Below are 239635 nucleotides of genomic sequence, written 5' to 3'. Positions count from 1 at the left end.
AGCTGTGTTCCACAGCAGCACACCTGCATAAAGTGATCCCTTCTTCTTTGCAAACAGCCAAGTACTCAGCTTTTCTGGACTTGGGTCATTCAAATCAATTTGTCTTGATAGAAGTGACATCTTTTAAGAGGAAAAGCACTTAACCTCAATCAGAGTGAGACTCCACCACACTCAGATTTGGAAACATTTTGATCACACCCACAGCAGACTGTACTCACAGTGACATTTTATAGAAATGCTTTCAAATGCTGATCTCAACTTTTTTCCAAATCACTCCATGTATTCATGGGGAAGACTACTTTTAGTGCATTGTTTGCATAAAAGGAAAAAATAGCAAAAGTCACATAAATTTCTGCATATATATACCCTTGCATGGTAGCACAGCAAATACATTGAGGCAATTTTGTCCTGAAAATTTTTAAAGCATATTTTGAGTAGGTGAGAAGGAGATAGTCAAAGTACATACCATTCAACAAATATGAGCAGCCTGTTTTTACAAAGGTGTGAGAGCTGCTTGGTTTTATTCAGCTATATTAAAAGATGGGAAAATCAGGACATTTGTGGACTCCTCAATTTTAAATACCATAAATGAAGTAGAACTGCCCTGCACTCCATCCAGAATGTGCTGGCTGACTTCTTCCAGAAGAAGAGAGAATTAGGCCTTCAAGAGGAATTCCAGAGAATGATTGTAAGTTTAGGGCTGAGAAATAAACTGTAAATAGGATCATGGGACATACAAACAAATACAGGATAAAAGCTGGCTTTATCATAAGAAACCTGAAGAGAGACTGGAGCTGGCAAGTCAGAGCAGAGCTATGAGGGTCTTGAGGACACATAGCTGGAGCTTGATGCAAAGAGAAGCCTGAGATGCAGAGATGTCAGCCTCATTCCCTCTCCTGTGGACTCTTGCTCCCATCAGTCTGACAAGGAAGAGTGGACCCAGCACTGGCTATCTGGGCTGGCAATCCCTCTGCCATTAAAACTGGAGGCAGCATAGCTGAATGAGAAAAGCCAGTCCTGCAGAAAGAGATGCCTGCAGAGCCCTCTGTTCTGCCTTTGCAGAGGGCCTGGCTGCCCCAGAGCCTGGCCCTGTCTGGAGAGGGCTGGTGTGCTGATAATGTGCCATTTCTGCACCAAAGGAGAGGGCTGGTGTGCAAGGCAGCCCAGATGGACACCATCTACCACGGTGCGCTTGCATTCACTTGCATTTTGCCATTTCTGCACTGGAGAGGGCTGATGTGCTATTAATGTGTCATTTCTGCACTAAAGGAGAGGGCTGATGTGCTGATAATGTGTCATTTCTGCACTGGAGAAGGCTGATGTGCTATTAATGTGTCATTTCTGCACTGAAGGAGAGGGCTGGTGTGCAAGGCAGCCTAGATGGACACCATCTACCACAGTGCACTTGCATTCCCTCTTCCAGAGGCGCTGCCATGCGTTTGTCGCTACGGTCGCTGAGATGCAGAAGCAAACAGATGAATTAGGTGAAAGATTAGCTGATATTGGGAGCAGCTGAGCATGGTACAACAGGAGGCAAAGCCCTCTTGGTGGCACTCACAGATGCCTCCCACTCTTGGGTTACCGCCCGGGGTCCTTGGCAGCGCTTCACGTTTTGCACCGACCTTGTTTTCCTGACACTTGAATGCGAGGGCTGATCTCAGAGTTTGTGCTGCTGCTTGTTTGTGTTGAGGAGCAAGAAGCAGCCCCTTTCTTCCTTATTCTGAGGCACTGGGCTCCCATTTAATGAGTGCTCGTACAGCAGAGCTTACAGCCCATGTACAAGGCCGGACAAAAGGGCAAGGAAAAAACAAAACACTTGAAAAGGACAAAGAAACGGTGAAATTAACATACATTTACCTAGTTAGAAACATGCCAATTGTAGCAAAACCCAAGGCTGGCATTCTCACAGCCTGGCTTTGCTGGGGAGTGTTTTGTCTGGCATCATAACAGGGGTGAACCTCTAATTAGTATGATCTTAAAATCAGTGGGATATGGGCACAGTAGGAGTAGTGGCTGCACTTCCATACCTCCCATTTAAAGTAGCCTGAGGCCTGAAGAAAGAAGTCTTAGCAGAGAAACACCAATAAACCCCACAGCATATTTCAGACTTAAAAAAATTTTAATCATAATCACTATTCTACTCACAAGAAAGAGTGAAAAAATCTGGCCCCTATTAAAAAAAAAAGTTTTGGATTAAAATGCTGATTTTAATGCAGATTTCAAAGGAGAATCCTATTTAAAGCTCCTGTTTCCTCATTTTGGTAGATTCCCCATGGAAATGTACATAAAGATACCTCCTATAGAAAGCACAGTGTGCTGTCTTCTGAATTTACATGAAATTCCATATGGAAAATATAACAGCTTCATATTCTTTTTGCTAATAGAGTCAACAGAGAGATATAGGTATGCAGATTGCAATATATATATTTATATAGATATATATGTAAATAATCCTCTGCTCCAAAGGAAAGGAAACAAGCTCCAGGCTAAAAACAAACAGGAAAAATGCAGTGTGTATCTTGTTTCTGCTCTTACTTTGAGAGTAGGATTCTGCAGTCAGGTCTGGCATAATCATCCCACCTCTGCTGAGAGAGTGTGTATGGCTTCCTGTGCAAAAATCAGACATTTCACTGCTTAGGCACAGGGGCAAACATTCTGCATCAAGCATGGGCTTTCTTTGTGACAGTGATCAGATAATTTAAAAAATTCATGCCAGTGTGAGATTTGTCTGTAAAGTAGGGGTGAATTACACAGAAACGTCAATAAACTAGGGCTTGGGAAAGTAAACAGAATGTAGGCTCAGACAAAGACTTTAAAGCAATCTGGTCATATTATTAACCAAGCCCAGGATTTCAGGGAGAGCACATATGTGCTTAACATGCTCAGCACACTCCTGACTGGGGCCCACAGTGGGGGACAGTACCAGAGAGCTCTGAAACATGAGGTACTTGGCATTGGTTTGGATAAGAGTGGAAAAGAGTGACATGGTTGGTGCTGCCAGACATGTGAGCTGACTTTGAGCAGTATTCTCAGAAAAAAACCCCACTTGTGAATTGATCATGGACAAAAATCCAGTTAAATAATATCGCTTGTCTGGAGTGGATTTCCAAGTGACACATCTTGGGTGTCCAGAGGTCTAGAGAATTTGGTATGCATACAGCAAGTATCTAACCCCAGGGTAAGGGTCATTTTCACTGTCATGGGCAGCCCCAATTAACTGATTAAGATAAATTGAGGCCAAAGTGTGTCAAACTTTTCTCAGGAAGAGGACTTCACCAAAACTATTTTTAAGGCCTCACAATTAAGTATTATAGCTGCCTATCCTTATATTCTGAATTATATAAGGAAATAATTTTTAATTTTTTTTCTTTCTTGCACCATCCATAAGACTATTTCCACAGAATCAGATTCAATAGCTGGTTTATGTTTTCTTTTCCCAAGAATGAAAGACATCAGGCGTGAGCATCATTTGACTAAATGCAACCATCTATTTTCAATCTAGTCACCCCCTAACTTCCTTTCAACTGTCTGCAGAGACACTTTATCTTATGTTAAATATTAACAAATGTTAATAGGGCAAATTAATTGTGCCCTCAAAAAGTATATTGCTTGCTTTTCCTTGCTTTCAAGTTGAGAGATACTAGCTCAGGTGTTTCCACATGCACTGAAAATGTCTAAAGTTAACTGAGATAAATGCTAGTGTGTCCTACTTTGTTCTTTTTTTTCAAGTACCAGCAATGTTTTGGGCTTTGTTCAATTCCTGACACAATTTCTGATTTGTGTCTGCTCTGTCATCACCAGGTGAGAACACAGTGTTGCCTCCCTTCCCTATTTTGGAATCTATGGTGTCACCAGCTCTCAGTGCTACAGTGGTTATCATTGTCACCATTCTCGTATCGGTGAGCACTTGTGCTTCCTGAGGTACATCTGCTCTGGATGCTGCCAAGCCGCCCAAGTAGGACCAGACAGAAGACTTGATCCCAGCAGGTTTGAAGAACAAGGCTAATCTCACCTCATCAGAGGATCTGCTGAGCTGTGACAAGAAGAATCTGCAAGAAGAAGCCCCAGAATGTAGAGGAGACACGCTATTCAGAGATTAATATCAAGAAGCAAACCCTCACCCATCATCGGTGTTTTTTCACACTGCACTGTCTGTATCTTAAATTGATTTTTCCAGGTATACTGAACCTTCTTCTGAAGTTTTCTGATGAAATGTTTCTATAGACAACACTTTCAGTAGCACTTGGCATTCCTTGGCATTTTCTCTGTTATTACCTGGTTTACTGCATTTTTGTTGACACTTCTCTGCTTTCACAGTTGAAAATGGATTTGGGGTTCCAGAGTTCTGCCACTGCTACCATCTTTCTTGCCTGGTGAGAGAGGGAAAGAGCCAAGGACCTTGAGAATTGTCTGAATTTATTATCTTTTGAAATTGCAACGACCAACTGGACACACTTTTGGCACTCTAAAGGCAAGTCTTTGCTCTCCATACACAGAAATCCATACACTTCATACACTACAACTTGTATTGTATCAGAGGTCAAAACAAGCAATCTAGAGATCTTCTCACCTTCTAATCCTAAATTGATCTTCTGATCTTAAACTCAGTGCCAACTAGTGCTCACATTTCTGTTACTAACAGAGCTTTCAAATCCATGTGTTGCTTTTTCTTTGCCATTGAACCATTTCATTTTTGCCATGTAACCAAGATGCTACTGGGCACCTCTCAGAGCCACAACTGTATTGGCTGTTTAAAAAAACCCTCTCAGATGTTATAATTCTGGCCATGCAAGTGATATTATCGCACTCTTGTCCTAATGAGTGAGTGTACCATGTTTGAACCATGCTAACGGTGGGGGGAAAATCCCACATCTGAATAAAATAGAGAAAATTAATCTGAAGCTTTCTGACAGCAGATATCTTTGTCGTTCCCAGGACCAGATAAGAAAATGAAGTTCAGAAGAAAATGCCAGTGGAATGTCTCTTTTTGGGTCATCTTGGTTTAAGATGGACAGGGAAGAGCTGAAAAGCTTTTTTTTTGGAACAGCTGATTGTGGGTTGTTCCTGCAGCTCGCAAAGCAAAAGAAGTATGGATAAATAAACACAAACATCCCAGTGGTGGCCTGTTTGAGACCTGCCTGCACCAAGTCTTTGAGAGCTGTGTTGTTTACCACTGGCACATTCACTGAGGCAAACTACAGCTGTATTTTCCCTTTTACAAATTTACCCCTCCAGCAGACATTTCTTTTATGTCTTCTCTCATCTTTCTCTCATCTTTAAAACAAACCCCAAACCATTCTGATCTTTGTTTATACAGGAAGAAAAAAAGAAAAAAAAAAAAAGAAAAAAGCTTGAAGATGGAATATTTGAAATGCCCATGAGGAAAATTTGAAAGAGAAACTCTTATTTTTGCAAATCTGCCTGTGAGCCAATTCACATTTTTTGGTGAGTGGAGTTGCCAGCAATGCATGCCAGGCAGGTTTTGGATCTGATCTGCGTCCCTTGGGCATCTAGTGCTCCTAATCCAACAGCAAGGAAGAAAAGAGCCAGGACCACTTTTATTCTGGAAAAGGGCCAACAGAAAGCAGTGCAGCTCTGCACACAGACCTGGATATCATTGTGGAAATTAAATCCATTATTCATACCCAAATTTCACCTGCAATGGATCAGTACAATTTGTGATTAAAGCTGATATGTTTGTTTTTCCAAGTCCAAGCTGTATATTGTTCTTTGCCTCTTAAGTATGCATTTCAGTATTTTTGGGTATCTGTGTTACAAGATAACTGAAGAGACAATTTCCATCAGATGAAAGACTGTCATTGGCAAATCTACCGTGTTACAAAATACATAAAATAGTGATGTAGTCAATAGCAAGTTAGGCCTTTTCTTTGTTTCAAAATTCAGCTACCTAGAAAATCTTCAAATCTAAATCAGGAGAGAAATGATCACTTGCATTCATGTGTGCCAACATTTCTTTTAATGTATTACTTTCCTCTGAATTGTAGTTCCTAGTATTTCACTGAGCAGGTTTACTATGTTCCAGTCCAGTGGTTCATATGCTAGCTCTGACAGAGCTCTGCATCTCAACTGTTTTTCTTGGATATATTTTCTTTGCAGTAATAAGGTGATTTTTGGCTCTTAAACCAATGAAAGCTGCAGAGTGAGATAATAATGTTATAAACTGAACCCATATTAATGATAGCAAAAGGGACAAGGGGGAAAAGAATGGGAAGTAATGAAAATACCTAGGGGATCAGAAATCCTGGTCATGGTGTATTATTGTTCACTCCAAGGCCATGCAGAGGTAACCCCCGCTGTTCCATACCCAGTGTTCCCATTTCCTCATCTCTCTTCCACAGAGCTTGACTCCTCCAGCCATTGCCAAAGATACTCTTAATCTCTTCTATGGTCCTAAGTCCCAATCATGGCCAAGACTAAGAATGTAGACCATTCATTCTCATTACTCACCTGCCTTAATTTTGTGTTTAATCTCCTCCCATCTACTCAATATTTTCCATGACATTCCCATTACTCATGACCCAGTGCATAACTCTTTTTGCTGTTGCCCCTTCTGGGTAACTTCAATTCTGTCTGACAGAAAAGATTGTTCCCTAAATGTTGTAGAGAACATTATAGAATTGGAATACGAACTATATAACCATATAAAAAAACTTCAAATGGAATTTATACAATGTTCTCCATATTTTCTTGTTAAATATAAGGCAATTTTTCATGCATTAAAGAAGAATTCTCAGTTAAATGTATCTGATGTAGGTCCTCAGAACTCTGCTACTTGAAATTACAGATCTCCAAGTTCACCCAGTCATCTTGTAATAAAGAAGCCAAAAGAAAGATTTTGAAGTTACTGAAATACAGAATAACCCACCTCTTAAATCAATATGGATTAATTTTCAGGTCAGATATCTAAATAGTAAGTTTTCAAGTTAGACCACTGATCAATGCAATGCGCTACTGTAGCAGTGAAAAGAACAGTAAACTTTTGAAGAGATATATAGACAATATTCTATGGTTTGTGGTTTGTATTTTGTTTTCATTTAACCCTTGTCTCCCACCGTAACTGTTTGTGACTAAATAAAGACAGCAAATGCATAACTCTGATTCTTCTTATCGACCTGTTTGGGTTGGTTGCTTCCATTTTAGACACCTGTGGTATCCTGGTTTTACAGAAAAGGAAGGGTTTGTTTTGACACATAGTTAGCCTGCATTTTTTTCCACTGGCAAAGATCTATAGGAGCACCTCAGAGCAGCTCTAACACCTTCAAGGGCCTCTGCATATCTGCCCAGCATCAGCATCAGCATCAGCACAGCTTGAGGGAAGCCACACCAGCAAATCCCACCAAGTTCACCACTGCCAGCCTGCAGCTCTGGCTGCAGTTTCCACTCTTTCCTCCCCTGGGCAAGTAATTTAACATGAGTCAACCAGAGGAGGAACAGAAACAACTTAGTGATTAGGGTACTACCCTGGGCATCAGGAGTCATGGGCACTGCTCCCTTTCCCTGGGATTTATTTCTGTATTTGCCAGTAACCTTCAGAAAAGAAGCAGAGGCTGGGAGCAGACCAGGACCCATACCTGCTCAGCCAGAAAAATATGGGCCTGATTAATGGTTAGTATTTTTGTACCAATGTGACAGTAGTGTGGATCATCACCAAGGGCGGAGGAAAACTGAGGGGAAGTTAACAAAAAAACTTGGAGTTCAGAGCTGAATAGCCTCAGTGGTTTACAGGGAAATCTAACCCCTTAATCCTAGTTTGTAAAACAAAAAATGTAGCACTTCCTTTCCCGCTAACAATCTGTACTTAGGAAAAAGGCCTCAGCAAAGGAGCTCCATCGACAAAATGTCCCAGGAAGGCATCCACCAGAGGGAGTTCCATGAATGCATCAAGCCCAGCCTGAGCTATAAATGGTTACACAGCAGCTGAGAAGAGCCGCCTGTGCCCTCCCGGGACAGACAAGCTGCTCCCCGCAGCTGCTGGTCAGGGGCCTGGGCTGAATTCAGCAAAGTACTGACCCAAATCTGCATAATCTTAAGTGAATACTCAGTGAACTCTAAGGAATTGCTCTGTGCATGGCATTAAGGGAGTGTTTTATTAGAGTGGGGTCAAAATACTCAGTGCTTTGCAGGATCATATGAGGAAAAGAAAAGACTCTGTTTACACCTCGGCTTTTATTTTTCCCTCACTGGTTCACTTGTTAGAAAGAAAGCTAAGCTAGGGCCAGCCTGGTTTCTGGGAGGCCCAGGGAGGAAGCCTTGGAAGCAAACCCAACTGCTTCCACTCAGGAAGAGTTTTTGATGAGGCTGCCTCTGACAAGCAGCAACAGCAGCTGCTCTGGATGGATCCTGGCCCCTCTGCCAAAGAGAAAAACAACAACATGGTGACACCTCTCTATCTGGAATACAGGATAAATCTCTGGTTCAACATGAAATCTGCTTCTGAGGTCATTCTGTCTAATTCATGTAAAAACTATTTTCAGCAGAGGGAAACAGTGTGTACTATTCCATTACCAAAAAAAAAAGACATCAAATTCTTGCCTCCCTCTGCCCCAGAAAGCAGGCAAAGGATCACAGTGCTAACAGGCCGTTGTGAAAATATCCTGGATTAAAAATACCATTTTAGACCTTTTGATTTTTTTCTTTTAATTGCTTCTCCTCGGTGTTCTAGAGCCTTGAACAGTTCCTAAAAGAAATTTAAGAAAAAGCACTCCACCCTGCTGGAGTTCTCAATCCAAATTCTGCTTTATATTAGGATAAAGGAGCCCAAGGAGTTAATCCCAGCTATGTGCTTTGACACAATTCCTGACTAAAGCTTCACAGAAGCTGTGAGAAGACATTAAATGAAAGTGATTCCTGCCTTGATGAGATTATTTTCCAATAAGAGGGGGGGAAAAGGGCATTGCAATATTAGAAAAGGACGAGGCTGTCATTTCTGTGACCACAAGACGGAGATGCAGGGACGGTTTCATTTTAGGACATTCCTGAGCTGGAATTCCAGCCCCAAAAGCAGGCGGCCCCCAGCCCAGGGCACAGTCCTTTGTCACCTCTACCCTCTCTGTAAACCAGGCATCTTAATACCCCCACTTTTCACAGGAATGCAAAATAAAATGCCTTGAAGATGAAGTGCCTGTCTTGCTGTCACGCTGCCAATTCTCCTGCACTGTGCGGATTCATATGGTAACAGGAGCCAAGGTCAGGGAAGCATTAGTCAGTCTGAATTTGGCAAACAGGGGTGTCAGTGTCTGATAGCCCTCGCTCACAGATTAGATTAGCATGAAATGCCTGCCTAGGTTATCCTTGAAAATAACTTCAGCTACTGCAGGAAATGGCTGCTCTGTTCATTAGCAGGGGTGAAAGCAGGACAGTTACTTTCAACATACATTTGCTTTGCAAGTTTTGGCTTTCTGTGCTGTTAGTGCTGGTTTAAGCCTATCTGAGAAAGTTTTTTTCATGGGGTACTTCTGATCTGTTCATATCCCAGGAGGTGTTCAAAGCCAGGCTAGATGGGGCCCTGAGCAACCTGGTCTAGTGGAAGGCGATGCTGGCTACAGCCAGTGGTTGGAACAAGGTGATCTCCAAGGTATCCTTCCAACCCAAGCTGTTCTGTGATTCTATGATATCTAAGGTATTGCTCTTTCATCCTATTCCTCTTTTCATTTCTTCCAAGCATTTCCCAGGAGTGTCCACTGTCAGGCCATTCCCAGTGGTGGTTCCCTCACTGTGGAGGTCCTGTTTGTCCTGCCTGAGGGTGCAGATTTTGGTGCAATGCATTACTGCAGGGAGAATGTGATTTAGCACTCACTGAGCCTGTACATCCATGGGGTGCAGAGCAGTGCAGACATGACCTTGGCATCAGTGCAATTGCTTCACTGAGAAACTCTGCTATGAACAAGGCCGATGAGCTTCTGTGCAATGTCCTCTGCCCAGCACACTCCCAGTTTTGGAGGCAGCTACCTGGGCCCCAGCTGTCAGGCACCCTGCTCCACTGATCTGTGCAACAAGAGGCTGCTGACAAGTTCATCCTGCACTGCTGGCTTGGAGAAAACATCTGGGCTGACAGCAGGTAGCCTCAGTCCTGTGACAGGAAACGAGCACGTCAGGTCTACGAGGCTTGTTTTAATCATATCAAAAGGGGTCTCTTTCAAATCTAAAGTATTTATTTTAAAAATATTTTCTTAATAGAAAGACAAACACTAAGAATTAAAATGTCAAGTGGTTCTCTATGCTGTCTGCCAGTCACCTTTAGTCTGCTGTCACTTGTAGTCTAGGTGAAAGGTGAGTCTTTTGAAGCACTACTACTGTTAGTAGAAATCTAAATATTAGCCCTTCCTCTCCATGTCTCCATCAGATAAGACACCAGGTTTTCTGTTAGCAGCCTTGAAGGTCACAGTTCTTGATGCCAGCCATGCTGCATTCAGCAGGAGTCTGGGACACAAAGAGGTGGGGAGAGAATATGGATCCAAGCCACTTTTCTTCTTTCCTGCCCTCTTGCATAAAGAATTGCAATTAATTGGATACTCAAATTGGAGTGAAGGCAGGGACCACTCTTTATTGGAGAGACAGTGTGCTTCATCCCTGCTGCCTTCATAGCCTTTACCTCCTCCTCCCAGTGCATGCACTCACTCTCAGGGCAAGAGTGTTCACCCCTTCTGCAAGAGTGGAAAAGAACAAAGCAAAATACCAAGATTGGACCAGTGTCAGCATTAACAGTACTGGGAAATAATGCCATTAAATGCAGTCTAGACCATCTTTCATTTAATTCTGTGGGGCTCTGACAATAACTGTATGTTTTATAGCAATTCCTTTTGCTCTACACAGCCTAACCTTCACTTAGTAAATTGCATATGGTACAAGAGTGTGAAACAATCATCCCAAAAAGAGATGTCTTTCAGCTCCACAGTCATTCTGACAGAGATCTGTGTTGCTCTATACAGGCAAATCAGCTTCCAAGAAGCAACATGTGTCTAGAAGAACAACGTTAGCAAAATCAAAGTGTGTGCGAGGGAAAGCCAAGACAAGGCTGGGAAGGCATTCAGCTGCCAGTAAACACTCCCTCCCCTTTATCCCCCACCATTCCCTTGTCCCCTTTATCACTGGAAAACAAAAATCCTGATGAAGCCACAAACAACATAAGGAATATTTAATATTGAGCAGTGAAACCAGTGTGGGATAGCACTGGGCTGAATTAAAGCCATGCAAACTGGGGCCAAGTCATAGCAGCTTGTGTGGAAGCCAGGACAGCCACAACACTGCTGAAGGCTGCCATGGAAGCAGGAGTCACATGGAGATGAGTCTTTGAAAAGAATCATTTCTAATATAATCAAAGTCAAAATACAGTCCAAGATGAGATTCTTGTAAATAAAAGGAAATTTATTAGTTCCACATGGCATCACAACACAAAGTTTTTAAAAACCTTGGAGCCAGGATGCTGAAGAATATAACCAACCCTTTGGGCCTTTCTTATGGAATGATGTACAGACAGCCTTGCTGGATGTGGTTATTCCCATGTGTGATCCCTATGAGAAAAGGGGAAGGGGAAGGGGAAGGGGAAGGGGAAGGGGAAGGGGAAGGGGAAGGGGAAGGGAATACCTAGAGAAGGGTTTCCAGCCTGCTTTCTCCATATATCTGATATATTCTGGTCTCTACACATTTCAACATCACAGACCAGGAGAATTTTTTTTTCTGCCCAATGAATTCTGATTGTTTTAAACCTAAATAAGTCACAAATTTCCATCTGAAAAGTCAGCTGTCCTTTGCACAGCTACTGGCAGGAATAAGTCAGGGTTATCTATGTCTTGGTTGTCTTTGAAGCACAAGAACCACTTTCACAAAAAGTCAAGGATGGTTTCACTGAACCCAGTAGCATGACTTAGTGGGTTCAGGATTTCAAACATTCCTCCTGCAGTCTACAAACTGAACATGAATTTGAAAATTGTGTTTAAGTTTCTCTCACTTTTCCACCACCAATAATATTTGTACTCACAAAAAAAAAAAAAAAAGTGTTTCTAATGCATAAACCAGAAGCCCACTTCTGCCCATGTTGTCCCTGCAGTGCTCTCAAGGAGAAGAAGCAGGGCAAGTCTATTTTAGTCAGCCAAGTCAGTTGGTGAGGTCCTGTGCACTCACAGGAATTCAATCTGTTGTATAAGCAAGGGCCAGACACGTTTACATGTTTCCAAAGTCACTTAATAGCCACCATATGCAAAATCCCCAAGCTTTGCATGCTTTCAGTTGAACAAAACTCCACCTCAATCCTAATCCTCATCCTGCTTTCATTTGGACTCCCTAGCTTAAACTGACATCTTGGGCTCAAAAGAATAGCAGCCACACACCATTGCCCAGATATGAAACAATAAATGTTTGCTCAGTCCTGGCTGTGTGTTCAGCTGGCTCAGCATCTCTAATTCTCCCAAATATTGTGAGAATTTTCCATTTTCCTCTCCATTTCCATTTTTCCGCATTTTTCTTCCTTTCCCATTTTCAAAGTCATGGTTTCTTCTTTGCCTTGCTTTGGTCTGATAAATTCATTTATGAACCATTTTTTGCTAATGCTTCTTTTCTTTCCACGGCTGGGACTGCAGTGCCTCTCCCAGCACCAGCAAATAACCTATTCAAACATCTTCAGAAACTTTTCAGGCTATAGTTTTTAGCTTTCTTGCTTCTTTTGCTGTGTGTGGAAGTTGACTTCTCAGAAAGTAAGCATAGCAAAACTAACTGGAAAGATTTAATACTTCATCAGGAACATAAGGACTTCTCTATTGGCATAAAAAAAAAATCTTTGTTGGCTGTAGCCTCTTCTAAGACTAATATGTCATTTCTGAGAGGCTTCCTCAGCCTTCTGGAGTGCCTCAGGGCACCATGAGGGAGCAGTGCTGCAGCAGGGCCCCAGCACTGCGGTGTTCCAATTGTTTTACTTCAGCAGTGAGGGGACAGCTGAAACCATGGCTTCTGCCTGGAGCCTGTCTGGGAAATATTCCTGGTTGCACCTCACCTTCATATCAGTGTGAGAGTGTTTGAGACAGCAAGTCGAGGGTCAATGAGCATAAACATGCTTTAACAAGCACCCTGAGCATGACTGCAAATCACTTTGCAGGCAGCAATGGCTTGGATGATTTCAAGCAAAAAGGTGAAAAGTTGTAGAGTGCTCACTTGGACACTGACCTGGCATCAATCCTGCTATTCCTGTCCTGAAAAGCTTGGAGTCCTCAGAACTCGCAGGACAACGGTGTCTAAAAGGATCTTATTTCATCTTTAAATTAGATATTAGTCAGAAATGCCTTACTCAGAGGGTGGTGAGGCACTGGAATGTGTAGCCCAGAGAAGTAGTGGATGTCCCAGTCCTGGCAGTGCTCAAGGCCAGGCTGGATGGGGATTGGAGCAACCTGGTCTAGCAGAAGGTGTCCCTGCCCATGGCAGAGGTTGATACTAGATGATCTTTCTATGGTTCTGTGGTTATATATTCTCTGGCAAGCGAAGAAATTCCCTGGTTTCCCTGTGGATGGGGTCTCAGTGTTCCATACCTCCCACTGACTTGCTGTGATTCAGTGTTTGAACCGGAATGTAAAGACAATACAAGTCCAACTCAACTTGCTTTCTCCAGACTTCAAGTCTCCGTGAGCACAGAGGCTCCCAGGGAGCTCCTGGTAGCAGTGGTGAAGCCCATTTTTGTTTCCCGAGATATTGGTGCTACTTTGGGGGATAACAAAAAGCTAGGATAAAGCTCAAGACAAAAAATGAAGCTTTTGTTTTTCTCTTGATTGGAGCCTGGTTATTAGAGGCTTTTGGACTAATTGACTCCCTGAGCACCTTTAGGAAATTAGGCAAACCCTTCCTGTCCAGATCAGTCCTCTCAAAAGGTGACTCAGCCCCTGTCACTGCAAACAATTGGTTTTTTTGTCTCAGCTGCAAGGTCATGTCTGGATTAAAATATTTTCAGTTTACTTTTGATGAATATTCCCCATCTGGAGGCAAATGAGAAAGGCGTTTTATTTCCCTTCAGAGCAGTCACCGTTTGCACTGATTTAAAGAGCCCTTCCTCTGGGAAAATGTCACATACTGAACATCCTAGTAAAGATAAAACCAGCCACTAGAAAAAAACTGAACTTCCCTAAACACTAGGGAATGAAAAATGACATTTAATGTGGAAAGCAAGGGCTTTTAAGTTACTGTTCTTTGCAAAACTTTGTATTATAATTGTCACTCTTAGAGTAACACCTACACAGAGTAATTCAGATTAGCATTCCCCTGAGATAAGCACTATTCAAAGTCCTTATAATAGGAGGCAATCCCCATAATAGCAAGGAGATTAATGTTGAAGAGAGTGAAGTATTTCATAGGTGAACATCCTGCTCAGTAAAGCTGGACAAAAAGCCTTCTTTTCACACTCCATTTTCCTCCAGCAAAAAAGGACAAATTAGCCTGCACAGTGTGATAGACTAATGACTTCTAGTCTTCAGGCCAGGTCACTGCGGAAAATCTGCCTGGGAGAGCTCAGGCAGACATGAACTCCCTTGCCAGGGCTCAGGGCAGGTGAGATGGAAGCCAGCTTTGAGCCAAAAGCTGTGTGACCAGGTTATCATAGTGCTGAGGTGGTGCCCCTCTGCCTGGCTGGTGTAACCTAGAGGGAAAAGCAAGGAGCAGAAGGAAGGATAATTCTGTAGTTTGGAAGAATTGAGAGAATATTTAAGTGACATCTCTAAGGTCACTTGCAGGCCCTGACTTGGAAGGCAATGGCACAGGAGTGAAAAGCAACAATCACATCCCATTTTCTGGAGTATGAGCCACACAACATTGTCTGACATGGGTTTAGAAAACATTTTGTATAGATGAAACATTAATCTCCTTTTCTTTATGACTCTGCCGGCTCCAGCTTTACCAAGCTGCATTTTTCTTCATGAATTTCTTTCAGATTTTCCTTATTCCACCCTGGAGCCCTGGGTGAAGTGCTGTACATCAGCAGGGAAGGTGAGTGCACACAGAAGGAATGTGAGTGCTGGAGGAAGCCGGGCTGCCAAACAGCATCTGCGTCTGCTGCTGCGGGCGTCGCTGACACACCGGGTTATTTCTGCTCTGATATTACCCCAGTGTCTAATTAAAGACAAGGTTAAAAACACAGCCTGAGATTTAAAGTTGTCAATATTTACAAGCAGAGATTTCAGATTTTGCTTTGGTGTTTAAAAGGTCAGAAGCTTTATGGCTCCTGCCAGTCGCTAGTGCTGGTGAGATGCATCCCAAATGCCCTCTCAGGTAGCACGAGCCTGGTTTTAGGACACCAGGACAGCAGAGAGATGTTCTTCTGCCAGGGCTAATCAGAAAAGGTTGCTGTAACAAGAAACCTAGGCAGATTTTTCAGACTCAAAAATGCTTGGTAAAAATATTGAGGGTTTTTTTGGATATAGCAAATGAAAGTTTTTTACTGCAACCAAGTCACTGTATCAGTTAACACATAAAGTGCAGGGATAAATACTATTTTTCCATCAGGTTTTATTTGGAAATCAAAAGTACAAAACCGTATTTTAAATCCAGCTTCTTATCCTTGCCAAAGAGCATGAGTCACACATTACAGTATTCACAGAGAAGCCAGCAAAGCTTGGAGAAATATTTTGGTATTAGGTTTCTATTCCATATCCAGAACCAGACAAACCTAACTGAGGGTGAAATCTGAGAATAAAAACAGTGGTCAAGAATAATAACACCTCTTGAACTCAGGTGCCTAGAAGATAATTTTATTCTTGGGGGATTTGGTAAAAAATAATCTCAATAATAAATTTTGACATCTCCAAAATTTCCTAAAATTTAACTGGCAGTGGAAGTGTGCACCACAAAAGAAACTGGAGTGGGGTTCAAACACCATTTGTAGGTGTCTGTATGTGAACTAGGGACTATGCTCCCATTACAGTAAATATGGATGGTGTGTCCAATAAAGTTATAGTGAATAGAGTCTGGAAATTACTCAGCTGACTAACTACCAGGTGACTCAGGGTACACCAAGTTATACAGAAGGCTCCACAGTGTGCATTACCCAGATTTCTATTGAGTGTAAAAGGAGTATGGACACTTAGGCCTCACACACTCACTGGCACTCATGTGTTTTAGCATGCAACTGAATCCCACACCAGATGTTAAAATATGGGCCATCTGTGTAACTGCACTCAAGATGTCTCGAGCCATGCCTAAACCAGCTGTGGCTCAGCAGCCACAACTCCAAACAGAGGTTGCTCCTCAATGCACACCACACTCCTGCCCTTGCACAGCTGTTTCTTCACCACAAGGAAGCTGAGGTTCTCAAAGTACCCCTGAACCAAACCCAAGATGAGCACCCTGGCCCAAAGCAAAATGACAGAAGTTTCTGCCCACATGGACAACACGCAATACATCCTCAAGCTGCAAGATTTACCTTACCGTGCCTTGTATCTGCAAGTAACAAGCTTGAAACCCAAGTGAGAACTTCAGCCAGGGCAATATGGAGTCAGGACTAACACTGACAGCCTGGACTATCTACCTTGCACTGAGCTGGTGGGATAGGTGTTGAGATTCCTGACCAAAAATATTTTGTATCCTGCTGTTTCCATGAAAGCCAATCTCGGAAACCAAACATAAAAAACTTGAGTCCTACCTTCATTGTAGACTCCCCTGGCCCATCTTAGAACTGACCTGAGCTTCCAAATGTCTTTAAAATTCTTCAGGTTTTGTTTCTTTTTCCTTTCTTTCTCCTTGATTTTTATTTCTAAATTTTCACAATCTATTTTCCAGAGAAAATTCTACCATAAGTCTGGCCACATGCTCTTGTTATGTGGTGCTTTAAATCTCTGCAGGGTGACACTGGAAATCAAGTGCTTATGTTGACAAAGCTCCCTGCCATATCTAATCTCTATAACAAAGCACAGGAAGAGAAGGAAAATAAGGCCCAAAGTTCTCAGCGTTAAACATCTGAAAGGGTGAGGAATGCTGACAGAGGGTGAGGCTCCTGCTGCAGCCCAGCAAGAGCCTGCAGTGATGTTGCAAGTGTGACACTTAAGCAAGGCTGTCCCAGTAATTGAAAACAGCCGGAGCACTCGGTGTCACCATCACTGCAAAGGACACCAAACACTGTGACAAGGGTGTTCAACAGAGCACAACCAGGCGAAGTCCTGAAAAATGGAAGAAGATTACAGTATTGGGGGGAGCAACTGGTGGTCAGGTCTCCTCAGCTGTGCTTTTTGCATCGCCATTCCTGGGGTCCAGCTTCCTAAGGGGCCGGGGCTGGAGTGCAGAGCTCTAGGCATTGCTTTCCCCTCAGGCAGCCCAGCCTCCCCGACCTCATGTGATCCCACAGGGATGATCTGCTGAGGCACAGGCTGAAGCCTGGAGATGTTTCCTGGGAAGGGATGGGCCTCACCATATGTACAGGGCACTTTTATAACCCTGCCCCCCAGCCTGAGCCTGAGAAAGCAACAACCAAGCCAATGACAAAGGGTTGCATTGCCATGTAAGGCAGTTGGAACTGGTGATATAAATACACTTTGAATGAGACATCTTTATCAAGAGAGGAAGTATTAAGAACTACATTGACCAGGCAACTCAGGAGAAAGGAGGATAAAGAGGGACTGAGATAAGGTTAATGAAGAATGACAAATAGAGCCAAGTGGCTTTTTCCTGTTAAAGAAAACCCGTCCCTTTCACTTATTGAGCTCAAGGATAGAGAGGGGACTTTCCTGAGCCAAGGACCCCAGCAGAAAAGGGAACTGGTGCTCCAGAAACCCAAACCCTCGCCTTTATGAACATGGGGTGTAGCTCCAGTCCAGCCACAGGTCAGCCTGTTCCTCATGGGAAGCCCAAAGCATGTGGATCATTCCCATAAAGCAGAGCATTTCCCTTGGGGCACGGCCAGCCCAGGGCAGTCCCTGGCATGCAGGCAGTACTTTGATGACTTGAGGCACAGCTTTTACTGCTCTCCCTGCAGCCAGGGAAAGCCAAATGCAAACATATGCAGGTTGAGCAAGACAAAAACATACTTGATTGCCTAGAGTTGTCATTTTTTTATTCCAGAAAAGGAATATCCTTCCAAGAAGGATAACAAACCAAAAGGATTAATTAAAGAACAAGAATTAATCAAAAGCAGAGCAGTACTTTCTGGCTAACAGACCCTATTGCACTTGCAGATAGAATTGTTTCCATCCCTCCATGGTGAGGTTTTAATTTCTAATAATTCAAGTCCCTCCAGCCATTTGCAAGCAAACTTTCCTGGCTGCCACCTGACCTGAATCTCTCCACTGATTTGTGGCCTTTCTTGTGGGTGAAAAAAGCAGCACGCTCATGAGCAGTGCTGGGAGACCAGGAAAAGCCCTCCCAGAAACTGGCTGGCTCCAACAAAACTGAAGCCAATGGAAAGAATCCAAATGACTTTCGAGGACGCTGGCTCAGGGCTTTTGAGATTTCAGGCGAAGATGACAGGGCTAGAAGTCACAGGAGTAGAGCAGGTGTGAAGGTCACAGGGGGATTTATACCACAGCACCCAGTGCAGAGCCCTCCTGCAGAGCAGGGTCAGCCCCTCTGGATAATGGGTGAGCTGGTACAGAGCAGGGCCAGGGCTCTGAGACCAGCCACAGCCCTGAGCTGATTGACCTGACCAGCCTTGCTGTAAGCAGCCTTGTCTCCAGTCCTGTCTCTGGCTCCATGTCCTGCTGCTCCTGAGCAGGCTGCCCAGACAGGACCTGGATCTTGCCTTGTCCAATAGCCACTTGGTGGCCAACGGGAGTGGTCACTGCTCCTGGCCCACTGGTGACTGCATCTGGTCAGGGATGGCTCCTCCTGTGCTGGGATCACCCTCCACTCCCAGCTTTTCCTCCCTTGTGGAGCAGCCCCACTCCTACTGCTCCTGAGCAACCACTTCAGTATCATTCATGGCCCACACATGAGGATCCCATGAGTAGCTAATGATGGCTCCTGCAGTCACCCCAAAGTGCTTTCCACACTCTGCTTCACTGGTCTTCCAAGCCTTGGCAAGTGGGCAATTTTCCTGTGAGCAAGGCAGCAGGCACAGGCCTCCTCCCTGCAAGTCAGATCAAGACAGGAGACCCTCAAGCACACCTCAAAGGCACCTGGTGCTCTCTGGACAAAGAGGGATTCAGTGCCCAGGCCAACCAACTCAATACTCCATCCAGTTTTAAGTTCTGAAGAAAGCAGTTAAGTGAACACATAGATATAATTAGGCTAAAAGCAGTGTTATGTCATGGTAAATTGTATGGTATAGGCAAATTTAAAAAAATAAAATAAAATTTTTAAAAAACCTAAAACCGGCTTCATATACACACATCCATACACTTCCATGGTTTCTTTTAGCTCATCTTAGACAAAAGGATGTAGACATTCTTTTCAATCTCATGTTCAGATTTGGAAATCTGGATATATCACTTAAGGTCTAAGGTACCCAGCAAGTAGGTATGATTGTAACAGCCCATTTCTCAGGCATGCTGTCAGTCTCAGCATGCTATTGTCTACAAAATATATGTGTAGCTCAAATTGATACTCTTAGTGTGATGTGCAGGTAGATCATCACCTAAAAGTGTATCTAAATAGCAAAGCATTATTAAAGATTACTTATGTTTTGATAAGGCGTAAAATTTTTGAGAAAGGGCTAGTGGCAATCAAAAGATGGATGGGAAACTCTTAGTAGTTGTTCTTCCCATCAGGAAGATTTATGACCTCTCAAAAGAGCTGCAGAACTTCCCAGCTCTTACCTCCAGGCAACAAAACACGTGGTGCTGAAAACTGGTAGTTGCTAAGAATATCTCTAATGAAACATTTCACATGGCATCCCTTGTGTTTCCACATGGAGCCTTTTTGACCTCTAAAAGCTGGTCCTTCTCATCACTTTATCCCACACAGATATAAACGTTCATTGCTGCTTCACTTCATGAGCTGATAGTCTGAGATGCAGCTTCAAAGGAGCCTGTTCCCCCAGAGCTGAGATGTACAGCAAGGCAGGCCTGTGCCTCACTGCACAGCCACCACATCACTTGTGACAGCTCGTGATATTTGTTCCAATAACATTTCCAGCGCTCCTTTTAACAATAATTTAACTCTGTGTTTTAATAAAAAAGGCAGATTTAGGCTGCAACAGAACAATTCCCTTCATGAAATAACTTTGAACTCCAGACAAACACGCTTTAATAGACTTCCCTCACATATCATTTAACAAGTTTTCAAATGTACAGATGCTATCCAGTTACTATCACTTTGCTGGCAGCTGCTTCACAGACCTTTTCTACAGTAAAAACAAACCATCAAAAAATGACAGCACGAGAAAAATATGGCCAAAGTGATAGCATTTGGTAAAAGTACCATCTGCTTATTTAAAAGCAACAAGCATTTAATATCCTGCAGTCACTCTTGTTTTTCAAGCTTTTTATGGTTCTGAAATATTTGCAGGACAAAGGTCCCAGAAGTCCCCAGGCGAGGGGAGAGATCCACTGCTGCAAAAACAAACCCAGAATGAAACAGCTCGTCAAGGAGATCAGAAAAGAAATGTCACTCACTCCACTGTTGTCACTGCAGTCAGTGTATAGAGCTGCCTCTTTGCCCACCCAAACCCCCCTCCTTTGGATGCATCCCTCCTTAGACAGAAGAAGGGGAGCTAGCTTAAAATCCATGCAAAAAGTTTGAAAAATAGTGACTTGTCTCACTTCACGCTTGTGCAAAGATTTCACCGTAAAGTGAGCAGAGGGACCCAATAGACCTGAACATGTGGAAGTGCTTCTTTGTTGACCCAAAGGTTTTAGGGAAGCTAAACCAGGCTTATTATGGAATTTCTTTTTGTATGCTGTAAATTACTGAAGAGAGGTCCCAGACTTCAAAATCTGGCCTGGATTTCAACCTCCCAAAGAGCTGAGCTGATTGATTCTGTGGTTATAGCTCAAGTGCTGTCACAGAGCCAGTTGCAAAACTGGCATGTGGTTCCAGCCTCAGATTTTGATTATTTTTGGACCACGAGCCGCATGCGTCTGGAGCTGGGATTTCATATTATGGCTCTATTAAGTAACATTTTGCAAATGCTCAGCCCAGAAGGAGGGAGTACATTCCAAGGGGCACAGACTCTTTTAAAACAAAATTGTTTTTCAGTGTTCTGGTGCATGACCAGGACCTGAGCAGCACTGAGTGCTGCTCACAGGTGGGCAGGAGCTGCCTGCAGCCCACAGCCTGAGCACCACCCTTGAGAGAGCAGTCCCACACCTCATCCGGGTCCTCCTCTCCCTCTGCCACTCTGCAAAGCCTGAGCCATCAACACCAAATTCTACATAGGTATCCCGAGGATCCAGACTGCCTGCATCATGTGCCTGACAGCAAACATGCCCATGGGATTGTGAACCTCCCTGTGCAATCCCACCACAGAGGCTAATGCTTCCAGCCTTGGTACAAATGCTCAGTCCTGCCATTCTTCATCATGCCAACCATGCTCCAGAAGCTGAGCCTTTACATGGGACTTTCCCACCTAAAAACCCTCTGAGCAAAGCCAAGCCCATGGCAGCAAGCTCTGGGTGCAAGTGATCGATAAAGGGAAAGGAGGAAATCTGGCCTTACAAGCTCAGTGCCTTTTCAGCTGAACTGTGTGTGATGATGGGTGGATGAGGGGAATAAGAGACCTGTGGGTTTTAATTAGGCAATAAAAACCCCTGTTCTTTGATCAAAGCAATGGGAAAGCCTCCACATGGCATTTATTTATCTCTGGGTTAATCTGTCTTAAGGGTCTGAGAAACACATTGCATCTGCAGTAGTTTTGACTATTTCTGGCCATTTGAGCTTTGTCACGGCACATCTGAAGCTCTTGAAAATACATTCAAGAAGCATGAACTAATCTTCATGCTAGCCCAGTGACTGAGTGTGAGTGACTATCCCATAGAATGTCTTATACTCCAAGGATAGGGTGGGACTCTGCATTATGCATTTTCTCTGTATCCAACAAAATGAGGATTTGGGGTCTGCCTATGCCCCAAAGGTGCCTCATACCACCTGCATCATTTACAAGGCAAAACCCAGAAACCAGTAAATGGCATTTCCTCAGAGAAGTGTCACAGAGGCACAGACTAGAAAAACTTGTTTCTTACCCCAGGGTAGCTCAAGAGAAGAAATCTGTCTGCTGCATTACTGACTCAGGCTAATCACCTGTCCCTGCTCTCTCTTACCACTAATGAAGTCAGTACATATAATCAAACTAGATCTGAATTTACTATGATTCATATCTTACCTAAAGGGACTGTTGGAGTCAAGCAGCCTTTTAAAAATTGAGTTCCTTGAAATATTGATACATACAAACATTACTCAATAAAGATCACTCTTCTAAAATTATTACCCATGTTAATTACAATATATTTTCCCTTCCCCTCTTGCCTGCTATAGAGTACTAACAGAGCTATGAGAAAGTAAAGTGATTTTTAATTCTGGATTGCAAACCATCAACACAGCTGCAGATTCATTTCCAGTTGCAGATGCTTTCTGGCTAATGAAGTTAGAGCCAGAAGAAATGCAGTTTGGCTTTGATGTTTCAAACGGTTTATGGGTCTGACTGCCTGGAAGGGGAAATAAAATAACCTTTTATTTGTACTTTTGGCAAATTAATTTTTGAAATGGCTGAAAGGCTGACAATGAGCCTTGCACTATCATGCTCACAGAGCTGCTTATGAGATTGAAGCTAAACATAAAAACTTCTTGGATGAGAGCCTGAAGTGCTCCCCAGGGAATAATTGTGCAATAGCAGAGGGATGAACAAGATGGTGAAATAAATCTTTTCTGCCATTACTGTCTCCAATGGTAGAGTGCTGCTAAGGACATGATAGCAGGAGAGACTTATAATACTCTTGTAAGACTTGTGTTGAAAAAAACCCACCACCATAAAAATCCACCAACAGTGTGTGTCAAAGACACTGTCAGGCCTGCTGGCACATTGTGCAGTTTACCCAACATAGAAATTCTACAACTTTTAGAATTCCCCAAACCACTGGAGAAAGGACAGCACAAAAAAGTCAGTGTCTTCAAAGAGGGAAAAGGCTTGGGAGCTGCCATCAGAGCACATGTTGAGGAAGGAACCAGGATCAACAAAGGCAGTGGAAAAAGAAATCTCCTGCTTAGAGGATAAAATCATTGAATGTACTTGTGAAGACAGCTCTGGTCTGCTTGCTCCAGTTCACATCATATTTTCAGTGACCAGAGCAGGTGTGTGGAAAATTATTCATTGCCTGAAGGGAAGTGAGTGTCTCCAGATGGTAAGGAGAGTAGACAAGGGGCAAGGACAGTGTCCCAGCCCAGAGAGGAGGCTCCAGAGAAACTGTGAGGGAGGTGAGAGGGGCAGGAGCAGGAAGGAATAGAAATTCATAACCAAGGACTCTGTGTAGTTTGTTGCAGCTCAGAGAGTCCCTGAGTGAGCCAGCACCTTTCTTCCAGATATGCCACGAGGGCCAGCAGAGATGCAGGATCCTTTTTTCATTCACATTCAGCTAGAGTTTTTAAAATGTGTTTGGCCTGTGGCACAGTAAATCAAGTGGCAAAAGAAAAGGAGTGACTGAGCAGGGGCCCATCACAGGTCTGCTTGGCGACTAGGGCTTGCACTTTCCTTTGAGGACTTCCCAATCCTCCCTCACATCAATGGCTTCCATTGGATCCCAGAAAATCAAAACAATTCTCAGAAATGGGAAGTCCTAACAATGTGCTGTGGAAATCACATCTGAGTGGAATCCCTTTGAATTTTTAGAGGAAACAGAGTGTGTTCCAGGCTGACATTTCAAATCTATCTATAGTACTTTGACATTCCTAGACCAGTGTCTAAGCACCTTCCAAATTTAACAGTTTTAGCTGTCAGCTACCTTTCCAAAACAGGAAGGGTCCGTGCTCCTGTAGCTGAGCTAAGAGCCCTCAGCTCCTTTTAGAGACAAAAGACAGAAACAACATTATTCAGTGATTCATCTGACCTATTTTAAACATGAACTTTACGGAAACAAATCATGACCTACAAAATTACTTCTCCTCTCTATTGACTGTGAAGAAGTGTTTATCACATCATAGACATCTGCATTTACTCAGCCCAAATTGCATCCAGAGAAATGAAAGCCCAGGCTAATTCTCTTTATTTCATTGGAGTTTGATGTTGAAATGTCTTCTAAATCTGTTCATGGTTACACAGACAGGGGAAGTAAATCTAGGTTTGAATTCCAAGCATTACCTTCCTTCTGGGTCCAGTATAAAAGGAGAAATGCTTTGGTTTTAGCTGCTATTTCAGTTACAACTAAATTTTCCAAATAGGCCAATATGGTTTGAGTTCTTCTCTTCAACAGAACATAAATCTCCCCCAAAGACTGCATCTCAGTGTTTCCTCTATGTTAGAATTCTTGCTGAGACCCAAATTGTCTATCATTTAAAACTTAACCCTAATTCTGTCTCAAATTTGCAACATACCAAATCCTCCAAAATCACATCTGTCCTGATTATTTTGCTTCAGATATTTACATTTGAATCTCGTCAGAAAGCTTTACAGCTGTTTGAGTTGTCATCATTTACTGTAAGTTAGATGAAGTTGTATAATGGGGTGAAAATGGCCTATAGGATTTATTTGTAGTGATATTATTCATTTAATAATTTTGTTCAGTAAATTTCTCTTTAAAATAAACTAAAACTTCCTACTTCCCGGTGGGGGGGGGGGGGGACCAAAAAACAAACAACATTTTGCCTTTCTCTTTTTTTCATGTATGTCTCTTTTCCTCCATGCCAATTTTTTGTCCTCTTGTAGAGGAGAAATTTGTCTTCACTAGGGAAGTAGAAGAGGGTTTTCCATCCATACTTTCTTTTGGAAGATCCTGTTAAAGGTCCTAAAATATTGGCAAACTCAAGCTCTAAGATGGTGATGTTCCTGATGTTCAGCCTCCTGCTGACATATTCTTGGAAAATAAACTCATTCCTGTAGTGAAATGAGGAGATGAAAGAGACTGTTGTACAGGTTAAAAAGAAAAGGCAACATTTGGGGTATTGAAATGTGTTTGTAGCACTTATATCTCTCTTAACAGTTTTCTAAAAGTTGGCCCCAATCTGAGCAACCTCTACGTGTTCAGGAAAAACCCAACCCTATGTTTGCTCTACAGAGGTTTCTCCTGTGCAAATAAGTGCCACCTCTGAAGAGATGAAGAAATTATTATGAAGAGATTACTGCACTTGCTCAAACATTTCATTTTCATCCTGTGTGCTCACACCATTTACACCCACAAGAGAGAGATGCTAACCAGGGCCTGTTGTTAACCTGGCTGCAAAGGCTTCCAATCCACCACACCTCTACTGCTGACTGCTTCAGCTGAGGACACCAGGGATAAACATTGACTTTCCCAATGATGAAGAGCAGTGGCTGGTGCTAGAACCAAGGGCTGGGATCTGCACCGCTCTGGGTGGCCCAGGCTCCCAGGAGCACTGAGAAAGAAGCATTTTAATTCAGCATGGAAGTGTTTAAGATAGGAGTAGGAGAAGGGATGTGATTACAGAGCAGCTGGAAATTTTTGATTAGGAACTGACAGGGAAATTGAGAAGGATCTAAATTTCCATATGAGTCTGTGACTTGGGGGATCTGGTTTGGAATGGACACTGAAGGATGCAGATTTTTAATCAATACAGAGGGGTGACACAGAGACTGAAGAAGGGAATGTGTGGCCAGGATATCCTCCTCTTCTATCTTTGTGGGGTAATGAGGAGCCAGTTCAGATCACTGATGATAAGAACCAGCCCAGGTGAAGGGATGAGCTTAGAAAGGGGAGAAAAAGCCAGTATACAGGTAACTGGCTGTGGTGGAGATGGGGCCCGGACTGAGAAGCCCAGTGAGTGAGCCTAAGACAAAGGCCTTGCATTCACTCTCTTTTCCAAGGAGGTCCCAGCAGTAAATTTGGTTAGTGTTTCACATGGGAAGGGGAGGAATATTTCCCACTGAAATAGTTCTGGGGTGGAGAAGAGTTCTGGTGTGGCACATTCACAGCAAACCTGTGAACCATGACCTCACAATTTTAATCTCTAATGCTTTATTTTTTTCTGTCTGGATGGACTTTTACTGATTTATAGAAGAGCTCCTCCCCATGGTAGACAGGCTGTCTCCAGGCAGAGGCCAGCTCTTACCTGCCTCATGGTCTAGCACTTTCATAGATACCTCTTGATTTTAACCTCACTGTGAAAAGCTCTAGATGCTCAGACAGCCACCAGTGAAGAAAAAGGGTTGAATCTCACCTATCATCTTGTGGATAGACATGCTTCAGAAGTTGGATCCCATAAAACATAAATCCCATGCAGTTTAAGAGATCAGGGTCATTTTCAACTTGCTGGTGCTCAGACCACACAGCAGCTGGTAGATAATTCCATTTTTGATATACAGTCAGTCCTGGCCTTGACCCTGTGTTTTGACACAAAACTATGATTTTGTTTGTGAGAATGTTCCTCTCATCTTGAGAATGGATGGCATCCAAACATGTTCTTATCTTCCTTCCTAGGCTGGGCTTGCTCATGCCCATTGGTATTTGAAGAGTTGTTCAACACTCCAGAGGAAACAGAGCCACCTTTGTTTCCAAGCTCCTATTACTCACCTTCTTTATCTTTTAGCTAAAAGCTTTAATGGATCTGTTTTGCTGAAGCATTTGAGCTTGGAGGCTATGAAGAACTTCAAAGGTATTTAATAGCAGCTTTGTCAATGATTTTGTAAAAAGACCACATAGCTTGATTAAAAGCAAACCCTGCTCACAATACTGCATGGAACTCTGCTGATCTATTTTTACTGCATCACAAATAAAGCCAAGGAGAGGGGGAAATCCCACTGAGTAACAGGATGTGCAGGAAGGACAGAGCATGTCTCCCTTCTGTATTATCCAGGTACTCATTAACTCTCTGATAACCAGTTTAGACAACACAAAGTGGAATGTCTCCAGCACCAGATGGTAGTGATGAGGAAGAGTGGGGAGTGCAGCAGACAAGATAAAACTTGGCAGAAAATATGCAGAGGAATTTCTGTTCATTAGGGCAGAGATTGGAATCTCAGAGTCCTAAGTTTTACCATTCCTTTGTTGTCAGGAAGTGTCTGAGAAATATAAGGACAAAGATAACTCCTGTCCCTGGTCACAGAGCTGGCCCCTCCTCAAAACACCCAACCATCCAGTGATGCAGTTTCTGCTCAAGTGATGGAGTGTCTGTGTATGTATAAAACAATGCTCCATGTGTGCTGCTGACAGTGTGGGTACCAGATAGATCCCTGTAGAACAGTCCAAGTTTGCAATCTCTGGACTCTTACAAAGTTCAGAAATGTGAGCGTTCTCTTGGCCCATGCAGCTTTAGGTCAAGGTTCACATACATTGATAAATCTTCTTAATTAAACACTGCCATGTGTTTTCTCCGGTGTGTCCCAGAACATTATAACATAGCTTCATCCCTTGTCACAAAGAATATTTTTAAAATATTTTTTTAAGAAACAAAAGACAAGCTTAGGATGTAGTAGTTTGAAAGGGTTATTTTTCAGGAATTATCAATATTACCTTCAATATCCTTCTGGATTCATAAAAGTAAGGCTTTGTAATGAGGAAAGCATTTTCCCAGAGTAATGAAAAGTTCCTCTTTGAGTGAAGCAGAAGAATTTTATTGACAAGGATCCCATGTAGGCTTTCAAACACTCATTGTGTAGATAGAAATTTTTGGAATGCATCTCCCGATGAGATATTAGACCTGTTATTAATTCTGCCTGTCATTTTTACTGAGAGCCAAACAAACTGCATATAGGATATGAAGAGCAAATGTAAACCTTCAGGGGCAAGTCATGCAAGAGCCCCCAAGATCAAAGCAAGCCATGCTTTCTCTTCAACATGCCTTGTAACATACCATGTCCTGCCTTGGTAAGAATATTTAGCAGGCACATATCATGCACTAAGCAGCAAAAATATGTGCAGAACTCAGAATCTGCAGACTTTGAATTCCATATTTATTAAAAACTATAGTAATACTTGGTCTCCTGTGAAAAGTTGTGAGAGCTGAAGCCACCATATATATTAATTCAGAGTGTTTGCGTGAAATGGTTCATTAAATCCTGCAGCCTGCTCCCATTTCACCTTCAAATTACAGGTCTTTCACAGAAGCAAGTGTGTGTTGCTGGGCATATGGTTTCCTGTGGCTTATCCCTCAGCAGCAGATTCCTGGAAAAAATAATGCACTTGAATGCAAGTGACTAAGGGAAGGTGCCAGTGCTCGGTATCACTGTAACAAGAAGTCTCCCTGCACATAGGTCCTAAGCTACAATTCTTATTGTATCTCAAGAAAAAGCATTATTATGGGAATGTGGGAGCAGCTGGAAACAGACATGAACAAAACAAATCCCAAACCAAATACTGGCCATGGAAGTACCTTAGGCAAACCTAAGAGTGATCAAACAGGATTTTTACATATGACTCTGGCTGTTGCATTTATGATGGTGTGGAAAACACAAATCCCAGTGCCAAGAAGCCAGAACTGCCCGTGGCCCTGTTGTGGGGTAAACAGGGATCCTGGCAGCCTCTGGCTCACTCTGGGTCACCCCTGTGTGCTGGAGAACCCTCAGAGGCTGTGGCAGAGGCAAGGTGGTGATGCAGGGAACTGTGACCCTCTCATCAGCAGCAGCTCTGAAACAGTAAGGGATTGTGTAACACAGGGCCTAACATAATCCTAACTTTGATTCCTGATTCCGCTCTTCCACTCAAATAAACAAAACATTTCATACCCCAAACTGAGGATTTCTACTAAAGCCTTCCATAAACTGACTTTACAGGCTGCTTTTGTAATCTTTCCAGATTGCAAGAATCAAAACTGAGAGGAAAAAGAGGGCAACACTGTTTTTTATGGAAGCAAAGGAAAAGATTCTTCCATTTCCAGATGTCTCACAGCCCTTTCAACTGTAGGGGAAGATATCATGACAACAGATTTTATGATTCTTGGCTTCATAATCACATGAAAATTGTATTTTATCTGACATCAAAAGAATGAGATGTTTTATCATCATGGTGATGCTAAAGATCTTGCATCTGCTCAGATTAGTAGCAATGCAAATAAGGCATCAATGGAAGAAAAAAATCCCTCTTTTGTCCTTAGGCTGTATGTGTGGTTTTTTAAACAATCAGCTCTATGAAGAAAGAGAACCAATACAGTGTTCATGTTCTGGATTAGAGTTCAAGAGAAATGAATGTGTACAACTTTTTCATGGTCTTGAAACCTAGATAATTTTGAAATTTTGTCCCATATGACCTCCAGTAATTTTGATAGCATTACACTAAATCTATGCCCCAAAACTGTAATCTTAGTTCATGTGAGTTCTTTCTCGTGAAAATTAAAGTGGGGATGATGAAACAGGCCATCTATATTGCACATTATTCATTGCAGATTCTTAGCATTGTTCAAGCAATAATTTAATTTATAATAATTGGTTTTGGTGGACCTTATCTAACTAGATTTCAGCAAAGCAATTAAAATGGTGCCATATAGGGAATTATCAACAAAAAATTCTGGCTGAAGCAGAGACAAAAGGTGCTGAAAGGGGAAGTGTCAGGGTAGAAAGAGGTTACAAGCACAGCTTCTCAAACATCACTCTTAGGCAGTCTGAACTAAATATATTCACCAGCAACACTTTCCTGAGAAGGAGGATCACATTAATGAAATTTGCTGATGACACAAAGCTGGGAAGAGCAGCAGAATGTCTCACAGGAGGAACTCAGGGAGCCGATTACTGAGAAATACCCTAAAGACATTTCATTAGACAAAGCTTAAGATCATGTACTTAAAAGGGGACTGTGTTTCCTGAGCGAGGTCTGGTGGAAACAAGGAGACAGCAAGTCTGTTTTTATGGTGAAGCCTGGGAAATGGAAATTTCTAAAGCGGATGTCTCCACAGTAGCCACAAGCTTCAGTCCAGCCCATGCAGTTCAGGTTTTTAGTGATGGCAACAACAGCAGTGGCCACAGTTACTTAGAAAAAACAAGAGCATTTCTGGGTACCTGTTTGTACACAGTTATTTAATTGGTACAGTGTACCTAAGACAGCTTCTGTCAGGTTATTCTCTCAATTTTTATTGTTCTTCCTGTTAAATAACTACTTCCCACTGGAGGCAGATGGCAGGTACTGAGTAGCTCATCCACAAAGGTGAGAGTGTGGCAATCCCTCTCCTGCTCAGCTGTTGCCAGGGACACCTCTGGGCACGGGGAGGGTTCCTGCTGAGCAAAGCTGCCCTCCTTCCTCCTGCAGGGATCACTCAGCCTAGCTCTTTACTTCAGGGAAAAGACATTTCAGAGTTTTTTCACACATCTGATGTGTTCCCAGCATGAAGGGTTGCTTTTCTGCCACCCACACTTTCTGCAGAAGTCTTTCCTGCCCTTTCATTGCCCACAATGATCCCTCAGAAGGGCTGGCTGGAGAGAAGTGCTCCCACACGCCTGGTGACATTTAAGCCCTATGGGAGATCCCTCTGTGCACGACTCTGCTCCCAGCCAGCACAATAGCTGACTTGGTGGGTGCAGGACGAAGCCCAGGGTGACATTTTCTTCCACCCCACGCTTCTTTGCTGAGTGCAGCTTTTGTGAGATGGCAGAGGCCAGAAAACACCTGTTTGTGTGGGCTCCAGTCCCATGGCCAGCTGACCCTGGTTCAGTGGTGGTCTTCTCATGTCCTCCTTGCCCCACCAACAATGAAACCAGCCCCTGTATGCTCCAGTCAGGGAGACAAAAACCCTGCAACTGATTCAGGAAAAACATGGCTTTTGGACTGGACAATTTTGTTGAATGCTGTGGATAAGACATAATATCATCTTCCATGCAGGGGTGTCATCCTCATTCCCATGGGGACCAAAACACAGCAGGAAAAATTACCTGTAGCAGAGTATGATTGGAAATTCATTAGGAAAATATGTTTGGTTTCTATGAATTCCTACTAATAGAGAATACTTTCTTGAAACATCCTGATTTCAAAAGAGTTTTTATTAGAAAGGACTCTTTGACCCAGGTGCAAATTTTTGGCCAAGACCAAAGCAAGTGTGACCTGCCTGTCCCAGAAAAGCCAGAACAGCCAAGCTGTTAGGTAGCTCCCTCTTTGCAGCAGGAAAGCACAAACACACCAGTTGAATAGGCTCTCTTAAGTGCACCTGATCCCCTCACTTCTAAGGATGTCCATTCTTTTCCATCACAGGAAATTTATTTTTCAAGGATAGGCAGGAACAGAAAAATGATAGAAAATCTGGGAAAACAGATAAAAGAAACCATTTTCCTGCTAGCTCAGATTTAAACTCATTGAAACTACCCCATTTAAACCTACTCCTTTCTGGATGATGACAAATACAGAATTATAGAATGGCTCAGCCTATGCCCATTTAGTTAAAAATCAATCCACACCCAAAGCATCACTGATAATTTTATCCTGGGAATAATCAGTGTTGATAATAGTGTCTGGAGCATGTTGAGGTACTTCTCTTCCCTTGTACAACCATTCACCTATAAAAGCCCACACTACCTTTGCCAGCAGGCACAAAGCACGTGCAACCTAATAGTCATCATCTAAGACAGGAAAAAACATCTCCTGGGAGGAGGAGATCAGGTTCCTAATGCTTATATCACTGTCACTCTTCTCTTATCTATCTATTAGACAAGTTACAGCCTAAACTTCTCATCTGTGCTGCACACTGGCTTCAGAGCTGGCATTAAGGTGCTCCTTTGAAGAGACCTAATTTGCTTCAGATCCTAAGGTTTTCTTCTCCACCTGGGAGAACTAGGAATGGAAAGTAACAATATTATTTATAAAAACCCTACACACATGCACATGCACCAAACTGATCCTCTAGGAATCCTCCCCCTGTGATACAAATTATACTGCCCTTTCACTCTCTGCTGCTCTTCTCCGTCCATGCCTCCTTTTTCTTCCAGAAAAGCAAAGTTTTTACCCACCCAACGTACTTTATGCACTCACTGAAAGCTTCTCTTCCCAAGGCCTGTGCATATTGAGTTGGCACGCTACCAAAACCTGCTAACAAATGGCAGATTAAGTGGAAACACGGAAAAGAATTTCAAGCATGTATTATACTAGCTTGGGGTTCAGCCTGCAACTTTAAGACGAGGGCTGCCCTCTAACCAGGCAGGCCTGGGAATTCAGTTGCAAAACAATTACAGATGCAAGGAAAATACTTTTTCTCAGAAAAGGAAACTTGATGATATTCTGCAGTCTTTGGTAGGCTAAGTTCACTGTGTGCTGGGGAAGAGCTCAGCAGGATCTGTGTTTTCTCGAGACCTCACTTTCCATCTCCAGCACTGTTCTCCAAGGGATTTATAGAAAATTAAGTAAAATTTTTCATATGTCAGCCTCTTACAGATTCAGGAGCAGACTTTAATCCTTTTCAATCACAGTCAAAACAGTGCCTCTATACCCATCTACTGTCTTGCCTTCATATACAAGAATAATGAGGCACTTCATTCAGTCCTGCAGGTCACAGGCAGTCATTGGCTGGACAATGAAATTTCAAGTGCCATGCCTGTATATAAATTAGTTACTTGTGTTTTCTTGATGAGGCTTATTTTGGCTGCATGGCTATCTTTCTCATAATTTTAAAGTTCTGGTTTTAAAAGAGTCTACTTTGCAGCATCAAAGCAAATATCCTCAGGATGTAATTTTCAAACCTGTCTAGCATGCCCAGCCTTGCCGCACATGATTACACTGGCAAAATTACCACCAACTCTGGTGGGCACAGTGCTGAAGTTCAGCACCACAACTCTGCCTGTGTTATCTGAGATTTCCTTTTCTTTCTAAAACTGGAATGTTTTGCACAGGGTGTGCAGTGGGAAGAGACTCTCCCACTCCTGATTACACTGAACTTGCTGCATACATTCCTAGAAAAAAACAACAAAAAACCACCTTGCTCACATCACCCTAGAGGAAATGGCCTCAAGTTGTGCCAGCAGAGGTTCAGACTGAATATTAGGAAAACTTTCTCCACCATAAGGGTTGTCAAGCATCGGAACAGGCTGCCCAGGGAAGTGGTGGAGTCACCACCCCTTGAGGTTTTTAAAAGACATAAATGTGGCACTTCAGGACGTGGCTTAGTGGTGGACCTGGTAATGTTAGGTTTACAGTTGGCCTTGAAGATCTTAAAGATCTTTTCCAGCCTAAATGGCTTTGTGATTCTGTGAAAAGTTCTTAGCCTACAATCTGAGAAAGCAGTTGAGAACACAGGATCAGTGGATGGGAAATACATCCAATAAATCAGGACTGATGTTCTCAAGCCCACATGACGTAGCATGCATTGTTAAAGGTCAGGAAACTTGTACGAACAGCAATTTTGAAAAGAAAAACTTTCTGCATCCAGTGTTTCTCTAAAAACTCTGAGTCTCACTGTTGGCCTCAAAGGAACTATTTTTTTATACTGCATCAACTAAAAGAAAAAGAAGATGGACTGACCTCAATTTTGACCTTACACTGACTGGTTCACATTCCTCCATAGTTTATTTACCCTGAAGTTCATAAAAACAATGTGGCTTTTCAGTCTAATAGGTTATTTTCAGCTCTAACTAATCAGAGCTCATGACTGGCTTTGGAACTGTAAGAGTCATATAAAAGCTAAGATTGATTATTAGCATCCAAATATGTTAAAGTATAAAGTAATTAAAACTACCAAAAACCCCAAAAACAATACACCAAAACAAAAACTTCCAACAGGTAAGAGCAGAAGAAAATTGAAGGAAAATAAACAGCACTGAGGATTTTAATAAATCTGTATCTGAATGTCTTTACAAATAAGTAGCTGAAATGAGATTGAAAGTACAACCCAATACAGCACAAATACAAGAATGTCTGCATTGAAATTCCATAACTTTTCTTTATTCACTGTGATACATTCAAACAAAAGTGCTCCAGGTAACATCCATAGAGTAAAGGAAATTAAAACAAAAAGTCAGAAAAAGACCATCAGATACATATGGTGATTATTCATATTTCAAAGCATTAGTAACTGCTTGTATCTGAGTGCACCAAAAACCCACATGAGAGTCCACATTTTTGTACACTGCTTCTATAAAAATAATAATCATAGGCAGCTCCAGCAAAAATGTTTGTCAGAACTAGAGCCAAAGCCACCACAAAGATAAAGCACCATCAGGCAAATGTTTACAAATGCCGTAGTAATTAGTAGAGTGTAAAAAAAGGCTTAGCTCAATTAACATTTTCCTTGTATTGGTATAGCACAGGGAAGCTCTGCTTGGATTCACTCCTTCCCAGCTTTGATATTTCTCACCAGGGACATGCATTTGCCCCACAACACCAAGCACCATGGGCACCTTGGGAAGCTTCAGGAGTCAGTGAGTGATGGATGGAAGAGGAACCGGAGCCAGTGTCTATCCTCCTACTTTAAAAAATCATCCTGGCATGGCAGCATGTCCTCAACCATGTCACTGAAACACAGTGGCACAATCCACCTAAGAAAGGGTAGTTGTCCAGACCATGTTGATTTCCAAATGCTGTTTGCTGAGCTACAGTATTTGGCAGCACTGGTTTTACCCCCAAAAGACAGTTCTTGTTTTCAACTCTAATTCTTCTACAGTAAAAAAATCACTTATCTGTAAGAGACAGCAGAGGATCACTTCACAGCAAACCCAGGCTGCATCCTATAAAGTGGTTCTATTCCAGCTGCAGAAATCCTGAACTGTGCATTTGCTGAGAATTATTTCTAACTCAACTGCTAGGTGGGGAGGAATATTCCTATTCCAAAAAGACAGGAAACATTACTCAAGATACCCAAATTACACTGTCAATGGGATATGACTGAGAGACACTTGTAAGTCTAGGGTCCTTCTATGTGGTGTATTATTAGGTAGAACAGCAAGGATCTTCAACAAACAGGGAAAACTCAGTAGAACCCTTGTCCTGCTCCCTCCTTTACCTGCTCTGCAGGCCACAATTCAGATAGACAGCAAGACTGAAGACAGGCTTCCCCTCTGAAAATATGAGTTGCTGACATGAGATTTTCCTTAAAAGGCTTAAGTAGGTCATAAACAGAAAAGGCCCTTTCCCCACATGATTTCTAGTATATTCATAGGGATCCTGCTCCTTCATAGGTCCCAGCTCCTATATAGATTTAATCCCACGTGCAATTAGTGTTTCTCAAAGCAGGATGTAACGGCACTGATCATACGACCAACATCATCTTCACAGTCAAATCCTTACAACATCAAGGTCTGTCTGCTCAAAAAGCATTTTTCTTAACTATGTTACTAATAAAGTCTCAAATCACTCAGACAGAAAGGAAGTTAGAAGTGTTATGTGGTTATTTACCCTTCACGCTATTTGTGTGGCATTTATCTCCCACGGCGCATGCCTTGCCCTTTTCACACTCCCTTTTCTCATGCAGGAACACAAAGCTGTAATGTTTGGGTTGCAAACACCATTAAATGCCCCTCTTCAGCCCCCAACAGCATAGAAATATTTTCTTTTAAAAGTTCAGATCAAAGCATTTCTACTAATCCTAGGATTTATTAAAACAAACATTGTAGGCATGAGATAGTCAACAGCGTCCCTTTTACAAGATTCTTTGGAGACGGTTCTGTTTTCATACTGTTTACTGATCCGCCCCTAATTAATCTTCAGTTGCTCAGCTGCAAATTCAGCAAGTCCACCTGCTCCTTCCCCACCCAGCAGATGTTCCTTTCTCCCCAGTTTCAGTCTGTAATGATAGCACCACCCAGTCCCTGTCCTAAGAACAAGGTGGCTCGCTTGAAAAGCTACATATCACCTCTTGATGTTACATGATCACATGCATTTGCAGCACAAAGTCTAGCCTTTCCTCAGATGAGTAACTAAAACCAGTCATTAAGTGCTTTCATGGAGTTTCATTGTCTTTATCCTTCCCTGCAGTCAAGGTAGTTGCCTTTGATCCAGTAACAGATCTGTGCATATTTGAGCGGTGTAATGCGAACAGCTACATTGAAATCCTGCGGGGTGCCATTCATGTCCACCCACTGATGGCCTGAAAATATACCAATAATTTTACGCTCCCATTTGTGATTCTGCCTCTTCCACATCCTCACATATACTCCAGATCCACTGGCACCTGGCTGGGCATCGCACTGCTGGTACAGCAGGTCGTATGTTTCGTCTTTGACATCACAGAAACGGTAAACCAGGTTTCCTGGACGGTCATTGTCGTAGCCAGAGAAGTGAATCCTCCCTCCAGGTAAGTGTCTTGCTGGTGGGCTTACACCTATCTTCATAAACTTTCTCTTATGTGGCTTCTTCAGCTCCAGGAGGGCATAGTCATAATCCATGCCGATGTCATTGGCATTGCCTTTGATCCATCCTTTGGGGACATGTGTCCGTTTCACTCGGATCCACTGGAATTTCATTTTCTCAGGCATTGCCGAGTTGGTGATATTGGACCCCTTGCCGCCATCTTTCTGTTTGGGCTTTAGGAACCCCACCCGCAGTTTCTGAGCTCCCTTGACGTAACTCTTTCCATCATGGATACAATGAGCGGCAGTAAGAACGTGCTTTTCGGCCACCAGCGTCCCTGTGCAACCCGTGGAGAGCTTCACCGACGTGGAGAATGGGTAATTCAACAAGAAGTCTTTCCCAAAAATGCTAAACCTGCTGTCATAACCATAGATCTGCCTCTTAGTTCGAGATCTGCCTCGGGAGCCGTCGCCGCCGTTGCTCAGGATGTATATGCCCACCTCAGTTTCGGTGAGGCTGCCGTTAGCGTACAAGGTTTCGTAGGACAGGTAGTTCTTCACCTCTTCGTAAGTCGGCAGCGGAGAGCTTTTGTGGCATGCTGGGCCACACGGAGATACCACTTCCAGTCTGGCTTCAGCATCAAACTGAGGCTTGTCCAAGTTCAGGGTAGACTGCGGCAGGATAACGGGAACTCTGTAAGATGGCCAAGTTGGCTTCCAGTGAGGACTGGAAGGCATCACATCTTTAGCAGCACACAAAAGGAGGATTAAAGTGGACAAGGCTGCCATTCTGAATGTCGGTCTGTGGAAGACAAAAGCAAATACAGTTATTCACCCAAACCCGTTGCAAGATTATCCTACCTTGCTAAGTAGTGGCTTGCTAACCCAGTATAGATGTAATAAGGGTCAAGCAATTTGAATGGAGTTAACTTACATCAAGTAGCTCAGACTTCTCAGTGTCAAACTAATGCCTTAGCCTGAGTCTCAAAACAAGTGTCCCAGGTTAACACTGAAATACAGGACATTTAACCCTCAGGTGTGCTGAGCCACCAACTCCCAGCTGACATCAGTGGGAAGTTATAGTACTTGTCTTCACACAGTTTAAAGAAAATTCAGATTCTGTTTAAATCCATTCATCCAGTAAACAGAGCTCCTGCAAAGAGTAAATGTGTCTGTCTTAAGCTAGATTAGAACACTCTGAAAGCTTTCCCCTACTCTCTGACTTTGCTGAAAGATGTCCTTTAAATCTCTTGACACCATTTGCTATCTCAGCCAGAGACACCAGGCTGATGGTAGGGACAGGTGGGGAGGGACAAAGAAGGTGACCTGACAGGGGCTGGGCTGCAGAACGCGACCACAGAGGAGACTCACTTCCCCTTGCAGCTCACAGCAGACAAAGGCTCTGCACCAAGTGGCACTGGCTCTCCCCAAGGCTTACATGAGAAAGGGTGATATGATTACACAAAGGCAGCTAATGAAGGAAGATTACAATTCTTGAGGGAATTTTCAGTTAACACACTGGCTTATTGCTTTATAAACTCAATTAATTAGAAATGCAAACCAACCCCCTCTGAGCACAGGGAGGCAAATGTGGCTGTAAATGTGTTTATGAACCGCAGGCAGAGTGCCTGAGACTGCAGAGAACAGCGTGCACCAGTACTGTGTCAAAAAAATGCCTAACTTCAGTTTATTTGAAAATTAGCCATACAGCTGAATCGCTGCAGGAGGCACTGTGCCCTGGGCAAGAAGGCAGGCAGGATCTCCCTCACACAAAGATTATTCAAAGGAAAGTTCACAATTATGTTGAGCTTACACATATTTAAAACCCTGCTGAGGTTACACTGATCACAACTGCAGGATCATTCCTGAAATGCCTCAAACGAGTAAATCAAAGCAAATCACACAGGAAATGACCACAGCTATCTAAGAATAAAAAAAAAAATCCTTCTCTCCAGTGCTTTGTGTAGGAATACTCATCCCTAAATTGCATCAAACAAGACTTTGAAAGCTACAGGCAGCTGTTGTCCAGTGGTGCTCAACTCAAATATTGGGCCCAGATTCTTAGAATTTTGGTACCATCCTCTTAGGGAACAGAGGCTATCATTAAAGCACACAATGTTTAAAATATCAATTGACTCATGCAAGATATCAAAAGACTTAAAGTCCAAAAAACAGATGCAGATGAAGAGAACTGATGCTACAGAAACCCACAGAGGCAGGTGGACTCTTTCAGGACTCTTTCAGAAGTGACCACACATTCTGTTGGCAAATTTTTCATTAACAAACAGAACATCTTTAAAGGAACATACTTTTTTCCTAGTCTCCACCAAATATGATGCATTATACCTAACTGATGACTCATGCTGGAAAATAAAAGCCATTATAAACATTAATCAGAATTGCATCATGTTGTATGTCTCAAAATCAGAAAATACTTGGTATTCAAGGAAAACCAACCACTCCTCTGACTCCTTCCACAGCAAATTTTAGTATTGGATGTGGCTGCATTTTGCAACCTATGAAATGAAAGACTTCCAAATGCTGTAAGGATGGCACAGGGAACACCTGCTGTATTATCACATCTATTGTTGTAGGACAGTGATTAGGAAGACAGAAAAAAAAAAAAAAAGAAGGTAACAGGGACAAATGACACTGCTCCATCCCCACAAAGACAATATACACTGGTATGAGTCAACTGCTAGCTGTCCTGCTTGTGTCAGTGAGGGCTGCATGCAGCAGTGCTCACTGGTTTCGCGGTCAGAAGCTGATAGCAGACTAAACCACAGTTAAGCTGTGCATCAGGTAAGATCCCATCATTAAGAGCACGTATTTCTAGGCAGTTTGCCCACGCTGCCCTCAGATTTCTTGACGGATTGCATCTCTCTAAATTGTACCACTCATGGCACTTCTTGGAGCTAAAACAAATCCATGCTAACTGAGCCTCTGCTGGCCTTTGGCTGGTTTATTTAGCTGGCAGGGGAAAAACAGAAGCATCCTGTCAGTTGTTATTTGCACAAGCAGCCAGATTCCCTCATGCCTGTCAGCACGGCGACCCAATGAAGGGATCGTGTGCCAAACAGCTCCTCTGCTTCCTCCGAGATTATCATCTGGGTTGAGGAGATTACCTCGCCCTGCAACCTGCTCTCCCTTATCTCCCCACCATCACCAGCACAGCACCGCCAGCACTTGGAAGGACAGCTTCAGACAGCAGAGGGCAGCCGCCCTATGAAGAGACCAAGACAGGAGATGGGACTCGAGCTGGTCCCAGAAAAAGGCTTCAGAAGATGGTATTTGTGTCTGTGCTGCACTCTGTAAAGTGGTACTTACTCCACTTTACATCTCTGAGCAAGCCTCCCACCACTCGCCACTGCTGCTTCTGTGCTGTGATCACATTGCAGCTCTAGGGGATAAAAAAGCCTTTTCATCAGTTACAGAACTCTTCTATTATTTAAAATGTTATTTAAACCTGACAATAAAATACAGTTGTGAGTTTATGCCTGTAGAAGCTAAACAGTGCTCATTTACTGAAGTCGTCATAGTTATACTCCATCTGGAGACATAACTGGTACTAAATCAGATCTGGGCAGCAATAAATAGAACAAATATGTCTTACTTATAACAGGATGCAAATTAGTCCACAGTACCTCTTTCTGTGTAAATCCTTCCTCTTAAAAAATGAAGGAATTGAAAAAGCAGTCTACATTTACACAGAGTCTTTCCAGTAAGGCTCTTCTTTCCTTTTACTTTCTCTTCTCATTTAAAACACAATCAAACGGCTGCAAAAAAACCCCAGGGTTAAAACTCTCTGTCCTCAGGTACTTACTCATGGGTGACGCTGAGAGATGCTCTCAGACTGAGCAGACTGGTAAGGAGTGAGCACTTCCCTGCACGGCTATCACAGAGCAGTGCTGAATGAATTACGATGTGCTGCTCTACTGTAGCTCTGCTCTTCTGTTTCTATTTAAACTGTGTCATAAACTCAATCCACCCTTTGACTCAGCACAAAGCCCTGCTCTGACATCCAGTCTAGGAACCCCCTAGAAGCGGTTTGTACATAATCACACTCGCTAATGGCATTAAAATTGTTTAGAGAATGGAAACAGTGACAGCTACCCCGGGGCTCTCCGTGCTGCTGAAACACTTTACAGACACATTTTCCTGCTTGCTGTGGGCATTCATGCCCCAAGATAGATGCTGCTGAAAGAAAACTGCCTTGTTCAGGATGGACATGAATAATTTTCTAATAAGCAATTAATTTTTCTGCAAGAGTTCACTACTTCAGGGGTGGTTCTTGTAGTAGATGGTTAAATAACAATAAATCATGGATCATCTAGTATGAAAGACCATGAACCAGTCTCCATTACATTTTGAAATGAAGAAAGTTTTTCCACAGTGCTGGAAGCCAGAAAGATTAACATACCAAAAAAAAAAATCAAGACAGAGAAAACCAAGACAGTGAGAGAGAAAAATCTGCCTCAAACCAAATCATAAAGGAGAACTAAATCACTGTTAGTGCCGTGCCAAAATACCTCTGCTGCTTTTCCTGGTCACAGAACTTGTTAAAACACAGCAAAAATAATGGAGTTGCACTTTAATAACTACAGAAGCCTTCCTGCCATTAAAATCTAACAACTTTATTAGCCTGCCTGAGATGCTGAGGGTGGTGCGAGGGTTACACTGCCTAACCTGCTAGACTGAGGGCTATAGAAAGAGATGCCTTGGAAAGCCTGAAACTAACTTTGATACTGTCAGGCCACGGGTGTGTCCATTAGCATACACACCGGGCACAGCGGCTCTTTTGGCACGTGTACCGGTGACATGCACACACCGAGAAAAGGGAGCATAGTACGTGTTTCCCTGTAGTCCGACTCCTAGAACTGCCTCCTTTCACCCTCATTTTCTTTTTTCTCTTTCCCTGCACGTCAAGCAGCTTCGGTATCACGGCACAAGAGCAATCTGCATTACGAGCAGACGGTGACGGCCAGTCTGAATAACGGGGTGAAGCTGTAGGAAGGACCTGCATCCCCAGGGCTCCCAAACCACCTGAGTTACGGGGCAGCTGCACAAACTGGGTCCCGGTGGGACCGCACCAACCCCTCGGACCTTGCTCGGGGCAGGAGGCAGGCTCCAGCAGCCGCTTCACTTAACAGCTCGTGTCACGTACGTCTTAAAAGGCCACCCGAAAAATACTAATGTACTCAAACACAGCGACGAACCCAAGTACAGCACCGCAGCGGAGCGCTACCTTCAGACGCCTCCAAAGCACGAAAAAGCAGCAAAGGCGACTTTTATCCCAGCTGATCCCTTACCCGCCGTGCTTTCAGAGTTGGTCCCCGGCAGCGGCGGCGGACCCGCAGCGGGGACCGGCGGGCAGCAGCCGCGCTCGGCTTTTGTCGCCGGCGCCGCCGGGGAGGCGGTGCCCGGTGCGCTCCGGTGGATGCGAGCGGGGTTAAACATTAAGCCCTGCGCGGAGGGAGCGCTCGCCGCGGGCCGGGACAGCCGCTCCCCGCGCCCGGAGTCCCGCCCGGCCGGGCAGGTGAGGCAGTGCCCGGGGCAGCGCAGGGCGAGCCCGGCGCTCGCCATCCTCCCTTTGTCCCCCGGGGCGACCCGCACCCCGCGGCGCCCTCCCCGCCGCCGGGGCCCGCTACCTACCGGCTCCCCGCCGCGGCGGCGGCGGCGGCGGCTCCGGGAGCGGCTCAGGCAGGTGGCGGGGCCGGTGCCGGTCCCATCTCTCCCGCCGCCTCCGCGGGGCTCGGGAGCGCCTCCCTTCCCTCCCTCCCGCCGGGCGCCGGCCCTCGGCGGCGCGCTCGGAGCGGGGCGGGGCGGGGCGGGGCGGGGCGGGGCGGAGCGGCGCCTCCCGCAGGTGGATCCCGCCGCTGGATCCCGCCGCTGGATCCCGCCCCGCCCCGCCGCGCTCCCACCCCGCAGCGCTCCCGCCGGCACCGCCGTCCCTGCCCTGTGCCCGGCCCCTACCCAGGCCGGGCCGTCCCTCCGCGCAGGCTGCCCCTCGGGCCGCCGCCCCAGTGCGGCGTCACCCCCCTTTTAATCCTTTACTGCTATTTCCATTTACTTACCGAGGAAAAACATAGGGGGCTTTTCCCCGACCTTGTTCTGGCAGTACGGGCGTCTCAGTGCGAGATTTTGGGGCAGCCCGTGGCACCTCTGCAGCCCCGAGGGCAAGAGGTTCTTTGTCCCCAGTGTCTGGATCCACAGATCCCTTTTCAGGGAGCTCTTGAGCCCCCTCGGAACTTCCTGCCTCCGCAGGGCATCAGCTCCAGGAGCTCTGCGGTCACTCACCCGTGTTGCCTCATCAAGCGGACATTTAAATTTAATTGTCCGACACATTGTTTGCATGGGTTTTAATTACTCATCCTTCTTGAAGCCTTATAATGATATCTGGCAAGAAAAGAGGAAATCGGAGCCAAGAAGGCAAAAATCCTGTCATGTTTTAACTCCACAAGAAAAAGTCATCCACAAAAAGTTTTTTCAAAATTCCCAGCTGATCACCATTATTCTATAAAGGAAATAGAAATTTCATAGGAGTCAATTTATTTACAATCTTCTACTGACCTTTTCAAGCCACTGCTGCCCTTACAAAGGATACGAAGAGCCTGAAGCAAAGCAAAACCTATGCTTCACCCATGGCCAATCTGTGAAGAGCCAAAATATGACAGGATTTTACATTCTCAGACATGATTTCTCTATTTTGCATTTGCTTGACCCTAGCACCATCCCCATCTGGGTCTACAGAAAGATTTTACGAAATGAATGAAAAAAGCACGTACTAAATTAAAATTTAAAAAAAAAAAAAAGTAGCTACTCAGACAGCTAGAGAATACAACTGGTGTTGGAGACGGGCTGGTGACACCAGTGCAGCTGCTCTTGGGCCATGAGGGAATGACCATGCAACAGTGAGGCAGATCCCTGAGTACCAGCAGACAAGGCAGCAGACAAGCTAGGCTCTGTCTGCAGTGCCATACTGACCATAGATCCCTTCCTGATGTGGCTCTGTCTATCACATCCCAACAAGATGTGCAGGCTCAGAAGCTTTGCCCTGTACACACACATCTGCTGATTTGCATGATGGAAGGGCTGGCCCATGCCTTGTAGGGGTGAAAATGTTGTGAGGTTTGGTTAGAGTGGGTCTCAGGGCTGCAGCAGGGGTCCAGGTGAGTTCTTGCTTCCCATGGACATGCAGTCTCTTGTGTCACAGCTGCCATACGTGCTCCAGGGCCTTCCAGACAAAATTCAAATAGACACTATCCTAGAGGTTATGATTCTGATAGAAGTTCTTACAGCAGACAGGGGGACAGAGATACAGAGATGCTAAGATGTGGGACTCACCTCACTTAGTTGTAGGGCTTTGGGATGCCCTGGGCTATCCATGATACAATACTGGACTGCAAACCTTCTATGCCTGAAGCAGCAGCTTCAGTGGACATTGTCCTTGCCTGTGGCAGGGTGTTTGTAACTAGAAGATCTCTGAGATCACTTCCAACCCAAACCATCCTATTATGATGTGATTCCATGGAGTGTGTCTCTATGGACAACACAGGTGGATGCATAAGAACCACAAGGCTTGGTGTCTACAGGCCCCCTCCTGAGAATGAAACCTTAAAGAAAGTGTTGGGTGAAACTGTCATGACAAAAGGAGTGGAGAAGAATGTTTAGTTTGAAATTTAGTTAGGAGACATTTTGTTGTTATAAAAACCTCTGATTTCTATTAGTTTTAGTGTATACATTAAACCATAAGCTCAGAAAAGACAGTTTGTCTGGCCTGTCTTTAGAAATAATGAACTACTGTCCTGTTCTATTGAGCATCTATAGACAAAATTTTCTGGTTTAACTTTCTAATTCAAAAGAGGAAAAAAATACCAAATATAGATTTTTTTTTCCCTATGTGTATAACTCTTAAGAAACAAGAGCTTTGGTGAAATTGGGCTGCACAAGTTTTTTTTTTAAAAGAGAGTGAAGTCCAAGATCTGAATTTTTCTGTGAGCCATTGTTGAGGCAAAGAGCAGTAAGTGACAACATACGTAAGGGTGAAGAGGTATTAGCTGTACTATATTGTCAAGTGATAACACACACACTGACTTTTCAGCACCCTGTGAGTAAGCTGAAAATGAAACAGTCTACAGGTGGGAGCCCTAATGAATGGCACTGTCAGGAGATAATTTCTCATGGTTGAAGAAATCTTTTATTCTGCAGGGAAGTGAAGTAACCTGGCATTACGGTCCTGTGCCAGATTCCGCTGCAGACAATGAAGTGATTTCAGAGGCCACTGGGTCTGGAAGGAAGAATGACAACCCACAGTTGGCTCAAATCAGTTTCCCCATTGCTCACTGCTGATGCAATGCAGAAGAAAAGCCCTTGGAGTTCCCCACTGCAATGGCAGCTCTCCAGCCAGCTCCCTCTACTTTTCCTGAGACACAGATCCGTCCTCACTGATGCCCTGATTCCTGAAATGCTTTTTAACTGTCAGAGAAAGTTAAAGGTGAAGACACTCTCTATCCCTTTAAAAACAGTCTATTTTGAAGGCAGGAATGATGCAGACTTGGACTCAGGAGAAGGAAGCACTTCTCTCATCCCCACCCCTACTTCAGTTCAGTATTTCAGGAAGGCTATGGTGCTACTGTATTCCTAGTTCCCAGAAGCTAAATGCTTTTACTGTCAGCTCTGAAAGGAAGCATGTCAGGACTGGGAATCTGAGTTGCTTAGTTTATGGAAAAGATTGCCAAGTGGGAAAACTGACAGCTGAATGTATACAATATCCTTCCTGTGCTGGCAAAAATCTTGTCATCAGCTAGTGACACTGTGGAGCAGCATGGAGGAGGGCCCCAGCCTTGCAGGGGACTCCACTGATGAATAAAGACAACTAAAAGCTAGTCATGACCACTCTAGGTTCCTTTTGCAGATCTTAAGGGGCTACCTCAGAGTGCAAACAATCACATGCTAAAATAGGATGTAAGTTAGGCCAGACAATCCTTCCTTAAAAGCACTCATTTTATTCTGCTGTCTAGCATGAGCAGTTAAATCTATCTTTTTGGTCCCTACAGTTACATGAAGTGAAGCCCACTCAGTGTGTCCATCTTCTTCCTGATTGGATAGGGATATTTGAGCATCTAGTTGCAATTCACTCAGACAGGGGAAGGTTTCTACTGCACCTGCAGATACAACTGCAAATAAAAGGCTTTGCCTGAGAAAACTCAACCTTTACAGAAAGTTTCTTAATCTATTGGAAAACTAATCTACTACTGTATGGAAACACAAGAGGTAACGTTGACTTAAAATACAGTATGTGTAAGAATGATTTTGTAGCTGTTTTCCTCCCCACAAGAATTTTCAACTTAAAGGCTTAATGGGATTATCCATATCTGTCAGACATGACATGGGACTCTCTAAGTAGAGTATATTATGTAGATAGTTTTGATCAAACTATGAGGTGCATAGAAAGAAGAAAAAGAGAATTAATATTTTGAATTCAGCTTGATTCAAAATTCACAGCTATATGTATAATATACACTCTTAACTATTGAGAATTCCTACTATTCATGTTATTGAAAACATTTCTGATGAGTGATATTTAAACTAACAGTACCTCTTTAATTTCATGATAGTGAAAACTTGTTGATACAAAACAGGCATCTGGATTTGCTCCAGCAAGACTGAGATTCTTTTAAGACGCTGCATCTTCACTATTTGAATAAAAAACATATCACTACAGTGAAGTAATTCCAAAATGACACCTTAAAAATAAAACATCCACTGCAACTGCTCTCTCTGAGAACTTCAGGAATTTCCTGAAAAATGGGATCTTCAGTGTTATGCAAAATTGGATTGAATTCATTACTACTGTTTTTGTTTCCATGCCAGCCTGTGTCTGTCTGCTGGGTTCAGATTCTGATGGTGGTGTCACTGCTGTCTGGTGGCTTTGAATCCACGAAGTGCTCATTTAAAAACAGTGAGCTGCAACATTTTCTAAGTGCTGTATGTGACCATGAAGCTACTGTATAATCACAAGGTCGTTGAGGATATTAGTAGACAATTTTTTCAGCTCCTGTTGGAGATAATACCTCATGCCCAGCTTGTTCTAAGAGAATCCCATATTCAATATACATGGCAAAACAGTGAGTGAGAGCCCAACCTTCAGAGCTGGGAAGAGTCTTTCCTATCCCATTGTACAGCCAGATTTGATGGCATTTCCAGTGAGATGCTTGAGCTCATACTAATTTTGGTGCCTGGCCATCTTGCAGCACCATGAAGGCACCTTGAAGTTAGCAGTGTGACTCTGAAGGACCTCATCATATTTCAGACCATGTTTTAGCTATGGTCTAAACAAGGTGGTGTTCTTGTGACGATCATCCTGCAATGGATGTAGGCCCTGTGGGGACAACAAAATCCAGTCTATCTCCCCACTTTAGGGAGGCAAAGAAAAAGGAGAACTAACCAGGGACTGGGACTATTTTTTTGAGGGGTTCTGTCTCAATTTCTTGGTCAAATAAGCTTTTGCTGGTAGAATTTCTGTGAGTCAGCATAATGTCCCATGGATCAGTGCTTTTCAGGGAAATGAACATGAAGGCCCAAGGCACACAGCAGGGCTGTTTAGCCATCAAAGCCAGCACATGGGGCCATCTGTGAGGGGCTTCTGTTCTGAAACATGAAGAGGAATCATAGTAATTTGCTTGGGAACAAGTAAACAAGATAAGCCTTGGCTAGTTTTAGCCATCTAAAAATTACGTCAATAGCCTAGGGAAGGCTGTCTTTAAGCAGAGAGAATGCAATCCAGCCCACCCATGTTAGATGCTGATGTTATTATGGAATTACAGTCTGGAATTATTTTCTCCTGGGCATCAACAGAGGCAGCCTAGACAGCTTGTGTGGAGTGGACATGCTCCTCACCAGAGAATTGCTCTTGGGTGGCTCTTGTTCACATCTTGTCAAGATGAACTTGGGCTGTTTTCCAAATGTTTTGTATCCAGCTACAAAGAGAACGATGATTTTTCTCCCAAAGAGGTAACCTGTTTCACTAACCTGTCATCCTTCTCTTTCCTGTGGGACAGATGACATCTTTCATTTGCAAGGTAGTAACTGCAATTTTATCCTTCTCAGCTGTGACTGCAGGTGCAGGACTGTATTTAGGTCAGGCTTCCAAGCCCCACATGAGACATAAACAGATTGGAGGTAAATAAGAAAGAAAAAAGTACATTAAAGGTGAATAAAGAAAACTTGCACAGTTTATGATAGGATGAATCTAACAGTCTGCACTTGGAGTCCAGGGTATATAGGACCCTAAGGAGGAATTATTTCACATGACACTAAGGAGTATAATGACAAGAGTTTAATGCAATGAGATTAGAAAAGATGTATTTGGGCTAAACCTCACCAGAAAAATTGCTGACTGTGCAAATTGGTTGTGAAATAGTATCCCAGGGGATTTCTGCCCCCTGCCCCCTGGATATATAAACTGTGTGAGGCAAAACATCAGGAAGGGGAAACTATGCTGGATATCATGTAGCAGTTTAAGCAATCCAACAGATCTTTCCCAGCACTAATTACTACAATCTACAGATCAAAGCCTGGAAGATAGGCAAACCATTTGATGATATGTCTTGCAGAGACATATCCCATGGGAAAATTTATAGCAAGTCTTATAACTTATTTGTGACACAGTTTACCTTTGAGCGCATTTCAAAGCTCAAAGATGAATACATAAAAAGAACCCTGTGCTGCTCCATACAATGAACCAGGTACTTACTGGTGGTCCATTAATATTTCCTCTCTGTCTCCAAAATGTCAAATATACGCACCCAGCCTATGATCTTTCATTTAACCTGGGTTCCCTTTGCAACCAAGGAGAGAGATTTAGGTGGAAATATTTAGTTTTTAATTACATGTATACAGCCTCACACAAGACAAATCAGATAAAGATACAGATAGTACGAACCCAAGACTGGGACCAGGTTTGCACCAGGAGCTGAGTCATGCATCAAACGTAAATATCATTTAGAATTTCATATTGCTTTCTAATTCTCATTGAAAATACAAACTAAGACAAGCAGAGTAGAGGTATCTACCTGAATTTATCAATAGTCTAAGGCAGTAAGTCTGAGAGGCATTCTGAAGAACTCCATAGCAATATTGCATGGTCACTTTGGCAGGAGACTTGCTGGGACAGAAAAGGAGTGAGCAGCACACCCAACAAAGACATCCACACAGATACACCTGGAATGGCAGTTTAGCTGCTCTCAGGAGAAATAAAGGCCCCTAAACTGCCCTCACCCTAGTCTATTAGTAGGAAGATCCCATATAACTACTGATTGGAGTAGTAGAACCTGGGCAATGAGGAAAGACCCTGTCCAGCAGTACCTTAGGTGATGAAAAACACTTTGGTGTTTCACTTAATAGTCAAGTTACCCACACAAATAGGGTTTTATAGCTGGGATGAAGCACTCAGATCCAGCCTGACTTCCTCCATTACCCATGGAGTTCTCTGCCCCTGGCTGCTAATCTTGTCTGAGCTAGAAAGATATTTTGCAGAACAGTCAGTCTTGAGCTAAAAATTACCACAGTGTAGGTGTACATTACAGCCTTTAGTTCATCATTGTCTACTTATTTCTATTTATATTTCGGCTGTTTAGTAAGATATGTTAAGGTCAAGGGCCCTAAAAGTCCTAGCGTACTATAGCGTCCTATATATATACTGTATATATCAATATATATATACACACACACTGTTATTCTAAAACCTGCACTTACATCAAAAGCTGAGTTATACTCTGACAAAATCTGTTTCCATAAATCTTAATTATATTATTTGATCATTTGTGAAATGTATTGTCAATCTAATTATGTGATCTGAGATGGTAATCAAGTAAAAAAAGCCCACAGTTATCTGGGTCATTCCATATATTTTATGCAAATACTCATATCACCCTCACTTTCTGCCAAACTTCTACAGTTTTTCTTCTGTTTTAGGACTAATTGAAAATTGACAGTAATGGTCAAGAGATCTTGAAAGGTTTCTGGGAACTCCTGATTTTAACATTTCTAATTTTAGAAATGGCTGTGAACAGCAATATTTAATTCTTGGAACTATGCCTTTGTTACCTGGCAAGGCTAACATATATTTTCTGTGCTGATTTTCAATCTAGGTAGCTGCTGTAGGTAATTTGAGATAGTCCCACTGTTAATGTGGGAAATCCAGAATAGATGAATCAACCTAAGTCACTTTCTCTATACAGTGCAGAGGGATGTTTTAAGTAGGTGCTTATCCTGTGGTTCAAAAACATTTGAGATCAATGGTTTCCCTTACCAGTGACAGCAAGAGCTGATGCCCTTTATTGACGTACAATTTCTGCTATTTTGAGTCACTTCTTGCTGTTTGAGTTATAGCGAGTGTTTTAAACTGTCTAGTCACAGAAATCCTGCCACTAAATTTGGTAATATCTGTTGGGTCAAATTGATGTTTATTAGTGGCCAGGCAAATTCTTTTTGCCTATTTTCCAGACTGAGTATTAGCTTAAGTAAGTTAGATATTTTCTTCTGTGCAATTCTCTTGGTTGCTTTGCTGATTCCTTTAATGGTGTTTTAAATTTGTGCTAATGAGTGCTGTTTTAAATTTGTGCTAATGAGTGCTTTTGCTCTACTTTCTCTCTGCTCTTTTTCTACCAGCTTAATGCCTCAGCCTGATCCCAGAGAAGTCTATATGCCTCTCTCTTGATTTGGAGCCCATATAATGAAGCTGAGCCTTAGATTTCCCTTTAAGTCCAATTCCCACCTCTCTTGCAGAATATTCAGCAAGGACCATCCTCTGCCTTTGAAAAGGTTGTGACTTCTTGTACAGAACATGTACAGCCTCACATGTTAAGACTTCTATAGTGATCTTTCCTATATATGCTCTGAGTTTTTTCTAAGCATTTTGTGTGTAGGTGGCTGAAGAAAACAATTAATACCAATTTCAGTGATTATGTGCAAGAGTGGCTTGATTCTGCTCTCAAAGACAAGTGAAAAGCAATAATAGAATCACAAAATGGTTTGAGCTGGAAGTGATCTTTAAAATCATCTAGTTCCAATCCCTCTACCGTGAGCAGGGACACCTTCCACTAGACTAGGTTGCTACATCCAACCTGGCCTTGAACATTTCCAGGGATGGAGCGTCCACAGTTTCTCTGGGCAAGCTGTGCCAGTGACTTGCGCCCTCACAGTAAAGAATCTCTTCCTTCTATCTAATCTAAACCTTCTTTATTCCATTTTAAAGCCATTGTCCCTTGTCCTGTCACTACATGCCCTTGTAAAAAGTCCCTCCTCAGCTTTCTTGCAGGCCCCTTTCAGGCACTGGAAGGTCACAGTAAGGTCACCCCAGAGCCTTCTCTTCTCTAGGCTAAACAACTCCATCTCTCTCAGCCTTTACTCATAGGAGAGGCGTTCCTTCCCCCTAGTAATTTCTGTGTCTCTCTAACAGGTCCATGTCTTTCTTGTGCTGAGGAGCCCAGAGCTGGATGCAGCACTGCAGGTGGAGTCCCATGGGGGCAAAGCAGAGGGGTGGGATCACCTACCTTGACCTGCTGGCCACACTGCTTCTGATGCAGCCCAGGGTACATTTGGCTTTCCAGGCAGCAAGCATACATTGTCAGCTCACGTACAGCCTGCCAGGAAAACAAGCAACCTTTGTTTCTCACTTTCTTCCAACATCTAATCAAAAATATTTTCCTGCAAATTTTTGTGTGTTACTTACCATATTTTATTTATTTATATACCACGTCAAAGATGGCTTGACAGATCTCTGGCATTCAGAATGTTAATTTCCTTGAGAATTTACTCAAATTCCTTACTCGCATTGAAGAGATGCGATAAAAATTAGTTGGATAAAATTAATTAGGGTAAAATATAAGTTTGTGATGTGCAGGAGATTGACTTAGATAATAGTGTGAATCTTTTACTCTATCAATCTGAAACTAGAAAAGGCATGGATTATAATAAGCATAAAGTCCTGATACAAAAGGTAAAACCTGCATGCATAACTCAGGGTACACTAACTTTACTGACTGTAAAGTTAGTTAGTTACTGACATTACTGATGTGGAGACACATCATTAATGTATTTGAAAATAAATACTTCACAAGCACTTGTTTAAATATTTCCTGCATTGCCAGCATGAAGGAATAAGGATACAATTCTCCATTGTACTGCAACAGGCATGATTATAAATGGAAAGGCAGTTTTAAAATAACAAATTCTCTATTATGTTTCATTAAAAGCCAGCTGTTTGCTACCAGCAATGAACACAGAAGGGTCTGTGACAGCAACACTCCAAGTTATACTTTGTCTGAGTGTACACTGCTTATAGTGTTGGTAGTATATGCCGGTAGTGCTGACCTGTTCCTTTATATGACTTTCAAACAAACTCCCTTTTACCCTTCCTGTAAAGCCAAGTACTTTTTTTTTTCAAAGTTCCCAGTAAATAATCACCAAATCTCCATTTACAAAATTAGAATGGAGCAGAAATTCCTAACTGAGGCTTGGGTCCAGACAAATGGTTGTGAATGTTTAAATATTTGATTGGAGAAAAGCCAAATTTTGAATGTCATGGAGAGCGGCCAGTGCCAAGCATCCAATTCTTCTGCAGGACCTGAATGTTGGAGCTGGAGCTAATTGTTTACCCAGCCTGTCTGCCCAGGCAAACAAGCTCCTGGAGGCTGATTGCTGCGAGCCTGCTCACAGGATCGCCATTCCTCAGCCTTTATGGACTTATTAGGCTGACAATAAAGGACGGCACCGAGGCAGAGCAGGCGCTGACAAAGATGGGACATGCCAGGCCTGGCCAGAATGAAACCAGTGTGCTGTTCTGAATGTGAATATGGAGCTTCTGTTGTGAGGGCAGAGGAGAGGCAGAAGGAGTCACAGAATGCCCTGTTCTCCACTCGCTGGGGAAAGCTGACAGCTGACAGCCCTGGTTAGGACCTGTCAACCTGATCCTGCAGGCAATGTTCTCACTGAAATAATCGGGAGCTCTGTCTGATTAGGAACAATATTGCATTATTTTGGTTCATATATTATTTGTATTTCTCTAGAATCCACAAGTCTTAACTCTGTTTGGAACTCCACTGTGCTATAGATTATAAAACTTAAAGAAAAAAGATGCTTCCTAACCCTATTTGCAATCATGATAGGAAAAAATATATAGTCCAGATAGTGTAGATATTCTAATTAGTCTATCTGTATAATTTTGCATACTCTGTAACTGGCACAACCTAGAGTGAGTCAGCATCCCAGAACTTCCTTTCAGTAGGTAATATTACTCTAATTTAATTGGGCTTCTCAGCTACATTCCTAAAATTAGGACTTAACTTGCTTTTGAATTTCATATTCTTCCACTTTCAATATTCCATATAGTAGTTGTCAGATTCAGACTGTCAGATTCTATAGTGCAACCCCCTGTGTAATTCAGTGAAGGAAAGAACTTTTAATTTGTCTCTACTGTGCTTGAGGAGATAACAATAAATCTTTGGAACTGATTTTCTTATTTCTTGGAAGTGTTTGATGAACAGAAAGCAAAAGAAGTGTGGAGCTGGAAAACAGCAGCTTTTGAAATTAATTAAATTTCTCTCTTGGAAATTTATCTGAGGAGCTGTTAGTTTCCTCATGGTGGTTAATTAATGTCATAGTTTGACAGAGATCATGAAGTGTGGGAATTGAAGAGAGACTCTCAGTTTAGGAAGAAAGCTCTGTGATTTCCCTGGAGATCAGTGGTGTACCTCTAGTGCACCAGCATCTGCTCCTTTAGTGTGCAGTGGTGCCTGTGCTGCGGCAAGGGGACACCCAGGCCTCCCTCACTCACTCAGTTTCTGGCCTTTCTGCTGAGATGATTGATAAATATGCTTGAAAGTGGTGCTGTTGGAAGATTAATTTATATTACAAGCCTGTGTCTCCAAATTGCCAGCTGGCAGTAACTCTGGCTGCTTCTGCCTTGGACCTCATTTGAATGCCTGACAAAAGGGGAAAGCTGCATGTGCCATCATCTGGCTCTATGAAAAAGCTCCTCTGGCTCTTTTCTAACCCACTGAGGAAGACTTTAAAGTGGGTTCATCTGTGGATGGAGATGAAATCACAGATGAAGCAGGGCATTGGGGAGGCCCTTATGTTACCCAGAAGCAGAGGACATCCTGGGGAGTTCCTGAACACTAATACACCACCTGGGAAACAAACAGGAGGAACTGGAGGACTGTGCCTGTGGAACTATGCCATCACTGCAGTTACAGAGGTGTGGTGGGATGTTTGCAGGGCTAGAGTGCAGAGATGTACCCAGGTGGAGCTATAACATGCATCTCACTCTTCAGGAAGTACAAAGAAGATGGGAAGAAGGCTGTGCTCATTGTCAAGGAGAGCTCTAATGTGAGGGATGACTAGGTATCTCCAGAGGTCCTTTACAAAGTAAATTTCTCTACAATTCCCCATGTTGCATTTTCCTTGGAGGATTATTCCTTAGCATCACAGATCCCTCATCAGCAGCCCAGCCTACATTGCCCATTTTCTCTTGTCACACTTTATCCCCACTGCATTCTGCTAGGAAACATCTTTCCCTCTTGGTCTCTTGTCAGAATTAATGATAAAACTGGAATTATGAAGACACTGCCAAGAAGACAAGTTTCTGACATCCTCTGTTGAAAAATCACTTGTGTCTGGGAATATTGATCAGGATTTAGTTCTCATTTTGTAATCTCACATTCAGTTGTTCCTTGCAAGCATTGGGTTTCTAGAGGAAAACAGGGCAACCTAAGAAACAGCAAAAAATGCTAAGAGCAGAGGTAGGACAGGTTTTCTGATCTAGAAGTAGACATTTTAGTACTTCAAAATATTAGAAGCCCAAAAGTCTGTTAGGGTGCAGTCACAACAAGAATTTAAAGCTGTGGATCTCATGAAGGGATGGACTGGGATAGAAGGTACTGAGAGAGAGCAGTGGGATAAACAGCTGAAGTTTATCTGTACTGACATCTCCAAGTTGCTTTACCCTTAACTTGGCTTTCCTTGAAATGCCCACTGGCATTTTTTCTCCCCCAGTCCTCCCTTCATGTCTCCTCTGGCCTTCTGGCTCAGCTTTGGTGCCATCAGAAGAGGGAGCTTTTGCCCCTGCTGCCCAGAATCCTGCAATCATTCCCATGCCCAGCTGCAGGCAGTAGCATTTTCTGTTGTTACAGCAAATAGTAACCTGGAATAATAATTCATGTTGAAAGCAGCTTCGCAAACCATTATTTGAAGGAACACTACAATCAGAGCCATAGCACAAAGACATGCCTTGTGAAATTTTGAAAGATCGTATTCAACCATTTTCTTAAAGCATTTCAGAAACTACTCTAACCAGTCACTTTGCCTATTCAATTATATTAATTTACAGCAGATGAAAACTTACATTCAAGGATAAAAGCAGTTAATTGTTTTATTAGAATGCAGTGGATAGGAGGTACATAGTTTCACGCTTAACTGCTCTGGATAGCTCCTACAGCCTCCTCATGATTTGGATGCCAAGCCTGCTAGACCCTGTCACAAACAGCCTTCTGGAAGCTAGGAGACTGGAATGGAAGATAGGTGCCACCTTGATTCTGCATTTATGTTTTCCAGTGATTTCCAAGGAAGAGCTCCTTTGGTGCTGAACTGGGAATGACTGCACATTGGGAGAGCATTTTTCACTTAGTGATTACTCTGTGGTCAGAAGACAATTTTTACATAAGAGATTTTTCTGAGAATCTGAACACAGGCAAGTTCAAATACTCTGTGGAGCTGTGGAACTGGACACTGCTCCTGTCAGCCAGCAGAAGAAAGGCAATGGCAATAAGAAAATTATAGAGCAAGCTATGTATGGGTAACTGTGCTGATACTTTATTTTTTCCATCTCCATTGCTGTAGGATCCAGATCTTTGGAGAAAAGAGGCTGTACAAAATAGAAAGGATGCACAACAGTGCCCTAAGGAAGTTTGGACCAAGTTACCTGCAGCTGAGAGGTGCAATTTGACAGAGTCTGTAGGGGTCCAGTGTGGTGCAGTGAGCAGCTGGAACCTTGGGAGGCAAAGAAGAGTTACTGGGATACAGGAATCAAATCAAAATCTCATGTGAACTTGAATGTCTCAAGGACAAGAAGCCAGTGGCCAAGGCAGGGGTTTGTGCCAACCATTCTAAAATGTCAGCATTGCTCGTGCCCCATAGCTCAGGGACACATTATATTTTCTGGGTCAGGCAGCCTGAAAATATCCCTCTGGTGCAAACAGGTGATCCAAAACCTGGCAACTCAGCTAGTCCCATGCCCTATGTGTATGTCTCTGTGGACGTGCTGCAACATAGGGCTGGACCTACCTACTTGGCAAAAGGAGACACAGATACACAGCTTGTGTCATCCAGAGCTGCGGAGAGCTGTGAGCAGTGCTAATGAGGAGAGCAGCTGCCTCCACAGCACCCCCCAGGTAAATAAATCCTCACTGCAAAAGGACAGCTTATTCCTCTGTCACAGATATCAGATATCCTCAGATATCATCAGATATCCTCAAAGCAGAAGACTTTCTTATTGAAAGTCATTTTGCACTGTCCCTGGAAACATGTCACTGTGGAAAGTTCCTATCCACCTATCTGCTGGATTGTACCAAGTATATATATGTGTATATATATATATATATTTATATTTATCTATGTATATGTGTCTGTGTGTCTATATATATATATATATATATATATATATATATATATATATATATATAAGCTGTGTCTCTCACTAGACTGCTGACACTGCATAGGAGCAAGTGAAAGGACATTTTGCCTGGATTTCTCCAGGAGAAGAGCTGTAGATTTACCTACTGATCATGCAGCTATAATTAAAGCATCAATGACTGTCTGAAAATATTTGGACATGATTTTTTCCTGTTTCATCTACATTCAGAACTTCCTCTGTAACAGTACTGGCTTTGATGGTATTTTGGATTGACTTCTTTGACTGATTTTTTTTATCTCACAACAACTTGTTGTCTCCAAACATATTTTGTTCTATATTACATTATATTAATACTCCCCAAAGCTAAAGTCATAATAGTATTCTTTGTTCTCACCATAATAGAACTGACCTTAAAATGTTGGCACTTCATGTAGAATGGAAAGTTGAGGTTTCAGATAGATCTAATCACTTTTAATTAATCCCTTCTTTTAATATAGACTAAAACATTAGGGACAGGGGCTCACACCTGTTCTGCAGAATCCAGCTGTATTCTCATAAAAGCAGGAAGACATGGTTGTTTCATAAAATAATCTGAACCACCATGAAAAATTTGGTTGGAAATCAGAAAATGTACTTCCAGCCAAAATCAGTCAATAGAGATCCTGTCTCTGCTTGCTGCTCGGATAAATTTGAACTTCACATGTCATGGAGAGGAAAATGGAATACATTAACATTGATGAGAGAGGTTGGCAAGCTGTCTCAATGAGCTGTTTGGAGTGAGGAACAATGTACACAGCTACACTTACCACCCCTTTCACTTCACTGAGTGAACTTCCTACTCATTTTCTGGGTGACCCTGTTGGACGAATGATTCTGACCACCTTTTTTATTTATAGCCACAACAAAGCCAAAGTTTTTGAGTTTTTGCATCTAAAAAAATGCAAAACACAGTGAGAAACTCAGAACTACAACACCTTCTAGTAGTTACTTTTTGCACTGTCTTTGGTAGTTGAGAGTTAGAAAGAAAAATTTTCCCATGCCAAGGAAAGGTGAGAGGGGCCAGTAGTTTAGCTTGCATCACATATCTTTTCCAGAGTCACAAGCCAAACCACTGCTATAGATTTCCCCCCTCCCACTCACTGGGCTTTCTAATGTGAGAAATATCTTCCCATGGAAAGCAGTGGTTACACAGTCACATGGGATCCTGCCTTACTCATACTGTTGGTATCTGTTTTATGAAATAGGGCAGAGATGCCAGAGTTACCCTTTGGCTGGAATCTCTCTGGTGAGCAGCAGCAGGAGAAGTCAGGAAGGAGCAGACAGGCTCCAAAAGATCCTCCCAGCCATCACAGGGAGTGACTTTTATTGGACTAAGCAGCAGGCAAACATCCTGCTGTGTATGATGGTCCACATACTGCCAGGAGAACAGGGGACATAAATCTGGACGCCAAACCACCCATGCTCCCTGAAGACCCTGAAATCTTTTTGTAAGACAAAGCTGTTCAGTTCTGAGCCTTAGACAAATTCCAGTCTAAGTACAATGTGCTTATCCACAATGCTTTGCCAGCAGCAGTAGGACACTTATCCATCACTCTCTGACCTTAGCAGCAACACCAGCACTGTTTGAGCATCTGCTCTGCCCAGCACCAACCTAGCCGAGAGTATTCCAGGGCTAAGCAGAGCATGCTCTCAGTATTAGACTTATGAAATGCTTCGAGAACGTCAAACAATAAATTGCAAGCTTTTTGAAAACCCCAAGCATATCCACCCAGAACCTGAAACACAAGGAAGGGGACTTGGTGAAACCAGAACTCCAGCACCATCAGGCCATGAGCAGCTTGCTCACTGCTCTGGAGAATGCCAAGAGGGGAACCACAGCTCTGGGCCCTTGGGTTGTCCCCCAGCTCACCTGAACAAGGCAGGCATTAGGCACTTGCACTGTGTTTGTGCCTCAGGAGGTGGTCAGCAGCCTGAGTTATCTGGCTTGATGTGCTTTATGTACACATTAGACTGCTGTGGATGTGAATGGGCAGGTGGGATGTGCTGTACAGAGAGAGTAGAAGGGTCTGTAGAGCTCACTCCCATGCTAGGGAGGATGGCTTTCTACAAAGGCAGAGCTGTCTGCTGGGCCTTTAGAAGGAGATAGAAAAGCGAGATGGTAACCTGAGATTAATGTGTGGAGCTCCTCTTTTCACTCCTAGGCTGCTTTGCCTTTCTGTCACTGAGCCCAACAGCATTTCCCTCAAAATGTGTCCTAGTGGAGATATTTCGAGACAGCTGGAGAGGGAGTTGAAGCAATGTGAGTTGATGACACCCTCACTTGCAGGAGCAAAGGCAGTTGTTGGTTTATGAGTGTGCTGGACATAGGGATGAAATGAGTCAATCTTTTTCTAAAAATCTTTCCCACAAAAAACTCCCAACCAACCAACCAACCAACCAACCAACCAACCAACCAACCAGACAACCAAACATAGATGAAATGAGAACTGAGGCTATTTGGAGAGGTCTTAGCTCTTATTTTCACTGTTCTGCCATGACTCTCAAACATTGACAAGATGTTTTTTGACTCTGCTATATATTAATCTTCTACAAAGGCTGGTACTGACAGAAACAGGAATGAAATAACATCCCAAAAGGAAAGCTGTAGGCCTATGCTTTTCAGGATATTAAGCCTTTGGAAGCTTTTCTTTGAGATTGAGGGAGGTGATTGTCCCACTCTGCTCTGCACTGGTGTCGCCTCACTTCAAGTCCTCTGCACAGTTTAGGGCAGCACAGTATGAGAAAGACATTAAGCCACTAGAGAGTGTCCAAAGGAGGACTACAAGGATGGTGAAGGGCCTTGAGGAGAAGCCACATGAGAAGCAGCTGAGGACACTTGGTCTATTCAGCCTGGAGAAAAAGAGACTAGGGAGACCACATTTCAGTCTGCAACTTCCTCATGAGGGGAAGAGGAGGAGCAGGCACTGATCTCTTCTCTCTGGTGACCGGTGACAGGACCTGAGGGATTGTCCTGAAGCTGTGTCAGGGCAGGTTTAGGTTGGATATCAGGAAAAGGTTCTTCACCCAGAGGGTGGTTGGGCACTGGAACAGGCTCCCCAGGGAAGGACTCACTGCACCAAGCCTGACAGAGTTCAAGAAGTGTTTGGACAATGCTCTCAGGCACATGGTGTGACTCTTGGGGATCTCCTGTGCAGGGTTAAGAGTTGGACTCGATGGTCCTAATGGTTCCCATCTAATTCAGCATATTCTGTGATTCTGTGAGGTCTTGCAGGCAACTCAGGGCAGTGGGAGCCACAACAATTCTTGTCACAGTGTTCCCTGGAACGTCTGCCCAAAATAGTGTCAACATGGAATGTTAAGATAGTCTTTATGAGGATAGCTGTCCTGACGCATCTCCTATCTCTTTTTCTCTCCTGTTTCTATTGTTAGTTGTATCTAGTAATCAAACCATGACTGCCATGATGAGCTGTAATGGTATATGACAACAGTAAGAGACATTTTTCTTCCTCATACAGCCTCTAGATTTACCACCAAGTTCCCAGCCCTAACTTTGGACACTCATGGATATAATGTGAAATAAATTAGTTTCAGGCTTTGCCCAAGGCCCCTACTTTGGGCCACTCTGACTCACAGGAACCCACAGTAATGCCTACAACACCATAGTGAGTTGTTTTTTTTTTTATTGTTTTCCTCTAAATTAAGGCCATAGTAATAACAGTGTCATGAGACCAGCACCAAACAGAAGAAATCTTGCCAAGTGAAGCTGTACTTATGTACAGTGTGAAATCAGCAAGGAAAGGAACTGCCCAGAGACTAAAACATTTCCATGTTAAACTTATGATTTAATACTTGTGTAAGTTAAACATTAATATGGGTAAAGCAATCTTCAAAACAGAGCCAGTGCAGAGTTGATCCAAAAGTCAACAGGACAAAAGAATCTAGAGCAAAAATCTGAGCCAAACCACTGAAGCTGATAATGTCTGGCAAGAAAATTCACCTCAGAGAAGAGCTTGAGGACAAAACTCCATTAAAAAACACAAATCAGACCTTGGCCTTTTCTTACTATCTCTCTGCTTTTATTCTGACCAGATGTAAAAGACTCATGATCTTGGAGGCCTGGGATATAGTTTCTAAGAGGGCTCTCCAGGATCAGGATTGCTTCTGCACTTGGGGATTCAGATTCCAGCCTGAGCTGCAGCTGACCTTGTCAACTTGGAGGCACAAGGACAGAAATCTCTAAGTGACTCTGGCCCAAATGGTATTTACTGACAGAGAGCTGGTCTTGAGCTTGCCAGATATTAATTGTAGTTTGACAAATTACAAAGGCTTCCTGTCGTCCATCAGGGTATCCACTTCCCATTCTTCTGGGCTAACAGTCTGTAAAATGAAAGGCAAACAGAGCTTCATTAAAACAAAGCAAGACACTTCCTTGGCTGGCAGGTTTGGAAGAGTAGGAACCAAGTCCCAGGGGCTGCACTTCCAGCTTCATCTATGAATAGATGTATGGGGGAAAGAAAGGACAAACCATGCTTTCACCTCTCTGTACCTCAGTCTGCACATTCATGGAGCAGGGACACACCTGCTACTCAGAGTCATCTTAGAATGTTGTGGAAATTAATTACAATTTATAAAGCAGTTTGTGATGCTGGGTGGATGCAGATACCAAATTCTGGTATGTCAAAACCATCCAGATTAGCTTTCAAAGCTCTAAATGTTTTAATTATGGCCATTATTTATTAGTGGTACCAGGATGTGGGTAATAAAACCAAATCAATCAGTTAATTAATTTATCATCTGGCAGAGTACAAGGGAAAATACAGTTCTCAGGTCTAAGCCAACACATCTTGGCTTGCCCACATTCCTCTGCCCTGGCTGTACACCTACAGCTGAGGCAGCTACTGAAGAAGATAACACCCAAGTCTTCCACTGCAGAGAGACAGACAGACACACACTTTCAGGAGTCAGCCCATTCAGATCCTGGCTGGGCTGACTCAGACTCTGGAAGTGTCTGTATCCTTCCAGGTCCTAGACTTGGTCTGTATTAGGGAGTTAAAAGTGTCCAAGCTCTAGGTCTGAGCCCAAACTGCCCAATACAACTGCAGGAAGTAAATCTTCCTGCCCTCCTCACCAAGGTGTCTATGCTGGGTCATGGCAGGTTCCCAGGTGGTGACAGGGCACTGTTTGAACATGGCCAGTGCCCTCCACTATACCAGTGTCAAGGGCCCTCCTGACAGTACAGCAGCACTTCAAATCCTGCGCCCTGCAGCATTCCCTGGCTTCTTTCATTTCTTAGTGGAGCTGCACCCTTAGATGTAGGAGATAAGTTTCTGGAGTTAGCTGAGATGTGCCAGGACAACACTGCTATGTGAGGGATGGGCTAACTCTTTTCATCCTGTAGCCATGTGACAATCCTACTTGTGAGGAGATAGGGACAGACCAACATCTGAGTTGTCAAGGTAAGTCTATATAAGCTAAATAGTTCAGAGGAACTCAAGAGAAGCTCATTCATCTCCCAGGCTCTGCACACAGCTGGAGTGTGCTGTGTGTACCTGATAGACAGGTTCAAAGGACTCTGGGTACCTGGGACTTGTCCATAGCCTGACTGTGAGTCAAACCCAGGAATGCAAGTCAGGATGTCTGAGCCACAGCCCCCTGCCTGAACCAGGAGACTGCAGTGCCTCACAACTATAGTCTAGCTTGTTTGATCCCACTGCTATAACCACCCCCTAATGAGGACCAGATACATCAGCCTCCACAAGGAGACAAGGAAAAGGAGGGAGGATTTCCTCCCTAATACCACAGAAAGAATAGTTCCTGGAATATTTACCAAGCCACTGAACCAAAACTTTGTTTTTATATTTTGTTTTTTCAGAGCTTTTCAGCTCCTCTTTTTACTTGATAGCTATTTCATAGCCAAAATCCTTGAGTTGTTCACTAGAAACCTGTGATGCAAAGGAAACATGGCCATATCTGATTTCCCAGCATCCAAAAAGCAGCTGCTAGTGGAAAATCATATGAAGTAAGAAGTGTGGGAGTACTTGCATGTATGAGGCTAGTGTCCTTGATGCTCAGCATTTAGAATACTGCCTCTAATTTGTCTTAAAATATTAAAAAAATAACTAAAACTTTGCATCCAAGTAAGAAAAACTGCGCTACATTTGGCCCTTGAAGTGCTTTGATTTGATTTAATGTAACTGTTTGGATCACATGGCCAGCCAAAGGCACATGCCTCAGAGTGGCAGCTTTTATTCTTTTGGGGCAATCAGCATCCCCTCTATGCAAAGGATTAGAACAAAACTAAATTAAATGGCATACTACAGAGAAGGCTGGCTGTGTACTCTTCAGTATGGACAAAGCAACCCTTCTCCTCACTGGTACAAAATCATGCTAGTGCAGAGACCCAGCACAAAGCCTAGACACCACTTAACATCCTGCTGAGGGTTTAAGTGTTGGCTACGCTTTGTGCTAAGCCTCAGTAATGGATGGAATATCACCCACGAGAAAGAGCAGGGACAAACTGCTTTTAGATTTTGCCTAGGTCTGATTCTGTATTTCCAAACCCTTTTTAGGTGGGAATTTGTAGTAAAGATGAGATATAGGATGTGGCTTTACATTTCACCTCATACCTGAAACCTGCCTTTGCAATGAAAGGGGCATACAGACATATTATCCAGGATAATATTTCTTCAATGTAAATGGAACCTGTGGTAACCACATATCCTCTGAACCACAATCCTTCCCAGGATTTTCCTGGGAAGCTGTGAGAAAGTTCAGAGAAAGAATTAAAACAATTATTATCTCAATCTCTGCACCTGGCAAGCAATCTGTTTGTCAACGTTTACAAGAAGGAGTTGTCCCTTCTTGACCAATAGGTGAGAGAAGATTCTAAAGGTCAATCAGGTCTTAGATCCACCATTGTTTCTATAAGAACTGTAGATTTCTATTAATAAGGTGCCTTTTCATGCCTCCTGATGATGGAGTCTCTGTATCACCTTTGTCTGTCCCCTTTGGTGAGAGGACACTGCACGTAAAATATCTGCAGACCAACAATCACCCATCAGAGACAGTGCCATTCACCTGGAGGAAATGGTGTGACATGAGTCATTTTGGCTCAGGGTGTCTCATGGGGACTACACAATCCATGTCTTCATTCCCACACTAAGAAGCATTGTGCCTGTACATGGCCATGCAAACTGATCTGTGCATGCAATTCCCTTGGGATCTTGCTACAGACCCTACTGGGACTACCAGCTCATTTGCCAACACTGGTTCTTCACTCAGGTATCACTTTATTTTTTCCTATAATGGCTATGTATGTGTCCCAGATTCTGCCCTCAGGAAAGAGGGTGCAGGTATGTCTGTGGCTATTCTGAACTCCCCAGAATCTACTGGTATTTCCAGCCAGGGCAATCATCTGGGCTGGCTGCTGTAAGAACAAGTGACTGGGTTTGCCCATGGTGTCATTTCTACACAGCTGCTTCAGCTCCCTCTTCTACAGTTGCTGCTTCTCATGGACCTTCACAAAAGGTGGTCATAGTGCCCTTGGCTGCCTTGCAGGTCAGACCTCTGTTGGGCGGAAAGAAAATTCTGTAGATAAGAAATAATAAACAATCTGAAGACCAAGAAACTGAAGAATCCAGACTTGTCCTTTGAAACGCGTGCCACCCAAGAACCACACTACCCGTGTCGGGGCAGAGACAGACAGCCGAACCCGACAGAAGCTCAGCTGGAAGCTAAAACTCCTCAACTCATCACACTACAGGCATGTTTGGAAGAAGTTGAAACCTGGAGGTAAGAGAAAGGATACAGGAGGCAAGCTATGGTATGTGTGCATGGGGGAGATTAAACATTGTTCAGATAGGTTTAAATAAGAAAGCAAGAGAAAAAGCTTAAGTGAGGGATCAGTTGCAGAACTGACTGCAAAAATCGTGACAGACACAGCTAAGATGTACTTATGTACATTATGTACTTCCCACAAGCATAAAGATATTAGGCAGCAAAACTGCCTTAGAAACTAAATGCACGTTTTTTTCAATGTACCATCCCAGGTGTGGGGCAGAATAGCTTCACTCAGCAGGGCCAGTGCACTCAGGGCCCCTAATCCCAATGGAGCCCTGGGCAGAAGCCAGCTGTCAGCTTCCAGCTCCAGGCTTTTCCCTGTTCATATCAGAGAGTGAGCCAAGGAAATCAGAGGGCATGAAAGGTATTTTCACATTTTCCCCATAGATTTTACCACAAATGTAACAGTGTGTGGCAATTAGCACTAGGATGGACACAGCAGAGTGGACAGAGGGCTGCTGTCCCTCTTCCCAAAAACCTGCAGCAGCAGATGCTGCTAGGGAGGATACCAGAAACTCTGTGTAATCTGATCTCAGAAGAACTTAATACTTTTTCAGTTCCAAAATCTGATTTTTGTTGGGGTTTTTTTTTGGCTTTTGAAATATTTTTCCCATTCCTTTGGATATTCTCACTGGCCATATAAATGCATTGGCCCTTCCAAGAATCCTGCTAAACTCTTGGTATTAATGGCTGTGTCTAGACCTCTAAATTAAACAGGGCCACGACACCACTTCTGACACTGCTCCATGCTTGTCTATGTTGTTTCATGGCCCCTTGACAGGGACTAGCATCAGCCAGCAGAAAATCCATACCTGTTAGCACAGTGTGGAGAACAGCACATTCTTGGGACCATTCCCAAAAGGTAGGCTGGGTGTGGCCACCCTGTTTTTAGGGGTAAAAGAGTTCAGCCAGTTGGGTATGAATCATAACATGCCTCTGGCTTCATGCCAGGCAGCAGTCACTAGACTGCTGCATTTAGTTAGTAGTACAGCTGCAGCCAGTGGGACCTCTAAATAGCAAGCTCCATGGACCAGTTAGGCACACTGGGCAAAGCATCACTGGGCAGCTTTTGAAGAAATCTCATGATTCGTACATAGGAGCCCGATCACCTTTAGGGGAAGAAACACTTCCACCAAGGACTTGGTGCTGTATCAAAGTACATGCTGTGCAATGAGGGTTTTGCCACAATTTCAAATGTTATCAGCAACCTAAACATGTACCAAGAAGGCTTAGTATGTCCCTCCCAAATACCTCCCATCCCTGTGGGCATGTTCAAGGCTTGTTCAAAACAGCTTGGCTTAAATCTGATCAGTCATCTCCAAGACAAACACAAAAACCTTCTAACCTGAGGTGCTTTTACACAAGTTTCCAAATGGGAGGGTTAGGATTGCCTCAGCCAGTTGCCACCCTGAACAGCACTCTTCAAATTGGCAGCACACAGGAATTTTCACAGAGGCAGGGAACACCTTGGAGTGCCACAAGGCTCCTCAGCCTGCTCCTGCAGTCCACTCTGAACCCAGTTTGAAATGTCTGCATCCTAACCACACTTGCACATACTTTTCTAAGAACAGAAGGAAATTGTCCACAAGGTCTCTGTTGACCTTAGTAACACAAATACAAAAATATTTGCAGTCAAGTTAAGTAGCAGAAAATGTGTCCAAAACAGTATTGAGTAACCCTCCTTGAGGAGGGGAGTGTCTGCAGAGTCACTGGGAATTGAAACTGATGTCTCAGAGGACTTGGGAGTACCAAGGATGAGGCACACCAAAAAAGGCATAAGTAAATATTTAACTGAAGACTGCAGGAACTTTCCCTTTTAGGTAAATCACTCTCCATATCTGAGTCCATCCCAAGGTGAAAAGGGCAGAGGGCAATTGAGTGGGCATCACCCAAGTAATTCCAGAAACAAAGAGTATTGCTTATGGGAAAATCATTAACCCAGAGGGAAAAATAAACAGTTTGAAAAAGAATTGGGAAATGGATGACACTGTCTTATATAGAGATGAGAAGTGGATGTTCCATTAACCACATCTGACTTGAAGCAGTCTGCTCCCTCTGGCATGTGGCTCTGCAAGCACTTTTCACCAAGAGATAGGTATGTTTGGAAGAAAAGGTCCTAAGACATACATCCAAATCCTGTTCCTCAGGAGATGACAGTGAATTTTGCCTGCTGAAATCAGTGCAAATCCAGTTTGCACTGAAACATGCATCCATTTCCATCCATCCATGGAATTCTGTTGTGTTTCTCTTTGGGTTGCATGTAAATCCAGGCCCCAACAAAATGGATGGATGCACCCAGTAGAAGAAATAGGAAGCCAGACAGGTAGATCCATGCCTTGTCTTGATACAGCAGCAGTTCCAGGCAGGTGAGCAGTGAGTTGTGTGGCTCTCTGGAAAATCAGTGCTTTGTTTCACTTATCTATAAGGATGGCTTAGGAAAAACATCTGTGACTTTTCACCCTTGCAGGAGAGTGTGGTTAATATGGTAGGTAGATAGTTCTTCCCAAAAGAGTAGAATGGTGATAATTCAAGACTCCAAAAAGCTAAAAGATGTATCTCTGTCTAAAATTTAAGCACCACTGAAATCAATTGGAAGGTTATTGCTGCCTTTGATAGCAACAAGAGTTAACCTTCTAGAGACATATTTCCTTTTAAAGAATTTCATATGGCAAAAAAAAAAAAATCTTATTTTTCCACTGCTGGCTTTAAAGTTTCACAAATGACACTTTTACTAGAACTTATTTCATTACAGTGAAAAACTCTTCTACTTCACTTTAAACATTGTGCAAACTCATTCTGGCTAAAAGGGTGGTCATTTTTTATCTTGGATAGTTCTTATGACAAACAACTAAAATATGCATCTGGAGCTCTTGGGCTTGTGGGACTTAAATCATTAAAATATTTTTATGGGGAAAAAATTATGAGTACAAGATGGAAAACTACACTTTTGCTCTGAGGGAAAGTTCATTCAAGTGTACAGTATTCAGGGCACACAGAGCCACTACTTAAGCATACATATGCCTCAGATACACTACTTAAATGTACATGTCCCACATATCTGTGAGTGTACTCGTGTGTGCAATGTTTACGTAGCCTCTATTGCATTTGGCCACATTTACTTTTTCATCAGCAGCCCAGTTTGAACTGGAACCCACTGCTTTTTGCATATGTAAGGATCAAACTCCTTAGATAGATAGAAGAAATATAGAGCCTTTCTCACACCAGAAAGTGCCATGTAAACACAAAGTTTTATTTAGCCATGAGAAAGATTACTATTGAGCATCCCGCAGCTTTGGTGCTTCCCTAAACTGAGGAACAATGCAATGATGATCTTTAAAACTACCTCTGCATAATAAACTGAATGAACATGTTTAAAAAGGGCCTAGTGACACTTAGCTGCTTTCTTGGCTTTGTCCCCTACACTTTTGCTAGTTCCTTGCTAACAGAGTGGGTGAGTGATCTCACCATACACCTGCAATGCCAATGGCTGCTTGCTTGGGATGGAGGGTATCCATAAGGCTCATGAATGTTGGGAAATATCTGCTGGAATGGCTTAGCTGAACTCAAACATCTGCCTGCAGCACAGAAAAAAAGGGAGGTTCCTAACTACTCAGTGCACAGACCCTAAAGGGAAAAGTTAGCGGTCCCTAACTCCTCCTCCACCTAAGAGGCTTATGATTTATTTACATGGAGTGTTTTATAGTACATGAAGGGTGCCTTGTCATCTGGCCTTGGATTAAAAAAAAAACCCTGTAGCTATTGGTATGAAACTCAGCCCTCTCTCTTTTCCCAGGGCAGTTTAATAATATTCTTACTTGTTTTTAATACAGGGTCCAAGAAAGGAAATAACAGTTTTTCAGTGTGTCTTATAAGGAAAGTCCATGAACTATATGGGGAAACCACTGACTGCAGACTATCAATGCCAAAACCATGGTAATTTATATGGCTATCTGAATAAAAGCAATATGAATACTGTGACTTTGCCATCTGTCCCATAACATGCACCCTCAGGTTTGTTTTAATCCTGTCTGGGTAACAATCAACATGCATTTGCTGAAACTCCTGTCACAGTGCCTTGGAAGGGATCCACCTTCATCTTACGGTTGGTTCACACATTTTGGCTGGCAGATATGAAAGGTGAAGTTGTTTTATGTTGGTGTGTACAGCTGGTGGGCAGTGATTCATCAAGCTGTAGTAACACAGCCCTCTTGTTGCATTCCTGCACTCTGGTTTGGATGCCTTTTTCCCTCCCAAAGTTCGATGCCTCTGTGCAAGGATGCCCAGATGATAAAGCCCTTAGTAGTACTAAGTCTACCATTATCTAAGTCTGTCCTTCCCTTTTCCTTCTCTTTGCCTGGCTAGATCTATCTCAATTGACTAGTCTTTGTCCACTTGCTTGCACAGGCTCTCTGTATCAGCACTTCCAATGCCTTACTCCTTTTTAAGGTGTTTCTACTGCATTCATCAGGACAATATGTAGAAACTTACTTTCTGTACCTTTACCTGTCTTTTTTTTTCCCCTCTCCATGCCTTCCTCCAGGCATGTGTCACCATCCTGTTGTTGCCATACCCTTTCTCAATAGGTATCACAATCATTTCTCTAAAAATAGTCTCAGGTTCAGTGTGTGGTTTCATGATGTATTCAAATAGTGATGTTGGAGTCAGGAAACAGTAAGAAGGAGCAAGGCATGGAGAAAAGTAGAAGTGAGGAAAATAACCAATGACTTTCAGCAGTTATGAAAAAAGGTAGCCTATGGTGCTACCAAGCTGTTTGCCACTGTGTAAATCATATCTTAGGGTTTTAAAGTGTGCCATGGACCTTGCTCTTTAGAAGTAGGTACCATAGGAACCCAGGAAAGTATCTATTAAAATGCAATCTCAGACCTGCTGGTCCCTTTACCCTGGAGTCTCTTAGAACAGATGTTGCCTTCAAGCTGTAGTTACTTAAAATCTCACCACATGAATGAACATGTGGCTCAGAGAAAGCAACCACTGAAACACAGGAGAGTCCCTATTAGCTGTTGGTTTCATGGAACTCTGCGACTCAGAGTTCAGGTTCCATCTGGTAGGAGTTGATGGCCTGGGCAAATGTTGGGGGTAGATTTACACCAAGAGATTAATCATAGGCCTGTTTTACAATGACTTCTGGTCTTTGGAAGACCAGCAGTCACTATTAAAGTAATTTTTTTTTCTTCAATGAGCTAAAAAAGATATTTTCTTAATTCTTATCTAACACAGGAAAATCTTTACATGAATAAATAAAGCAGTCGGCTTCTGCCAAGTTAATCTTACCAAGTACAAAGCCAGCCCATTTGTGAATTGAATATATTAAACAAGAATTTTCTGTAGTGTGATTTTTTTTAGAGATGGTAAACTGATCCAGATAATGTGATTTATCATTTTCCCATGCATATTCCTGATAGGTGTACTCTGTCAAGTCTAGCTGAAACTCTGACAAGGGACGGTGCTTCCTCTGGTTCCTATGGATAATTATTGTGCTTCTTGCATGTGAGTGAATTTTGTTATTACTTATTTTGTATTATTCACCACTGATCTATACATTAATCCTTATTCCATTTTCCAGTAACACATTATGCAATAAAACATCTGGCATTTGGAATTTGTTCTCCCATCCCTTCCCTGCGGGTAAAGGTGAACACACTGCAGCACGTTCCAGTGGGAGCTGGGACTAAGTATGTTCAGGTTTTTGGGTTTTTTTAAATTTTCTTATAGATGTTAATAATCCCATGGATTTACATGATTCTATGTTTGTGCTTCTTTTTGTTTCACTCTGTGAGATAATACCAGTTTAATGCTTCTGCCTTTTGGACATTTGTGACGTTCAGGCCTTGTTCAGTCAATGGGAGAAGTGCAGCATCGGCAGCCAGCAAACAGGGGTGGCTGTGGCTGCTGAGGCTCCTCAGACCATGTCCAAGGTCCAGCTCTGCCACAGCTTCCTACAAGGCCATGAAAAGCCACTGTGTAATGGGAAGGGACAGCATCCTTCTCCCACATGCTGCTTTATACCCCGTAAGTTTCAGAGGACCACACTACACTTAATTGCCAGTCTTATCTCAGGCATTTGAGTTATCCTCAGAGCAGGACAGCAGCAACGTGTTTTGATACATGAGGTGCACTCTTTTAAGCTTCTTGGGACTTTCTTCTCTTCTCTTGTCATCAGCTGCATCTTCCAGTTACCACTGCAGTTTCCAATGCAGTCACCATTCCTGATCCCAGCATTTCTTCCCAGCACTCTTCCCCTCTTCATGCAGAGATCCATTATGAGGTTGTGGCTCAGCTTTAGGAAATTATTCCCATGTGAGTTTTGTGTCAGAGTGTCAGAGAAATCCTCTGGCTTTCCCAGATGACAGACACGTAGCTGACACACTCAAGAGCCAAGCAAGCTCAGTGCAAGCAGAACTCACAGATGCAAGACCAGGTTACTTACACTGCCCCCGTGTTTTTCTCTTCATGTTGGGGGGATTAGAGCCTGTCCCAGTGACAAAGTAATCCAGGAAAAAAGGTGGAAAGGGCAGAATAGCATGTGCCCACTCTCAAACAGTTTTGCTGAGTTAACAAAAAGGCCTTCTTCTATCTTGATTGTTTCTTGATGTTGGCCTTTTTGCACCCATAAAAACAGGTATGATCTCTCTTGCTGTCTCTCTGCCAGGATTGCAGGCAGCCCCAGCCATCATTGAGTTGTTTTTCTGGATATAGCCTGTCAAAATGGAAGGAATGAGTCAGTGTCTTGCAGAGCAAGAACAACAAAATTAACACCTATTTCATGTGTGTTCCTGCCTCTTTTTTGTTGCAGGTGAGGGTCTTGAATTGTTGGGGTTTTCAGCCCTACAGTTTCTGGGTGTCCCAGCTGTGCAGTCATACTGATGGGATCCATACACACACATCCTGAGGTGCAGACTCTCCCTGTAGGATAGCTAGGAAAATTCTCCTTGTTGGCACCTCTTCAAAGGTGCCAACTGACGCACCAACTTCCCAGCCCCAGCTTTGGAAGACGACTAAAACTGGCTGTGGGACCGAGCCTATGACAGCCTCCTGCTGCTGCCACAGGTTTGTTTTTAGAAGCTGAATGTTGGTGTCCTGCCAAGCTGGATACCTGGCAGTGGGAACGCAGATGTGATCCTGCCCTGGGCGATGTTTATGCACTACAGGCTGTTTCCTATATGTGGAGTGAGCTGTTTAATGCTCTGTGGTGGTTCTTCACGTTTTCAGGGTTATTTGGAAGGTGCAGCATCACTCAGGGCAGTCTGACAGATTCATTTCAAAACAATTTTTTGATATATAATAATAAGTAAAAAATGGTCTCCAGCCTTCAGAGAATGGAAGGAAAATTTCCTGTTGAAGGAAGTTCTGAAGACAGTGGGATTGCTACAGGATTAATTAATAGATGTTTAAAACAGTATTTCAGCTGTTTCTAATCACTCATCATCTCCCTCCAGTATCCCAGGGACTCAGGATGGGCAGACTGTGGTCTCAGCTTTATTTTTTATTTGGAGGGGGAAAAAATCCTTGCTTTTCAGGCTTTCAGCACTCTAAGCATCTTCACTGTCTTTAAAGCTTGTCTGAAAACACACTCACTGGCAAAGCCATTGCTCCCACCCTCTGTTAACATCCAAAATCCCTCACATGACAAGAACACTCTCTACCTGATGCTGAAGAGTCCCTGTTACTGTATGTTGCAGATGAAATGTCTTGTGTTTAGGCCTGTGAACATGTTCTTGAGGGGTTAATTGGGATGTGGGTTCACAGAGCATCTGGTAACTGCCGGAGCATCCCGGTAGCCGCTGGAGCATACTCCATGGTCAATGTGCTCTGATCCAGGGAGCTTGTTCCCTGGCGCCGGGGGATCAGGCATGCAGAGGGCTGTTTCCACTAAACAGCTGAGGTTTTGTAAGTTCACAGCTAGTGAACCTTCCCATCAGATGTTGATGAGACCGTATCCTGTTAGTGTGCTCACCAGGATAAGTCTCAAATATTCAAGTAGGACTCTTATCAGACAATAAAATAATAGTTATAACTACTCAGAGACATCTAATGTTCTGGAACTAGCTTTTAAAAAGGAATAGTTTATAAACAAGGCTGTGTTTTGAAACTAGCTTTTGACACAGTGACTCCGATGTAGTTCTTCTGCGTGTGGATATAAAATACCAGATCTGACTTGGTTCTTACAGACCACTGAGTGTCTACACAAACATCCTTCCCATATAGAATCATACAATGGTTTTGGATTGGGCTGTTAAAGATCACCTAGATTCAAACTCCCTACCATGGAATTAAGATCCAACTACTGAGAGGCGCCTCTGCCTAAATTAAGGTGCAAACAAGACCATATGTGGAAGTCAATAATACAATTTTATTTAACAATAAATATGAGGTAGAGAGAAAGAAATAGAAGAGAAAGAAAAAAAGAGAGAGAGAGGGATCAAGCAGCAGATAGTCTCAACCCATGGATCCAGCAGCATCCTGTCCTGTTCATCCTTCTTCACCCTGAATTTCTTGGTGGTGGAGGTCCCAAGGTCATTCAAAACTTTTCACTCTTTATACACCGTAGCAAACAAAGGAATTAATGCTCATTGGCTACACAGTTCTCTTATTCTATTGGTTAAATTATTCCCTCACTTCTAATGCTAATTAGTCCACATGCTCTGTCTTTCTTTTTTCAGTTCAGTCGGTTTCTTGGGTTGCTGGTTTGTGAGTTGGGGGTCACGATCTCCCCCTGCCAGACCTACCTTTTACCCCATCTGAGCTGATTTCAGCTGAGTTGGTTTTCCAAGTGGGCCATAAATTCTGCATTTTTTGTGTCCATTATCAGTAATACATTCTTCTCCCCCAGCTTTGTTTACCTTCTCCTAGGTCTGAGATAACACTTAAGACAATAGTACCACCTCTAGCTTATCCTTAAGGAACACAAGTTCCTTCTGTGGCAGCTTAATTTACAGTCCAGGTTCCAGGTATATTCAGGGGGCTTTGGTGGTCATTGGTAGTCAGATGCCAACTGTCCTGTAACTTGGAGTGATCTTTGTCTGACCAGTGATATCCCTACAAGCAGTTACTTCTTTATAAAGTTTACCACAGTGTAAATTTTAGTCTGGATGCATTACCTGGGATGTGCTAACCAGATCTCAACTCCACCACGTAGTGCCACCCTGTTGCTCCCTTCTGTACCTATCTCATTGCAAAGTCCTTCTGTGGCCTTCACAGTGTTTGAGACAGGCAACTCTGGTCTGTAAGTCTTTACACATAGGCTGGGACCCTTTCACTTCACCAGGTTGTTCAAAATCCCATCTAGCCTGGCCTTGAACACTTCCAGGGTAGGACATCCACAATTTTCAGGGCTACCTGTGCCAGTGCCTTACTACCCTCACAGTAAAGAATTTCCTCCCAATATCTAATCTAAACCTGCCCTCACTCAGCTTAAAACCATTCCCCCTTGTCCTATCACTACGTGCCCTTGTAGAAAGTTTCTCTACAGCTTTCTTGTAGTGTCTTTTCTGAGGTGTGGTTCATGGCTAGCTAAACAAAGGCACATGGGCAATGTTTATTGGCATGAGAAAAGAGCAGCTGAAAGGGCTCTTAAACCAAATCATAACAAACTGTTAGATTTTTTATTAATCTTGCCTGCTGTTTTCTGTATGCAGGTTTTGCTGATGATTCTCAAGCTGAGCCAAAATATGTATCATGAATTATTCAAACCTTGCTCAGAACAGTTTTATATGTTTGCATTTGTACCTGTAAAAAAAGCTCCCTCATAACCCACATCTGAACATTGCCATATGTATTTGCCACATCACAAAAGTATGTAACATCACTCACCTCTGGGGATTAAAGGCAGCACTGTTTAATGACAGGGACTGAATGTGCTGTCCTTGATCACAGTGGGCCGTGCCCTAAGCAATCTGTTAAAAGGATTTCATACCACCAACAATGGCCTTAGATTAATCAAAAAAGAAAAAAGAAGAGAAGCTGCAACATAACAAGCTTCCACACAAAACAAAAGTCAAAGCCCTGTCTGCAGCAGGGATGCACCTCCTCTTTACAATCCCTACATCCCTTTGCTGCCACCATGCTCGGTGCAATACACCAGTTTAGAGTCACCTCTTGTTACTCCATGCAGCTTCTCCAGTTCCTTGTTTAGTGCCACAAGAATTATTTCTATTTGCATTTACTGCACTTGCAATCAGAAGGCACTATGGCACTCAGCATTGTAACAGTTTGGCAGAAAAAAGGATTATAGCTGAGAACCTACTGAAAGATGACTTTGCTCTTAGGCCACTATGATGGACAGGTGAGACTCCCCTGTTTTGACACACACTTCCCATGTGATCCTAAAAAAGATCCTGTTCAGTTATTGTGCAGGTTTTCTTCTGACAAATGGGAATCACAGGAGACTGGAGCAAGAACTACGTGTCAGAAGAGGGGAAGCATTTTGACACCCTAGTTACAGAGAGCTCCCCAGAAGGAACACACATTTAATGCAACAGGACCATTTTGTGCCTCAAGTTGTTCAGTTACAAACCCTGGAACAAGGCACTCTGAGAAATAGAGCCAAGTTCAATGTATATTTGATGTGTCACTGCTGTTTTGTTTGGCAGCTGCTCTGGTGATCAATACACTGTGGAGCAGAACTGTCACTCCCTCTTAAGAGTCATTAGGGTAATGCCTGACTCTGCAATCCTCCCAGAACCTCGTGTGCTGCATAGCTTATTAGCAGTCACACAAGTTTCTTAGTCTTGCCTCTCCAGAGTTAAAGCTGAAATACATTTTCTCCTGGTAAAGGTCAAGGAGCCAGTTTATATGCAGACTTTGGTATTACAGTCTTCAGGGGATTTGAACAGGTTGGACCAGCTGATCCTTGAGGTCCCTGCCAACCTCATATTTCATGGTTAAAACAAAGGTTAAATTTATTTGTTTGGATGAAAACTTACTGATATACTGATAGGTTTTGTTCTTAGTTATGCAATTAAGTGTAAAACATGGGTAATTAATCTCTGCATTGCAGATTGGACCATGAAAGGAGCAGATACAGTGGTCCTTGAGTACTGAAATTTGATCAATTGTTGTAATTGGTGAGAAAACCGTGTTCAGAAAGAGAAATAGAGTTAACAGGACTAATGAGGACTTACCTTCTCCCTCAGCTCACTACAGTTTTCTTTACAGGGGTCTTGCTTCTCAGCTAAGGTAATGGCATTGTCTTGTTCCAAAATAGGATACTAAGATCAAACTCAATGTCACAAACCGAGTAGCATATCAGAGTGCCACTGTCCACATTAATTTTGTGAAATCTGTGACTCAGGGGATTACTAGGTATTAAATAGGCCAGCTCCAGCTCCAGTTCCTCCAGTTTGTCTGCCAGCTTTTCCTACACGTGCCACTATGTTTTGTGCCAAGCTGTTCCAGCTTGCAGGTGGGCAGGTGGTCAGGAGAGGCATCTCATCTCCCTTTCATCAATTTTATCCCTCCTTCATATACTTCACTCTTTTGTAACTACATTACTTGAAACTACTTGTCTTGGCATTCAATAGAGCTATGTAATCCTGTGGGATCCTATAAAATTTCTTTTCTTTCCTCCGTTCCTCCTGATTGCATGATACAACCACTTTCTGCAATCTCCCATAAGTCAGGGAGCAAGGTTGTAAAGGACAAGGGTAATTTCTGACTTATTTGTTTATAGATCATTCCCATAGTACACAGAGCACCCACAGGCTTAGGCTGGGTGTCACATCATGCAGGGTATGGTTGGCTAATCTTGTCTGCCACAGTGCAGAACATCTTAGCAGCTGTTCTGCCTAAGCAAGAAAATGAGCAAGAAAATAATTATACTTTTAGAGTTGCTTCTTGTGCTGAAAAAATAAGATTTTCACATGTAGTTTGGCTGTCTTATGTTGTGAACTTACATATTACATATGTAATAATATATGTATAATATATGTATATTACATATTCTCACAGAGAAGACCAGCTCCAAAAACTGGGCTGAGAGATCCTTAAGCAAGTCCTAAATGCTGCAACGAGTGCTGAAATCAGTAGGAGAGACTTAGGCATTGTAGGTCCCACTGCAATTTTTGCAGAACATCATAAGGAGATGTGCATCCAGTCTGCCTAATGGAAGCAACCAAGTGGTACCCTGAATTGTGTCCAGCTAAGAAGTAATATTTTAAAAGTCAGAACCTCAGAATCAATATGGTGTGTATGGTCAATGAAAAGAGGGAAGTGTCTTTGGAAGCTTACAGTTCCTTTGGAAATGGACACCCAGCCTGTAATGGACAAGAACTGTTATACTCAGTTTGGGAAATTTAGAGTGTAAATTTGTTGCCTGAATTACCTAGACTTAACCCCATCCAGTCTCTCAATGATCATGAGACCAAGGGCAAATTCTGCTCCAGGAAAGTATAATTTACAGTTCTTCTTCCCATCTGCATTATCAGTTGCAGGCTCTGCTGCAGTGCAGATGTAGTGTTCTGTTAATATTTGATGCTCAACACCCATAAGGTTACTGCAGATCAACAGCAGGTGTGAGAACTTCCTCTGTTTCATCAATGAAGTCTTACAATTATTCATGAGGACTATACATACAATATATTTTCTACAATCTATTATTTATTATTACCTCATATCCTAAACCTACATCTAGCCATGTTCTATTATTTATTATTATCTCATATCCTAAACCTACATCTAGCCACGTAGAAGAAATTTAGTGAAGTAACTGTTTAAAATTTCTTCTCAGCATGAAAGTGAAAAAGATTGTTTTTAAGTAGAACATCAAAAGTGTGATGGGTTCAAATGATTATCAGAATTAATGAACAGAAATCTGAGTTTTTTATACTCTGTCATATCACCGTATAAAACATCATCAGGTTGTCTCACCTCAAATGCCTCAGTTTCTCTTGGTGAAAAAAGCCCTTATTTCTCATGCTAGTGTGAATACTAATTGACTAACATTTTCAAAGCATTTTGTGCAGTTCAGATGAAAGACTTTTCTAAATGCAAGTATTATTACATGGTAAGTTCATGACTGGAGCAAATTTTTAAAACAAACCATATGAAAAGCAGAATTAAGAGTGGACATGCTGATCCAGCCATTAATTGCTTCACATCAGAGTGGGCAAAGGGTCTCCTTTTATGTTGTTTATTTCAAACAAACAACTCTGGGAATCTCCTGTGGAAATGAAATGCAAAAACCAAAGCTGTGTCATGGGTATTTTTGGTTTATCTCCACATGAGTCTTAGATTCATCATGTGGAGAGAATGTGGAACACATTTTTTTCCCCCGTATACACTGACTTTCCCACAATGAATAAAATCCATTTTCTTGCACAGTTTGTCTTCTTGCTCACCCTTGGGTAACAAAACAACCCAGAAAGAGGAACACCCTGTCCCTGAACCCTGTTGAAAACTAAATAAATAAATAAATAAATAAAAGGAAAAGAGGGATGACTTGGAGGGTTCCCGGGGATGACTTGGAGGGTTCCCAGGCAAACCTGCCCCATTTAACATCACATCCACAGTGACTACCGACACATGAACCCCGGAGCTCCTAATTCCTGAGCTATTGCTCAGCGATGAGTAATAACCCTTGCTCAGTGACTCACACAGGCTCTGAAATACAGCCAAGTGTCAATGAGCATCCAGGTTTTAGGGAATGTGAGTGGGAAGGGGAAGGTCTCTTGTATCTGCCTGTACTGGTATGGGGGAAAAGCCTGGCAGGCTGCAAGGATATGTCTGCACTTTAGTTATGGCTGTTGGTACACAGACTGTCATACCAGAGCTCCAGCACATTTAGTACTCCAAAGCAATTTTGCTTCTGTTTTTCATCTTCTCTTCCTCCCTCCTTCCAACACACATATAGACCTACTTTTTCAGATTTAATCCTTCAATTATCAAGATGTCACTGCTACAGACCTAACTGCACCTAACAGCACCTAACTGGGAGTTAGCTGTCAGTAGAGACCCTTTGCTCACTGCAGGAAAATAGCTTTTGTCAGGGAATACTGATGTTAATATACAGTAACAGAGGCAGCCAGCTTCAGTGAGAGAAAAAGAATTGTTTATAAACTTTTTTTTAACAGTTTATAAACTGTGCTGAACAAGGCATACAAGCTGGACTCATTAGAGGTGTATTCTAAGGGTTAATCCTAGGTTTTTTTGCATGTTTAAATATTAGACAGCAGCTTGAAGATACATCTCCATTCTTTAGGATGAGAGGAGTTGGGAACTTCCCAGCTGGTGATTCACAGCCCCTTAGGTGCTGATCTTAGGATGGGAGAAAGTGGCCTCTGGTGACATCTTTCTCTGTTTGCTCAAGATTAGACTCTGCTCACCTATCTTAGACTATCCCTCCTGTTTTCAGCAGTTAAGCAACATCGAATGTTTTTGGAGAATTTTTGTATAATTTTGGGCTTCAAAAGTTCTTCATTCTTTTTGTCGCATTATACAATTTTTTACTACACTGCATTGGCAATTTGACACTTGTGCAATTGATAGTTTGTCTTGTGATAAAAAGATGGTATCTGTTTCCTCTTCATTACTCTGGTGGTTCAGTTTTGAGAATCTGTCCCACTAACCCTCAGCTGCTCCCTGCACTGAACTCTTACATACTCTGCTGTAGTGGAAAAAGAGAGGGTCCTTAGGAGTTGTCCATGTTGAAATTCACAGCTCCATTTCAGTGAAATATGCACTGCTGCATAGCCTGTCCACCCACACACTGCTGCTAGGTGCATGTGGAAATGTTTGGGTTTTAGCAGCTCTTCAGATTTTAGAGATTATCTATAATTTGTGTGTGCACTTTGAACTTGGAATGTCTCTACCTTTCTCCCCTGAGATTCTTTCCATTGCTGTCTGTAGCGTTGTTGGGAAAAAGAGTTTTATGTTGATTGTGATACGAGTTTTGGACAGGAAGTTATTTTGTTATCAAATTGCCTTTTGTGGTTCCTGGGAAGTGTCTCCTCACTAATAAATGGCTTGCTTAATCTTTGCTGCTTGCAGATTTCTCTGTATCAGTGATGGATTGTCTCCACTCAGCTCTAGAGAATGAGCTTATTCATCAGCATTGCACATGCCAATAGGTGTTAGTAGAGTTAGTCTGAGCTCCCTAGGGATGGGCCTGTGGCTTGCTATATCCTTCCCTCTTAATTTAGAAGCAACAGAAATTAGTTCACCATTAAATATTCATTACAACATAAATGATGTTCACCATTACAATGATCTATGTTTTCCCCTTGTATTAAATGGCAATTCAGAAAGCATTAACTTTCACATGTAGCATTTTCCATGGGTTAAAAAGCTTTTGGAAGCCTCCTAGACTTCTGCATGGATCCAATAGCCTGTATGGATGCGCTGACAGCATTTGCATATTACAGCTACAAGTAGAGAGACTTCTTACTTTGCCTACAAATTCATTCATCCCCTTTGCACTGTCACAATTCCCCACTGTGACCCAAAGAATGTCTTTTCGCAAAAAAAAACCCACCCCAAACTCATTGCTGCCTGGTTCAATGTTATAATTGCTGTCTTCTCCCTCCTCTTAAAAAAAAAAAGGCAAAAAACCCAACAAAACCAAAAGCAACAACACCTCTCTCTGACACGCAGAGCCGGTAACTTGTGCTGCAGAAGTTGCAACATCAGCACAGCCAGCTGCTGTCCACCTCCTTTGCCAGAAGCTGATTTCTCAGAGCAGAGTCAGCAGAAGCATGTCTGCCCAGCTCCCAGCAGCCTCAGTGCAAAGCTGGGCTGCAGCTGGAGCTTGGCAGGCCACTATTTTTAATGATGGGCAGCAGCTTTGATTAAAAAATGAGCACACTGATTAAAATTCCTTTCTACAGCTGTCTCATGCATGCAGATTCCATGAAATAAAGTGTATTACCCGAACTGTCAAATCTTCTCAGCAGAGTATCTGAGAGATTTTTCTCAGTGAACCATCTAATATAATTTACTTTTAGCAGTGCAAGTTTTCCTATACTTTTATTAAAGTGTTCATTTCCTACTTTCTGGTTTTCCTGTCTCTGCAATAAATAGGTACTTCTGATTACAAGCACTCAGGAGAAATGTTGTTTGTTTGGAATGAAGATATAAGGTCAGTGATACAAGGCCACTATCTGCTAGTGTGCAAATAAGAGAAATCTCAAAAAAAGCTATGCTGATTTATATCAGTCAAAAATATGGGCCCATTGACTCCAAAAATGTTAGCCCTTGTTTATTTTAAAATGCATAAGAGACTCAGAGTCTCCAAAAATCAGACCCAAAGGTTTTTTGGAAGATTATTTTGGAGGTTTGAGAATTAACTGAAGGCTTGATGAACAGGTAGAATTTTTGAAAACCTTCATATTGCCAAGGAAGAGCACTTAATTGAGAGAACCAGCAAACATTTCTGCTTTACTTATGTAATAACATGTTTTTATGCCACATGATTTGAAGCCTGTCACTTCTTTAAAAAGATTATTTTATGATTGCATAGGACTCTGCAAAACTAACCTTACATATATTTTTTTTTAATGGCAGCAAGACTGAGAGCTCTGGTCCAGGTAGGAGAGTGTGCTGGCAGCTGAGTACATCTGTACCTGTTCTGTAACTGACCTTTCAAGCCACTTCTCACTTTCAGCTGTTTACTTTGCTTATCAGCCCTGTATTTCATCCATAGAGCTCTGAAGGGCTCTGTCATGCATAACTGGATGCACAGCAAGGTCAGTGAGAGGCTGCTGCCCTCTGTGAACTGGTTATCACTTGGAAATTTTGTGCCAGTGTTCTCCCTCTCCCAAAGAGTTTAAAGGAGGCACGCTTTTGGATACAGCATTAATGAGATGATTTCACCAGGAGGCCATGGTTGCAGTTTCACTTGATGGCTCCTGATTGTTAATGGCAGGGCTAATACAATTATACTGAGGCCAGTCAAGTTAAAGCAGATTTCTAAGGGGGTCTTGTACCACACCAGCACCAGTTTCTCTAAGAGCCTGAGAAATCTTCAACAGATTAATTCTTCCAGTCCTTACTCTTACTACAGTTCTTACTGGAGACTTGCCTGCTAAGGAAGACACCTTTTGGGATAGGGATGAGTATAAAGAGCATTATATAAATATAGCACTTGGAGAGTGCTCCACCTAACATTGGTAAGCCTTGTCTTCTAGGAAAGATATTGAAAAAATGAAGGTTGTAGAAGATGAGTGAAGAAATGCTTTGCATGTAAGCACAGAGGTTTCTTATCAACATTTTTTTAATGATATCCAAGTTTAAAGGCTCTGAAGCCATTTTCAGAATGTTCACTTAAGCACAAACCAGTATTATTTTCTCATTTTGCAATGTTCAAAAATAGCTATTTTTAAACCTTGCCTTTTCACACATACAATTAAAACATTTAAAATCCCATTGAGAAAGATGCCAATGAATACACTTATGAAGTAAAACTATCCTCTCTGATTAAAAGCTTCTCACACAGCTTTGTCCTTTCATCATATAGACTCATACTGCCCTAGAACATTTATGAATGTTAGAACATAACCTGAAATAAATAGAATTATAAAATGATAGAACAGTTTAAAAGCCATCTAGTAGCAACAGCCCTGCAGTGACCAGGGACATCTTCAACTAGGTCAGGCTGCTTGGAGCCACGTCCAAACAGACCTTGAATGTTTACAGATGGGGCATCCACAACCTTTCTCAGCAATCTGTTCATGTGCTTCACCACCCTCATCATAAAAAGTATTTCCTTTATATTAGTCTGAAACTAATAAAAAAGTTTAAAAAGTTAAAGCTCCTCTGACACAACTGTGGTATGAAGATAAATATTTTGTTGCTTTACAGCCAGAGAGGGCTGTTAAAATATTAGTGGCCATGAACTATTAAACATGTTGCATATCAGCTGTACATGTGCATGCTTCCATACCATGGCAAATGTGAGCTATTCAGAAACACCTTAACTGTCCGTGTGTTTGCCTCAGTCAGGCTGAAGGGAACACAGATCACTGTAGTGCACTTTCAGTTATAGTTAACCCACCCTGAACTGCCTTCACAGCAGCAGTAAGTAGGGATGTGCATGGGTGAACCAGCTGACACAGTAATTTTATCCCTCAGTAACTTGTATAATGGCTCCTGTTAATGTGTCTGAATCTTTGATCACCCTCTTGACTCCTTTTATATCACAAGAGATTATTGGGACACCTTTTTTTTTTCTTTTTTTTTTTCTTTTTTTTTTTTTTATAAGCTGCAAAGCCTCACTCGGCATCATTTTAGTGAATCCATATTGTCAATTTAATCTCTCAACTGCTCAAAGTTTTCTAGCAAAAGAAATGGTCCAGGTCAGACTTGTGCCACATTACCAGCTGGATGTCAGTCCAATATGCTCCTCCAAATAACAAGCAGACTTAAAAAAAAAAATTCACCTCTTTTTTTGACTTCAGAATCTTCTGTTTAGATATGTACGATGTTACTCAAAACTAGTGTTATCATGCTAGATGAAAAAATGGACTCTTGCACTGTATATGGAACCATTTTAAATTTAAAATATGGCTAAAATTTATAGCTGGACTATAGCACTATTACAAAGTCCTATTGAAGACAATAGGTAGTCCTATTGAAGACAACTGTAAAATCTATGCCACCTTCTATGGCGGGAAGCTTGAAGCCTATGCATATTAAAAAATTATTTTAAAAATAAATCAACATTGAATGCTTATATATCACTGTAAATTGATTGAGACATTTAACAGTGCATTGTCTTTGCTGTTCTGTCCTCTTAAAAACTTTGGGCACTGAGGATCATGCATGTGCTCTATAGGGTTACTGCATTGCTTAGGATGTAAGTAGTGAGATGGGAGGAAAACAACATAAAAACCAAAAGACAGCATTTGTATTGGAGAGGAAGGGAGAATTTATTGACTGAAGTATGTTTATTTCCATCCTCATTATTCATTTGAAGAGGTGTAAATCTAAACCATCATCATTATCACTTAAAATTAGCCAAAGCCAAGAAAGAGGCCCAGGAGTCTGATTAAGGCATCACTGCAGAGTTTTTTTTGTCTGGACAGTGAAGTCTCTCACTGCTGAAGAATAACACCATGAGAGCAAGGAAGTAAACTGTGACAAAGGCAGCCTAGTGATAGAAGACAGAGTAAGCAAGGGACTGACAGCCAGGATGTATGGATCCTGTTCCCAGCTCCATCACTGTCTGACTATGTGACCATGAACAAGTATCCTCTGCATGTCCCTCCATCTGTAATGTGTATGAGAAAACATGTGTATGAGTTAGCACAGTGGCATTAATCCTACCTATATGTTAAAAAAACTTTGAACTTCACTGCATGGGACAGGCTGCAGTAATAAGGATTTTTAAGACCAGAGAGGCTTGTTCTCCCGTTTCAGGGGTCTGCTGTTTTATGGCAGCATCTGTGGCATTCTATCTGTAACACTGGGTCTTGTGTTCACTAGAGGTGAACAGAAGGGTTCTGTGGCTGCCGCATCCAAAACAGATATTTTTGAATCCTTGTGGACTGAACACCAAGTAGATAATTTCTTGCACATGGGGAAGGTTGGCACAATGATCCCTGTGGTGTCTCCAAATCCCAGCAGGACCAGGGCAGAGATTGTTCCCCTGTACTCGGCACTGGTGAGGCTGCACCTCAAATCCTGTGTTCAGTTTTGGGCCCCTCACTACCAAAAAGACATTGAGGGGCTGAGGCATGGCTGGAGAAGGGCAACTGAGCTGGGGAAGGGTCTGGAGCACAAGTCTGATGGGGAGTGACTGAGGGAGCTGGGGGTGTTTAGCCTGGAGAAAAGGAGGCTCAGAGGAGACCTCATTGCTCTCCACAACTGCCTGTAAGGAGGCTGCAGTGAGGTGGACTCAGTCTCATCTACCAAGCAACAAGAGACAAGACCAGAGGAAATGGCCTCAAGTTGCACCAGGGGAGGTTCAGATTAGAAACTAGGAAAATTTCTCCACTGAAAGGTGATCAAGCACTGGAATAGGCTGCCAGGGAAGTGGTTCACTCACCATCCCTGAAGGTATTTGAAGTCATATGGATGTAGTGTGTAGGGACATGGTTCAGTGGTGGACTCGGCAGCGTTAGGTTAAAGTTGGAACCTGATGACTTTAGGTCTTTTCAAATCTACATGACTCTGTGATTCTATCTGTGAATCAGTTGGCTCCAGATGCTTCTACAGCACTTAGAGTTTTTCTAGCCACTATTTGTTGTACAGAGGGGTCCCAACCCAAACTCATTACTCCAGTTGTGTTAGGCTTCTCATGTCACAATGAATTTCAATTAACAGTCTGAATAGTATATAATCTGTGCAAAATCTAATAAACCAGGGGACACAGGGCTGCACAATACCAGGAATTCTCAAGGTATCTGATTTGAAAATCACTACAATGAAAGTTTATAACCACAGCTCAATTCATTTCGTGAGAGGAAAGATAAGGCCATAGAAGAATAGACATTATACAATTCTGCTTTCTATGTCAGAGATTCATTCTCTGGTAAGCTTTAAGAGTATTTCATTGGCATTCTCTTAGATGCCAAACTATTAAATGCAAGGCCACAGCACAAAGAGGTTTCTTAAATTACTAGAGAAATAAATTGGGTCTTGTAACATGCTTTGTAGTTTCAATTGCATTCTGCAGCAACTCTCAAATCCCCAAGTATATATGGAATCCCACTCCACAAACCATTGTTTCCTTCGTGCTGCTGAAAAATAGCTTAAAAAAATCCTAAGACCTCAATGACTAATATAAGTGTGCATTTCATTGCTTTTATAGCTTTTTTTGTAATATTCTTTCTAGTTTTTTAATCAAGAATGTGACCATCTCTTTTATTCAATTTGCATTCAAGAGACGTTTGCACATTAGATGAAGTACATTCATGTGCATCTGACAGCAAGCACTCTGCAGCTTGGAGATAATGAATCTAAATCAGATTCAGGCTTTATTTTGCAGTGCCAGGTAAATTTCAGAGGCCCAGCATTTGTAATTTATTTCTCACTAAGACGAAAAAGTCAGTTTGATGGCTACTGTCAGCCAATAGGAGATAAAAGATGAGATGGCCCCTGAAAGGGACTGTTCAGTGGCTGCACAAAAGTAAGGAGACAATTTGTGGCTGCAGAGAAAAAATTAATTTCACACCTATAAATTTATAATACATTCCTGCTCTGAAGAGCACATAAGCTAGAATTTTAGAATTTTAGAATTAAAGTATGTGAAAGAGTCCACACAGTAACAATAAAGTCAAAAGCATACATATGTGTATATATCTTCTTGTGGCAGTGTGTGCATGACCCAAAAATGCTTATAATCCTGTGCACCTGTTAAAAATAGCCCTGTCCAATAACCTCAGCAGTCATATGCAACCATTTCTGCAGCCCATTTAGAAATGAGACACTACAGATACAGCACTTCTCTTACTCCCCAGTTCTCACTTTTTGCCTATCCATTGTAGAAGGGCTGTGTAGGAGTTCCCACCTTTGCCATTTGACCTGTTGTGTAGCCCAAGGCAAATGATTTCTCCCCTGCCTACATTCCCAGGCTGCATCAGAAGCAGTGTGCCCAGGAGGTCAGGGAAGGGATTCTCCCCCTTTATTTCACTCTCATGAGACCCCACCCAGAGTGCTGCATCCAGTTCTGCACCCCCAGAAGGGGGGATGAGGGATAAGAGGCATAAGAAGGATGTGGACCTGTTGGTCCAGAGGAGTCCATGAAGATCTCAGAGGTCTGACATGGGGGCTGGTGTACCAGCTGGCTGGTGGAAGGAAAAAAGCTTTGGCAATTTGGCATGATATTGACTTGGCTTTTTTGCAAATTGTTCCTGAGGAGGTCAAAATCTCTGGATTTTTCCAGAGCTACACAAAGTAAGAATAGTGGTATATTTCTTCTTGTGTGTCTTCTATGCACTAACAAACTCCCTGATTATATTCTGGCCTCAGTGATGCACATACTCCTTTTCTCACTGCCTGGGTCTCCCCAGGAGTGTGTCTCCATTTATGACCAATTTTTTAGGGAAAAACCCAAAGACCAGACAGACAACCCTACTTCCAGGAGTCTTTTTCCCCCAACAGTAGTTAAGAAGTTGCCACAGTCCTCAAGTATGAGGTTTGAATATAATCATTGCCTACAGCAAGGGTGTAAATATCCTGAACACATCTAGAACAATGCATGAAGCCATGTGCTCTCTAGGGAGAAATCATAAGGTTGTGGAATCAAATTGCAACAGTCTATTCTATTGAGTGCCTAGAGGCAAGGCAAGGAAAAGCAACCATATCCATCTAGTCGTCTTCTGGTCTGCATGGACTGTATCATTTATCCACTAATATATTAAAGCATATTAAAAAATACACATGCAGACAGCAATACTAATGGAAGGATAAGAGTGTCCCTCTAGCAAAGCAGATGTGAACTTCATGAGAGGGATGCAGGTGCTGAAGCAGTGTTGATCTTAAGATGAAATTGAACATGAAACTTCCACTGTTTTGAGGGGTAATCAGAGCACTGGTTTTTCCACAGAAGTGGTGTGGTACCAGATGGTAGTGGTGATGGTGATGATGTTTTCACCATTTTCAAGTATAAAAGAGTTCATTTATTTAAAAAAAAAAACAAAAAAAACCCAAAAAAAACCAACAAACCAAAAAAACCCAAGAGGTGCAGGGACCTGTCTTCTTCAGCAAATATATAATTACAACATGAAGAAATACAGGTTATATACATTATATAACTGGATCCATAGTAAATACATTATACGTACAATATACGGTGTATATAAATTACACAGAGGGAATTTAGGGACTATATGCGGCTTGAAATGCCTAACCAACCACGGCTGTTCACACTCCTGGACTGAAAAGTTCTTTGAAGATGCTCCTTCAGCACTAACAGCTCCTTCGAGCGGCTTTGCTCCGCTGCCCTGCTCCATGTCCCGCCAAGGTCCCGTGTCCTTGTCCAGGGTCCCCAGGCTCTGCAGCCCCCACCGAACCCCTTTATGGCGGCGGTCGGGGGCAGTGCGGGCACAGAGGGGCGAGCACCGCAACGCCGCGGCCGGGCAGCCCCGCTCCCACCGCCGCCTCCCGGGCCGAGCGTGCCGCTGTCCCCGGCGGGGGCGGGCCCGGCCCGGCTCCCCCTCCCCGCCGCCGCTGGCTGAGCCTTAACAGGTAACGGAGGAGGGGCGGCCGCCGCGGGGTTGCGGCGGGATCTCCTTCCCGGGTTTCCTTTCGCTTCGGCGGGTGCGCCGCGCCGGGCTCACCTGGGCAGGGCACGCCTGGGCCGGGCCGGGCCGCGCCCGCCCAGCCCCGCTGGGCTCCCCGCGGCAGGAGCGGCGGCGATGGTGCCGGTGTGCGGCGGGGTCTGCGCCCGCCGCCTGCTGCCGATGGTGGGGGCCGGCCGGGCGCCGCTGCTACTCGCCCTCAGCCGGGCCCGCAGCAGCCAGGCAGGGTGCACCGGCCCGGCCGGCCCCGGCCGCGCCCCGGCCATCAAGAAGCGAGGCTACGACATCACCAGGAACCCTCACCTCAACAAGGTGCGTGCCTGGGCGGGGGTGATGCAGGGGCGGGCGCGGCCGGGCCGCGGGGAGGGCGGCGGACGTGGGGAAGGCCCGGAGCGCAGGTGTCCCGGCTGCTGGGGCTGCCAGCGTCACCCGTGACCGTCCCCAGGGAGCGGGGACTGTCCCAAAGGGTGAAATGCTGCGGAGGGGGAGCGGCCGCGGGTTGTCCTGAACGGAGCACGGGATGTGTGATGGGTGCCGGGCTGCTGGCTCGGTACTGCGGCCTCCTGGGGAGTCGGGCACCTGCCTCCCCTCTGACCGCTGTCCTGCTGCCGCAGCGGCACCCACAGAGCCTGGGTAGGGCAGAAGTGCCCTTGCCTGGGAACTGAAGCTGTTTGCCTGAAAGCACAAAAAATTGGGATGGAGAAAATACAAATACAACTTCTCTTTGAAGTCCAATACCAAAATCTGGGTTATTTATATATATATATTGTTTTACACATGTAGCTGTGAAACAGGTCATTTACACCTTCATGATGAAACAAGCATGTGTGGCTGTTCTTGTTTTCACTCTTCCTTTCATAGCGTATCCGTAGCTGTGTGTGCTCCACTACCAAAGCAACATCTCGCCAGGCTGAAGATGTGTTTATCCTCAAAACTGTGGAAACATTAACAATACAGTTATAATAAGAAGAATTTTTTAAAAAAATGCTTTTGGAGAAAGTTTTTAGCAAAGTCTACAAAGCATGTGAAGTGAGACCCAATAACTTAACTTTACATAATTTGAAGGGAAAAAATAATCTGGGTGCCAATATTGGGATCAAATATGTCAGACTCAACTATGCTGTTCTACTTTCTTGTGTAATATTACTAGAAATAACTACAAGTGTGTTATTTACCTAAAATGAGCAGGTATTAAACATGGTATTGAAATTGATTGATTGTTTGATTGATTGGGCTGTGACTATTTGTCATACGTACACAGTTATCCAGTCCATGAGCTTCCTATGTTGTCTTCCAGACTGGAGATCCTTTGGATGACCACTTTTTGTGTAGGATGCTGTGCATTGAGCTGCATCTTCTGCTACCATTTCAGCATCCACAGAGATGAATCCCAAAGGACCGAGGCATGTGATGACACTGGATATTACTCAATATGCAACAACTTCATAGGCAGTCTAGTTTGAATCATTATATAGTGCATGTGTTAGGCTGAAGAGAAAGGGACTGCCAACTAGGTCATAAATAACAATAATTTGTCGGCATTAAGAGGTTTTGATGGGTGCTTCATGGTAGTTACAAAGAGTGACATAGCTAATGTTTCTTGTTTTCTTGCATATATGGATTTGAACTGAAAATACTTTGACCTTTCGTCTATGTAATGCAATAATAACACACAGTTGAATCTGGCTGATGCAAGAGTAGATTTTTAATGTCCTGTTTTATAATTTTCAGAACTGAGGCTTTTCTTGAGTGTTTTCCCTCCTCCCAGTGAAATAAAGTATTTTTCTTGACATTTAAATGGAATTTTTGGCCATGTGAAGAGAAGGGTAGACAACTGTTCCTGTTAGAGGAAAAATGTACTGTGGTGTGCAGTGTTTAATTGGCCATGAGAAGTCTCCCAGCTGGTCTCCAGCCTCTGTGTTTGCTGTTTGTTACATTTCTCAGTCACTGAGATAAATCATCTGCAGAACATCCAAGTCAGAGATGGCTTACATCTGTGGTAAGAGATAAGGACTGCCTGTGTATGCACCTAGGTAACCCATCATTACTAAACACTCAAGACCTCTTTCCAGGCTTTTCTAAACAGGCTTCCATTTCTTTGTGGCTCTTAGCAGTTTGTTGTAGCCTCTGCAGAGTTACCTGTGTTCAGCTGAAATGGTGTTTTTCAGGCAGTTCGTGTCTTGTCAGAGTGGTGACCCTTTGGTCTGCTGCGCTGCAGCAGTGTAAATCAAAATTAGGGATCCCTAATTTAGGTAGGTTTTCAGCTGTTGTACTCTCCTCACATTGCAATTGCTCTTTACCCCTTTGGTAACTAAATGTAGGCATGGGGTTATTGCTTTTTTTCTGCACTGGATCTCACTTTAATCTAAGTTTTCAACTGATTGCAAGCAGCTCTGCACGGAATAGTCCTTACATCTCTCCAAGAACCTCTGAAAAAAATATTGAGAAGTGAGACTTAATGCAGCAAGTGTTTCCCTGCTTTATTCAATACCATGGGTGTTTTATAGCTTTTGGATGAAGTTTAAGCTGTCAGTCTGAAGCTGTCAAGTGTGTGGTATTTATTCAATGAAGAACACTGTCCCTTCAGCAGAACTGCAGACAGATTTACAGTCTGAGGTTATTGATCCAAGTCTTAGCTTGCTTACTGGGTTGAAGGTGCTTTGAAGAAGAAGCAGACTCAAAATCTGCTGCTGGCAGGTCCTCTGCAATATCCTAAATATTAGTAAAAGTGTTAGCAGGCTGTCCTCTGAGAAGTTTCCCTGGTTTCCAAAGCTGCCTGAGAAGAAGAAAAATAAATCCGAAAACTAGTTATGAATCTAATAAATTTGCAGTTGTTTCTTCCCTTTGGTCTTTGTTTACCATGTACTACATTTTTTAGTACTGTGGTATTCAAATACTGTTCTTCCTTGTGTTGTGAAGTGTGACAGTCCCATGTTTAATCCAAGGACAGGACTTGGGAAACATCAGCATTCTTGTGAGAGGTACTTGCAGCTTTAAAAGGCAATAGCAGTTGCTATTATTTGTCTGAGGAGTCTCAGAAATAACAAAAGGATGAAGAAGAACTTGTCACATGTTTTTATGAAGTGCCTCATGAAGAATTTGTTTTCCAGACCTGGAATGCCGTAAAATTGGAAAACCTAGAAATGTTAACAATGTCAGATAACCACAGAGCACTGGTAAGGGTGTTCTGTGGTGATCCAATGAAAACTGCAGTTGCTGAGAAATAAGTCTCTTTTACTGTGAGACCTCAGCCTTGTGAAAAGCTGATTCAGTGCTCAGACCCTGGGAGGAAAGATGGGGCTTCCTTTATTCACTGCCTTGTATATCAAAGCTGCCCTGTGTTTGGTGTGGTCAAGTCCATGTCGTGTTCTCTCTGACACTGCTGTCAATTCTTGAGATTTGTGCAGTTCTATTCATCTCACATGTGCCTTTTATGATTTCCAGTTTGTCCAGGGACTCTGTCAAATTCATATGCCTTTTTTGTATTTGAACAAACAAAGGCTGAGCTGGACAATTCCCAGTTTGACCACATACCTGCAGGGACTCAAAAATCTTGTTGTGTCCAAAATTGATTGTAACTTTGTTCATGACATTTGACTGGAAGGTTGATGACACTTCTAGCATTTTTCTGGAAGTTCTAATTTCGAGATAAATCATGAATGCTTGGAGATCTGCCATCACAAACAGATGCAGCACTGGAGGTCACAGTTTGTTTTCAGAGTGGCAGGATATTGCCCCACTTGAAGGGTTAAGATAATCCATTAAACTTTCCTGCAAGTGCAATGCAGGGATCTGACTTTGTGGTCTCTGAGTACATCTGGATTATACTCTCCTCTGATGTGCATGCATGGTCTCCATTTTTTTTCATGGAATGTCATGATGAATTACAAAAAAAAACAAAAAAACAAAAAAAAAAAAAAAAACCAAAAACAAACAAAAAACCCAACAAAACCTAACAAAACAAAATTACTAGTCTGGATATGTAAGAATCAAACCTTAAAGAACTGCTGTAGGCTTCTGCAGCATTTTTGAATGTACTGCTGTATATACATGATTAAAATTCAGAAAGGTTGTTTGTCCTTCAGCTTTGCAGGGATTGAAATTGAGCTAACTGAGGGTTCTTTGAATAGTGTCAGTAATTTGCCACTGCAGCTGAGAAACAAATCGTGTGATCTTGCACACGGCTGCACTTGGCAGCTGTGGTGAAACAGAGCTAAAATTAGGTGGATTTATAAAATGATTTGGTTTTTAAAAAAATAGTACTGGGCACAAGAGCAGTGTGTCTGAAATTAGTTGGCAAGATCAGACCAAGGCAGAATTCTGTTTTGAAAGTAGCGAATCTCTCTAAATCCACAGGATTGAGTTCTTACAACTGGAGTTTCTCTTGCAGCTGGAGTTTTCAGTTGGCTAGCTTTAGGTCTGATAGATACATAACAACTGAGTGATGCATGGGGCTTTAAGTGTATGCATTCCAGTGTTTGTTGACTTGCCATCTGTTCGTGTTTTGCAAAGGAAGAGTATGAGGTGGGCAGAGTTTAGAGGTTCCCCTCATATTTTTTCAAGAGCCCAAAACTATTTGAGCAAGGTTTGGGGGGAAAATTTTAGACTGGACAAGTTAATTTAGGGGGAAAAAATCCACTGGGGGTTACTAAATACTTTAATAAAACACCTGGCTTAGAAAGTCCCCAAACTGAAAATGATGAAAAGATGGGAGAGTGCAGTGGAAGAGTATCCTATTAACCTGTGTTATTTACTCTTCTTAAGGTTTGTGATTGCTGCAGGAGACAGGATGTTCATGAACTGACCTGATGGTGCTCTTGAGTTTCTAGGGATAACAAACAAGACGCTTGCATAGCCAAACCCTGCAACTTTAGACCCAAGTAAAACTCTAGCTGAGAGACAAGTTTTGTCAAATCAGGTTCTAAATACTCTAGAGTAGAAATGTGAGTGAGCTGGAGCACTGTGCATTGTGATGAGCCTTCGATGGTGCCTGGAGCAGAGAGGCTCTTTACGTGTTTGTGCTTCATTAGTCAAGCCAAGGTGCCTGTATCCTCGTGACTTCAGTGGGAAACAAACTCCACAGAGGTGAGCTTTGGCCAAATATTTTGGCAAATGTGGTGTGTTTTGGAAATATGATTGCTCAGTTAGATTTGTTTTTGCCATCATTCTGGCATGTGAACTTTCATTTTTATTTGTTTGGTGTTAGTGTCAATCATATTTTTCTGAGGCCAGACTGTCTTTTGGCAAGGACATTTCCCAATGTTTTGATGCCAAAGAACTTGTTGTTATGGTGTGGTCAGCAGACTGAGCCCAAACTAAATCTGTTGGTGCTTCTGGTATTAGAATCAGCCTGCAAAAGTCCCTTTACTCCCGCAGCTTGGATTCCAGTTTGTCTCCCTTATCATAGCCAAACCAAGGAGCCATCTGCCTCCCTGTCTGCCTGCATAACCTCTTGCCAACACTGTCACTCTCCCCTTTGTGATGCTGCTAGTGCTTTGGGAGTGGCATTCCCATAGAAAAGCTTGGAAGTGCATAGGATATCTGTTGCTGTGAGGGTGAGAAGGGTGCTGATGCAGACCCTGCCTCTATGCTGTACTAATCCTTACATGTTTAACATCCATAATATGTTAGTCCTTGTTTTCCCTTCAGCCCTTATAAATGAGATTGAGAGGTCTTGGAAGCATTGGTTGGGCAGCTTTTATAAGTGCTGAGTTTATGCTTGCACTCAGTATAAGATTTTAATAAAAATAAATTGGTTTTGGAACAAAACGCTTCTTTCTGTTTTCTGAAAATATTGTAAAAATACCTTTAAAACTGCCTTTAAGTTGAGGAAATTCATCAGTTTGGCAGATGCTTATATTGCTTTCTTTTTATCATGCCCTTTCTTTTGGAGAAGCCTTAATCTTTACATCAGGCATGTTTTGGTAAGGCAGAGCCAAGAATGAATGTAGCTCTGGTTTCATAGGATGGACTAGGCTTTTCTGGCACTTGAATAAAATTTGTACTTAAGTAACACAAACTCTTTGGTGAAGAATATGAAAATTGATATTGTTGCAGTTAGAATGGATTTAGTGCTGAATATTGCAGCTTGTTCACATTCCTATTCCTTACATTTAGTGAAATACAGGGTAAGCTACTAGTTGATTACTTTGGAAACATTGTAGATGTTGTCAGGAGAACTGAGCATATTATGTGTGGGGTGAACAGTGTGTGCTCCACTGACCTCAGCATGCTCCAAGCCTTGCCCCTCATAAGTAGCACGACATATGATGTCACTGATGTTAGAGACTGTGCTGCTCACTCTTTCCGTGAAAAACTTTTTCCTAATATCCAACCTCTATTTCCCTTGACACAGTTTGAGGCTGTGTCCTCTCATTCTGTAAGTTGCTGCCTGGAGAAAGAGACCAACCCCACCTGGCTACAGCCACCTTTCAGGCAGTTGTAGAGAGTGATAAGGTCACCCCTGAGCCTCCTTTTCTCCCGGCTAAGCACCCCCAGCTCCCTCAATCATTCCTCACAGGGTTTGTGTTCCCAGCCCCTCCCCAGCCTCGTTGCCTCCTCTGGATGTGCTCGAGTGTCTCAAGGTCCTTCCCAAACTGAGGGGCCAGAACTGGACACAGCACTGAAGGTGCTGGGTACAGGGGAAGGGTGACCTCCCTGCTCCTGCTGGCCACACTGTTCCTGAGACAGGCCAGGATGCCCTTGGCCTTCTTGGCCACCAGGGCACTCTGCTGGCTCATGTTCAGCCGGCTGTCACCAGTGCCCCCAGGTCCCTTTCTGCCTGGGCACTGTCCAGCCACACTGTCCCCAGCCTGTAATGCTGGAGGGGGTTATTGTGGCCAAAATGCAGGACTCAGCACTTGGATTTATTAAACTTCATTTTGTTGGGCTCTGCCCATCCATCCAACCATTCCAGGTCTGTCTGCAGAGCCCTCCTACCTTCCCACAGATTGACACACGCTCCCAGCTTAGTGTTGTCTGCAAATATACTAGTGAAAGACTCAATCTCCTCATCCATGTCATCAGTAAAAATATTGAACAGAACTGGCCCCAGCACAGACCCCTGAGGGACACCACTGGTGACTGGCCCCAGCTGGATGCAGCACTGTTCACCACCACTCTCTGGGCCCGGTCATCCAGCCAGTTCCTAACCCAGCACAGAGTGCTCCTGTCCAAGCCATGGGCTGCCAGCTTTTCCAGGAGTGTGCAGTGAGAGACAGTGTCAAAGGCCTTGGTGAAATTCAAATAGACAACATCCACAGCCTTTCCTGCATCCACCAGCCAGGTCACCTGATCATAAAAGGAGACCAGGCTGGTCAAACATGACCTACCCTTCCTAAATCCACGCTGGCTGGGTCTGATACCCTGGCCACCCTGTAAGTTCTGTGTGAGGACACTCAATATAAAATGCTTCATCACCTTACTGGGTACTGAGGTCAGGCTAACTGGCCTATAGTTACCAGTATCCTCCTTCCCACCCTTTTTGTGGATGGGGGTCACACTGGCCAGCTTCCAGTTATCTGGAACCTCACCAGTGAGCCAAGACTGTTGGTAAATGATGGAGAGTGGCTTTACAAGCTCATCTGCCAGCTCTCTCATCTCCCTGGGATGGATCCCATCTGGACCCATAGATTTATGAACATCCAAGCAGCTCAGCAGTTCTCTGATTGCCTCCTCCTGGTTAACAGGGGGACCATCCATGCTCCCTGACACCATCTACCAGCCCAGGAAGACGGCTGTCCTGAGGACAAGCCATCTTCCCACTAAAGACTGAGGCAAAGAAGGCATTAAGCACTTCTGCCTTCTCCTCATCTGCAGTTGCTAAGTTCCCTCCTTCATCCAATAGAGAACAAAGGTTGGTCTTACCCTTCCTTTTGCCATTAATGTATTTATAAAAACATTTTTTATTCTCCTTTACAAAAGTTGCCAAATTAAGTTTGAACTGAACTTTGGCCTCCCTAATTTTCTTCCTACATGCCCTAGCAACCCCCTTAAATACTTCCTGAGAGACCTGACCCTCCTTCCAAAGATGATACATCATCTTTTTATTCCTAAGTTCTTTCAAAACCTCCTTGCCCATCTAGGCTGGACACTTGCCTCATCAACTCATCTTTCAGCACACAGGGACAGTCTGTTCCTGTGCCCTCAAGATCTCTGTTTTGATGCACACCCACCTTTCCTGAACTCCTTTGTTTTTAAGGGCTGCTTCTCAAGGAACTCTCTGAATAAGTCTCCTAAATAGGCCAAAGTCTGCCCTCTGGAAGTTCAGTGTAAAAGTCTCATTGATGTTCCTCCTGCTATCACCAAATATAGAGAACTCTATAATTTCATGATCACTGTGCCCCAAGTAGCCTCCAAGCACCACATCTCCCACCAGCCCATCTCTTCTGCAAACAGCAGGTGTAATGTAGTCCCCTCCCCTGGTGGGCTCACTCACCAGCTGCAACAAAAAGTTGTCCTCCACACACTCTAAAAACTTCCTAGACTGCCTCTTTTTTTTTACTGTATTAAGTTCTGCTGATTAAGAGAATGTAAATTGAATTCCTCTTTGCTTCTGCACAAGCCACCTCCAGAAGAACACTTGGTGCTGTTACTGACCTTCATTCAGAGATGAGAAAGGAAAGTTTGTTCTTTAATGAATAACTGTGCTCTCTTGTTACCCCTTGCTGAAGGTGGGACAGTTACAATTTTTTATAGTATTTATGCACCTCCAGGGTTTTGGGATAGTTTTCTTTTCTGGCTTACTGTAAGTGATGCTGACCTACCTACCTGCCCTGCCTCAGCTGCCTGGCTGATGGGACATGCTGTTCAAACATACCTTTTGGCAGCTCTCCTGTACTTTAGGTGTTTTACTCATTCTTCACTTCAAAGAAAGCCTCTGCCACCACGTACCCCCATGCAGGCAGGACTCTGGCATTTCTGGCACTGAGCCCTGGCAGAGTTTGGGCCTCGAGTTTGACAGGAAAGCTGCCAATGCACATGGCTGCTGTAGCTGAACGTTGGATGCTGCCCTGCACAGGAGGAGCCTTGCCTCTACCTCTCTCTTAATTAAATGACATACAGTTCTGTAGATAATCTTATTTTGCTGGGGGTTTTTTAGATTTTTTTGTTGGTTTGCGTTTTGCTTTGTCTCTTTCTTTTCCTCTGTTACTTTTTTTTTTTTATCTTTTTCTCACTGAAATACACACCTGCTACCAAACCTTGAGCCTATTGTAGCACTCACCCAAATAAATTCTTTTGGGACAGACTTAGCTTTAGAGCTGTTGTAAGCAGGTCAGGCAGGCCTTGGTGCCTGGGGGAGAATAAACACTGCTGAAATTCCCTCTCTTTGAATAGAAGGCTTAGCACAACGGCAAACTTGACTACTTTCAGTTTAGAATGTGCTCTAGTGGAGATGATGAGCATGTCTTTAATTTTTTAACCTCCTCTTTGAGGCCCAGGGGTGACACTATCTGTCTCTGCAGACAATGTGACATTTTGATAAATGACTTCTGTATTGTCAGCCTAATACAATATCATTCTTCTAAAAATGTTTTAAATGGCAAAGCTTTTTATAGTTCTGCAGCTGCCAAACACAAAACTAAGACAGGGTAACTGAGCAGACTATGGTTCGGACAAAGAAAATAATGCCAATGCAAAAGTTTTCTGCCTATCAACCTTTTCTGCTTTGGAGCTCTGTGCAGGTTGCACATGTAACCTTTTTCAACATGTGGATCCATAGAACAGAAACAGATTTTCAGTACCTTTCTCTGTTTATATATAAAAAAATATTATCTCCACACCTTAGAGAATTCTATTCTGTATGTTTAGCTTAAAAAAATGGTAAGTCTATTTTATAGTAAGTCTATATGGATTAGCTGTGTTCATCCTTGTAAAACATGTAGTTAAGACTTCACTGTGTTTCTAAATATTAGAAAAAATAGGTTATTTCAAAAACTACAGTGCTATGTTCTCTGGGAAAAAATGCCTTGAATGTTTTCTCTTTGGCTGGGCCAATGGATTTGTCACTTTGCCTAGTGGTTAAATTCATTATGGAAACTATTAAATTCTGTTTAATCGTCATTTGAATGATTTGATGTAAAAAAAATCACCTGCAGGTGATTTCAGCTATGATTATTTGCATTATTTGTGATCATTATAAATGAGAGAATGGATTAAACTGCCAAATTCTGCTATTTTTTGAAGTGTCCAGATTATTAAGTGTTTCTGTTGTCAAGATGGTCTAAGCAGGTAAGCAGGGCAGAGGCTGGAACAAGAGATAATCTGTTTTATTGTGCCTAATGATTTAGAGGTGCGGGGAAAGGGGAGAAGTAAGTCCAGGGATTTTCGTATTCGTAGCCCTTCTTCTAGCAACTCTAGTTTTTCGTACCCCCAGCTAGATTACTTGGTCCAATAAACAGAGAAAGAAAAATCCAACAAAAAAACACCAAACAGCCCTACCACCACCCAAGCCAAAAAACTTCTCCCTTGTAGCCATTTCTTACCTCACAGGGAATTTGATGTCTTCATGTTGTCACTTGTGTCTGTAGCTAATTTCTGTGATAAAACAACTGCCTCTGTATATCGGGTTCCTTGATCACAATTATTGGAGGGTCAAGTCCCTTCTTTCCCCCAATACAGTATGAAGGCTTCTAGATCTAGCCATCAAATGAGAAAAGTAACAAAAATTGTTTGCTGAAGTGCTAAATCTGACTACTGGGGAAGAAAAAAAGTCTAAAAATTCTATCTCCCATTGTTTTGGAATTTATTTTTCTATGACAAAACCTCTTTAAAATCTAGCAAAAAAAAAAAAAAACAACAAAAACCAACCTGCTGCAAGAGAAAGTAATTTGCAGTAGTGGAGCGTGCATAAAGTCTGAATTCCAGCAGAATTCAGACTCTTTTAGGGAAAAGTGTTGTACAATGGTTGCAAAAGTGTGAAAGGCACTTGTACTAGAACAACTTAGCAGTTCAGGTGTTTTCTGGGCAAGAGACAGTTTGTGGGAGAGGATCCCAAAATACTTGAAGTGATGAGGATATTGGAAAGAAGAATTGAAAACTTCTCTTTTCCCCTGATGCCTGGCAGATACAGTGGCTTGATGTATGAAAGCCATGAAAAGCAATGATAGAGGTGACCATGTGCTCCAGGTAGGCAGCTTTACAGAAAACTTTCCAAGTGGAATTCACTGCTGGTCTTGATGCAGAGGCTCATTCTGCAGTTTCTGCTGCTTTGTACTCACTAGTGAATTGGCCTGCCATTGGCGGCTCACAAGTTTGTAAATTATATTCAAATACAGAAATAGATGTTCAAAGGTAACAGTAAAATAAATGAATTTTTTTTTGTCTCAAGTTGTAAGAATTTTCAGTGCACATACCGCTGTGCCTTGTTGCTCATTGCACACATGCAGCAGATTCCTCTTAGGTTTGGTAACTTGCCCAGGTTGTGATGTGCAGCAGTATTTATTCGAAGGAGATGTGGAACGTGCCTTTCACTCCATGTGCTGATGCCAGCAGCTTTTCCTGGCTTTTGTCTAGGAAGGAAAAATGCTTGCAACAGCAGAGCCCTGCCTGAGCATTGCTCTTTGGTTTCTAAGGGGCAGCGTAGGCTTAAGTTATTGGAAGGGTTTCTGTTGACTTCAGTCAACTTTACATTGAGCCTTTTTTGAGTTTAGGAATTCAAGCAGCTGTACCATTCAAGATACAAGGTCATTTTCATTACAAACTATGAAGGTTAAAGGTAGTAGATTGTTAAATTTCATCATCTTGCTCTGTTAATAAATGGCACTTAAAATGAAAGTATGTGTAAAAAATTGTGCTTACTGATTGTTTAAGCCAAAGTCTCAAAGCAAAAATGGAATTTATTAATAATACCAGTTTCTACTGATAGATAATCCCATGAAGGCTCCAGCTACTCCCATGGTTGCATGTCCTAAAAATCAAAAGTGCATGTTAGTGTTCTTTATTTTAGTGTGGTCTGCCTAAACTCATTCATCTTCCATAAGAGCTTTGGAGTGACCCACTCAGGGATGCCTTTCCAATGCCAGAAGCTGTCCTCTGGCATGCCAGCAAGAAGAGCTGGACTTCTTCACAAGACCTGCTGGAGGAAAAACGAGGGCACTAAGTGAGATGCCTTGGAGAGCTTGAAGCTGTCCTGGAGAGTTCTTGTAGCTTAATAAAATTTGCAAAAGTGCCTTTGAACTGTGACCTTCCAAATGCCCACTGGTCAATGGTAATGGGGTGGGTTATGAAAGCAGAAGGAGTGCATGACTCATGCTTGCTGAAACTGGGCCACTCTTCCTAGAGGCAAGTAATTGTTTTGTATTTAGCATGTTAACTGTATTTGAAGTTATAAGATAACAAAGTAATTTCTCATATAAATAGAAAGGAAGTGATGGGAAGGTGCTGGAAAGCAGCAGCGAGACTCTGGATTCTGCTGTGAAATGGGTTTAGTGTTGGCCACTTTTAAAAAGCTTATTACATTTTAAAGATAAGCTTTAATGGAATTGGCAGTGACAGTGAAACTGTAACCAGATCTTGTTGTTTTGTACAAGTGACTTTCAGGTTTCTCTGCAAGGTCGAATGTCCTATTGACTGGCAGCTGGACTGTTTTCCTTGTAGGAATGTAACTGGTATTTGATGGAGTTGCAAAATGAGTTTCCCACTGTAGCCAAATATAAAAGAGTATGAGAGTCCAGCAGTTTCACTTCCTGCAAAGCTGGAAACCCCTGTAGCATTTATTAGGATTTCCTGCAGGGAAAGAGGGATATTAATCTTGTTTGACTTACAGAATCATAATATTTGTGCTGCAATTTGTAACACAGAGCAAGAAGTTTTCAATTAGTATTTCCTGAGAAATAGCAAATTCAGTAAAGTAGATGCTTTTAACTTTTTGGGTTTTGTTGTTTTTTCTTTTATTGTCAGAGAATGACTATAACATCTTACAGGAGCTTAAATGTGGCACTGTGTTGGAGCAGGGAAGAGCAGATGGCTACAGATCTGCTAGGACACAGTGAGCAGCTGGAACCATTCTCAGGTCTTTCTCGATGTCTGATTGGCACCACCATAATGTACTCTCTGAACTGCAGCACTGTATCAAGTGTGCTTGTAGGAGGCAGAAACTTGTTGATAAAAGAGTCACCTGGTCAGTTCATCACTGGTGTTAATTTTCCTAGTGTTGGAAAATTTTTTCTCAAAATGTGAGCTGATTGCAATGAACCCTGATTTAGGGCCCAAACCAAATTGGGTTGAAGTACTGTGAGACTCTTTCCTTTCAGATTTGTAGTAATTTTATACTATGGTAAGTGCTTTATGTCTCTTGAAAAGAGGCTTCAGCCTTTACTCTGGGGAAGCACTGCATTTTCCTATCCAGGCAGAAGAATGCTGCTAAGAGAGGTGAGGCTAAGGCTTGGGCTGAGGAGCTGCAAGTGTGTGAGAGTTTCCAGATCTGTGGTAGGCATGGTTACTAGACCATCTGGACAAACTTTGTGCATTGTAGATATCTCCATTCTAGATGAGATGGGCCAGGTATCTGGGGCTTCTTGGCATGCAGCATCTCCTTTGCATATAGTCTGTGCATATGCAGAGGCTGGTCATATTTGGGATGCATTGGATTTACTGTCCACTTGCAGACTAATTCATCATGTGAGACTGAAGCTCTGAGCCAACTCCCGTGTCGCAGACATCTTTTCACTAAAAATCCTTTTCTTTAGGATTTTTCCTTCTGAGGAGCTAAGAGGCCTCAGAGACAGAATGTAAACAATGGTTATCTGCTGCTGTGGAATGCAGCAGGTCCACCTGTGATTGGCCTATCTTGGATGTGTATAATTAATGGCCAATCAAGGACCAAGCCATCTCAGACAGAGTCCGAGAGAGCTGCTTTTGTTATCACTCTTTGCTTTTCTATTCTTAGCTTAGCCTTCTGAGGAACCTTTTCTTTCTTTTCTTTTTAGTATAGTGATAATGTAATATATATATATAATAAAATAATAAATCAAGCCTTCTGATCATGGTGGTCAACATTCTCATCTCTTCCCTCATCCAAGAACCCCTGTGAACACTGTCACACTCCCGGGTACTCCCGGACTTCCAGAAATCACAGGGCAACAGCCAAAATCCTTATATCTTTCCCCAACAGGAAATCTAGGTAGAAGCAGAGGGAATGCCTAATACAGATACCTGTACAGGAGAGAATAGATCTCAGAGCTCATTCTTTAGGAAGAGCATCTCTATTCATGTTTGTTAATTAACCTGACAAATGAGAGGTGAAAAGAAGGTATACTGGAAGTTGTAAAGGTATTTGCTTATTGCTCTAAAAATTAAGAAACGTCTTAATTAGCTAGAATGCATAATTTATGTAGAATTTTCTCTAACTTGAGCGTAAAATGGAGTTACAGATTACTTTTTCAGTCCAGTGAGACTGTGGTTAGACACATAATCCCCAGCTGTGGCTTCCAGATTTTAGCAAAATAAAGAAACTATTGAAGTTGAACATCAGGATTTGAAAAAAGAAAAATAAAAACAGAAAAGGAAAAAATGTGACTGAGAGAAATATTTGTGGCTTATTCCTTATTCCTAATTCTTGGGACTTTCAAGGCATGTATCATTCACTTTCTACTTCTCACTAATGAGAGTTATTCAGACTACTAGAGCCCTAACACACTGCTGCATTACATCAAGCACTTTTGAACTCTGTCCCATTTCTTATCAGTTATGGAGGACAGTTTCTGAATCACTGATAAGCATTCCAGAAAGGATCATGCAGTCATGGGCATCATGTTGTCATAATTTACATTTGGTTTTGGACTACTTCAGTGGGGAGCTGCATTTAGCTTGCCCAAGGTAATATGGGACATCTGTAGGTAAACAGAGTCCCTCAGAATAAATTTGCTCACCATTCAGCCAGCAAACCTGTTTGCTCAGTTGTCTTATTGTAGCATCTATTATCTGTACCAAAAATGATCTCCAGCACAGCCTGGTAGAAACACACGTGATGGATCAACTGCTTTATCCCATACATGCCATCAAATATGCATTGTTGTATAAAATGAAAAACACTTTGTGAAATATTTCCCAAAAGCTGTGCACAAAGGAAGTGAGTGCTAATACATAGCTGTTATAGGAGGTTATTTTAATTCTGTTTACCAGAGCTCACTTCTTCTTTTTATTTAGTCACTTAAAATTTCTGGCTTTATTTCATAACAGTTCAAAACTTCAAGTCACAGTGTGTATAAGTTACAGATACCAATACCTGTAAACTTGAGGTTATTACCTTGTCTGCATAATTAAAGTAGTAATTCAAGGAGAGAACCAAAATAGACTAAATAATTACACTTTAAAGCTAGTGGGTCAGAAAGTGGGTTAGTGGGTGTGCTGTGTGGTCCCCCTGTGACTGCTGCTCAAGTATCTGATGAGACACATGTAACAACCAGTGATTTCTTAGAAATCAAAATATTATTGGCCTGCCTTTCCTCTCATTTTATTTAATAACACCTTCCAGCAAATGTCTAGGACTAGATCCAAAGCAGATTGAATTTTATGGGAAGCAAATGAGTATTTGCAGCCCTTTGCAGTGAAGTTATAATCTTACTGGCTTGGTATTGTTTAAGGAAGTGCTTTGCTGAACTAGGGCATAGGTTTTTGATTTAGTATCCCACTGCTGTAAGACTCCGGGTGTCTTCTGGCTAACGCCTATCTGAGCAGTGGATTTATAGGAGCACAGCTGGGTTGTAAACAAATGGTGATGCACTTTGCTCTGCATTCAGAGGGAGGAGAAGCAAAACTACAAGACAATAATCTGTATTTCTGAGTACCAGGCAGTAGAAAACCAACTGCAAAACTGAAATGAACTTGCAGGATGAGCTTCAGACAGTTTATGATGTCTCCAGTTGGCATTTGCTGTATTAAATAAATGAGAAGTAAAACACAGTCACTTTCAATGTATACATTTGCCTTCAGCTGAGGTTACATGGCATTTTTTCACTGAATCACTTTCTTTAATTGGAAAAAGGAAGAGCAGAAGTGTAGTGGATGCATGGAAGAAGAAATCCTGAAGTGGTATGACAGACCTTATATTGTAGTGGGTTTAGATCCTGGGTTCTCTAATGCTAGTGTAGGAGTTTGACCTATTTTCCCCTTGTGCTATGCAGTAACTCAGCAGTAAGATTAAACTATGATTGGTAAAATAGACACATTAAGGGTGTTTGGAGCCAGGATCTGCCTGCAAGCCATGGAGAGCAAACCTCTCTAAGCCATTTTCTCCAAATAGTCAGACATTAAATTCTGGTTCACTTTGTCTTGGTGTGAAAGAACATACTCTGAGACGTTTGCTATTCTGGTTCAGAAATCCCATGTCCCAGCTCTCTTGTTCCTGCGTATGGAAAACTAGGGAAGGGAAAGCAAAGCAAAGTGTAGCAGTAACAAAGATCATAGTGATAAAAATATCATATGATAAATATATGATAAAAGGAATAAAACCCATAGTCATGGCAAACTTGGGCCCTCTTCTATATACCAGGCATTTTGCAAGCCAAAAGTCAATATATTTCTTGGAAAGAAATCAGATCAACAACTTTGTGTACATGTCTGGGGGTTGATCCTACAGATCCTTAGGTACAGTTGGTTACAATCAGGAAGTGGAATCTTGTCTCCTTGATCCACATGGAAAGACTTATACCAGGTAGTAGGTTCAGGATTATGCACAGATTCTGAGATTTGATGAGAAAATTCAGTGGTAGAAAGATTGGTGAATAATATGAATGTGGATGTCTAGGTCTGTGCAAACAATACTCCAAGGCATAGATTTTCAGTAAGGACAAAAATAAACCCAGAATGTTTGCCTCTTGCTGAGTCTTAGCAATGTTGTTCCAACATAAACATAGCTTAGAAGTTGTTGGCTTTTAGGAAAAACAATTTTTTTTTAATGTCTCTGAGTTATTCAGGTAACCTCAGGCTTTGCAGAACCTCTTTATATTGTCTGGAGAGAAAAAGGCTTGTAGAAGCATCAGGTTAGCTTTTATGCAGAGAGTTTGACTGAGGCCAGCATAATGTAATATAGATTCTGTATATTTGCATGTTATAGGAAGTGACTTTAAAATGTGCAACTGCAGGGGAATCTCTTTGCGTTTAACATAACTTCTAGTCAGCAGTAAGATTGTCATAGATTCAAAATACTCCTAACAGTATAAGATTTGAACAACTTAATATATTGTGAATGCTTATCAAAGTAGAATTTTACATTAAATTTGTCTGAAACTGCCCTTTTTCCCCCCATTAACAATCACATGCATGTACCTAGACCATGGTTTTTGGCAGAATCTGGCCTTTTTATTCTAAGTTCTGATTCACTCCTGCTGTTGTCTGAAATTCTCTTCTGATTATCATACAGGGAGAGGCATTGCTGCTGCCATCTGCAGTGCATCAGCATCTACATCATGCTAAAACCACACTGACCTCTCAGCATATGGTGACTTTTTAAGAATGTTCAAAGGCATATCCTTATGTCAAACATGGAAATTGAGAGACTGAATGTGTTTTGTCATGTAACCAATTTGTTACGTGAACATCAGCTTCAGTTTGTGTGTTCTGTGGTCTACAACTGATGTGTTTATCTACTTTGTGTTAATCCATATTTTGTATTTTACAACTAAAAACATTTTTCTGAAGCAGTAACAGCCTTGAATAATACCTTCTACACGTATTTGCAAAAGCTGTCTCTTTTAGAGCTCTTCTTTTATTAATATTGTGTGTAGATCCTGAATAGAAATGCTTTGGAAATGCAGGCATAACTTCAAATCTGAAGCTGCATTCTGTGGAGAATCTGTAACACTTTTGAGAAAAGTGTGAAATGTTTCATGCTATTAATACAACCTTATTTTGAATATGACATGTCAGAAAACAATTTTAACATAACTAAAGGGATTTTATCATCAGGAATACAAGATAAGGAGATGAGAAACAAAATCTCTGCCTTATAATAAAAGCAAGACCAATAACAAAAGTGATTCGATGTTTTGCCTGTGTCTATACTGTATTTGGGCTAGTTTGGAGGAGCCCAGATCCTGGTTCTGTCTGTCCATTTGTCTTGGTAAGCAGCTTGGCTTCATCTTGTTCATGAAATGGAAACTCTTGTGAAAACCTCTTCAGGAAAAAGTATATGTGGTCCTGTCTATTAGCATCAGGTCGCTGAAAAATGGATGAGAGAGGGCATATCTGAGCCTCCCTGTGATCTGCTGCCCCACAGGAGATGTGCTTGAGTGTACTGTAAGGCACAGACTGCACTTGAGATCTTTTCTTAGGTGTAGCAGCCTGATTGTCCTGGTAGTGTCCCGTGATGAGTTTTTGAGGGTGAACAGGATGGGCAAGCAGTAAAACAGGCCTTGAGCCTGGCATTTTGAAAGATACAGTAGAAGTAGGTGGTGCTCCTGTTTCTGAAATCTTGTATAACATATATTTGTTTCCAGTTAGTTTACTTTTCTGTATCTTTAAGCAAAAATAATCCTCTCAAAATGACTAAAACAAAATTCTGCTCCTGTACAGTGGGGAGGGAAGGGAGTGAAGTCTGCATAATGCAGTTTATAGGTATAAAGTACCATATAGCTGCAGCACAGTGCACTTTGCCTCCTCATTCTGTGTCAGTAGCTCTCTGAGTTTGCAGCACATCTGCACAGAGATAGGTATCTGGTGCCACCCTGAAGTCAAGGAGATGATAATTTTTTTAACTTTATCAGTATGTCTCAGGAAAGCAAATGTAAAATGGATACACATGCCTCTCTCTTGCCTTTGAGGACTTAAACATGTGGTGAGAATTTGCAGTCAAGTTTAAGGTTTGCAAGATTTTATCTTCTTCTGGAAACATGATCAGCTACCAAGGAAAGAATAGAGAAACCATTTTTTCAATCCAAATGCTTTTTGCTACAAACAAATTCATTTACTGGATGTAAGCATAATTGTCCACAGTTTATGTGAGCATAGTTGCCCACAGTTTACTTAGCCATCTGATACATCTAGAAAGACTTCAGGAAAACATTTGATTTAAAATTAAAATTAAGATTTCCCTTAGAAATACCTCTTTGTCTTCACTGTGCTTCAACAGACATCAAGTTTTGGTGATATCATGGTGTTGAAAGAGGTGTACTATTTTAAAGGGCAGGTATTGCAGATAAGCTCCTGGGGAAATGGTGTCATAAGCTTTTTGAAAGTGATTGGAGGTTTTTGTGTGGGTGATGTCCAGAAAGGTTGTAGCTTCACCTCTGCAATCAAAATCAAATGTGATGTGTTATCCTTCTCAACCTCCAGAAGTCTACCAGCTCTCAACAGTCTGATGATCACTACCAGACTTCTTTGGACTACTAATTGATCAGGACATCCTGATGCTCATTTAAAACCACTTTGGGCTACTTTGGCATCTGAACTAGTTTCAGTTACATAATTAAATGTTCACATTCATAATCTGATTACAGTTTCTTAATGCAGGCTTTATAGCTCAAGTTCATCCCTGTCTCAGGGGAACATGTCGGTTAACACTTTCTGTGAATTGGTCTGCTTTCAGTTTTGTGTTGTATTGGATTCCTGCTGATGTGAAAACTCTAGAAACCCCAAATGACATACATCAGATGTAGGCAGTCTCTGTACTAACAAATTCAGTATATACAGCATAAGCAACCAAAGCCAACTGCAGGGTCTGCATACACACTACTAACGCCTTAATCTTTGTAACAGTGACTCTTTAGAACTGGGTCTGCTCTGTGACCCATGGTAACTCCCAAACTGCCAGTCTAGGAATTGCTGGTCCTATAAGTAAGACTGACTGCTACAGAGGTTTTGCATCTACTGTTACTGGAGAACATCATGGGTTCGTAGGTAAAATGCAGTATTGGTAGTGGCAGTTTTCTATAGCCATGTATTTAATTATTCTCCTACACTTGTGTTCAAGTGCAATTCTACTTTTGATATAGTAACAACAGTACAATTTAGTTTTTATTACCAGTTTTCTTTAAATCTCAAAATACAAACTAGGGCTTACAGTCTTTCCTTTTTTTAGGCAGGGAGACTTTTAATTGATGATGTTGTTTTAATTTGAGGGGTAGGTGTTGTGTTTATTTGGTTCGGTTTGTTGGGTTTCTTTTTCTTTCCACATCAGTGATGACCCCAGATTTTAATTTCTTTTGTTCCAATCTTTCTACTTGGAGACATGAGTCGCCATGTGAAGAACTTCTGGACAGAAGTAGCACGTCTTTTTGAAGCGGAATCTAATTCTAATTTTAGTCTTAAAATACAAAATATGCAAAACACTTCACATTGCCTTACTATTCTTGATGAGGTAACTCAGTTGTGATGTTGTTTCTGTTTATTTGCTTTGGAATAAGGTATGAAAATTATGAAGTGTGTGTGTGTGTGCGTGTGTGTGGTGTCATCTTGCTTTAATGGGACTTACAAAGTTGTGGCTAAAAGCTTAGACAATGGGAAAGGGCACTGACACCTTAGAGTGTCAGTGCAGCTCTGCTTGCCCAGACCTCTCTGCCTGCACCTTTTCAGTGTGAATCCATTATGGTGTGTATGACAGCTGCTTGTGGATTTTTATGCTTGTCCACAGCAGAGTCAAAGACCTCTTGTGCAGCAAACAGAGATTTTTCCACTCACATTTTTAAGAAATTCTTTGAAAATTATATTTCTTGTGGGCTTCCTTGGTGTTGGTGAATCATGAGGCATTAAACCCACAAATTATAGCTTGGTTAAATGGTCTAGAGTAAACAAAAATTTCCAGTATTTGAAGAAGAATTTGTGACCCTGAAAGCTTATCCATTACTTTTTAATCCACAACTGTATTGCATTGCCAACCTAAATGGCAATGATGGACATATTCCAGGGGCTCATAATTCTCAGACTGAGAACGGCAGTGCTTATGGTTAGTGCAGAATGGTTAATGCATTTGCCTGGCATTTCTAATTGGAAAGCTTTTCATTCCCCCAGGATGGTACTTTTCTCTTGAACTAATTTTTCATTATGATAATTAATATGAAAGTAGAGAAAGCAATTACAGATAATTTTACATAGGAGAATTGATCTTTTTAGTTTTCAAACTATTATTTAAAATATTTCATTTACTAATAATGTCTTTTAAACCTTGGGTTCTTAACTGATTTGCATTAAGAGTTTATGGTATTTTACTTGTTGCTTCTCACCTAAATTGGGTAGCTGTTTTAGAGAGGAATGAAGAACTAGAGCCCATTTAGAAGGTCTGTTTTCTGGAACAGGGTTGCTTAAAGCCTCACAACTTCTGGTGATTGCCAGTACTCTTGGGGTTTTTTGGCCATTGAAGGAAATGCTCTCCTACCTGCAACACCTGTAAGGTTGGAGGGATTGGAATGTATGTTTTAAAGGCTTCTCCCAGAGATACCTGTGTGGGAAAGGTTCTAAATACAAGGCAAGTAGTCTGATGGACCTCTGAAAGTACTACTTTGAGGTTGATGAAGTAGAACTTCATCAACCCCAGAGTAAGTGGTGACTTGTGTTTCAAATACTAGTTCATCATCCTTCCAAAAACAATGCCTGTCAAGGGATGAATGGTGTTCAGTAATTAGGTAATGGGTGTTCTGGACTTAAAGGGCCAAGGTCAAAGGGAGCTTCAAAATTCATTTATTTCTATTGTGCTCCACAGTTAACCTTCCATCAGTGGTTTAGACTTGTTGCTTCATGCTTTATGTGGACAGTCTTGCTCACCTTACTACAGCAGGAGTCAACTTAAGCAAGGCTAAACAGTCAAATTGGACCATCAGAGACTAAAATACCTTAAATGCCGCAGCAATTATCTTCAGGGCCTTGTGATACACATTCTACCCAAAAGCCAGTGTTCATGCCTTAAACAAAAAGCTTCACCCCCATAGCAGTTCACAGACCCTCAGAGGACCCTCATCACTGTTGTGGTACAAACCCTTCTATGTGGGTGTTTGGCTTTTGAAAGGATCTGCTGCATCTGTGAGCCCTGAAGGGGTTCTGCTTATTTGTAGGGTGTTGTCAGGTCTCCTTTCTACAAATAAAGGTCATGTTTCTGTATAAAAGGGCAAAAAAATTTGGGGCTGTTTTTTTGCAGGCAGGTCTTGTTTTCATTAAATATGAAGAAAAGCCTACTGTTGTTATGCTGAGCCAGACTCAGTCCTGAAGTACTGTCAGGTGTCAGTGTGATATTTCAGACAGATCTGGCACAGGAATGGGATCTAGTTGAATGGCACACGCTTTCTCTGTGCCATGCTTCAGCGCTTCAGAAAAGCATTCAGATTTTAAGTGTATTTAATGTTTTTTGAGAACATTACATCTTTGAGAACATACATCTTAGTTTCTGACTTCACAACCTTGTGAGACATGAATTTTGTACTGACTGCTTATCTGTGGGATAAATCCTCAAAGTACTGCCAGCTGGGTACATGTGAACATGTTAGCAGAAGAGAGCATGTGGTGGGGTTTATGCTGTTATTCCAAAGGATGTTTGTGCCTTGCTAATCTTTCCAGTGACAGATCATAGGCAGCTTCTTTTCTGTGAAGGCCTTTAACAGCCAGAGAGCTGCCCCACAAGCAGAAGTTTGAGAATCACTTTGTTACATTTAGGTGTGTACATACAGGGAAAAAAAAAAAAAAAACAAGTATGGATGATATAGCTTCTTAATCTTCCTCTTGATAATAGCTTCTTTAATCTTGCTCTTTATAGAGTAAAATTTCCTTCTCAATATGCTTGCATTAACAGCAGTGTTACATCCAGAGAGTTTCAAATTGCAAAACACTCTGGCATTTTTTTTCTTTACAGCCTATTCATCTAAAGCCATTCATGTCTGTTTCACTCTGTCAGGGTTGCTATTTCTGTGGCACTACCTATACCTTGTTTGTGTTTATTTCAGCATTTATGCCTGGCTGTTGGGGCTGTAGCTACATGTACCTCAGTTGCAGAAGCTGTACAGTCAGTGTTTGGCAGTGTAAGGCTTTTTGGCCAATTACATGCTGGATGATACTTGGCTCTGTCAGCAGAGTTTGGCTGGTCAAGCTGACTCTATTCTGCTCTCCCTCCACCCACCCTCTGATTCGTTTTCCCCTGTTCCACAGTTCGGAAAGGAAAAATATAAAAGTGAAGAAATCTCAGAGGTTCCCCTGCTTCATTCCCAGTTCTCTGTTGTTAGGAAATCCTGTTCAGCCATGAATCATAACCACCCCAGTGTGAAGTTTACTGTTCAGAAAGTGCAATCTTGTGTTGGTGTTAAGAATCAGTTCCACAATGTCCAGCTACTCAAGTTGTTCTTAGTGCTGTTTTCAATGCTTTATAAACTATTAGAATATACGTTTGCCTTTTTAAGGGATATTGTTACAAGCCACTACTTGGTAGCTGTAGAATTTTGGTTTCTGCACAAACTGTGTGGTAAGATCCCCTGACACATGTCTTGGCTCTGCAATGAATTGGGTTTGGACAGTCAATGCTAAAGTTTTGTGTGGAGAGCCCCACAGCAAGAAATAGTATGGAAAAAACCATGAGCAACTTCAGCTAATGTGGGGGCTCCTTGTATTCTGCCAAGCAAATGGCTGTTCATATCCTGTCTTTCCTGGATTTCAAGTAGAATAGTAATTTCAATCCTTGGCTATGTCTATTTGGCTTTAATTAGACCAGATGGTTTATACCAGTGTCCTGTTCCTAGAGTGGCCAGCAGCAGATGCTTAGGGAAAAATAGGGGAAGGCAGGCAAGCAGCAACAGTGTTTCCTGCCACCAGCAGTGTCTGTCTCAGGGACCTACAAACTTAAATAACTCCATTTAGTAGCCTTCAAAATATTTTTTCCCCTCCTGCTTGTTAAATGCTTTTAAACTCTATATTAAAAGAAGTAACATCCAAAGTGATGAGATTATTAAGATGACTGAGAGTTGTATAAAGAAATACTTCATTTATTTTGAACCTGCAGTTTGGGAGAATTGTTTGATGTTCTCTTGCCCATTCTTTTAGAAGAGACTGGGAATAATCACAGATTTCTTTGTCCCTCCAGGAGAAATATGATTTCCAGCAACTTTTCAAGAGAGACAACTAGAGAATCTCAGAGCCTGAGGTGCTGATGGAACAAAGGCATTACTAAAGAAGGGTCTTGAGGTGGTGGGATGAAGGCTCTGAAGTAGGGCAACATGTACCAGTCTAATTCAATTTCTGTCTTGCGGACCTATTACTGGGGCTAACTAGACAGAGTGGATCTCTCTTCTTTACTTTCAAGTTTTCTGCTTAATATATTACATTATTAGTGCTCAGTTATTTATGACCTCCTCAATATCAACATTGGTTTGTTTTTTTTTTTCCAGTGTGTGCAGGGAAGAGAATAATACTAAGAGTCAGGAGATGTTAATTCCATTTGAAGCAGATTCATTTTGAGTCTCACCAAGGTGAAAAAATAACAAACAAGCAACAAATAACAATAAACACCACAAAAGATTATTACCAAAAATTAGAACATCTTTTAAAAAGTAATAGGTTCTCAGCCAGCTGCTAAAATTCTCATGGTGAATGAGTGAAAAATTCAAAAAATCAGGTGGAGACTTGATTTCTTACAAGCCCTAGTGTGAGTTGATTTAGAAAATGAATTTGAAATGTGCATTTATAGAAAGTAATGTTTCTCATTTCATAAGAACATAAGAATTCTAAAGCAGTATCTAAAGTACAGCTCAGAAATGAAAATTACTGCCCTAATCTGAAAATGTAACTTCAACTGCAGAACATAAGAACATATTCTACAGCCTCAAAGCATATTTAATAAATCTATAGGATAGAATTTCAATACAAATTCCTCTGTGAAAGGGTAAACACCACTGTGGTGGTAAAGCTGTAGAGATAATCCATAAGTGTCTTTACAACAGTTTTCTTTGTGTTGATTTTCTTTGAAAACAAGCCACTAAAATACACTTTTTCTTAAGGAAACAGTCCTTGCCCATTTTACATAATTATTTGATCTGAGCCTGGCTTTAATTTAAAGAAAATATCTATATTGTCACAGGCTGGCCTTGAAATTTCCATGTATTTTGAAGTCATCTGTAGCTCAGAGGGTTCATTATTAGCTTGTAAGAGAACAAATGCAAAACCAGCAGGTTCATCATTGCAGCTTTCCCAGGGATGGAGAAACTCCCTAGGGATGCTCTGTGGAGCTGTAGGAGCAGATCCCAAAACCCATTTATGCTCTCAATCCCATCTGCTTTATCTTACTAGGCACTCCTATCATTCACTGAGAGGTTTCTCTGAGGATCTCACACTGGCTTCAGTTCTGCAGAGAATGTGAGAGAAAGAAAGTCTGAAACCTAGAACCAAGGAAAAATTTTGCTAATTGGAGAAATATGGAGATGGAAAGCCCTGTCACTTTCTTCCAAATTGCGGCGAGATTTCTGCCAGTACAGTGCTGGAGATGACACATGAGGATAACCTGAGGGAAGGCAAGGCAGCTGTGGACTCAGCCTTCTGTATTGTCCTCAGAATGACTGTGTGCCCCTAGAGAGGGCTGTGAGGACTGGCGTGGCCAGGAGTGCTCATCTCTCTGGAGAGCTGCTGCTCTGCTAAAGCATTCCTCTCAACTTTGCCTCTAAAATTCTTTCCTGACCACATCATTTGTAGCTTTGTCAGCTTTTGTAGCCCAGGTACATTAAGCAGCTCTCCTGGCATCAACTTCCAAGTTGCTACTGCGGGAAGCCCTGTGGGTCTGTGCAGTTTCATCTGTCCTGGCTATTTGTTCAGCAGTGTGGTTGGGTTTTCTGTTGGGATGTTTGGCTTTTTTTTATTTCAGACTGTTATTGGAGCCTGTGTTATGGTTGTCATAATTCACCTCACTTGCATCCAGGGAATTTGACCTGGAATTCTTTCAGCAGGTCTCTGTTGATTTGTGGTAGAGTGCAGGGAACTGAGCTGTTTTGTCCTGCAGTCTAATTAGAAGTTGGAGATCAGCTGAAAATTATTAATCAGCTTCTCCAGTAGGGCTGATAGTGCTGGACAAGGGGTCAAGCTGATGTCTTGTGAATAGGAACAAACAGAAATACAGGATATTTTGGGTTGGAAGGGACCTTTCAAGTTCATCTAGTCCAGTCCCCCTGCCATGATCAGGGTTGCTCAGAGCCCTGTCCAGCCTGGCCTTGAATGTTTTAGGGATGGGGCATCTACCACCTCTCTGGGCAACCCGTTCCAGTTCCACCTTCATTGCAAAAAAATTCTTTCTTGTAAGTAGCCTGAATTTACCCTCTTTTAGTAGAAAACCATTATCCCTAGAGCTGACCCTACAGGCACTATTAAAAGGTCTGTCCCCAAGGTTCTAAGATGAGAGCTTACTTTGTGGTTTCATTTATTTGCTGTTAAAAGTCTTTTCCCTTACAAAAGTGTCTTTCAAATTTTTTTGCAGAGGGCTTTTGTTAGAAATTTTCCATTTTCTAATAAAAATGAAATATTAAAACTCTCTTGTTTTTAGTTTAGACTTTTTAAAGAAGTTTAACTTTTTGTCACTAAGTACAATAAAAGCCTATCTACTGTTTTTTGTTCTTCCTCCTGTTACCATATTGCTGGTTTTTTTTTATTTTAATAGCTCAAATTCAAGAAGCTAGAATAAGGAAAAAGGAGTTTAAAATGTGGAAGGAGGAAAGAACTGAATTATTTTCTTTCAGAAAGACAGAACAGGAGAGGAGGAAGTAAGATTTGAGTAACAAAAGCCAACCTTCTCCAAGGGTCCTATAGGCACTCAGTGAACACAATCAGATGAGTTTTTCAGTAATTCATCTGAGGAAAACTGAGGCAAAAGGGGAATATGAAAACAAAAACATTCTGAAAATGAAAATATTTGTGTAATTATATTGTTTAGATCTGTACAGCATGTGTGGCCTGGGGTGTCACTGTGCTAATTAGGTTAATTCAAATAGTGAGAAACACAGTTCTGTTGTTTTCTGCCACATGAGAGAAGCAGGGAATGGGAGAGGAGCAATTAAAGATCAAGAGGCATTTGGCATTGGTTCCTTCAGGCAGATGAACAAGGATGCAGATGCTCTGTCAGTGACTGCCAGAGAAGAACTCCAGGAGGATGAGACAGTCTGGCATGCCTGGTTCAGGTCACCTTGCACAGCATGCCAGGTCTGGGCAACAGGAAATACTTTGCTTGTCTCTGTTCCTGGTCATTTTCTTTAAAACAAACAAAACCCCACACTACAAAACTAGGTTTACTATGGGTATCCAAAACATGTTCATTTTTCTACTGATTCCACCTCTTTTATTATGAAAAATTTCTGAATTCGAAATTATTAGGTCGGTGCTGTGCTCCAGTCACACTATTCTCTTTGCTCTGTCAAACCCACCTGGTTTTTGCAAACCAGTAAGACAGCATGATCCTGAACAAGCTGACCTGCTCTGAGCAGGGCTAGATCATCTCTGGAGGTCCCTTTCTGCCTAAATTAATCAGTGGCTGTGTGACACTCATGTTCCTGAGGGAGACTGTACTTCAGTAAATTTTGTCCTTGGAGTTCTGCCTCCACTGCTGACCTGGACAGCAAGAAGAGTAGCTCTGTCCTTGTGGTTGAAGCCAAGAGCTTAAAGGGTTGAAGACTTTAATTTCTAGCTATTAATTTCTAGATATTAAAAACAAATGGGTTTGTTATTTTTTTTTATTTGGCTTGACATTAATTGATACTTTATTGTTGCCTGAGGGACACAAAATGTAGAATTTTAATATTCTGTAAAGATTATTTTTTAAGTGAGACCAAAATTAAACTACAACTTTTGGCAGAAGGTGTATTTTTTTTTAATCTGTGCCAAGAGAATTGTTGTTTATTTCCCCTTCCCTATTCCTCAGCATAGAGTTTTCAAAGTTAAAAAAGCCATCTCTGAAGCAGAGAAGAGCAAGGACATTGCTCTTGCCAGGTAGGTCTTAACAGATTATTTAAATGCACTCTTGGATGGCAAGAAGTACTTGGACAACTTGTTTCCATGCACGGAAGTCTCTGGCTCATTTAAAACTTGAAGCCAGGGCTTGACTTGTTTTCCACTAGAAATATCTGTGCCATTGCTCAAGATGAGAGTCCATGTGCTTGGCATAGTGCTACAGGGATGTGTAATTCTGAGAATAGCATCTGCTGTGCGTATGTAAAGCCAGGCAGACAGATAGCTGCTGCCATCTCATCTCTCACAGGCACCAACACAAAGTCCTTACAAATAGTAGTTCCACACAAAAATTAATCCATACTTTGCAACAATTTTTCATACTCTTTCCCTTGTTTGCTATTAATTAAAAAAAAGTTTTGTATATAGGCCACTCCTTCTTTAAAGGCCTTAAAACCTCTCAAAGGTTTATTTTGGAAATAAGAGAGACCAGAACAATTGTACTTCCAATGTTTTGATATCACCAGTTTTTGAGTGCGAGTGTGAGCATGTAACTGTGTGAATGAGTGTGTGTGTGTGTGTCACCTGCCAGCTGGAAGGACTTAATTCACAGTGAGGTGCAAGTCTGGACATGGATTTGTAGCACTTGAGATCAGTTTAAAAAATTGTGAATACTTTAAAGATCACATTTGGTAGCAGGAATTGTTAGGAATTTTGTGCAATCTGGGCTGAAATTTCATTTTCAATAAGAGAATGACATTAGATCCTTAGTATTGTCCTTTCTACCAGAACCATGACTAACTGCGCACACAAGAGATCACAGGGGCAGAAAATACTCTTGTATGTGGAAAATCTGGTTACCACCATAGCTGTTGCCTCACATCTTGTCTAAGATTTGCCTAGAGGTAAAAGGGGCAGACAGTGTCAGTGTTTGTTTCCTGCAGCAGCTAATCAAGGTGCACCACAAAAACAAAAAAGAAAAAGCCTTGATTTGACACTAAGTAATGTGCCAGACCGGGCTAAAAAGTTTTGCATTTTAAGTGCAGCTCATACCAGTGACTACAGCATCCATTAGATTCACTGTCCTTGCAGAATAAAAAGGCCAAACATCCACTGCAGTTATGCTCAGCTCTGTAAGATTAAGTATGTGTGTGTATCTGTAAGATTAAGTATGTGTGTGTATGAAGAAAATTGATAAAAGCACATTAAAATGGCTTTTTAAGAGAATTAAACACTTAGAGGAGATAAGGGGCTGCTGAACGATATCCAACCAGAATTGTTAATACAATATCACCCTCTAACAAGAGTGAAAAAAAAAGGAAATGGTCAAAGGGAGCAGGTGCAGGCTAAACAGGAGAGTAAATTAGGTTATGGAAAGACAGTTTTTAAAAAGCTAAAAACATATCCAAAGAATGAGAAGGAAAATGATCCTAATCCCCATGAGGAGATGTAAAGATGCAAAAATATAAAGCAAAAAGAAGGAGCAATTAGCTAAAGAACTCAAAAAACCAGTATTAATTCTTAAACCCTCAAAAGCAAAAAGCTGATCAGAGACTGTAGCATCACTTTATGATCATAGTTTAAAACTGAGCAGCTTGACATGATGGACACCCTGTTGCAGAGAGGCCAAATTCATTATCTGCATTGTTATTCACTATTGAAAAAACAGGTGAGACAGAGCATTTTGGGGTAAATTCTTGGTATGGTTATATCTGTAATTTAAAGATAAGAAACAAAGGCTTGGGGTGAATGGAGTTACCAGTGACATCCCAGAAGAATCTGTGCTGAGATCTGTTCTGCTCATCTCATTTGTAAATGCCCTGCAAAAAGGGATCTCCTGCCAAAGGTCACCAGAATGGCAGCAGGGCTTCAGGTAAGAAACAAATGACCATATTTGGATTATTTGGGTTCCAAAATTGTGAGTGGCATGGAAAGGACGGACAAAGATGACTTGGGTTTTTCAAGCATGTATGAAAAGTAGGGTATAATTTTCAGAAGTTATCCCTTGAAAGAAAATCCCCAGGAGTTAAAATAGTGAGCTGGGAATGTCACAAGTTCCATCTGCATTTCTTAGCACTTTCCTTAACTTCTCAGGTCTAAAATCGAGACATGAATTTAATTTGATTGGTTTTAGTCTTTCCAGTTTCATTTTGTTTCCAAAGTCCTGTCCGTCTCTAGAGATTGATAAAGTTATGTCTTCTCCTGGTATCTAAAATTCAGACATGAAGTGCTTCAGCATGGGACCTCCAAATTAGTCACAACACTCAAATTGCTGAGTATTGCTTGGAGAATATTTTGTAAAACACAAGTTTTACCTAAGGAAATGGGTCTAGAGAGACTTGACTTTACTCCCCTCTGCTAGAAAACTGGCCAGTAATAACACGGTTTCTGTTAAGAAAACTGTGGCCACATTAGTCACTGCCAGAGTAGCCTGCTGCTTTGTTTCCAGAGCAGAGTGGCTCTGGGTTCATTTAGATTGGAATGTGAGGACAGTAAATTCCTGCTCTTTCATGTAGGTGTATGATACAGCCCCCAGATTGTTCATAGTCTTCTGAAGGATGTTGCCAGAGTAAAAAGGAAAGAGGAAAGTAATTTTTGAGTTTGTCTGTATTGGGGGGGAAAAGCATTCACTGAGTAAATAAAAGATTAGAAGATTAGAAGCAGCCAAAAATATTCCAGTGGGTGGTTTTTCAGCTTTACTTGGGTACTTCTGCTGCATTGTACATACTTGTTTTTCATGAATACATGAGACTTAGATCAGCCAGGCCAAGCTTGGGTCCAATATAAACAGACACAAAACTTTTATTGCCTGTGTCCTGAGTCCTTATTTTCACTTAGCCTGATTTTACCCCATTGTTATGTTATTAACGTCAATAGAGTTGCTTCAGGTATTGCTGATAAGTGCAATCAGAATCAGATTTTTAATGAAAACTGGGCTCACTATTTCAAGGGAAAACTGTATCCTTAAACTGTTGCCAAAAGAGCAGCACTCATTTCCAAACCAGACCAACTGCTGCTGATATTTATTTGCTATGAGAGTTGTTGCAGAAGTATTGAGGTCTATGCTGGGGTCTTTTTATCTATGGATCACTTAAAAGACTTCATTAAAGAGAGGAGTGGACATTAAATCACTGCCATAAGCATAAAATCCTGTTCTGTTCACATGCAATACAATTAAAGGTTTCAGGCATTCCAGTAAGGATCAGCCCACGCTGATCCGAATCACTGAACAGGAAATGCTGCTAGGCAAGATTGTGAGCTTAACTATGTAATTTTAATTTATGTATTAAAGTGTTGATCTAGATAATGCAATAATTGCAAATGCTTGTGTCTGAAGACCATGAAAACTGCTAAAAAAATGAAATTTTGTAATCATCAGACTGTGAAGGTTGGTCAGATTGGGCAGAGAAATGTTTGTCTCATCCTAGGGCAGTGCATCTGTAATTAACATATAAGTAAAGACTCTTGGGTAGACTTAGGTCTCTGAAGCACATACTAGCTTTTAGAGGTGCACATGGGGTCAAAGAAATGCATTTTTTTGCAAGATGCCCAGTTAATAAATTCAAAAACCAACCCAAAGTCATGAATGTCCAAACTATCTGTTCTATGCTGTGTCCTTCAAATGACTTATCTATTCCCAGGATATGTAGTTTAACCATATTAATTTCTGAATGATGGAATGAGACAGTGTTTTCAGGGTCAGTGACTGATTTACACTCCTGCTCTTTGCCTTCAGGCAGTGGATTCTCACCCACTGAAGAGACCTAAAGACCTCTCTGTTGTTCCACCAGTCCCTAAATCAGCTGCTTCCAGGAGGGTGTAAAGAGTATCTCCAGCTTTAGAGAACCCATTAGCTTATTTTTGAGGGAATTTGCAAATTCACTTTGCTACTCCCAAAGGTTCCCCAAAATTGTCAGATCACTGGGAAGTTGTTTAGTACCAGCCATAACTCAAAGAGTTATGTTTGACCTTTATCTTCATAAACATGATCATAGGCTTCAATTGTACTGCTTTGAACATCTAAAAAAGAAAATTATAAGAAAATGTCCTTCTAGAGGTATTTAGCCAGTACCCTTCTTTTCAGTAGGAGTGCCTTGGCCCACTGCAGCTGCCTCCTCTTCCAGCCACCTGAGGCTGCTCTGCCAAAGAGCTGACTTGACCTTGTGGGTACTCTGTGGTCACTCAGGGTGAGACATCACCTTCTGTAGATGGGATGGTGTTTCCTCCTATCACTGTCCTTTTAGGCCTCTTGTTTTGGGCTTTTCAGTAGTAATTCTGCTTTAGGACTTGATTAAATGTATGTTAAAAATTTATTTCTTTTCCTCCTTTTCCATCTGGGAGAACACAGATCCCTCATGCTGCTTCTAGACTGGACTTCTCTCTGCTTTCTGACCTTGTGTGACTAACACTATCCTGGGATTCTCAGGTGCCATATCTTTCCTGACTTCAAACTGATTTTCCCTGTTTGCAGCATTCAGAAATCCCAGGATGTTAAAGATACACGTATCACATTGGATTTGCCATGTGAAGCTTGCTGCAGGCATTTTATGCTTCACACACAATAACCTAATATATATACCAGATTTGGCACAGAGTCCTGTCCTAAATTACTCCTCCCACCTGCCCACTCTTGCTTTGTGTTATTTGGAGGATTTTGCTATTACAGAATCCTGTGCTTCCAGGTGTTTTGTTGCACCTGAGTGTGCTCTCCTTAAGGCATAAGAAGATTACGTTCTGCCAGTTCCAAGGTTTGTTTCCTTTTCAAGCTGTAAATGCAGATGCCCAACATGTACTGTGAATGTTAAATTTACATTAGAGTTGCATTCAAAATCTCCAGAAAGGCAGTTCCTGAAGGGACCTTAAAATGTAGAATTCTGTTGCCTGTACTGTATTTTGCCTGTAATTTGTTGTCACTTTGCTTTTCATCCACTTTGGCCATGTACATGTGATAAGAAATTATAGGAGGGCTCTGATGTATGAAACATTGAAAATTTAACTGCTTTAACACCAAAAGATCTAAAGGTGATGTATCTCTAATGAGATATTCACAGTAAATATATTTTATTTATTATTCACAGTAAATATTTTTCCTGCCTGCATCCACTTCAGCAGCTGTGCATGTGTCTGTACACAGTTTTGGGAGGAAAACTACTTATAGTAATTAGAACCCGAATGAGACATAAACTGTAGTCTCATGTCAGCATGATTTCAGTTCTGCTGAAGTTAATGGGAAATTAGTGTGTGCTTCTACACAAGTGTTCCCTGCCTTTGGGGGCATCCTGCATATGAGTACTGCATCTTCTGTGAGTCTAATATAGGCAGGGCAACTCAACACAGAGCTGTGAAAGAAGAGGAAGAGTTCAAAGAAATTACTGCAGCATGTTATAAAATGGGTGTTTGTTGTCTCCTTTCCATCAACTTTTCCCTAAGACTGTTTACTTAAAAGCTCCTCATCTATTGCCAGGAATGCAGCTATCCTATTTTAGGCTATATCTACTCAATAAAACTCTAAGCCCACAGAGCATGAGGGAGCCTTTGCACTGGTGTTTTGATGCTGTGGTTCACCAGACTCTGCAGGCATTTAAAATAAACTTTTTTCTGAGGTGTTCAACTTCTCTGAAGTAAAAAGCAAACATTTAAATGCAGCTTTGCTGTTGGGCCATTTTTCTTTCATTTGTATAAACTGAAGCTCCTAAAAGTTCACAATGTTGATGCCTCCAGATAATTTACCAAAATCACATGCAGAGAGAGAGGTAAATGAGAGAGTCTAAATGAGCACAGGGAGTAGGGAAGAGACAGAAGAGGCCATAAGGCAGATGCAAAGGAGGAATTGATAGAAATTTAGCCTCATTTTGTGTGTGTTGCATATTGCCAATGCTTCTGCTGAATCATCAGGTCTTGTGCTTTTAAGAACTTACCCCCTGTTATGGGAGTGAAAACACAGCAGATACAGTGAAAATACAGGAAAGAAGGATTTTATACTTCTATAAGCTGATGCAGAAAAGTACTTTCTTGTTCAGCCTGAAAAGCTATGGGGATCATAATGCCTTCATTGCTATATCTGTGAATACTTTTTGTGGTCTCTGCTCTGAATCCAAACAAACCAACTTGAGCAGCCCTGTAAGTGATCTTGTTCAGTCTCCCTGCCAGAGAGGGAGGCCTCTCACCTTAGCAATTTCAAATGGAGCAACTTTCATTTGTCTGGCCTGTGTTCTTTGCACCAGGTCTTAATTTTTCTAAAAGGTGGGAAAACAGTAGTAGTTTGGGAGTGTGTGAGGGATGATACAAAACTACTGTCTTTTAACTGCTTGGATCAGATTCAGCCTGGCCGCTGAAGTCCAGCCCCAAGCAGGGCTGAATTTGGCATTGTCAGACACTGCTCCATGGCTGATGGGGTGCATTTGTCCTGCCTGGAATTTGAAAAACAGGCTGTTTCTTGTGCTTTCTTCACTCTGATGCTTATTAAGAATTTGACCTTTTGGGAGGTCAGTATGTTGGTGCACCCAAGAGTCTTGTAGGTGAGTGGGTATTTGAGCTAAATCTTCAAATACAAGTCAGCCCTGCAGCTATCTTAGGGAGAAGCATCTTCTCATCTGCTTATGATGGACAGGCTGCCACTTTGCCATGGCTTTCTGAGTTGCACTGTCACTCCTTTCGGTGTGAGGCTTTTTGCTGGGACCCAAAAGCTCGTGTCATATTTAAGCTCTCGGTTCTATGTTTAGCTCATGTTGAAATCTTTGTGCTACTTTGCCTCTCTTCATTCAGGTGGTTATCTGACAGCTCTTTGATTTTTCTCATTGCTCTCTGCTTGGTGAAATGGGGTCATCTGTTTACAGCTATGAGTTTTTCTACTAATTTTCTTAGACATCAGCTCATGACCTGATGTCAATGTGCAGGATTTAAGAAAACCTATTTTGGCTGGCATAGCAGGCTGTCTGTCTGTGCACATGCCTAAAGTGATCTCCTGCTGGGGGTTGGGAAGGGATTTCCTCTGTCAGGAGCAGCACACAAAGAGCCAGAAGCGTTTCTGAAGGAGGGAAAAGCTCACATTCCTTCAGGGCATCAACTACCTGCAGCTTAGATGGGGACATGGCAAAGGGGACCTGCCAGCTGGTTCTGGCATCTGGGTATTCATCTCTTTGACTTTCTGTGTACCACAGAATTATTCCACAATTATTCCACATTCTCCAGAAGGAAACCCTGACATCCAGTTCCTACCTGCTGTATTAAAGACCCTTAATTTTATTTCTTTCTGGGTGATTTGAGGGCACTGTGGTCTGTAGCTCCCCACAGTGGGAGATCTCTGGAAATGCTTCAGGCTCCAGTGAGTTTGCAAGGATGGAGGAAGCGTTACTGGGTTTGCTTTTTTAACTATCTCTGCACTTGCCCTGTTTCACCCTTTGCAGGAGGTAAAATATGTCCCAAGTAATGAGGTTTTTTTTTTCAGTTTGTCTGCAAGGTTCAAAGGAGTAGAGATGCTTGGTAGCTTTTTGTCTCCCCTTTGGAAGAGAAAAACGCAGCCCTCAAATTCCTTTTGCACTGCTGGAGAGTGAAATCCAGGGTATTTTGCTGAGGGCAGGAAGGGAAACATCTCTCATTAGACCAAATACAAGCATACAGGCATCTGCAAGCCAAATAGTAACAAATTAGGAGTTATGGGATTTAAAAGCAGGTTCTGGTTTATTTGGGTCAGGTTTGACTCAAATGAGATGATTAACAGTTGTCCCATGTTTCAGTTTCCTTCTCTGAAGGAAGAGAGTGTGTGCTCTTCACATAGGGGTGGCTGGAGAGATGCCACAGCTCTGCTAGTCCCTCCTGGGAAGAATTGCTTGGGATGTCAGTGTCCAAACTGACTCCTCAAGTGGGCATGGGATTGGTTGATGACCACAAGAGAGAATAAGGGCCGGATGGGATGGAGAGTTGTGCCTTTGTCAAGTCCCATCTGCAGCTGCTGGAAGTGGTCTTAGATTGAGACTGTTCTTGAGTGCACTCAGTCTGTGTGGAGGGGGAATGCCCCTCATGGAACAGCTTTTAGCAGCAGCAGCAGACCTTGTCTAGGATAAGATATTGATCCTCTGAGATTAAAACTCAGAAAGATCCCCATGGCTGGTTCCATAATGTGCAGATTGTGGGAAGGACAGTGGTGAACACTGAACCGTGGATGGACTTCTTGGCCCTGCCCCATGGACCTGGGTCACACCAAGGAGCATGAGCCACATCTACCACTCTTGACCAAGTGTGTGAACGCAATATTAAGTTATTTCAATAAGCAGCCACTGCAGTCAGCCTTTTCCCAGCTGAAGCAACACCAAACAAGACTTTTCATCGTACACACACTGGCCACCTTATAGGTGGCTGTCACACAACGCAGGACAACCCCATGTTGAGTTTCCAGCTTTACAATCATTCTTGATCCTGGTCCAGTCCTAAAGAACAGAACAGGATATTCTTTCAGATCTTCACGTCATTATATTACTGTGACTTGTTTTGTTGGGTTTTTTTATGTCTATATCTGTGGAAAATGCTTTAAAATGGGCTTGAATATTTCTTCAAAAGTATGATTTACATCCTATATTTGATGTTAACAACCTTAGTTTACGTGTGTGTGTTTGCTGCCACTTGCTATTAGTTGCATTTAATTCAGCTAAAATAACAAGCATCTACACAGGTTAATCTTCTGTTCATAATCTGTTTTGATTCCAATTCACTTCATTGTGTGCCCCAGCACTGGGATTCCAGCTCTCCATCCTTTACTGCACCTTGCAAACAGAAGTGATACCTTCTAGTCAGGACAGGTCTCTCTGGAGGAAAGGAGATCTGTCAGAAAAATTTGAGAACCAGTGCACTAGTTTAGCATTGAAAATTTTTGCACTGCAAACACAACAGAAAGATAGGAGTAGTCCGGAAACATTCAGACTTTTTGGACCATTCCCACTGGGCTGTTTGTTCAGGTCTGTTGCAAACCTTGTGTGTCACCAGTCAGTATTTCATTTCCTTTTTTTCTTATACCTATATATGTACTTCTTATAATGTATTTAGGAAGGACAAAGAAGGAGGTCAATCCTTCATAAGGATACTGGCAATAACCCTCTAGTGGCTCCCGTCTGGACAGTCCTGGCCTAAAGTTATCTAAAATGTTTTTTAAATATATTTTGTAGTGTTTCATTCAGCTCTGACTTGTGCCCTATGTTTTTTCCACAAAAGCCATAAACTGAAGGAAACATAAGCACAACACATCTTTATTTTCAGTTCTATAAAATATATTAAATCTAGCAATAAAAATTGCTGATTTATATTATATGATAACTTCTGAAGAACAGATAGTGAAGGGCTAAACTTCAAAGGGTTTGAAAAATTTATCTAGAGGAATGCTACCCAACTTGTTTCACTATAATCATATTTGAGTAGCACCAACAGGAGCATCTCATGGGCTTCAGTGGGGACTGTGCTTCACACACTAAGGCTTTATTATTACACTGAGTCATTTCAAGAAGCAATTTTATTTATAAACCTAAATAAAAGCATGTGAGGTTGGTTTTTTTTTTTATAAATACATCATCATTGCATCTGTGCATTTAAGCAGCAACCCTGTGCACTGCAGCTGGGAATTGAAAACTTGATTATTTCCAGGCAGGCTGTGATCTGTACAGTTCTGTGTCACTGCTCTAATTCTTGACAATATTTTCCAGAGTTCTAAAAGTCAAACCCCAGTGCCCTGGAAACTACATTTTGCTACGGATGCAGTTTAGTAAGGGGTTTTCCAGGGAAGAAAGTTCACACAGCACCGAGTGTCCAACCATTCCTGTCTCATTAACTCAGTGCTGTAGTGGAGGGCTGCAATAACAGCTTTGCTGCAAGCAGATTTACACAGATACACCCAGAACAAACATTTCCTGTCATTTTTTATCTTCTTTGTTAGATACAAACACAAATGTCTCCAAGGACAATCAAGTAGGAACACTTTGAAATGAACCCAAGCAGTGAGCAAGTGCATTAACATGCAGGGTCCCGTTTGAGTTTTCTAATTAAACTCAATTGTGTTCTCTGACCTGCATTTTAAATACTGAATATTTAGTGAGATTCATACTTTTTTCCTCCTAGCCTGGCTCCTTTCAGGCTTTGTTCAGCATGTGAATAACTCCATTAAGGAAGTGTGAAAGCACTGGACTATGCATTGAGTTGCTATTTTGACATTCCAGAGGGAGATGCTACTAAGCTGTAAATTACAGAATTTGACATCATTGATTTGAATTCAGATCAGTTTGGCCTGAAAAGCAGGGTTTAGCTATTTGACCTGCTGTGACCTGTTTCTGTCTTTTGTTTTGTAGGTACCTGAGTTGTTTGCTAATTTATTCCTATTCTCCTGTGTGCAGAAATCTAAAGTTTTCAAATGTTTTAGCCCATATCCCATGCTTTGGTGAAACAAAAATAATTTTGTGCTTCATCAAAACATGAGATTTCTAAACATTTTTGGGGCTGCCCTTTCTCTCTTTTTTTTTCTTCCCAGCATGCCACAGTTTCAATAGTGTAGTTACAAGAAGAAGAAAATTGCTTATAAAACCCATCAAATTCTAGACACTGTTGAAGCTAACATTTAATATAGTATTTACAGTTACCTGAGATGAGACTGTAAAGGTACTGGGTTGGAAATCTGGACTCCAGGAAGAAGTAGAGTACTCTCTGCCTGAGCCATAGCCTAATGCAGAGTTCTGCTTGCATGTTGGAGGGATGGAGCTTGGGCAGTAAGACCAGGATAATGAATCTGTGCTGTGCTTGAGATGGATGCTGATGGGGCAGTAGTAGCCCCTGTGAGATGGATGAAAAGTGGAAAGAAGCAGTGAAGTGAGGAGCATCACCTGTTTTTTTCAAAGTGAGACTCACAGGAAGGTTGAGATTTAAGAGACTTGGTGTTGTAGTTCCCTGGATTTTCCTGTTATTTACTGAATTAACTTGAAAGTTTGAAGCATTGCAAAATCATAAAACAAATGCAGGTCTTTATTTTATACTTCCAACGCCTCTTAAACTGAGTGCATGAACACTTCAGCCAATACATGTGAGGGTGCAGATACACTGCAAAAGCCCCAGACCTTTGAAAGGAAACACACAGGATGCAAAGCAGATGCCCATTTGCCATCTTTGCAAATCATTTCCCACTTTTTCAAACAGCTGTTGCTGGCTGTTGTCAGAGCCTGCTCTCCTGAGCAGTTTGCTTGGGTCACTGGTCTGACACCATTGCTGTTCTGGTTGTGCTGCTGTGGCTGCTCTGCATCCTGCTGGCACCTCCTGCCTTCCCTCCATCCCATGCATTCCCATACTGCATAGTCCAGCTTTTCAGAAGCACAGAGGCTGGACTTTGCCGGTGCAGCAAGGTGCTGTGGTGGAGGAGAACTTGCTGTGACATGCTGAGGCTCTGCTGCTGCCGTGCTCTTCCGTGGGGTGGATGCACTTCCAAGCCAAGTGCTCCAACCTCCACAGCTTGCTGACTCAAGCTTTTGAAAAGACAGATGTACTGCAGCAGGATCATTTCACCAAGTTGTTTGTTTCCTACTCCCTTTTTGATATGGCCTTTGGAGAGGCTAGGAGAAATGGGAAAACACAGCTAAACATTCTTACTTATTCTGCTCCAATGGGGAGGCAGGAGACGCCTTCTTGGTTATTGCCAGTTTTCCTTGACTGCCTCTAGATTATTGTCCAAGTCTAGAAGAGGAGACCTTTTGAGGCTGAATTGTGTTGTTTATCCTTCCTGGCTGTACATTAGGGAATGGGGAATTTTTTGTTTTCATTCTGTCAATGCAAGTCATGAATGCAATGATACTGTGCCTAGCATTTGGTCCGTAGGTTGGCTGATGCAGGATCATAAAAGGCCTGTGTACTGGGCAGATAAAGCTGATATAAAAGGTGTTTTTCAGTGCAGAGAGGAGCTGGCACCAAGCCCTCTGCATCTCTTTCCATTGCAGTGCAGAGGATTTGCAGGGGAGCTGTAAAAGTCATGGGCTGTGAGTAGCATTGCTGGGAGTGTGCAGTGAGGAACAAGTCCTTCAGCTGAATGACGCAGCCATCATCTGGCTCCAGATGTGAGCTGGCAGCTACTTCTGCCTGCAGCCCTGAGCTGTCCCAGCTGATTGCAGCCACAGCTGAGAGCTGTGTCTGGAGATGGACAGTCATGCCAGACAGCAGTGAGCTGCCTGGATGCTGTGCACCAGGCTGTGATGTAGGAGATGGTAGTGTGAAGGAATGATAACTCAAGAATCCTCATCACTGTCATGTAGTAACAACTATGCCTTGCCTAAGTTTAAAGGAACAGGAAGGAGAGAACAAAGGCGGGAAACAAAAGATGTACAAAACAGAGAAAGATGTACATAACCTGCACTTCCTTTAAACATTTTTTGCTTTGTTTCATGCTTTTGGAGATACTTTCCCACCTAATTGTTACACTTTTATAATAACTATGGTATTCAAATTAAACAAATGGCTTGTTCCATTTTGACTTTTCCAGTCCTGCATTGTTCCCCCAAGAAGCGTGGTACAGAAGTTCTCTTGCCTGTAGCTGCCAAGTAACTCATTCTGGTGGGAACCTGCTGCTCTTTGAAGCATCCAGTCTAGGAGTTTTCTCCTGAAATATGAGATGCAGCAAACATTTTTGGTAGTGGCAGTTGCAATACTTACTTTCTATTTGCCTGAACAGCTTGTGCTTTGTGTGGTATTGATAGAAATGATACAGTAAACAATAAAGAAATGGTATAGTAAAATGACTCTATGGTAATGTTACCTGCTTGTTCACTGTACTCTCTGCTCCCTCCAAGTTCTCAAGGACTCGGGAGGTTTGAGCAATCTGCATTTATCAGCTGCTGCTTGAGATCATGGGGATGCTGTTGGCACTGGGAGCAGTGATTCCCCCTTCCTGAGTTTACTGAGACCAGAAGAACCTTCCATCATAGTCCATGCACTTTGCCATGGCAGAACACAAAACTGAGAAATCATTCCTTTAAGCTGGCTGTTAGAAATTTAGATGCCAGCAGTGATTTAACAGAGGGATCTATTTTCTGTGCTTTTTACTGCTTTCTGTGTGTTGTCAGTTTGAGTTAGCAGTGATTTTAAAGCAATGCAATTACAGTATTTATTCATTATATTTGCTGATGACAACAAGCTATAGAGAATCTGTGGCCATATCCGAGGGCAGAACTCAAAAGGATTTGCACAAACTGCAGGAATTACATGAAAAAGCAAACATATGTGAGGTTGATTTGCAATAATCAACAATGCAAACACAAGCTGAGGGGAGAAATCCAGCCAGGGAGCACATCTGCAGGAAAGGATCCAAAGGGGGGTTGGGGGGGTTATGGCAGATCTCAAACCAAACAGAAGACAACAATCTCATACTGTTGTGAAAAAAAAAAATCCAATCTTCATATGATTATGTATAGATTGGGTTGTTCTTTGCAAGATGTATTTAATGAACCTTCTCCTCCCTTTGGCCTGTGCAGTTGAGCAGGGTGCCACGCCCCATCTGGCGTGCAGCACTTCCAAAGAGAGGTGGCCCCTTGGTCAGAAGCTCGAGGGATGTTCCATAAAGGACAGTGGTCTTCACATATCTGAAGTGGGGCCTTAACATAACATCCAGCATGGGAGATTGTTAAGACTAAAGAGAAGGTCTGTCCAGAGAGCTGTAGATGTAGCTCCTCTTGCCTTATGAGCCAGAGGACCTCTTCATGCCCCCTGCAACCCCTTTTCTTCTCCATAACTAAAAGAAAATAACTGTGCAGCTGAGCAGACCTTAGACCCAAAGGATGTATTGGCTGTGTGACATTTTCATGGAAGCTTGACTGAGTGGGAAGGAAATTAATACTCTCCCAAGGCCACTTGATGGGGAATGTAACCCCTCCAGGCAAATCAATAATCATATGTTTTCTTTCCCCACCCCAGGAGAACTAATAGGGGCAAGAAGCATTTGGCAAAAAAAAAATAGCTCATGACTACAAAATTGGACATAGAACCTCATCCAGATGTATTTCCTACCCTGTGCCAACATGCAGTGTCATTATGTGGGCTATGTCAGCAGGACATTGGCAAGGAGAGAGGAGCTGGATTTGCCCATTGAAGCATTCAGCTGGGGAACAGCATGCACAGGAATTCACTTTCATTAAAGTAGCAAGTTCAGCTGGAAGCACAAGATGTGCAGAGGCTGCTTCTCTCTGTGGATTTATGTTGGCACTGTGAGAACAGCCTGAAATCAGAATGATGGAAATGCAGCATCCAAACCAGCAAATTCCTGCTCATTGGTTTTCACAGCCTTTCTTGGTACGTCTGTACCACATAGGCAACATAGGGAGTACTTGCAACAACCAACCACCTTTTTAACTAAGAAGAAAATTGAAATCAGGTCAGAATTTCCTTTAAAGAACAAAATTACTATTTATGCTGGGTATGAAGCAATTTGGGTTTCACACAATAGAGAATAAGATGATGATTACAGTTTGCATTTTTCCCTCGCTCATTTCCAAAAAAAAAGACCAAGATGAATTGGGATTTATTTGGCAAATCTGACACCAATGCTTACTTCTTGACATTAAAGGGGGGAAAATAAGATGGAAAGTTCAGTCTCAGACAGAAAAGAAATGTCTAGGAATATAACCGTGATGCTAATAATTCCATGATGCCATTATGGTGTGTATAAGCTTTAGTACAGTCCAAGGAGCTTTAAACTTCTGAATACTGATTCAAACGTTCATATAGAGTGGATGGTGTGTCATAACCATAAATAACAGGGGTGAGGGAAGAGTCCTGGGGGTAGTTTTGAGACAAACTTGCTTTTAATGATACCCCTCAAAGTTTTGCCCTTAACTTCAGTCAGGTCAGATTTCGCCCTTTGGAAATGGTCCTCTCTGGAACAAGAAATGGACCAAGTTTTTATATAGGTGGATGGGGTTTGTCTTCAATTTCTGTGAATTTTCCAGGTTAGCTTTGGGAGTTAAGTTATGCAAGTAAATTAGAAGAAATGGAAAAAACGTGCATGTGGTTTTAGAAAAACATGTTGAATACATTAACACTGAATGAGAGCAGAGGGAATTCATAAAACGTTTTACATTCTACTAATTCCTGAGCTACACAACAGATGTAAGAGTAAACCAAGTGGCACTGGTGGAAAAAGCTTTTTGCAGAGTTCAGTGTACATCTGGCTACAGTTAAGGGATGTTTTTTAATACAAAATGAATACCCTGTTAAAATACACAGTCCTATAGGTTCGGCATTGGGAAGAGCCTGCATTAGTCAAGGGCACTATAAACAGAGATGCACGCTATTGGGGGAAATGTTCAATAACCACCATGTTGTAAGTGTTCAAATTGTTTTGGCTCAGGATTGGAGAATTGCCCTGATGAGCTGCTCAGGATTCAGAAGGAAGAAGGACCCTGAGCTGTGGGGAATCTTCCCTCTTGACAGCTGCCTTCAGCTCTGATGTTGGTTGCAGGAGATTGCTGGCTTAACTTAAGACATTCTTCCAGATGCCACAGGGCATCCCCAGTACTGCTGCTGCTGGTGGCGTTGCCCCTTTGGTAGGCTCCATGTAGAAGTGGATGTAGAGACCTAGAGCTTTTGGAAAGGGCAGATTCCTTGGCTAGGTTTTTGAAGGCTAGATATTAATTTCTAAGAAGTGCAAGACTTCATACCTTATGGGTGTTTTAAGGCTGATATAAGCTTTTCACATCAAAATGTTCAACCTGTTTTCATGGGACAGGAGTTGTGCACTCAGAGATATTGTCATTCCATTGTCTCTACTTCACCCCGTTCTGAGGTTTTGCTGTTTTTTGATGCAACTTTCTCCCTGTCTCCTATTTATAGCTAAGCTGTGGTTTAAGAAAGTCATAAATCGTTTGCCTCACTTTTTTTCTTTTTCAGAGGCAACAGGTATGACACCAGGAATGAGAAATTAGTGGGATAGGACCAGCTCTTAGTGATATGGAAGTTTCTTCTTCTTTGATAAAAGTTCAAATCAGCATTTCTCTGTGGTCTAAATAACAATATAGTACATACTGTGTATTCCTGCTGGGAGAAACATTTCTAGTGACAAGACCTCCTTGTCTTAGGAAAAAAACTGACTCAAAGACCGTATTTTACACCCTTCCTTCTATTCCAGTCTCTGCCAGCTTCAACCAAGTCCATGACATCTCTGTTCTTGAAGTCCCATCATCCTTTGCCATTTGTGGCTGTTTGCCTCTATTCATACATCTCTCATCACATTTTTATTTTCTGCTCACTAGAAGACTTCCTGGGGGAAGATCTCCTCCCATTTGTCCCTTTCTTTTCCCTTGACCTTAACCATAACTACAAGTGCAACTATCATCAGCTATGTGTGATGTACATTTTATATTTCTCCACATGCAAATCTCTTTCCAAACTGCAGTCCTTTCTCGACAAACTACAATTTAGCAATTTACAATTTATTTCAGATACAATTTTATCTGACCTTTCTTAAGGTTATCTGGCTATTAGCTCGTCCTTGTGTACCTAGGATGGTGAACTTGGTATTTCATTCCCTACCTTTTTGGATCACTGTAAGCTGCATCAGCCTCCATCCCAATGTAAGCAGGCACTCTGTGTCTCTAAAGGCTGTACTCAGTATATCTGCATGTTCTCAGTGTCTTTTTGCATAACATCTCCAGTGCATGGTCTTTCTTATGCTGAAATGTCATACAGCTGTCATTTCATGTCGGCTTTTAGAATCCTGTATCTGAATTAACCTGAAGTATTTTTGCTTTGTTTCTGGCTTTTCTGTGTGCTGCTGTTCTTTCTCCACTTTTCTGTAATGAATCTAACCAGTTTTTGTGGTCAGAGCAGTTCACAGGTGATTCTCATTGCATGGCTTCTTTTATTTATTGTCAGATGTTGACTCCTGATTCAAAGCAGCCTGCAACATGAGCCTCTGTCATTCCTTTGTAATATTTTCTGCTTTCTCTCATTTTCTCCACATTAGAAAGAACTTCCTTTGAGTACCAACAAAGCTGAAACACTCAACCAACTTTTCAAAAAACTACTACCTGACCAAGTTAAGCTACTGATACAGAATCATAGAATTGTTTAAGTGAGAAAAAATCTTTAAGATCAAGTCCAGCTGTTAGCATGGCACTGCCAAGTTCATCACTAAACCATGTCCCTAAGCACCAGATCTCTCAAAATCATTGCTTATCTTGCAGGTACACATTTGTGCTCTGCTGTGTGCTTGGACCTGGAAGCTGGACTTCCTATGCTGCATTAGTCTATTTGGGCAGGATTTGCTCTGTTCGTACCACCTCCAAAACAACTGCTCTGGGTCTCATTAGCAGAGATGTCCCCCAAAGGTGCCATGGCAGTTCAAGGAGAGAAGGAAGTTTACGAAGTATTTGGTGGGTTCCATCTGCTTACCGCTGAGCCTGGCCTTTGAGTCTTTCTTTAACTTTTTGTCCAGTATAGAAACAATGACTTAATTCCTTTCCTGTTTTAGGGAAAGTGCTGTAAACCTTTAGCCTCTGACCTCCCTGAAGGGCTGTGCTGGCAGGAGCTTGCTTTGTGTGTGCTTCTCGGCCCTTCCTGTGAGGCTGAAACTAAACATCCATGTTTGACTGCACTTCTGCAGTCTGGAGAAACTTCCCTTTGATGCAGTAAAACTAAAATGTCATTTTGCACATGTCAGACATGGACCACAAAATTCAACTTGTGAACTTTGCATGGCAGCAATGCCAGAAAGCTGAAATGCCTTTGTGTTTGCAGTAAAATGTATATAGGAAGTGAGCTATTGGAAAAATTAGTTCATCTTTTAACTTCTTATTTACTACATGTCAGATTTGTAGGATCAGTGATGTATTCACAAAATATGTGAAAGAATGTAATAGGACTCAATACAAGGTCCCTGGTGAAGGAATATTACTAGGAGCCATCTGCACTCTTTGCTGTAGTGCCATCCCAAAATTTTTCTTTACAGCCTTCAGATGGGTGTGATTTAATGCTGCTACCGAATGGTTTTAGAAGGAAAATATCTCATACAGTGTCATTGTCTAGTTTTATTCTGCCCTTCCTGGCTCACCCAATTAATTCTGAGAGCAAGAGTTGCCTATTAGGTAGCTAATGATGCAGTAATTTATGCTGGTTACATACCTCCTGCAGCTGGTAATGCATCCCAATTACGTGAAGCAAGACAGAAATCTGGAGCATTTCTTCCTCAATCTTCCTTGCTTTTATAAACAACATGCTCTCTTTTCCTCTCTGCTGTATAGATCCATAGGGTCTGTTCAGTGTTGTCCCTCCAAGGAAGCACCCCTTGACTGTGTTATGCTATAGGATGATTGTCCTGCTTAGCCATGTCTGTCCTCAGCAGGCCTGGTGACTGCCAAAGCTGGCACTATGAGCTCCTCATTTGCTCGGCATGCCCAGCTGGGTGTCATGCAGCTCGATGGGAGTAGCCTCATTTTCTATGCAGACATTTCAATGGGGCCATAGGCAATAAATCGGTGTCCTATGGCGAGGGGTTTTTCTTCGTGTCACTCACAATAAGAATTCAGCCAAAGATCCTTTGTGTTTTACCTCCGAGACGAATGTCATCCTACACTAAAACCACTTGCACAGAGGATTACTTTAACATAACAAATATTTTTGAGCTGACTTACTGACTTGGCAGCGGGCGTGCTGAGAGCACTGCGAGGCTTGTGCTGAGGATGAAGCTCATCATGCTAATCAGTGCTGCTCCTCTGCTGTCTCCTGCCTCTCTGTACCAGTCATGGCTTTGGGACAGAGCCCACCTTTCTTCATTGCTTTGTTTTGATCTCCTGTGTCTTTTTTTACAATGTGCTTTGGACCCTAAGGCTGTGATGCATGACAAGGGCTATTCTAATATGAATGTTTCTGAGGGTTTGTTCATGGTCCAGAACAAGACCTTTGCATTTATTTAAAAGAAATAGGCTGCTTTTCTTTCAGTCAGTCTGCAAGTTACAGTCCTCTCCTGGTACCTGGAGTGCATTGAGCTTGTGTGTCTGTGCTGCTGGTAAGCAAAGCTTGCAAGCATAGTTGTCAATACTTAATGCTGCCAGGCTGTTTCTGTGAGGTGCTGTGTCTCACCACAGTGGTTTTTTGGTTGTTGTTTTGTTTTTTTTTTTTAATAAGGAGATTTTATGTTGGTTAATTACTTAAACTGAAATGTTCTAAAGGCTATAAATGATAGTGTTTCCACCTTATTTTCCAAGGAGTTTTACTGAGAAATGAATAATATGATACACCTCACATTTAGATAATAATGATGAAGGTGATAAGTTAAATGGTAAGAAAGCAGGCTTAGGAGTCCCAGTCTATAAAGAATTATGTGTGCACTTGACATTACATGTCAGAATGGAGGGAAAAAGCATGTCCAAAAGCCTCTGTAAAAACAGAAGGCCTTCATTCTGGTGTTTTGAAAAGAGTAAGTCAGAGAAGGAAGGATGTGCAGGTGAGTTTTCCATGGGACAGACGAAGTTAACAAAAATCCAAAGAACGTAGATTAAAAATGTAGCAGGATTTGGCAGTAGAGAGATGTTAAGGTCTCCTGAATACCCAGGACCCGTGGAGTACCAGACTTCTCCAGTTACACCTTTGCAAATACCTTCCCTGTAACATTCCCAATCCTAATGCTATGCTGCTCAACAACCTTTAGATCAGAACCCATGGACCCCATGTATGTGTATGGCGGGTACAGGCAGGCATCAGTCTCTCTTGGAGGCTGCAGGTGCTGCCAGACTCCATGGTGGAAACACTCTGGTCTGAGCCTGTGAGAGAGGAGGGAACCAAATCCAGAACTGCTAAGACGCAGTGTGATAAATTACTGTCTTTTCTTTATGCACTGGTGGAAGCACCCAGCTCTGGTTTCAGCTGAAATCTGGGGGCTTTTCCACAAACTTCATAGCACAGGACATGCTACAGAGGCAGCACATCAGGAGCTGAGCTGTGCTTTGTGTAAGGACAGACTGTAGGCAACAACCAGCACTGAAAGTCTGCCAAAGGCTTCTGAGCTCCCTGCCACGTGTCACAGAAGGAATCAAATATTGTTCATCCCAGAGCTTGGAGGTGGCACCCCTCTGTATTCTGACCATATGCACAGGTCCCTTTCCCTCTTCACCTGGAGGATCTCCCCTTCTGGAGTTGGTTCTGGTCTAAAGAAGGAGCAAAGGAAAAGCAGTGAAGTGGTGAAAAGGCATATTTGTATTGCCTCAGGTGTGGGCATGTCTGTATGAACTCCTGGTTTGACCTGAAGACTTCCTTTTTATTACTCTTCTTTTTTTAACCAGCAGTAGGGAATTCCTCACCAGCTTGTTCTTGCAGTAGCCAGGCCAACAATGACAAGAATGTGGAAATCAACTAAGCAATTATATTCACAGTGGTGGTTAACAGCATCCCTTCATCTGAAACAAATCAGTTACAGTCCAGTGAAACCTGCTGTACCTACTGCCTGGACATAATAGAGCCCTTGTGCATTTTCAGAGTGTGCCAGACCACTTAAACAGGATCGATGAGAGGCAACAGGAGAGAAATGCTATGTTTTATTAACCAGAGACACGGAAAAATTGATATTCTTTTATTCAACCCTCTTCTACGCAGAGAATCTGCCATCATATTTATAAAGGCATTTCTCTAGGTGCTGCAAAATGTTGTAGGAATGAAGTCCAGGAGTATGACTTGAAATTAGCTGTGAACAAAAGCGATGGGCAATTGCCAAGGGAGGAAAAGTTATCTAACAGACTTGAAATTAGTGGTAGTTACTGTGATCTTGGTCACCTCTGAAAATCTGCATTATTTTTTGTACCATTGGTGTTTAATCTGTGAGCCCCAGGAGTTCATTAATTGCTTCTAAGCAAGTCTGCGAAGAGTGGTTAGGAACACAAGTGTGCAGCTGCTTAACAGCACTGTACAGACATTTCTAAAAGAACATTTGTATCTTGCTTGAAGATTATCAGAAACCTACAACTCAAACAATACTACAAAAATGCAGTATGTTATGGTAGACAGAAACTTACAGGAGTCAGCCAGTGTGCAAGAGGCAGTTGGAAGGTATGCCCTAAGGTACACTCCCAGTAATGTGAGCCCTCATATACAACTAGAGAGAATTTGATCCTTGATGCTTCCCGACCTAAAGAATTGACTCCTCTCTCTCAGAGGTGAAAGATATTCATGGTCTTTGGCTGTGCACCATAGAAACTCTTTGTTTATGGTGCTTTTATTTTCTTTTTGTTGAAATTATTATTCAGTGACTTAGTGACTGTTAGCAGGTTTGGGAGGATGCTGCAGTGGGGTTTAGCAGTGTCCAGCCAGCAGCCATACAGTTAATGCAGCTAATGCCTGCTCTTGCTGAATTTGTTGTTTGAATTACTCTTTAGTCTGCACAATTATCTTGAAAGCGAAAACAAGCTGGTTCAGAGCAAATTGAACAACAGGATCCTAAATGGGAGGGCAGTGTGAACCAGAGTAGCAAATTTTCATGGATTAATGGCCAAATTGTTGTCTCATTAAAGTCCAATGGCAGAATTCCCGTAGGCTACAATAAGAGACAGGATTTGACCCTAAGAAAAGATTCCATTTGAAGCATTTGAGTGTCTCCCAAGAGCCAATTATTAAATCAGAGGCGCCGTAATAACTGAGCTCAAATTTATTTCAGGACCAGGAAACACAGTTGGGAGGTCAGTACATGCTCATCATGTCATTTCTATGGTGACTTCATTGCAGAACTCGGCACTGGGCTGTGTACAGGGCTGACAATGAGGCTGAGCTGAGAAAGAGCCTGAAAGAATCGCATTGTAACTGATGAAAAGAAGCTGTTTCCATCAACCACGTTGTCAAGCAACTTGGCAAAGCACAAGCAAAAAAGGTCTCTTCTGGTGACTGACTTCCACCGTGTTCTTCTTCTTCCAGTGCCACCACTAGTCACCACCTGGCTCTGCTCCAGGCTCTAAAGAAAGCTCCAAGTAATCTAGTGTTTGCTGACAAAACCACACTAACAGAATATGACTGTCTCATCGGTACAATTTAATACCTGCATGTCATTATTTTCTCTTTCTCTAAACAAAAAACAAACAAACAAAAAAATCAATAGAAAAGATTCATTTACATGGCTCCATGTGAAAAATATGTTGTGTATTCACTTTTAACTTCTTTTTTTTCCTTTTGTTTGTGCATGGTTAAATAGAAGAAATCAACTGGTAGAAGCTTTCCCAAAATGCCATTTTACTTTCAGCACTTTTGTTAGGGACATTAACCTCCTACAGATTCTGGACTCATTTAAAAAATTATCAATACCATGCATGTACACATCCTTTTAATAAACTGAGATGTTCTGAGCCTTAGAAATTGCAGAGAAGGTCGCAAAATTAGAAGGTGAGGAACCTGGTTGTCCAATAAACTACAAATCTAGAAAAACTCACTTAGCCCCCTCAACAAAATTAATCCCTGTAGCAAAAGCAGCTCATGAGTTACAGCACTGTGGTGCAGAAACAGCATCCTGCTGGAGTAAATGATCTGGAGGGAAGTACTGGCTGTAACAAGAAGGAAACCTAATTTTGTATTTTGTCTTTATTTTCCTTAATGTTCTTTCTCCTTGGCTGGCAATGCTTATGCACATGTACAGTGTAAGCAAGTTCTTGTTGTAAGAAGACAGCCCCAGGACATTGTTTTTAGTTGAGCAGCCAGATAAGCTTGTCTAGATCCATTTATATGTATTCTCTTTTCCTTTCCCAGATGCCTTTACTGTAATTTTATATCAGGGCTATTTGGCAAGGTCTCTTTTAAATAAATTTTTATGGCTGCTTTTTTTCTTGTGCATGTGCGTGTTTGTGTCTGTGTGTGTGTGTGTGTATACCCAGCCTTGCAGGATAGCGTTATGAAAAAACCTAGTTAATAAAATAAATAAAATACAACCAATTGAGAATATGTTTTTTCTTACTATCTTTCCAGTCAGACTTGTGGAAGTATTTAGACAGAGCTATTTTAAATCTCTGGGAACTGAAAACAATGAAAATTAGAGACATGTTTTATTAACATATCTTTGATAATCCAAGTAGGTATATTTATGCATCTACAAGTACCTAAATGCACCTGGAAAGTAGAACTCTGTTTTCACTAAGAAAATGAAATTTTGTTTTCATTTCGTTTTCATTTTGACTAAATGGATTTTATTTTTGATTCATATTCTTGGTAAAAGAATGGTGAAGGAAAAACCAGTTCTCCTTTATCGAATATAAGTTGATTTTCCATCTTTGTGGCTAGCCCAAATGGAGAGAAAATATCGTACCTGAAAACTAAATTCAAATTCAAAGAACCTAAGTTGAGGGCATTTCAGAATAGCAGAAATTAAAATATTTATATTTGAAAGAATGCACTTCACTGGCATTTGTACCTGATACTGAATTTGGCTCTGTTGATTCTACATAAATTAAAAAGTATGAGATTTTCTTCTTAGACATGAAACTTAATAATGCAGCATTTCTTTTCTACAAAAGTTACATTTGTTTTAAAAACCTTATGTCTGTAAGATCACATAATTGTATAATATCTCTGTCTGGAAGTGACCCATAAGGACCACTGAGTCCTACTCCCTGCTCCTCACAGGACCTTGCAGGTTTAGTATGATTAAACCTTGGTATGTCTTGCCATTGCATCAATTTCCACTTAAAGGAGGCTTTATTTTTTAAGAATAATGTAATAATTGTCGTTGCTTGCATTTATGTTTTTTTCTAGCAAAAAAATTCCAACGACTTAGCGTATCTGATCTGCTCTGGATTCAACATGAGTTTTGCTGTGGAGCCAGGGTTTTATCACTGGAGTCCAGTTTCTCTTAAGCTGGGAAGAAGGGCTAGGCTAAGGGTTAAGCCAAACTCTCTGGCTAAGGAACAAAAGAAGCTTATTCCACTTTGCTTTCTGTTTCTTTGCTTTCTGTACATCCAGGGTTTGATTTTGCCAGGCCTAAATGTCAGCTTCATCATTTCCACCCTAGCCTGCTGCTGAGTGAAGGCCTGCATTAGGCTCAGAACAAATCTGCAAGCTTTGGACAGAAGAGATGGCTTTCAGAAAAATTTTTAAATTTGTTCTAGCAGAAGGATTAACTCAAGTGCTTTTGTCTTTAGACAAGCAACTGCTCATCTTTAGACTTCATATCACTGATTTTCATCCTGGGACTCAGACATCCTCTTCCTTCCCTTGGGGAGACACCACCCTCCTTCCCTTGGAGACACCACCCTCCTTCCCTTGGGGAGTCCAGACTCCATCTCTGGTTAAGCTCTCTGTTGTGCTTTGAGTTTTTGAAGAGTTGAGTTGATAGGACTTTAGGAATAAAAGGTTGTTTCAAATTATTAGGGGTGTTGTTGCTGAAGGGAAAGGCTTTTGGTTATTTCCAGAAGGCCCCACCCAGGATCTTCTTGACATTCTCTGAAAACTTCTTCCAGAGCTAGATATCTTTGACAACATATATGAAGCTTGCACACAGTTTGCCTTGGGATGTGGTGTGTGCCCTGCCTCAGTGCACCAGACATTGCAGTGGTTCAGAGACCAAGCTCTAAGTCAAAATTCAATCTGTATTCAAGAGCTCGGTCCACTAAATCTTAGTATGGGTTGGAAGCAACTTGAGAGATTGATTTCTTTAAAAAGAGAGATTTAACATTGTTGACTGAAATAAAGTGTGTACACTTGAACAGAAGGCTGTGAACTCACAGCAGCCACTGTCCCAAAGGGAGCAGGTCACCAGTGTATGCCAGCAGGAGTGATTTTGTGATCTTAAAATAAATTGTGTACCAAGTTGCCTAACACAGCCTAGAGCAATAAATGTGTAGCAATTGTCTGTAGGATTATCTTTGGTTATTACTGACATTATTTGTACACAGAATGCTATCATGAAAGTACTAACAAGTTACTAATAACTGTGAAAATAATCAACTTTTAGTGCAAGTTTTTTTTAATTGTGTGCCGAAGCAGCAGTCAGGTTCATCCTGCAGGTTTGGCACTAATGGTGTTCATTTCCTTAGCTTCTGGCACACGTACATCTGCTATCAGCTAGAAAAAACAAAAACCTTGCTTCAGGAAGTCATCAGAGGAAATACAATAAGTGTGTCAGTACTGCAGCCCAAACAAAATGTTCACTGACGTTCTTGCAAGCTCTGAGTGATACATCCTGGAAATAGCAAGAGCCACGAGATAATCTGGCATTCGTTATCATCTCTGCCACATAAGTTCTTTGCATTTTCTGTGAAAGAAAACCAGAAGAGAGAGGACAGAAGAAGCATTCTACATCTGTGTTGTAACAACACAGTAGAAACTGCTCTACTAGTGGAAATGCACTTGAGCTTGGAAATGCTCGTGTCCGAGTGACCGGGAACTCCCCTTGGGCTCTGGAAAGAGTCAGCTCCTGGGGCAGTGCTGACCCTGCTGGGGGGGCTGAAATATCCCACTGGCTTTCTCCTGGCCATTGTATACTACTAGACACCTGCACCAAAAATCGATTTCTCTGTTTGCCCACACCAGTATCAGGACTGGGATTTCATCTCTCTGGCTCATGGGCTTCTGTCCAGCCTATGGCTTTTATTCACTTGAGAGGCTGCTGATACAGTTGTATGCACATTTTCAATAATTGTTCAGCTGCTCAGCTTCAGGACTTCCCTCCAAAAGAATCCTTAGTTCATCAAAATCAGTGATGGATCAGTCAGTCAAAACTGCCAACCTCTTCTCCTGGGTTTGGAAGGGATGCTGCTGTGTGGCAGCAAGTCAGACACACTGCCAGAAAGTAAGTGATGTTGGTTAATGACTGACATGGAAAAGTCAGCACTTCTGTGTACCTGTGGGACAGAAGACAAAGCTTTTGTAAGCACACAGAAGACATTCCATATGGACACATACTCTGACAACCATGCTTTTAGTGTGAGGAGTAACAAAGCAGAGTGTGACTTGTTGGGTTTTGTTCAATGCTAAATGTAATGGTAACCTACAACTTCAGGAGTGTTCCCTAATTCCGATTTTACAGATAGTATGATAACTTCTTACATCTGAGTTTCAGGCCCAGGAGGAAGATGCTGGATATGATAAAACTCCATATAGCCATTGACAACTGCCAAAATCATGCTGATGGTGAATTGTAGCCTCGTTTTCCCCAGAACACAGACTCTTGGATTGGGTTGGAGGGGACCTTAAAGATCATCTAGTTCCAGCTCCCTCCCATGGGTTAGGATGTCACCCACTAGACCAGATTACTCAAATCTCTATTCAAAGTGGCCTTGAACATTTTCAGGGATGGGACATCCACAGCTTCTCTGGACAACCTCTTATAGTGTCTTACCACCCTCACAGGAAACTAATTTCTCCCTAGTATCTAATCTAAACCTGCCCTCTTTCATTTTAAAGCCATTCCCTCTTGTCCATCACTACATGCCCTTGTAAAAAATACTAATAGTACTCTAAAATAAGTCTTCTTTATGTCCAATCTAAACCTACTCTCTTTCAGTTTAAAACCACTAACCCTTCTTCTATCACAACAGGCCCTACTAAAAAGTCTGTCCCCATCCTTTCTATAAGTGCCCTTTTTATTTTTAAAGGTCAATATAAGGTCTCCATCCAACTTTTTGGTTCTCGCTATCCAGACCTTCATTTATTTCAAACACTGAGAACTTAAAAGTTATTTTACATTTGCTTTATTTTGATGTTGCTGCATTACTGTGATGCCAGACAGAGAAGAATTAAAACCTTGGTCTCAAACCTGAGTTTGAGGGGTCTATTCCTAAAAATATGCCGTGCCTACAGGTCTTTCATGGCAGGCCACAAGAAAAAGTCATGTCAGCGTATTTGCGGATTCTGGCTCTGCCCCCAATGCTTCCCACACTGCAACATTTCTTTTTAGCGGGGCAGCTGTTACTAAGTTGAAACCCCACTTTGAATAGCAGGTTTGGAGGTTTGATTGGTGTCTCCTGACTGAGGTGCATGAGTGTAATCAATCCTTTAACCATAATCTTTACCTGACCACCCATATATCAAATTATTTTGGGATAACACTTGTTTATTCAAAGAGCCTGGACTGTTTGTTACCTTTACTGCAGTCACGCTTCTTCTTTGTGTCATTTAGCCAAATTGTTTTGGGTACAGAGGAATGGATGTTCTGCTGGAGGAAGGAAGCCACTGCTTTGGCCTCGGACAATACTTGTTTAAGCTAGGACAGGCTGGAGTAATTGAGAAGAGGTGGACAGGCAGCAGCCATGCCAACAATAATATTGTTTGCATTTCAAGCTATAGCATCTAATGGGACCAAGAACAGAACCAATTTATTTCGAAACTCATGTGAAGGTTTGCCAGAGGGGTGATTTACAGCTTCCTAGCAATAATGAGCAGTTCAGCTGTCTTGACCAACATGTGGTCACGCATGTTACAAACTGACATAAATATTTCATAACATCTTGCTGCAATTGCTGTCCCACAGAAATGTTTGTCAGACAGCTCAAGGAATCAAAAGGGGTTTAATCTTCAAATTTCATCTCCAAGTAATTTTGCATTCTCTTTTTTTTTTCATTCTGAACTTGGATAACTTATTTCATACTGTCCTTGATTAAAAACAGTTGGAAGAGGAGGATGGGAGTTTCATTTTTGAACTTTCTTTTTAAAAATCTCAGGAACTTTATTAGGTATTTAATTTACAGTTTATAGAGCAGTGTGTGCTTCTGAAACTTGAAGTGGTTAAGCTCAGTCTTGAGAAAGTGATAAGACTTAAAGCACTGGTATGAAATTAGTGGTATTTTGTCACCTGGAATATTTGGACATAGTGTACTCACACCATATAGAAACAATGGAACTGAAATTTTGAGGAGCAAAGAAAGTGGAAAATAAAAGGACTGTATAATTGGAAGAATATTTAGAGGTCCTGAAGAGGAAGTTTGATAGAAAGGATGTATCATTTTGCATTGTGTTTCTGTAGAATTGCAGCCCAGTTGCTTCGGTGTCAGGGCCAAGTGTGCCAAGTGCTGAGCATTCAACTGCCCAGGATTTAGCAACAGCTCACATCCAGTTGTCAGTAAACAAAGCAGGGAGAGTGCACACAGAGGTGATGAGAGCTGGAGACAGAGGGTCAGACTTCATGTATGTGAGCACTTCATGCATCTTCCTTTTTCCTCTGTGCATTAAAAGGAATAAAAATTTTGAAGTAAATTGTTCAGACAAGGAGGACAAGGGGATGGGTCATAGGGTAGTCATGACAGGCCAGCTACTCTCCTGGTGGTGCCAAAAGTAGTTTGGACAGTTAGAGGGCCCATGTGTGCTTAGGAAAAACATGTGCTTGGCAAAGAGACAGGCCCCTGAGGTCAGCATGGAGATCGTTTGGGACTGGCTCGAAGCTGGATTGGAAAAGAACATGCATTGGGGCTGTTTGTATATATGTACACACACACACGCGCACACACACATATTTGTGCATGTGCATATAAACCTTTAGCTACCTGTCAGTCTTATAAAGGGGTTTTGTGAAATGCAGCTGTAGAGATGCTGGAGTAAAGAGAGGAAAGCAGCTTGCTTAATGCCTTGAGAGACAAAACCACTGGAGGGTTGAATCTCTGGAAGGCTGAGAAGTGGGAAGAAAAATCTCAGCATGGCACAGAGCACAGCTAAATTCTAAGGTGAGCTGCCAAATGAAGACTGCACAAAGATCTCCAAAGGGAAGCTGGACATCCTTGATTGCCGTATGCCTCTGGCGTGTTCCAGTGCCAATGGGCACTGCACTGGGGGATGGTTTCTCTGTTGAGCCCCAGCACAAGCTGCCTGGGTTGAAGTCCATCAGTGACCTTGCCACGCAGGACTGCAGAAGCAGCAAGAGAAAAACAAAAGTTGTGCAAATTACTCAAATAGGAAATGGAGGCTCACACAGATTTCCTTTGGGGTGCTCTGTGTTTACCTGCATGTTTATTGCCTTCGAGTGGTGGTTGTATCATTAAATGAGAGCTCAGCGTGTCTTTTCTAGTGTGTTTGTTTTACTAAGATGGCAAATTTCTTAGTTAGAGCCTTGTCTGTTTCTCTTGTTCCTGATTTTTAAAAGACAACATTGCCTTTCTCTAGAATCCTTTATCTGAGAGCGTATCTGAATGTTTTGTAAACATCTCAAATGTTCTGAAGCCGACATGTGTTAGATCTCCTTGCACAGCTATCAAAATCATGGTTCAGGAGCCAAGCCTGCTTCTCCTGGATTAGACAAGGATGTGCAAAGAGCATCTGGTAATGCTCAAGAAGCTGCTGCTATGGTTCCTTTCTACAGAGCTTTGATAGAAGTAGCATGTGAAGGAGGACAGTGACAAGGACATAGGAATGCTACAGCAGAGAAAACATGTCCGGTACAGTCAGTAACAAAACTACTCTTGCTTTCATTCGGATTCCGCTTCCATCCAAGCTGTTTTTTTGTGAAACAGCTAATTTTATGACTGAAGCAATGTTTTTCAGTGTTGTTTAACAGAATACAGCATCAGAAATCATCCATGAATTGTAATCCAGTTGCAGCCTGTGTTTGGAGCAGCCCCATTTGCTGGGGTGGCAGTAGCAAAAGAGATACAAATTGCAGAGAGGCTCCCACGCTCCAGACCTACAGCATGGTGCAGTTTGTGTGCAAGCAGTAAGTGCACAAGTCTCATTTTATGTGATTTACTCAAAAGGGACTTCAAAAGGAAGTTAGTGCTCTCAGTAGCACCAGACACAAATTGTATGCAACCACAACTCACATGGTCAGCTGTGTGTACAATTGGAGAAGTTTCCCAACATTGTAAAACTGGCTTTTAAAACTATTTTCTTGATGTTTTGGACCACATTTAAACCTTAGAATTGCCTTGATCTTTCTTCTCAGACGTAGTTGCTCTTTCAAATTGATGATGATGGCTGGTTTTCACAGGCTTGGGAAAGCAAGCATTGTCATTTGTGCTGCATTCTTCCTGTCTAGTGGCAACATTATGTTTGGGAGAAAAGTGTGTCTCCAGCATCACAGTAACTGAAATATTTGGGTTAGTGCTTGGCAAACTGCCTGCAGAAACTGATTTTACCCTGCCCCCTTTCCTCATGAAAATAAATAATAGATTTCCCCTTAGCTGAGACATGGGCATCTGGACTATGAGATATTTCTATCCTGGACTAGCTTGTTTCCCTCACTAATTGGCATGAAAAGCTGTGACAGTTGTAGGTGTAAAACTGATGTGGAATTATTTAGGGAATAAAGTCGGGGAGGCACCAGGGAGTCTTCCTTTGCTTTGGATTTAGGAGGGGCAATCCACCAGAATCTGTGTGCCAGGATTACATGAGATACTTTTGGTAAGGAACTGAGAATTTGGGGTTTGCCTTAGGGTTCTGCGCAATAGCTTGGCAGTAGCCCAAAACCTGACATCCTCATTGCTGCTTACTCCATCAGGCCACCCTTGTCTGCAGTATTTTGCTACACATGAGAGGGAAACCAACAAGTGCTTCATAATTTAAGTTGATCCAGGCAGGAATAGTCTTCTACTTGGTTGTTTGCATGCACGATGTGTCCCCCACCATTTGGGATTCTGTAGTGCTCTATTGCTCTTTGTAATTTCTCAGGATTTCTCTGGGGTTTTTCTTCCCCATGCCATCACATTTTTCTGTATATGGCAGTCTTGTTCTCCCTGAAGTGATTTTACTTTTCTCCTTTACCAAAAGACATTGAAGCTTGTATGTAGACACGTCATGCATATAAACACATTTGTGAATCAAGTCAAAATCAAAAGACTTATCTATCCCTCCACAGAGCCAAAGAAATACACCCATTACCTTGGCTAGAACTTTGTGAGGATCTTAACATTACTTTTGTGGGAAGAAGCAAGGGTGCCAAAGAAGCTGTTCTTTGGGGAATTTTGTGTCATTCATCTTTTAAAAATCTGTTTTTCTCAATGCAACAGAAACTTATTTGCAGACAAAACACATTAAGTCTATAGCAAATAGATTCATTTATTTTTTTGATATGGAGGACAAATTGCTGCCCTGGAGCTGATAAACTGCAGGAAATCATAATGAGGTCTCTACTAACTTTGGTATAGAGCTGTACCACTGCAATCTGAAATCACAGTTCAGGGCTTGAGGAGTTTAGCACTGCAGTTCTTCCTATGGATTAATGACGAAATCCCTGAAGACATTTCTCTTATGAGTTTTATTTATTGAAGAAAATCTCCTGCAACACGTGGAAACAGCACAGCTTTTCTGCTTTTTGCCTGGGACCCTGGCACATCTTGCAGCAGGAGTGTCCTCATCAGGAAAGTGGTTACTTCTGTGAGATTAAACTGTGCAGGATGAGATCCCTCTGGCACAGGGGCTTTGTCATCTTCCAGTTCTGCTCAGTTGTACATTGGTGTAAATCAAAAGTCACTGAGAAGAATAATAGAAATGTAATCCAGTGAAAAAAAGTTACTTGCACAAAACAAAAGAGTTACTGGTAAAATCTCATTAATAGTAGGGACAACATACGTTGTAATTGAATTAGAGGACCCCATTAAAGATGGTTCCCCAGGAACTAAAATGAACAGAAAGTTGAGTTGCTTAATTACCTTTGTCTTGGAGTTTTTAATAGTGTTCCCAGGCTCTGTGGGAGAGGAAGGAGAAACAATATAAAAGGATTAGAAATCCACTATTATATCATTTTGTGACAAAGGGGATGGCTGAGAGTGAGGGATTTTTCAACCAGTGACTTCAAACTCAGAAAGAGGAATAGGCGCTGTGAGAAGAGTTTGTAAATCACAGTGAACAAAAGGTTTGCCCAGCAATAACTGCTGAGAAGACACAGAGGGGATTCTTCTTTCCAGGTTTCAGAGATGTCTTCCCCATACCCCAAAGCATCACAGGTTTGGGTTTTTCCTAAGCTTAAGAGCATAAACACATCTAAGTTAAAGGTAATATGAAGCTACAAGTCTTTTAAAAGGAGAAAAGAAAGAATTGCCACTCTGATGTCCCTCCCTCACTCCTTTTTTTGCACATATTTTCAGTACAGCTTTTCCCAGAGTGGAGTTCAGTGCCTGTCAGTCCCTCCACACCAGGAAGAGAAGCTTGAGTAGCTGAGAAGGAACACTGTGAAGAAGATTATCAAGTCAGTTGGAGTCAAGGAGGTCACTGTAGGATCTGATCTCTCTAGAAAAATCTTTCTCCATGTAGAAAATGGATGTTGCTCTCTGCTCCCCAGCCCATGTGCAATCTCAGTGGGGATTAGTTTAGCTTCTGATGCTGTCCCCTTATGGAAGGAACTTTTGCTTGCAGATAGTCAAAGCACATCCCTACCATAAAACTGGACAGGTGCAAAACACATTATGGAAATATATGGAAAACATATTACAGGAAAAAAAAAATCTATATAGAATAAACTTGTTGAGTTCCCTGACTATTAGGTCTTCCTTAGCCTGGCTGCTAACATACTAGTTGTGAAGGAGAAATAGATTAACTGCACCTGCTCTTGCAGCTTGCAGTGGTGATCCCTGTGTGTCGGTATTTCCCCAATGTGCCCTTCCAGCACTCTGCTCTAGTCAAACTAGGAAGTTCCCAGTTGCAGGGACTGTTGCCAAAGGGTTGGAGATGTTCACTTGTTTACTCAGCTCAAAGATTGCCAAAGCAGCTTTCACTTGCATGGATGAAGGATGTGGTCCCAAAGGTTTCCTGAGAGCTGCAGCTGGGGTCCCACTATCACAGAGGGCAATGGCCTGGGACAATATAAACTGCATGAACCCCTTGGATTGGCCATCCAAGAAGTCCCACAGCCCTCCCTGTGCTGTGGCTGCTCATTGCTCTCTAGAGCCCTGGGATATGGATAGATGCAGTAAGCCAAAGCTTTGCTCAAAAAAAATGCTCAGGAGCTGGAGATTATCTGAGTTACACTGGACTCTGGATGTTCTACACTAGGTAAAGAGTAATTCAGCCCTTGATTAGGCAACCATTACATTAAAAGTAGTTTTCTGATATCATAGGAACTATCATTTGTGTCTTTATTCCCACCTACAGAAGGCTGATCTATAACGAGTAAATGATAAACACAAGCCTTGCCAGCATCCCCCCTGCTTGTATCCAGCCCTGAGTGAAACACCCCCTTCTCACTGCTATAAAGTGCAGGTAGTGATAAAACTAATCATTATCTCTGAATTGGCTTCACCCTTCAGTTTACAAAATAAGTGGCTTTTATGGGATTGAACTGCACAGAGGGACCTGCCACGTAACAGACTTGGTGCTGTCAGCAGTAAGAAAACAGAAGCATTTGAGGGTATTTGCGGCAAGCCTTTTTCAGAACAAAACTCCTCACTTAGCCTCCATGTAGCGTGAAGCCTTGTGGGCAGCTGATATTTTTGCCTTTGTTTTTGGTTAGTGACATAGCATCTGCCCTCTCCATGCCAACTCATTTCCAATACATTTAAAATTGAATTGCAGCACCTGGCTTAGCTTTGCAAGGTTGTGGCCCATCATCTAATCATTAGACCTTTCAAGACCAGAAAAAGAGAGGTACAATATGGCTTTCAGGCAGTCTTAAAAAAAAAAGTCTAAAAGCTTTAATCTTAAACATAGCAATACCTCAGTGAATTTGAGCTTTTGATCTGGGGCAGAATGTGTTTCCAGATTCATTTCACGCTGTGCTGTTTCAGTGAATATAACCACCTCACCATGGGGTCCTGCTCCTAGGCCCTCACAGAAACTTCAGAAAGCAGCCTTAATGTTAGAGCTGGCAATTTCTATACCACTCCCAACCCTGCCACAGAGGCACTGGATGATGGACCAGCTCTGTACTGAAAGTGTTTTGGAGATTTAACTGGTTGTGAAAGCAGCAGGTTCCTCATCACACGTGTTGGCAATTGCTTCAGTATGAAGATGCTTATACTGGTATAGCTCATTCAGATAAATGCAGAGCTGCAGTAAAGGCAGTGAGTTAGAGATATTGTGTGTCACTATTGCCATACTTAGCCTTGGACTATTAACAGCACAACTGTGATTGTGTTTAAACAGCTTGGGCAGTTGGAGCAGTTTGAGCTGCTCCTGGTCTTGTGGAATGGTTGGAGATCATTTAGGCAGAGCTCAAGCCAGAAAACAAGAAAGGGTTACTGTAGTGGCCATTCAGGCTGTTGTTTCTGTAAGGCATCATGGTATTATTTTGAATAGAAATGAACTGCAATGCAGAAAGTTTTTCTTCTATTGGATGTGTGATCATTTGATGAAATACTAAAACATCTCACTGTTTTACTGTGTGGAAAATCACTGAAAGGACTTTATTTCCTATTGAAAAATTACCACAAGAAGATCTTCAGTGGTTGGATGCAGAAATGGCTAGGATACCGTGTTTCTGCCTATTCTACCCTTTTCAGAGGAGTAACCACTGCTGGTTTACTGTGTTTGCTTGCTTCATTTCTGTTCTAGGGTATGAGCAGGGGGCAGGTCTGAACCCTGACTGGCCAATCTTTGATGTGACTTTCTCTAGACAAGCAAGTCGAGTATTTACTGACAAATATTTCTGTCTCATTATCTGTCTTCCATGTGCAAAGGTCACAGGAAGTAAATGGTTAGAAATAGTATTCTTTTTTACCCATTCATTGTAGATAAACTTTGACATTCACAGTAGCTGTATTTTCCCTGATGAGGTCTAATATTGGCAATGTAAAGCCAAATATTGATGCCAAGCTGATGTCCCGTGTTGATCTTAGTCTAGTACTTCAAAAGTCTCCAGCCTGGAGAATGCAGATGATTACAAGTTTTCTGATGAGAACTTATTGCCTCTTTTTTAATTCAGAAATGATGACTTACAAAAACTCAAACTTTATCTTGTGGGAATGTACCAGTTCTGCTAGGAAACTCATTTGGGGGAAAGTTTCTCTTGTCCAGGAAGGAAATTTGGATCAGAAATGTCAGTCTTCTCAGCAGAAACAGACATGTCCTGGGTACAACATTCAATCATGACCATGGAGGCCTCAATGCTGTTTCTGGGCTTGGCAGCAGAATCCTGGCCTTCTGCCTCCCAGGCAACTGCTGACCCCTCATCTGCTGGCTGGAAGAGGAACAGTTGCTCTCTGCTATGCTCTTACAGCAAAGATTTTTGAAAATACATGACTCTATCCTGTTTCAGAGCAGAAAAAAGTCCTGTGAGAATGCTCGTAAGATAAAGATTGTTTTCAGCTATTCTGGAGGCTGAATAACTTTTCTAAAATATATGAAGACTTTTTTTTTCCTTTTAATTTGTGCTAGTGCACATTTTACTAATGAAAGGAGCGTCACAGCATGTATGTACAAAGCATGGATCTGGCAAACAGGAAAATTAGTTTAGTCCTTCCCTCTGTCCTGGCACAAGTTCCGTGGCATTGCTGATAGTTTTACAAACATTTTTGCCAGCATCTGCACCACTTTCAGGTTAGGTGGGAGTGTTGATCTAATGGAGGCAGGAAGGCTCTGCAGAGGGATCTGCACTGGCTGAATTGATGGGCCAAGGCAAATTGTATGAAGTTCAACAAAGTGAAGTGCTGGGTTCTGCAAGGCCAATGGCATCCTGGCCTGGATCAGCACTGGTGTGGCCAGCAGGACCAGAGCAGTGACTGTCCCCTGTGCTTGGCACTGGTGAGGCCACACCTCGAATCCTATGTTCAGTTCTGGGTCCTTCACTACCAAAAAGACATTGAGGGGCTGGAGCGTGTCCAGAGAAGGGCAATGGAGCTGGGAAGGGTTTGGAGCACAAAACTGATGAGGAGCAGCTGAGGAAGCTGGGGGTGTTTATCCCAGAGAAAAGGAGGCTCAGGGGCCTTGTGCTCTCTATAACCACCTAAAGATGGTTGTAGCCAGGTCAGTCTCTTCTCCCGGGTAACAAGTGATAGATAGGATGAGAGGAGACAGTGTCAAATTGCACCAATAAGGTTTTGTATTGTGTATTAGAAAAGATTTCTTCATGTAAAGTGTCATCAAGCATTGGAACAGGCTGCCCAGGGAAGTGGTGGAGTCACCATACCTGAAGGTATTTAAAAGCCATGTAGATGTGCTTATGGACATAATTTAGAGGTGGACTTGGCAGTGCTGGGTCAACAGTTGAGCTTGATTAAGTTTGAAGTCTTTTCCAACTTAAATGATTCCATGATTCTACACGTTATGTGATTTGTAAAGGAGTATGACTGCTGTGCTTCCAGGAAGGCCATGGAAACTAGTAGGCATGAGCTAATGAAGTAACATAAAAAGAGTATGAAGTGAAAGAAACACTAAGAATAGGTGTAAAAACACTATATAAATAAACCAAATTCAGATGGCAAAAGAGTGTGAGTCATTAAAGCATTACTGGTGTTGGACAGCTAATCCAAGCTGCAGGTCTGGGTGGTCCAGACCCCACACTCCCTGTGGGGCAGGACTGCCTCCAGGCCCACAGGGGCTGCATGCTGTTGCTTGCTTTCTTCTTGGATATCCTAGTTGGTAGTCCATATTATGCCATTTGCATGTGCCTTCCTTTTTTCTTCCCAGGGAATGGCTTTTACACTTAAAGAAAGGCTACAGCTGGGAATTCATGGCCTCCTTCCTCCTTGCTTCCTGAGCCAAGATGTTCAACTCCTTCGTGTGATGAAAAACTTTGAAAAGCAATCGAATGATCTAGACAAGTATGTCAAAAACATCTTATTTCCTCTCCCTTCCCCCTTTACTTTTCTCTTCTTTAAAGCCTTGAGAAAAAATTGTGGACTCTGCTTCAATGTACATGTTTCCCTCTGAGTCACTTTTTTCCAGCTCTCCATACTCTCCAGCAGCAGAATCATAGAGTAGTTCAGGTTTAAAGGGACCTTAAAAATTATCTATGCCCAAACCCTCTGCCATGGGCAGGGACACCTTCCACTTGACCAGGTTGCTCAAACCCTATTCAATCTGGTCTTGAACAGGGCTGGGACAGGGCTGGGACATCCATAGCTTCTCTGGGCAACTCGTGCCAGTGCCTCACCATGCTGACACTCAAAAATTTCTTCCTAATATCTAATCTAAACCTGCCCTCTTTCAGTTTGAAGCCATTCCCTCTTGTCCTATCAATACATGACCCTGTAAAAAGTCCTTCTATAGCTTTTATTTGAGCCCTGTTTAGATACTGGAAGTTGCTAGATGTCCCCAGCACTGTCCCTTCTCCAGGCTGAACAATGCCAACTCTCTCAGCTTGTCTTCATAGGAGAGGTGCTCCAGCCCTCTGATTATCTTCCTGACCCTCCTCTGGACCTGTTCCAATAGGTCCACTGATGTTACTTTTTTCTACCACTCCATTACTGAAGAGTTCTGGTGTACTTTGGCAACAAGAAAGAAGCAGGGCACTGAAAGTAGAGTGAACACATGTAGTTCATGTACCTCTCTGTATGCTCCCAATACATTCACTAAAACACTGGATGGAAGAACAGAAAAAAACTGACAGTGTGTCAGGAAAAAATAAAAAGAAAACAGAAGCAATATTGTATTGGCTAATCTTTCTGAGTTTTCATTGCATCCAGTATTGTTCATCAGGGTTACTGATGGAAAATGCTATTTGATTCCTGCTGTGAGGACAGTAGGGTTTGCATCTCCATCTCTCTCAGCTGGCATTGATCTGAGGACTGAGGCAGTAGGACTCTTACCCTGTAGACCAATTACACTGGCTTTTCTATGTCACAAATATCTATGTTGATCTTGAAAATTCTATATTGATAGCTGTGTATGATGCCTTTTGATGCAAACTTCAAAAATCTAAGGTTGTGCATGGGTGTAACGTCCAGCCCTTCTGAGTCATTGTGAGCTGTCACTGAGGGTAGTGGAGGTGACCAGGCCCTCTGGGAAGTTTTGCTCCAAGTACCTCCTCATGTACCAGTAGCACAAGGGAGTGTCAGGGCTTGGGAGAACTGAGTGCATACTGAATGAGCCAATGACTGCTTTTTGTGAAACTGTGAACTACCATAAATACTGATATATAACTTGTTTTTATTACTTTTAAGGTATATTATTCTTATGACATTGCAAGACAGGAATGAGAAGCTTTTCTACCGACTGCTGACTTCTGATATCGAGAAATTCATGCCCATAGTTTACACCCCAACAGTTGGCCTGGCTTGTCAGCAGTATGGTTTGGCTTTCAGGAGACCACGGTGAGTGAAGAGACTGCATTTGCAATTTTTTCATTTCATGTGAATGTTTCTTTTGTGTGGACACCATCTTTATGTGGGTGGCCCAAAACATCTAAAACTCAATCCCTCATCAAAAAGCGAACCAGCCAGCAGCTTCGTGTGTGTACATTTGATGATGAGTTGGGGAGTCGAGAATAGCGCTGACTTCTCCCTATAAACAATGAACAGAGTGGTTTTGTTCTCACACAGTGCTGTACAGTCCCCAAACAGCTTGCTGAACTTAGGGCTGCACCCCTCCCCATCTGCTGTCTCAGGAGCACCGAGTGCCCTCTGCAATGCTGTTTGAGTAATTGTTGGGTTTTGGATACATTGTGCTGATTTTGAACTTTTGTATGCACTTCCACAAACTACCCCACTAGAATCATCTTCGTAGATGATGCTCTGCATCAGTGCCTCCCTCTCTGCTCAGAACAGTCACTGTATAAATTCATGCAACATTAAGCACTCTGTACCATGTTGGAAGACCCCATTCTGCATAATTCTTTTTAATGATTAATGCTTAGATAAATCCCTTGTTAGCTTTTTGAAGTACATTTTAACATAGTCTGAAAATTCAATGGTATGGTTCAGTTTTCTTTGTAGGCTTTTAAATTTTTTGGTCCTTGAAATGTACCAGTAGTCAGATGAACATTTAAGCTTTTGAAATAGAAATTTGCAAAGTAAAGGAATGGAATAATACCATTTTCAAAGCATTTCACAGGCATGAGGTTTGACTGCAGTTTCAGCTGAGGGTAGTGCTACAGATGGGGCAAGTTCTACTGAGTCTAGGTCATGGGGGGTCCCTGAGGCACACCTCAAAGATGTAAGGGCTGTGTAGACAAGATAATTAATAACATTTTAGGTATAAGATTATCTTGGCAAACATGCTTGCTTCCCTCTTGTGATGAAAATTCCCAATAAAGCCAGTGTATTCCTTCATATGAGCTGCTCCTCATGACTGCTTTTTGGCTTCTGTCTGCACCAGGTAATTGTGTTCTGGGCCTTGATGTGCAACTTGTGGATCTGCTGGGCTGTGGAAAAGTCATTCATCTATCCAAGCCTTGATCTTATCCCCTCCTCCTCCTCAGTGTGTATGAGGAAGCCAGAGAGGGATCTGCACTTTATATAGGGGGAGGACACTAACTTCTTCTGGGCATGAGTTAAAGGTAGCAGAGATAAGACAGCCCAGATTGTGTTTCCAGGTGTTGAGCTGTGAGCGCTGTCAGGCAGAGAAGAGCACACTGATGGTTCTCAGCTAATCAATATTAATGCAGCAGCTGCTGATTCTCAGGTAATCAATATTCATGCAGCAATTGCTGCTGTACACCCACTGTGTCTTTGCCTCCTGGCTGTCTTTACCTTGCAATAAGTTAAAACAATATTTGGGAGCTTTGCTTCTTTTATTTTCCATCCATTGTTATCTTCAGGAAAGCAGGGATGTCTTTCCACATGCTGAGCTCTTTCTGCAGTTGTTTCTGTTGGAGAATTCCCCTTCCTGTAGCTCCTGTCTTTCTCATGGTTTAAATCCACATTATTTTACTAATGTGATAGGAATGTCTGTTCTCATAGTCCAGCAGTTTTGCTGCTAAATTTGGGCTGGGTCTTTTCTGGATTCCAGCCTATGGCTTCTTCAGGAAAGAGCAAATGACCATGTCCTTGGTACACTGGATTTCCTGTGGTGGGGAGTTTGTTTCCCTGAAGATACAGAATGAATTCCAGCCTAGCTTCAGATTTGGATGTAATCAAGGTTGTTTTAGCAGACTAATGTTTTTATTGTGAAAATAAAAGAGCTGTTATATCATGTAAAATGATGAGACTAAAATGAGAAGTGTATATAATATGTGCTATTTTTTTCAATCTGACTCTTACTGTCTTGGAGGATATATTTTCTGTCCTGGAGCATATTATGTACATTAGGAGTTGGCCGGCAAAACACATCGTTCAAGGTAGGATGCCAATACTTCTGCTAAAATCTCCATTTTAAAGCCCCATATTGTGCTCCAACAGGGGTGGATGTGCCCACATAGCACAGCTTATTCTGCAGTCTCCTTTGGATACAGTTAGCTTCTTCCCCATGCTAGGATCTTTCTCAGCCCCATTAGTGCTTGGCTTTATATTTGAAGGCTAAGCCTGGAAGGATCACAGTGCATGTAACTTGCTTACAAAGCAGCTCCTGTACAACAGCATCTAAAAACAGTCCCAAGATGTCCAGCAGCGCTTCTCTCAGAATCATTTATCAGAGCACATTTATCTATGTTTACATGCCCGCAGGTTTTGTTTGTCAGATACCGTTGTTGTAATTGCAGGACTCAATGCCTCTTTTCCCTTTCTTAGTCTTTATATACAAACCTTAAAGGGTAAAGCTCTCTAACCTGCACTTTTATGGGGCCAGTGGACAGAGTTCTCCTTCCAGGTCAGGGCTCCAGCATATACTCCCTGCTAGCAGATCAATCTGCTCCAAATGGAATAGGACACCTGGTGTTCCTTTCATTTAAAAAGCTATCCAGCCAGCAGTCTAAATGAACAGGTTTTCTACATTTAACACTAGAAAAGAGCTACTGGGAACAAAAACACCTGCAAGCATTCAGCTGTTCTCATGCTTATCTATGATACCCACAGTTTCCCTACTTCTTCTGATGGGCCTGAAGGCATAGCTCCTGATGCCCCAGCAGGTTCTCTGCCTTCCCCAAACTCCTACTGCCTTTCTCTTTACTAGTTGCTTTAAATCCTTCAGGCAGGATTGTTTTTCTATTGACCTCAGACTTCTTCCAATGTGATTAAGCCTCAGAGGTTTAAAATGACTGAAATAGAGGTGGAGCCATAAAATCTACAAAAATTACATTCAGGCACTGTTGCCTAAGAACTATGAAGTTTTTGCTGGAAGGTGTCTATATTGAATACATTTTTCCTATCTTGTTTTCCAGCCAGCTCCCTGGTGATTTAACAATATTTGTTTATTTAAAGCCATGTAATAAGTATTACAGCCTTCAGGCTAAAGTACAGTTTCATTTTGTATTTTGAATTTTTGAAATAAGAAATATAAATTATTATGTAATTTGTAAGTACAGGTTAAAGTACTAAACAATAGGACCTCTTCTGCAGTAATGATTAAGAACCCTGTCAAAATCTCTTTTCTATGATCAAACCATGTTAAATAAGCACAAAAGAAGAGTAACATGTCCAAAGTCTTCCTAAGCACAGGTCCTGTCTGCAGCTGTGGCCAGTAACTGGAGGAGTATAGGACTAGATAGGCAAACGTGCTCACTTCTTTGGGACTTGTCAGATTATGCTTCTCTTCGTTTTGTGTCTTGTGGTTGCAGTTTTGTTACAAAAATCCATTGCCCTCTTTGACTCACAAGTTCTGTAAAGATGGTGAGGGGACCCAGATGTTTGCGCATTGTCAAGGCCAAAGGATGTGACTGAAAATAGAGTCCCAAGGCGACAAGACTTGTTTCATATAAAGAATATATTTGTTGCAGTGTATGATGATCAAGGGTGATTCAGACTTAAGGGAGATTTCTTGCAGAGTTGTACAGCTTCAGCTCCTATGTCTGCACATGTGCAGCTTTGCAGCCTGTCTCCTGCAATCCAGCCCTGGCATCCCTTCACTCCTCCCTCCCATCACCCCTGTGCCTCTACAGATGTCCATGCTGCTGTGTAATGATGGTTCAAGGATAAATCTGGGCAGATCCAAGTCCTTTTTGGGCCAGGCTGGCAGTAATCCAGACAGCCAATTCACTTCCACCAGGACAGGAGATGTGCTGCTGCACTGAAGCAGAACAAAGCTGCTCAAGGAGTGGGGAGGGCAGGTTTCCTTATGTTCAGCAGCAGTGATAACAAAACTGGCCTCAAGCAAAGGACAGGCTATCCTAGGGTATCCAAGGAAGATGTGCCTTGAAGTGTTTGCTTTTCAAAGCCCAGGAACCCCTTATACACATCAGAAGTTTGTTAGAAGGAAAGAATGAAATGTACCAGGGCAGGGCTTGCAACTTTGAGACACTAAATGAAGGAAGGAAGGAGGAATCTTGGTTCTTTGATCCCACTAACAAACAGTCACCATTTCCTTAGGAAATGCTTCTACCACCCCTATAAGCTTTCAGACTGTGCTTGAGAGTCCTTTTTGCTTTAGAGTAAGAATATAAAGCCTCTACAAAAAAAAAGTGCATAGTAGTGTTTTGATTTTTTTGCTCTTTTTTTAATGTAAAATGCACTTAATGAGTACTATGGGGGTCCTTATGGAGCACAGGACTGAACATGTGCGATGCTATTTAAAAGGTTCGTTTTAAGCCTGAGGATCTCTTTTAATTGTGACGGTACCTTTGAAAGTATCTTTACCAATGTCCCAAAAAGATAGTAAAGAGGAAGTTTAGGGCATGGAATCAGGGTTTTATTTCTTCTGTGATGGTGAGGGGTAGTTTATTACAACCACAGTCTCTCAAGACACTAGTTGATTCATTAACACAGTGGTATTTGAAAATATAAAGTTGTCAGCTGCTCCTCAAAAGCTTTTGGCATCCCCTGAGAGTAGGGCTGGAAAAGGTGGTTGTATCACCATTGGAGAACAGTTATGGGGACAGAAGAAACTTGCCTAAGTTCACTTTTTTCCCTACAAATGTAAATATCCTTGAGAACTGCTTGCAGAACAATGCAAAACATGTTGGGATTAAGCTGAACCTGGAGAAAGCTAACAGGATGCAGATGGTGTGAAAATTAAGTCTGACAGAATAATGATCTGTGTGTCTGATGAAAAATGAGTAAATGAAACATCAGTCAACCTACGGAATTGTCTTGTCAGCAGGTCTGGCTCTGATCAGTGACTTTTTTTGTGGTGCTGTGCTGTCTGAGCAGCAGACGGGAAAGGAGGGAAAGAGGGAAAGTTACCTGCCATTTCTGGACACTTTAAGACCAAATCAAATGGAATTAGAACAAAAGTGGCAATCCCACAGACTTGTCCCTAACCACAGGGAATTGGAATTGTCTCCATTCCCTCTTCTATAAAACATTGGAGACCAGAAGTGAGTGGGAAGACTGGGGTTTGGATTATTGTCCTGAAAGTTTGTTTTGTACAAAACTCTACTTCTTGTACAATCAGTCATCATAACTTTTCTTGTTGCCACCAGCCTGGTTCAGCCTTCTTGCAGAGGCAGCTGAAGTCAGTGCATGAGAAAAGGAATGTGTTTAACAGTGTGTTTAGGTAACATTGCCACAGCCAGCCAAAGACTGGTCTTGTGACTGACTGAAGGGGAGGGAGTGTCTGTGGAAAGCCTCACAGAGACCATGTGTAGCCAGGAGCTCCTGAAGAGGCTCTCAGGGCACAAAGGTTGGAGACAGTTGTTGGTAAGGGACAAAATTATTAAAAGAGGGGATGAAGACCATGGTTGGAATAGGTGAGGAGAAAGTAGTTCATGCAGGAGCCCAAAGCTGCTAAAAATGGCTTAGCCTGTTTCAGCCTGTTTGGAACTTAGGAGAGCTGGCAAAGTAATTCAAAGATTCCCACTGCTCTCTCTCCCACCACTTTCTTCAGGCAAGCCTTTTTAAGTGTCCTGTACCCTTGTCCTTGTCCCTTCTCTGTTTCCACTTCACTGAAGTGTTTTTCAAATGTGGAAAAAAGCACAGATTGGTTTGTGGGCATACAGAGAGAAGAGCTGCTGTATTGGTCCTGATCTGAGGTTCCATGGAGGCTGGGGAATGGGATGGACACTGTTGGCGTTGTGAGGCTGTAACACAGTTTCTATATTGCAATGAGTGAAAAAGGACTTAGCTCCATCTTTTCATTAGAAAACCAGTCAGTGCTCCTTGTTCCACATCTCCATTCTCTCTCTCTCTTTCTCTCTTTTCCTCACATTTCCTAAGAAAAATGTGTATGCACTGGCTCTAACAACCATGAGAAACTTTTATGGGCATGAGGGAAAACATCAGGCCCACAGAAGTTAACAGCAAATCTCATGGTAATTTATGAAGGTCAGGCTTTCCGCTCCTGTCAGAGATGATTTAGATCTAAGTCTGTTGAAATTCCCTGATTTACCAGGAGAAGCTCGAAGGAAGAGGTGGAGTTGTCCAAAAGAAAGAGGTTGACCTGGTGAAGGAAATACAAGAGAATGTGTTCTCCTTTGATCTGGCATAAATCTATGCCGCTGCCACAAGAAGCAACCCCACCTCAAACAAAAAATGCCAAAGACAGGGAGGAGGGAGAAGAATTATTTAGAATAATGAATACCAGGATGTAAATTTGAGGGGAAATGGTGCTGACTGTCATGAAAACCTTGCACAGCAGTATTATCCATTGGGCTGTGGAACAGGCATGGATTGTGCTCAGAAAGCCAGCCATGTCCTGGGCTGCATCCAGAGCAGCATGGCAAGAGAGGTGATTCTCTCCTCTATCTGCTCTGGTGAGACCCACCTGGAGTGCTGTGTCCAGTTCAGGGGCTCCCAATACAAGAAGGACATGGACCTGTTTGTTGTAGAGAGTCCAGAGAAGGCCGCAAAGACACTCAGATGGCTGGAGATGCTCTCCTGTGAAGACAGGCTGAGAGAGCTGGGATTCTTCAGCCTGGAGAAGGGAAGGTTCCAGGGACACCTTACAGCCCCTGCAGTACCAGGAAAGCTGGAGAGGGGCTTGCACGAGGGCATGTAGTAATAGGATAAGGAGCAGTGGTTTTAAACTGAAAGAGAGTAGGGTTAGGTCAGATACAAGAAGTTTTTGACTGTGAGGGTGATGAGGCACTGGCATAGGTTGCCAGGAGAAGCTGTGGATGCCCCATCCCTGGAGTGTTCAAGGCCAGACTGGATGGGGCTCTGAGCACCCTGGTGTAGGAGAAGGTTGCCATGATTAGATGGTTTGCCATGGTTAGATTATCTTTAAGGTCCCCTTCAGACCAAACAGAGTGAGTCTAAGATTCTATTACCTGATTATGGAAGAATTAATATAGAAACTGCTGTTACTTTCTTTATTTGCTGCAATTTATGGCAAAATTTAGATTTTTTTTTTTTATTAGATGGATTCGCTAAAAGTATACCAAATTATATTTCATTTATCTGGAAGCTAATTTCTCTACTATTGTCAAAATAATCTTTCTTTTCTTTGTCAAACTTTGTTCTAATTCTGTGTTCATTCTTGGGACTCCCTGCAGTGCACTTTAAAAGGGAAGGTGTGGGTCCTGGAAGAATTTGCACAGCACAGGAAGGAAATATAATCAGGGTAGGACTTAATTTAACTTCCCAGGGGTTTTTGGTCCCACCTTAACCTCTGCACTATCAAGTAAAACAGAATACATTGTGTGCTTAGCAGTGAAACAGATAAGGGCTCCTTGGTCAAAATCAACTGAGCAACAGCACTGATTGACCATCTCAGCATGTTTCTCTTTGTAATCCTATAATCTTCCAGTTATACTGAGATACTTCCAGGATCCAGCACACAGTCAGGTGTAGGACAGAACCTCCAAAAAGGCAGAGGAGAATCAGGGCCAAGTCAAATTTTCCTACACTTGAAATTGTTTTTGAACAAAGAATATCAAGCCCCTTGAGCATGATGACCTTAAATGCAGCAAAGGTTACTGAATTTGGGAAATGCCCACTCTTGCTGGTTGGTGGAATCCCTGGATGGTGGAAACTTACACCTCACCTCAATGCCTGGTCTTTACCCAACTGCATCTATGAATTTATTTGTGGGTGACAGAAGGCAGTCTGGTCTTTCCCTCCCCCTCCTGCACATTAGCAAGAAGGGAGATCTGGGGTAAGCCAGAGTCAGACCCCATACTGCAGACCTGCTTGGCTCTTACCCAGTCCTTGGCTCCAGCAGCCTGATCCTTACACAGACAAACCTCCTCGGAGGCCCTCTTAAACTGTATTGAAACACCACTGCTGGGAAATTTGGGGTTGTCAGGTTTTAAAATACAAGGAGGATTTAATCCCTGAATTATGCTATGACTTGGCAGTTCTGTGGTTCAACCAGAGAATCCAGTCCTGAGAATACAGTAGGGAAAAGCAGCTCATGACAAGCCAAGAGCAACATGGGTCTGCTTGCCTCTTGCCTTAATCCTAGAATGTGGATAGCAGAGATCCACTGGGGACCTGCTTCCAACCCTCTTGCCTTTTCACATTGCTGCATAATGACCAATAACAACAAGTACTGAGTTGGTCTTTCTCCATCACCTTCCTCCTGGAGATGAAGAGGATATTTATTCTTTAGGCTGATGCCTGACTAGCAAAACTGATAAATCCAGGATTCCTCCTGGTTTCTGTCCACTGTCCCCTAACATTTCATATCTGTGAAACCTTATGTTCCGTCCTTTTTTCACATCCACCTGTGCTTCACCATAGCCCCCCACAGCAGCTTGTGCTCCTCCCCTTCACTCACCTCTTCCTTAGGGAGCAGTGAGCACAGCTTTCAGTGCTCTTTTTGCTGTCCCCTCTGATTTCCTATCTGTACCTTTTTGATCCTGCCCCATAACCATTCTGGTTTTTCATTTGGTTCCCTCTACAGTCACCTTTTTCCTCCTTTTCTCTGCCTTCTGTTTACTCCTGCAGCCCAGGAGAGCTCTAAGGCTTTGTTAGCAAGGGCTGAGTAGATACTAGAGTAGGTACTAGGTGGGAAGCAGCACATGTTGTGTGCAGCTGCAAACTGTGTTTTTGGGCAGCTGTCAGGATAATTGTCATTGTAAGGTCTATGTTCCCCTCCCCAGAGTGGTGAGGGCACGAACCCCGCTATCTTTTCTCTTTATCTCAACAGTAATTTTAATAAAAGGGTATGGAAACAAACATCTTGGAGACCTTTGCCTTTCTGATAAATTTATTGAAATGAGCTAACAGGTACGAGAGGACACAGTATAATTGCCTGCTTCCTGGGAAAAAAGGCCCTGCTAAAAATAGTGGTGGGTGTTAATAATTTGGCAGTTAGGAGATGAATCCAAAAGCTTTGCTTTAGGCTGTGGTCTGGACTTTCCTGCTGTGGCAGGGAGTGGACTGTGCCAGAGCATGGGGAGAGCTACAGCTTGCACTCATATGTGCTCACTTTAGTCTCCCTGTGCCCGATCTTTGACAGTTTTCTACAGCTTAGCAGCTCTCAATCCCTTGGGATCATGGAGATTTCCCAGTGTGGGTTTAGGGGGGTTATATGGATAGTGAATCTTTCATTATTGTACCTTGGAGCCTGCATCTTCTGGCTTCCACACTGAATTTTGGATTTCCTACCTAAAATATATGGTGATAACATTAAGGACATTTATAGTAGTAATGAAATTATTCATGTTGCAGATCATTTGAAATTAAATCTCTTACTGTATTTAAATTATAGATTTATTGCCTTGTAAGTCTCTGTATAGATTTCACTAATAGTTGATTGTGCTTAGTTTCTATTATTTTTTCATTATTACCGCAGGGTACTGGTCAGCAGCCTACAATTTACAAAGAAAATTACCTAAAACAGTGAAAATTTCCTGGCCTTTATAAAAAAATCTGAAAAAAAATAGCTGATGAATCATCACAGAGATTTTGTCCGATCTGATGATTAATTGTACTGTATTTAGACAAATCAGTGCATGTTAGCACAAAGTTTCTCTCCAAAGTCTGTAGCCCACAGGCATTTGTAATCTTAAGCTCCCTAAAACAGCCAAGCAATTTCAAAGTTTATTTTGTTGTTCTGAAGCCTTTTGTCCTGTTCTGGCAGAGACCAGAATAAAAAAAAGTCAACAGTGGGGGTGCAGTTGGTGGAAATGTCCCTAAAGGTTCATATTGCTCAACCTGTCAATTTTGTATATGAGTTTTGAAAGTGAAAATAAACCAAATGTAAGCCCTTACTGTAACCACATTTTATTTCATCTCTAACACAGACTGGCCTTAAATCCAGAGTGGCTCCTGCAGCCTGTTCCTCTGGCACAGCAGTGAGAGTTTTCTGTGGTTAGTGTGCAACAAAAGCCAAGTCTATCAGCTGATCCCTCCCTTGCGTGTGTCCCTTTTGCAGCCTTGGGCAGCCAAAATACCCACCAGTCAGCTGGGCTTGGGGCATCATTCAGCCAGACTGCAGAGAGCACAGAGCGGCATGCAGCGGCTGTCAGCAGCCCTCCACCGTGACAAGCCAACTTGGTTTTTCATTTCCTCACTGTGAAAATAATTTTGACATGTGCATTTCAGTGTTACTCTGAGACAGTCTTGTTCCAGGTTTTCTGAGAGCGTTGTGCCTTTGTGTAAGGAATGGCTGTGATCACTGCAGAAGGTCAGCTTGTGCTATGCCTGTCAGAGCTGTTTTCTGTCCAACCTTATAGCTCACTGTAGGTTTCTGGCTGCTGTCTCACAACTTTCTCATGACTGTCCAACAGCAGCCTGGTGCAGGCTGGGATGCTGGCAAAGATCTGACTAATCTCTTTTGTTTGTTGCTTTTTTAAGTAATGATTTCCCATGCACTTCCTCTGTCTTCTAAGGGAAGTCCAGGCCAAATTAAGTTAAAACACTCAAGGACTTTTATGTGAGTCGAATTTCATCATCCTCAGGTTGTAAGTGGAGATGCTTAACCTTTATTAGTATTCCAAGAATGAGCCATTCCTATCCAGATAAAAGCAGTTGCTCATGATGCCTGCTTGTCTGATATAAGTATTGGGAATATATGCATTTTCTTAACTTTAACTTACACGGTAGTTTTTATCATCTCGTCACTTGTGGAGCAAGTTCCCCTCATAGCACCCAGACTAGAAGGTCATAAGTGCAAAGAAAATCAAGCAAAACTTGAGTTTTGTTATCTTTAGTCTTGCAGTTCACTGAACTGCTATGGCAGCATACACACAGGGAGCCAGACTCCTTGGACAGACCCTTCCTTGGATGGCTGAGAAGTATCTGGAGAATTACAGACCTTAGCTACCATTTTAATCTACTTCCCTTCATCAGTTCCTCTTCTCAGGAACAAGGATTTACATAAGGCAAAGCCTGGTAGCCCATTAAAGAAGACACCTCTTTTCTGAATAAACAAGGCTGATGACCTGATCTCTGTGCAGAAAGAATGTGGAATTTGCAGCTGAGGTTTTTTGTGTTCTTCCTGCTGTACACCAAACCCTGAGCAAGCCTGACCATTGCAGTGTCAGTAAATATTGGGTAACCCTGTGCAAATACTGAGTATCTTATTCTTCAGAGAGAACTTCTTTGGAGGAGTGAGCAAGGAGAAGAAGGATGAAGCTGCAATAGTTGAGTGGGAAGGGTTGTGTTTTTCAAATCCTATCAACTTAGGAACTTTTGATGTCCTTCTGGTAGTTTCTCTTTTCCTCTACAGATCATAAATATGCAATCATCTTCAGTGTCAGCTAGTAAAGGAAGTTCAGGCGAGTCAAAGAGCGATGTCCTTTTGCTTCATGCTGGTATACGTATCAGTGATCAGTGTCATCATCTCTTCTGTTCTTTTGTGACTTTTGACCAATGTGATATGAATACTGGTGGCTATAATTGCTGAGTAACATATATGGTAAGTGTAAAGAGGCCATTAATTTTATAGATGTAAATGGGTAACTGAAGTCATACGAATGCTGCCCAAACCCACAGCACAGTACAAGACTGGGAGAAGAACACAGCAATGGCCAAAGAGATTTTACATGGAGCTTGATGAAGCAAAGGCATTAATTGCATTTGATTGCAGTGGATTTCTGTTTGATTTCACGTCAGAGGCAGCAGTGGGGCAAGACTGCACCAGGAGGGTTGCCAGCTTAGCCACAGGAGCATTGGTAATTGCCAAAGAAAAGCCATTAGGAAAGGGAGAGAGACTTCTGGGTAGGAGGGAAGTGAGGAGAGATTTAGAGCTATGAGGATGGATTGCATAATGTTTTTCACTCCCCTCTGTGCTTTGGGGAGTGAACATTCTCTGTAAACAACAATAGCGCTTTAGAGATAGCACTGCTGGCTCCACTGCTGTTTCTAATGGGAAATAGCTCCCAAGTCAGCATTGCTAACCAGGACTGTCAGAAAGGGGAGCACTACTTCTTAGCCTTTTTAATGAAGTAACTTCTTACTGAATGAAAGGATTAATGGATATTTCTTTTTTCTAATATCTGAGACCTGTTAAAACTAATTCCTTCCCAAATGTCTAAAAGAATCATATAACCATGGAACGATTTGGGTTAAAAGGGGCCTTATTGATTATCTAGTTTCAACCTCCCTGCCATGGGCAGGGACACCTTCCACTAGGTCAGATTGCTCAAAGCTCCATCCAGCCTGGCCTTGAACACTTCTAGGGATGGCAAGTCCCCAAACTCTCTGGGCAACATGTTGCATTGCCTCTCTATCCTCACAGTAAACAATTTCTTTCTAATATCTAATCTAAACCTGCCCTCTTCCAGTTTGAAGAGATATTATCTCTTGTCCTATCACTACAAGTCCTGGTAAAAAATATAAATGTTATTCCAAAAAGCCACCACCAGTATCTAGTAGCACTTCCTCTAGGTATCAAATGTGCCATGATTTCTTTGTCTCTGCATTTTTTCTATAATGAGCCTTGTAGTTAAGGGATTGTTGTCGTTGTGGGACTTCCAGAATGCCTTCAGGATGGCCAAGATCTAACCAGTACTGGGGCTCAGAGCAGGATTCTTCTTATGGCTCACATGGTACACCGTGTATCTTTATAAGTCCTGGAGTACTGTCATGAACTCAGGCAGGATAAAACCAGAAAAGAAAAGATATTGGCTCTGGCTTAGGGATGAGAAAAGGTCTTGTGGGTGAATATACTCAAGGCTTTTCATGGATTCTGCAGTGACCTGCATTTTTTTAGATCCTGCAGTCCAGTTCAGGGAGTTTGACTGGACTTGCTGACATCCAGACAGAAATACTGCCTCAGTGACAAATTAAGAAGCTGTAACTCTCCTTGAAGTTTCCTGGGCTCTTACAGACGTGCTCAGTGGCACAATAAAATCTAGTCTGACTTCCACCTTAACCAAAGGCAGCTGTAGTGAAACCTGTGACGTTAATGGACTGAATATGAGACTGCAGCTCTGAAACCCTAATGAATGCAGGCTGAAGCACTCCCTGCTTTTAATTACCCCCACGAAGCTAACAGCTCTCTGAAGGTTACTATTTAACCAGAAGTAATGGTACAGCATCTACATTCTGGATTGAAATTGCTGAGGTAGTTAATTTTTACTAAGCTGTAGTTCTTGTAATTTTGTCCCCATGCATGACTAAGCCCATGTAGAATAGCAAGTTCCTGGGCACAGGTGAGTTTTTTAGTCTGGAAAAACACTGTATCTCTGCCTCACACAATGCCTGTGTTACGTGACTTGATCAAAATTACTTACATTTTTAGCTTTATATTTCAATTGAATCCTTGTTATTGAGTGCCAAGGAGATTAAAGGAAAACTGCTTCATTTCTTGTTTCTCTGAAGCAATTTATCAACTGTAATCCCAAGTGAGTTGGAGCAGACATGATGATAAAGGCAGAATAAAGATGATAAAGGTTGCTGAGATTTCATTTCTCCTTCAGAAGGCTTAGGCTGCATCTTTTCCACAGAAAAATTAAGTTAATTTATTTTGTTGCCACTTGGATGTTTCTTATTTACTGGTTCACATAGGCCATTCTGTTCTCTTAGTATTCAGAGCTCTACCTTGCTATTCTCAAAGGCACAAATAAGCTTTTGCTCCTGTTACCTCTCCTATAATCATGGAACCATAGAATGGTTTGGGTTAGAAATGATGAGAGATCATGTAGTCCACCCCCTTGCCATGGACAGGGACATGTTCCACTAGACCAACTTGCCTGAGGCTATCCAACCTGGCCTTGAATACCTCCAGGGAAGGTGCATCCACAGTTTCTCTGGGTGACCTGCTCAAGTGCCTCACCACCCTCACAGTAAAGTGTTTGTGTGTCCTTGGGACAAACCTGGCTGCTGCTCTTCCCTGTTCCCTCATCAGCAAGGGAGTTTTGCTGTGGAGCTTGTCTGTTTCTACCGCCTGTCTTGCAGAAGGGATTTTTGGACAGATAAACCCTCTGCCAGTTTGGAGCGTGTTTATTTAGCTAATTGGCCAGCTCATCTCTGTGGGTAAGGTGTTGTCAGGAGGGAGAGCACAACTCTCCTGGGGATCATACAAAATGAGCACATACCTGTGACCCCTGACTCTAAATTCTGATGTGTCTGTTTGCCTTTGCATCTCATAAATAGCATTAATTTGTTCAACTGCCCGTCAGAATTGGTCATTGCATATTCCATCTGCAAAGGGATTTCCAGCTCACTACTACCATGATCCCCTTCTGAATGCTTGACCACCTAATGGGAGGCCTCAACCAGATTCAGGGACTTGCTTCAGCTGGTGCCTAAAGGCATTGGAAATGTAGGTGTTTTATTGAACCTGGGCCCTTGGCTCTCAGATTCAGCATTAGGGAAATAAAAGGCTTGCTTAGATACCTGCCCACTCCTGATGTGTCACTGAGAGAGGTCACTTTCCCCACTTTTCCCCATGGATCCTCATTTCTGCTCCTCCTGATGGTTTCCCTTGCAAAGCTGGTAGTGCCGTTAGGGTGTTAGTCTAAAATAAACCATGTAATTTTGCCTGAAGTAAAGTAAGGAGCAATTAGCATCAAATACATAATATTAAGGAAGGAAACACAAATTCTGGAGGGCTGTCTCTCCATGCTTGGTTCTCAGTCACCAACCAGGTTATCTAAGCCAAGGCAGTCTGATGACAGCTGTGAGAGTCCTATTCCCAAAGAGCATAGTGAGAGTAATCATCAGATTTTGGAAGACCCAAGCTGTACTCTCTCTGCTGGCAAATCCCAAGCAGGGATTGAAGACCAGACCACTTTCCTTCCAATTCAAGGGTCAGAATCAAGGGGCATTGGGTAGCTGCCCTCTCCACCTTCATATGAAACAACTCTCAGGTCCATTGAGCTGCATGACCTGCAGTGGGTAGACAGTGGGGTTCAGCTTCTGCTGTGAGCTCAGGATGTTTTTCAAAGGTTAAATAGCTGGTGGACTCCCTTCAGTACTGAAGAGATGTGAATGTATGAAGCACACAGCTAAACACTTAATAGGTGTCTTCATTATGTATGGAAGATATTACCTTGAAACAATAGCATTTTTCCTAACAGCATATCACAACCTGAAATATATGCAGGGATGTTACTAATTTGCACTTTTAATTCCCAGCTAATAACTGCTTTCTAAACATAGATGGCAGCAGTACAGTACTCCCTTTTTATGAAGATTGACATCTGTGAATACTGCCTTTGAGGCAAGCCATGTGGATGTGATTAGTTCATTGGTTATTGGCACAGTGTTAAAGAATTACACTGAATAAATGAAATGTTATTTTCCTTTTTTGCCTTTCTGATCTGTCTGTGTGATTTTGACTTGATCAGTGTTGAAGTCAGCACTTTTATTTTTCTTCTTTTCGAAGTAAAGGGCATTTTCATTAGGAATCCCACAGTTGACTGTGGGAAGATATCTGTCCCCTAGAAGAGTCATGTGAGATAAGCCCTTGCCAGAGTGAGTAGCCCAATTATGTTTGATTATCCATCACTCATATGGCCTTACAATGGAAGTTGTTTTCAAGCTTCTTCTCCCTAATGTTTCACATTAGAAGCCCAAACCATGACCGGATCTGAACTTTCTGGGGCTGAGCAATAGTTGAGAGATGTAAGCAACAAAAATCCATTTTTCCAACTGTTACTAATTGCTGGCACAACTCCTGCTTTTGTGAGCAGATAACAAGGCAAGGAAAATGGCTGCATCCCTCTGCCAAGGGGAGTCCTCAAGTTAGAGCCTTTGATTTGCACTGATTAGACAGCACTGTGAGCAATGTAAGCAATTTTCCCTGACATAGGTATAGAGGACAGGTTGCTTCTTTTGGGGTTAGTACAGCCTAAAAGGAACTTCAGCAAAATCACAGAGTATCAGAGCAGAGATCAGTCAATGTAAATAATATTGTCCTGGGTATTGAAAGAATCCCTGCTACAGATACTCTTTTTGATAACATCAGCAGAGAGGCAAAAAAAAAAGAAGCCACAAATCTAAAACATGTTTCAAAAACAATCCCTTCTAGATCCTAATTTTATTTAAAAAGAAGGCACTTTTGTTTAAACCCTGAAGACCTTTGCATTGAGAAGTGATTAACCGTAGTGCAATCAGCTATGCTATTTTCTATATAAACAATTCACTCTGAAGTTACACCCAAACATTTGATTTTCTGTTTCACTTCTCATAATTTTTCCTGATTTTCACTTGGTGCATGTTAAAAACTGGGATCAGATATTCATGGGGAAAAAAGAAACACTGTCACAAGGGCAGGTTTGGCTTGATCAAAGCAAATGTCATGGCAGATATTGATCCAGTTGGATTGGAGTTCTGTGGACTAGAGAGGTGACCCAAAACATCAAGCTCTGCAGTAGCCATCCCCATCGTTGACCCTGGTAGCTGGGTGAGAAGGTTCATGCTTTCACTGTCTGGATGGCCAGGAGCTATAAGTTCCTCAGGAAAGAATGAGTAACAAGGCTTATGGTAAGACCATCAGCCTCCACTGCATTTATCAAAATTGTTTTAACTAGAAAACTCTTCTGCACTAAGGCAGAGTTTGCTCCCTGAAGCAAAGATGTTTCACAGGTGTAAAATGTTCAACACTAGTGGCTGCTCAATGAAGTTGCCATTAAGGATGTTGAGCCTTTTGGTTTGAAAATGAGAATTTACCTTGCTATTAGCAGTCTCTTGAGGTCTCATTTTTGTGTCAGTGAGTTGCCTGGTTTTGTACTCAGCAGCTTACATCCCTCCATTTTCAAGTTCACCTGTTTTCTTTTATCTTGGAGTTACTAGTTTTATTACAAGGCTTATTTTTCTTCTTTCTTTCCTTTTCTTTTCCTCTCTTAGGGGATTGTTTATCACCATCCATGACAGAGGCCATATTGCAACAATGCTAAACTCTTGGCCTGAAGAAAATGTTAAGGTATGTGGCATGTCTTCTGTGGACTGGGAAATTACAGGCAGTTTGGTGCAAAATTTAGTGGAACTGCTTGGCATCATTTACAGAACTGGCTGTTTAAAAGGACAAGCAAAGAATGCTTTTCTTCCTCAGACAACTTTCAGGCTGAACTTCAGTTTCAATTTCCAGTCAAGCTGGGACTTCAGAGACTCTATCATGTATGTATGCAGTCAAGAACAACTTTTTCAGAGGTAGCAGGATCTTGGTCAGTGAAAAAAAATGTGCCTGTTAATAAAAGTGTACAGATTAGGGGCCCTAGTGAAAAAGTAAGATATGTGTATTGAAGAATTGTGTACCTAACTTGTACCAAAGCTTTTTATAACATCTCTAATTAACATGCTCGTAGGACTCCTTCCCAAATCCAGTGAGTCATGCAGCATCAAGAACACTGGCAACTCTGCAAATCATGTTTGATATCCAGCAGCTGAAAATATTACTGACACCCCACCCAAAAAGTGTTCTTGTGAAGTGTTTTTCACTAGAGCTCGGGGCTGGGCAAGTCCCTGGCATGAAGTGAAGTCAACACTTAAGACATGTCTTGCCAGTCACCTCACTTTATTTTATCAGTCTGAAAGTACATCTTTCTGGGAATTTCCATGGCTATTGACAGAGTTTTGGTTCCCTGTCAATCATCTGCTTCTTCCCAGAGCAAAGGTTTGGCAGCTGAGAAAATCTTGCAAGCATTTTCCATTTCTAAGGGGGAAAAAATGGAAATTTAACATATTTTCAGAAAAAGTGATCACAGTCATACAAACTTGTGTTTGGAACCATGGAGAAGAGAGGCAGGCTAGGTATTTTGTCCTTGTTCTGTCCAACAAACTCAGTATTTCCATTTGTTTCCAACTCAGAACTGTGAGCAGAATTCATTATGGCTAATAGAAATGTTTTTGCAGATGGGGAAACTGGCACAGAAAGATTAGAGGCTGTTGTTGAAACAGCCCCTCTGGCACCCAAAACAGACCATAGGAAAGGCAATGGTCCATGAAAGAGATTCAGACTATCTACTTTCCAGTTTTGCCAGACTACAAAGGCAGCTCATTTTAGCACAGGCTCCCTGTGTCTTTGTGCACAGACTTCATGCCTGAACTGGTAGGCTACTGGAACACTCAAGATTTTGAGATAAGTAGGGAGGCACCTGGACTGCGCCTATGTCCCTGGAGGGACCCAGTTTTGTTGGTTTTTTTTAAAGGCTGAACACCCCCCACTATTGAACACCACCTGCTAAAGACAGTGCAGAAATACCTGGAGATGCTGCCCACGTTTTGCTCATTAGATTTGGCTCATTAAGTCTTTATGGCAATAGTGCTTACTGTAGAAATGGGAAATCTGGGCCAAACCCTGAATCCTCTGCCTGGAAGGTCTGGAAGGGTGCTGGTGCTCTGCTTAGCTTAGCAAAGCTTCAGCCAAGCTCTAATGAGCCACACCTTCAACCCTCCTGTCAAAGCTGGGCTGCCTTGAAAGAATCATAGTACCAGAAGCAGAACAAGTGAGAAGAAACCATTTCTGGTCGTACTTCTGTGGGAATGTGGGGGTTTTGTGTCTCTTCCAGGATGGCTAATGAATCCTGACATGAGGAAATATTGGATGAAATGTTGGCCATCCTCAGGAGTGCCTTCCCATGACAATTTTCTCTCTGGTTCCTTAATCTTGTACTCTTTTCTTCACAATGGCCCAGCTAAAGCAAAAAGAATGCAAAGAATCATACAGGATGGGTGTCATCCTGGCAGCTATGAATTCAAACTACTCAAAGTGAGGATGGTGAAGAAACATGTATTTTATTCCAAGACAAGTGTGCTGCCATGCAAGTTACTGCACTGGCCTTCCATCCTTCCTTGCCACCCTTCATTCCTCCCTCTTTCTGTGGGATGCCTGTCCTAGAAGTGCACTCAGCATCTTGAATCCCCACCAGGATTACTGCTGTACAGGGCTGTTCAAAATCCTTCCCACGGAGTGTTTTCTGCTGGTTCACTCAATGTAGAGTATCAGTTCACCCTGTAAAGGCTGACCTCGTGCAATCAGTGCAGAGAACTGGGAATGCCAACAGCAGCACTTGCCTCTCTGCGTTGCCTTGGCAGCTTGGAGATCGGTGTAGCACTCTGGATCACTCTGCTGGGCCACATGCCTGCTACTAAGGCACTGCAAACCTGCACTGGTTAACTGGGTGCAGCCTGAGGTCCCCAGAGTCATCTTACTTAATATTGGCTGCCTGGGGACTTAGTGCCTAGTCTCATATTGTAAGTACTTCTGCAATGCCAGTGCAGAGGGAACTGAGCTTTGAAAAGAGAAATTCATCTGTTTCCAGAACAGCTGCTGGAGAGAGGAGATGCCCTCTGGAGGTTTCTGTCTCTCCCCATCAAATGTCAAATGAGTTTAGAAACCATTTAGATGGCTGTCATAAACTGCACACCTAACATTTATCAAGAGTCATCAAGAAAATTTGTATCACAGGTGGAGGTAGAAAACAGGTTCCTAACTGTTAAACCTGTAACCTCCTACCTTCAGGTAGAAGGATCTACCCTGCTCAGCTAGAGATTAATGTTCTCTTTGTTGAGTCCTCATCATATGAACATGAGCAAATAAAAACATCACTTTAACATCCTTGTGTATCAGGTGCTCACAGAAAGTGTGCTCTTTTTTTTTGGGCGTGTTTTTCAAATCCAAAGAGCCAATAACAAATGTGAATCCAGTTCCCCCTCTCTTACCAATAGCAATACATTTCTCCCATGCTGTATTTCCTGTTCTGATTCATTTGTCAGTGTTGCCTTGAGGAGCTTTGATAACTATAGAGTGCTGCAGCCCATCCTAGGCTGAAGAATTTTTCTCTCTCTGATGGATATCTAAATGCTATTGAAAGGTTTTTAGGTTTGCCTGAGGACACTTATTTGGATGAAAGGGGAAGGGGACCGCTGCTCCAGAGAAATAGTTTGATTCATTAGAACTTAATTTTGTTTTAATATTCTCTGCATAGTTGGAATATTAACTCCATTTAATTTCAGGATAAACCTGTAGCAATGCATATGCTTGCTGCTTTCCCTATTCCCATTACTGCCTTTCAATCCCAACTGCATCCTCTGGGCGTGGTAAAAAAGTGAGCACACACCCAAAACCAGATGGAGCCCACCCAAAAAGAGACTTTCTCATTGCTAACACTTCACATTGACTCAAAAGGAAAAGCAAATAGCAAAAAGTTCAAATATGTGTATAATTTATGTTGAATAAGAAAGGACACTGAAATATGTTTCTTCCACAGATGCAGTTCCTAAGCACACTTTATTCTTTTAGAAAAAAAAAAGAAAAAAATCGAGGCCAGATCTCATTTTTGATACTTCTTGTAGTACAGCTGGAGATGCACAAAAAGCCATGCTACCTGGGCTCTGTTACAGTGAATTGAAGTACTCTCCAGCAGAGCTGCTGTTTTCCCACACTGTGAGCTGTTGACCACATTTTCTCTACCCCCAAAAATGAGGAGCCCCCTGTTACTGACAGCTAATTAACATGCTGTCGTGGACAAGGAGCAAATATCCATTGCACAGTGCATCTGCAAAGCGGCATCGATGTGGAAGCAGAGGAGCTGGTTTTGCTTCTAGAGCCTTGGCAACCCCATACAACAGTGTCTTTTGATCCTCCTAGGCTATCGTGGTGACGGATGGAGAGAGGATTCTTGGTTTAGGAGACCTGGGAAGTTATGGCATGGGCATCCCAGTTGGAAAGCTTGCTTTGTACACAGCTTGTGGTGGAGTTGACCCACAACAATGCCTCCCTGTCCTGCTGGATGTTGGCACAGACAATGAGGTAAGACAATTTTTCATAAATCTGACATGGGGGAGAAAGAATCAAGATTAGCGCTTAACTGGGGCCAGTTCCTTAAATGTGGGGACAAAGCTGGAGACATCCAAAATGAGATGATGGCTAGACCAGCACTGCAGAAAAATGGGAAGCTTTAATTCTGGTTTGATGCATGAGGACCTTTTTTCCTTATGGGGAACTGAAATAAACACTAAATAGACTCATGGTCCCCTGGTGAGAAGACTCAGAGTCTCAGAGTTACCAGCTGGAGCTGAAAGCTCAGCTCCACCTTTCAGCATGGCAAGGTGAGTTGACAGGCTTCGTACAGGAGGTCCCAGAATGATTCTTCCTCTGGTAATTGTGAGGGAACAGGCAGATATTCACGTCTGTGTAGAGATTACTATATTCCAGAAATGGAGAATCCCTGGTGAGTGGTTTGGGAATGATTAATGTCACTGTTTTGTTAGATTACACATGTTACTGCACATGATAACCAAGCAAGAGGACTCCATCTGTTTGCAGATTCTTGCCTTATGACTCTGGCTCAGAAAGGCCAAAATGAAACATTTCAGCAATGCCAGAATGGACATCTGTGAGGATGTCTTTTTTAAGTTAATATCCTATAGCAATTTGTGATGGCCTCGGCTTGTTCATTTTTGTAAAATGTACTTGTGCTTCACATGACCCCAAACCAAACACATTTCTTGAGGGACATGAAAAATCTGGGGTATAAGAGCTTTGAGTTTGTGTATAAAGACGAGTTAATGCTGACATTTTCAGACATGCTGATGCTCACTGGACAGCTAGATTTTCTACACCTCTTTCAGTCCTGCCCCAAGCTTCTCACATTGGACCCTTGAAAAGAATGAAAGAATGCAAAATCAGTGCCCATAACTGACATTTGAGAATCTCAATTACCTCTTTGGTCTCTGGCCCCAGGATTATGTTACCCCTTTAGCATAGCAGCCTGTCATTGACTTATGGAATACACAGTGTGCTCATCTCAGCCTTATGGTCTTTCCTGAAAAGGGAGAACTCTGAGTTTGCACCCACTGAGGCTAAAGCAGGAATTAAATCTCAGTCTCTCACTTACTGCAGTCTCCGGTCAATAGAACATTGTACTTGATTTTGGATCCTTCACCTCTTCCTTGTCCTCCATGCTGATCTGCAGACCACCAGTGCTTTGAGCCTCCCAGCTGGAGCTTCTCCCAGAGGGACCTGGGTAAAAGTGCCCTTCCCATGAAAAGCATCTGATGGGGCATGTCCATCTTGCTTCTGTCTCAGCTGACAGGGGACACTAAAATCCAAAGTGGCACCAATGATTTTTAGGCCTCTGCAAGGATCAGATCGCATCAGAAGAAGGGATTTAGAGAATCAAGAGAACCAAAATAAACCTTTTTCTTCTGCCCAAGACTAGATGTAATCTATGTGTTTAGGAACTTCTCTGTGATGGCAATTTCCACATCTGAGGTTAAGATATAGAAGCCTCTGTTTTCCAGCAAGATGAACAATGTATTTCCTCACCATATAAATAATTTGTTTGCTTATTTATTTAATGGCTTTCTCTTGTGCATAAACCCAGATTAACTGAACCCTAAGCACATCCTAGGAGCATCCTGCCCCACAAGTAAACTTGTTTATCAGTGCATTAATAAGATACCTCTTATAGGCATTCATCCTGTTCATCTCTGCCCATTAACATCTGGTGAACCAAGGGTGACTCTGTTGCTAACACATGAACCTCAGGTAGAACTCAGTAAATACAGCAATTGTATTATATTTTTAGCATCAGTTGCCAACTTATCCTCCTGACAGTCTTTGTGTACACATAATACTTTGTGTACACTTTCAGCAAATCAGTCTCTTTTCAGAGCCTGGCATCTCTCAGCTTGTCTATGGCAGAATTTTGTACTCTGTGAACAGGGCCCAGAGCACACAGTGCTGTTGGAGCCATCAGGAAAGTTATGCAAATGGGTCTCCTTTCTGTTTCGTGGCCCTGCAGAGCCCTAATGTATCAAACTCACAGGAAAACCTCTTTCATCTTTCCTTCTAAGGGAAAACAGCTGTGACTGTAAAAACAGCTCTGATATTAGCATACCAATATTTAGTGCTATATGACTGCAGGACAATAAGTTTGACATGGCTACTCCTCCTCCCATGTGGATAGTTTGGTTCCTGAAATTGGGAGTTCCTTTGCAGTGACTCTCAGAGGTGTTGGCCCACCTGCCTCTGGCCAGTGTTTGTCCTGTAATTTCCATGCTGACCCAATCCTTTTTAGGTGATTTATGGATGTTGACTTAACACCTTGGAGGAATGGCCTGATTTTATGTTCCTATTGAGAACCAAAATATAAATTAATCTGTTGCATGGAAATACCTTGACTTTATACCTGCCAGATAACTGAGGTGAGTGCTAGGCATATTCAGGGCTTGGGAACAGTCTGCCATCTGATCATTGATTGTGGTCTGTGTTGTCACCTAAAAGGCCTAAATGACACATCATTTCAAGTTACATCAGGTGGTCTTCATTGCACAAAGCACTTTTTGTGGTCAACAGCTGTCCTGCCCTCAGTGCAAAATTAAGAACTGAATGCACAGTGAACACCCCCACACAGGGTCAGTTTTATTCACTAAGAGTAGGCACTTTGGCAGAGAGCCTTTGGTAGAGATGTTCTGGGGATGCAGAGCTCCATTTCCTGTGGCAGTCAAGAGCTGTTGCATCCCTCTGACTTATTTATGCTTAAAGATAGGCCATAGCTTCCTACAGAAACACTTCCTGCTTGGGAGGAGACGTGTGAGCTGGCATAGTAAGTGAAAGTAATATGACTTCATCAGACAAAAATTTTTGGTAGGCTGGGACATAAATCTCTGTCCATCCGCAGAAGAGACGATGTCAACAGAATTGCTTTGTGTCCTAGGCTCTCCTGAATGATCCACTGTATATTGGACTGAAACACAAGAGGGTTCGTGGGAAGCAGTACGACGAGCTGATGGATGAGTTTATGCAGGCAGTAACCAACAAGTAAGTGGGGTTATATACATGGCTCCTCCGGGCTGCTTCCATTTAAGAACAAATGTTGCAACTCCTGAAATAAACATCAGTATAATTGATCATCCAAGCAAAGGAAGGTCATTTCAATGCAAGTCTCCTGGGTGGTCTGCAAATGATTCTTTGTGCTTGAACACTCTGTGTCAAAAATATTTGTCTTCAGAGAACTGAAATGGGACTGACTATTTATAAGCATTTCCTATCCACATAGGCCAGAGGTGTCAAATATATGTCCTGTGGGCTGGATCTGGCCTCTGTCATGTATTTATGAGCCTCATTCAGCATAGTCAGAACCTAAACTTTGGTTTGTTTACACTTTAGAAAGGAAGTTTCTAGCTCTTACCATTGTGAAGAAAATAATCTAAATGGAAATGGCCTGTTCCTTCACAAAGACTGGAGTATGCAGACTGCTTCGCTATGGCTTTGTCAAAAATAGGAATTTTCCTGCTGGCATTTAAATCTGTGGAGTGAGAAGACCAAGATTATAAGCACTGTCCTTTAAGTGTGGGACAGACCAGCTGCATACTTCCCTTCATATTCACTCACTGGGATAGAGGGTCTCTGATGTACCAGGAAGTTTAATATGGGAAGAGCAGAACTACCACCCCAGCCCTGTGCACGTCTCTCTGAAAAATAACAGAAAATGTATTAAAATTTCCATGACTATCCAAAGAGATTATCATAAGAAGGAATGTGAGCTCAATTGTTAAGGAGAAAAGACTCATATTTGGAAAACTACAAGCTCCTAAGCAGTTTTTTCTTGCCTTTCCTAAAACCACAGATGATACTGATAAGGAGCAGTAGAGAGCTGCAGTGTCTGCCTGATTGCCAAGCTGCTGCCTGTCTTTTCTTCCCAGGGAAGGAGCTATGTTTGACCCTCCCTCTGTGTCTCCAGGCAGCTGTATGTGTGTGTGTTCCTGCACAAAGGGGAAGGAGTGGGTGGTACATGTGTCATCACCTCACAGTTCCCTGTCTCCCTGGAGGCAGGAGGCACCATGAGCAGTGTCTGACACAGCACCTGCCCATCCACTGAGAAGGATGGGTTTACACATGGTGTGACTGCCTTGCTGACTGTGGTGAAGGAAATAGGGACAGAAATGCAGAGGACTATCCAGTCACAGCTGAACCTCCCTTATATTTGATAAACAATCTTGACTGAAATGTCATTTGATTACATTGCAGTATTATGTTAGATGCTTTGTGCATTATCTAGTGGGAAGAAATTCTTATAGGCTATAAAGCTGGTAAAACAAAACCAGGAAATCACAAGAGACAAGTAGAAATTATTTAAGAGTCATCAGAGTTGATTTGTGGGGTTTTGTTTATTTTCATTGTAGTCACTAATTAGTCCTTCAGGAAAACCCAATCCTGCGTTTTTTCTGGCCAGAAGACCATGGGAGTATTGCAGTGTTGGTGTTGATGATAGGATGGGAACAATAGAATGAGAAAGCAGATTATGGTCTCAGCCATCATAAATTTGGCTCTGAGATTTATGCTTGTGGTGTTAAATGCAAAGCTCATTGCACCCACTAAAGACAATTTGCCTTTTCTGTGGTTGCTATTGGAGAGGAAGGATTGGCTGTTATTTTCCTGTGTTTAGTTTACATGAGCTAATCTCCACATTGAAAGGAGAAGACCATGAAACAATGAACTCTTATCTTGGGAGGCTGTGAAGTCATGTCTAATGCTTTCATCCAAGTATTGGTAATCAAGTTCCTGGGGCCCCTGTCCCTGCTTTTCTATTTCCCTTAACCAGGATGAATTCCTTGAACACAGTAAGGCCCCTGAAAGTTCTCAGCAAGGTGGAGCTGGGAAATTCTGCTTTGCACTTCGCCATTCACATCTGTAAAGTATTTGGAGATCCTAGAGCAGAAGGAGCCATTACCCTATATTATCATCCTGACCACCAGAATACTTTAAAGCATTGTTGGGGTGTGATCCTTATGCATTCTGGACTAGTGAATAATCCTGCTATTAGCCTGGGTTTGGCAAACTCATATGAAGCAGGTTCATTTGGTTTCAAATTTCCACTGGAATGATTGGATTCAACCCAGTAGGAGCTCTTGCTTCTGTTACAAAAGGAAGCAGAAATTGTTCAGAGGGTCAAGAACATGCTGCTTTATTGTAGCCTGCTTCCACTTCTGAGGCAACCCGTGAGTATGAGCTGCTGCAATGTCTTATGCAAGTCTCTAATGTCACAGGCAAATTCAGTTACTTGGGGAGGAACCTTTTGGTTTTTTGCCACAAATCCCTTGCAATTTGAGGGTTTCCTTTTCATCTTGATATTCATGCAGAAATTCTGTCTACTTCCTGAGGGTACTTTAACTTCTCATGGAAACCATTTGTCAGTCCCTCTGCAGGGGTACCTCCCAGCCTGTCAAAGCACTGCTGGCTCAAGAGACATTTGTCACTGAAGTGGAATGTGTTGGAGCCCACAAAAAAGTCAAGGGAATGAAGATTTAATCTTGTAATGGAATAATAATATCAAACAGATGTCACATTTCTGCTGCTGGAGACCCATAGAGTCAGTAGAAAGGACTCCTGGTCTCATAGTACCCACCTGGTAATGAAACAAGGCGTGTGCCAGAGGCTTCAGAATTAGCAGTTCCAGTATTTTGAAATAAAGCGTTGGCACCCTGGGCAATTTTAGGAAGAAAAGTTCTTTCTGGAACAGCTGGATAAATTTTTGTGTTTTCCTGCTGCCTAAACCACCATTCATTACTCTTTCACCTAAAACATGTGAAACATGTAAAATGACTAAGCTCTTTAACAACAGCTCTAAGCTATGCCTTTTACTCCTCTTGGGAAGCAACTACATGCAAAATTTGGCCCATTGAGCCTACCTGTGTCTGAATGAAGCAGCCTGACAAATTGCTGTTTTCTCACAGTGAGCAGCAATATGCTTCACATGGGAAAATGCACTGCTTCAGTTTTCCATCTGCTCAGTTACCGTGGCAAAGGACAAGTCAGTCTTGCTCTTAACCTGGTACATTTCTTTAGGCTGAAATAAGTATTCACATTAAGTGTCCAAGGATTATAATCAGAATAAACCCCAGAGCTTCTGGGGCTTGAATATCTGATCAAATTAATGCTTGTGTAGCTTTCATCATGCTCCAAGGGGGCAGACCTGTCCCAGAACTCCAGCCTCCATTTAGAGCTCTAGCCTCAGTCACTGGCTGGCAGATGTGGAACGTGCAGCCTGAGAGACTACGAGATGCAGGTCCCCACACCAGCAACCGTGTCAGAGAAGCCTCACTAACCTGTCATAACTTCACTCCCCTTTTCTTTCCCATCAGTGCTCATTAACAGAGTGACCAGGGGAACAAGCTTACTGGGCCATAAGGCAGAGCACTGGAGGCATCAGGAGATCAAGTGTTCAGTTTCTCAGATGGGAAAAGAAAGATACCTCTGCTGAGTTTCTTTTCCCTTTAAATGTTGCATACCTGATTTCTCTTTGCCTAATGCCTTCCCAGTACTTTTACCCACAAACATACCAAGTCTGGTCTCACGTGCTCTTCAACAATCAGAACCCACCTCTGTTTCAGCAGTTCTCCAGGGTCATGGATCACAAATTCACCAGGACTTTCCAGAAACAAAATCACCAGTACAGGTATGCCACCATGTTATTTCTTCCCATGCTCTGGTTAACTTGGCTAATTGATCCTGAAAGATTAGACTTTATTTTCTAGGCACCAGTATCTAGGCACCGATGGGCTTCAAAAACCCTCACACATGCTAATACTCAAAGTCACTCCCTAGCATCTGTGTGTCTGTTAGGAGGCCTGCACACCATCACTAGTGCCCTGGGCATCGTGTAGACCAGACCCAGCCCTCATGGAATACAAGGTGGATATTCTCCTTGCCCATCTGCCCCAGTTACCATGGCCAGAGGGACTCTGACAGCATTCATGAGGGAGGAGTGATGGAGGTGGGAAGAGCCACCCCAGCTGTCCATTGTCCTGGCTTGATGTGAGGTAAGATCATCAGCCAGCATCTGTAATCTGCTTTAAGACGCTGGATGATATTTTAAATCAAGGAACAATATTTAGGTTTCATTAGCTTGATTTTCTGCTACTGAGGAATGACTGAGCTCCAGATATGCTGCTAGGGATCAACGTGGCTTTTATTACCCTGAGTTCAAATCCTTTGGGGTAACCCAGTTACAGATGTCACAAAGCCCTCTGCTCTGGGCTTTTATCTGGGATTTTTCACGCCAGATGAACCACAGCAGTTTCAGTAAGATGCAGCTGGAGAACCTTTGTGCAGAAGGTACAGGGGGAGGCTCTCTTCCTTGTTGTGTGCCAGAAGGTAGCTCAAGGCTACATCTGAGGGTCAGCTCTAATAGGGTTGCATCTCCTGCTTTTGGTCTGCTCCTGAGAAGCCTTGTAGGTCCAGCTGCAGTGCTTCCTCTTGCCAACTACAAGCAGGATGGTGTCATTTTGCATAAAAGCACTAGAATGCTCAAAGCAGCCATTAGTGCTGGTCTTAGTGCTTCAATGTCACGAGATTGGATGTGCAAAACAGTTGTTTGGAGGTTTTTCCTTAAAAAAAATATAATGAAAGTTGACTATGAACTTTCAAGATTCTTTTTTCCCCAAGAACTTGGCAATCTATCTTAATTTCATTTTGCCCCTCATCCTGTTTCTAACAATAGCTCCTAGCAGATGCCCTGGCATATGACTAAGAACAGAAATCCTTAGCACATCCCCCAGTTTCCAAAATGTACAATTCTGGGATTTCCTGATACGTTTCTGCTTCAAGGGGTGCTTTTAGTGACACAGCACTCCCTGAATCCACAGCAGGCTCTGTGCCTCAGAGCATGGTGCCTATGTTTATGTTGGCAGAAACCCAGTGAAACTCCTGCCCAATGTTAAAAGTGATCTGTAGCTAAGATGATAGTGAGGCAGGCACCAGGTCCTGTTGGGTTTGTGATGCAGCTCCCTAGCATGGGATTTCTTAACCCAGGACCCAGAGTTCCTAAGTTTGTATTGGCTCCAAGGTATCCCTGGAGCCTCCTCTCTTCCAGGCTGAACAACCCCAGCTCTCTCAGCCTGTCTTCAGTAGGAGAGATGCTCCAGCCCTTTGATCATCTTCATAGCCTCCTCTGGACCCACTCCAACAGGTCCGCATTCTTCTTGTGTTGGAGTCCCCAGAGCTGGATGCTGCATCCAGGTGGGGTCTCAGAAGGGACCTAATCCCCTCCCTTGCCCTCCTGCCCACATTGCTTTGGATGCAGCCCAGGACACAGTTGGCTTTCTGGGCTGGAAGCATTTTCAGTTCTCCATCCAGCAATACCCCCAGGTCCTTCTCCCCAGGGCTGCTCCCAGCTGGCCTCTGAGGAGGTGCCTGACCAAACTGTGGCCTGTAGCCTGGAATTGTATGGCAGAGTACTGCTGGTCTGATGAGAATTGTTACTATGATACTGACAAGTATCATAGTAACAATTTAATGATAAGATTGGCTTCAGGACACTGGAGAGACTCAGGTTCTAGCCTTGTTTTACTTGCTTGAGTGGACTTTGTTTTTCCAATCTTAAATGCTGAGCACTTGCCAAGCATGGTATTTTTCTGATGATGGGCTTCTTTACAGATAACTTAGTTTTTCTTGGAAATCAGAATTTGGTTGCTGGTGTTTCAAGCAGGAATAAGATGACAAGGGCAAGGACAATTCGTTTCTTCTCTGCCTGGTTTTATCTAAGACTATGGAAAGGAGTTGCAGCAGATTCCTTGCATCATGAATGGCTGAAAACAGTGCTGTAAAATTTTAAATTCAGACAAGGACTGGAACTTCTTTCTTATGATTCTTTCCATAAAGGAGCAGGATTTTCTTGCAAATACCTTTTTTTTTTGCATGCATGCATGTAAGAATGTATTATATTCCCTCCTCGTTGTCAAAAAAAAAAAGCCCTTTTGATACTGGTCAGCAAAGGCACTGCACAGGTCCTCAGGCCGCCCTTGAAGTTCTGACTTGGGCAGTTTTGGTCAGATGCTTCTCAAATGGTAACTGCTGCCTCATTAATTTTTTCCTCTCTGACCTCAAGGCATATAATGAGTCTGAATGAACTCAAAGAGGTACATACAAAAGAGGATGAAAGAGAAAATTGCATATTGAGATTGTTTAGGCAACTGAGAAGTCTCTTGAATAATGAATCTAAAAGCAATGTAATCATTGCATCTTTTCTGGGATTCATGGTCTTTTGTTCCACATTTTTGTTCCACCACTTGTTCCAGCTGGTCATCCAAGGGAAATGTGTATCATTCTCTGCAGGGGATACAGACTTTGCTGAGAACATCTTTTCTCTTGGCACAGCCATGTAGATCTAGGTGGAGAGTAACAGTACCAGAGCAACAATACAGCAATAAACAAAGCATGAATCCGATGTTTGTGTGTTTCCCAGGGAAAGGGATCAATTCTTAATACAAATTTCCAGGTGATAACTTTTATAATAGGCTTATTATATTATATGTGTTTAGCTCTTAGAGTCATCCTTCATAAGGGTGACAGTTTGTACTATTATTTTAATCCATAGTGTATTGTTTTATTGAAAGTACTGTTTGTACAAGATTTGCTAGGCAAAGGCTGGAGATTGGACTAAAATGAGTGTATGGGACCATTCTATAAAGCATTTCCCAGTGAGGCTAATTTCACAGGAAGATTTTTGCAAGATGTGAGAGCCAGAATTTGGGTCATAATTATTTGTGGCACAAAACCATGAAATAAGCAAACTAATGAGACAGCAATATAATCTTTGCCTGAAAGACTGGTGATTTTTTTTGGAAGAGCAAGAACTGGCAAAGTGTATCTTTTTGTTTCCAATTCTATAAAATGGGTAAATTAATTCCAGAGGTGGCAGAGAACAGGATCCCCCAGATGGTGGTCTGGCAGCCAACAGGAGACATGGTGACAGTATTAAATAATGCCTCTTGTAGTGTAACCAGTTACAAGTTTCAGCATGTCTGAATTCTTTCAAAAACACCTCCATCCAAGGATCCTTCTTGACAGCCTACAGATGTAAGAATGACTCATGAGAGGAAAGCTCCAGTTCCACAAGGAGACATAGAACTGCAGAGATCCCACAAAATGCAAACTGCAGCGTGCTCAAGAGGAATGGCAACGCTTTGAGCCCAAAACCATTAAAAAATACAACTTTCCCTTTTTTGAAAGGGAGATAAAGAACTGAGAAATGGGAGAAACCACACTGGACCATGACACTTGCTCAGTTTCAATGTACCTTGTCAGTCTCAAATTCTGATAGTGTACATTTAAGCTTTCCTTTTAGATAAAGGCAGTCAGATCCTGGCTGTTTAACTACTCGTGTCCTGTGCCAAGAAGATCATAGAATGCTCTGGAGAAGATGAATCATTGACAGTCAGGATGAGATTGCTGGAGAGAGCCAACCTTAGCTTGCTGTGCCTTTCCTGGACTGGAAAACATTCAGTCCTGATGTGACCTGCTGATCTGCTTCCAAATCTCCTTCAGGGCTCTCAGCTGAAAGTTAGGAGATGAGTCACATGGATCAGTGGAAGAATCCATGAGAACTGACAACAAGCCAAGCAGGCTGACCTCAAGAGTCTCTTCCTATCACAGCAGTTTTGAAGATTCTCTGTAGGGCCAGCATCAATTCTTGCTTCAAATTTAAGAATATTTAAATGCTTGGAAGGGATCTTCTGAAATCCTTGTTCAAATATTCACTTTATGAACACTTTTTCTATAAAAGTTATCCTGCACCTGTAGACAGCAAATATGTGAGTACTAACTGGGACTGTATTCATATCAGATGTCTCATATTAAACAGAACAGAAGGTTCAACAAAATCCTCATTAAAAATGATTCCTCCAAAGGAATTAATTAATTTTTGTTTCTTAGTGGGAAATACAGTGTTTCCAATTAAACACAATTTTGCAAAATCAGTTTTCATTTTAAAACACTATGATGGGGGGAAACTGGCCAGTATAATTCACTTCATCAAGTACTTTTGTGCTTGCTGACAGGGGACCACTTGGTTTCTGCAGATATCACCAAAGAAATTGCAGACATTGAAGGGCAGCATAGTATTGCAATGAAAGGGTGATAAGCCAGTGACCTAAGGTGCATGACATATATTTAAGATGCCCCCAACTAGATCTTCCCAACTGTGATAATTAGATAATATTAGATTACCTCTCCTAATTTAGATGTCTAAAGTTAGATATCTAAATTTAGGTTGGTCATCTTAGTCTGCCTTCTTAGACACTCTGAAGAAAGAGGCATCTCCAGAGATGTCATCTACTTCCATTTTTCACTCAGACTAGTTGAAAGAAGTTGCTACTGGATATGCCCTTTCTCTCCATGGTTTGAGAGGGCAGGCAGAATTGTCCAGCTGGGCAATACACAGCTGGCCATTACACAATCAACTTTTAGTTAGGTAAAGGTAATGAAAGAAATCCAATTCTGCACTGCATTTTATTGGCTGGATTCCAATACATGTAGCAGCTCTCAGGACACCCTTTTCCTTTGCTGTACCAAGTATTATCCACCTTCTTACCTGAGCTGGACCTTTTCTTAGCATTGTTTCATATTAAAGGACTTCTGTGCTCCAGTCCCAAGTTGGCTACATTTTACTTTTGGGTGCAACCCAAACATTCTTTGTAGAAAGTTCTGAATTCCTTTGGGATGAAAAGAATTACACAAACATTGAGATGCTGGCTGTGGAGTAGGGACAGTAGAGCTGACTCATAATGTTGATGCTCACAAAGATCTTACTGCACGTGGCCCCAGCAGCTGGTTTGTTCAAACTCCTAAGTTCATCTTTAACCTGCTCTGGTCACCCTTGGATGGAGCACAGCACGCAGTACCAAAGTACCACTAGAAAAGGGCAGCAAGATCAACTGGTAGATTTCTAAGACAACTCAATAAGTCAGCTGCCTAGCTGGGTTTAATTTCAGTGACTTTGGGTAGCACAAGTTCTTTAAATTTCTCTCAAAACTTCAGTAAGGTGAGTAGCCCTTGAGGACTAAGATCATGATCTGAGATTCCCATCTTTAGCTGTGAATCCAAAATACTTGGTTCTGTCATTAGAGGCATCCAGTCATTGGGTCTTACCATGACGAATTTGTGGTCTTTATGAATAAAAACTTTAGTATTCATGTTATTCAAAGGCTCACATAAGCTCAAAAATGGAGTTCATATTTCAAAGGCTCAGTAGATATATTGCAGTGAAAAAGAAACAATCTTCAAAAAAATACCTTAGTGAGAAGAGCACACACTGCAGCACTGTCCTGACATACTGAGAGGCAGAAAGAGAAATGAAGTGTTTATGGGCTACCATTCTTCTTTTGTGCTTTGCTTAATAAAACGAGATCAAAGATGAAAATAGAAGTAACTTATGCACTGTCCCATGCTGCAGACCACAAATGTGAAGTGAGGGAGGAGCTCACAGAGCTGGTCACACGTACATTAATGCTGGCTGCGATCACTGATTTTGTTAAGCAAGTCAGTAATGTTACTTCCTTGGTGATACCAATAAATAAGACTGGTGTTAGATAAATAGTTTCTATAACAACTGAAATTGCATAAAAATTTGCTAATTATTTGCTGTGAGATATTGGCAGATGTTCTGGATGCTGTGTCACCTCCCTCTTAGCCATGTTTTCCTTACACATCCAAATAATGAATAAGAGGAACATCCATTAGCAAGCTGACCTTCAAGCAGACCAGGTTGCTCAGAGCCCCGTCTACGCTTACCCTGAATGTTACCAGGGATGGGGCATCCACCACTTCTCTGAGCAACCTGTGTCAGTCTTTAACCACCTCACTGTAAAAAGTATTTTCCTTACATCTAGTTTAAATTTACCCTCTTTTAGTTTAAACCCGTTACCCCTCATCTTGTTGCTACAGGCCCTACTAAAAACTCTATTCCCATTGTGGTCCTTTTCTAAAAGCAAACACAGAGAATGGGAAGCAAGTGTTAGAGCCAACACTTGTCCCTTTGTGAGACCAGGGGATTATCAAGTGAGAGATTCTCAGGATGGAAAAATAAAGGAGAATAATGCATGTGCTTATCCTTGTCCCCTTACTGACAGATATAATTGAAATGGAAAATAATAATAATTAAAAAATCAACGCCCTTCTACAAGAGCCTGACTGCCCACACTGTGAGTGCCATGAAAAGGCCTTTTCACAACAGAAGCCTCAGTTCTCAAATGAAGTATGTTTTATCTGTTTCTACACTAAAGCATGGGTGTTCTACCTCAGATTTCAGTGGCAAAGGAGGAAAGTCTGAATAGAAGATAGGTAAGGTGATGCTATGTCTAACAAAGTGCAGCTATTTAGAGCCCCTTCACCTGCCTGCAGCCCAGAGGTTACTAATAGTTGCATTACTCATTCCCTGAGTTTCTCTCGCTGCTCTAACACATTTATGTGTGAGAAATGAGTAATTATGGCCCTTTTAGATTTTATTTGCAAAGCTTTAATGCAGCCTAGAATCATACAAACTGCTGAATGTGTATACATACGGACTAGTCTGAATATTACCCAATTTATAAACTGCACACTTCTCCTTGAAATTGCTGGAAATTATTGGACAATTATGGAAAGTTTGCAATTATTTCCTGGCTTTTCACTCTACAGGTCACTAGCTGTCATTGCCTGCTGGTTTCCTGCTAAACAACTCAGTGGATAAAAACATTTCCAAAGCACAGAAGTGTGGCTGTGAAATCACACCATGAACCACCCAGTCCCACTGTGAAGCACTCACTCCATGGGATCCTACAAGCAGAATTTTTTTCTCATCTCTTGGCCACTTACAGTCGAAGTGGGCCCCTGGTGGTGTCCCTTTAACTGGTGTCCCCTTTGCAGTCAGATTTGCTGTGATGCAGTGTGGCAGCTGCAATACAAAGAGTGTCTCCTTTGCTTTGAGAAGCTCCTCTGCAAAATGAACATTTCTCATACCAAAAGTCCAAAGATGCATGTACATATAGGTATATAAGTGCACATATCAAGAAGCCCCTTGAATTATGAATGCATTTTAATCCTGGTGTCCTGGTGACTCCACATTTCTCAGTGTGTGGACCTTGGGATAGGTGTGATCCTGTTTGCTGTTACTGTGCTGCATTTCTGTCATAACTTTTATTTCTGCACTACAGTGTCTAGCTACATTGCCTTGGTTATAGGTGTGTATCTTGTCCTCTGTTGTATAAATATATTTATCCATTTTAAATTGCCCTTTAACTTGCAGGTATGGCATGAATTGTCTGATCCAGTTTGAAGATTTTGCCAATGCTAATGCTTTTCGTCTCCTCAATAAATACCGCAACAGATACTGTACATTCAATGATGATATTCAGGGTAAGTACTGCTAGGAAAATCAAATTTAAACTTCACCTTGTCATGAGAAGTGGTGGTTAATATCACAAGACTGTTTATTATACAGTAGTCAGATGTCTGACAAATTTTAGAGTTTATACAGAAGCATTTAAAAATATAAACAAAAGCTCAGCCATCTGAGTTGAAAAGTGAGTGTCCATTGTTTTTAGGAATTTAGCTGTTCATTGAAGAAACATTCAAGGGAGAAAATGGATCATATGCTTTAGATTATGCAGGTAACTTAGAGAGTTCCATTAATTTTCTATAATTTAGCTAAAACAATGATGACATTTTAACAGTTATGCAAGGCTTTCCATTTTCATGAGCCAGGTGGTGATTAGCTGATCCTGGCATTTTCCCTCTATTGTTATACTCTTTACTACATGCACAAAAATAAAGGTAAACCAGCTTCTTTCCTCTCTGTGGATGCTAACTCTGCAGTAATCTGAGAACAGATCTGTTCTCCCCTAGCGCGGTTAACATAACTCTTCCAGTGTCACAGAGAAGTGACAGCAGCAAAGCTGGGGTTATAGCAAACAAGTCCCCAGGCCCTGAGAGGCTCAGCAGTCAGCAGGATTGCTCAATGCCCACAGGGATGCACTCTGCATCCTGGTCTGATGCTGACTTTGCTTTAAACCTTTGGAAGGGCTGTTTGCCCATTTGACAGGGAGAGCATCTTCCCAAGTGTCTACATCAACTAGTTCTCCTCTTTTGACTCTTTTGAGTCCCTTCATCTTTTCTTTTGTCTAGTCCTGCTTGAAACATGCAGAAATTTCCAATGTTTGATTTAATTATTTGCAGTCAGTTGGGCTCATCGTCACTTGTACTTGAAAGAGACTGAAAGAAACACCAGTGTTATTTTTCACACAATGCTGGTTCTTTTGTGAGCAAACTTGCCAGTGCTGTTTCTGCATCTGCTGCTTATCTGACAATATTTGGCAATGTGTATAGCAGCTTCTTCCTATCTGACACAAGGAGTACGATCCTGGTTTGGGGAAATGTGGTTGGTGTAGTGGGATGCATGGACCTGCTCAAAGACATTTTTATGAAGAGGGTTTAGAAGCACACAAGCTAAAGGCATTTCTGGGAATGGCACATGGATACTCCTGTACAAGGAGACTCATCAGGTGTTCTTGCCACCCCCCCCAAAACTTCCAGTGCAGAGAGAAGCACAGGAAAAGAAAACCCAGGAGACACATTTTTGAATTGAAGTATTGAAATGGGGGAACCAAGCACTCAGACTTTTATGAAGATGGGCACATGAAGGCCATAATAAGAAGCCAATGTTGTACAGATTTCTTTTGGATTAGTTGCTCTCTCTGAAAGTGGAAGGGGACTCAGCAGTCAAAAAGAGGCCAGGTGATGTGGCAAATCCCACATCACGGGCCTGGATGTAGGTTTTCTTGGCAGAACTGGAGTGAGTGGCAAAGGTTTCTTAGTGAGTTTGAAAGGTTTCTTCAATAACAGAAGAAAAAGAGAATATTAAAGCTAAACTGCATATTCTGAGTGGGAAGCAGCAGACTATTTTTTATTGTTTTCTTTTGGCCATAGGTCATAGCTGAATGCCTCAGACAGTTCCTGGTAACGACTGCCCCAGAGCAGCAAACCACATCCAGGAGGATACTGTAAAACAGTATTGTCATAAAATGGACCTTATCTGATTCTCCCCAGTTAGATGCATGTCACAGTGCATAGGAGATGTCAAGTTCCCCAAAAATTCTTTGAAGTCCTGCCTTTTGAAAGAGTAGGATTTTACCTCTTTGTAGTAAAACATGGTTATATTCTCAAATAAAGCATTTTGCTGGCACTGGTTTCTCAGTAGTAGATAATAAAGAAATCCTGCTGAGCTTTTGCACAAGCAGTAAGTCAAAGGAAGCAAGCACCTGTTTAGGCTTTTTTATGGAGCTGTCAGAAAGAAAAGGGAAATCCAAGCTAGGGTTGTAGTCAGAAATCAGTTTTGAGGACCTTTGGAATGCTGAAGTAACGTGGATCTACTCAGTTAACTCTGTCTTGGAGTCATGTCAGAGATAAAAGAGTTGAATCAGGGATGAGTAGTCTGATTTACCCACTCTAATATATCCCTCTATATCCTCAGATGATATGAAAAAGGTAGGAAGTGGCATTTTCTCACTTACACCCTCCTGTTCTTTGGGTTTACCTTAGACTCTCTCTTTTCTAACGTGATGATCTTTCATAACTCACCTACTTTAAAAAGTGTTAGACATCAATGTAAGTGGTGTTTAAATGATTAATGAGAATTATACAAAACCTTCTTAATGCAGGTCTGATTAATTTTACTCAAGCAAGACAGGAACAGACCTTCTGAAGCTTGAATTATTCCAACTTCTGAGCTGGCAATGTTTTAAGTATGTTGAATTAAAAACACATCTTAGGCACAAGCAGTGCAACGTAAATGAGGCCTGAGCTATAGCAATTAAACTCATTGACCATTGGTTAGTGGGACTCTGGATGCAGTGTGCCTACAGATACACATCCAGATGAGATGAGAGGAAAAAGGTATAAATTGCTTCCCTTAAGATCCTTTAGGCATCCCTGTTGCTGCCCCAGGGCCTACACAAAATGAAAAACAGTTTAAAATATGAATACCTACTTTTTTTTTTTTTTTTTTTTTTGTCCTACAAATTACTATATTTCCAAATCCATCCTAACCCTAGAGAATGAAGGTGACTCAGACCCCTTCCAGTTGGAGCCAGCCTGCTGATGCTGAGTGGCATGCCTGCCAGGTACCACCAACTGGGACGAGGTGATTGCTCATTCTGAAAGCCATCAGCCTGGGATCTAGGCAGGAGCTGGCTCACAGTGCCCGTGTGTGGGAGCTCCCACTGAGGGAGTGCTTCTCCTTCCTCTAAGGGGGTGATGACATCAGTCCTTTCCCAGCTCTGTCTGGGTTCATGCAAGGGGCAACAGCTTCAGTTACAGCTCTGAGGGAGAAAATTGATTGTCACTTCTTCCTTTTTCCCAGTAAAGTACAAGGGCAGGCTCTGAAGCACATAAGATTAGAGGTACATGAGAAGGCTTTAGCTCCTGCTCTTTCCCTTCCTCCTCTAACTTTGCTCCACGTAATTGTTCACAGTGTTAAACAGAAAGTAGACAACTTAACAGTCTTACAAAGTTGTCAAGTCTGGTGAATCCTTGAAGCAGGCATCTCTGGTTTCCTGCTTCATACAAGAAATGACATAAAGCCATTGAAGGCATTAGTTTGGAAGGTACCTCTGGACATCAGCTAGTCCTCACTCAAATAAAGGGTGATTTCAAACTTAGATCCAAGTTTTATATTATTTCAGGTTCCTCAGAGCCTTGTCCAGCCAAATACTTTGCAGTATATACAAGGATGGGTTTTCTCATCTTCCTTGTGCATTTTTTTCCTTAATATCTAATTGGAATTTTGTAACATGCAATTTGTGTTCATTGCCCCTCATCTTTTTTTTTGTACAGCTCTGAGAAGAATCTGGCCTCTTTACAAACACTCCAACCAGTGCTTGTAAACAGAAATTAGATATCCTCTTAGTCTTCTCCAGCCCTTTCAAACCCAAGCTCCTCAGTCCTTTTTGTACACCCTTTTGTCATATTTTTGTCCCTCTGGATTTGCTCCAGTTTGTCATTGTGCTGAAAGCCCCAAATGGGACGTGCTTGTCTAGGGATGACCTCAAAAGTACTGAAATAGAAAAAATTATCACTTTTTTTGACCTACTGTTGACACAGTCCAGCAGCCTGTTGGTCTTCTCTGTCACAAGGGCTTATTGCTGGCTCATCTTCCACTTGCTGGCCACCATGACCCCAAAGTTTTCTTCTGCAAAGCTTTAGGACTTAACATTTGCCTTTGCTGACCCTCACGAGGTTTCCCTGACCCCATTTCTCCAGCCTGCTGATATCCCTGTGAGTGACTGTCATACCACCACTGTGTCAATCACTATCCCCAACTTGTAATCATCCATGAACTTTATGGACATGCACTCTTTTATCTCTGTTTTATAATCTAGATTGTTATGAGAACTTGAATAGCATTGGCCTCTCTGTACCATTGAACACAAACCTTTGAGCCTACCAGCCCAGCCACTTGTTCAGTCTGTACCTCTCCAGTTTGGCTACAAGGATGTTTTGGGAGATTATGTCAAAGGCCTCATGCAGATCAAGGAAAACATCCAGAGTTCTATTTCCACGATGAGAACTTCAGGCATGCAAAATTACAGTATCTCCATGGACTTCTGCCTATTTAGCAGGGATTGTTCAAGAGACAAAGTCCATGAGACCTGATGAGAGGCATCTAAGGATTCATCTTAGGCATGTGGCCAACAGCATTACAAAGTCACTCTTTGAAAGGTTATGGTAATTGAGGAGATTCCTAAAAAAAATACAAATATCACAGCTATCTTCAAGAAAGGCAAAAAGAAAGATCCAAGGAATTTTAGCCCCGCTAGCCTAACCACAGTGTCTGGGGATGACAAAGCAAGTCTTCTGGAAGTGCACCCAAGAACATGAAGGTAAATGAGAACAGTATGGATCTCCCAAGGTAAATCATATGTGACCAACTTAGCTGCCTCTTCAGATGTTTGCTCAATACTGAACAGCAAGTTTAGTCAGAATTCCAGAAAAAATGATGAAATCTTTAATGTGTTATTTAATTAATTGTGTCGGATCATGTCATTCAAAAGTTTTTCACACATACAGGCAGGGCAAAGAGAACAGTGCCCAAAAGCATAAAGCCTGTTATCTAAAGTAGCCTTCAGGCAATGCTCATGGTCCCCCCTTTCACAGAACACCTCTGAGTCTTTTCCAAGTCATTACAGCAATGATTCCCCTTGGTTGTAGGATGTGTGACTGCTGATGATCCTGAAAATATCTCTTGACCCACCAACCACCTTTTCTCATTATCCTAGCAGATAACCTCTCCATAACCTTCCCAAGACACTTCAGGAAGCAGTGCCTGGCCTGAAGCAACAGTGCTCCAGATCTCAGCTGAGGCTGGGAACAGGCTGACTCCAGTGTCACAAATCTGAGCGGCTTCAAACACTTGGGCAAGCTGGAAATCAATCATGTGCAAAGGAGGCCTGTTTCACAGGCACGTTTCCATGTGCTGTGAGAAGCAGGCAAAGTGAGAGTTCTTGGCTCAGCAGTAACTAATTTCAGCAGATTAAAATGGTACAGTATCTTACTTTGTTGTTTCAGCTGGCGTGGCAAATGCACGGGTAATTATCACAGGAAGCTAAGGAGGGGGAAGCACAATAGGAAGGGAGTGCGGGACGGGACCGTGCTGTGGAACAAAGCAGGCAATGTCTTGCCAGGCAGCCCCTGAGCAGCATGCTTTCCCTGGGGATTTACCCAGCCTGGAGATAGATGTGGAGGTGTTCTCAGTCCTGCAGAGGTGCACTATTAACAGTCCCTCTGGACCTGCTGTGCTCCGCAGCAGAAGAGGCTGTAAGGGCCAGCTCCTGGGTTTGCATTGAATTCACACCCTGACTGCTTCACAAGGCAGGTCAGGACAGTGTGGACTCCAGGCTGTAAATAGGTCTCAGTTTCGTGGGCTTATCTGTGCAGCACTGTAAAGATCAGGCCCTTATCTTCTGTCACATTTGGGAATTGTGGCATTTGTTTCCGTTTCTTCTCCTGCTTTTCTTGTTTGCTGTTTATCTCATTCACTGGATGCCACTGCCAAGTCCTCCTCTGCAGTGAAGACAGCCCAGGTCACCTCTGTGTTAAGCTGTCTGTCATCTTTTAAGTCCAGGCTAAGGAGGCAAAAGGAACAGAAGAAAGGGCTGTGCTCTGACCTGGTTCAGCTTGTTGGTGTGCAGCAGTGCCCAGTGCTGTGATGGGGATGGGGATGCTTTCTTGCAGAGTGCAGGCAGCTGCCTGACAGCCTCTGCCCATGTGGGCACACGAGGGAGCTCAGCCTGTGTGGGCACAGGGGGTGCAGGCTGGCACCCTACAGGCAGGAGGGAGGGCACCGCTGCCATGGTCAGAACCCAGCATTAAGGTTATGCACAGTACAGTTCAAGCACTTTACAGTGGAAAAATTAAAAGCAGGAACCTAGAGATGGCCTCATTAGGCTTCTCCATTGTCAGACAGGTCTTCTCCATGCCACCAGCAATTCTGGGTCACACACAGAGAGCACATTCTATCCTTGTGCATCAATGCTTTGCATTTTAGTGCTCTTCTTGTTGACTAACTCTGCACCATTTCTAAGTTTATTTTCTTAATGTCTTACAGAGGCCCTCTGGGGGAAGGGTAACACTAGCCCACACCCATGGAGGGGAAGACCTTGAGCTGCAAACACTGTGGCAGTTTTCTGCTCCAGCTTCGTTGTGTTTGACTTTTGAGTATGCATTTGGAGTGGATCTGGACAAGCTCCACTCTGCCTTCCAGTAATGAAGGAGGAACTGCTGCAGGGAGTTAATGGGAACCAGGATTTGGAAAAGCCCTAGGCTTCCTCCTCATCCATAAATTTAGATATATTTCCTTGGCTGTCCTTTGCTGGAGCTGTTAAAGTAGAGTTTGCTGTTCCCTGGGCCCTCATATTGGCATGGTTTTGACAGGGCAAAGTGTAAGCAGGCAGGTCAAGAGTAAAAAATAAAAGATCAGGCTGAATTCGGTCATCTTTTCCACCAGTGTGCTGTGGAGAAGGAGGAATCACACAGGTCTTGTGTGAAGAAACAGGCAGTGGTGTGGCTGCACATTCTCATTGCTGCTGCTATTGGAAGGACTCAGCATGGTGGTGATGCTCAGCTCAGCTCAGCTCAGTCAGCCCTCCAGGACAGGTGACAGGGCAGTGCCAGCCATCAGCATGAGAGGACTCCTGCCCCCAGCCCCAGCACCCCCATGGTCCATGCTTTCCCCCATGTTCCCTGCTTAGCCACTGGCTGCTGGCAGCCATGGCACAGCCTTGTCCTCGGCACTGGGCAGCGCTTTCCCCGGAGACTCGTGCAGTGCTTCCTGTCACTCCACGTGCAGAGCTGCTCTCCCCTCTGCCCCCTCCCCACTCTGAGGAAGGGTCAGGTCCCCAGGAATGGGATCCTCTCTGCTGCAGCCTTTCCCATGCGATGCTGGAAAGCAGATCCTTTCTCAGCTTATGCTCCAGTGTATCTCCACTGACATCTACTGGGACTTGTTCTCACTTGCAGTAGTACAAGTGTAACATCTAACCCCACAGGGTTTTCCTTAATGTTTTACAATATTCTGGATGTGCCTGAGTGTCAGAAATTGATTCCTGCAGAGATGGCCATGTTCCTGACTGTGCCTTACTTCTAAATATCTCTTTTTTATACTCGTTCTGTTGCTGTGGACTTCCCAGAGAGGTCCCAAGGTTTGCCTGCTATTTTGTGATATCAAGTTTAACACTCACTTTAAGTCTTGGACAGACAGGATGGTTTGCAAGAACTTTCCTTTCTTCTCTCTGTATCCCTCCATATCTCACCTCAGATACAGACCAGCCAATCTGGCTCTTACTAATTACTTAGGGAAGGAGTTATCTGCAATAGCAGCACTCATTCTCTTTGGAAAACAGATAGACCAATGTGTTGAAGGATGGCTGGTTTTTTCTTGCCATGCTGAGGAGTTCCCTGCCCCAGCCTGACTTTGTGATTCTTTTAGAACTAAAGCATAATGATTAGCCAGTTCTTTACATGAACCAGCTGTGAACCCTTCTCCACAGAGATACTCCGTTGTTCTGTGCTCAGAAATTGTAATTATCAAATAAATATATTGAGCTAAGGCCAAGGTACAGTAACTTTATTACTTGAGTAATGGGGGTGAGATGCAGTTTGGGAGACTGGAGGGATTAGAAACACATTGGAACAAGAGAGGAGGATTAGGAGTGGCAGAGCTGGACAGAGCCCTGCTGTTAGTCAAAGCTGCAGTACAAGTGCAGGGGATGAGTAATGGCACACCCAGTCCCACAGGTCTCTGCTCTGCAGACTGAGTCTGCCCCCTTTCTTTCCATACACACCACTTGTCAAATTCCTGCTAGTGACACCTTAAAAAAGTACCTTAAGTACCTCCCTCTGTTGAAATCTCTCAAGAGCATTTCCCACTTAAATGGGTTTGCAAATACCAGCATTTGTCCCATCAGACTTCCTGACAATCGAAGGGTATAAAGCAGTTTTGCCTGGGTCAGGACCAAGAGAAACAAGATATTTCTCCAGTTACATTTCAGTCTTTTCAATACTTTCCAGGCATCTATCACTGCTAATGCTATGACCTGACACACCACCACACTTTAATGGTTTCACTTCTGTTTTTTTGACTTTGATCAGTTCCCCACTCCTGCCCACACAGGGATTTGGGGATTTCTGTGCAAAGTAAGCCTTGGAGATAGTGTGTGAACATGTATGAGTGTACACACAGATGTTCATACTCTACTGCATGTCACAAGCTTGGCATTGCTGACAGCTGGGGGACCTTGGTCTCTTCCCATTTCTTTGCAGCTCAGACTTACAGAGTGGAATCTCTTCCTGCACAGATTAGATGTCTGCAGCAGAAGTGCCTACGTGTATTCCAGTTACCTTGTCTCTCTAAAAAAACATGTGGTGGTAGTGACTCTTCTAGGGTGTATTTCATTTGACCTAGTTCAGGTGGCTGCTTTAGCATAAGCAGATCATACATGTTTGTTCAGAGTCCCATCCTCGGCATCTGTCATGGCAAGCCAAGCAGCCCTGCTGATTATAGACTCACCCTAACACAGAGAATGAGCATGGACTGGTTATGTGACACCCATAAAACACAAAATCTAAAAACTAGGCAATTATCCAGTGTTCTTTTAAATTTCCTGGACGTTCATTATCTTCCTCTGTAATTTTCCCAGTCCAGTGGAATTTCACCAGGCAAATACACTACTCTAAAGAGAGCATTAAAAGGCAGAGATGTAGTGCAGGAGGAGCAAGAGGAAATCCTTTGTACACTTCCTTCAGCTGTGTGACATGTTAATACTGAACCAACAAGGTGCTCAGTGGCTGGTTCCCTCCCCATCAACTCCATTTTAAACTGACTGAGCTCAGATGGTCTGGGTCTGGAAATGTAATGGTAAAAACTTTTCTGAGCTGATGAAGGGAATTCATCCTTGGTGCTGAAGCGAGTGTCTCAAGTGATGCATTGCAAAAAAAGAAGTGTACAAAGTTATCAACCATCAGTCTAGTCTGGTTTGTGTTTAAGGCATGAATGCTTGCAGTGACCTCATGAAGTCATGGATGCCTCATCCCTGGAAGTGTTCAAGGACAGGTTGGATGGGGCTTGGAACAACCTGATCTAGTTGTCTCCCCTGCTTGTGTCAGGGGAGTTGGAACTAGATGGTTTTTGAGGTCCCTTCCAACCCAAACTAGTCTGTGGTTCTCTGAAGTGATGCTGCCATTCTGTACCACTGTGCCAGTGTGGACACCGCACCTGTTGCAGAAGTGTGGCTGCTGTCACCTCTGCTAAACCAGAATCACTCTTAAGAGAGGCTGATTATTAGCTTTTGGAGAACTAAATTCATCTGAGTTATAATCACAAAATGTTTCACATTGTATGGACAAATCCTTCTGGTCTGGCCTATAAAGATTTTCTTTGTCAGAGTAGTGTATATAGGTTCCCTAAACAAGATAAGTCAATAAAAGTACTTCTTTGACAGAGCACTTGTGCTTCCACTATATTTCCTGCTTGCTAGGAAATTATAAGAGTGTGAATCATTCCCCAGTTATATACCAGCAGATTCCTAGCTTGTCTGTGACTTTTGCACTAAAGAAAAGGAGCAGGTAAAGCTGAATTTGTTTTGTGGGTCCTTCAGAGATGAGGCAGCTCCATCTGCTGGTGCCACTGCTCGTGCTCATGTCTGCTCAGGAGCTGCTGGTTCCTGATGCCTTGCAGCCCTAAGGACCCTGCAGGGAACCTCAGTGAAGCACTGGCTACTTAAAACCCTGAACCACTGGCTGATTACATGGGCAGCAAAATAGGAAATGCTGGAAATCTGCTGAAATCAAGTGTAGTTGCCTAAAAGTGGTCACTGCCTGCCCCAGCCATGACCACCCCCACAAGACTCGTTACTTGTTACTATTAAGTCTCCCTGATTCCTCACAAAGCTTCTAAAGATAAGGATGGAGAGACCAGCACTAGATCTGGGAACAGATCAAAACTCTAGGGAAAAGCTGGGAATAGGTCAGGGCATATCCAAACTGATATTCTTTCAAATGCTAAGGAAGAATATTAGTCAACTTTATGATCCTTAAGGATCCTTCCAACTTTCCATATTCTGTTATCAAACTTCCACCTTCACTCCCAGGTCCCCTTTAACGTTGCATCCAGCTTGCCCAGGTGAGCTGAGATAGCACCAGTGCCTGAATCCTTATTAGCTTGTGCCTCATTTATTTCCACCATATTTCTTCACCTGGAACAGGACATCAGATGAATGTTGCATGTGATTTATGTGTGAGTTATGTGGGGTAAAGGCAGGTTATTCAGTCTGGACATTTGCCCCCCCTAATGCATGGCAAGCTGTAGATACCACAGTGGCTGTTACAGCAGCACTCTGCTCCATTTACTGCATTGTTCCTCACTAATCTGGGACCAACTCCTGTTCTCAATGACTCCTTAATGTTTAGCAGCAGGATGTGATGGCTGTGAGTCAGGGTACCAGGGTGTTAGAGGAGTACAAAAATGGTGATGCTGGGCTGTGAAGGTAAATAGGAGAAGAGGATGGTAATTCCATAATCACAGAGGATTTTTTGGAAAGGGGACCCAAGTTCAAACCACTGCTCTGCTACAGGGGTCTTATGTGACCTTAGAGAAGTCAGGTGTGTCTTAAACCCTTGCAAGTTAGGTATTAACTTCTGACATTCTAGGATTTGGTATCCCTTTGACTCTACATGGAGGAAAATTTGTGTTCTCCAGCCTTGCAGGAGAATTTGAATGTTAATATTTCAGGATAGGGAAGGTGCTCTGATCCTTCAGTGACAGAATCTAAGAGAATGATTCCTACCACAAGGTTTCTGACAGTACATCTGCAGGGTAGACAGTGCATTTGCCAGGATGTCCATCTCATGGTGTTTCTCTCTTTCAGGCACAGCATCTGTTGCAGTTGCTGGCCTCATTGCAGCCTTAAGGATCACAAAGAACAAGCTCTCTGACCAGAAGTTTGTTTTCCAGGGAGCTGGAGAGGTAGGAATACTCCTGAGCTTGTACCTTAATATGCTCCATCTTCACATCTCCATCTTTAGAGAGAGAAAAGTCAACTGTGAAACTTCCGGCAAGGCTTGGCTTCATGAGGATGAAGCACAGAAGCAGGTTCCTTGTCACTGGGCAGGATTGCACCCTACAGGTGGATCTTGCTGCTGTGTGGAAGTAACCAATGGTCTGTCAGTGATTTTTGGCCCACGAGTCCTGGGCAGACTCTGTGGATACTATGAGGCTGCCCATGTGTCAGTGGGGCTCTAAGTACCTTTAGGGAAGTTCCTTATGAGGCAGGAATATGAAGGAGGCTGGTTTGAGTTCTCGGGGTTGATGTCTAGGGTAAACCAGAATTTCTTTAGCAGCAGAGTCCAAAGGACTCAGACTCAAAGAACTGTAAGAACACAGCCTTTCTGTCTGGAGCCAGTCATAGTGCTCCATGGCAGAAGCCAGGTCGCCTGTATGGCACCTTGCTCAAATAGAGAGGAAGAAGAAGAACCCTCCAAAGCCTGGTCCATGGACTAAAGGTGTTGGTCCAGGACCTGTCTCAGCTCTCACTCACCTGTGAGACTTTGGGAAGGTCTGTTATTACTTGTCTATCCCTCACGGAGACAAAGATTGCTGTCTGTCTCTCCGCCCCTGCTGCCAGATATGCCTGTGCTGGTCCCCATCTCTGTGGCACAGAGCCCCTCCTGCCTTGTTAGTCCCCATCTGGGCAGCAGGGCCATGGCTATAGGACCACAAACACACAGAATATCCAGGGCTGCTTTCCCAGGCAGGAATGGGAGAAGACTTTCCTCATGGCCATATTTCAGATGCAGCAGTCTCATGTGGATTTGAGTTCCTCTGTACTGGCATTGCCACCAGCATTTTTTAAGTGTTTCCCTCCTTTCCTCCCCTGCAGCAGCTGGTTTAAATTATGGAGACAGCCCCTTCTTCAGCCTCACCTGCAACCTGCCCTGCTGAATGATTGTGAGGGTTTTGATTTATGGCAGCACCTACAAAGCTAAAATCAGCCCCATGCCTTGGCACTGTACAACAGAAAGTCTCCCTGCTTTCTGCAGTGCTGGGGGATGATCCAACCCACTTCTCACTTAAAATCTACCTCCAAAAGATAACAACATCCCAATAAAGTGTTTATATACTGTGTTCCAGGCTGCAATGGGCATAGGTCATCTCATCCTCATGGCCATGGAAAAGGAAGGAGTTTCACGAGAAGATGCCCTCAAAAAAATTTGGATGGTGGACTCCAAGGGACTGATTGTGAAGGTGAATTTGTGTCCAGAGCTGAGCTCCACTCACCTGCCATCCATTGCCAGCTGGAGAGGCGAGAGCAGGCAGATACCTTGGACCCTGCTCAGCCCTGAAGTAAAGGCTGCAGTTTTATTGGTGTCAGCATTGCTGACACTCCTGCTTTCAGAGGAGGTCTCATGGTGACACGTGTGCCAGCAGCACTGGCTGCCCTAAAGGCAACACTTCAGGCTGGGTCTCTAAAGTGGAAGGATATCCTGCTGGCCATGGCCTCAAGCAGTGCTGGCAGTCTTGCACATCATATGGGGCATTATCAGAGAAAAATTCTGCAAGCTTGGTGGCCCAGCCTGGCCCAGCCCCCTTCTGCACTCCCTGTGTCCCCAGGGCCTCTGCCCTTGTCCCTCCTCAGACTGGAGGAGACTTGTGCTTTATGTACAAGTGAATGGGAGCCGGCTCCTTCCTCCACACAGTCAATGTGCTTCGGTGGGTGAGAGGAGCAGAGGCCAGCCCAGTGTGACATTACACCAACTGCTCAGTGCCTGACTGGCTGATGCTGAGGTCCTGCTATGTGGAATCTGCTTGAGGTAGAGAGCTGAGAGACAAAATGAGCTGAAGATGAGTTACTATGTTTATGTGTCCACCTTTTGCCAACAGACCAAAGTTTGATTCCTTTTTCCTCACAGGGCAGGAGCCACCTGAACCACGAGAAAGAAATGTTTGCCCAGGACCACCCCAGTGTGGACTCACTGGAAGAGGTTGTGCAGAAAGTGAAGCCTACAGCAGTTATAGGTATGGTTCATTTAATATGACCTTTTCATCTCAATTCAATTCTTAGGAAAGTTTCTGTCTTTCCTCCAGAGTCTCCTTTTGTTCTCCTAGTCAAAACAAAGTGAGCTTTTTTCACCCCCATTTTGTCAGTTGAGTTCTCCATATCCTTTCTGTGTTAACTATGGGGCACAGGCATCCTCACTTTTGGAGCTGTAGGAATTCTTTTAGACAGGGCTATAGAGGGAGGTGCTGGGGGAGGCAGGATCTGGAGCTCTCAAGCAACAAACTTGGCCCTGTCAGGCTGGGCAGGATGAGGATGACAGCAGGCACCTCAGGAAGGTCTTTGGGAGTCAGAGCGCTGCAGTCAGGCTGGCCAAAATACTGGGGCCCACTCTGCCTGGAGGAGCAGAGGGCTTTATTTTGAGACAAGCTTTAAATCTCACTGTCATATGAGAAAGTAACAGTGCCTGTTACTGCATCTCCAGAGATGAAGCCGTTTCCCTCCCACAGTTCATTCACCAGTCCCAGAGGGAGCAGCACGATGCTCTGAAGTCGCACGCTGGGAAGGCACCACTCACTCTGCTGTTGCTGTTCCAGGTGTGGCAGCTGTGGCAGGCGCTTTCACTGAGAAGCTGCTGAAGGACATGGCAGCCTTCAATGAGAGGCCCATCGTGTTTGCCCTGAGCAACCCCACCAGCAAAGCAGAGTGCACAGCGGAGCAGTGCTACCGCATCACCCAGGTACTGCCTCACCTGGGACCGCCTCACCTGGTACTGCCTCACCTGGTACCGCCTCACCTGGGACCGCACCCTGGTACTGCCTCACCTGGTACCGCCTCACCTGGTACCTCACCCTGGTACCTCACCCTGGTACAGTGGCTCAGCACGGGGAGCTCAGGGCCTGGCTGGACCCAGGACACCACAGCAGAGCATGCTGGCAAACAAGTGACAGCCTCTGTCCTTCCAAGTTTTCCAAGAGCAGACTGGGGAAAGCCCTGAGCAACCTGGTCTGGTTTCACAGCTGACCTTGCTATGAGCAAGAATTTGGGTCCCAACCAGCCTGAATTACTTTGCGATCCTCTAAAGAAAGTGCTGGCCTCTTTCACCCACATGTCTGAGATGTCCCATCCTCTCCCGTTTCTGTCCCCTGTGTTACCCCAACCTAGTTGTTTATGTAACTATTTCATCACCCAACTTAGACCCAATGTCACTGAAGAATTACAGTCATGTGGATTGACTTGGCTTGAGAGAGGAGCCCTTGTCTCACTCTTTCCTTTGCCTTCCCCACCACCTCCCTATGGCCAGAGCAATCACACAGCCCCAGACCTTTATCCCACAAGTCTCTTTATACTCCATAGATGGTTGATAGAGAGGTAGACAGACTCCTCAGCAAGATCAGAGCACTTGCAGTACAAACATATGCTCAGTTCTTGGTAGCTCTTTCCATGGCCCTGATCCTGCCTCTGGGGGTGTGGGTCCTCCCAAAGTGTCAGCTGGAGGTGACTCTGGTGGAGATGCCTCTGCTGACTGAGTTTTGGCAACTCTGTCACCAGTGTCCCCTGAGCACAGGTCATGATAAGCAGCAGAAATCTCTTCTGAACCTGAATGCTTTTTTCTCTCTCTTTGATCAGGGCTGGGGAATATTTGCAAGTGGGAGTCCATTCCCAAAGGTAACCCTGCCCAATGGACAGACCTTCTTCCCTGGCCAAGGAAACAACGCCTACGTCTTCCCTGGAGTGGCTCTGGGAGTCATTGCCAGCGGGGTCCGGCACATCTCTGATGAAATCTTCCTCATCACAGCAGAGGTTTCCAACTGATATTTCACTGATCCTGTAGAAAAGATAAGAGGCACATGTATCTACTTCAGGTGTTTTAAAGAACCTGGCCCAGGACAATGTGTGGAGGGGAAATGGCTCAGCCTCAGCAAAAAGCTGCAGCTTTCTCCTGGCTCAGGGGAAGCTCATGCTTCCATTACATGTGCAGATGTGCAGGAGCCATGACAGGGTTCTCCTTCTCCACACCTGCTGCCCTAACACAGCACTGCCCCACTCTGGCTGCAGTCTGAAGTCTGTGATGAAACGTGTAATACACACATGTGTTTGAACAGGTCACGAGTTCCCACTCAGGACTAGTCCCAGCCCTGATGCTGCTGAGGTTTCAGCCACATACCATGTAATGTGAGGGAATGTGGTGTTTGCTTGAGATCATCCCTAAAAACTACCATCCTCTTCTTTCTAGACTATTGCTGCCGAGGTGACAGAGCAGCATCTTGCAGAAGGAAGGCTCTATCCCCCCTTGGACAGCATCAGAGAAGTGTCTCTCAAAATTGCTGTGAAAGTGAGTATTTCCTTTCTTATTTCCACTTTTTGTGGTAGGAAGGGAAGGAATTGCCCTAGCATCATTTTTGGTTTGTGTTTTTTTTTAATTGAATTTATTCTATAGTCTAAAACAGTCATTCTCAGGAATTCTGGCCATAATTGCTGCTTTTATTTCTTCCATCATTAAAATGCAAATGTGAAAAATACATTCTGATTCTGGGTGCCTCACAGCTCACAAAGCTCTGCTTTATTGCTTGAAGCTGTGAGTCTCCAGCATGTCAAAAAATGAGGTTTAGAGTGAAATTCAAACATGACTCAAATTGCCAAAAGATTTTAGGTTCCAAATTGCTATTTTGGAACCTTTCCTCATGTGTTTGGTAGGGACCTAAGTACATAAATACTATTCCAGATCTGGACTTGCCTAATTACGGCTTTGGTGCCCTGTATACATCAGATCTGTGATTCAGAGACACCCACCGAGAATCTCCTTGGCCTGCTCAGGGCTACTGATGGATCTTACAGGTGTGAGCAGAGCTGGCCACAGGGCTGCTCTCCTCCTTCACCTGCACACCCCAACCATTCTGCCAGGGCAGGAGGTGCTTTTCTTACCAGCCACTGCTTGCAGGCAGCTTACATTCCCTCACCCAACTGAGGGTGAAGTGCAGCTGACTCACAAAGAGAAAAAAGCAAGAAACTGCACAATTCTGAGAGGAGGAAAGAGGGAAAACACAGACAGGGCCAAACTGCAGTTGGTTTGAACTTCATAATGTGCCAGCATTGTTTCAGCAGCTCATTTTTCTTATCTTTTTGCAGATTGTTGACTGGGCCTACAAGCACGGCCTCGCTTCTTTGTACCCCGAGCCAGCAGACAAGGAAACCTTTGTGAGACAGCTCATGTACAGCTCTGACTACGATTCTTTCGTTTTTGATGACTACAGGTGGCCCCCTGCAGCCATGGAAACACAACATATATAATGTTAGTGAGAATTGTTCTCTCATTTCTGCCATCAGTTCCTGTGGCCCATGTCATTGCTGATATAATGCACCTCCAGGCTTGCAGAATGATAAAAGTAAATTCATCCAAGTTGTTTTTTACTTGCCACTGATTTTTGTCTGGGGGAGCATGTCAGTAGGGAATAAAATGGAGTCCAGGGTGGGCAGTGGGTACTCCAAGGAGGGAGACAGACTGGCTGCAGCCCATCCCAGTCAGTCAGCACTGCTGACTGCTCTCAGCTGCCTTGGGATAAGCTACCTGGGCCACATCAGAAGCACAGAATCCCATTGCTACTGGGAGTGCCTTTAGGAAGCTCGAATGCACGTGGCCATCCCTCACACATGAGAGCCAAGCTTTGCCTGTGGCTCTCTGGATGTAATGGGAAGTCTGTGCATTGCCCTGGGAGAGTTGCACACTTGGGAAGCACTACTCTTTTCTGCTTCTGAACTCCCTGATGTTGGGGAGTCTCAACCAACCCCAACTGGTGCATGGGTCACACAGCCTGGCACTGTCATCTGCCATACCCCATGGAAACAAACCCCAAAACCTCCCACAACCCTGTGGGGACAACAGAACCTCTCCCCTCCTCCCTTCATGTGGCCCTGAAGAAAACAAGAGTGAAGGGACACATAGGGGACAACCAAGCCAGAGAGCAGGACACCCCCAAAACCACATACAGCCATCACAATGGTGCAGCTCCTGATGGACATGGCTAAGGAAGCACTGCCACCAGCCAAGGGCTCCCCTGAGAGTCTCTCTGTGTCACAAAGTTCCAGAGAGGTCTCCTCCAGCCTTGTGACATTGTCATGCCTCACCAAATATTATCCCAGCACGATGGGTGCTCCTGAGCATAACTGGGAAAGAGCACAGGCATTGCTGGCAACTCTTCCAGCACACACTCCCTGTGCTGGTGGGGCTGAAGGGAGGTGGGGCTGAAGGGCAGGTGTGCTCGGGGGAGCACAGCAAGTTGGGTGGGAGCCTTTTATGGGAGCAAGGCTTTGCCTGCCCTGCCCTGTGTTCCCACCGTGTAGGATTCAAAGGGAACCGCTGGAGGGCTGCAGAGCACTTCCATGTGCAGCCTTTCCCCAGGAGAGAAGGTCCTGTCGGCAGTACCTCACATTTTACCAGGGACTTAAGCAGTGGCAGTGAATATTCTTTTCTTGTCCAGTCTTGTACAGGAAAAGTCTCCTGCAGAGGGAATACTTACTGGAGTTGGAGCTGCTGGGTGCCTGCCCTACAAGAAACATCGACAAGTAAAAGAGACTAAATTGGTGTAGGGAAAACTCAAGTTGAATAGTGTGGGACTTTAGCTCCTGTGTTTTGTTCTCTATTTTAAAGCAAGGATATTTCTAGCAGCTCGTTTTGGATTTCTCTGTTCCCAGTTTTTCTCTCAGCAGCAGGAAAAGTCTCTATTCTTAAATTGTTCTTTTTCCTTCCTTTGAGAAAGGAGGTAATTTGAAACCAGTGATATAACTAGCATAAACACAAGAAAAATATATCAATACACACAATAATTTAGCAATTAATTTAATACCTGTTTAATACCTATTTCAAGCTCAGAAACTATTATTGTTTCATCCAAACATGATGGCCTGGCAATTTCGTGATACCTGAATTACCTCTGCCAGGAAAAACCTTCACTTCTCTTTGTCTCATCACTCATGTATCTCCTCTTATTTAACAAAATTTCATCTTATTTATAATTCCAGTTGGTCTGGATTAGCCAGGTAGCATTTTTCCTGTAGTAAAATATGTTCTTCTTCCCCTGGCAGGGCCCATCTGTTGGCCAAGACAGCACATTGCTTGGAGTTGCCACAGGCTGTAGCACTGGCTTTTCTCCAGGAGCATCCAGGAAGCAGTGTGTGGCTCTGACAACCCAAGGGGCTCTGGACAATGCAATAAAAATAAATTATATTGAAGTCAGGGCCATCCTCCTCTGGCCTGAGTTTTTACCTCAGGCCCTGTGCCTGGTGTTCTGTCAGCTGGCTCTAGGCATTAAGGGTCATTTAAGCCATAAAAAGAATTAACCACAGACTTTAGGAAAAAAGTCAGGATGTATGGCCATCACATTTGTATTAGGAACACCAGCCATGTTTTTACAAGTAGCCCCCCCAAATTAAGCCTCTACCCTTTAAGTCATGTTCTGAGGCTTCTTCCTCACAAGCCCCGACTTCATGTGCAAATGGGAGACATTTGTTCTGCTGGCACTTCAAGGGTGTGATGACCTTTCCATCCTGAAAAGAAAATCTTGATAAAATCACTAATTAATGACTGAGCTTGAATCATTTGTCCCAGATGTGTGGATAAACAAAGAAGCTAAAGGTCTGGCTATTAAACAGGAAAGAAAGGTTTTTCTTCATAGAGCGAGCTGTTCAAATACCTAAAATGGTGGTAATTGATTTATATGCAATTATTGGAGTGCACAGAAGCAATTATAGCTGTTATTTGAAGCCCAGTTCTACTGTGTGGTGTTTCTATGCAAAAAAAATGATTAGTTACCCACTGATGAAAAATGGTGGTAGAAGGATGGAATTTCTCCTCATTTAAACTTCATACCCAATTTTACCCCTCTGATCTCTGCTTTCTGTACCTTGAGAATAACAGGGCTGTTTACTCCAGACCTAGCAAATCTAGCTGACAAACCACTGGCAGGGAAGAGACTGCTGGCATGGGATGGGGATTTGATCACAGAACTGTAACACTGCTGGTATTATTGAAACAAGATCTGCCAGAGGCCAGCTCAACTCACAGTCATCCAGGGCTGTATTCATACAGTCAGCAGTCAGAGCACTAAATGTTATTTAATCTGTAACTCCTGCAGATAGGTCTGGAAAGTCACTGAGATGTCCAGAGATCTCACAGACTGACTATGAACCTCCATCACCTTTCAGGGTGCTCAGCCTCAATACCCAAAGAAACATTCTGGTGAGCTTGAGAGGTGAACACATCAAAGAGAGATGGGAAGAGAAGGAAATAAGAATGTCATGCTAAGGGAGGGTCCAGGACAGCTCTCAGTGCCACCCTGGAGTGTTTGTCTGTCACCCCAGAGCAGAGTCCTGAGCACACCTGACACAAGCTCAAGCTCTTTGCTATGAGGTTTGGAGGACAGAAAGGGTCATGTCTGCTACATCATTGCAATGAGTCATGGGAATCAATCCCTATAAGTTTCTCCTTTGCTCTGTGGTACAGAAAAGCCTGTATCACATTCTGCAATTTAAAAAGGGACAAACTCTGGGCCACCACTTCTCCTGTGACACCATCCTTAGTCCAGCAGCTTCTCAGGCAGGATTCCTCTGATTGAAGAGTATTGTGGCAACATCAAATTAAAAATCCTTCACTGAGCTTTCACCACAGTGGAGGTACAAAGGGTTGAAACTGTGGGCCTCTATATTTCATGAAGCCAAAGAAAAATAAAATTAGTAACAATTATGGCCAACTTCTCCAAGAGAGAGCAGTCTGTATTCCCCATCTACAGGCACCAGTAGAGTGATTTGTCACACAGTGTTTAGGTTTAACTCACTCTCAGTCTGACAGGAGATTTGCTTCACTTAGTTAGCTGTGGCTGAAATGGCTGAGCTGAGCTCCAGCCATTCCTGGGCTAAGCCAAACTGCCCCCACTTCACTCCAAACCCTCCTGGATGGAGGATGCACTTCGGCACTGATCACAGGTTGTAGAGACAGAGGCACAGGTGCAGTTCTCTTCAGCATGTAGCTAAGGGATGGCACCTACAGCAGAGACAGGGCAGGAAATGGAGACAGTCACCTCTTCATCTGGCACAGCAGGATTTGCCAGAATTTGTGCAGCAGAGCCCACAGAATGAATTACAATTAGCTGCTAAGGCTGAAGCAGTGTAAAATGCCCACCAGGAGACATCCTAGCACACAAAACATGCACTAACAGGCACACTAGAGCCCCTTACTACAGATGCTGAGTCCTCTCCTCCCTCCTCCAGTGCAGACCAATCCATATTTTCTTAAATGCCCAACTTTGTTGGGGAATACCTGGAGGGAGCACAGGGTAAATCGTGCAGTTTTAGCTGCCTCTGGGAGGGTGACACAGATTGTATAACTAAGATGTGATTCCCCCATTTTAGAGAAGGAAAGATGAAGGATCATTTGGGAAATGCTGCCTATTCCTCAAATCCCACACTGGCCAATTCAAGTAATTAAAAATATATTCCACTGACAGCAATGCAGTGACATTGAGTCTGTGACCTCTGGACAACCGTAGGTCTGTGGACCACAATCATAACAACCCTAAAGATAAGGCTTTGACAGCACATTTACATTTCATATGGAGGGGGTCCAAAAAGCATTAAAGCCTGAAAACCTGCAGGCTGCTGAAGTAGTTATTTGTCAGCAAGGGAGGGGATAATCAGGGTTACAGTGAGATATTGAAAAATATATTATAAAACACCTTCATCATTCATAGCATCGCCTTTCAGCAATCTCCTGCCAGTATTTACCCACACAGAACTGGGGAGAGAGCGCTCATGATCACACACTACTTTTGGCTGGTTTTGTAGATGTGTTACAAACACCACTGGATTTTAAGGAAGTGTTCACCAGCCTCTTTGACTGACACAAAGCTATCCTAAAAGCATTCCCTGCTCTCACTTCATATAGTCAGACTTGTAGGCTTGAACTCTCAGTCTCATCTGAATTTCTTGCACATCTCTACAGAATTGCTCCACCACCCTTTTCCTCCTGTTGCCAATAAGTGCAGAATGACCTTCAGTTTTTGCACTGTTGCCAAAAGCAGTTTATTTAGAAAGTTAGAAAACAAAAAGTGTTTAGAATAAACTTCTGTATCTTTTTCACTAACACTTTGATCAACTATGTAAGCTCAACGAAAATGACTCATCATCAATGGCTGGGCTGTACTAGGCTCAGGCCATGAAATAGTTAATGAGCCTGTTTCAAAACACTTTAAAAAAAGGAATTTTTCTGCTTTCTGAAAGTGGCTTTGGAATAGACCCAGACTATTTAAGTCACAAAATACTGAGACACAGACTCAGTAGTAATTACTAATGGTAAACCCTTACTTGTCAGTAAATCACCATTAAGGAAAGGTTAAGATTCCCTCATTTAAAATGAGAAGCAAGGGTTCTTGTCATCCCCCTTTATCCTCTTTGACTATATATGAAAAATTATTAACGCGTGTATGCTTTCCCATCAAAACCTCCAGTAACATCAGGCAATATGTGTAAAATACACCAGCAATAAAATGGAGTTTAGTGTATCTGAGGAACTCAGTGCAGGCTTTGTAAAATTAAATAGTTTGGTAGTCTGACCTCGATCCAACCAAAGAGAACCCATTTCCTTTCAAAGGGAGACACTTCTTTTAAGACAGAAAAGCTTAAAAGAATCAGCTTTAGTCCTTAGGAACAGACTCCTTATAAAAGTGCATCAAAAAAACCAAAATATCTTGCTCAATTACAAAAGCTTTTATTCTTGCAGATGCTTAAGATGATGATCTTCAGTGTTTCAGATGGGAAAACAATTTCCCAAGGGTGTTTCTGAGCGAGACTGTGAGGTGATGTTTTCAGTGCCTGCACTGTTCAAGCTGGGGGAAACCACCCAACAAAAAGAGCCCACACATGCACAAAGGAGATCAGAGATGCAGCCTCACTAGATGGCAACCCCTGGGCTGTTCAGGTGCCCTCACCACCTCCACAGTGTGGAGAAGGGCTCCAGTGTTCCTCAGGAGTTATACAGAAGTTTTTGTTTGGTCTGTGTTGGGAAAAGCTGTTGTTAGCTCCTTTCCAGGCTCATCAGACTTCCCATGCCAGGTACTCCTCAGATACAAATACATCCTCTGGCAGCAATGTAGCCATACTTAGAAAAACACTGATTTCTAGATTTCTTTTTTTTCTTTCAGTGCAAGCTCCTATTTGAGCATCCCCCTTAAGGAACCATAGCAGGTTAGAGGCTAAGCTGAAGAGACTTGTGCAGCTGCTGCTCAGTCAGCCCACAGATTCCCAGAGCCTGACCCAAAGTTCTTGCAAGCCCACAAAGAACCCTCCCAAGCTGGCAGCACTGGTAATGAGCTGCCACCCCAGCCTTGGATCAGCCCAGCTCTGCTGGCACCCACAGAGCTGATTCTCCCACTGGCTTTAGACAAGGTCTAACCCAAGAAGGCTGATTGATGCTCAGCTTCTGAGCACCACAGATCACCACCTACAAGGCGGTGGTGACCTGAGCAAAAACCACCAGCTGCTCAGATTTGTGTCCCTTCAGGGCTACTTGGAATAAGAAGGTGAGGTCTGTGGGCAATCAGACTAGTCAAGTTTGCAATGTCTATCCCAGAACCAATGCCTGAAAACCTCTTTTTGACTTTTTCTGAGCAAAATCTCACTGACACCTGTGAGACAGCTGACAGGATAGGCTATCAAGTCTTCAGGATTAGATCCCCAGTTGATACACATTTTCCTACTGAGCTTATGAGATAATAAATACATCCTAAAACTGGTGGGTTTGTTCCTTACCTGGGACCACTGCATTATCAGTTCCCCCATCATTTGCCTGGCCTGCTGAAAGCACAAATCTTAGGTGCACAGCTCAGGGGAGAAAAATGGGCACTGAGATTATTAGCACAGCATCATCAAGCTGAAATAATTCTGAGCAGCTATCAAGACACACTGCAAACTCACAGGCTTGAAGTAGGAGCTAAACAAAAAAATAATCCAACACATCTCCACCTGAAATAACCCCCCGGCCGGTCTTGCCCAGGTAGCCTCAGACACAGTTGGATGCAAGCTCTGCTGGGAGCTGGCAGTGTGCAGCTCACTAATGCAAGCTGGGAGGTTTGCCAAAGTGAAGAAGGCAGGACAGAGCTCATAGAGCAGAACGCTGTCCCATCATCAAAACCAGCAGCAGGGCAGGATTAACCTAATTTGTAGCTACCTTGGCTGGACAGGCTGCCCATTGATCCTCATACACACTCTCGAGAAGCTGAGTGAAATAAACTGCTGCAAAATTGTTCTTGAAAAGTGCATTTCCTCAACAGCACCCAGCAATCAAACGCTGGAGTGTTGTGGACATTCCTCCATGGCGGTTCCTTTCCATACAGCTTGTGGACACTTGGGCAGCTTGTGGGGAGGAAAGAGGATGCAGCAGTTACAGCTCTTGCTTATAAAAGTAAAACATTTGCCAAAACAAATTATCTCAGTTTATCTCCAAAAGATTTTGCTTCACCTCTCCACACTTCCCAGCATGCTGACCCCAAATCTCTGAAAAGTTAAGTCTGGGTAGAAGAATGAAAAAAAATTGCTTTACTTTCCACACTATCTTTTAAAACACAGAAGGCACAAGGATTTGTCACCACCACCGAGAGTAAAACCCCAGACTGAGGGTAAAACCCCAGGCTGATCCCTATGTGGATCCCGTTTAAAAAACAAACAATCCACTTGGGGCTGGCAGGGAGCCAACGGCGGGATTGCCTTTGAAAACTTGCATCTCAATAGGAAACCTCCGAGTATTTTGATCTGTTTTCATAATTGTAACAATTTTTATCCCTTGACTTTGTAGCGTATTATCGCTCCTTTCTTTCTACTAAGTTACAGAAACAGACGGTACAAATGAAGGCTAAACAAGCACGGGTCGCTGTGGATAAAATACACCATTTCAAAAGATCTAGAAAAGACAAAACCCGCCGCCTGTCTTAACTCCTGCCAAGAAACCATTACAGAGGATGGAGGCACGGTGAAAGCCCCCTGAACGCAGCGTCTCAACAGCAGTAACAACCACACATCTCGGATCTATTGTGTAGCTTTATTTTTATAGGACCTATCATAGACTCTTTTACATAACTTAAATGATTATCAAATAATCTCCTGTACACAATGAGACGGAGCCGCATCGCTTTCTGAGCTTTGACACATTCCTGGAAGAAATCCAACAGTCTGTAGGAATCACATGGCCGCAGTGGCTACAGTACATTTTTGTCCCGAACTTACACCATCAATTAACTTACGAATCGCTGTAAATTGCCGTTTTGCAAGATCCTGCAAGACGCTGTTAAAATTTCAGGACACTGAGTTTTGGTAGCAGCATTTTTAATTTTGCTTCACTTTCTTGCCTTTGTGTCCTCAGCTGAACACCTGCCAGCACTTGCGACAAACGTGAGCCTGGCAAAAATGTTAAACGCACCTCAAGTGTTGACATGAGCTTTAGATTTAGACTGAAATCACTGACGAGTGGTCCCCACGTCGCCTACAGGTACAGCAACGCGTCTGCCTACAGTCAGCCAAGCCCCGGCCCCTAAGGAAGGAGGATGAAAGGGGGGCACCGGCCGCTACAAAAAGACCTGAAGAAACCCAAAGTTTCACATTTTATTTGCAGCGTCGCCCAAACCGCAGGAGGAGGAGACTGGCAGTGCACAAGGGTGAATCCTGCGGGGGCCGTGGCCGCGGTTTCGGCTGCGGGGCTCTCGCATGCAGCGGAGTGTGCGGAGCCCCGTGCGGCCCCAGCGTCCGCCCGCCCCCGCGGGGCTCCGGGCTCCGCTCCCGCCTCGCCGTCCCGGCGGCGCCCGAGCCCCGGCGGCCCTAGAGCCCGGGGTAGCCCCCGCGGTGGTACCCGCCGCCGTAGTCGTAGGGCGGCTGCGGCGGGGGCAGCGGGCACTCGGGGAAGAAGGGGGCGAACCCCGCGGGCAGGTGCCCCCCGGGCTCCTCGCTGCTGCCGCCGCTGCCGGGCACGGGCTCGGCGCCGCCGCCGCCGGGGTAGATGGGGCGCAGCGGCTCGGGCGGCGCCTTCCTGGGCGGGCTGCAGGGCGCGGCCGGGCTCCAGGGCGGCTCGGGGTAGAGCAGCCCGCCCAGCAGCGGGTGCGGCCCGGCGGGGAGCGGCAGCTCGTACAGCCCGTGCTCCAGCCCCAGCTCGGCGGGCAGGCGGCCGCCGAAGGCGTCGCTCGGGGCGGCGTGCTCGGGCAGCAGCGCGCCGTACTCGGGGCACAGCAGCTCCAAGAACTCGGTGGCCTCGGCGCCGCCGCCCCCGCCTCCCTTCTCCAGCTCCTTGGCGGGCGGCCCGCGGGCGGCGGGCCCGGGCAGCGCGGGCTCCGTGAAGAAGGAGGGCGGCAGGTTGCGGTCCCGCAGCGGCACCTTCCGCCCGCCGCCCGCCGCCCGCTCCGCGCCGCCGCCGCCCGCCCGTGCCTCGGCGCCGCCCGCCGCGCCCCGGCCCCGCTGCAGGGAGCCGAAGAGGGCGGCCAGGCTCTTGCTCTGGAGGCTGCTGCCCGCCGCCTGCGCGGGCTCCCGGCGCGGCGGGGGCCGGGCGGGGCAGGCGGCGGGCGGGCAGGCGGCGGGCGGCGGCGCGGGCGGCGGGGCGGCGGCGGCGGCGATGATGCCGGTGCAGCGCTTGATCTGCTTCTGCAGGTACTTCCTATGGTTCACCTTCCGCCGGGACTTCACCGGCCGGTCCAGCGCCAGCTTGATGTTGCTGGAAGCCGAGTCGATGAAGCTCAGCAGGTCCCGGGTGGCTTCTCTAAAGTCCCCCGCGTCGCCGCCGCCGCCCTCGTAGCCCTTCTCCAGGTCGGCATAGCCCAGGAGCCCGCCGGCGGCGGGGAAGCAGAAGGAGAGGAGGTGGTGGGGGCTGAGCAGCGCGGCGGGCACGGCCATGGCCGGCGGCGAACGCCGCCGCCCCGAGTCCCGACAGAGTCCGCTGGGATGCGCCCGGCGGGCGGCGGCGGCGGCAGCGGGGAAAAGGCGGCGGGCGGGGAAGGAGGAGGAGGAGGAGGGATCAGAGCGGGGCTGGCCCCGGCCCTCCCCGCCTCCCTGCCGGGAACCCGGGGGCCGGGCCGGCTGCACCCACCAACCCACCGAGCCGGGCGGGAGCACCGGCAGCGGCGGGGCGGGACGAGCATCTCCCCCGGGACCGGGACACACCCGCCCTGGGACAGATACACAGCCCCGCGGGACACGTGTACACACCCACACCCCGGGACAGGTGCACAGGCTTCACCTGGCCAGACACTCGCAGGCACCCCAGAGCAGGTGCGCAGCATCCTTCAGACCCCATAAGCCTTGTCCCCGCTCCTGCAGCTGCTCAGCTGGCACAAAACGTGTTCCTTCCTCCCTCTGGGGTCCGGCCCGGCGCTCGCAAGGCTCTGGGTGCGAGGGCTCGGGGAAATGCTCTCGCTCTGACAGCCGCCAGGATACACACACTTAAATTGATTTGTAAAGGATGCTTCTTTCCAAGCTCATTGATATGCACATTGCATAGCGTATTCTCTGTCTAGTCAAGTCCTAAGAAAATTCAGAGCTGTGATCCAGTAGAGATTTCAAATGGCTGGGGTGCAGGGAGTTAAAGTCACAAAATTATGTAATGGTTTGGATTGGTAGGGACTTTAAAGATCATTTAGTTCCCTACAGTAAGCACGGATACCTTCCACTAGATCACCTTGCCTGTGGTGTTGCATGGACTTAGTGAAGCAGCAGTATAAATCTTTCACACAGAAGGTATAAAAGTAGTGAAGTGGCTACTTAAAGTACTGTTAACAACTCCTGAAGGAACTATCTTGGTTTTTTTTATGGCGAAAAGGTATTTCAATTTGCCTTGAGAAAACTCTTACATTGATGCAGAACAACCCTCAACCCAGCTCCAGATTTATGCTTTTATATGTCCAAATTTGAATGAAGATCCATATCCAATTTGGAATTAAATAAAGTGAGTTTTCATGCTTTGCATCACTTCATTGGAAATGCAGCAGATTTGTATTGGAAAGAATAAACAGAAAGCAAAACTGCAGAAGGAAAGTGAGACAGGCTCCTTGGACTGTAATTAGTGGTAAAATCGAAAAACCAGCCAAATTCACCTCACTGTGGTTTGAAACACTTGTTGAATGTAAAGCAAGTATTGCAAAGAGAGAAGAGGAGAAAGCATGTATTTCGTGGGAGGAAAAGAAGGCTCAATAACCTCTACAAAACAAGATTGCTGATTTTCTTGATCTCTCACCAGCAGGTCTCAGCAGGGTCCCAGCAGCAGGCAGAACCTCACACTCCCAGGCACAGCCTGGGTTCTGGTGCCGGCCCATCCGGACTGGGTCTCCTTTGCCAAACTTGCTCAGCTGGAGGCTCCCAGAGTCTCTCTTATTTCGGGACTTGCTCTGAGTGTAACTGTGTGATTGAAGCAAAAGAACCCTGGTAGGCAGAGGGCTATGGGAAGTTTCTGTATCTCTCCATGTCAGAATGAGTATGTCTACATAGAAGGTGGATTTAAAGGACTTAGCTGGAATACAACTGACAGGGATTAACGATCCGAGCTGTTACCCTCAGGCCCTGTCAAGCCCTGTCAAGCTTTGCAGCCTGCTCCAAGCTCCCTTATTGATGGGAAAATGTAAAGAACAACATATACATCCCCCGTGTGCTCCACTAGATAGTTTTGCATCCATTGTGAGGCCACTTTGAGCTGCACATGGGTCTAGAAAACGGGGGTCACTATCCTTCACGGGATGTGCAGACAGTCTGGGACTGCTTCTTATGTGAGCAACGCAAAATTATTCAAACAGAACGGCAATGAAGTTGTCCTCAAATTAGCATCCGCCTCAGCATCATAGCAGCAATATTCCCTGGCTTGTCTAAAGGGTTTGTTAATGAGTCTGGGTGGCATTATATGCAGAGTGGATAAATATCCGGTGGCTCAGATAAAAAAGAGCTGAAAGCCCCAGCCTCTCTTCTGTAAGGCTGAATTCATTCAATTAAACAGCTTTGAGAGCTCAGCTACGGTTTAGCGGGAGACTTTATTACCTCCTAGAACTTGGAGAGTATTAAAACAATTGTCAGGCATGCAAAGGAAAGTTTGCATTCAGTTGTGCTAAGCAGCTGAATTTACATATTCTCAACCAGATCTGGAGATTTAGAAAGCCTTCATAATTGCATTAAACATGCTTATTCTCCGTGTTCTCTCAGGCAGAGCTGATTACCCCGAGTTGGGCAATGCCTGGAGGGAAATTTGCTAAGCCACATGATGTCAACAACTTGTAAAGAAACTTGATTTTTTTTCAAGGAAATAGCAGTTTGGTTATTTCTGAAAAACATCTATTTTCTAGCAGCTGTATGAGACTGCATGTCTTCTGCCTGTGCCCTTTCAGGATGCTGATGCTGAGTCCACTCGTGGTGTCTCTCAGGCCCAGCTATCTACATCAGCTCACTAGCAGGGTCTAATGTCCAGGAAATGCTGGGTTTAGACCCACAAAATAGCCCCAGTCCCAGGTAAAATTTTCGACCAGATGTCCTCTTCCCTGCACTTAACCCCTAACAGACTGGGGTGAGTGAAGTGGCTGCAGAATTGCTTCCACCATCCCACAGGAAAACACTCAGTGCTTACTAATGGGCTCCAGGGATTATACTGCTATTTTTTTGCTCACTTTTGCATAGGAAATTTATCTGGTTTTGTTCATTTTCTTGCTTGTTATAGGGAGCAGCATCTCAACCACCTCTGGGGGTTGACCAAGGCTTTCTGAGAGTAACGTCCTTGGCATCCAGCTTGGCTTTTTTAGAAAGCCAGGGCAGAATCACTCTGAGAATCAAAGGGAGTAGGAGCATGCCCTGATCACTAATGCTTTGCTCTGGCCATAGATTGAGTTCATGGCCACACGATTGAGCCCATCAGCACAAGAACAATTTGCTATCCTTGCAGACGAGGCTGGACAGAAAGGAGAGCAGTTTCCACAAGCGAGGAAGCCTTGCATAGTCGAGGGCCGTGTTACAGTGCCAGCGCTTCTGGGGAGCAGCTCCTCACTGGAGCCAGTTGCAGAAGCTCTGTCTGCCTTCCTAAAGCTCATGGGGCCGCCCACCTCAGTGTCCAAGTGTCCCAGGGTAAATCCTCTACCATGCCAGGGAAGGATCTCACTGGGATTCAGCCTGAAGGAAACATCTCACGCTGTGCCTCATCACTAAAAGGAAATAGATTCAGGCTGATATAAGGAAGAAATGTCTTATGATGAGAGTTGTGAAATGCTGGTGCAAGTTGCCCAAAGAGGTGGCTGATTCCCCATCCCTGGCAGTGTTCAAGGCCAGGCTAGATGAGGCTTTGAGCAAGCTGATCTTGTTGAAGATGTCCCCACTCACTGCAGGGAGGATGGAACCAGGTGATCTTTGCAGTCCCTTCCAACCCAAACTGTTCCATGATTTTATGATCACTAGCAAAACCTTCTCCTAGGGAAGGCAAACCAAATCCTGTGCTGAGCCCAGCTCTCACAATTCACAGCACCCATTTTCCTTTCATCGTGGCATCAGGGAGGCAGTGTGAAAGTAAGAAAACCTCTGCAACAGGGGAGGGAGGGCTCTTTTTTTCTTTTTTCCCCCCTTCCTGGTTGTATGGCCCATATGGTTATCGAGTTCTGGGAAAATCTGGCTGCCCAAACAGGTGTCACCGCTCCCAACCTACAGACTCATTTCCTGATCGCGTCTTAATCGGCGAGTTGGTTGTGAAAGTTGATTTCTTGCACATTCTTATATCAGTGGGAATTTCTGCCCTTCCCTGACAAGTATTATAGGCAGCCTTTGACATACAGCCCTACAGGACCTAAATAGGCTGCTATTCTTTCCCTACACTGAAAGGGAGCTTTGTGCCAGGGATTCATTAAACTGCACTGCACAGCCCTTCATAAATGGGCTCAATAATGAACAGTCGATTTAACTGGAAAAGCTGCTGGAGCTGTTAAATTAAAGGGAAATAAAGTGCACTTCAGGCTCAGTCTGCCAGAAGAAAATGTTGACCTAAAAAAAAAAAATCTTTATTTTACTCAATCTCTTGCAAACAGGCTAAAATCTTCAGGAAGTTTATACTCACAACAGTGGGAACAATTTTAAAACACACTGATTTGCTTTCCCACTAATAAAGAAAGAATTGCAATAAAATACTCAATAAAATTAGGAGAGATGAAAGGCATTTTCCACTTAAGCCAAATTTAGTCCCCTTAACGTGAATTTAATATTTGTATGTAGATCCCTCATCCCATCAACTTTATGTAGGCAAAGCTTCCACTGGAGTTGAGTTTATAAAGTCATGAGTGAGATACTTTATTTCCAGTTTTCCAGTATTTTCTGAAATTCTGCAGTGCTACGCAGTCCAGTCCTTCGGTGCCCAGGTCTGTCATCATGTGCAGTGGTTGTTTTGCCCATGTGAGGTGTGCAGGACTCAGCTGAAAAACAGGCACACATGGGAGTCTCCATTTATTTTTTTGAATGAATGCAAAAGTCCATCATTCAGCTGAGCCTGATCCAACTCTTGGTTTTGGAGGGGTGAAATTCCTTATTTCAGTGAGGTTACTCCAGTGGAAACCTGGGGCAGTGAATCAGCTCTTCCATCACAGCCATCTCACTCTCCTTCATCTGGACAGTTTTAAATCCTGTTCCTCACCTGTGTTCTGTAGTTTATATATGAAATGTTGTGAAGAGAATCTATCTGTGTGAAGGTAGACTGGAAGCTTAAGAACAAGTAGATCAGAAGAAACGTGCAATGGGGAAAGGACCATGTCCAAATCTAATTCCCGGGGCAGCTCATCTGAAAAGAAACCTCAGTACCAGCTTAAAAAACTTAGTGTTGCTTTTACATTTCACATTGCAGCTATTTTTTCCTTATGTAAACTTCCTGATTGAAGAAACCCTCATCTTCTTCCTACTGTTGTGATTTTTGTTCAAATCTTGTATATCATATATAAGGTGATGGCAGCAGGCTTTGAGCTCTTCACTGAAGCTACCTTCAGTGGCCGAATATTTTTCATACTCTGAAAACATGGAGCACTCAGGAAGAATGCTGAAATTAGCTGAAATATGTCAGTCTTCCACCTAAATTGTCTATAATTATTTAAAGTTTGATTGTAAATTACCCGGAGTAGATCAAAATAAAGTTTGATTATAAATTACCTGGAGTAGATAAAAATCCCACAAGAATTGCAAAATCATGAACTTGTCTGTCAAAAAAATAGTGCATTTAATAAGTTGATAAGCCACCTCTTGTGGTTTATCAACTGTTGACTCACCACTGCAAGAGCTGTGCAAAAAACACCACTGGCATCTTCAGGAAAGAGACTTGGGGGTTGAAATTGTAATTTTGTTTTTCATTAAGTCCTGCTCCTAATCTGGCACTTGGCTACTGGTAGAAATATTCTATGAGGAAACATTTACAAATACATAAAATTAATTAGAAAATAAACCAATTTTCATACTATTGAGAAATTTTTTTTTGTCCTCAGTTCTTGTGTATTCCTTTAAATTTTCAGGGTTTTATCTTCACTCAGGGACATTTCTGAAGGTAAATGTGCAGGGGTTAGGATCAAATTCCTTCCTTTATTTCTCTAGTAGTGCAGGTTGCTGCTTGGAAGAAATGTGAAATGCTATCAGACAGCAAGTAATGTCAAGCACTGTCCTGTTTGCTGCAGACTATCTTCCCTGTAATGTTTTTTCTGCTTGGCAGGAAGCAGCTTGTTTGATCTCCTGGTCCCTGACAGGCTTTGACGAGGTGCTACATGGCTTTGAGAAGGGGCTGTGTGGCTCTGGGGAGGACAAGAGCTCCTCAAACCTTAGCTGATGCAAAGAGTGAGGATTTAAAAACACTGCAAAAGAGCCTTCATGTATGTCAGAGTGGTCCCTGGTACCAGAGGTGTTGGGTGTCCCTCAGAGGTGTGGCCATGCAGCACCCACAGCACAGGGGAGAGCATGGGAGGGCCAGGTGCCCTCTGGGCTGTGGTCATGGTCACACACTGCTTGGCAGCACTGTTTCAGAAAGAAGCCTTCTCTGCCAGGATTTATGCTCTGAAGTAAGGACCTGGTCCTATTCCCAGTGAAGCCATTTCCACTGGATTTCATTAGGTGATCAATAACTCTGCTCGGCGGATCTAACGTTTGCAATTGCTGGGCATCAGCAATTCTCATGACTCTGATAAGCCACTCCCTGTCCCTGCCCTCTGTTTGGCAATAATCAATTTTCCTAAGCCAGGAAACCCCATGTCAAAATCTCCATATGATTTGTGGCATCTTTGCTCCATGTAGCAATGAGCTGAACTCTGCTTGTCCTTTCAGCTCTCCAGGGATCAGCACTCTCTGCCACTCTGGGCAGCTCTCAAATGATGCTTCAGCCAGGCTGACTTGGAGGTGACTTCTCTCTGACTTGAAGGTGACTTTCAGGCACCTCTGACCACAGCAGTGTTATCATAACTTTTCCTACTCCTTTGTGTCTCTCAGTGTAGCTCAGCTGATGGATCAGCCTGGAGAGGAGAAGGTTTAGGAAATCTGGGGAAATCTTCAAGCTCTTTCCAGTACCTAAAGAGGCAACAAGAGAGACAGAGAGGGGCTTTTCACAAGTGCCTGGAGTGACGAGATGAGAGGGAATGGCTTTAGACTGAAAGAAGATAGTTTAAGTTAGATGTAAGAAAGAAATTCTTTACTGTGGTAAAGGGTGGTGAGACTCTGGAATAGATTGCCCAGAGAAGCTGTGGATGTCCCAAGCTTGGAAATATTCTAAGGCAGGTTGTAGGAGCTCTGAGCAATCTGGTTTAGTGGGAGGTGTCCCTGCCCATGGTAGGGGTTTGGAATTAGACTTTTAAGGTCCCTTCCAACCCAAACCATTCTGGGATTCTGTGTGACCCCATGGCAGACAAAAAGAGAGCCCAATCCTTACAGATATTTATCCACAGGGAAGCTTTTTCTGGTGTGTTACAATTGTTATGAGATATTTGCAGCACCAGTTCATCTGTAAAAATACTGTTCAGCAACATTTTCCAGTATTTAAATAAAAATAATTAGTAATTAACTCACATAAATGAAAACTGGTTAAACCCCATTTCTTTACAAGAACCTTTTTCTCATAAAAACTGTGGAAATTTTAATTGCTTTACTTTTAACTTAAAAGGCTATAAATCTGTATCCAGTTTTGCCTATTAGGAAATTTCAAATCATCTTCAATAAGCTTAACTCAACAGGCAAATTTGATTTTTTATATCCAGCCTTGCTACCCTTCTACTGCAGCACTGGGCTGCTCTGAGGCACCCTCCAAGATCTGAAGCCCAACCAGGAATACGTTTTTGCCAGGGTGACATGAAGATCCATGTGAAAAATTAGCAGGAGTAGGACAGCTGATGTTGTCTGAGCTGCCACAGGGAAATCAAAATCCCAAATTAATTTCACAGTCTTCAGATACCAGGATCAATTTTATTAACTCTCTTTTTTTTTTTTTTCACTATTTATTTTTCTCCCTTGCTGAGGTATGTCTGCAGGGAGTTTAATCTCATCAGTAGCAGGAATTGATCCCAAGATCCTTTTCTTACAGCAAAGATAATGTTCTCAGTGGTGCAGCACAGCCTGGAGGCTGAGATGGTCGCTGGTCTGCAGGACCTGGGCACGGCAGGAGATTCTGCTCCTGCACAAAGAGCTTCCTTGGCCCACGATATGTAGCCACAATATGTTCTCCCATGGGAACCCCAGACCCTAAATCACCACAGCACCAGTGTCAGTCACCCAGGCCAAGCTCTGGGTTTCAGTGGGTTTGCTCTCCTGCTTAGATTTGGGCATATCCTGCAGGATGAAAGGCTTTGCTCACAGCAAGAGGGATCAGAACCATTTGTGGGGCACAGCTGCCTTTCAAATGGTACCTGTCGTAGGTTTCATTAGGAGTTTAGATTCTAATATTTTATTTGCCTATAAGTTGTCTAGATAGACATATAATAAAGACATATATACCCAGGGTGGGAGTATACTGTGGTTAGGAGCTTTGCATACAGCCAATACTGTATATAGACTAAAATATAGACTAAAAATGCTGTTAAGAAAATGCCTCTTTTTTAAACCTACAGCTGACATAAATATTGGATTCTTGGTTACCAGAAATGTTTTCTTAACCAGATGTTTCAGTCTTTTCTTAACAGAGCCACTCACAGATTGTTCCCTGAATTATTTCATGTTTAGAAATGGTGTCTGGTTAAAAGAGAGAGGGAGACGGAGGGAGAGAGTCGCACAAACTGCCATTATCATGCAAATTGCTCCAGAGGAAAAAGGACAGTGAAAATGATAGCACTGATCTAATTATCTGCAGGCCAATATAGCTAAGTCACTGAAAGAGGCCCACAGAAAAGGCTGCCACAGAAACACAAAAAACAGCCAGAAAACAATAAGGAACTTAGCAACAGTATAAAAACGGACTTCTTTCTGTGCACAAAGACTAGTTTTATGAGCATTTTTCTTGCTTTCAGTTTGCAGAAAAGGTTAGAGCACATTTTAAATTCTATGCCAGGATATTCCCCCCCGTCCGGCTCCCAGAGATCCTTTGGCACGCCGTCATATCGCGCCCGGCGTGCCCGGCGGTGGGAACGTGCTGCTCCTGCCTGGTGTGCCCGGAGCGCCAGGCGGGATGGGCTGGGGGTCCCTGCCAGGTGGGGCCTGGCAGCACCAGCTCCATGGCTGGGGCCTCCATCACCACATTCAAGCTTTGCCCTTTTTGTGTGTTGATGCTCTTGTCTCCATCCCTGCGCTCTCAGGGGTTCCCAGCTGGAGGATGCAGGGTTTCTTTGCCTCCCACTGTCCTGGTTTAGGGCAAATTTGGGAGAAAACCTCCAAAAGGGGGCCCTTCCAGAAAGCAAACCCACATGACCCCTCCCCCCAACCAGTTTGGGAAGGATTTCTTGGAGAGAAGTGGAAAGAACCTGTTTATTTAACAGGCACAGCGCTCCCGCACACAAAATTAACAATACCAGGTGACACCACTCTTTCACTGCTCTAAAAAAGATGACAAATTCAGAAAGTCTCTCTCGGGGGTGGTCGGTCTGTTATCAATCCCTCCAGCGCTGGGGCAGCTGCTGCAGCCACAAGGTGCAAACTCTCCGTGTTCCCAGGTCCCAGTCTGGAGCAGGTTCAAGTAGGCCCAAAAGAGGGAAAGGCAAAACAGTCCAGGGAAAAATTCCAATTGCTTAGCTAAACTAACTAATAAGCAGAAGCAAAAAGCAAGAGCAAAGCAGGAGCAAAGCAGAAGCAAGAGCAAGAGCAAAGCGAAAAGCAAAAGCAGCACTATGTACTGCCCCATCTGTGTGTCCCGCCAGCCGTGGGGGAGCAGCTGATAGCAAAACCAAAATAAAACTTTCACTCTTCAGAGCCAGTCTTGAAGGCACAGAACATAATATCCAGCATAAACAGAACACACCAATGGGGATACAAGCATCATAACATCACCCTAGGACACCCACCCTCCCTTGGTGAGCTGTGCAAGGGTTTCTCGTCGTCCCCTCCCCATGGAGCCACAAGAGGAGCCCGGCTGTGCCAGCCTGAATGGGCACAGCCATGGCCACAGCCCTCATCCAGCTCAGCAAGGACCTCGACAAGGACCACAAGGCCCTGCCCACCAGATTGCCACATGACAACCAAACAAGAAATACTCAGAAGCCATTGATTGTGGCTGCCAAAGAGGACCCTACGTGATCTCACCCCTAATCTCTTATTCATGGGGAGAAACAGGCTGCTCCAGAGTAACTTCCCTGCCCTATTTCAGTGATGCTGCTGACCTTGTTTTCCTGCTGACCATGAAAAGGGCCCCAATATTAACCTAATCAAACTAATCTCAACCAGATCTGGAGAACTGCCAGATTTGTCCCAACATCCATTGGAGCTACAAGTGTCAAACCAGTGCAGGCAGTTGCCCAAAATGTCCTGAAAATGGTTTTTAGAAATTCAGAGGTCACCATGCTCCTTCTTGAGGGGGACACTCCCATCCAGTAACTACTTTTGTTCATTGCAGGTTTAAACTGGACTGGGAACAAAGCTGGAAAGGGAAAAAACAAACAGCATCTCTCTCAAAAATCTCCAAGTCTTCTAATCCCTCTTACTCCCACTTGTAGGTTTAGAAAGTCTACTAATGTATCACAATATCCATAATTACCCTCATGCCAAGAATGTACAGACACCACAACAAATAGTTGCAGATGTAGTAAGCCTTGTTCATATGACTGGATGCTCAGGAAAATGGAAGTGAGGAAAGGCATTATCTTCCAAACAACTTTTAATTATTTCTTGTGGGCCTATGAAAGGGACTTTTAAGAAGCATATGAAAGGGAATATGGAGCTATCATTCAGCTTGGATGGGGAGACTCACCAATATCAACAAAATTCAGTCTTCTAGTGGCAACACAAGGAGGAATAATAGAATCCACTGGAAAGCCCTGAGGGATGAGAGGATTCAGACTATATCCTCAGACTCAGACAGGGTGGGCCCTTTTGCCAGGGACTCAGGCCAGTTCTGAGCCTATCGCCCTCACAACCAGCCAGACATGGAGATATGGAAATACAAATACTGTGCTCTCAATTTTGCCCAGAGGAAGTTATGTATATCTGTTTTCAGTACATCTGGTGATATTTTTTGTGCAAGATACTATCTTTGAGCCATCTCTGCAGACTGGAGCCTTCATCTCTGGTCTTCAGGTGGGAACCACCAGTGTGGACTACTGCAGAGTTAACTCATGGCGTAGATGCACTGTTTAAAGGTGGTTTTCCTTAGAAGCATGGTTTTGGTTCATGGGATGGTATGGGCTTCATGGAGGAAGAATCAGAAGGAGAAAGAGGGCAGAAGAACTGTTAACAGAATTTTAGAAAGGGTGGGCAGATTCACTTGCAGAATTCAGTTCTTGAGAAAGACAACTTAACTATCAGGTGCTCAAAAAATCATTGTGGATGAAATGTTCCTGTATCTATCCAGCAAGGGCTCCTTGAGATCCTGCCCAGTCTGTGTTCCAGAGGACAAGCTGGGGGTTTTTAATGCACATGACTTGAGTGGAGATCTACAGAAACTTGGGTCCCTTTCAGAGGGAATTGGTCAGGGCAGCAGAATCTTGTTAGATTAGAAGTCTGCTAATGAACCACAGGCAGACCTGTGCACATCTGCTGTGGTCCTTCCTTTTTCCCTGTCTCAGCCCCAGCTCCCACCACTGTCTGTGGCCAGCATCACACACAGCCCCATAGTGAACAGCCCAAACTGCTGCTAAAAGATAAACTGGTCCTTTTCCAATCTTGACAGGTTCACCTGAGCCCTGATCGAACCCCCAGAGCCCTCCACTGCATGGCCAAATACTTGTACCAGCTTTTCCAACTTACAGACCTCTCGGAAATACAGAAGATCACAGAGGAAGGAAGCCCAGAAGTGAAGTTGGCATGAAGAGTATGGCAGGCAGCTCATTCTCCAGCGTGCCCATCTAACTGCACAAATTCTCCCTGTGTCTGAAGATACAACAGACAACAGCAGAATAAACAAATCAGATTAAGGAAACCACCACTAAGACAGAGAAATAACAGGCACTCAGCCCCTCCATCCAGCTCTCTGGCATTCATTACATCTTATTTTGATTTTGTAGTGCCCACAAAACCGATATATTTTCTAGGAGAGCTTTGTTAGCATTTATGCTATTGTGGGGGGAGCTGTCATGTTTGTGAATAGTCAGCTAAGGTCAGAAAACAGATTTTGGTGGCAAAATTGGCTGTGTCAGATGAATGTTAGTCATGGCAATTATCTGCCAGGGAATGTGAGCAGGCTACAAAATGATAAGAGGAGCTGCTGACACCAGAGATCCAGTTTAATTTTTTTCCATGGAATTTAATTTATGCCATCTTTGCAAACAATACCTGACTGCTTTGTGAGATGGTCCAGCACCAGAACAGCAGCCACCAAACTGGTACCCAGCTGAATTCACCTTCTTGTTTGCTGCATCAGAGACATTGGAGAGTGTTTGAGCCTTCTTCCTCACAATTCTGTGCATTCTCTGATCTCCCACATAGATGTCTCTCCCCACCTGATACTTCAGGGAGGAACTAGATCAAGCACTGCTTAGGTTAACAAGGGCCATGAAAACTAGACTTTATTGTCAATATCTAAACCACCCCTTTAATATTTCAGGAAGTGATGGGTTTAATTCCTTTCTGTGTTTCCCAGCTGCAGAATACACACCAGTAATCAGCTGGATGGAGGTGTGGGGATGAGCCTCACAGTCTGATGCCCACCATCCATGATTTGCTCCATGACAGGAAGGGCTGTGCAGAGAGGTCCAGCAATAACCCAATGGGGTATCAGTCTTTAGGGCTCTGAGACCAGAAGCAGCTTTGAGAGGATGCCCTGGGTCAGGCACCATCATTAAGAGCTGTCTGTCAAAGCACTCTTCCCATCACCAAGAAAAAAATATGGCCTTTTAAAAAGTGTCTGGGATACACAGATCCCTTTCTGAGAGCATGGAAGATACGTCTGTGTTGGTAGCCCAGGGAAGCAGTTTCCAGCTACTTTGACTGATAGTCTGATATCTGACTTGCCCTTATCCTTAGGGTTATTTCATGCTAAATGAATAACAGCAGGAAAGAAGATGAAAAGGGAAGAAGGAAACCCACACAAATTATTTTTTCCCTTTGACTTTTGGTTTTTTTTTTTTTGTCCCAGCTGATCCTGCTGGCCCTGGTCCACAGTTATTTGCCAAGGAGGTGATAGTTATACCTCTATAGTATTTGTCAAAGTTGGGCACTTGAGGCCACAGAGGCTGCCTGGGATGTTCAGACTGATGCTTAAGAAAACCTTTCCAAGTCACCATTACTTGCTTTCCTCTGGGATGGCTGAATACCTGCCTGCCTGTAGGAAGTGGGGAACAAATTCCTTATTTTGCTCTGCTTGTGTGTGCGGATTTTTCTTCACCTATTAAATGGTCATTATTTCTCACTTCTACCCTTCCCATTCTCTTCCCTGTGCTGCTCTGGGGGTGGAGGGAATGACTGCATGCCTGTGTGGGGCTGAGCTGCTGGCTGGGGTTAAACCACAACAAAATGCTAATTTCAGAGCACAGTGCAGAAGTTGTTGACTTGCACCCCCTCATACTGGTGTCCAGTAATTGCGGGTCCATTGGGACAGCAAGCTGAAGAGTTCCTGTAGCTTTGTGCCAAAGGCTCCTGCGTGGCTTGTGAAGCCCTGGGTTCAGGTATTGGCTCCCAGTGCTGCTTTGGTGTTTAACATGACAGATGAAACTGCTGCCCACTTTTCACTTCCATCCTCTCCATTTCCTCCTCCATCAGCAAAGACTGATGTACATCTTGGTATCTCCAGGAAGGACCTTTGTGCTCCCTTTATTGTCACAGCAACCCTCTGCCTTAAGGATGAGCCCCAAAGAAAAGGATGTTTCATACACTGGGGTTTTGGCTGAAGAGAAGATGCAATTTGCTGCATTTGCAGGGACTTTTCTTGTTGGGCTAAATCTTGAGGCTCAGACTCCTGAAGGTGTCTAATCCCTACCAGTTTTAGCATGAGTCAGGGAATATTGGCTAAGGCCAGAGATGATCTGTGGTGGTAACTCTCCAGTGTTGGGAGACTTAAAGGAGAGTATGTGACACTTGGTCAGGTTCAAGCCAACGGTACTTTAGAAACTTTGGAATTTTATTCACATTTCCCAGTTTTCCTTTTGTCCATCTACCACCACATCACCTTACTTCTGCTTTTGAAAAAGAGAAAGAAAAAGAGAAAATAATAAAGAAAATAAAGAAATAGGAAAACAGCTTCATCAAAATGTCTTATTTTAAGAACACTTGGCAAAACAAATCTCATTGAGCAATCTCAGCCAACTCTTGGTAACAAGTTGCTCCAGGAGTGGTGCCATATTGGTTCTATTGGCACATGGGCACACTATTCAGACACTGCCACTGCTGCCTTCCTCCACTGGCTACAGCCTTCCCTGGTGAGGGCCATCATGGAATCACAGAATCATTCTTTGAGTTGCAAGACACCATTAAGGCCATTTGGCCCAATGACCCTGCAATGTGCAGGGACTCCTTCAAATAGATCAGGCTGGTCAGAGTCCCATCCAACCTGGCCTCAAATGTTTCCAAGGATGGGGCATCCACCTCCTCTCTGGGCAACCTATGTCTCTATACCTCATTGCAAAGAACTTCTTTCTTATACCTAATCTGAACCAACACTCCTTCAACCCTGCATGCTCTGAGTATGTGTGTGGACATGTAAATTCCCATTGTAAGCAAGGGGCCGCTGGAGTTGCATTTTCTCTCAAGATGTGCCCACCTCCCAGCTTGCTGCTGTCACTGTCCTCTTTTTTTTTTAAACATAAAACCTTGTCCAAAAGCAGTTGTGTAAAGATTTAATCAGATAAGAGCTTGTAATTAGGATAACTTGGAAGGAGAAAGTCTGGAGGAGTGGTAATGTGGGGCCTTTATCCACCTTGAGGACACAGCCTACTTATGGGGCCTGAAGCCACCAGCACATTTTCAGGACCATCATTTCCTGACAGGGGTTACCTGAGAGTAAGAGCACAGTGGTCACTGTGCTAAAATCCTGTTCTTCCCACTGGATTTAAGCGCCCTGTGACCCCGGTGGGAGCAGAGATACCCTGTGATAACTGATATAACCCAGTGATGGCACCAAGCCATAGGTGCCAGCCCTGTGCACGCAGCTGACACCTCCTGAGTCACCCTCCCAGGCTCTCAGGGCCGCTTCTCCAGGAGCCACTTACTGACTCGCCTCAACCCAAAACAACAGCGTCCATCACCGTTCCCCTTGCCAGCCTGGTGCCCCGCCCCGGAGCAAGGAAAAGTGTGGAATAATCCTCCTCCTCCTCCTCCTGCTCCGTTCGGTGTGTGGTCTGCTGCTCGGTGTCGTCATGCAGACAGTGCAGAGACAGGGGGTCAGGCGGGTCATCAGAATGCTAATAAGAAATCTGATTGATGAGCCGGTGCCTCGGGGATGAATGGGATACTTAATTAATGACTTTTGCTCTGTTTAAGAAAAAGTTTCCCTTAACGTCCATCCCTCTTTTTCTAAGGGGAAAAAAAAAAAAAAAAGAAGGAAAAGAAAAAAAAAAAAAGAAAGAAAAAATCTCTATAATCCCAAGTTTTCCAAACAACATAAAGGGAACTTCAAAGACAGACATGGCCAGTTTTTATGTGTTGGGTTGGTTCAGTGATTCTTTCCTTTCTTTGTTTACAAGGGCAGCCAGGCTTGATTCCAAGACTGAAAAATAAAAGGCCACATTGTTCAACCAGATTCTGGATTTTTACAAGAAATTTCCTCCTTCCCAGTAGGGCAATTAACTGCTTCATTTCTGGCTCTGCCAGTACCAAAACACGCCACCAGGCCTGTGAAACTCAGCAGAGGTGGGTGCCTGCCAAAACACTGCTCTGCTTCGGAAACAAGATGTACTATGGAGATGCTATTGTCCCGTTAAATCCAACCAGTGATCCAGGACTGGTTGTTTGTGGGTTTTTTTGCAAGGAAATAAAAGCCCATCGGGAAAAATACCTGGTAGGCACTTAGCTTAGGAACATTGGACTGTGTATTCAGGGCGATGTGAATGGGATTTCAAACCAGCAATTAGCAATGGGAAAACAGCAACAGTTGCAAATTATCTCTTCCGGATTGATTTGGAGGGTTATTTCATGCTAAATGAATAGCAGCAGGAAAGAAGATGAAAAGGGAAGAAGGGAAGAAGGAAACCCAAACAAATTTTTTTTTCCCTTTGAGTTTTGGGTTTTTTTTAGGAACAAGCTCAGCTGCAGCATTGAGGGCAGAACAAACTGCTTGGTGTCAGCACCTGGGAAATGGGAAATGGCAATGAAGGGATGCAGGGGGTCATATTGGTTCCCACATGTTTCCCACACAAATTCATTCACCCCCAGCAGACAGCTCCTGGTCTCCATGGGCTCCAACACCATAACATGAAGCCACAGGCTCAGCAGATTTGTGGGATCTTGAGCCTCTTTTGTGGATCCAAGCAGGGAAGAGAGCCACATCTCTCAGCCTCACCCAGGCTTCACCAGCCCTTTGCTGAGGTTTAAGGGCGTCCCAAATGCTAGACCCATTGCAGGAACATTTTGGTAGGCAGGAGCTGCTCATGCACCACTAGTCAGTGTGTATTAAAGTGCTTGGTTGATCTGAAACCCATGGGAGGAAGGCAAGGGTCCTGACCAAGTCCATGGCTGCCCCTGGCAGTGATGCTCAGCTCAGGATCACAGCACCTGCAGGCTGCCTTTGGCTGGATTGTTAGAGCTGAATTTTGATGCTGGTATCCCATTTTTAATTTCTCCCGGTAGTAATCCTGTACATATCAAACATAACCTGCAAATATATTCAGCTGTAGCTTTAAATACAATTAAAAGCAATTTCTTTTAAAATAGGCAAGAGATGCTGAGGACACAAAGAGTCAGCATCAGACTGAAATTTGGGCACATAATGAAATGTGCCAACTGCAGAAGAAGAAAGGACAGGCATGGCTTTAACCTGGCAGCCTAGTCTACTTTCTGTCCTTTTTAAAAAATTGTGCATGAATTTTTTAAGTGAGTAGGCACTTGCTTTGGCCCAAGAAGTTTAGAGCACTGGTTACTCTCACCAGCCTCACTAGTTTAAATCCCCCTTTTTCAAATCCCACTTGTGGGATATAGGAGTCACTCATTTAGGTAGTTTATTACCTAAAAATCCTGACGTATTTAAAGCAATGGGAAAGTTCAGAATCCTTCCTCCCCCTGATCTTGGGTCTCCAGAGCTGTGATTTCCTACTCAATTTTGTCCAAGGGATGAGCTGTGCAGAGCAGCAACAAAGCAGGAACATAATGGCTCAGCTGTTCTCATCTGGAACCAGTCTGGCTCACCTGACTGTTATTTTAGGGAATTTGAGTGAGTTCTGGTTTATTTTTAGCCTTCAGATCTTTCTGCACAAAGGGTTAATCAAAACACAAGTTGGGCAACCGGATGAGGAGGAAGAGGAGGGCAGAGGAGTGGGAATGAAGCAAGTCTCTGACCCTCCTGGGGACCTCGCTTCGGACACACCAGCTAAAGGAAAGGGAGGAAAAGAAACAAGTGAGAAAAGGCCTGCCAAGCAATGCTGGCCAGACAGGGGAAAAAAACCAAAAACAAAACAAACAACAAACCAATGGCCCAGAGCTGATTTGCATTTGTATTGGGCACTTGGGGAATACGGATAAAACACTCTTTATTTTTCAGGGGAATTCAGGGAATATCAGTAGCAACATCCGTGCGTGAGCACAAAAGGGGAAATAGAGGAAATAGAAGAATTTTGGTAATCCTCTTCTTAGGCAGAAACAGTGATAACATCACAATAACATATCTCTCACCCCTTTTCCTGGGTCTCATCAAGAGAAGCAGCACAAGCACAAAATTGCAGTCACTTCTGGCAGTGCTGTGTAGGAAAAGTCAAGTAGAGAGGTTAGATGGGGAGGAGGTCACCAGCAATGTATTGCTAAACTGAACAAAAGGAAGGGCCCAGAGCCTAAAACTAATATCAGAATGCCCCCACACCTCCTGCCATCAATGCCTGCAGTGCTCTGCAGACCTCCTGTCTGCCTGATAGGCACTGGCAGCACAAAAGCAAAGCAGAACTGAGAACTGAAAAAGAGTGCTGATCTCTATTGAAATAGTCTAATATTGGAAAAGATCACAGAAAGAAGTAATTTGTGGCCAGTGGAACAATTTGTATGGCTGAGCTGCTTCTTAAACCTCAGGCTGTGACTACTCACCGTGGGTGTAGGACACACTCATCTATCCTACTTCCCCCTGGTTCCCAGCCAGAAATCCCATCAACACACTTCCTTAGATCAAATAAGTTGGGTTGGAAGGGACATTTAAAGACCATCTAGGACATTCCCCTTGTCATGGATAGGGGCATCTTTCTCTAGATGGCTCAAAGCCCCACTCAACCCAACCCCGAACATTTCTAGGAATGAAGCATCCCCACAGTTATAGGGTTGTCCTTCCCTGCATTGTCCAAGTCATAAAATGCCTGCCTGCTGGGATTCTCTCCAGCCTGGTGTTTTTGCAGGTTCCTGGGCACTTCTCCTTGGCAGATAAACATTTATCAGCTGCTGGACCTCTGCTTAATTCTGATTTAGTTACACAGACATCTGGATTCTATCCAGCCTATGAAAAAGCAGTGAATTGGCCGTGTTCACTCCTCACATGCCCAGCGTGCCCAGTGAAGGATGAACTTGTCCAGGGTACTGCCTGCCACTGGGCAGCTCCACATGGCCAGCTTCTGTTTGCCACAAAATTTTGTGGAGATTTACTCATTTTACACATTAAAAGTGGCAAAAAGAACCGCTGAGTTCATCTCATACCACAAGTCAAAGCGTTGATGCTACTGTGGCCGGAGATGCTCCAGGAGGGCTCTGTGCAGAGCAGGGCACCTCAGGCATGATGGTCACTTCTCGTCACTAGTGGTGACCTATTCCTCACACACGTGGTGGGTGGATCAAGCAAGGACATGGATCCAGTACCTCAGGTAGGGTGTGAGGTAACAGCCCAGCTCCATCACTGTGTTACAGGAACAGCCCTGGGGCTAAGGATCTTCTGCTATAGGCCAATGTCTGCTATTTTATCCCTGACATAAGGGCCAGGAACAGCTCTGATGCTCTAAAAGCCCTGGAGAACCACTTGCCCTCATGTTTAAATAAACTGTGTGGTCCTCTGCATGAGGAAGGATCAGAACCAGGAGGGCTCTGTTTATTTGCCATGAGCACCAGATCAAAGCAAAGTAGCAAGTAGTCCTCTGCTGTCATTTCTCACCTGAGAAACAACTCCAGTTTACTTCAGCCTTGGCTCCTTTCAGGATTTGCCCACATAATTCCTTATTGTGCATTTGCAGTCACCTTTAGAGCACACAGAACTTTGAGTGGGACAGAAAAGTTCAGAAAACCCAAAGTGATGTTGTGAAATTATTTAAAAGCGCAGCTGTGCCAACGCCACCCTTCTGGCACTTGCATCTCCTGGCACCCACATGCCAGGGTCCACACGCAGTGGAGAAGGCACTGCCCTCTACACCCACCCACAGGTTTCCTATACACCCTTTCTATCCAGAAGTTCTCCATTCACCAAAAGGTATTCTTGCTGCCATTTCCACACGGTCTGGAGGATGGGGGTGGGAAGGGAAGTGAGGAACTGAGGTAGCAGAGGTCGAGCCCCATGCTCACTCTGCTGATCAAATCCCGGGCTGTGGCATTACCTTCCCTTTCGGCTGACCCAGCCCGAGTGCTGTGACTGCCTATTCCCACGCCACGTCAAAGGGAAGGTTTACATTGTTCACTGGATATTAATTTAAATTATTCTGGGGTGCTTGGAAACCACCTCCCCCCCGCTCCTGTTCAGTCTCCATGGGGACTATCGCAGGGGCTGGGCGACAGAAATGAGCAGCACAGACACACGGATCTCCCTCCCCTGCTGCTGCAAACTGCCATCAGCCCCTGCCATGGGGGACACATTCATATTTCGCTGAATGCCTTGCTAGGACAAGATAGATCAGTTTCTAGAGTCTGGCACAATATCCTACTAATACCATTTTCCATTTGTTCCTTAGGTTCACACGCTTGTGCTGTGGCTCTTTTCTTCACACCAACATCCTGCTGCTGGTTGATGGTATTAATAACACCCGCGGCAGGAGGCTGCGCCCCCCGGGGCCCGGGCTGGCCCAGTAATTATTGAGTGACATCGGGGCTCTTCTGTAAATTACTTTGTGACCCAGGAATTCAGCAGGTTACCGCTGTAACTCAGGCTCTCACAGTTGATTGCACTCACCTCCTGCTGCCCCGACATTTATTAGTCTCGTTTGCCTAGCAAGCGCTGGCCTCATCTGTGTGCTCATACATGGATACGCGTCCCGTGGAGGGGAGCGCGCTGTCCTCCCCTTAGACCGCAGGAATGGGGCTCACATCACCAGAGCCTGCCTCAGCCAAGGAGTTGAGCACATCTATGAGATGCTTGGAGGAGCACCAGGAGACATTAGACGCTGCAAAAAGTGGGGTTGCTTCCTATCAGCCTGATGCAGGTATGCAGGTGTGGAAGCAGAGCCCTGGGAAGGCAGTCCTGGAAATAGTGACACACTGAGCAGTGCCTGCCATCACTCCTGATGACTCCTCAGCACCTGCCCAGATGTACTGGATAGCTTCCCAGGGAATGCTGAGCAGCCCTGGAGCACCGCTCAAGGTTTGGACAGAGATGCACATTAAAATGTTTATCATTCCTTCTGAAGAAAAACAGTCTAGACCTGACTGATCTTATTCTGGTCCAAATTTCCCACTTATGAAATAGTTGTATAACACCTGTGATGAAACACTGGTGATCCCATATACAGCCCTCTCAGACTTGTTTGACCCTATGAACCACCCTCCAAAAGAAATTCCTTACCCTTGTATGGAGGCAGCCCAGACTGCTCCTCTTCCTCATCCCAGTTGCATGGACAGAGATAAACTGTCAAACCTGTCTCACAGTCCCTCTCAGAAATGACTGGGCCCTGTTTTCATTGCAGCATGGAGGCTGTGAGGACTGAACATCACTTCTAAAGCTCAGAGCAGCCAAAGCTTTTCCTCCCTAGTCCTAGCAGGTGGTCAGATCTCAGCTGAGAATCCATGAGAGGATTGATGTAGGGATGCAGACAGCAGGAAGGTGGTCAGCCTTTCAGTGCTGCCAAAGTTTTAGAGAAAAAGTGTTTTCAAAACAAGTCCGAGCATATCTTCTACAAGAAAGACAATGAAGAAGCTATGTTGTTCTCAGATTTCAAGTTCTTTGGAATGTCTTAGCCTTGCAGATGACACCAAGTCAGAGGGAAGAACTGAAGGAAGGGTGGCCATTCATACATGTGCTGAAAGAGGGAGACAAGAACTTCATGGCATTCAGTGAGACCGAGCACAAAATCCTGTCTCTTTGGGAAGGAAGGACTCATTGCAGTGGTGCAGAATGCTTTTACCTCCTTCAGAATATTCAGTTTGATACAATCTGAGACTGGTTTTTATGTGGTGCACTAAGTTCTTGAACACTGTCTCTCTCTCCACAACAGAGAACCCAGCACCAAGTCCACAGTCAAGGCAGGTAGATGAGATATAGAAGTATAGCTGAGTGTCTGTCTTCATGAAAGACACACTGATGTTGACGTACCTCCTTTTCCTGTGCTGCTCTACTGGGTGGTGAGAGGAGATTGTTTCATTACAACTAGGAAAGGCAATAGCTCAATATCCTTTTCCTCCTGATGTGCTGTTTTGAGGATGTTCAGAAAACAAATTAGAAAATGCAACGTGTTTGTCTCTGCTGTAAAGCCAAATGCATTTGCTGAAGAGTCCCAGAGCCACTACTTGCTTTGTTAAATGCTTCAGCAACATGGGGGGTTCTACCTATCTTGCTAACTGTTCCCAACAAGATTTCCTTATGTGTCTAAAACCTGTGCCTTCAGATGGACATGGGGAAACCAAAGAATCACAAGCACAGGCCTATGAACAGCAGAGAAGCTGAACACCACCAGGCTGGTGCCAGACAAGGTCCAGCTGTGGCTGCATCCCACAGCATCACCCTTTGGTGCTGTCCTCCCTCCCCTGCTCAGGCACCACCCTGCAAAAACTTGTCAGAAGTCAAATCTTTCCAAGGGGTTGATACGGAAGACTGGACCTTAGGGTCTAAAGCCCTGCATCTGCACAGGTAGGGCTGCTCACCCAAAGCACAAAACCAGACAGGGTCTTATCATCCAAGGAACTGGAGACAACTTCACCACACCCTCAGAAAGGAGAATGCATTCTTGTATTCCATAGTGCAGGGAGTGTGGTTTAGCAGGAGGGCAAAAAAGGAGGACCCTCTATTCAGGTGGCAGTCAAAGGGAGCAGAGAGTGCTCAGCCTCCTGCCGGAATTGGCCCTGTATTGGTTACACCCCCAGCTATTTGAGGTAAAACTTGGCCTCTCAAAGCTCTCTGCCTCTCTCCTGTGCCTTTGTATTCTCTAGAAGGTGAAGCGTAAGGGTATAAAAAGCTGCAAACAAGTTCCTACCTCTGGAGACCAGGCATTTACTCCAAGAAAGAAAGCCCAATTGCTTCCCAGAGCATTGTCCACCCACATTAGAGAAAGGATTAAGCAGATACATTCAGCTATTCTAACAGATTTTCTTTAAACCTTGAATACGCCTCTCACACTTGGTAAGATAATCACATTAGTTTTGTCATTAAAAGATCCCTTTTATAGAAAGTACCTAAACCGCTTAAACCACCCAGAGAGGTCGCATACATTAGAAAACAACAAGACAAACGGAAGGGATTTGCTATTCCCGGCCTCAGTGTTTCACTGCCCCTACTTTCTAAACTGGGGGATGGAACCAAAAGTTTTTTCAAATCACCAGTGGAGGGAAAAGCCCCTGAGAGCTGGGCAGCCCCACCCGCAGGAAACACTTGGGTACAGCACTGAGGCTTTGGAGAGGACATTGTTACACATGGAGATGCCCACGGATTCCACCCAAAGCACCCCCACAGCTGATTTTCCTCCGCTGAATATCCAGCAGAAATCCAAAACCCAACTGCAAGGCCAGCCACAGCAGAGCACTGCTGTGAGGTGCTCCGTGCTGAAGGAGCACATGCTCTCTCCTCCCTGGTGTGGGTGCTGAGGGCATTGCTGTCTCTGCATCACACCCCAGGGATCCCCACAGGGGCTGCAGCAAGGACAGAGCAGGTCCCACCTCAGCCAGGGTAGGAGCACAATCAGCCGTCAGCAATCTTACTCTGCGGTAAAGCAATTTCTTCTTTGGGCTTGTATGGAAAGTGTACAGAGATGGACATTGCCTCAAGGCATGTGGATGAAATGGCTTCAGATTTGCTGGTAAAATAAACTTGGGCTAGGGGGTAAAACAAGAAAGGCTCATATTCCTGCATAATGGCTTATGTTCCATATTTCCCAGTATGCTCAACTGGGAAATCATGGAATGCAAACAATACAGGAGCACAAGTCTGCTCAGACCAGTGGAAGCTCCAATGCCCAGCATCTTTAGATGATAAATCTGGATTTTTTTAACAATAGAAGGGAAATTAAAAAGTAATTAAGCACTGTTCATTTACTGCAGATATCTTCAGTTCATATTTTTTGCCACTGCTTCACTGCACATTTTCTGCTAACCTGCACTGCCAAAACAAACCATTTTAGGTTTTTGACAGGGACAGTCTTAAAAAAAAACAGATTTGCAAGACCAAGGCTTTGGTTTAAAAACACACAGAGAGGTTAGAGATTAAAAAAAAAAAAAAAAACCACACCAAAACCTAGAGGCTACAGTAGAAACACCCAGTAAGATGCCAGTTACTGCATAACAATGATGCTCTGAATCAACAGGGGAGAGCTAAAAATGGAGTTTTGGAGTATACAATCCCCTGAATTCTTTCATCCAATATTTAGTGGTTTCATAGTGTCCTCCTGACTGCCAGAAAGGCACAATGATTCCACCATTAGTCCTGCAAGGAGCTAAAATATCCAAGAGTCTCTGTGCTGTCTTTAACCTACATAAAGCTCTTTAGGTCACTCATTATTCTGTAGAGATTCAATTCAGAAGAGCTAAATACCCCTTTTAAGAGCAGAGGTAGAAAAAGAAATCCCTTTATTTAAAGCATAATGACATTTTTTTGCAACATCCTTGGTGGGCAGACAACATGGGAGACAAAACTTCTCACTTTTCCTGTGATTTGGAATCCATGCTCCAGGAGGGAGTTTCCTTTCTATATCCTCTTTTGATGATGAAATATTTGATCATCTTTAAAATTAAAATTATTGTACAAACAAAATGAGTTGCAGAACCTATTTAGCTCCTTCCCAAGAGTCTGCAGCCTTAGCTCTGCCCTGTTAAAACTATTTGGTTAAAATCTTCCCTTGCAAGGTCAGGGAAGGTTACAGATCTCTCCTCACAACCTTTCTCAGTATGGACATGTGGGAAGCGTGTGTTTGCCTGGGAAAGCTTTCAAAAGGAAAATGGACTTTTCCCATTATAGGTAGCTTGACTGCATTCAATGTGGTCACCTACAGAGAATAGCCAGCTCATACACCTGCTCCTCACCACAGCCAAAGCTCTGCAGTGAGAAACTCCCAAAGGAGTGCAGACTCACCATCTGTCATCCTGACTGCCATGTGTGTGACTCCAGGATTCCTGTGACCAGCTCTCCCCACACTCCTCAACAGCCAAGTACAAACCAGACAATGTCACTTCCAGAACTTGGAATCTGCCAAAGGATAAAAATTTATGTCCCTGTAAACAAAATCCAGTTTCAGAAACTCATCATTATCTTAATGCATTTTTATTGATACAAACTGCAGGCTCACCGCTAAGATTCATGCTTTGGGGAAAACATTAACTCTTTTTCCTTCTGCATTTTTCCCAGTGAGTAGGAAATTTGAAATTCTTAAGTCTCAAATTCCAGTAATTTCTGACACAAGCCAAGGACTTACATAAGCCTGAGATGAAGTACGGCCCATCATCATATGCCTGGAAAGATACATCAGCCATTTGTTATGGCCCAACTCGTTCTCACCTGTATGAAACACACAGGAGAGCTAACATTTAGATAAGGCAGCCAAACCACAAGGCAATCCCTTGGAAGCATTCAGAGATGTGTACATGGGTTTTAAGATGAAGTCTGAATGTTTGAGATAAATAAGACCTACTCAGCTTGACGGGAAAAAAAAGTTGAATCAATTAAAAATACCATAAAAGCAAGTCACATAATTCATAAACTGGTCCAACCAATAAGAACCTGATCCAAAGTGTACTTGAATCAGTCTCACAGACAGAAACTGCATGGAACATTAGAGAGTATTAACATCCCTCCCCAAACAAACAAAAAACACAAAACCGCTATGAAAAAAATTTTCTAAGTGTCATTTCACAAAACTTAAAACTGAAAAATTGCATGTTGTCCTAAATGTTGCTGAAGGTAACTTTTTTGCTTATGAAAGGAGTGAGAAGAGGAATGAAATTTTAAATTACTTATGCTGCTTGAAACTAAAAAGTGTTTTCCATGCAACAAAGCAGCAGCTGTTTCCTGAGACAGTAAGTTCACTAGCAGGGGAGAGAGAGGAGACACAAGCTGACTAACAATATACAGTAGCTGTTAACTTGGGCTGTTCACATCTTTGTCCATACAACATGGAAATGCTTATCCCAAAATTTTCACTTGGAGTAGCACCCTGAGCAATCAGTGGATTAGTGGGAGCCTAATTAATTAGAGCCCCCCTAATTAGTGGGGACTGATTAGACCAGGGATCTTGTTTGCTCAAGTAAATAATTTCTGATCCCCAAATTTATACTAAGTCTTACAGGTTTCATTTCTCACCCCACAGTAAACCAGGGCATTACCACAGACCAATTAATGTGTAAGAAGATACTACAATATTTCTAAAAACTTTGCTGTAACATAATTGATTAAAAACCAATACATTTTGTTTCAAAAGAATCAAGGATA

At 43.1% G+C, this 239635-nt stretch overlaps 3 protein-coding genes across 3 annotated transcripts; 1 reads left to right on the top strand and 2 right to left on the bottom strand.

The window, feature by feature from the left end:
• Nucleotides 1–33734: 33734 nt before the first annotated feature.
• Nucleotides 33735–41963, bottom strand: PRSS23 (serine protease 23). Its single transcript, XM_066570309.1, has 2 exons — nucleotides 41861–41963; nucleotides 33735–37010 (listed from the first exon to the last, which is right to left on the bottom strand). Exon 2 carries the CDS (start codon nucleotides 36995–36997, stop codon nucleotides 35879–35881), a length of 1119 nt encoding a protein of 372 aa, XP_066426406.1. The 5' UTR covers nucleotides 36998–37010; nucleotides 41861–41963; the 3' UTR covers nucleotides 33735–35878.
• Nucleotides 41964–87049: 45086 nt separating this feature from the next.
• Nucleotides 87050–204540, top strand: ME3 (malic enzyme 3). The gene is made up of 14 exons (XM_066544697.1): nucleotides 87050–87244; nucleotides 151208–151341; nucleotides 152683–152832; nucleotides 169672–169747; nucleotides 173414–173575; nucleotides 176487–176590; nucleotides 187833–187942; nucleotides 199003–199100; nucleotides 200265–200378; nucleotides 201044–201149; nucleotides 201726–201868; nucleotides 202759–202932; nucleotides 203366–203464; nucleotides 204259–204540. Exons 1-14 carry the CDS (start codon nucleotides 87050–87052, stop codon nucleotides 204418–204420), a joined length of 1827 nt encoding a protein of 608 aa, XP_066400794.1. The 3' UTR covers nucleotides 204421–204540.
• Nucleotides 204541–212193: 7653 nt separating this feature from the next.
• Nucleotides 212194–214114, bottom strand: FAM181B (family with sequence similarity 181 member B). The gene has a single exon (XM_066572360.1). The coding sequence runs from the start codon at nucleotides 214045–214047 to the stop codon at nucleotides 212986–212988; it is 1062 nt and encodes a 353-aa protein (XP_066428457.1). The 5' UTR covers nucleotides 214048–214114; the 3' UTR covers nucleotides 212194–212985.
• Between the last annotated feature and the right edge of the window lie 25521 nt (nucleotides 214115–239635).

The sequence above is a fragment of the Molothrus aeneus genome, chromosome 2 (assembly GCF_037042795.1).
Source record: "Molothrus aeneus isolate 106 chromosome 2, BPBGC_Maene_1.0, whole genome shotgun sequence".
Taxonomy (NCBI): Eukaryota; Metazoa; Chordata; class Aves; order Passeriformes; family Icteridae; genus Molothrus; species Molothrus aeneus.
Note: the sequence above shows the minus strand (reverse complement) of the source record. Positions and strands in the feature narration are given on the sequence as shown.

Coding starts and splice junctions, on each gene's coding strand:
- ME3 (XM_066544697.1), top strand. CDS start 87,050: ATGGTGCCGGTGTGCGGCGGGGTCTGCGCCCGCCGCCTGCTGCCGATG. Junction 151,342..152,682: donor CAATCGAATGATCTAGACAA/GTATGTCAAAAA, acceptor ATTACTTTTAAG/GTATATTATTCTTATGACAT. Junction 199,101..200,264: donor TTTTCCAGGGAGCTGGAGAG/GTAGGAATACTC, acceptor ACTGTGTTCCAG/GCTGCAATGGGCATAGGTCA.
- FAM181B (XM_066572360.1), bottom strand. CDS start 214,047: ATGGCCGTGCCCGCCGCGCTGCTCAGCCCCCACCACCTCCTCTCCTTC.
- PRSS23 (XM_066570309.1), bottom strand. CDS start 36,997: ATGGCAGCCTTGTCCACTTTAATCCTCCTTTTGTGTGCTGCTAAAGAT.